This window comes from Onychomys torridus, chromosome 12 (assembly GCF_903995425.1).
Source record: "Onychomys torridus chromosome 12, mOncTor1.1, whole genome shotgun sequence".
Taxonomy (NCBI): domain Eukaryota; kingdom Metazoa; phylum Chordata; class Mammalia; order Rodentia; family Cricetidae; genus Onychomys; species Onychomys torridus.
This window is the reverse complement of record NC_050454.1, coordinates 18012605-18300962: the sequence shown is the minus strand read 5'-3', so window position 1 is coordinate 18300962 and position 288358 is coordinate 18012605. Positions and strand designations below refer to the sequence as shown.

At 42.2% G+C, this 288358-nt stretch overlaps 3 protein-coding genes across 5 annotated transcripts; 2 read left to right on the top strand and 1 right to left on the bottom strand.

Annotated features, from left to right (window-relative positions):
• The first annotated feature begins 1227 nt into the window (after positions 1 to 1227).
• On the top strand, positions 1228 to 48953 carry Cfap91 (cilia and flagella associated protein 91). The gene is made up of 17 exons (XM_036203126.1): positions 1228 to 1608; positions 5940 to 6016; positions 7056 to 7213; positions 8122 to 8205; positions 9227 to 9283; positions 11339 to 11520; positions 16314 to 16491; positions 20742 to 20899; positions 22335 to 22517; positions 23614 to 23756; positions 33594 to 33710; positions 35248 to 35316; positions 36800 to 36946; positions 39641 to 39862; positions 42445 to 42593; positions 43371 to 43462; positions 48083 to 48953. The coding sequence occupies exons 1-17, from the start codon at positions 1491 to 1493 to the stop codon at positions 48436 to 48438; spliced, it is 2490 nt and encodes an 829-aa protein (XP_036059019.1). The 5' UTR covers positions 1228 to 1490; the 3' UTR covers positions 48439 to 48953.
• Positions 48954 to 86451: 37498 nt separating this feature from the next.
• Positions 86452 to 94912, top strand: Nr1i2 (nuclear receptor subfamily 1 group I member 2). Of its 2 annotated transcripts, none has more exons than XM_036203834.1 (8): positions 86452 to 86669; positions 89711 to 89844; positions 90177 to 90364; positions 91049 to 91200; positions 92818 to 92960; positions 93108 to 93224; positions 93441 to 93546; positions 94768 to 94912. In XM_036203834.1, the coding sequence occupies exons 1-8, from the start codon at positions 86482 to 86484 to the stop codon at positions 94910 to 94912; spliced, it is 1173 nt and encodes a 390-aa protein (XP_036059727.1). In that variant the 5' UTR covers positions 86452 to 86481. The 2 variants fall into 2 exon arrangements, with proteins under 2 accessions (XP_036059727.1, XP_036059726.1); XM_036203833.1 differs by having other exon boundaries at positions 90926 to 91200.
• Positions 94913 to 97944: 3032 nt separating this feature from the next.
• On the bottom strand, positions 97945 to 253233 carry Gsk3b (glycogen synthase kinase 3 beta). Of its 2 annotated transcripts, XM_036203407.1 has the most exons (12): positions 252063 to 253233; positions 194333 to 194526; positions 172444 to 172527; positions 157289 to 157399; positions 152184 to 152314; positions 149898 to 150004; positions 147757 to 147854; positions 136660 to 136755; positions 127596 to 127634; positions 124197 to 124383; positions 114941 to 115039; positions 97945 to 103488 (listed from the first exon to the last, which is right to left on the bottom strand). In XM_036203407.1, the coding sequence occupies exons 1-12, from the start codon at positions 252148 to 252150 to the stop codon at positions 103421 to 103423; spliced, it is 1302 nt and encodes a 433-aa protein (XP_036059300.1). In that variant the 5' UTR covers positions 252151 to 253233; the 3' UTR covers positions 97945 to 103420. The 2 variants fall into 2 exon arrangements, with proteins under 2 accessions (XP_036059300.1, XP_036059301.1); XM_036203408.1 differs by lacking the exon at positions 127596 to 127634.
• Between the last annotated feature and the right edge of the window lie 35125 nt (positions 253234 to 288358).

Genomic DNA, 288358 nt, shown 5'->3' with positions numbered 1-288358 from the left:
AGGATCTGAAAAAAAAGGAAAAAGAATCTAGCATTTATCTTATCTTTACGATCTGTATTCAGGATAACCAAATTGGTTTAAGAAAAAAAATTTTTTTAATTACAAAATGCCAGAAACACTGTTCTAGAACAAAATGAGGACTTAAAAAAAAAAAATCTTGGGCTGGAGAGATGGCTCAGAGGTTAGGAGCAGTGGCTGCTCTTCCAGAGGTCCCGAGTTCAATTCCCAGCAACCACAAGGTGGGAGTTCAATTCCCAGCAACCACATGGTGGCTCATAACCATCAATAATGAGATCTGGTGCCCTCTCCTGGTGTTCAGGTACATGCAAGCAAGCAGAACACTGTGTATAGACAATAAATAAATAAATAAATCTTTAAAAAAAATCTTTAATGAGACAAACCAACAATAACATCTTTCTTTGAGTCAACCACGTAAATTTGAATGTGTACTACATGCTTGAACAAAAGAATTAGTATTAACTTTGCTAGCTGTGATAATAGTAAATTATTATTATTTTTTAACCTATTACTTGGGCTAGAGTGTATCTCAGTAGGGGAGTGCTTGTAGCATATGTGAGACCCTAAATTCAATTCGCAACACACAAAAATATGAATGAATGAATTAATTAATGAGTAAACAACATTATTTAAAATACTGGTTACTTTTAAGGTAAAGTGATAAATGAAATTTCTTTTAAAAAGAAGAATGGACCGTGGGCAAAAGGTTCTGAGGACTTTCAATAGCTGACCCATTTTTGCCTCTTTAGTTTTCCTTGTACGGGTTTTTTGTTTGTTTGTTTGTTTTGTTTTGTTTTTGAAGCAGAGCCTTCTACGGAAGTATCCGCATCTGCTCTACCGCCAAGGGCAGCAGCCTGGAGACAGAGTTTTCAATTACTGATGTCCTGGCCGACTCTGAAGCTGATATGCTCTTGGTTACTGAACCAAGGCCCAGCATTTAGGAGCTTGGATTCCTCGATCCTGTGGAAAGGGGCTTTCAGAAGGTTACAAGACCTCCCAGATATCTCCGAAAGAGACTGGTGGCGAAGGCCATCAGTAGTAAATTGGTCTTGGTTTTCTAGAAGTAGACCTTTTCCCAGCATTTGACGTGGACCCTTGCTGGGCGCAAGCGAGGCCATCCTCCCCCGATCTCCCTCTTCCTAGCCCCACTTCTTTCCACGCCCGCGTTTCCCCTTTCTCTCGCCTCCTTCTTTCCAGTTCCCAGTTCTTCAGGGCGCCCCGCATCCCGCCTCTTCATCCTGCCAGGTCTGTCCGCCTGGCATCCCTACATCCATCCTGCCGCTGCAACCTGCCTCTTCCAACTGCCCTCTAGACCCCCCCCCCCACCTCCCAGCCCTGCCGCCCCGCCTCCTGAAACTCGCCCCGCCCCTTATCCCGGCGAGTGCATCTGAGGTTGCCATAGGTACGGCGCACCCAAGTTACCAAGCCTCCCATAGCTGGTGTTCTGCAGGCGGGAGGAAAGAGGCAGCACCATGAGCCACACAGTGACCACCCAGGAGCCCAAGACCAAGCTTCAGGGGTTTCGGTACCGGTGCGAGAGGTCGAGGGCCAAGGGCAGCACCGCCAGTCGAGCGTACGATTTCCTGTACGGTAAGGGCTAGCCACTCCTCCGGGGGGCTTCAGAGACTTGGTAGGGGTGTGGTGAGTGAAACAACAAGCAAGCAAGCAAGCAAGCAAACAAACAAACAAAAACCTAGCTTCAGGACAAACCCTCTGTCCCTGACCCCACGGCTGCACGCAGGTGCCCGCGCTCTGCAGCGCCACAGGTGCCCTTCACCTTCTCCAAGCAGCAGGAGGGATCACCTTTGTTCGCCTGATAATTTATCCTCCTGAAACCTGGTCTGAGGTTTTGGATGCTCATTCAGAAAAGTGTGAAATGACTGAACGGAGCTAGACAGTCAGGCAACGTGGCCGCATTCAAACTGCATGAAATGTGCAGTGGGAATGATCTTCCTGCCTGAACGGCTCCTGGCTCCGGACAACTCCAAATTCAGTGTTCCGGGTAAAGAGGTGCCAGTTTCTCCCCTGTTGCTTTTCAGAGGCCTTTTGTTTTCTTTCAACCTTTTAATCTATCGAAACATTGTTAATAGACTTGGTGAACTGATTCCCCCAGGGCTAATTAAGCTCCAGTTTATGTTCATGCCCTGATTTTCCATTTGTGGTCTATTTCTCCCGGCCTTAAGTTCTGTTCCATTCATGTTTGTAGCCTTCTCGAACCTATTCCTAGTGCCGGGACACAATGTTTAGGTATGCAAGTGTTAACTAAAGGATTGGATTCACTGTTACAACGATTGCAACCATGTAAACATGATGTTTTCCTTTTCTGATTTTGCCTGCTGTAGAACAAAGCTGTCACCCGAACCTAACATTCTTTCCAACTATGTCCCTCTGGACTCCCATAAAACACCCCTAAGACCCATTTTCCTTGGCTTGGGCTGTGCAATGACTGCTCACATTGATCACATTCTGCCCAGTGATCCACTTCGTTACTTCTGATTTCATCTTAGGAAAGAAATCTAATACATGTTTGACCCAGGGTATTTGTTTCCCTAGGGAAAAATCTACTTGGGAAATCAAATGTCTCTCTGAAAGCTGCTTATGAATTTAGCATACGTTGTTTGATTTCTTTTTTAAAAATAGGGTTTATTTATTTATTTATTTATTTATTTATTTATTTAATGTGTGTGAGTGTTTGCTTGCATATATGTATGTGTACCACGTGTGTGCCTGGCACTCTTGGAGGACAAAAAAGGGCATCAGATCCCCTAGAACTGGAGTTACAGATGTGAGCCACCTCATGGGTGCTGAATGGAACCCAAGCCTTCTGCTAGACTCTAGATTTGCAGCCAGACTAGCAACAAGGGCTTTTAATAGCTGAGCCATCTCTCAGGCCTCCCATGGCTTGATTTTTAATAAGTAATACACTCAGTCTCCAGGACCCTTCATCATTAAAGATATACCCAGTGAGCAGGTGCTTATAGTATCGGGTTAATCAGTTATTGACCTCTGGAGAGATAACTTGGGTCCATCATCGACACAGAGTCTTTATAAATCTAAGGGATAAATTCTAAAGATGGCTTATATTATTTAATTCTCATTAGAGAATGATATTTTCTTACCAGGTCTATAATTCTCAAGAGGGCATGCTGTTTGCATCCTTCCAGTGTACTGAATATGGAAAATGGTTCTTAATTTATCTGCCCTCTGTGTGTGTGTGTGTGTGTGTGTGTGTGTGTGTGTGTGTGTGTGTGTGGTGGTAGGGGGGCAGAAATCAAGACTGGAAACCCTCCTCAGTCCGTCTCCACCTTATTTTTTAAGACAAGATCTCACAGGACCTAGAGCTCACAGATTCTGCTGGACTTCCCCGGGGATCCTCCTGGCCCCACCTCCCCAGTTCTGGGTTACAAGCACACAGGCTTTTTTCTTTTTTTAAAGATTTATTTTATTTATTATGTATACAGCATGTATGACTGCAGACCAGAAGAGGGCACCAGATCTCATTATAGATGGTTGTGAGCCACCATGTGGTTGCTGGGAATTGAACTCAGGACCTCTGGAAGAGCAGTCAGTGCTCTTAACCTCTGAGTCATCTCTCCAACCCCCTGTGCTGGCTTTTTATGTGTGTGCTGGGATCTGAACTCACACCCTCACACTTGTGCCCTAAACACTTTGCTGAGTGAGCCCTCTTCTCTGCACTGCTAAATTTGTTCTTTTGACTGGAAATGGGAGTAGTGTCTATATACAAGATTCCTCCTCTTGAAGTATTAGGTGACCCAGACCCCAAAAGAAATCCATTCATAGGAAAAAAAGAAGGAGTATGTAGGGTACTGTGCTTGAAATATGATCGGCTTTTTGTTTGCATTGCAATTCCATAAGCTGAATTGGAATTCCCAAGAAGCACATCAAGAAGCTAGATGGGAGAGGGTAACAGGACCATCAGCTGCTACAGTTAAGTGTTGTCTAAACTCTCTAACTTGCTTTCCAGTTGAGAAATTGCAAGCCAGGTATACTGGCACTTGCCTCCAGGCCTTCCTTCCTGCTCAGAAGGCAGAGTCAGGGAGATCTCCTGCATTCAAGAGTTCAAGGCTAGCCTGGACAGCATAGCAAGACTCAGTGTTGAAAATGAGAGAGGGCCAATGAGATAGCTCAGTATGTAAGGGTCTTATTACCTGGGTTTCCTTCATAGAAACTACATGGTTCAAGGAGAGAACTGGCTCCTGCAAGTTGTCCTTTTGTGTCTGCACATGAGCAGTGGCAAATAAACACAAAACAAATAATTTTCAAAACGTACAGCAGTGACACAAAGCTTGTGGGAGCGACCAACCAATATCTGATTGGATCAAGTCTCGCTCCATGAGCTGGAACGTATCTCAAACATTGCTCAGGCTGCCAAGAACCTGAAACTAGACAGGTCATGAACCTAGGGAAAATAAAATACTGCTGTTCTGCTAAAGGAATGTAGCAATCACTACAATGTAGCAAATGACTCTTAGTGACATTCTGCTATCCTCACATATCAGCGTTCTGTCCAACCATCATCAGAGACGTTTCCTCCTGCAGCAGAAGGCCACAAACACAGAGACCCACAAAGGGACAATATGCAGAGAGTAAGAGACCTTGGAACACTCAGTCCAAGACGTGGGATGTCTGCATCAAATCTGTCTCCTCAGGAAATTCTGAGGAAGAGGAGGTGGAAAGAGTGTAAGAGCCGGAGAGGATGGAGGACACCAAGAAAACAAGGCCTATCTAAACACAACAGGACTGATACTCATATGAAACCACAGGGACTGTGGTAGCATGCACAAGCATGCCTGGGTTCAAGCCAGGTGGGGTCCCAGTGCTGAGAGGGGAAGTGGACACAAGCCCCCAACCCTAGCCCAGAAGCCGTCTCCACCTGATAACCACTCACAAAGGAAAAATTAGTTCTCTCCAACAGAGTCTCACTGGATATATAAACCACACCTAAGGGCAGGCCAAAAATAAATACGGTGGCACTTTTGGAAGTCCTTTGTCCCATAATGCTTTGGTAGGGCTTTTTGTTTTCCTTTACAGATCTTTTGCATATATATCATGTTTTTCATTTTCGTGTTTTAATGGGATTTCTATGTAGTAAGCAAACGTGTGTGTGTGTATGTGTGTGTGTGTGTGTGTGTGTGTCTGTGTCTGCTTTATATGTGATTCTTGTGCTTTTTCTTTGGGTCTTTTTCTTCTATTTGTTTTATCTTATTCCAATTTGTTTGCTTTTATTTTATCTTATTTTATTCTTATTATTATTTAGATGCCTGTTTGTTTTCTAAAGAGAGAGAGAAAGAAAGAAAGGGTGTGGATTTGGGTGAGAGGAGAGGAGGATCTGGAGAAGTTGGAAGAGGGAAAACCATAATCAGAATATATCGAAGCACATACAGATACAGATATAAATACACATCCCACAAACATAAAATATTTTTTTGGTTTATATTTTATAACTATTTATAAAACATATACATATATTAAACAAATAAAAATAATTTTTTAAATAAAAAAAAAAAAAGATGTGATCTGCCGGGTGGTGGTGGTGGCGGCGGCGGCGGGGGCGGCGGCGGCGGGAGGGGGGGGGTTCGGCGGCTGGCGCACACCTTTAATCCCAGCTCTTGGGAGGCAGAGCCAGGTGGATCTCTGTGAGCCTGGGCTGCCAAGTGAGTTCCAGGAAAAAGGTGCAAAGCTACACAGAGAAACCCTGTCTCGAAAAAAAACAGAAAAAAAAAAACAAAAAACAACCCCCCCCCCAGAATATATCGTATGAAAAAATCTATTTTCAATTAAAAATAAAAATAAAAAATAAAAACAAGAGAGATACAAGGGAGAAATTCGCCTTCTTTCCCGGTATTCTCACTGGAAATGTAAACATGCTTTATTTTTCATCTCACTTTACTGTTTTACAGACCCGTTATTTATTGTGTCCAGTGAGCGAGACCATGCACAGGCGAATATCCAGGCCACCCTCGTTCGAAGCAGACTGGTAAGTCTAATTTATCTACTAGCACAGCCTCATCAACCTGAATCATCTGGTTTGACTTCTGTACTAACCAGATGGATCCATCAGGACTTTGGGTACTGTGGGAATTACTGCACTATGATTACAGGGACCAGCATGTTAATACACATAGCTCATTGCAAGGCTTAAGTATGAGTAACAAAGAACCCATGAGCTGGGCTGGAGAGGTGGCTCAGAGGTTAACAGTGCTTGCTGCTCTTGGAGAGGATGATGGGAGTTCAGTTCCCAAACACGTGTGGTGACTCAACCACCTGTAACTGAGTTGCCTATAACTCCATTTCTGTGGGATTGGATGGTCACCTGGCCTCTGTGGACATCTGGATTCATGTACACACACACACACACACACACACACACACACACACACACACACACGCACACACACGGAAAGAGAGGAGACAGAGAGGTGGGGGGGAACCCATAAGCTAAGTTGATGGAAATGAGGTATGCACCCATGTTAGAAAATTTAAGTAGTTGGGTGGTGGTCCTTTAATCCCAGCACTCGGGAGGCAGAGGCAGGAGGATCTCTGTGAGTTTGAGGCCAGCCTGGGCTACAGAGTGAGATCCAGGAAAGGCACCAAAGCTACACAGAGAAACCCTGTCTCAAAAAATGAAAGAAAGAAAGAAAGAAAGAATGAATGAATGAATGAAGAACAGAAAGAAAGAAAGAAAGAAAGAAGAAAGGAAGGAAGGAAAGAAAGAAAGAAAGAAAGAAAGAAAGAAAGGAAATTTAAGTAGTGGTAAAGCATGCACAGTAAATAATAATAATAATAATAATAATAATAATAATAATAATAATATGTGGCACCTGCCACATAACTTGTCACCAGCTTTTTGAGTCTCCTCTTAGAGATAGTCTGTGCAAGTTCAAGTAACTCCTCCTCTCGTGCTAGATACATTGTTCTGTACTTTTGAAAAAGCTTAGGACATAATTAAGTTGTATTAGAAAAGCTGACCATAAAATTTTGACCCTTTCCTCTCTGCCTCACTTTCTTAACATTAGAGAAAAGTTCCCAACTTTAGGTCCATGTTCAGTAACCTGTTTCATTATCCGCGATGTTCTATGTACTGGAGCAAGTCAGATCCCGTCCCATCGTTTATCAATCGAGAATGGAGGGGACAAGAAGCCAAACACAGGGACACCCTCTGGCTCCATGCTGCGTAAGTACCAGGGGTCCTGCTCCAAACAGATGCAGGTTTTTAATGAACATATTGATATTTTTAGAAATTGTAATTACTCTGCATGATTTGAAAACTTCTAGCTGTGATGTAAATCACTCTTTCTAAAACAGGGCTGGTTAAGAAGCAAAAGCCATACATTTTATACATATAAATGTTAATATTTATTAACCATATATTATTATATATTCATTTTATAACTATTTATAAAACATATACATATATTAAACATATAAATGATAAGATATATGTCTATGTGATAATTAATACATATTACTAACCACATATAGGTGTATTACTTTATGTTTATGTATTTATTTACAAATGTTTATATTTATATAATATGTATGTAAATATATTTACAATTGAACAATATTTATACATGGTTAAAAGTCCTCAGAAGGTTGCCATGTGTGTTTATGATATGTTAAAGGACAGCACGCCATCAAAGACATGGATGGTCCAGTCTGTTGTTCCTTTGGCTCACTTCAGAAATTCGAAGTGATCTTTTTTGATGGAACCTAAACTATGGTTGGTTTTTTTTCTTGTTTTTTGTTTTTGAGACTTACAAATAAAGCACCTTCAAAAATAAATCTATTGAAATCTTGATTATGTAAATGATTGCAAGTAAGTCATGCTAAGCTAATAAATAATAATGTGTCCCAGACGGCATAGAATTAGTCTCTGAAACTCTGCTATTTGCATTAAAAGTGACTATTGATGTATTTGTGATTTTATGAATCTACTCATTTCCCAACTCTGACTTTTTCCTCTTACCAGACCCAGTGCTTCTGTCTAGTCTAAGACAGACAGCTAGGTACACTTTCTGTCCCCACACCCCGAAACATGACATGTAGAGACGATGAATGTATTTCTCTGCTTCATTTTAGAAAGGATGCTTCCTTCCAGATGCCCAAGGAAGAGTACGAAGACCCTGAAGTTTCCGGAAAGAATCGCTGTAAATTCTTTGACAGGTAGAAAGCAAAGGGTAGCAAATGTTGGAGCCGGAGGCTCTTAGGAGTTGTCATTATGGTAGTGGCAGCAGTTACATTCTGAGGTGGGTGCAGCCCGCCAGCCATCATGCTCAGCTCTTCACTTGAATGTTATCTTCACAACAGACATAAAGGGAGGACCGATGAGTTACCCATGGCAACAGAGGATATATAGTTGACACCAAAACATAGTTATCAAATGAAGTCAAATATAACACATATCTTAAAATCATAGTGTAGGAGAAATTGCTAAATGTGTCCAAAATGGACACTACTTTGTGAATGTTGCTCAAACCCAATCAAAAGAGTTTCTTTATTTCATTTGTAACACCTCCTCCTGTGACAGTCATATACTCAGGGTGGGCTAATCTAAAATGAGGATAGCCTTGCCGAGCTTGGGTTGGGAAATAATCTTGATACCACATTGGAATAAGCTTCCTTTCCAAGGTGAATTTCTGATCTACAGTATCATATAATAAACATTTCCTGATGGAAATGTTCCAGTACTGACTGTTTGGGTTTTTTTTGTTTTGTTTTGTTTGAGAAATTTAATTTCTTATCTAAAATAGATGCAAATTCTTGGGCTCTTGGGAGGAGGGGGGAAGCTTCAAATGAAGGCCTTGGTCATTTCAGAAGGTCTCAAGAACTCGAGAAGTTGCTGGAGACCGATAGGTACTTGAGGCCCCAGTGCAGATGTGTTTCTGAGAGGATGGCTGCAGAGGAGACTGCAGCATGCAGGCTGCAGAGCAGATGGCAGCATGCAGACTGAGGATGCAGAGTCCCCAGCTGCACACAATACCTCCTGGATCTCCTGGGCCGGATCTGGGAATTTGCCTTTTAAATAAGAACATCTCCAGTGGTTTTGTGTACACAAAACTTTGAATATTGCTAACTTCTTTTTAGTTTAGTCAGACTCATTGATTTTTTTAGGGAAGAAATATTAAGTAAGAAGAAAGCTTGAGCCAGTATGGTGCTCTCACATGTGTTCCCCTTTTCCTCCCAGGCCCTTCCTTCCATTTCTTCAACAGATGCCACTCAATGTTGTCTTAGCAGCATCCAAGTAAGTGAATTTATTTCAAAACTCTCTCACCTCATAATTTACTTCATGTTTACTTCAGGAAGACAGTTCTCCAGTTCAATACTTTGCAACCTATGAACCACTGGCCACCATAGACTTCCTGGTCCCACCAGTGACATTCTGGCTGGGAAGGTCTGAACAATATTGTTCTATGACTTTTCTAATGGGTCATAGGTAACACTTAAAAAGAATAGAAATAGCCAAGCATCAGACATAGGCTGCTGTTTTATATACCCTCTGTTTAATAAAGATGAATGGCCATGTCTATATGGATATAATGGTTATGACATAAAATACGTTTCTGATAATGAGTTATCTGTGCTGCTATAACCAGTTGTCATAAACTAAGGAGTGAGTGATTTATAAGTAATAGAGATTCATTTCTCATGTTTTCGGAGGCTAGGAAGGCTAAGACCGAAGAACCAGCACTGAGTGTCTGGTGAGAGCTCTCTGCTATGTCTTCATAGGGGGAAAGGCTATGCTCACACATACTGAGAAGTGGGAGGAGAAAGGGCCCTACGTCTCAACTCTAGCGTATGGATAAGATTCCAGTCCATCCATGAAGGCTTACACTTCCCAAGAGACTCCACCTTTGAGTACCATCAAAACTGGAATTAAGTTTGTCATCCATAACACACACACACACACACACACACACACACACACACGTACTTCATGTATCCTCTTTTTTTTTTTTTTTTTTCAGAGCTGAGGACCGAACCCAGGGCCTTGCGCTTGCTGGGCAAGCACCTTACCACTGAGCTAAATCCCCAACCCCACCTGTCCTCTTTTGCTTCCCTGGAATACACACTTGTTGGGTGCTAATGCCTCAGTATTGTATCAGGAAGATGAACCAGTCATGAAACATTTTGGGGGGGATGATAGGGTTTTACATTTGATAATGTAACCTACACAAGGCTGAGTCCAGGTCAAGGCTGAGGAAGAGGCTGGAAGAGGCCACTCTTGTTTTACCTTCCCCTAAAGCCAACCAAAATGGTGGGAGACCATTTTGAAGAAAATCAGCAAGGAAATTGCACATGACTTTACTACAGGTGTTCTGTCTGAGTGGACTTCCTCTTTTTCATCCTTTTCTTGGACTCTCCTAAGAACAGCCTAGGCATCAGAAACTATCCTCCAAAGAACTGAGGTGGCCTTATCATACTCTAACCACATTGGATCCGACAGTTCAAATGTGTGGTTGTAACTCTTGTGGTTGGGCTAACACAGACACTTGGGCATGCTAGGAAATCACTCTATCGCTGAGCTGTATCTCCACTTTCCCCATTTAAGATAGTTTTGACATGCACCTCTGGGTGTCCTTGAACTCATGAATCTCCTGCCTCAGCCTTCTGAGTGCCAGGATTACAGATAGGCACTATTACATAAAAATGGGGGGAAGGGAGGAAGGTGGAGCGGGAGGAGGGATGAGAGGGGGATCTTGGGTTGGCATGTAAAATGAATTTTAAAAAGAGTGGAAAAAATAGAAAACAACATCCTGAGCACTGTTAAAAAAAAAGAAAAAGAAAAAGGAAAAGAAACAGAGATTTCATGAGTCTCAGAAGAGACTCTGGCCCTTTAAACAAGTTTGGGACTGTGGGGACTTCTGAATTGGAGCAAATGCATTCTGATTATGTCATGGCTACAAGCCTATGGAAGCCAGAAGGTGGGTGGAGTGAAGGTTTGAAGGAAAAAATGGCCCCCCAGGCCCATAGGGAGTGGCAAAGAAAGAAAAGAAAAGAAAAGAAACACCGAAAAGCATCTTACTGTTCATACCATTTAGTAGCGGGAGTGCCTTCTGATTTTCAAGGAATCATGACATTTTGGGGTTGCTTTTCTATAAACTTCCATATACTCTGGGGTGGTATAATACTGGTGTCGAGTTATTTTTGAAATAGCAGTTAATAGAATAATTTTAATGAAAACAGAAGATGCTATAAACAGTATTAGATTACTATTTGAACAGCTACATAAATTCCATTAAATATACGTATTTTAGATGTTCACATTGAGTTTCCGCCTTTAATTCTACCCTCCTAGGCTAGAACCATTTGTTTTTTCTCCTGAATCTTCCAAGTATGCCATCATCCCCTCGAAGTCTACTGTGGGCACTCAGACCGATTACCGGGATTCAGACGTGCAAACAGATCCATACACTCCGGAATACGTCGTGTGTCAAGACACTATTCCTGAGCTCTTGACCCTGGCTAGCCTGACTTGGGGTGAGTTGGTAATTGTCACTGAATACTGCAGATAGTAGTACATGACACTGAGTTCCTGGGAATGACGCATGTTCAGGCAGTTCTGGTTTATGCAGTGAAGTGATAACTCAAGTATTGGGAGAAAATATTTGCATATAAAATATTAGGGAGGGTCTGGTCTCTGTCTTCCTACTATACAAGGACTGCAACTATTCAATGGCAAGAAAACATAGCCTTATTTAGAAATGGGCAAGGAGCCCAAATAGACATTTCTCAAAAGAAAACAAGTGGCCAGAAATTTACTGAAAAACAAAGGTGGGTTCCAGAATGCAACAAGGTAGAAGAAGAAATGGGATAAGCACCCAGAAGCAGCAAAACTATTTTTATTTGCAGACAGTGTTCATTCAAAACCTTAATAAGGGTCTGGGGTGATGGCTCAGTGGTTAAGAACACTGATCTTCCAAAGGACCTGGGTTCATCTCCCAGACCCTACATGGTACCTCACAATCATCTGTACCTTCAATTTCAGGGAATAGGACACCCTCTTCTGGCCAAGCATGCAAGTGGTACATAGTCACACGTGCAGGCAAAACAATACCCATGGACCATAAAATAAAATGTGACGTATTAAAAAAAACAACTAATAAAAGGCCACTGTGGCAATACACACCTTTGATCTCAGCACTCAAAAAGCAGAGATAAGTAGACCTCTGTGAGTTCCAGGTTAGCCAGTGTTACATAGTGAGACCCTGTCTCAAAACAACTCACTAGATATCAGAACTAAAAGGAATGATCCACAAGAGAGCTGATCATGAAATCAAGGTGCAAAAAAGACCAGTAAACGTCACCACATGAGCAGCATGTAGTCAGAAAAGTTCTTGGGAAAGGTCACAGCATAACTGTAACAGATAATAATGTGCTTCATCACTTAAACTAGACATGCCAGGACTTTATAGAAAAAATTAAAAATGGTCCTTTAGGCCTACAGAGGTGTGATTAAGGCAGAAGTAGACCCCACTTGTGAGTGGGAAACTCATGCTCAAACGGATCTGATTTTCTTCCTTAATGAGCTATACCTTCAAGTAACTCTGACTGAAATCCCTAGCCCTTCTCTAACTGTCCCTGTGTAAGTTAGCTCTCTGTATTTGTAAAGCCTGCAGCGGGGAACTGACATTGACTACAAGCCCTTTGGGAGAGAGTGGACTCAGCAGGAATATCCCAGGAGGGTAAATTTTGCAGTTTCCAGGATTAAATCAATCCTATTTTATGTTCTAGCTTCCAGAATGGAGCATTTCTTCTAAGAATCCTAGAGAAGCTCACACTGGGCACAGTGAGACCTGAGCAGGGGTGAGCTCACAGTGGGCACACACAGTGAGACAGAGCAGGGGTGAGCTCACACTGGGCACACACAGTGAGACAGAGCAGGGGTGAGCTCACACTGGACACACAGAGTGAGACAGAGCAGGGGTGAGCTCACACTGGACACACACAGTGAGACAGAGCAGGGGTGAGCTCACACTGGACACACACAGTGAGACAGAACACGGGTGAGCTCATACTGGACACACACAGTGAGACCTAAGCAGGGGTGAGCTCACACTGGGCACAGTGAGACAGAGCAGGGGTGAGCTCACACTGGGCACACACAGTGAGACAGAGCAGGGGTGAGCTCACACTGGACACACACAGTGAGACAGAGCAGGAATGAGCTCACACTGGACACACACAGTGAGACAGAGCACGGGTGAGCTCACACTGGACACACACAGTGAGACCTGAGCAGGGATGAGCTCACACTGGGCACAGTGAGACAGAGCAGAGGTGAGCTCACACTGGGCACACACAGTGAGACAGAGCAGGGGTGAGCTCACACTGGACACACACAGTGAGACAGAGCAGGGGTGAGCTCACACTGGACATACATAGTGAGACAGAGCAGGGGTGAGCTCACACTGGGCACCATGAGACCTGAGCAGGGATGTTCATTTCAGTCTTGTGTAGATGTAGATGTAGCCAATCCAGGTGTCCACCAGAGATGCACACTTAAACTAGATAAAGTCCTAGATCTCTCTGTGAGTGCAGTCAAGTGCCCCCACCATGGAGCTGAGTAAAGTCAAGTTTCAGAATAATACATGTGTAATGGCTTTCCAGCCTAACACATGGATCATGCTTTGTTTGTGACTATTTTTAAAATCAATTCATTTATTTTCATGTAGTTCTTTTTGTTTCATTTCTGAATCAGATCTGGTCTCTGATTCCTGCCCTATCAGGGGAATAAAGGTCAATCACAAGAACACAAAATAGACTACTGCTCTTGATCCCGACCTCCACTTCAGGCGACTTACTTCACCTTTTAGCCCCTTGATTTCTTTATTTGCAAAATAGGAATCATTATACTTCTGTGATAAAGGTTTATTGAAGAGTAAATAAATTTGAACAGTTCTTGCTATATTGTAAGTGATTAAAAGTGTAATTTATCACTGGGAGGTGGTGGTGTATGCCTTTAATCCCAGCACTCAGGAGGCAAAGGCAGGCAGATCTCTGTGAGTTTGAGGCCAGCCTGGGCTACAGAGTAAATTCCAGGACAGCCATGGCTAAACAGTGAAACCCTGTCTGGAAACAAAACAAAACAAAACAAAACAAAAAAGTGTAACTTATAAGTCATAGACACATGAACTTCCACAGATTCACAAAAGCCAAGGTTGGGAAGAATACTCTAAAGTCCTCCTTCTGTGTTTTTCTTGGGAGAGGGAAGAGGAGAACAGGGATTACTATGGTGATTAAAAGAATATTTAACTTTATTTTTAATTTTTTAATTTCTTTCATTATGAAAGGCAAAGATATTTGATATGTAATGCAGCTGCCTAATATGAATGTGGCATTTTCATGCTTTTTGTTTAAATTACTAAACAAAACCCTACAGAAATACCATATATATGTATATATGGGATTATCCATTTCTTTTTAAGATGTTACTTTTTCTTTTAAGAACATATTTTACTTAGATTAAATTAATTATAAGTTGTGGGAGGGCACGGAGGAGGGTGTGTGCACGTGAGTGGTGAGTGCAGGGGCCTGTGGAACCAAAAGAGAGCATGGGATCCCTTAGAACTGGAGTTACTGGCTGTTGTGAGCTACCTGGTTTAGGTTCTGAGACCCAGTCATCTGCAATAACAGTGTGTACTCTTAACTGCTGTGCTTTCTTTCTTTAAATGTATATGTTTCCTCATACACTAAATGAATTGACATTATTTCGACTGATGAGTAAACAAGACTTGGAAGAAATAGAACAGAAAATTTAGAATTAACTCATTGTATGTGGTAGAAACATATTTTTTCTTTAGACTTTTCTGGATAATTATTTTTAAAATGAAAAAAAATATTAAATAGGAAACTCACTCAACACCTATTTCCTTTGGTAGTTTTTGGTCCTATGAAGGTAATATACCAAGTCACAGCTATGTTTAGATCTGCTAGTCATTGAATGTGCAACTGGGTCCCCAAAACCTGTGCCAGAGAAGGCTGAGTTGAGCTAGGTCTTGGCTTGTGTTTCTGAGCTGCTCAGGAGCTATAACTGTGGCTCCATTGGTATTTGAACTCTTAAAGGTAGAGGTGACGCATAGTCCTAAATTGTATATTCACCATAGGGGACAAAATGCAAGGAATAGTATCAGCTAATGGTCATTTCTTCATCTGTTCTTTTTAAAAAGTATGTTTCTTTTTAACTTTCACTTAACAAATTCCTGATCTCTGATCTGTTTCCCTGTCTGCATTTAACATTTTCTAGAAATTTTATGTATTTTTATTTTAAACATGTGGGTGTTTTGCCTGCATATATGTCTGTGCACCACGTGTGTACAGTGCCCGCAGAGGTACCAGACCCTCTGGAACTGGAGTTACAGATGGTTTTGAGCCACTATGTGGATGCTGAGAACTGAACCTGTATCCTTTAGAAGATCAGCCAGTGCTCCTAACCACTGAGCCATCTCCCCAGGCCCCTCTGCATTTTGAAACGTGGACTTGTCTAGTTCAGGACATTCTAAGGTCTGATCATTTGTGGGTGTGGATCATTCCCCCAGTGCTTTCCTTGAACATGTACAACCCAAGCAATGTTGCTGCTTGTTTTTACTCTTAGTCCTTTTTCTCTTTGGGGGCGCCACCCAGCTCCCAAGTAAATACACACAGAGCCTTATCATTACTTATAAATGCCTGACATTAGCTTGGCTTTTTTCTAGCCAGCTTTTCTTAAATCATCCTGTCTACCTTTTGCCCCTGGGCTTTTATCTTTCTCTATTCTGTATACCTTTCATTCTTTCTTACTCCATTGCTGGCTGCATTGCTGGGTGGCTGGCTCCTTGACTCCTCTCCTCCTTTTCTCCTTCCTTGATCTTTTTTCCCCAAATTTCTCCTCCTTTTTATTCTCTCTGCCTGCCAGCCCTGCTTATCCTTTCTCCTACATACCTATTGGCCATTCAGCTCTTTATTAGACCTGTGTTTTAGACAAGCACAGTACCACAGCTTCACAGAGTTAAACAAATGCAACATAAAAGAATACAACACATCTTTGCATCATTAAACAAATGTTCCACAACATGAACAAATGTAACACACCTTAAAATAATATTCGACAACCAAACACCTTCTGCCTCAGTAAGAGGAGGCATGAAAGGCATAGGCCACACAAGTTTTGAGGCACCCGCAGGGGCCTTTCCCAGTGACGTCATGCTGAAGCCTAACCCTTGGATTTAGAGCAGGGTAGACAGTGGTGGCTTGTGGGTGTGCCCTGTGTTCCTGAGCTGTGACACCCTCTGCAGGCCGAGGTCTCCCAGCAGGACAAGCCGAGGTGGAGATGATAGAGCGGGCCCGGGAGAAGCGTGTGTGGGAAACCACTCTGCCTCCACTCAACGACAGCTTCCAGATTGAGAAGAGGAGGAAGATGATGAACGCCATGGAGAGGAAGGAGTGGGCCTTCAGAGACAGAGAGATTGAAAAGTAGGTTCTGTGGCTCCTGGACATTGGTGAGAGCAATGTTCTACACTTTATTATATTATTGTTGTTGTTGTTATTATCATCATCATTATTTTTATTATCATTATTATTGTTACTATTATTATTATTATTTTGGTTTTTTGAGACAAGGTTTCTCTGTGTAGCCCTGGCTGACCTGGATCTCACTCTGTGGACCAGGCTGTCCTTGAACCTGGAGATCTGCCTGCCTCTGCCTCCCAAGTGCTAGGTGGCCACTTTAATTAATTAATTTATTTTTAACCTGGAAGCATCTCCCAAATATCTGTTTAAAAATAATCCTCAACCTACACAGATAGGAAATGGGGCTTCTAGTTCTTTGGGGAGCAGTCACCCACTCATGGCGAGGTGCTCAGGCTCTGTGTCATCTTCACATTCATCATGAAGAGGTGGACTGCCCTCGGTCTGTGAAGCTCAGCATGAAACCCAGGATCTGGACAACTGCTCCAGGACTTTCCCTGTCTGTCACAGAGTCCCAGTGATTTCTGCAAAGCATCTTAGAGATTTCTTCCTTGGTTCATTCCCAGAACCACCACACCCCGGCGGCAGCAGGCCCCTCTGTGTCCCACCAAACAGCCTCCTAGACAGCCCTCTCATTCCCACCCTCCAAGGTTTCCTAGGACGCCCAAGTTCTAGCTGGAGCTGATGAAGCACTTCCCACTGGAAAGGCAAACTGTGGAGACTTTGTCCATGAAGAGGAGAGCTTGTGTGGCGACGTGCATCAATGACGCTATGTCTAGGAACTTCTTCAGTTCTCAATCATTTTACCCTATGGTAAATAAATAAATAGCACTGCTGCTGCTGTTGATGATGATGAAGAAGACAACGGTGATTGTTGTTATAGTGCATCACATAAGGCCATTTCAGCTCGTGTATAATGTGCTTTGAGCACATTATCCCGATGTGCTTTGGCAATGAGGTTGTTGTTGATGTCTAGAAATGATGAGAAATTATTAGGAACCAAGACTCCTTACCAAGCATGCAGGGAAGGCCCTTGCTGAGGCCGGCAAGCTGTTTCAGTGTATACTGAGGCCTGCACTGCCCCACAGCAGCATTATCAAAGCCCCTAACATATAAGAGAAGGGCCAAGAGAGGACTCAGTCTCTTGCTGAATTTTTTCTTCCAATTCCTTTTTGATCAAGCCTGAATCGAGACGATGTGAAGTTTTGGTAAAAGCTGACAACTTATTGGAAGACAGTCTATGTGGCAGGCATACTCAGCATACGTTGTGGTCTGTAGACATCTAAGTTGGTTGTTGTTGGTCTTTGGAGAGGAATGTATCTTGTAAGAAGGCACATATTTAGAATATTTCTGGCCAGGGTGATCGATCACTTCAGAAGGCAATTTAAAACTGAGTCCAATTTTAATAAACGTGCTTCAAGTCCATCCCCACCCCCACCCCCGCCATGTGCAGGGCCCTATGAGATGGTGAAGCCAGGTAAATGCATGGTGTCTGGGCCTTGGTGGAGCTACTTGTGGCCTGTTGGGGCAGAGGGTGAAGAGGGGCCGGAGAATGAGGTAAGAGTCTGTTCCCGTCCCCTAGGCAGGCACCAGGCAATGTGCTGGGCTGTGTGCTAATGCTAGTGGAACCCAGGCAAGGGAAGAGCTCTTGGAGACGGGAGACTTGGGAGAGGAGGCATCTGAGAAGGCTGTAGGGAGAGCAGGAAGCCGTTAATGTCCATGATGATGAAGAGGAGGGGCGTGGCAAACTTTCTTGTCAGTCTATCTTTTGTGGGACCTCCAGTTCCCATAGTGACTCAGACACTTAATATTAGTTATGAAAGCTTAACCTTAGCTTAGGCTTTTCTCCACTAGCTCTTACAGCTTCAATTAACCTGTCCTTTGTAATGTACATTCTACTATGTGGCTTGGTTACCTCTGATCTGTACCGTATGTCTGACATCTTCAGAGTCTGTGGCAAAATCCATGCCTAGATTCCTCCTCCTCTTCCTCTCTCACCTGGAAATCCTGCCTATCCTCTCCTGCCCAGCTATTGGCCATTCAGCTCTTTATTAAACCAATCAGAAGGCTCATCCAAAGCCTACTCAATCAGGGGGTTAGACTCATCAGTTCGCGTCGGGGCAAACCTCCCAGATAGTTCTGTTTCACATGTAAGCTTGAGAAGCTGGTGGGCATTTACTCATTTAGCTCCCACAACAACCTCGTGGGGGAGGTACTATTATCTCGGAAGAAACAGAAGTAAGAGGAAAATGGAGAAGTGACTCTGGTACCACCTGGTACAGTCACTGCCTTGCTTCACAGTGGGATGTGTTCTGAGAGATGTGTTGCTAAGTGAGCCCATTGCTTGTGATCTCAGAGTGCACTTCATCCACCTGGGCAGTTATTGGTCACTCAGTGTGGCCCTTTGGTGCGATTGAAGACGTGATATGTACGAGGCTTGCCGCCAGCATAACACAGCAGTAAATTCTTACACTAAACTTTCCAAATAACACAGTAAAATAATAATAAAAAGCCTGGCCTGGAGGTTTAGGCCTGTAATGTCAGCAGTCAGCAGGCTGAGGCAGGAAGGATCAGGAGTTCAAGACCACCTGTGATGGCGTATTGCGTTTGAGGTCATCCTGGGCTACACGAGGCCCTGTCTCTAAATAAATGAATTGATTAAATAACAATAAACAAGCAGAGTAAATCTGTCAGCCTCCATAGTGGATCGTTAACCATTATCAAGTGCTGTACATTGTTGTATTTGTTGTGCTTTCACGGGGCTGGCTGCCCAGGATGTCTGTTCACAGCAGCAGCATCATAAATGGGAATGACGTGTTCGGCTATGGCATCTCAGTGACTAGGCACGCCATCACTAGGTGATGTGGGGCGTTCAGCTTCTTTACAATGTTATGGGACCCAGTATATAAGACCCCCTGTTGGCCCCGGTTCATTGTGTGTGTGTGTGTGTGTGTGTGTATATATATATATCCTTCACTCTAGGAAGCAGGGAGACTGTTGCTGGGTAGCTTCATGTTAAAAGCCTCTGCCTCGTCAAAAACATGTATCACCTGGCTCCACCCTCCTCCACTGTTTGCCCTTAGAGAAGGTCTGAGACGTGCCTGTCCTCTCTCTGCCCTTGGCCTTTTCTGAGATGGAATTTCCCTGTGTAGTCCAGGCTGGCTTTGAACTTGTGTCCTCCTGCTCAGCCTTCCACATGCTGGTGTGCATACCACTGCAGGCTCCCCAAAGCCTTTTGAACCGTTTCAGCTCCCTGGTTGAGGCTGGACCTCCCCTCTCTCCAGCTCTCCTCCTCCACTTCTCCCCTGCTTGTCGCTAGGGGGCTGGAACTGATCCTGTGTGGGAGGGTTGACTTGTGAGCCTGTCTGCCAGCAGTATGTCTTGTTTGGCTGTCTGTCGTTGTCCTACCTGGCACACGGTGGGCACCTCATAAACACTGGACAGATGAGTGCGCAATTAGTGAATGGATTTCCAAGTGGGAGTGAGACGTGTGCAGAGCTCACAGTTTGGACAAGGAAAAGCTTGACAGCCTTTGGCAGCAGAGACTGGAAGGAGGGAGACAAATCAGCTGGGAGGGCAAGTTAGGAGAGAGCGGTGGAATGGGGCAAAAAGCTTCTAGAAGAGGAAAGATCGGCAGAGGGGAGGCAGGCGGGAGGCAGGGGTAGACTGGAATGAGCCCGGTTTGTTGTTTGGTTTGTTTTGAGATCAGCGGGGTGGGGTGGGGGGTGTCTATGTAGGCCAATGGTGGTTCTGAAGTAGCTGGGCACAGACTTCACCATCCCCTGCATGGGGTTGGATTGGTAAGCAAGGCAGCCAGAGAACACATGAGCAGGGAACACAGATTTTAGAAGGTCAATGGCGGAGATCCCACTACGTGTGGGGACCAGCCCTGTCTCAAGATCGCTTACTACCCCGGCTTTCTTCACTCCCTCTCCTAACGCTTAGCCTGGAAGGGTCGAGAAATCTCTCGTTCTTTAGGTTCAGCTGCTTAGAGAGCCAATCTCTCGCCCTGTCGGCCTGCTCTGCTCTCTGTCTGCTTTTTTCATCTCCCGGACTGTGCGCATGCAAGCGCGCCCTTCCCCACGCTCCCACTACGTAGAGATCTGCTTCCGGAGTGTCCTTCCCTGGATTCCACGTGTCCCGTTTTTGCCACAGTGGTCTTTGCACGTGGATATGGTGCCCATAGGAAGGGCCTGCTGTGGCTCTCAAACAGACCTCCCGGTTTGAGACAGTAATACTCCATAACCCACCCCAAGATTGCAGGAGCTGCGACTGGAGGTTCTGAAACAGCTACTGAAGAGGCGTGAGGAGAACCAGAATGAGGTGGACCTGAGGCACCTGAACGCCCAGTGGTGTAAACTGCAGGAGGCGAAGGAGGCCAGGGTGGCGCAGATCCAGCGCACACACGTATCAAGTAATAATGTGGCGTGAGCCGGCCAGGGTGGGGACTGGGCTTTGGGGCTTTGGCCGAGTCTTACTGAGCTATGACGGGGTTCGGATTTGGTCCTAGTGTATCACATAGGCAAGGGAGAGAGAGGAGTTACTTTTGAAAGGTGGGCATTGGACAATCGCTAAGAAAGTAGGGTGACCGTGACAAGTAGTTGAGTTATCGGCACACGCACATATGCCAGTGTTGATATTAGGTTCCCTACATTCATAGCCCAAGTCTCAGCTTAGAAAGTCTATTGATTAACTTTTTTTTTTTTTTTAATTCTTGCCCCTAAGATATTTTAGTCTTCCTTCTTCCTAATTGCTTCTCTCCAAGAAATTTTTAATGCCACAGATATATTTATGCTTCTATATCTACTAATTATACACTTTCATTTTGTGCATAAAAACAAGAAGTATTCACTCTATTATCCGTTCAGGGCAAGATTAAGAATAACTACATGAGCGGCTGAGGAGATGGCTCAGTAAGTAAGCACACTTGCTGTGCCAGCACAAAGACATGAGTTCGGATCCCCAGGACCCCTGTGAAAAATTAGGTGTGGCCACGTGTTTAGATGTCGACATTTTTTCTTTTCAATACATGGCATAGTTAGTGACGGACCTGATTAAGTTTTACAGATAAATAGTCGGATGCAAGCTGTTTTACAAATTCTAGCACTCCCAAGTCACATACAAAGCCCTGCGGATGAACCCTCCGCAGCAGGTAACAGGTGCAAGGCAGCAGTGGCCCTGGGCCCTCCTGCAATATAACCCCTCACTCTTGCAACAGGACTTCCCTGTTAGCACTGGCCTAGTTAGCTGTGGAAGGGGATGGCTCTGCGGGGAGATGTGAAGGAAGAGCATATGAGTATGAATGTGTGACTCCCCAGAGGAGTGTTTGGATATGCACAAACGCACCTTCTCCCTCTACCCACACCAAGACAGGCTGAAAGCTATGAGCCAGGACATCTTGTGAAACCCTAGTGTTAGCCAGCATGAACCTGCAATGCTCCCTCTGCTAAGAGGTGGGCTGATCTAGCAGTCCACTTAACATTCATTTTCTATTTACTCTGAGTTGCTTTCAATTACTTCAACTTCTATTGACTACTTCTTCTTAGCCCAGAGCTTGTCATCATCAAAGGGATGTGTGAGGGCTTGGGTGGGGAGGTGCACGTGCGCATGCGTGACTCCACATTGAGGACACTAGCTGCTGATTAAGCTGCTGCCAGCCCTGCCTGTCAGAGCCACACAGGTGGCAGACCTGCTTCTAACTGCTGCCTTCTGGCTGTCCGGGGCCATGGTAAAATTCCGTCAGCTCCATTATCCTCCTGGGGAAATCCAACTAGAGTTGCTCTACTATTCTGCGTTTATAATTCAGAGCAATATCTGGGAGAGAATCGTGACAGTGCTTTTCACTTCAGCCCTCAGGAAACTGGCAGGAAGAGGGAGGAATATAGAAGGGAAGCTGAAGAGGAGAGACATCATTACAGAGTATTCCGATTTTGCATCTCAGGTCTACGGACCTTTGTCTCGCCTTGGCCGTTTCCCAGACAACAACTCAGAGGACTTTGTAGTCAGAAACCACTATCTCAACACCTATGAAGGTAAACAAACCTATGAAGGTGAACAAACCTATGAAGGTGAACAAACCTATGAAGGTGAACAAACCTATGAAGGTGAACAACAGAATACTTTAAAAAGCACCAACAAACAGGCTTCATATGCTTGTCAACACAGCTTCATATGAGGTAATAAAAACTCAGACTCAAAGAAGAGAAAAGCCCTGTAGGATGATTTAACAAAGAGCAAATTCAGTTAGCTACTGAACATGGTAGCTAGGTGTAGTAGCAAATGTCTGTGGTTCCAAACCCTCAGAGCTGGAGACAGGCAGACTTTCTAAGCAAGATTTCTACCTAGAAGCAAATGCCAGAAATCAAGTTTTAAAATTTTTTTTTTATTTAAAAACAAACCTTTACACCAGGCTTATGAAACAAACAAGATATTGATAATGAAAATAAATATGTCAAAAATCTAGAAGACAGGGCAGAGTCACCAGATAGTCAATTCATGAAGAATTCTGTGCCTCTTATGAAGCCCAAGAAACTTGTTTAAGTTTTTAAAAGTTCAGCTTACAAGCCAACGCACCATCTGGCCAAGATCACGAGTTAGAAGTCAAACTCTTGAACCTAGAGCCTTGGCTGCTGTCTCCAGAGCAAAATACCATGAGTTGGTGAACACCCACTTCAAAATGGGGGCACCATCTCTCATAAAGCTATATAGACTTGCTGGTGGTGACTGGTTATATTTTCTATAGGACACATTTTTATTTTAGAATAGTTTCTCACTGTACCATCCAAGTCACTGAGAACAGACGCTAACTCCACATACTTCACACTTTAGAAACAGTTCATCCTCAGCCAGGTGTTGGTGCTGTATGCCTTTAATCCCAGCACTCGGGAGGCAGAGGCAGGTGGATCTCTGTGAGTTTGAGGCCAGCCTGGGCTATAGAGCGAGATCCAGGAAAAGCAAAGCTAAACAGAGAAACCCTGAAACCCGAAAAAAACAAAAAACAAAAACAAAAACAAAAAAAGTTCATCCTCTTAAGAGACGGCACCTTCCAAAGCTCCCAGACCTAACAGGACACTCTCAGCACATTAAATGTAAGCACTGGACACTAACACCCCACGCTTCCTCCCATAGGGTTAATGGAACTTGAATCATGTCTCCCCGATTTTGTAACACAACCAAGATTCAAAGCTCCAAAGCCCAGAGTCATTACCACCAAGGCCGGCTTTCTGAAGAGGACGGCACGGATGGACTATGAGCTGGCAGAGGTTCACAAGGTACTGTGGGACTCTGGACACCAGACCTTTCCACTCCAACTGCTGCAGAGGAATGCTGCACCCTGAATTGCCTATCATCATGGGCAGCAGTGACAAGGCATCCAAAACACAACCTGTATTCTTTCTCCTCTCTAGACGTCCTCTCTCAGAGGTCCCCCGAGGTGTCCTGATCTAATGTGCAAGTCCACCTTCACTCCAGACTATGACAGGCCTTTCTAGGGGTCACCTTCCTCTATCCAGAAGTTCTTACTTTCTAAAAGGGTTTCCACTTGGGCTCTGTGTAGGGTAAAATCTGAAACCATGAAGGTTAGCAAAATTCTAGTATTAGGAATGACTTTGTTAAGAGCCATATCAGGTTCTGCTTTCTTCCTTTTTGTTTGCTGTGAGGGCACCATGAAAAAGAGGAGATGTGACTGATTTCTTTTCTGTCTAGTTTTAAAAGCCAACTAAGCAAGAAAGTTGGATGGCCATCAGATGTTAGCATCAGAATCCCATGGAAGTCTTGTTAAAATGTGCTGCTAGGCTCTAGGCTCCCCTCAACAACCGCCCCCACCCACCCAAGAGTTTCTGCTCAGTAGATCTGGGCGAGGCTGTGGAGATGGGTGGTCTTCACAAGTCTCCAGGTGATGCTTTGCTGTTGCTGTAGGCCCAGGAGCCGCACTTTGGAATCCCAGGTTTATGACATCCTCCTGTCCACAGACCTTTGCTTGCTCCACTGATTCCTGTACCACATGACAATCTATGGGAATCCAAACTCAACAGGAAAAAAAAAAAAATAGGACCTTGAGGACTCGGGGGGATGGCTCAGTCTGTAAAGAACTTGCTGGGCAAGCATGAGGACCGAATTTCAACCCCCAGCACCCAGGTAAGAAAGCTGGGTGTGGTCACGCACAGTTATAATCCCATCACTGAGAAAACAGACCCAGCATCCCTAGGGCTCATTGGCCAGCTAGCCTGGTGTAATCAGCAAGCTCCAGGTCCCACTGAGAGATCATGAAAAAAAAACAAGGAGGATCCTCTCAAGGAACAACACCTGAGTTTGACCTTTGATCTCCACACACAAGAGCATGCACATATACCTACTCATACACATAAGAACACAAACACATGTGAACACACTCACATGCACTTTGAAAGAGCTTAGGACCTTGGTAACGATCACATATACTTCCCTACTGTGCCTCATCTGTATTCACCTTTCCTGAACACTGTGCTCACCAGTCTCATTTTCTGTGAGAATTTCTTCCCTGTACTTTGTATTGTGTTACGGAAACTCTCTTTTTCTCCTGATTTGCTAAAGCTTTTGATCATGTGTATATGTTACTTTATCCGATACACAGCAGTGTTTTCAGAGCAATGTTTTACATATCCTAATCTGTCCTGCATCAGTGGCTGACCTTGCTTTCATCAAGATACATCGCTCATTTTAACACACTGTTGGATCTAGTTTAACGGTTCGCTTCTTTGCTGGTGGGTGAGATGGCTCCCTTATTCTTCCTTCCAACTTATCCACGTGTGGTACCAGAGTTGAACGGATCTCCTGAAGTGACCTGGGAGCATCTCTTCTTCCTTCTCCTCTGAGAAGAATTTAAACTTAAACAAGACAGAAACGATCTGTCCCTTCAGTGTGGAAGGATGTACAAACACAACCATGTAGGAGTGGTATCTTCATGGAAAAGAACTGAACCTGGGCTTCAATCTCTTGACAGAATGTACAGCTCCTTTGCATCATTGTGGTGAACTATACTATTTAGAATCTTATTTCATCTGTTCAGTTTTTTCGAAATGATCACGAGTCATATTGCTTTTATTTATTTATTTATTTATTTATTTATTTATTTTGGTTTTTCGAGACAGGGTTTCTCTGTGTAGCTTTGAGCCTTTCCTGGAACTCACTCTGTAGACCAGGCTGGCCTCGATCTCTCCGCCTGGCTCTGCCTCCCGAGTGCTGGGATTAAAGGCATGCGCCACCACTGCCCAGCCATATTGCTTTTATAATATTTTATTTTATATATAACCATGTCCATTTTTTTTTATTTGTAACATTGTTTATACCTTAACTCTTTTTCCTTAATCTCTTTTACTGGAGTGCGACTCATTTTCTTGGAACTATTTTTCTAAACAATGAATTCTCAGGTTTAGATAGATATTCACACCACTTTCTCCTCTTGTATTTATTACATTTCTTTCTCTGTGAGTTGTTCTGTGATTATTTTCCTACACTAGGAGAACTGAATGTATAGATTATCAATTTTAATAATTCATCAATTTATGTAAGTATTTAAACTAAACATTTCCCTTCAAAACACTGGTTTTTTTTCTTCCTACATCTCATTAGTTTTGATACATGAGGCCTGCCATTCTTAATTTCTAGCATCCAAAAGTATCCGATGTGTCTCTGATCCTGCATTCAATGTGTTATAAAAATTCCCCAATATGTAGGAATTTTAACTCAGTTTTTGATGAGCTTCTAGCATTAGGGCACTGTGGTTAGAGTCCAGAGTCACTTTGGTACCAACACTCTGAAGTTAGTGAGGCTTTGGGGTTGAAGGCATGAGTCAGGGCACAGAACGTCCAGCATGGACAAGGCCTTGCTTAACTCCTCAGCGGTGCCGAGAGGGTGAGGCAGAGAGTGAGGAGAAGGGCAGGGAAAAGAGGGAGAGACTAGAATGTCATCATACTTATAAATTGATAAATGCCCATCTTCAGATAACACCTGTTTTATACTGTGCCTCTCTGACGTGTGGGACAGATTATTTCCAAGGCCCCCTTCATCCCTGGGACATAACTGTCATTCAGCTCACTGGCACTGCGCTTTATACACAATTCCACTTTGATTTCTTTGATACAAGGCTCATGCAGTCCAGGAAGGCCTTGAATAACTGTGTAGCTGAGGAAGAACTTGAACTCCTGACTCTCCTGCCTCCACTTTCCAAGTTCAGGGATTATAGGAGTATGCCAACACACTTGCCACGTTTTTACATTTTTTGCTTAAAAAAAAAAAAAAAAGGTTTTCTTTTTGATCGATGAAAAAGAAAACACAAACAAACAAACAACAACAACAACAACAAACAACAAAAACCAGGAGCCCAGGAGATGGCTCAGCAGATAAAGGTACTTGCTGAGGAATCCTGGCAGCCTGAGTTCAATCCTCAGAAAGGCTGAAGGAGAGAACTGATCCACAAAGTAGTCCTCTGACCACCACATGTGCACATGGCACACACACACACACACACACACACACACACACACACACACACACGTACATACCACAATGACACTGAATATTTTAAAAAAAAATCAAAAGATTTTATTTTTATTTTACCTTTGTTTGTTCCTTCTCTGCCACACTTCCTGTCTTTATAGATGTGTAAGTCTCTGACACCTGTCATTTTTTTCTTGCCTTAAGAATCTGATCATTTTAGGCATGGTCTGCCAGTAGTGAGCTCCAGAGTTTGTGTCCAAGGTCTTTCTCCTCTGCTTTAAGCTGGGGGAGGGAGGTAAAAATTCACGCACAAAGTCCACCCTTTAAAGTGTATAGTTCAGTGACTGTTAGCCCGTCCACAAGGTTGTGTCTGTCATCACTATCAATCATCCCCAGAGACAAACCCCATATCTCTTAGCAGTCACTTCCAGTCCTTCTCTCTCATTCCCTAGCCATCTCTGTTCTACTTTCTCTTTGTGGAAGTGTTTGTTCTGAATATACCATACAAATAGAGTCCCACAGTAACTAGCATCTCTTGACTAGCTCCGTTTGTCTAGCCTTGTATAATGGAGGTCCACTCATATCTAGCACAGTTCCAGGTCCTCATTCTTTTTTATGACTGCATAATATTCCATTGTGTGTGTGGATATGCCACATTCTACTTCTCCACTCTTAAACTGATAAGCATTTCATTCTTTCTACTATTCATACTGTAGACTTCTGTGTTCTAGTGAAAGAGTTAAGCATGAGAAAGAGGAATGAATATCAGTCCCAGTTGTAACATTCAGTATGTCCAGCAGAACACCCCGTGGCTATTCTGGGAAGAAAAACAACCCCCATGGAAAGTCCCCACAGCTGTACTCCCCCTCCACTCCTGTGTTGATCTTCAGACTAGCCAATCCTGTATGCTATGCTAATTTTGTGGGTTTTGCCTTTAAACGATGCGTGTAACTGCTGTTCGGGGCTTCTTTCACTGCTCAGTGCAGGGTTTGCGCAAACAATCAATAAAATCCTCTTGCTGATTGCATCGACTGGTCTGGAATCTGAGTTTCTGGGGCGCCCACCCGAGAGGATAGTACCCTGAGTCTGGGGTCTATCGCTAGTTTTGGATAGACATGTTGTTTTTGGTTCTTTGGGATGTATCTCTAGGAGTAGGATCATAGGTCGACAGCAATTGTTTTACTTTTTGAGGAACTTCTTGATTGTTGCCAAATCAATTACACTATTTTTTTTGTTGTTGTTGTTGTTTGTTTTTTGTTTTTCAAGACAGGGTTTCTCTGTGTAGTTTTGGAGCCTGTTCTGAACCAGGCTGGCCTCGAACTCACAGAGATCCGCCTGCCTCTGCCTCCCGAGTGCTGGGATTAAAGGCGAGTGCCACCACCACCCAACCAACTACACTATTTTTATCTCATTGGCAGCATGTGCAGCATCATTTCTGTACATCCTTTCTGCCTCTCGTTACCTGTTTCCCTCTAGCCATTTCAGTAGGAGGGAGATGGTGTCTCCATGTGGTCTTGGTTTGCATTTCCCTGACAACTGATGACACTAAAGATCTTTTAAGGCACCTGTTGGTAATTTGTGTGTCTTTTAAAATCATGTCTGTTTGAATATTTTGTCCACTTTATCGGCTAGTTGTCTTTTATTACTGAATTTAAAAATATTCTAGAGACTAGACCTTCATCACTTTGAAATTGTCCTCCCATTCTGTGGGTCATCTTTTCACTTCCAGAGAGTGTCCTTCAAAGCGCAAATGTTGTTTGTTTAGTTGTTTGGTCTTTTCACTTTTAAAAGAAATTTATCTTATTGTTTTAAGAGAGAGAGTGTGTGTGTGTGTGTGTTGTGGTGTGTGTGTGTGTGTGTGTGTGTGTGTGGTGTGTGTGTGTGTGTGTGTGTGTGTGTGTGTGTGTGTGTGTATCAATGCAGGTGCCCAAGGCAGCCAGAAGAGGGTGTTAGACACCCTGGAGCTGGAGTTACAGGTGGTTGTGAGCCGCTTAATGTGGGTGCTGGGAACCAAACTCTGGTCCTGTGCCAAGAACAGCACATGGCTTAATGCCTCGGCCAAGCTTCCAGCCTGAATCTCACCTCGCCCTGTACAGAACTCCAGCCCCAGCGTTTGATCCACTTCACCATCTTATTGCTGGAAGTCTGCAGCCATCTCATCATCATTGTAGGAAAGGTGGTGTTTCCCACACCCTCTGGTGTCTTTCAGGGTCTTCTCTGTTTGGGGCTTTCTTCAATTTAGGGAGGCTATGTCTGCACTTTTGCCTTTATTTGAGGTGTTCCTTAAGTTTCCTAGCTCCTTAGCAGTGTCTTTAGAATAATTCTGGAAAGTTTCAGCCAGTACTGCTTGAAATATTTCTTTTGTTCTCCTCTCCCTTCCTCCCTCTCTTTTTTCCTCTTTGCTCTCCTCCCCTCTTCCTCCCTTTTCTTCACCTTCCTTTCCTTTTTCAGACAGGGCCATGTAGCCCAGGCTGGCCTCAAACTCACTGTGTCGCTAAGGATGAGTTTAAACGTCAGATCTTCCTGTCTCTACCTCCTGGGAGCTGCATCATGGCGGTGATCCACTCTGCTGCTTCTATGTAGTGCTGGAATTGAACCACCCAGAGCTTCAGCAAGCCCTCTGCTGAGGAATGCCAGCTCCTCCACTCTTTTCTTAGCATCTGGTATAACACATTTGTTATGGGTTTTGCTCTTATCTCACAATTCCTAGATGTTCTGTTCCATTTGTTTTCTTATTACAGTCACACTGGGATACTTTTGTTGAACACTCTTCAAATTACTCGATTCTTTGGCTGTGTTAAGTTGGTTTAGAGCCTATTAAAGGCGTTTTCTGTTCTGTTACTTCATTTTGCTCTTCTAACTATGCATCGTGGTTCTGTTTTAACATTTTCATCTCTCTGTGCATGGCCTTTCTGTCCTCGGGTGTTGTCCATTTCCCACATCAGTTTCCTTAGCAAATGAATCAGAGATATTTGTAAATCTCTGATGATTCTAACATGCGCATGCATGAGTCTTGTTCGCTTGTCCATTTAGATAGACTGTGTTCTTCCTTGCTTTTTAGCATGCTTTCTAGGATATAGCCTACAAGTGACAGCCTAACATCTGGCACCAGATAATAAGAACTAAAAAAGCAGGTCCCATTGTAGCGTTCTATTAATCCTGCTGGGAGGAGCTGGACCATGTGTCCTTCCTGATGGACCTGCAGGTATTGGAAGTGTTGTGTTATTGGGGTATCCTTGTTTCTGTTTTTCCTCTTGGGTTTGGCGTGAGGTGCGTTTACATGGAACCTCCTGGTTTGGAATATTGGCTTCTAGAGACTCATCAACATCAGGTTGTCAGGCAAGCATCTTCCCAAGGCTAAACTATTTGGAGAATCGGGTCTACATGAGGGAGGGGTGGTGAACTATCTTCAAAGGTTCTTTAGCTGTGCCCGAGGAACCACGGGGGAGAAATGGTCAGAATGGCCTGAAATAATTGCTACAGTATATTTTCAGGCCTTTCTTGGTCAAAATTTAAGTTGGAGAAGCACATGTAGGTGGACAGATGCGTTGGTTCAGCAAGTAAAGGCACTTACTACCCGATCCCACCCGAGTCCCATCCCCAAGACCCACAGAGTGGAAGCAGAGAGCCAACTCCTGAAAATTATCACTTGATCTGCACATACATATGCACACATACACACTCACACACTAACACCAAACAAACAATTTTTAGTATCTCTGTAGTGAGATAAAGTTTCCCTGTGTGGCTCAAGCTAGTGTGGGCCTCATGACTGTCCTACTTCAGCCTTCCAAGCACTGAGATTACAGGAATGATCCACCATGCCCAATCTCATTAGAGTGTGGGGGGGAGGGCAAAGGTAGGCGCTGGGTATCTTTCTAGGTTGCTCACCACCTTGTTGAGTGTTGAGATAGTGGCCTTCACTGAACCTGAAGCCCCATGCATCCTCCTGTCTCTGCCTCCCCAGGGTTAGGCTTACAGGCGCATGCTGCTATGTTTGCCTGCTTAAATAGACTATTAGAAGGCAGGAGAGGGTCCTCGCACTTGCTCAGCAAGTACGTCACTGACTGAGCCACTTCCCCAGCCCCATATAGGCATCTTTTAAAGCTTCTTTTTTCTTTCTGGTGCTGGAGGTTGAACTCAGGCCTCACGCATGCCAGACTAACATCTATCAGCCCCAGCCCTGAACATCCTTACAGAAGTTATAAACATATAAAATGTCCTTATAGAAGTTATAAAAGGGCCTGGTGGTGGTGGTACACACCTTTAATCCCAGCACTTAAGAGGCAGAGCCAGGTGGATCTCTGTGTTCGAAGCCAGGCTGGTCTACAGAGTGAGAGTCAGGACAGGCACCAAAACTATATGGAGAAACCCTGTCTCTAAAAACAAAAAACAAAAAACAAAAAACAAAAAAAGAAAGAAAGAAAGAAGAGAAAAGAAAAGTTATAAAATATGTCTGCTCTTGTTTTTTTTTAAACTTGGTGTCTTGGATAGCTATCTATGTGACTATTACCAGCTATCTTACCATTTTTTACACTTTAAAGATGGATTGTTGTATGTGGTCGAAAGATGGAGTCAGCCACCTTACTAGTGGATATCTAGGCTGTTTGTAGATCTTTTAGCACTGAACCCAAAGCTTCGGGGACTCCCGTCTGCACCATTTGGTAGATGTGTGGACACGTCTGATATTCTTAGACATGGAATTGCTATGTGCTGTACAGACTTCTCTTTGGGCCACCAGCTCACAAATAGTGACACACAGAGACTCATTATTAATTATGAAGGCTCAGCCTATAGCTTAGGCTTGTTCCTAACTAGCTCCTATAACATAAATTAACACATATTTTTATTGATCTATGTTCTACCACATGGCTTTTACCTCTATCCCATGCCATGCGTCCATCTCATTCCGCATCTGGCTGGCTTCTCCACCTCTCTTCTTCCCAGAGTCCTCTCTGTGCCTGGAAGTCCTGCCTATACCTCCTGCCTAGCTATTGACCATTTAGCTCTTTATTAAACCAATCCAAAAAGGTGCCATAGGCAAAGACACATCTTCACAGTGTACAAAAAGGTTATTCCACAACAGTGTGCATTTATCATTTTGATGAATATTGCCAAATTTTCTTATGTAAATATCGGCTTCAGCAGTACATATGAATGCCCATTTTCCCGCATCCTTACCAACGTTTAGTCCTGAATGCTGGCTTTGATGTGGTTTTGTGATTTCATGTGGTATGGCCCAGGGCTCTGCTCTCTGAGTTCCCCGGCAGTCTGCATGTTAATATCTGCCCACGGCTGCCCAAAACTGACGTCAATTGCTGCAGTTTTGTTGTGGACAAATCCAGAGATTCTCTCACCTATTGCAGTTAGGAGATGCTAAATTTCACTTATGCTTTGTGCAATTTCACTCATTTCAACTTTTAGTGTGTGTGTGTGTGTGTGTGTGTGTGTGTGTGTGTGTGTTTAAACATTACTTGCCTGTGTTTTATTAAAAATATCCTATAAAATGATTTATGACAAAAATGAACTAGGGTATAAAATTTAAATCATGACAGGAGAACTTTTGGTACTTTTAAAATTTAAAGATTTCCCTGTGGCTAAAATGGAATTGCTGAAGTAATCCTCATGTATAATTTTGATAGGTTTTTGGTGATACAAAAAGGGGAAACATGTAAAAATACAGAACACACGCTCTACCACCAGAAAGTGACTTAATTTTTTTTTTTAATTCACACTTCCAGGCCAAAGGGAAGGTCCCACTCTGCTTAGAGACAGAAGCCATTCAGTGTTCTCCAGCTCCTCTGCAACAGCAAAACGTACTAAACATTTAACACAGGAGAAGCTCCTATTTTTTAATATTTATTTAAACACGTAAATTAGTGATGTGCGAAAGCAGAAGCTTGGACTTACACATGTGTGCACACAGGACAGAACCTTTAAAAAAAAATCCCACAGATCTCTGATGGAAATTGGTGCAAAAATAGGTAGGGGCTGAAGACACAGCTCAGCAATTAAGAGACTTCACTGCTCTTGGAAAGGACCCAGATTTGGTTTGCCAAGGACCAGAGTTCAGTTCCCAGCACCTACATAGTGCTCATAGTCACCATAACTCCAGGTATGAGGGGTCTGACTCCCACTTCTGACCTCTGAAGGCACGCGCACACACACACACACACACACACACACACACACACACACACGTGAATATATGTACACTCAGGTATGCATACATACTCATAACAAAATTAATTAAGTCTATTTAAAAATAGATGCCACGTTTATTCAGTGGTTAATGTATTCTAATTTATTTCTTTTATGTGCATTGGTGTTTTGCTCTGCATGTATGTCTGTGTGAGATGTCAGATCTTGGAGTTACAGATAGTTGTGAGCTGTCTGTCATGGGGGTGCTGGGAATTGAACCCAGGTCCTCTGGAAGAACACCAGAGCTCTTAACCACTGAGCCATCTCTCCAGCACCCAGGTTAATGTATTCTTAGCAACATCATAGCATATGGAGGCAGAACTTCCTCAGCTAACCTTGAATCCAGGCATAGGGATCCAGATTGATATCCAGATCTACAGTCTAAATCTGGCAGAAAAATAAGAGATGGCATTGGCTGGCATTTCTTTCAGGCGCTGTTGGATAAAAAGAATAAAGTCCTAGAAGGAAGGAAACCCCTGCGACTCCTGCAAAAGAACCCCCTCCCTCAGGCTCGGCTCCCAACCCCCACACTGGAGATGAGTTCCTCGGTAAGTCGGAAACTTTCACTTAACACACTGAGTTCAGGACTGCAGTCAGACCACGCTTCGGGTAGTTTGGGTTGGAAGTGAATATGAGCTGGCAGCCTTAGTGTCTCAAGCTCCGATTTAAAATCAGTTCCCTCTCTTTTAAATTTCTCTTGAGATTAGTTTATTTATTTTTTTTGTTTTATGCGTACGGGCATTTTGCCTGCATGCGTCTGTGCACCCCATGCATTGACCATGGAGGCCCTTGAGGACATTGGATTACTCTGGAACTGGAGTTACAGATGGGTGTGAGCTGCCATGTGGATGTTGAAAAGGGAAACCCATCTCTTCACCCACCCACCCCCAGTTCCCTCTTAATTTGTATGTATCAAACATCTAACACATACAAATATAATCCATGCGAAATCTAAACTTTTCAGTTTTTTTCAAGAGTAAAAACACAAAGAATAAAAAATAGCCATTAGAAGGTAATCCCCATGTATATTACAAAAACGGAGGAGGAGGAGGGAGGGGATGAGGGGTGGCGGGGAGACAGAGAAGGAGATAGCCTGGCATGGCGGCACACCCCTGTAAGCTCAGCACTGGGGAGCCCAAGGCACCAGGATCGTTCAGATGGCTGCTGTGCCTCCTCAGAGAAGGATGGCAGAAAGCGGGTGAGGAATCTCCAGAGCCTATCGCTTTCTTTGGTGGGGCCCCTGAAAACAGACTGACTGGACTGCTCCACACAGCTGAGCCAAGAAAGGCTCCCTCTGCAGGCTCTGTGCACACCTCTCGCTACCCATAACCCTCCGCCATTGCCCTGGTGTTTGCCCGTCCATCAAGCGGCCTTCATTAGATTTCCAGGCTTGTTTTCGCTGCTTTGGACCCACCATTTTACACATGCATATGATGTCGTTTGGTCAGGACTTCTGTTTTTCCCTGCTCTGATTCCTCCCTTATTCTCCACCATCATGTCCTCCCAATTTGCGTGTGCTCTGTTTTAAAGCCACCGAGTCTGGTATGTGCACGGGCACAGGGGCACGGACTGGAGCATAGGTAGCTTCTCAGGGGTTACATCCATGAAGAAAACGGTCCTCCCCTCTCCTGGCACCGGAACTATTGTATAAATTGATTTCTGTAGTGGATGACTCTTGTAGTCTGATGTTGCCAGTTCAGCTGACTCACGTGGAAAGCACCCTCCTCTAGCTACGTCCTTGATCGCTCATAAGTAACCGTGAAAATCCCGGTGTTAAAGGACATCATGAGCGGCACTTGTGGATTCAGAATGATGTTGTTGGGAGTGGCTATCTTGGCAGTCCCAGCATGTCTTTCTTTTAGACTCTTGTAATGATGTATTGTTCATAATTAAAATGATGAATTTTGACGATACAGTAGGCAATGTCTACAACCCTGTGTGTTGGACGACAGCAGACCCACACCTTAGCCCTCTTTCCGTTCTTTCCGCATCTACCGGGAAGTCTGAGGCTTGAACTAGGTCCCCAAAGTGTTTGCTGCTAGAGCTGCTGCTGTCCTCACCCCAGTTCTCTCTCTGTCTCTTCAGGAAGGAGACATAGAAATGGCCGTGATCCACTTGCAGAAGTTACTCCGGGGCAGAGCTGTGCAGAACATGGTGCGTAGGTCAGACACCCCCCCCCCCCCCCCCCCCCCCCCCCCCCCCCCCCCCACTCCCCGGGCCAGCGTTCCTTCTGCGGCAGCAACAGTGGAGACTGCGTCTGTGTCTCTGCCCAGGCGCATGCCCTCCCACACCTCGTTCTCCTGTTCCCGGTACTCTGGAATTAACTCCCTCTCCCTTCTAGTACGGTCCTTGTCCCTCTGGGCCACACACCGTCAAGATGAGAGGAATCAGAAGAATCGGCCGGGCGGTGGTGGCGCACGCCTTTAATCCCAGCACTCGGGAGGCAAAGGCAGGTGGATCTCTGTGAGTTCGAGGCCAGCCTGGTCTACAAAGCGAGATCCAGGAAAAGGTGAAAAGCTACACAGAGAAACCCTGTCTCGAAAAACCAAAACAAACAAAACAAAAAACAAAAAACAAAAACAACCAAAAACCAAAAACCAAACAAAAACAAAAACAAAACCAATTTGTGTTTGCACAGAGTGGGCAATATCTATGTTACAAACACAAAGTCGTTACAGTTTTGAGCTATATGCTCACGCTATATCCTGTGGGTATCCTCTTTCTTCTCTTTTTCCCTACCAGAATTCTCATTTTAGAGGGAAGTAATTTGAGTCTGAGGGATATTCCCTTAACAACCAGCAGGCCCAGTGCTGGCCCTGACTTTAAGCTTTGGCCGATGATCTCAGCCACCTCAGCAGGCACACCTCTCCCGAAAACTCACTTGAAAGCCCTTTTTCTCAGTTTTCCCTCCTGAGGGCTTCAGTTCTTGAGAGACCCCACAGTGCAGGGCCTGGAGAATGCCTGTGCCGAGCACTGGGCTTCCCTTTCCTCTCCTTAATCCAGACAATTTTGCAGTTCCCTTCAGAGAGCGGATTGTGTGCTACGAGCCCCTTGGCTCGTCATCGGAAAAGCAAACTGGTCTAGAATAGTGCCATCGCACGTTATTGGGTTTTGTTCTTTGTTTTGGTTTTGGTTTTGGTTTTTGGAGACAGGGTTTCTCTGTGTAGTTTTGGTGCCTGTCCTGGATCTCACTCTGTAGACCAGGCTGGCCTCAAACTCATAGAGATCCACCTGCCTCTGCCTCCCGAGTGCTGGGATTAAAAGCGTGCATTGACACTGCCTGGCCCTGTTTTTTGTTTGTTTTTGTTTTAAGTAGACACAGGAATTGAGCTACAGACTCTAGTTTTGCTGTAGTTGCTACCTTGTCTGTGGGAGGTGGAACAACCCGAACACACACACACACACACACACACACACACACACACACACATACACACACACACACACCATGCACTCTCTCCTGCACCCATCCACAGAGGGCGCATGGGGGAGTGGTTCTCGTTGGTGAACAGTGGGCACAGAACCTGCTGCTCACACGTACCTCCCAGCTCACTGCGTGGCCCTGGCAGTCTTGACGCAAGGTAGCAGGCAAATCTTTCTCTTTTTTGTTTCTTTTTTCTTTTTGGCTTTGGCGCAGATGTTCGAGGGCAAGGAGAAGCGTCTGGAGTTGATCCTGGAGTTGCGCACCAGCCACGCCCTGCAGGAGGATGAGAGGCTAGTGAAGAAAGCCGAGAAGCAAGTGACCCTGGCCCTGCAGCGGCAGAGGAACCTGCATGAGAACAAGGTTCCACCCCTTGTGCCCTCTGTGACTTGCTGCGCCATCCCCTCAGTGGTTACTGTCCTGAGCAGTGCTGTAATAATGTTCCATGAAAAGATTCTAACATTCCTCCATAGCCCGGGCACACAGCATTCTTCAGCAGCCCACAATGAGTGAGGTGTGCCCCAGCTGAATCGAAAGGATGCTCCTGTCTTAAAAACTAGAAAGAAACCTCAAAACAAAACCAAACAAAGTCGCTTTTCCCAACTCTAAGATTTCCCCTTTCCATTGTTCTTAAACATTGAGTAATGCTGCTGAACTCCTTTACACCTGGGTTAGCGGCATAGCTAATGCCGCTATGAATAATAATAAGAAGAACAGTAACATGAAAATAAGTACAATATGAGATTTCTTTTAAAGCATTAACATTTACTGCAGAATTTGGGAGCCACGGGTGAATTGTTCTTGCTGGGTTGAGCTACCCCTTAAATATGCCACTGTCTCACAATGACTTTTAGTGACTTTGCCAGGCTCTCCTGCTCTGCCATTTGACATAAATGACAGCAAACCCCTGACCCATCCATCATTCATCCCTCTGTGCTTGCTCTCAGTGTTACCAACTCCACTGTAGTCATTTACTCCTGTTACAGGTGTCTGTAAACCAAAGCTAAAAGTGCATCAGTTTGCATAGTTTAAAGTAGTACCGCCGGGCGGTGGTGGAGCACACCTTTAGTCTCAGCACTCAGGAGGCAGAGCCAGGCAGGTTCTGTGCCCACTGTTCATCTCTGTGAGTTTGAAGCCAGCTTGGTCTACCAAGTGAGTTCCAGGAAAGGCGCAAAGCTACACAGAGAAACCCTGTCTCAAACAAACAAACAAACAAACAAACAAACAAAGTAGTACCTACGGCAACATTGTTTGACCCACTTTTAGTGAATATACATAACTCTCCGTGCTATTTGGGAACTGAGCACAAATAACCAACTTGGGAATGACAACAGCTTTATGTTTTGTTTGTTTGTTTGTTTTGTTTTGTTTTTCCAGACAGGGTTTCTCTGTGTAGTTTTGGTGCCTGTCCTGGATCTCGATCTGTAGACCAGGCTGGACTCGAACTCACAGAGATCCACCTGCCTCTGCCTCCCGAGTGCTGGGATTACAGGCTTGGGGGAGCAGGTGCAAGGTCGGAGGGGAGGCAGTAAGAGAATCCCAAAGTGTGCCACCTAAAAGGAGGACTGAGGAAAGATGAGGAGATGTGGAGTGTCTGAGTCTGGTGGTCCTGGAATCTTGGAGATGTTTGGACAGGGCATGGAAATCCAGGGAAAGAGAGGTCCTGAGGTGCAATGGGAAAGATGTTTTCCTTGGCCCTTTGAGGCCCGTGGAGCTAAGCCAACTGTGAAGCAGACATTCACGTCAGATAAGCTAGATGCAAAGGTGTCTTGGGAAAGTGTCACTCCTCCGAAGACTACTTAATTTTGTCCTATCAAGGTACCCATGCAGGGGTCTGGGGGAGGGCGTGTTCCATATTTCCATTTCTGTGGGAAACTGTTCAGGAAACACAACTCCACTTTGTGATGAATTAATGATACGGCTGCAGCAGTGATGCCTTCTAAGCACTTTTACTTTCAAATTGCATTTCCTTACCTGAGCATTCCTGGCTACATTTCCTGGCAAAGGAATGAGGCTGGGCATGAAAAGGCAGCTGTGGAGCTTAGGTTAGCACCTGCCCCTACCCTGGAAGTGAGAGCGTTTAGGTCCATGACGACAGGGAGAGAACCCATCTTCTCTGGGCTGAGCATTCACTGCTGATGCATGAAGGAGCCGTGAGTGACATTCCCAGCTTCACCCTTTTCAGACCTCTCTTTAAAAAACAAAAACCAAAAAAAGGCATTGAACTTCAGGGCTTGAAAGTATGTGTGGGTGAGGATGGGGAGGAGGCAGCTGGTCTAACAACTGCCCTTGACAGCCTCAGCCAGTGACCTCATTGCCCCCGAGACCCCAGACTATTCCTTCCCTTTACACACAAACCAGAGGGGGCGCAGAGCAGAGTGGTCAGTGTTAAAGACGCACGCAGTGAGGAGAAGGGAGACTTTCCCTTATGCTCGAGCAGGAGAGGGCAGGGAGACACAACTTAAACACATTTCTTGTGTGAAAGCCAGGACATGGGTGGCCATGCATCAGCGCGGCTTACTCCTGGCCCCTGATTGTACCTCAGTGATACACGGGCATTTAAGCTCTATCCTGTGCTATTTCAAAGATGATTGTTAATAGCTTTGAAGTTATTAAAAGTCTAAAAAGTACCAAGGTTTTCCACTTTCATGTATTCAACGTTTTAAAACTCTTCAAGCTTGTAGAAGACCAGACATTTAAAAAATTAAAAGTGCTCATGGGTGAATTTCTAGGACATTCTATTTTATTAAATTGAATACACTGTTATCTTCTTGTTTCCCTTCATGTCTGACTTTCTGCATAAAATTGAAAAAAATTCACTCTTCATGATTTGAGGGCTGTGAACCGCGGGTACTGACTGGGCAATCCGCTTTCTCAGATCTAAGTTTGTATTACATTTTCCAATAGGTGCCCAGGGGTGGGGCCGCTGGGGCATAGCATTCCTGGTTAAGGCTATTCTAGACAAAAGTCGCCTTGCTCGGACATTCTGAGTCACCCAACATTTCATAGCCACCGTTCTGAGCGGAGCTCATCCCTAAAGCCTGTATTGTTTTTAAGGTGTCAGTCATTGAAAACCATTTGGGTGACCTAGAAGGAAGAACGCTGGCAGACATGCTTGACTTTCTGTCCAAAGAGCTGGTGCGATTGCAGGAGGAGAGGAGGATCCACGCCTTCGCCATGCTGGCCGAGCGCCAACGGCGCATGCGGGAGGCAGAAGAGAGCGGTCGGCGCCAGGTTGAGCAAAGGCGTCTGCAGCAAGAGGACCAGATATTTATGGAGGCAAGTCGGGCAGCCCCGTGTAGGTAAACTCCCTAGACTCCAGGGCCCAGGGGGAGGCAGGTTAAACCAAAGACATCTCCTACTGTGATGTCTCCCGAAATCATAGGGACAACTCACGACATAAAACAGGACTTGTGTTTTGTCTTCATTTTATTTAGCAAATACGCTGAGTTTCCACTCCACACGTTGTGGATACTCTGGAGGGAAGACAGGCACAACCCTGCTCCCCGGCAATTTAAATAACACAGAACACGTGCATGATTATAGAATTAGTCCATAAAGGGGCAAGTGAGGCCAAGAATGAAGTCCTCTTTATGGAATTATGGCCAACGGGAGACACAGGGAGAAACCAAGAAGGATGACAAGTCCACGGCTTCTGCAACTGGCAGCTGTGGCTACTCTTTTGGGAGGCAGGAGGCAGAGAGAATGATGGGCCAGAGGTCAGAAGTACAATCAGGAATTCAGCTGAAGCTTAGTTTGGGACTGCTGAATGGAAAAGGCAGAATTTTCAGTCACCTCTGGGAAGGACACAAAAGGGTTCACATCATTTTTGGCCTGCCTGAAAGACCACTTTGTGCAAGCACGTATGTCCTCATACATATGGGCCGGCATTGAACTCCCCTCATCTCTACTTTATAACCCAGCTGTCTAATGTTCTGTGTCTTTATAGCTTGATTCCTGAGTAAATGCTCAGCTTCGTGAGAGCAAGCATGCCGTGTATTCACATTGTGCGCTCTGCACCACTGACATGGGCCCTAGACATGCTAGACATTCCACATGCCTGTCTTGGTTGATAATGTATTGAACTGCCATTAAGATGCTAACATCAGGAAGGTTTGGGGCTTAAGGTTGACATTGGGGTTCATGGTACATGAAGATTAACTATCGCATACTTAGGTTGGGCTCCTGGGCCCGCTAAGAAACAGGTCCTGAATAGTTACTGAGTCCTGGGTATTGACTCAGATTCAAAGAAAAATTCCGATATAAAAATGTTTTTGCCTCCGCGAGACTCGCCATTTGTTGAGACATATACATACATGCAAAATACATACATACAAAGCTTAATGTGTCATTGTTGATGCTCATGATACTTCCTGGGTGTGTATACGTGGGCACGTGCGTGTGCATGTAGATGAAACAACCAAAGCTAATTGATTTTGCCTGAGATTACATAGTTAGAGAGCAAGATTCTAAAACTGATTAAGTGCTGACTAGGACCATCATGAAAGCAGAAGGAGGCTGTGGTCAGGAGGGACCCAGTGGCCTACTTAGGTACTAGCAGCAACTCTACGAACAACTGGTTTTGTCCTAATTCATTATACTGTATATTTATGTGCTCTGACTCTGTCTCATGGTTTCAAGGAATCTTCAAGAAGAAATTAAAGGTCATTATGACAATTCAGTAAATCCTTCAGGGACCTGGGATCCTTCCACCTTCTGCTCTGCAGCCTCTGTTATGGCCCTTGTGGCAGCTTAAGGTGGTAGTTGTCATCACAGGTTTCGTGTCGGTGAAATAAAACATAAAAAGAGAGAGAAGGAAGAGAAAGGGGAAGCGACATCTTTCTTTGTAAGAATCTTTTGGAGAAGTTGGGCCTATCACCTTAGCATGTATTCTCTTGGTCGGACCTTGGTTATTGTGGTCATGACTAGAACCTACAAGATCTAGGAAATGTAGTCCTTGGGTACTTGTTTGCCCAGCTGAAATCCAGAGATCGTGTTCTTTAAGATGAAAGACAGAAAGGGTATTGGGACATATGCCCTAGCCTCTGCTACGGTCAGGTGGCTTGGCCAAGTCCCATTATTGATAAGGACAGCCAGGGTCCAAACCAGGTTATTGATCATCACTATTTTGTGGTGCTTTTTAACCAACATCCCAGTAAGACCCACAGCAGTGAGACGGGCTAACTGGGTTGGGCTGCCCAGAAAGCATAGGTAGAGGGATGAGAAACAGATTCGTGACTTAATGAAAGAAATGGATGAACCATGAGATCATCAAGCAATGTTGTATGTGTGGTGTAGAAGAATTTCTAAACAGTCTTATTAAATAAGAAACACAGAGCCAAATGCAGGGTAATAGCCGAAGAGATCAGAGAAATAGCAAATAGCCATGGCTATCCTTAGCTTACCACCACGCTGTAGCTTCCCCAGAGAGAACTTCTTCCTGTCTAAATTGCATTTTTACTACCTTCCTGTTCTGCCTTCTCATTGGCTCTAAGCCTAGGCACATGACTTCCTCATCACTGCCTGTCTATACAGACCTCCAGGTCTCTATGGTTGGTACTGGGATTAAAGATGTGTGTCACCACGCTTGGCTGTGTCCTTGACCACACAGAGACTCTGCCTGCCTGCCTGCCTGATCAGGATTAAGGGCGTGTACTACCACCACCTGACTTCTGTTTATGGCTCGATATATGACCTCTGATCTCCAGGCAAACTACTTGTTAGCACACAAATAAAATATCACATTTCAGCACAAAAAAAATATCACCACAGTGTGGTTTTTGTCTTGTTTATAATAGACGTTCTTAAACACTGTATTAAATAGATATATTATTAATTAAATATATGTTTAATTTCGGCAGCTGATCAAGGTTCACCAAAGTACTGTAACCTCCTATCTGGAAGACATCATATTGAACACCGAAGAGAAAACTGCAGAGGAGCAGGCCAGAGCGGAAATTGAGAGGATCGCTGAGGAGATCAATGACATTGCTTATGAAATGGAAAACCGGTATGCAGCATGAGAAAAGACCATGAAACAGATGACGACATACCTCTTGCTATCCAGGCGTAATCTTTCAGACACTTAAGGCCCCACCAGCAATGGAGAAGCCATGCTTTAGTATCCATTGTTTTAGTATCTATTGTTTTAGTATCCATTGTTTTAGTATCCATTGTTTGGCTGTAACTCACTGGAACGCTGCATGTCCATACCTCTCTGTGGTAGGAGCACTGGGTATTGAATTTTGTTTCCCTCTATCCTGGCGTATTTCCATCCTATACATCATTACAATACCCAGAACATAAAAGCAAAGTAGGTATATATGTATTTGACATTATTTGGACTTAATCCCAAAGTGTTTTAGACTTCCAAGCCTTTGCTGATTTTTTTTTTTAAGATTTATTTATTTATTATATATACAGAAGAGGGTGCCAGATCTCATTACAGATGGTTGTGAGCCACCATGTGGGTGCTGGGAATTGAACTCAGGACCTCTGGAAGAGCAGTCGGCGCTCTTAACCTCTGAGCCATCTCTCCAGCCCCTGCTGAATTTTTAACATATGCTTCATAGCAGGCTGGATGGGGTCAAATTCTAATTTATGAAGCCAAATGAGCTTGTCAGGAATGTCCTCTTTCAGATCATCCAATCAAGGGAAAGGTGGCATTTAGGAGTTGCGTTTAGGAGGCCACACAGGTCTCGGCACCTATAAGCAGCCCGAGCAGAGGAACAAACAGTTTGTGTTTTATTCGTCTGCTCATTTGCTTGATTTTGTTGTGGTTTTCTAGTCGAACGTATCTTCAGTCAGAAGAGATTGTTGCCGAGTTGGTGTATAGTTTTCTCATCCCAGAGGTACAAAAGGACTTCGTCAAAGAGAAAGGTAAGGAAGGGGTGGGATTCTAGACCAGTGGGTTCCAGCAGCTTGGCTGCAGAATCTAATCACCTCCAGCAGGGGGCAGGATTCTCACCCAGTCAGATTGGCAGGAGGCCAAACGTCACTGTCTTTGACCAGAAGTTCTCAAGTTCCCAGGGAGCTGTATTCTGTGACCCACAATTGCAGCCAGCCTTCTGCAGACAGAGAGCAGAAACAATGGGTGCTGAAAAGCAGGGGTGCCCCAAGGCTCTAAGGACATTTTGCTGCTTCCCAGGTCACTGATAGTGCTTCTGCTAGGGTGACATGTCAATATAACAGTTTCAATTTGTCCTTTGTCGAAAACGGCACGTTTTAAAACCATGGTGCTTTTAGTCAATAGAAAAGGAAAGCATACATCTTAAAAAGAAAAGGAATCTGGGCTAGAGAGATGGGTTTTGTTAGTGGCTAAGGGCACATACTGCTCTTCCTGAGGACCTGGGTTTGATTCCCAGCACCCATATCAGGGCAGGGTGATCTGACACCTCTGACCTCTGTGGGGACTTGCATTCATATGGACATCCCCCCTCCAACATATACATAATAATGAATAAAATAATAAAAATAATTTCTAAAAGAAGTAAAAGATTCTTCCAGAACCCTCAAACTGTTGGGGCCAGGTCTGATCCTAGAGAGAGGTGTCACAGGACAAGACCATAAAACAATGACACACAAGCCTTTAGTTTGTAGAAATCTCTGGAGAGATCGAAGCAGAAAGTCATAATATTTGCTTGATATGGGCAAAGGGCTAGTGGGATTCTAAATGCATTAGGTCAAAGAATGTTGATATTTTGCTTACACATGGTAGCATACTTTTAAAACAGGCACTCTAGCACTCGGGTTTTACTCTGTTTACAGGGTCTTTTGTATCTTTCTTATTTTATTGCAATCAGTGTATTTACACACATCTTGGCTATGATCCTTAGATTCCCAGCAGCGTAAGTGTTAGACAGCAGAATGTGTATGCTTCCTGTTTTCACAAAACTACCTAATGGCCACACGGAAGATGGCTTTGCTCCCATCTTGCATTACAGTGTCCATACCAACAGTTAACTATTCAGACCAAGTAATATATATCATAGTGTAAAAGGGCTGCTATGTTTTCAAGATCCTTAAGAATTAATGGTAAATATTAAGCCACTTTCCCTAAGGGAATCAAAAGAAATAGAAGAAAAATAATGGGCTTAACATTTATTAGTTTGTAATTCCCTCCCAGCAGCAGGAGCAGAAAACCCAATTTTGGTTCCCAGCACCAATGTTGGGTGGCTTACAACCCCCTGTAACTCTAGCTCTGGGGGATCTGACATTTCTGGCCTTTGAGGGAACTTGCATTCATGAGCACACACCTATAACACATACATCTAAAAAATGTAGAGATGAAATGATTAAAAAAAAAAAAACCTTCTCAACTCTCCTTCTGGGCATAAGGGGAAAGATTTGGAGAAGGTTATTGAATGTAGGGGAACCCAGAGGCAATTGTCAGTGGGCAAGTTGAGTGAGTTCTCAACCTTTTCACATAATACTGATTTATTTATATTTTATGTTCATTTCCTTCTACATATAGGCAAAGAATGAACACTTGGAACTTTTATTTCTTGTTTATCTATCTATCTATCTATCTATCTATCTATCTACTTATTTATTTATTTATTTTTGAGACAGGGTTTCACTATGTAGCTCTGGCTGTCCTAGAACTCTCTATATAGACCATGCTAGCCTTGAACTCACAGAGATCCACCTGCCTCTGACTCCTGAGTGCTGGGATTAAAGGCATGCGCCACCCACCTGGCTTTGTTTCTCTTTTCAACTAAGAGAATCATAAGTCTTGCACACACTCTTTTTGAGGGTGGTTAATTTTTTAAAATATATTTATTTATTAAAATTTTTTTCATTTTACATACCAACCCCAGTTCCCCCTCCCTCCCCTTCTCCCGCCTCCTCACCTCCCCCCCCACTCTACCCCCATCCACTCCTCAGAGTGGGTAAGGCCTCCCATGGTAGTCAACAAAGTCTGGCATACCAAGTTGAAGGAGAGCCTAGCCCCTCCCCATTGTATCAAGGCTGAGCAAGGTATCCCACCACAGGGAATGGGTTCCAAAAAGTCAGTTCATGCACCTGGGATAAGTCCTGGTCCGGCTGACAGGGACCCCACAAACAGATCAAGCCACACAACTGTCACCCACATTCAGCAGGACTATGCAAGTTCTCGAGCTGTCAGTCCAGAGTCAGTGAGCTCCAACTAGCGCCGGTCAGCTGTCTCTGTGTCTGTGGGTTTCCCCTTCATGATCTTGATCCCTTCTCCTCCTCCTCTTCCTCCTCCTCCTCCTCCTCCTCCTCCTCCTCCTCCTCTTCCTCCTCCTCCTTTTCCTCCTCCTCCTTCTTCTTCTTTTTGAATGCCGTTTATTGAAGGAGGGAGAAGGTCTTAAATACAGGCTTATAGCACAATGGGAGAATCCTGGAGGGCAGCAGTTTGCTTCTGATGTTTGTTTTGTTTTGTTTTGTTTTTGAGCTGAGGATCGAACCCTGGGGCCTTGAGCTTGCTAGGCAAGCGCTCTACCATTAAGCTAAATCCTCACCCCCGCTTCTGATGTTTTACAATCTTGTATCTATGCTGTTAATGCCCAATATGCTGGATACACAGACAAGGAGCTTCCCTTAAACATTCAGGAGGGTGGGATCTCACAGGGAATTAGCGTAGGGAGGATATCAAGGTCAAGGTCAGCAAGCAAGGCAACAGTTATCTAAAATGGGGGCCAGGGACCTACAGGTCCCCCCCACTTTTACTAAAAAAATGAGCTTCTGACTTAGGTTGCATGGGGCATCAGCAGGTCACCTTACCCGTCATGGAGACACCTGTCCAGGCCACACAGGCATTCTGTCTTAGGTTGGTGAGCACCCCCCAGGCATTACCCATCTCTGAATACTCATTATCATACAGGCTCAATCGCTTACACACACTCTTTACCCAAGACTAAGATATATTCATAGGCCATTTGGAGTTATCTTATTTTTTTAAAGATTTATGATTTAAGATTTATGATTCTCTCTTTGTGTGTGTGTGTGTGTGTGTGTGTGTGTGTGTGCGTGCGCGTGCGCATGCGCGCGCGCACAACAGCAAGAAGAATGTTTCGGATCCCCCGGAGGATATAGATGGCTGTGGCTGCCTGATGTGGGTGCTAGGCACCAAACTTTGGTCCTCTGGAAGAGCAGCAAACACTCTTACCAGCTGAACCCTCTCCTAGCCCAGTTATCTTACTGTGCATGTCAAGGTCAGGGTAGTTCATTAAGCATTAGAAACTATACAGTATCTTAATCTCTTATAACAGGTATAGGTGCATTCTCATTTTTCAGCCAAGAAAATCAGTGATTGGAAACAAATAATTAGCAGGGTTGACTCATGACCGATGTAGCCCCGCAACCTCTGCTTTTTCAACCATGTACTATGCAAAGTAACTGATCCCCAAATAGCAAAGAATACCTAGTACTTTTTAATTTTTCTTTTGGGGAAAGGGTCTCATACATTATATAGCCCAGGCTGGCCCTAAATTAGCGATCTTCCTGCCTTAGCCTCTTCAGTGCTAGGATTACAGGCATGTGCCCACCATGTCTAGCCTATGGTACTTCTTACTGTCTGTCCTTAACTAGCTAGCTGTGAGGTATGGGATAGATTATCTAATTAATTCCCTTGTGTCTACACCCTTCTAAAAAACAAGACTGCTAATAATAGTCTCTTTTAAGGTTGTGGTTGAATTAAATGAGTGATCACATGTCAACTGTTTCAAACAGTCTCTAGCACAAATTAAGGACAAGAGCAGATTGCTAACATCTCTATGATTATCAGCATCCCAAGGGCTTCAGCACTGGCTGTGGCCTGTGTTAAAGCTGAGAAATACATGTCCATAGGATTTGCACCTAGGACCACCTTCTAAGCTCATAGTCTCAGATGTTCCCACCCATTGTCTGTAGATCTGTTGTTTCTGGGCCTTGGCGAGGCAGAAGAAAAACACAAAAGTGTAGCTGAGGAAAAATGTTCATGCCCTGTCCCCACCATAAGAATGAGAAAGGAATGGTCTGGAGCCAAGATGTACCCATCAAAGGCATGTCCCCAATGACCTACTTCCTACTAGGCCCCACCCCCTAATGGTCCATGCAAATGTGACTCAATAGATTCTTTGTTATATAAACTTTATTATTTAAAAAAAACCTTTTATGATTAAAAACATCACACACCAAAATTAACTAGAGCCAAAGTCTATACAGTCAATGAACTATAAGGTTAGATTTGACATTTGGATTAACTCATTGGCAAAATTAGAACCTTGACAACCCAATTATTTCTCAATAGTGCCACAACTGGTGACCAAGCTTTCAGTGGAAGAACATTTCAAATTAAAAAGATAACAAGTGTGGTTTACTTTTAGAAAATGTCCTTCTAAAACACATAATGGGTCGTTTTTATTGAGTACAGTTAACCCAAAGCAGAAAATGTGTGTTTTGAAAGTTAACATTTTTTTTTTCACTCCTATCTTAAAAACACTGAGAAATGGTTTCAAGCAGAAAAGTAAAACCTTTTCCTGTCCTTTGGTCCAGTGAGGAATGCCCAGCGGAAGCACATTCTGGCAGCCCATGAGATCATTCACAAACATACGGAAGCTATGATCCATAAAAATGCCTTCATCTACCAGCAGATGGAGACCCTTCAGCAAAAGCGGTATGAGGACTCAGTCTCAACTACAGAACAGAGTCCAAGTGACATGCCCAGTACACAGCAGAGTCCAAGTGATGTGCCCAGTTCACAGCAGAGTCCAAGTGACATGCCCAGTTCACAGCAGAGTCCAAGTGACATGCCCAGTACACAGCAGAGTCCAAGTGACATGCCCAGTACACAGCAGAGTCCAAGTGACATGCCCAATGCAGAACAGACTCCAAGTGAGAAAGATGCCTAGGTGAACCTGATTCTTCCATCTGGAAGGGAGCCCAGGAGGAGAGGCAGCTCCATTCTGCTTTAGGTGTTACTCAACCAAGTGTGACATGAATGGATGTCTGTTGTTTAAAACAAAACAAAACAAAACAAAACAAAACAAAACAAAACAAAAACATGAAGCACTTCCATTGAAAATGACTCATCTCATCTAGGTTATGCTACCTATTGTTGAGTTTATTAGAAAGTTAGAGTTGGTTCTATAGCAATTGGATTCTTGTGATCTAAAAAGAAAGACTGTAGGTTATTTGGGGGGGGGGTCCTTTTATCATATAAGTGTACTCCACCACAAATAAAGCATCGTGGAACGTGTGAGCATTATTTGCAAAGCTTGTTCTCACAGAATTGGACAAGGTGCCCATTAGTGCATTGTGCTCCCTGTAAGCATAGACACAGCATGATGCAGAACCTGTCAAGTTCAACCCAAACATCTGCAGTGTGCTGTGGGATTTTCTGTATGTCAAATGTGTTACTCTGATTGGTTAAAATAAATAAAGTGCTAATTGGCCAGTAACCAGGCAGGAAGGATAGGGTAGGTGGGACAAGGAGGAGGAGAATTGTGGAAAATGAAAGGCTGGGTAGAGAGATGCTGCCAGCCACCGCCATGACAAGGAAGATGTAAGGTACAGGTAAGCCACGAACCAAATGACAAAGTATAGACTAATAAAAATGGATTAATTTAAGATAAAAGAACTAGATAACAAGAAGCCTGCCATGGCCATACAGTTTATAAATAATATAAGCGTCTGAGTGATTATTTTATATGTGGGTTGTGGGACCATGGGGGAGGATGCTTGATGGCACCTGGAGAGAAGATCTCCAACTACAAATGGCGCCCAACGTGGGGCAAGAGTTTCCACCTAAAACCTAAAAAAAAAAAAGATTCTAAAACAGAGCTAAAAACAGCTTCCTAGTTGTCTCTCTCAACAGCAGCCTGCCTGTTTGAGCTACTATGGCGGGTTCCTGGCGTGTGCATCTGACCTGCAATGTGGCAGGAATGAAGGGTCTACAAGCGGCACTTTACTTCATGGTGGATTTAGCCTTTGCTAGTTTAAAAAAAAAAAAAGGTTTCTGGGCTATGCACTGCTTTGATAGAACTGCTTCTGATAGTTGATGGTACACATTGCTCCAGACCCAGAGCTGGCGGTAAACTGTACCACCACCATGCTGGGAAGCTGAGGTGGACAGAGCCAGCAGCCACAGTGGTGTTTCAGTCTTACAAAGATGGATATTACACAGAGAATCTGGTTTATGTTGTCTGGGATTTTTAACTACAAAAAAAGATTTGATCATAAAAGCTGTTGAGTTAAACAAATATATAAATGGGACCAAAGGGGCTTGATGGCACCTGGAGAGAAGATCTCCAACTACAGCAGTGCACTCTGGGAGGTGGTGTCAGGCTCAACTAAGTGTGCATATGCATAAAACTAAGATGGTCCATATTTGGCATGGGTCTACTCAGTGGGATATAAGACAGGAACACACTGGGTAGGTACAGGACCTGCCTGGTATACAAGCCTCACATCCCAGAAGCTAGAATCTCTTCTGATGATTTTGTTGGCTTAGCTTCCAGAGGTCCCCAAATAGATCTTCCCACTTAGAAAAGTTAGCGTACTGAGAAAGGCCCCATATTATGGTAGACTATCATATACTTCAGTAAACAAATTTAGTAATATAGCAGCCTTTGCAGTTATGAATTCTTATATGTTGATACAAATTAAACTTTTTATATTCCTATTTAAGATAATTTGTATATTGATACAACCACAGAACTATGTTTGTTATATTGTACACATACTTTTACTCTTATTTGAAATATTTGTATATTGATACAAATGTGAATTTATATCTGTCATACTGTATGTATGTTCTACTTCTGTTTAAGATATTCTGTATACTGATATATATTTAGGATTATTATCATATTGCATATTGTACTATACATTCCTACCTCTGTTAAAGATATTTTGTGTATTGTCACAATTTGAAGTCATTGTCCTTTTATTGTACATTTGCTTACAGACTGTTTGCCTTATTTATAGGCAGCCTTAGTCCTTAGGTTGTTTAGGTAGATGAGACTTACAGAGTTATTGTCACCTATGCTTGTCATCTCTATAATTATGTTAGTTAGGTTATCCATATTTGTAAATACATAGGTCAGATGGACAGGTAATCTTCAAACACTTCATGGACCTAGAGAATATGGCATTTAAATAACTTAGAATTCTGTTGACGTGAGACACAATTGCTCCTGGCAGCACCAATTTGATCCCAAGAGAATGTTGGGCTTCTAAGACATTTCCATTTGGAAGTTTGTCTTCTTGGCACAAAATGGCCTACTGGGCAAAGAACTGCCCTTGTCTCAACTGCTGACAGTACAAATGCTGTCCTTTCTGGACAAGCGGGACACAAGGAAAGTGACCACCATACTTTGCCAAGACAGGGTAAGATGGTCTTTCAGAATTCCTGCTTCTGAAAATGGTCTGTCAGATACTCTAGGCCTGTAGCCAATTTGAATGCACCAACGATGCTGAGAAACATTAGGTGACTGTCCAGGCTGCCAGCTGTCTCTGTCTACTCTTGCAAGACTCCCGAAAGTTGCTTGCATCCTTCTCCCATTTCTCAGGTATTATTATATTCCTTCTCAGGTCTTTGATGAGGTTGAAGACTAACAGTTATAGTTACAACTTAGTATATATACATATATAATATCTTAGATAGAATATATTAAGTATTAGGCTCAGGTTCTTTAGGATAGGACACCTTTTGGAATGATCCTTGTAACATGCCACCTACCCATGCCCTAGACTTCCCTGGATTTTACTATGTGTTTTTTGCTTGATATTGTTTGCACTTATTGTAATTCCAACTTATCTAAGTCATTATCCCTCATTATTCCTGGACAATATTTGATAACCATCTCTTTGTATATAGTCTTGTATTAGGTTAGAACTTTCTTATTTAGACAAAAGGGGGAGATGTAGTGGATAGCCATCCCAGCATTGGCCTGGAAGTTCCAACCCCCATTGAGGCTTCGGTAATGATCACGCCCACAAGGCGGGGCAGAGGAGGGAGCAGAAGACCGAGGATCAAGAGGAGGTCTCTCTCTTGGTTCCTGAACCCTGGACACTGGAGGTAGACCGAGCAGAGTTCTCCAAAGAACACCGCCGGACTGTGCTATACCTTTGCCAGACCCTGCAACCTACCCCTTCATTTGTAAGTTACCCCACAAAATACACCTCCCTTTTAACTACATGGAGTGGCCTTAATAATTTCACCAATAAGTGTATGTTTGCAAGTCATCCCAGTACAGATGTGTCTTACCAGTTGGGGCCATTTTTACCTTAAGTAGTTAGTTGCTTGGTAACACAGTTGACACATAGCACATTATCAACCAGGTTACTAGGAGAACAGAGCTGAAGAGTCGGTCCACCAAGAGGAGAGGCCTGCATGATCCATGGTTGGTATAGACAATATTTGTCAATGAGAAAGATAAGACAAAATTGTAAAAGATGTTGGCAATAAGCCAAAGAGAAACTGCAAGAGATTGGAAACAGCGCTCATGACCTCCGGTGTCTGCATGTCACCTTTGTCCAAACAAACTTTGCATAGAACACGTTCTTCAAGGGTGAGAAGGCAGGGTGTAGAGAAAGGGTTCCTCAGAGAGAAGCGACCAGGGTCCAAGTATGCTCCAAGTACTTATGAAAATACCACACTGGAACCAGTTTTGTAGACTAACACACAACAATAACAACAACAATGATAGAAGACTATTCTTCATACACAGGCCTGCCCCTGATTTTTGTGAGAGTGAAGAGTAAGAATTGAAAATATTTTTTTTTTTTTTTACAAATTATTTATATATAAATACTTAAATATTTACGAATCAGTCTAACACACTATTAGATGACTGTGTTCTACCCCACCCACTTTAAGATAACTTTAAAAGGGGTGGGAAGGCAAAAATGTGTATGACATGAATAGAAACCAAGCTGTACATGGTTACAAAGGCATGGATCTGCCTTCTTCAAGCATCTGCCTTGAGTTCTGACCTCAGTTTGCTGGAGGAGTAAGTTAACCCTTTCCTGTCCTCCCCTGTGCGTCTACTTGTCATTGTGTTTATCACATCAACAGAAAGAAAACTAGGGATATGTGTCCTCCAAAGGAGAAGGTCCCCCTGAGCCTACCCCATGGGGACCTCTGTGCTCCAGAGTTCAGCTTAGAGCACACACACCCAAGAAGGATGTTAAGAGATTTTGAGGAAGACCACAGGGTGGGCTGATAAAATCCTGTCTTCCTTCAGCTTTACCTAGATTTACACCATTGGTATGTCATGCATTTGGTTGATTCTCTGGGCTTTTTATTTATACTTTTGTTTATAATGTTTTTATAAATTTTTACCAAGGACCCTGACTGCCTAGGCTTGCCTCTGGTAGATGCCTCAGGAGCTTATCGCTCTTGTAGCAGAAGGTGATTGGTGTCAGGGCTCAGTTTCTCCTCCTTCCCAGACATGCCTGGGAGTGACTCAGGCTCCCACCAGGACACAGGATGGGGGTCTCAGTAACCACCATGTATAGGGTGTTTTAACTGGCTTCCAAATGAAGCCCTACCTGTCTGAACACTGAGGCTTGGCTGCCCTGCAGCCTCCATGTGCCCTCTAGAGCTTGACACAGCATGTCCAGAGGAAGAGAGACCAGACAACCCTTCAGTCTGAAGAGCATTTCTTTCCTTGAGTAGGTTCCAAACTCGTTCTGGATTTCCTGTTTCTAAATAACTTGCCATTTTTCTTTTTTCTTTTCTTCTTTTTTCTTTTTCTTTTTTCTTTTTTTGAGCTGAGGATCGAACCCAGGGCCTTGTGCTTGCTAGGCAAGCACTCTACCACTGAGCTAAATCTCCAACCCCCCCTTTTTTTTCTTTCCCGAGACAGGGTTTCTCTGTAGCTTTGGAGCCTGTCCTGGACTAGCTCTGTAGCCCAGGCTGGCCTCGAACTCACAGAGATCCATCTGCCTCTGCCTCCCAAGTGCTGGGATTACAGGCATGCGCCACCACCACCCAGCTATAACTTGCCATTTTTATATGAGATGTAAATCCAGACCTTTGTGTGCCAGAAGAGCTTTGAGAGATGATAAAAGCTGTAATAATTTACCTGTGGCTCCAGGACTTCTGGCCTGTTGCCCTGCCTCAGCTGGAATCCTGCCCATTCTCCTCAGCTACGAAAGTGCCAGACAGTACCCAAAGACCTACTTCTGATCTTGGAAATAAGTGTCCCCTTTCAGCCTTCCCAGCCACTTTGGCTGTGGTCTCCATAACCCCATGATACTGCCCTGCTACCCAAGAGCTCACTAGACAGGCTGCTTCTACGGGGGCTTCAATCCCTATTTCATTTATTCTAGGTCCCTGTTGACAGCCAAGGCAACTTTGCAGGCAATGGAATTGATTAACAACAGCTTCCCAGCTCTGGAAGATTTGGGGGTGGGGGAGAAAACATCACTCAAAACTTTCCAGCTGGGCCAGTACCCTGCTCCTATTCAGCCTTCTAGAAGGATCTGAGGGAAGAAAAGCTCTCTGAAACTTCCCAGTGGTCCAGTTGCCACCTTCTAGACAGCTTTCTGCCCCGAGGTTGGAACTACAAAATCACACCTGTCTCCTTTGTGGTCTGGTTCCTCTCTCCTTCCCACATCAACACGCCAGTGTCATAGTTCAGTACTTTTCTCACTTCCGTGTAAAATGCTGTTGTCCAGGAAAGTGTCTTAGAGATAAAAAAAATTGTTAGGAACTGTAGACGCAAAGACACTTTATTTCCAGTGGCAAACACCCTCCAAGAGGCAGACAGTGGCCCAGAATTAGAGCAGACACTGAAAACAACCTTCCCCTTACACGTTTTACAGCGAAGACAACTATGAAAAAGTGAGGGCATATAACGAGAGTAAATACGGTAATCTGGCCATTGCTAGTTCAGGTGCTGGACTTGGGACTTAGGAGTGCCAACTGGGGCCTCTCACTACATTGGACCTGGGGTGAAATGTGGGCAAGAAAAAGTGTAGTTCCTATGCCCCGGGACACCGTAGCCTGAAAGCCGAGAAGGAGAGGCTGCCCATTTTTATAGCAAGAGGCTTAGCCTCTCCCTGGGAGCCTGACCTTGGCCCATAGGAAAGACCTTAGGCTTAAGTCGAATCCTCTGTGTGTGACCAGGCAGCCACTGCAGGTGTGCTGAGCTCTGAGTAGAGCCTCCATTCCTGATTCTTCAAAGTGGACCCCAAGGGAGAAATCCAACAAAAGCAGTGGGCGCCAAACAGGTATGATTTTGCTGTCTTTCTCTTCTGGGCTCCAACGCCCCCTGTCTCTGTACAGAAGGTTTACGGGTTGAGGTCTTAAGTCAGTGACGACATGATGGAATATGGAGCCTGGCGGGGACCTTGTTCTTCCCTCTCCTTCTCCCTTGGTTAAATAAAGCACGAAAACAGTTGCTGAATGTGGAACCCAGACGCCCTTCTACCTGGCCTCCATTTGTGTTGCAGAGGAATCATGGAAACAGAAGCCTTACTTCTGTATGTGTTATCAGGCATTAGACGGCCAGCCTACCCCCTCTGCGACAGGGTTGGAGTCCCTGACCTAGAAAACACCACTTCTGAAGACTGTGAGAACCAGGAACAATTAACTCAGGGCTCCTGGAGCCTGACAGGTTAATGTTGGCAGCCCCCAGGGCCAAGGACAGCAGCAGCAGGAGTCACAAGGCTTCACATCCCCATTGGTGGTGTCTCAGCACCCACTAGTGATACCTTGGCACAGTGGTCAGCTTTGGACTACTGAGTTTTCTGCCCTGTAAGGAGCAACACTTTGTCCCTACATTAGAACCATCCCTGTGTATGCTCAGCACCCCCAGGCCCAATCTCTGCCCCATAGAACAGCCAGAGTCACTGCTTTAAGGCCCCTCCACACCTAGGGCTTCTTAGAAGACACCTTCAAGGCCAGTAGACCTTCCCTCGGTGTTTCAGGTGTGCTGCTGTCCCTTGCACATGCATGGTTGTTTTTACATTGCTGCTGGGAAGGTGAATGATCACTGCCTGGATGAAAGGTGGCTGGATTAGCTACACTGAGATGAAATGTCTGGTCTCTAATGATGTGGCCAAGAGTCTAAAGTATTCTGAGCAAGGCCTCTGAGGCTGTGGCTTACCCAGTTGGCAATAGGAAGACTATTTATTATACCACCAAGTACCTGCTTAAAAATACTTTAGTTCTCTGATGATCTTAATCGAAACTGGCTTCACCAAGTTATAACTCATGGGCCAAATCTGGCCCATCAGCAGTTTTTTAACAATAAAGTTTTATTGGAACACAACGTCACGTGGCTGTTCTTGCCCTGTAACAGTGGAAACAAATGGTCCTTGACAGAAAACATTTGCCCCCAAGTCTAAAGACAATCAACTTGATGCTAAATGGGTGTGAAATAAACATAACAGACCACCACAAAACTAACTAGACTGTTCAACTAGTGTTGAAATTGTGAGGCGATTAATGATTGCATGCTCCTTGTAGTGCAAATTCAGCTAACTAACTTCTCTTTTGGCCATCTGGCCAATCCTAATTCTCAGCTGCCGCCAAAGCAACTGGCACAGCACATTTATGCCAAACCACGGTCTTTACATTCATGTCTGTCTACATGGACTAATACGATTATTGTCTTGTTATTCTCATCCTGTTTCTCCACTACACATGGTGGAGAGATCTTCCACGGCCACATAAAACCCTAGCTCATTTATTTTAACTGCTGTGAGATGTTTCAGTGTATATTTTTAAATTGTTTATTGCCTGCACCGATTCAGCATGTATGTGTGTGCATGCATGCATACATGCATACATGTCATGCATATGGGAGATCAGAAGCCAACCTGTGGGAGTCAGTTCTCTCCTTGCACTCTGTGGGTTCCAGGGAAGGAACTCAGGTCATCACACTTGATGGCAAGCACTGTTTCCCCGCATGTGCTCACGGCTTTCGGTTCTTGCAACCTTCCTGCCACCCTCTTCTGTGAAGATTCCCGAGCCCTGGAATTCCATGGAGGTGTGATATTGTTGTTCATTTAGAGCTAAGCACTCTACTGTCTTATTATCTGTATTTTGACCAGTTGTGAGTCTCTGAATCAATCATCAACTGCAAGAGAGAACCTTCTCTGATAAAGGTTGGAAGAGACACTAATCTATGGGTATAAAGATAATAACATAGGGTGCAGTTTGATACTATGTCTATTTAGCAGAATACTAATCCTAGGTTCCCCTCTAGAGCCTATGACCTAGACAACCATGGAGTTTTGGCCCAGTTAATGGTACTTGGTATGAATTCTGCCTTGTGATGTGGACATTGAATCAGAAAGTTGTTGTTTACTCCCGTGACATTCCTGCCACTATTGCGCCAATGGACATATATCGCCAGGCCAATCTTTATGGTAGATTGCAGGGTAGGACTGTGGATAACTTTTCTCAGCACTATGAAAGCTAGCCAATGGGGATGGAGTTTCCAGGTCTGTACCAGCTTGATTTCCCCACATTTTAGGACACCATGATGCAGTGTCTGCAGCAATAGAGTCCTGCTACCAAGTTCTGGAGGGAAACCAAGGGCAATGACAGTGGTTTGCAATGTTTGGGACGGGTCTGTGAAACTACATTGACAACTTGAATAGGGGTAGCCTGTACCTAGCTCTGAGCTTTTTATTTTATAGCCTGTGGTGTCTGGGGAAGGCCTTGTCTTTCCTCTTCTGTCATTACAGGGTAGCTCCATTTAAACTCCTTAAATAGACGCATATGTTTTAGGAAGTTCCCATAGCATTTGTTTCCACATGCCTTTTTCAAAGGTCTTTAGTGTCTGTTAGCCTCCCCATAGTCCCTCCTCTACCCTGCTTTCCATCTTGCACCTCATTTAACCCTTCCTATTCCATTATTCCCGTTTCCTTTTTATACCACTTTGTTCTAACCCCCCTTCCTTGAAATCCCTCCTCCATGCCCCCTTACTAATTTTCTGCCTTCTATGGGTACTCCCACTTAAACACACACATCTAAAGAGTCAAAGCCAGCATCCACACACGAGAAAGAAAAGGTGGCATTTTTCTTTCTGGATCTGGGTTACCTAATTCAGAATGATTATTTCTAGCTCCATCCAAATACAGATTTCATTTTTCTTTACAGCTGAATAATATCTCCTTGTATATGTATACTACATTTTCTATTTGTCAGCTGATAGACACCTAAGCCATTTCCATTTTCTAGCCATTGTGAATAGAGCAGCAATTAATGTAGATTTTAATTTCCCTGATTATTATAAACTGGGGGACATTCTTTTCAAAATATTTAATTTTATAGCTATGAGTCTGTTCCTGAAAGTCCATATATGCACCATGTGTGCAGGAGCTTACAGAGATCGGAAGTATTGGGTGCCCTGGAACCGGGGTTACTAGTGGTTGTGAATTGCTACATGGATGCTGGGAAGCAAACTCTGGCCCTCTGCAAGAGCAGTAAGTGCTCTTGACCTTTGAGCCATGTCTCTAGGCCCAGCTGAGTATTCTTTTTATATAATTCGGGGCCATAGTGTTTCTCTTTCTTTTCTTTTTTTAAAAACTTTTTCTTTATTTTTAATTTTTTCCCCTCAAGACAGGGTTTCTCTGTGTAGCTCCTCACTGTCCTGGAACTCACTCTGTAGACCAGGTTGGCCTTGAACTCAGAGATCCACCTGTCTCTGCTTCCTGAGTTCTGGGATTACAGGCATGTGCCACCACCACCCGGCCTGTGTTTCTTTTTCTTAAGTTGCCTTTACATACCCTTAGCTCATATTTTGTTATTTGTTCCTTTTTTTTTTTTTTTTTTTTTTTTTGAGACAGGGTCCTATGTAACCCAGGCTGGCCTGAAGCTTGCTGTGTAGCTAGGGCTAGCTTTGAACTCCTGACCTTTCTCCCTCCACCTCCTAAATGCTGGCATCACAGGTTTGTGACTCCATGCCCAGCCTTAGCTCATCTTGTATTGAGCCTTTTTCCTCATCTGTTGATTATACTTGGAGCTAATGCTTTAGTCAAGAGTCATAAGCATCCTCTGAGTCACTTACTGAACTTACAGCATCCTTCCCCCGGCTTGACTTGACACAGAAGAATAGGCTTTCTGCTCTCTCTTGTTCTGGGAGGCTTGATTAAGGCTGATGTTTTCAGCCTCTGGGATTATGAAGGTATTTTTAGCAAACTTTTCTTTTATCACTTAAAAATAGGTTTGCAGTTCACATGTTAAGTATTTCAATGGATTATTCTGGTGCCATTCATTTGAAGGTTCATCTTTTCCTGGCTTGTTTGAAACATTACCTTTGTCACAAAGTAAGATGTTTTGTCTTCTTAGAGCCTCCCCCTGAGCCCTCCACAATGGATTTCATGTTTTCTAGGTTTTTATTTTTTTGGTTTTTTGAGACAGGGTTTCCCTGTGTAGCTTTGTACCTTTCCTGGAACTCACTTGGTAGCCCAGGCTGGCCTCGACTCACAGAGATCCGCCTGGCTCTGCCTCCCAAGTGCTGAGATTAAAGGCGTGCGCCATCACTGCCCGGCAGCATATTTTCTAGTTTTTCTCCTGGAGATCTATTTGTTTTAGCTGCTTAATCTGGTTACTGTATTGAATTCCCTTGAAGGTTGCAATAGACTCCTTTGAAATTTCTAGATAGACAGCCATAGTTTCTATGTGCAGTAAGAGTTATGTTCTTTCATTTCTTATATAGCTCAATTTTTCCTTACTGCTTTTTCGTGATCTTTATGTATAAAATGAACAACAGCCATGACAGAGAATAGTCTTGGGCTGATGTAGTCAACCAAACGGACTGTACACTCTACTTCTTTGTTCAGTTTTTGAGATTTATTTTATCTCTTTGGTTGTTTAGCCTGCGTGTGTGTCTGTGTAGCACGTGTGTGCCTGGTGACTTCGGAGGCAGAAGAGGCATTGAATTCCATAGAACTGGAATTGCAGATTGTTGTGAGCTGCTATGTGGCTTCTAGGAATCGAACCCAGGTGCCCTGAGAGAGCAGCCAGTCCTCTTAACCGCTGAGCATCTTCTGTGTACACAGAAATGTAACATAGGCTCCTGTATACTACTGTACATAGAAATGTAACATTCTTGCCATGTTCCTAACTTTAACTTCATATTGTAAATTCATATCTCCTAGAACCTTCTCTGTGGTATTCTTTTTTTTTTTTTTATAGTCTTTTTTTTTTTTTTTTTGCCAGAGCTGGGGACCAAACCCAGGGCTTTGCGCTGGCTAGGCAATCGCTCTACCACTGAGCTAAATCCTCAACCCCCTCTGGGTATTCTTTAAAGTTGTGGCTGACTCCATTTTCCTCTAGAGGATTTCAGTACCCACTAGGACCACCATTATCTTGAGGGTTACTGATCACACAGGTAGTATAAATTGGAACTCAAGTCTGTTGGATTATGGGCTTGTCAGGAATTCTCAAAGCAAATATTTCTTTCTACCCCACCTGGAGCCAGACCAGAAAGGCTATGAGCTGTTGTGTTGGCCTCTGTGGCATCACACTTAGGCAATAACCCTGAGGACACCCTGGTTCATGCTGAAGGCCACGACCTGACCCACGATGCCTCCTTCACCAGCCTTTTGCCTCCTGCATTCTGTTGCATCCCAGGCCCCAGGTCTGGAGGAAATAGCCCCTTCTGTACTGTACTGGTGAGAAATCCTGTATTTTCACTTTAGTGAGAAGCTTGTCTGTGTGTAAAGGTCTCTGGAACGTGCCCTGTGGTGAGCTCATGAAGTTCTCGTCTGTTTATCCTGGTTAACCAAGAATTTTTAAATCCTAAGTGGGTGTCGCGTTCTAGCAAATGCTCTTTAGCCTCTCTTAGTCTCTCTGTCTTCTTTGTAAAGAGGAGGAGAAGGTCTCCTCAGCCCTCCTCAGTTCAGAGTTGGGACACTTCTATCATGACAGGTTAACGAGAGAATATTGAGGCTGCTTCTGAGCATGAATTTGGCACACACAGACAGAATGCAACGCTGCAGAACACAGCTCCCTCTAAGCCGCGGCTTGGAGCTCTGTCTTAGAGAATGATTCTAAGAAACAGGATGCAGTAACAAATACTTCCCTGCAAACCATCACTCTGGAAGACAGAGGCAGGGGCAGGGGTTGGGGAGGAGGCAGAGGCAGGGGTGGAGGGAAAAGCAGAGGCTGGTGTATGTGTGTGGCATGAGTTTGAGGCTATTGTGAGCTCCTAGACAGACCCTGTCTTAGACTGAAAAGAGTTTAAAAACAAAGCCTAGGCATTGTTAAAGTAGTGCCAAGGAGGGTAAGCTGTATCAGGTCTGCAAAGAGGAGGAACTCAGGGAAGGAGCACTGGTCTCCAGAATCTGTAGGCCCTGCTGGTGACTCGAGCTGAGGGAGTTTTGTGTAGAGTGTGTGTGTGTGTGTGTGTGTGTGTGTGTGTGTGTGTGTGTGTGTGTGTTTCATTCTGTACAGGAGGTAGAAGGGAGTGGAGTGGAGGACCTTTGGCCTCTGTGATTCCCTGTACTGGTTTTAATGGGCAGGAAAGGGCAGCATCTTCCTGGGTCGCAACTGCCTTCGGCTCATTTCCAGTGCTTCAGGGAGAAATGTTTTGATGGTCTTCATTTTCATCGTGAATGGATTCGCTCAGTTAAATGGTTTATCCCATGGTGCATGGAAGCAGAAACAGCCCAACATCCATTAGGACCTTCACAAAGGAGACCCTCCATTTCCTCCCGAGAAAGAACAGAAATCCAGGGGAGGAATGACATCAGCTCAATATTTGCCGGGGTTGTGGCGATCTGTCCTCAGCCTCAGAGCTACTCCAGGTGTGGGTGCAGGCCCTAGGTTGAGAGTGAGCCCTCTTTTGTACACGGGACCTTCCACAGGGTCGGTTTGGAGGAGGCTGAGAAAAACATCTCACTTACTATGTCCTGCTCACCCACCTACCACATACATGTCCTGCACTGCCAGGGCATGTAGAGAATAGTTACTCTCTGGCACAAGAGATAAACAAATCCAAACCCATGGGTGTACAAAATAATTCTCAGTCTCTCTGAGTCCCACACAAGGAGTCAAGGTATAAAACCATGGGTGTTGTGGCACTCACTACCAGGCCCATAAGAGATAGGCACTAAATCAGAGTTCACCGTGTCCTGTCAGATCCTGCACAAGGGTACGGGGTGTCCTTGTACTGGCAACCATGCCAGCTTTCCCCTCTGTCCAGGCAGCAGAGCCACAAGCCTTCTGCCCTCTCATATCTGTTGACTTGAGTCCAGGAAGCACAAAGGCCGACTTTCATTGATAGTAGCTGAGCTCTGTTTGAATGACTTGGAGTTTGCTGTCTAAATGACCTCTGGAGGTCACCTCCATGCTAGGGATAAGCGTGGGGGAAGGCAGCGGTGGGGGTGGGGGACACGGGACATTTTGTTTACAATATTTAAACCATTTCAAACCAATTTTATCTCCATGAATCTTGTGGCGGTCTCTCCATTTATAGTCTATAATAATCAGATAAGGGCAGGATGGGTGGGGGGCACAGGTTCTTCATCAAACCAGGCACACCTCACAGCCTCTCCATTTTCCTCATTCCTTGCTCTGCTCATCTGGGGATAAACCTTGCTCTGCCCACTTCACAGACATCTCTACATGAAGTCACGATTTTGAAATCCTTTTGTAAACAGCGAAAGCCTGTGTAAATGTTAGTTGATACATTTACCAAGCTACTCCCTGTGCTGGACAAAGCTGGTAGTTTGGTGGTTTTTCAAGCTGTGCTTCCCAAGTTCAGTCTCCTAATATGTTCCTTTGCTTGTTTGTTTTCTTTATACTCTGCACAGTTCTGACATACATACATGCAACAGTACATCCTGGCGTCTCCGATAGTTTCTGTCCTAAGACGGTGGTTCCTTCGCTATTTCGCCTTCAATTACACTGTTACTTCTCTCTCAAGTTGTCCAGGTCTCCGTGACCTGGTCTTGAAGTTTACAGTCATGACTCATTGGGAGACCAGGGGACCTGCACATCCTCCTTAAGGTGAAGGGACTGTCTTTTTGTATATTAGCTTTAAAAACTGGTTACAAAGTGAGTCATTTTGCGTGTCTATTGAAAGAGGTTTTATTAGAGTGATCATCTCTTTCACACCCTTTTTGTGCATTGCTGATTTCTGGTTCTGTTAGCTGGATTTCTGAGGTCCTTCTTTTCCTTCCAGAACAGCAGGCAAGCCAGCACCATGAACATCAAAGGGATCCTGTCAAAGCCCAGAGCCCAGGGGGAGGAGAAGCTCCCAGGTGCCTTGAGTGTTCATCAGAGCTGGAAGAGCACACCCTGGGAGTTAACCCAGCCCTGCATTACTATAAACAGTGGGGATAAGGAACCGTTTGTAAGAAGGAAGGTGGAAAATCCCAGCCTCACAGGGTTCCTGGCACAGTTCAAAATCCATGCCACTCAGATCTCCTCACCAGCCAGCTGCCTGTGGAGGCCACAGTACTTTAACTCCAGCTGGGCATTCATCCTGGCTGCTTCCCTGCCTCCTGGCCTCCCTGTCCTGTCTTTTTTCCAGTGTGTTCGGGTCGACTCCATGCACAAGGCAGGGCACTTAAACCAGATTAATATCTACATTTTTTTTTTTCTTGAAAAGTCTTTAAATGTCAACATTTTTTTTTTTTTTTTGCATTTTAATTTTTTGTTTGTTTGGTTTTTTGAGACAGGGTTTCTCTGTGTAGTTTTAGTGCCTGTCCTGGAACTCACTCTGTAGACCAGGCTGGCCTTGAACTCACAGAGATGACCTGGATCTGCATCCCGAATGATGGGATTAAAGGCGTGTGCCACCACCACCCCACCTTTTTTTTTTTTTTTTAACATTTTAAATAGGGTTAAATACTCATAAATTTTTATTACAATAATTTTGTTTTTAGCAATGCTAAGTTTGATTCAGGGTCTCATCCATGGTAGGTAGGCAAGCACTCTACACAGAGCCACATCCTCAGTCATTTAATTATTTTTTTTAATTAATTTTGTTCTTTGACCATTTCATATAGGCATGTAACATTTTCTGACTACTCTCTCCCACCAACCTCTTTTGTTTACCCCATCCTCGGCAACCCCCTGCCTCATCCCTGCCTGTCCCTTTCCCAGACTCCTGTCTCTTGGGTTTTGCTTTGTGGCCCATGTAGCTGAACCAGGGCTCTCCTATTTAGTCATGAGATTGGAACTACTCCCTGGTGCCTGGTAGAGTCATCAGGGTACACAAACTGAGGGCAGCGACTGCCCTTCTCCCGCTATCTGCCCTGAATTATTTTTAAGTGTGTGGTTCAGTAATGGTAAGAATATTGACGTTGTTATGCAAGCCCTCTCCAGACCCTCTTCATAACATTGCATCTCTGTGCCCATTAAGCACCTCCCCGTTTCTTTTCCCTGCAGCTATTGCTTCTTGTTTGTCTGAGTCTGGCCATGTGTACATCTCATTTAAAGGAAACCACACCTGGTTTTGCTTTGCGGTTGGTGTATTTCATTTAGCATTCTGGCTGCAAGGCTCGTACACTATAGCATTTTATGGTATTTACCTCCTTTAAGTGCGAACTAGTATTTCATCATTTTATCATCCCATTCTTCTAGGGGATTAGTGATTTGTTCCCCGGGGCGTTGCCTAGGGTCCTGTACATGCTAGGCAAGTGCTCGGCCACTAAGCCACATCAGCCCAGTCATTCATCCGGTGACGGACACCTTTTAGCTCTGCTGGGTAAAGCGACTGTGTTCAAGAAATATCTCTTCAAGGCTCCATTTTCATTTTTTTTAACATAGACCTGGAAGTGGTTGAGAATAATATAGCAATTCTACTGTTTTGTTTTGTTTTGTTTTTGAGAACTCCGGTGCCATTTTATACCCCAGCAGCAGAGCACAAGGACCTGGTTTCTCCAGATCATTACCAGTGCCTTTCATTTGTTGGTTTGGAGGCGGCTGCCATCCTAATGAACGGATAGTTTTGATTTGTATTTCTCTAATGATTTGTAAGGTTGGACATCTTTTCAGGTCCTTTTTGGCAAGTGATGTACTTTTAGCTAAAAAAAAAAAAAAAAAAGTATGCCACGTTCTTTTTGATGAGCATAATAATTTGTCCTGTGCGATTTCCAGTCACCTGCAGGACATGACAGTCCCCTCACTTCCTGCAAATGGCTCTGGGCCACACATTGTTGTTTGCTCTGCCTTCTGCTGGCTGCAGGTTGTCCTCTTGGAAGTCGGCTGGAGTAACCCTGTGTGACATGAGCACCCCAACACGGGGCACAGTGACAGCTCTGTAGGAAAAACAAAAACAAAAACTGTTTAGCCGTTCTTTCTCATTTTTTATTAGTTTCCCCAATGTTTTACTTAATGCCTTTGAGTATGGCGACCCAGAGGTATGGTCAAAGCCGTCAGCCCTTTAATGGGGCTCTGTCTATGTGTGTCTGATGTCCAGCAGTTGAATGAGTCAGTGGGCCACTTGTCCCTAGGGGACAATCCTACCATCCCTCACAGGCTCCAAAAAGCCTCTGGATAGTTTCTTCAGGAACCTGACCCTGGTCCCACTGGGAGCCCTCTGGGGTGGGAGGAAGAGCAGGAAGGCAGGCTGCTGTGCAGCTTCCTGTGAGTTCAGGCTGGGCAGTTTGTAACAGTCTCCTATACAGGGACAGAGGGGGCTGTGGACACTCACATGGGACACCACTGTCCCTTCACTGAACTGCCTTCTTCTAATAGGGTCAGAGAGGAAATTATTCTTTGTCTTTTCTTGGTCCTTGTCTTCAGAAGAGGTGAACTGATGGGCCCCTTCTCCAAGAACAGTCCTTCCTGTCCCGCCTGGCTTCTGTCCTGTTTTTCCAGCCTGAGTTCACTCTCTACATACTCTACTGAGTGGCCTCAGTCTTTGCCAGGAAGGTAGGAATCAGGAGTGACAGGGTTACAGAGACAGAACAAGGTCCCCCGTGGGGCCCACCAGTGGGGACTTCCTTCTGCAGAATCCTTGCCGTCTGCAACTTCCAGACAGCATACCTTCCTTGAGTCATTCTCCTTCTTCCATGTTGAAAGCCAGCAGCGTTAGCATGGACCCTTTCTTTATCATTGCTCTTTCTGTGACCGAACCCGGAAAGTTCCTCTGATCTTAGGGTTCCTATGATTAGATTGAAAACAAAACAAAACAAACAAACAAACAAACCACAACCCCTACCTCCTGGTCTCTAGGTCCCTCACATCTGCATAGGCCCTTTGGCTGTACTAGGAAACACATTCACATGTCCTGAGGTTGGCATGCAGATGTCTTTGAGGACCACTATGTGCTTACTTAAAGGGCACAATCAGACTAGTACATGACATGATTAATTTAAGTGTTACATTATTTTCCAGGGTTTTGATTTCTGTAGCGAGCACATAACCTGGTTATGGGGGAGGAATAATCACTCTTGATTCAGACTTGGTATAACACTCATTTATTCACACAGTAAGATTACAAGCAATATTTATCCTGTCTTCTAAATGGAAGCAAGAGTACCTCTCCAGGCATACAGGTCCGGACTTGCCACGTCTGTTCCTCTGGATCTTGGGTCAGCCTTCTCCTGGTCAGCCACGTCTGCACTGGGGACGGGATCTCACGTCTCTGGCGGAGGAGAGTCGTCTCACCTGAGGGTCTTACGAGCTCTGTTGGTAGGGTCTGAGGCTTCATCTTTTATATCCCTTTCTGGCTAGATTTCTAGTCTTATCCCTTTCACACATAGCTTATAGCTTATCACTACTCCATTTGTGGTTTACTTACGTCATTCTATTGCTTGCTTATCACTCCTGACCAGGGTTGTTCACCCTAGGTCTTACATGTTCCTTACAATTATTACTCTTTCCAAATACTTATAATACCTCTTCTTGTTTTTTTCCCCCTTGTAAATGTATATTCTCTTTGGTACTTATAATTGTACTTTTAATTTCTCATTCTTTTTTCATTTTACTGGTTTACTTACAGGATTTTGTTGCTGTTCTTTGTGGTTTGTTTTGTTTTGTTTTGATACGGAGACCAAGACAGGGTCTCTCTCTTTCTGTGTGTCTGAAGGTTCCTGGAACTCTCAACGTGGGCTAGACTAGCCTCCGGGCCGTAATTGTAATCCCTACGGCCTCGGTATCCTGGGTGCTGCTGAAATTACAGGATTAATGTGCCAGGGCAGCTTGGCATTGTTTTCCGCCAGTGGAATCCCTCACACAGTGTCAGCTCTGTAAAAGCTGATGGAGGGCCCATTAGCTAAACTGAGCACCCAATGAATTTTACCTCCCAAATACCACGGACTCAGAAGTTGGCTTTGTGCCTGGGGTGGTAAGCACACAAGCCAGCAAGGGACCTGGGGGAGAGGAAAATGCACCAAGTCTCCTTAGTGACCCTCCTTAGTGTGCGATCCCAGAGACCCCCTGAGCAGATAGGCTCTTAGGAGTGCCCCTGGTAACAGACCAAAGCCACTGGGCTCCTCTCTCGTCTCTTAAGACTGTCTCCCAAACACTAGTGTCTAACTTACAGGAGTTCAAGGTCTTGAACTTTCATTCTGTTCTTGACTCTTTCTAGTTCACAATCCTGGGTTTTAATCCCTTCCTTTTCTCTGTCTCTGCCCGCACTGGGTGACCAGCCTCCCCAAAGGCCATTCCTTGTCTAGGATTCCAGCCTTCCTCTCCTGTCTGGTTTCTCTCTCTGACAAACTTCTCAACCCAATCTAAACATCTCATTCTTTCTTGCTCCAAAGACCCTACTTCCCATGGCTGTCTGGGATTCCTGCCTTTGGGCATGGGGGAAGTAATAGCATGGTTCATTCACCTTTGTTCTCCAACAGTTTCAAATATTTAGCTCCAAAGGTTACTGGTGGAATGCTTTCCCACCCTTTCACTTTCCCCAGGACTCAGTCTTTTTTAGTATCTTCCCTCTGTCCTTCTCTACCTGTGCCTCTGCAGGGACAAGTTCTGTCTGTCTGTCTCTGTCTCTGTCACACACACACACACACACACACACACACACACACACACACACTATCCTGGACTGCTGAGTCACCTGCGAGCATTTAAGCATTCACACAGATGTGCTGCATGCTGCGGCATAATCCTCTGTGGGTCAGCATACCTCAGGTCCACGGAACTGAACTCACCCAATCTGAACTTTGTCTAAGGCTCCTTTCCCAGAACTAAGAACAACATCCTGCCAGGGTCCCTGTGCTAAGCTGTTGGCTGAGGCCCACAGGAACTTCATTTCGAATCCCCCAAGGTGGCTTCTGCCCCCCCCCAAGTACCAATGCTTCCAGCCCCTCTCTCCTCTCCTCTCCTCTCCCTCCTGGAGACTTTCTTTCTAAAGTAGATTAACTCTTTACCCCAGCCCTCTGCTCCATTGTCCCCTTGAAATTTATGACGCCATCTCAAATTCAAGTTTATCTTGTCTGAGGAGCAAGTTCAGCTTTTGAGTGACATGTATGCCAACAGTCTCTGGAGTAGCACGTTCTCTTCATCCTCACACCCAAACCCTCCACAGACTCTGCCAACAGCCTCTATTTTATCTTGTGGAAACTTGGGAGGCCCTGTGGGCGCAGTGAGTAGTCTAGCAGCCATGGAGAGGCAGGGCTCATTTGCTCTCCAATTTCAGGTAGCAAAAACCAAAGTCCTCTGACTTGGAGGAGAACTGCCGGGCATTGTATATCAGGTGTGGGTGTGGAATCAAGAGACAGGGGCACCTCAAGGATGATCTAGCCTTTCCCAGATGCAGGGGGGAGGGGCGGGCGTCTGTCTCCACCAATTGGACCACCTTAGCTTAACAAAATGGCCTTTTATTGCTCTCCAATTTACACCTTGTAGCAGGTTAATCTTCATACCCCAACACCTCTCATCTAAGCTTCCCAAAGGGACAATGCCAAATGCAAATTCTCGGCCAAAGAATACCTGCGGTGTTCCGGGTTCTTCTTCAGTCAAACTTGCATAGGCTTTACACCTTCAGAAAATTCTCAGACAAGATTCACATTCACATAGAGGGAACCGGGAGACCAAAGGTGGCAATCATAAAAAGCAGTTAAGTCTAGGTGCTGACACTCTGGGGTCAAACCAGCTACAGCTCTGTGGGAATTCTCCCAAGACACCCTCACCCCTTTTATATGCAACTATCAGTTATTTTGGAGATTATGTAGCTTTACAGCAAATATAGCCTTTTTTTTTTTTTTAATCTTTCTGTTTTACAATCTTATGTAAGTAAACCAAAACACATTTTAAAGCCAATAAGGTTACTATTGCCAGCACAAGAGAAACCTGCTAAAGTGATTGACAGGCTTGAATGAGGCTATCACATCTGCGAGGCCTTCCATAACATCCATGCCTGTCATATCAGGTAACTCTTTTGTAAAACTTTCCTTAATTTCCTGCTATAAATCTTAAGTCATTTGGGAAGAATTAGGGTGACCCATCAAATGCATCTTAACCTTTTCCCAATTATACTCGCTTCCATTAAACTTTCAAGGTGTAATACAGTAAGATGTAACATTCCAATCACATTTTAATTTTATCTGCTCCTTTAATATTTCTGATTTCCCAACAATGTAACAGCTTGTCTTAAATCAGCTAACTCACTAACTACCTCATTATCTATCTTATTTTGTTCAGTCATTATCTTATTTTGTTGAGTCCAAAGTTCTGAGGAATGCTTATGCCAGTCTCTAAGAAACTCGGCAGTCTGAATTTCTTTAGGTCACTCCGGCTGTTGTAGCAAAAGTAGTCAATGCCATAATTCCCATAATAATTGCAAGAATCAGTCCCACCATTGGACCCGTTCTTCTTAATATTCTTTCAGCAAGCTTCTGTACCAGGGTCATCACAGGGGGGTCTGGCCATGGCCTTGGTGACTTCACCAGTATCCAGATTGCTGGCCTTGCTCTAAGAACGTATAAACTTTCAGAGGTTAAGTTTAAAGACATACTAGAATTAACACATGACGGGTGCAGCATTCACAAGTGATGCTGTAATTATTAGGGTGCCATTATACAGGCCCCTTTAGTAGCAAGTAAGGTAATGAATGATACACATGCCATAAAAGGATGGCTTAGATTTAGTTTAAAGGATAAAGTATACTTATCATCCTTAATGTTTAACTTTCCTTCCCATGCTTTAAGAGGGTAGAAAGCACTTGCCACTTTCCACAAGTTAGTCTGAATTGAACTGCCAAATTGTATTTGACATTCCAACTCCATGCCATTGGATAGGTTCATTAAAAGAACTAATTTCTACAGTTCTGTTCAAACTATACCACTTCCATCTTAACTCTGAATGAGAATATTTCATTAGGGCTCCAATCCATGACATCTCCTTGGGAGACATTAATTAGCACTTGAGGTTTCTCACTCTTACATTGTTGACAATGTACCCAGTCAGATTTCTTGTTGGTAACCCTCATCTCACAGAATAGTGGATTTATGGAACTGGTAGCATTAATCCCCTGTCCTTTAAAACAAGATGCAGAAAGCACATAAAATCTAGTGTGATAATCTTGGGTAGTATTGACTACGGATAGCCATACTTGCAAGGTTATATTTAGACACTGATTTCCATTTCCCATATGAATAGGAATTCCTTGTACTCCCACAGTACAATTTTTAATCTCTTTACCCTCTTCCATTGGCTGAGCAGGACCTCAGTTGTCATAAGGACCAGGGAACCAAGAAGATTCATTAACCACCACAGGAATATCCATATCTCCTCAACTTACTGCTAAGTTAATTGAGGGATGAGGAATAAAGGCCTGGTAATTATGATCAGACCCTGTTACCTGCACAGTTGCCACCGATATCGTAGCCAGGAATAAATCTGTAGCATTCAGAGGTTCCTGATCATAGGAAGATCATAGGCCTCCCCTTTGTCACACAAATTCTTAAGCTGTCCCCAGGTGGGAGGATTAGCTGTCAGCTCCGAAGGCCTTCTATGTTTTCTCTTTTGAAGAGGCATATCAACAGTCAACGCATCCAGGAGATTCTTCTTGTTCATGCTGGATTTTTATCAATTTTGATGGGATCCACAGTTTCTTATCTCCTGAGGAAACATAAGCACACCCTCGGAAAGTGTTCAGACACTTTCCCTGGACTATTTATGTTAAAACATTTGTAATACATAGGCTGACTCAGTTTGGCAGTTTTTTCCATAACCCAGTATCTTTCAGCAGCTGTTTGTTTCATTAGCATTTAAAACATTTTAGAGTTAGTAAAGCATTATGCAGTCTATCCCCAGGGGTCCCCATACCTGACCTCTGTTCAATGAGCATGCCTACAAATTGAGCTGAGACTTTTTGTAAAGGCCAGTTGGGGTTTTAAGATTTTTGAAAATTTATAGATACATCAGCTTTAGTGTCTAGTAGGCCTGAAATTTCAATGTTATTTACTTGTAATTTTAGCTTTGCCCTCTCATCATTAACAGCAGTTTGTGAAAATTCTTTCTTTTCAATATTTTTAAAATCTCTTGTCTTATAATTGGAGTTGCTTTATCTTTAAATATGGGAATAATATAACAGGAATCTTAAAGTGTCTTATTAATAAAAACAAACCTGAGGCCAGTTATTGGGGTGAATGCTGGAAGATCAGAGACAAAGAACAAGCCACAGCTTCCTCACCTCACCAGTTCCCCAGCTGATCTTGTTTCCTCAGACTACAAGCTTCTGAGTCCTCATCCCAATCGCTCTCAGCTGAACTGCTGCTCCAAAGCCTGAATGCTTAACCAGCCAAATGCTGCTAGTTTCTGGGCTTCACGCCTTATATATCTTTCTCTTTCTGCCCTCACTCCCTGGGATTAAAGGCTTGCTTTCTGGGATTAAAGGCATGCACCACCACTGCCCAGCTTCTGCTATGGCTTGCTCTGACCCATTTTCTAGCCACCATTTTTGACTCTGTATCTAGTGGCTGTCTGTTCTCTGACCCCAGATAAATTTATTAGGGTGCACAATATTTTGGGGACCACAGTACCACCACAGAGTAATAACAATTGAGTGACTTTACCATCAGCATTTATTTATGCAGTCCTTTTTACATAAGCCATCTACAGAAGCATTAAAAACAATCTCCATAGGATTCCAAGAGGCAACTTTAGGCAACATTATGGAACATTTTTATACAATTTTAAAAGGAGGATCCTTTGTTAAAGATCCCAAGCAACGTGTAATGCAACTTGCCAACTGTCAACAGTGTGGACCCAACGCTCCAACTGCATTCCATTCAGCAGGAAAACAACTTTTGTAAACTCTCCAAAAGATCACTTCCCCCCAACCCCAGCTTCCACCTTAGCAACCACACTGTCTAATAACTAACAACCTATTTTGTTTCATGTGTTATAATTGTATAGAATGTAACCAAGAATTTCTAGAAAGCAACTTAAAGAGCAGAGCCAATTTTTATGTAATGATCAACAAACAATATATATAGTTTATATAGTATAGTTTAAAATCATGAACTTGTTCTTTGAGTTCATTTACTATGAAAATTAAGCATTCATTTAAACAGTAATTAGACAATCAAGAGAAGAGACCATCCTTTATACAATGAGTGACTAATATCTCTGGAAATTTAAGCAGCACTGACTCCGTCTGCAATTGCTTTTTACTAGAAAGTGGGCTTGTTTAAAAATGTTTTCTTTTGTCCATGAAGGAACCATTGATAATGAGTTATTCTCACTATTAGGGAAAAAATAGAAAAAAAGAAAATTCCCACCAATGGATCTTTAATACTGAGTCATTCTCTCTCTGAAGGAAAAAGCAAAAAACATTTCATCCCAATCTAAACAACAACAACAACAACAAAATTCTAAGCTCTGGGCGCCTGTGCTCCCTCAGGCCTCGGCAGGGAGGCTGTCTCTGTGGTTTCTATGTGATTCAGACGCTGCAGCTCTGTGCTGGCCGCTGATCTGTGACAGAGCCCACAGGCAGAAAGAGCTCTGAGTTTCAGCTATCCTCAATTTCTGAAATCAGGAGCCTCCCTCCCTCCCTCCCTCCCTCCCTCCCTCCCTCCCTCCTTTCTTTTTCTTTCTTTCTTTCTTTCTTTCTTTCTTTCTTTCTTTCTTTCTTTCTATTTTTACTGAGAAGAGGCCTTTTCCTATCCTTTATTTTCTGTTTACAGGGACTTTTAATTTTTAGGGCTTGATTCAGTATCCCCCCCCCCTTTTTTTAAACCAAGAAGATTCTTTTTTATTAAGTATTTCTCCCATTTCTATTGGGAAATTTTCTCTCTTTTTTTTTCCCTTTTCTTCCTTCTTCTCTACTGTGAAGTTTTTCCTTTTAATTTTTTCTCCTTCCCTTTTTGCTACTGTGAAGATTTTCTTTTTTATCTCCTTTCTTTCCCTTTTCTCTACTGGGATGTTTCCTTTGTCCTTTTTTATTCTTTGTCTCTGGAGCTCTTGTGTTTTTAAGCGTGCAGTTAACCTTTCTGCCTTTCTTATTCTAAATCAGCTTCATCTAAAGAGGGGAGTCATCTCCAGTGTCTTGGCTCTCCTCCCTTCCATTTTCCTCCAGAATGACACTCTTCTCTGCTGACTGACATTTCTAGCTAGAACGTGCTCCTTTTTATTCCCCTGTTCTACCCCAGATTCAGCTTTAAGTGGCTCCTCACTCTGTAATGGCTCCGGAGCATATGAAATTAAATTATGTAAAGACCAAATAATTTTTTCCCCAGGGCCTTGTGCTTGCTAGGTAAGCGCTCTACCACTGAGCTAAATCCCCAACCCCCCAAATAAACTTTTAACAGTATGGGCTCTCTCTCCTCTCTGATGAGCTCTCCTCAAAGCTCAACACTTGCTTCCATACCGTCAGTTTTAATTGGACCTCAGCAGTTGCCTGAAATCAGTGGTGATGCTGTTTAATTAATACAAAAAGCTCTACAGGCTGTTTTTCCATCACTTCAAATCCAGGTCCTTTTAACGGGAATTTTAATAACAGCATATACCATTACTCCTGAGATGGGGAGTTTCCCATGACCAGGCCAAATCTGGAGTCCTCTTGCCCTGAGAGTGACTTCCTCCAGTCCTCAAGATGTCCGGATTCTATGTCCTTCTTCAAGCTCCTCATTGGCGCGCCAATACGTTGTGTGTCGGGTGTGGGTGTAGGTTCACTCGGGTCCATGGAATCAAGAAACGGAGGAGCCACCTCGAGGATGACCTAGCCTTTCCCAGCTGCAGAGGGGATCAGTCTCTACCAACTGGTCCACTGTAGCTTAGCAAAGTGGCCTTTTATTGCTCTCCGATTTACACCTTGTAGCAGGTTAATCTTCATACCTCAACACCTCTCATCTAAGCTCCCCAAAAGGACAATGCCAAATGCAAATTCTCGGCCAAAGAATACCTGCGGTGTTCCGGGTTCTTCTTCAGTCAAATTTGCATAGGCTTTACACCTTCAGAAAATTCTCAGACAAGATTCACATTCACATAGAGGGAACTGGGAGACCAAAGGTGGCAATCATAAAAGACAGATTAAGACTAGGTGCTGACACTCTGGGGTCAAACCAGGTGTAGCTCTGCAGGAATTCTCCCAACAGCCTGGTCCCATGGTAAATGGGTGTTCCCATTTTTAGTCACTGGACATTTGCTTCCCTAAGGGGCAGCAGCATCAGGTCACACTCCTGTCAGGAGCATGAGGCTTGGTATCCCCAGACATCACCTATACTGTCTTCTGTATCATTGTCCTTCGCGGTGTTGTAGAGGTATTTCTTTGTGGTTTTGACCTGTATCGCTCTAGCAATGCTCTCGGGTGTTCTTTTGTGTGTTCACTCATCTCCCATGGTGAAGTTCAAGGTCTGTCATCTATTTTGAGTGAATTTTTGTGGATGGTGTCAGGTGAGGGTTTATATATATATTTTCATATGTGAAATTTCAGTTTTCCCAGTGCCATTTCGAAAGGCGTCTGGTTCCTCCATGGAGCTGCCTTTGTATGTCTGTCAGACACTGATGGTAACAGTGAGGGTTCGTATCGCTAAACCTCATGTATCACACTCATGCCCATTTAAGCCAATATTGGCGTTTGAGTAATGGGGACTTTGTAACAATTTTTATAACTTCAAAAAGTGCAAGTCTTCTAAATGCGTTCTTCTTTAACATTATTTTGATGGTCTGGGCATTAATACTGGGTATTAGTAGAGTACAATTCTCCACTGAAATTTTTTCAACTTTATTCTTTTTTTTTTCTAATTTATTTATTTTGTCATTCATCATCATTGCTGTGTTTTAAGTTTTTCTCATTTCAATATTTGGACCAATGTAGCCTTGATTCTTTAAAAATTATTTTAATTATTTAAAATATAAAATTATTTTTCATGTATTATATTTTAATCATGTTTTCCCCATCCTTCAGTGCCTCCCAGAATCTCCCCCTCCTCCCTACCCACCCAAATTTATATTCTTTTTTCTCTCTTCTCTTTCTTTCTCTTTCTCTCTCAAAAAAACACAAATACAAAAATCAATGCAAACAAACAAAAAAGACAAAAACAAAACAAAATGAAACAAACATTGCTTGGTTTTTTTTTATGTATATGAGTATTATGCATGCTTGTATATTCTACACTATATGCATGCCTGATACCTGCAGAAGTCAGAACAAGGCATCAGATTCCCCCAGAACTGAAATTAAAAATAGTTGATAGCCACCACCTGGGTCCTGAGCAAAAGGAACAGGTGCTCTTAACTGCTGAGCCCACTCGCCAGCCCCAACTGTTCGTTTTCACATCAGGAAAAATATATTACATTGTCAGTACCCTACTAAGAAGAAGGAAGGTATCTCAGTTAGGGTTTCTATTGCTGTAAAGAGACACCAGGACCACGGCAACTCTCATAAAGGAAAACATTTCATTGGGTCTGGCTTGCAGTTTCAGAGGTTTAGTCCATTATCGTCATGGTAGGAAGCATGGTGCTGTGCAGAGGTAGCTGAGAGTTCTACATCTAGATCCCTAGGCAGCAGGAAGAGACTGAATGACTGGCCTAGCTTGAGCATCTGAAACCTCAAAGCCCGCCCCCACAGTGCCACACTTCCTTCAACAATGCCACATCTACTCCAACAAGGCCACACCTCCTAAAAGTGCCACTCCCTATGGACTTACGGGGGCCATTTTTCTTTCAAACCACCACAGAAGTGAAATATTGTGGAGACAGGAAACGAGCAGCTGCCTCTTTCTTTGAGGTCTCTAAACATGGATTTTCTGTGTGCTATGAAATTGACATCCTCAGTAAAATGATCCCCGATATACTCCTTCAAAACTGATGAAAATCTACTCACAGAACCCTAATTTGTATTACATTTTAAAAATGTCCATTGTTCTGAAGGTACCCCCAAACAGGTTCGATGGCTATTTAACTGTGACTAAGAGGCTTGAAAGTTAAGAATGCACCTGCTGCTAAGGCTCCCACTGCCCCACTGGCACGGGGCACCCAGCAGGTTCACTAGGCAGCCTGCTGAAGGACCCTGCTGAATGTGTTTTGCTCATTGTGAGTCTCTTGAGAGGTGATTTGGGACCAAGTCAAAGTTGATAGTATTAGGGACTTAGCAGTAAACGGCTGCACTGCAGAGAAACAGAAGAAAATACCTCTAACATAAAAAGAGTAAGATACAAATTTCAGAACTCAGAATCAGCAGGGCATGGTGTGATGGCTTGAGTAAGAACGGCCCCACTGGGAGGTGGTGGCACATAACTTTAATCCCAGCACCAGGGAGACAGAGGCAGGCAGATCTTTGTGAGTTCAAGGCCGTCCTGGTCAACAAAGCTAGTTACAAGAGAAATCCTATATCTAAAAGAAAAGAAAAAGAAAAAAATCATGGCCCCCACAGGCTCATATATTTGAATCCTTAGTCATCAAGAAGTGGCACTATTTGAGAAGGATTAGGAGGTGTGGCCTTGTTGGAGTAGGTGTGGCCTTATTGAAGGAAGTGTGTCTCTAGGGATGGGCTTTAGGGTTTCAAATGCTTAAGCCGCTGGGCTGTGGTGGCGCATGCCTTTAATCCCAGCACTGGGGAGGCAGAGGCAGGCAGATCTTCATGAGTTTGAAGCCAGCCTGGTCTACAGAGCAAGATCCAGGAAAGGCGCAAAGCTACACAGAGAAACCCTGTCTCGAAAAACCAACCAACCAACCAAACAAACAAACAACAAATGCTTAAGTTAGGCTCAGTGTCACTCTCTTCCTGCTGCCTTTGGATCCAGATGTAGAACTCTCAGCAACCATGTCTTCCTGCATGCCACCATGCTCCCTGCTATGAGGATAACGAACTAAACCTCTGATACTGTAAGCCGGTCCCAATTAGATGCTTTTCTTTATAATAGTTGTCATGGTCATGGTGTCTGCCTTAATTAAGGTTTCTATTGCTGTGAAAAGGCACCATGACCACAGCAATCCTCATAAATGAAAACATTTAACTGGGGTGGTTCACTTACAGTTCCAGAGGCTCAGTCCATTATCATCATGGCAGGGAGCATGCCAGCATGCTGGCAGACATGGTGCTGGAGAGGTAGCTGAGAGTCCGACATCTTGCAGGCAACTGGAAGTCAGGACTGTGACACTGAGCGAAGCTTAAGCAAAAGAGACCTCAAAGCCCACCCCCACAGTGACGCACTTCCTTCAACCAGGCCACCTACTTCAAGAAGGCCACACCTCCCACTAGTGCCACTCCCTACAAGCTTATGGGGGCCAATTACATTGAAACTACCACAGAGTCTCTTCGAAGCAATAGAACACTAAGACACATGGCAATGAGGCCCAGGCAGGCAGGTCCTCTTCGACATCCGTCATCTGTTTACAGCAGCCTCTGTTCTTAAACATAATCTGTGGCTTTTCATGCAGTGGTATTTGTTTCGGAAGCTGGGCTCACTTGAGTTTTGGGCATATCCTCTTCATCGACTGTTCCCTTCATCACAGCTTGACCTCTTCTGATCAGCTTTGGTTTGAAGTTGATTATGTTCCAACAGTGATGCTTGCTTGTTTGCCGGTTCCTTTTGCTTGGAATACCCTTTTCTGTACTTTAAGTTAATGTCGCTGCTGAAGTACGCTTCTTTTAGAAAGCAAAATGTTGGGTGCTGTTTTCGAGTTCGTTTTGCTGGTCGGTGGTGTCTTTTGATTGGGGAACTGAGACCGGTGGTTGAGAATGATTACTGGAAGGTGTGAATGTAATTATTGTCACTTGCGGACTCTGGAGTGTTTTCTTAGTCTTCTTTTGCTTAATAACTGTCCCAGCACCATTTCTTCCCCCTCCCCGCCCCCCATAAGTCTCTTGGATGTTGTTGCTGTTCTTTTCCCCCTTCACTCTCAATTTTAGCCTCTTTTTGTCATGAGAATTTTTTCTCGCCTCTTCAATTATGACTGATAACTTTGCTGTCCATACTTGTCTGAGTTCACATCCACGTCCTTTCAGAACTAAAAAGACACTGCTCTAAGGCCTTCTGGCTTTTAAAGCTTCTGTTGAAAAGTCAAGCTGTAAAAAAAACGGGGACGTGGCCTGTGTTCGAGGCTGGTGTGAGAATGCTCACCCCTACCCACACCCCTATTGGTGAAATTATTAAGGCCCCTCCACGTAGTTAAAAGGGAGGTTTATTTTGTGGGGTAACTTACAAATGAAGGGGTAGGTTGCAGGGTCTGGCAAAGGTATAGCGCAGTCCGGCGGTGTTCTCTAGAGAACTCTGCTCCGTCTACCTCCAGTGTCCAGGGTCCGAACCAAGAGAGACCTCCTCTCAATCCTCGGTCTTCCGCTCCCTCCTCTGCCCCGCCTTGTGGGCGTGATCATTACTGAAGCCTCAATGGGGGTTGGAACTGCCAGGCCAATGCTGGGATGGCTACCCACTACACACCCCCATACAACCCTCAGCCCCAAATTCCTCAGTGTGTGTGTGTGAACAGATGTGGTATCCCAGTGGGGTGAGTACCCAGGAAGCGCTCTGACTCACAGGAAAATGCTCACGTGGACATGACTGCTTCTGTTTTCCTGTATGAGGTGGTTGGTACCACTGAAGCGTCCAAATGAGAGACTCTCTGTCTTAATAAGCCTCATTGAAGGATGGAGTGGTTCAGTAACAGAAGAAACTGCCACATAATAACTAAAACAAATTCAGACATTAGCAACACTATCTTCTACTAGAAGTGACTCTTGCAAGTCCCCAGGGCACTTGATAATTGTAAAAGTCTCTGGGTTTCAACAGTAAGTCCCCTGAGGATTCCGGAAATGTCTGTAGTAATTGTTAGTCATGTTTGAACAAAGTAATTTATTGCACATGTTTAACAGTATGCTGCCTGCTGAGTCTATCTCTGGTTTTTACATTATCTGTTGTTTTTATAAAACGAATCAAGATTTAAAATGGGAACTTTATTTTATGTGTAAAAATGTTTCTTAAAAAAAAAAAAAAAGAAAAGAAAGAAAGAAAGAAAAGAAAAAGATGTTGATCCTTCTCCCACAGCTTCCAATACACTGTTTTAGCTTTGTGTTGTTTACTTAATGTTTTAACTACAATATAAAGTGAGGTGTTTCTTTTCTGGTCCAGTTTTTGTTCTTTAGGCCTCATACCTGGACAGGCATCTCTTTCCATAGATTTGGTTAATTTTCTTCTATGATATTATTTAAAACACTTTTTCTGCCTTTGACATGGAATTCTTCTCTGCCCATAATTCAAAAGTTTGGTCTTTTCATGGTGTCCTAAAAATCTTGTATGTTCCATTCACGCATTGTATTTTTTTTAACATACATTGGTGTTTTGCCTGCATGTGTGTCTGTGCGAGGGTGTCAGGTCCCTTGGAACTGCATAGCTGTAAGCTGCCATGTGGGAGCTGGGAACCGAACCCAGGTCCTTTGGAAGAGCAGCCACTGCTCTCAACCACCGAGCCATCTCTCCAGCCACTGCTCTCAACCACCGAGCCATCTCTCCAGCCCCTGTATTTTTGCTTTTTAAATTTTTTATTATCTTTGGTGATCTCATTCCTGTCCCTTGTTATTAATCCCTGGCATTCCGACTTCCACGTGTTCTAATCTATTGTTAAGCTTTTGTTGAACTCATTCAATTTTTCATCCCCAGCTTCATTTCATCTCAGGTTTTCTTTACTATCTCTACCTTTTTATTGAATTCTGTTTTCATATCCTGAGTTGTCTTCATTCATTCATCTGTTTGAGTTCTTGCAAATTTACTCAGGAATTTATTCCTGTCCTCTTTAATTTCATTCTGGTGTCTTGGAATTCTCAAAATATTTGCAATTGTTCTTTTAAGTTCCTTGTCTGGAATTCCATCTAAATTGTTCTTATTGAAGTTTCTCACTGTTCCTTTAGAGGAGACAACAAGCCTTGGGTTTTTGTGTTGCCTATGGTTTTACAATACAAGTTATACAACCTTTACTTTGTGACTTTTGGTGTGGGGTTCTGGTCCTCCTATGTCTTGTGTTTATTTGAGTCTTTGCTTGATGTTAACCCTTGTTTTTGATAGGCTCAGCTGGGTTATTTGAAGTTCAGTCTTGGGGTGGTTTGGTACTGACTCTTTGGTGGGAGTGGGTCCCAGATTGGATAGAGGAAGGTGTGGCCTCTTACTTCACAAGTGGGTACTCTGTGGGAATTGGACAGAGTATGGGTTGCCAGGGTTGCCAAGGTTGTGGCCCCTGACCTGAGATGTGAGCAGATGCTTTAAACAGGAAATGCTTCTGAGTTGCTGGAAGCTGGGCCACTGGAAGTGCGTGGGCCTCTAATCTGAGGCGTAGGCAGATGTGCCACACTATTCCTAAGAGGGCTGAGGTGGGGGTGGCAAAGGGTAGTAGGGTGTGACTTCTGACCCAGGGAGCAGGAAGATGCTCTGTACTGGTCATGAGAAGGTTAGAGTGTTGGAGGGAGGCACAGGTATGGTCTCTAATCTGGGTAGTTAGCTCTGTTCAGATACCGAGATGTTGGGGTATACAATACCAGCGGCCTCTCACTTGGGGAGCAAGCTCTACTTGGGTCCTGAGATGCTGTGTGGTCAGATTCACATGGGTCCTGAGATGCTGTGGGTTGGGATGCCAGAGGACAGAAGATGTACTCTCAGACCTGGGGAGTGGGTGCTGCAGAGGTCCTGGGTCACTGAGTGTTAGGATAATGGAAGGATGTGACCTATAACCTGGGGGTGAGCACCACTCAGGTCCTGATGCTCTGGGAATAGGTTCCATGTGCGTTCTGAGGCATCTGTGGTTAAGATGCTGGAGGGAAGAAGATGTGGTTCTAATATCAGTAGTAGGAAGTCTCATTCAGGTCCTGAGATACAGGGCATGTAGGTTACATGTGGGTCCTGAAGGGCTAGAGGTTCTAGAATGAGAAAGACGGACCTCTGGCCTGAGATGCTGGGAGTTGGGATGACTAAGGAAGGGAGAAGTGACCTCTAACTCCAGTGTGAACTCTGCTCAGATCCTGCAATGCTGAGAACAAGCTCCATCCTGTGCTGGCAGGAAGGAGAAATGCCCTCTTACCTGCAAATCAGGCTCCGCTGCGATCCTGAGGGTATTGGGAAATGGACGCTACTTCCATCCTGCGAGGCCAGGATTGGGATGCCAGGGGAAAGGTGATGTGGTCTCTAGCCTGGCAAGCTAGCTCCAGTGAGGTCAGTGGTGCTGGGGAGTGAGTTCCACACCTGCTCCTGAAATGCTGGGGGTTAGGTGCTTGGGGAAGGGGTTGTGACCTTTGGCCTGCGGGGAGAATGCCATTCAGGTCCTGAAGTACTGGGAGATCATAAGCCTTCTTTGGAGAAAAGTCTGTCAGATAACTTATACAGTCTCCTCCCATACCCCCTTTGTGTTCCGTTTTGAAAGGGATCTCTTTGTAAACTCAGGTGCATGCCAGGCATGTGCCATGAAACCAGGCTCATTTTCTCATTGCATCTGCTGTTGAACTTTTGGGTTGTTTTGTGGTGGGTTCTTTATCTAGTCTGATATTAGTCAGATAAATAGTCTGCAAGTATTCTCTCCTCTCCTTAAAATTTTCTGCCCTCGGGCTGGAGAGATGGCTCAGGGGTTAAGAGCACTGGCTGCTCTTCCAGAGGTCCTGAGTTCAATTCCCAGCAACCACATGGTGGCTGACAACCACCTGAAATGAGATATGGTGCCCTCCTCTGGTCCGCAGGGATACATGCAGACAGAAAACTGTATACACAATAAATAAATACATCTTTAAAGAAAAAAAATTCTGCCCTCTGCAACTGGCTTGGAGGAGGAAGAGGAAGAGGAGGAGCATGTTCTCCTTGGTTTATCATCCAGAAGGTGACAGACAGGCTGGGAGGGTCTGAGCTGCTGGGGTAATAGCTTTTGGGAAGGGAGACCCTGTTTACTTAGGAAACCTTGCGAGTCTGACTCAGCCGAACTGGGGAATAGGTAACTCCACCTCTTCAAGGTCAGTTGGTCTTTGTGTGGTATCATAGTTAGCTTCAACTGCCAACTTGGCACAAACCTAGAGACACCTGGCAAGAAGGAACTGTTAGCTCAGGAGGCGACTTGCAAATAAAAGGAAGAGGGGCTTGGGGATGGAAAGGGGAGCTTGGGTCGTTCCTCGGCAGTCTCTAGACAAACAGATGTAGGTATGCTGATCTTATCCGAGGCTTCCAGGATCCTAACAGCCCACAGGTGTTATTAGTTAAATCAGTTTTCCTGTCTTGATTTTCTCAGCCAGCCTGAGGCTATTAGGTGATTAACCTTCACGACCTCACCGGAAGAACTGCTTCCATCAGATTGGCCCGTAGGGTATTTTCCTTATTGTTAACTGATGTAGGAGAGCCCAGCCCACTGTGGGCGTGCCATCTCGAGGCAGGGTGGGGCGGGACTATGTAAGAGCCTAGGAGCAAAACAGTGAGCAACATTCCCTCATTTTTTTCTGCTTCAGTTCCCGCCTTGAGCTCCTGCCCTGACTCCCCTTGACGATGGACTGTTAACCTGTAAAATGAAAAAACCCTCTCCTCCTCTAAACTGCACGGTGATCACGCGGCAGTGTGAAGAAAAAGTCACTCTGTCCTTTTACCCAAACGTCTTCCTTTATACCATCCTCTCCTTTCCCGGTGAGGTCCAAAAGTGAGTGTATCGGGGGAAAGATGGCTCTGAAATGGATCTGAGGAGTCATCCTGGGCCCTTAGCTTTATATATATTAGATTGAGGGGTATTTACTTCTACAGGATCCTTTACCTGTCTCTTTCTCTGCCTATGAAATGGGGAATCCCACAGACGAGTGTGCAGGAGGGATTAGAAACCTCCCCTCTTGTGGATGGGAACATAAATTGCCCTTTCCCCATCCCTGACTACAACTCAGCTCTGGGGGACTAGTATGAATCACATTTTTGAAAGTAACTTCAATGCCTATAAATAGTTTTTATCATCTAGGTCATAAGTATATCTCAGATGTGATAGTCCTATTTTGCCAGAGCATTATATTCTGTAACTCTCAGTACCATTTATTTAAAATGTATTGTCTACTAGTAATGAATTAATGTTTGGTGGTAATTTTTTATTCTAATAGCAAAATTTGCCCATCTCTAGGTTGAAAACGTGTGTACTTACACATACCTATATGGAAAAATCCCAGAAATCATGCACTCCACTCCAGCCATTTCTTCCTTTTCTTCCTTTTCTTTCTTTCTTTCTTTCTTTCTTTCTTTCTTTCTTTCTTTCTTTCTTTTTTTCTTTTGTTTTTTTCGAGACAGGGTTTCTCTGTGCAGCTTTGGAGGCTGTCCTGGAACTCACTTTGTAGACTAGGCTGGCCTCGAACTCACAGACATCCGCCTGCCTCTGCCTCCCGAGTGCTGGGATTAAAGACGTGCACCACCACCACCTGGCCCACTCCATTTCTAAAATTAATCTTTTCAATTTACATTTTAAGTTTTCCTAGAAAAAGAGAATAGAAGCTTTCTTGGCGTTTAAGAAATACAATCTAACCATTTACCCACCCTTTAAGGGCAAGATATTAGCTCTCTCTTTTGTAAATTCTGGACCATGATTTTTTTACCCCCTCAAAATTAACATTTGAAAGCTTCAGACCCAAACCACCCATCTTACCTATAAGGCCAAAAGTAACATTTCAAGTAATTAACATTTTAGTTATGCTTGAGGTAAAGTGCTGTGCAACCAACTTTTCTTCAGTTCCAATTCTATAGTTAAATGTTAAACAGAGAGAAAACACAAATGATAGTTCCAATATGTTACTGTAGTCTCCAACCCTCCCTAACACACACACACACACACACACACACACACACACACACACACACACGCACTTTTAATTATGCATGCCAAGAAAAATATTTTTATTGGTCAGTAAGTTTATTTATTTTTATTTTTATTTTTTGGAGCTGAGGATCGAACCCAGGGCCTTGTGCTTGCTAGGCAAGTGCTCTACCACTGAGCTAAATCCTCAACCCCAAGTTTATATTTTTAATTTATATATTTATTATTATTTTTAATTTTGTTTTGTTTTGTTTTGTTTTGTTTTTTTTGAAACAGGGTTTCTCTGTGTAACCTGTAACAGCTCTGGCTGTCTTGGAACTCCCTTTGTAGACCAGGTTGGCCTTGAACTCACAAGAAATCAGCCTGCCTCTGCCTCCTCCCAAGTGCTGGGATTAAAGGCATAGGCCACCACTGTCCAGCTAATTTAAAAATTTTAACCATATAATTTTATTTATTCTTTGAGAATTTACTACCTCTATACAAAGTATTTTTCATTATCTCATCCCCTTCCCCTCCTCCTCATTCTCTCTCAGAAGCCATACGACAGAACTAAGGCAGGGAGATTATATAGGTTGTAGGCACAAGCTGGGTTTGTGCCCAAGTATGGTCAAAAGCTGACTGATTTAGGTGGGGACTAGGGTGGCTGGGGACATTCAGTGGAGGAAGCTACCATGGCTGCCAAGAACTCATAACTGGGCTTTTTGGTGCCTTCTCTTTGTTTGGAGATTCTCTGAGTGGGCGGGGTTTGGAGAGACAGGAGTGGGGCTTTCGGGATCATGCAAGAGTGGGTGAGCTGTGAGGTTCCAACCGAACACTGAGATTGAGGCCAGCCTGGTCTACAGAGAGAGTTCCAGGATAGCCAGGATTGTTACACAAAGAAACCCTGTCTCAGAAAACCAAAACCAAACCAGAATGCCTTTATTTCTACCCCAGTCCATTATACTATCAGTATGTATGCACATAGGTGTGGGAGTATCTACTGGAATTTGGGTGGACCACCAGGGACCACACCCCTGAATAAAACTATTTTTCCTTCAGCAGCCATAATAACCATCAATAACTCCTCAATTAAAAATAAACAGTGGTTTATTACTTTCTTCAGGAACTCAAGAACAACTTTTGCCCCATGCTTTAAACACAAAATGACACAAAAAACGATTAATACAAAATGCACTTTTAGGTAAACCATGGTAAATTTACAAAAGACTAATCAGCTAAAATTCTCCCGGGGGGGGGGGGGGGGGGGGGGGGGGGGGGGGGAGCTGAGACAGTACACATTTAGTATTTTCTAAATCACAATGGTGTGACAACAGCAGAGTCTTTCTCAGCTCTTGATGCTCTTACCAAGTGGAAGCCAGGACCCCAGGCAATTAACAGTCACCAAAGCCACCTTACACCAGTATCTTCCAAGTTTGTTGTCTCACGTCTAAAAAGAACAAGGAACCATGGGTAGAGATGTGCAGAGCAAATGTAGATTTATTAAGAAAAGATGAGCTATGACTCCTGAGATGGAAGTGTTTCCAAGGCTGCAGTATCATATTGCTCTCCCTCCTAGTGGTCTTTTAAGACTCTCATGTGGGAATTAGATGGAAACTGAGGTAATTTTTTATTGAGGTTGGCAATTTTTTTAGTTCAACGTGGGCAGAGCCAGTAAATGGCCTACATTCCCCTTTTCATGTGCCCTTGGCTAGTCAGAGAAGTGATCCTGCACTACTTACAGAGCCAGGGGAGTGGCCACCCATCACGGTCATCTTCATCCACTCGCTCTGCCAACCATTATTCATGTCATAGACTGAGTCACTTCCTATGTGATTAGCTCAAGATTTACCATAGGACCTGCCCTTACTTCCTGGGGAGAGCTACTGTCCATCTCAACAATAGAGATACACTTAACATCTTTGTTTCTCTGTGTCCTAAGTTGGTTGACAGAACCCCAGTGGCTCAAAAGAACCTCGTAAGACCAACACACTTAGCCTTCCCTGTCATATGGCAGATGCCTAGTTCAAAGGAAACTCCAAATAGATAAAATTTGCCATACAAACAGCATAATAATCCACATGGCTCAATAAAACACCAATTGTTCAGAAGAATCTCCAGGCCAAATGGAATGCAGCCAAGGTACGATAATCTGAGAGAACTTATCAAGGATTAATATTTCTTGAGAGTTGAGACCAGAGTCCAGAGTTTTATTTCCTTGCTTACAAAATGAGGCATAGAGCAGCTGATACTGGCTGAGTGGGAATCTTTCAAAGAGAGAAAGTTTCCTGCAGTAAAAAGATTCTTGTGATCCTAGCTCTGCGCTGTCTGTCTGACTGGTATTCAATTGAAAACCTTCTTTGTGGGGCGGAATGGGTATCCTTTTTCTCTTTGTGGAATTCTGGGCTACACCACACCTAAACAGCCATCATCCTCCCAAGATCTCCCCAGCCCCAGAAATAACATCGAATGTTAGTATTTCCCACGAGTTGTCCCCTTTTCCAGCCTATGATCAACTCATGACCCCCTCTGTCCATTCAGTGACTCCATAATCCAGACAGCATTTTCTTTATTCATTTCTTCCTCCCATAATAGCCTCCCCTCCACCCCATGTTCTGGCTTAAGTGTTCTTCCTAGGGCCCCTACTGTGCATAACAATGCAGTGTTTACGTATTTCTTAACAACAATTCAAATAATCACCTACACTTTTCCCCCCATGGGATGTCAGGTCCAGCATCAAATCCAAATGTGAGTCTTGCTCAAAAGGAAGGGTGCTCCCAGGATCTCCCTACACAAAGCCTTCATTCACTCCCTGTGTTTTTTTAGTTCCAGTCCAAGATATACAGATGTAACCCTGGAGATGAGACCCGAAGAAAGCTGGAGCCATGTTGACCTTGTACGCTGTGAAGAAGCAGATTCTGTCTCAGAAAAGCCCATCAACGTAGATGAGGAAGATGGCGGGCTTCAAGTCTGCCGTGTATGTGGGGACAAGGCCAATGGCTATCACTTCAATGTCATGACGTGTGAAGGATGCAAGGGATTTTTCAGGTATGATGACCCATCAATTTTCACACATTTGCCAGCACTGACACTAGATCACATCCAACTTGGGTTTTACCATTAAGTGGTTGGGTGATGTCTCAAGGCCTCAGCTTGAACTGATGTCTAGGGTCATTTCAATGGGCTACTGGTCCACCCAAAGCCCTCCTAAATACTTCAAGATAGAATGTATACTCTAGAAGAAACCTCATCTTCAAGTCTTCCTTCATCTACTATCCAGGGAAGGATCATTTCCATTAATATAACACTTTGTTCCTCTATGTATTTTTGAGTTAAAATAAAAGAACAGTAAAAAGTAGGAGGAAAAAAAATAGGAAAAAGCAAGTTTTCAAATCACTCTCATATGGTAGTTGTTAAGGAAAAGGTGTCATAAAATAAATCAAAACTAAGATAACTTCATCTTGAAGCATATTTTTAAAAAGACCAAAATAAATAAATAAATAATAGATAGACAGACAGACAGATAGATAGATAAATAGATAGATAAAAACTAAAAGAGTCTCATGCAAAAGGGAAAAAAATCATGTTTCACAGCATGTTAGGTGTGGATGTAAGGGTCACCATCACCAGATGAAGGACAGAAAGACTAGTGACGGCTTAGCAAAGCCACCTTCAGCATGGCGGCTCAGATCCAAGGTGGGAGGGAAGGCAGGAAGCAAGATGTGAAGAAAGAGATCCAGTTCGCCTTCAGGAAGGGAAAGGGTTTGCAGGTCTCACTTCAAGGCCATTCCAAGACAGACAGATGTTGTGTAACTTTTCCTGAGGAGTCATCAACAAACATCTGTTCACCACAGATGGGCTGTCAACAGTAAACCAGGAAATTATTCTACCCAAGTGTAGCTTGGCAAACCAATGGGTATCTATTATTTATAAGTCCATGGGTGATTTGGGCAGATGTATCACTGAAAAGCACCATTTTGGGATGATACAGATAAGCTTCATAATTAGTATTTCTCTGCACAACTTGTAGGCAACTCAACAACAGAGTCTCTTCTGTTGTTTGTTTGTTTTTGTTCTTTACTCTTGTGGGCAGCCTGTCACCCAGCTCCAAAATAAATCACACACAAAGGCTTATCTTTAATTATAAATATCTGGCCTTAGCTTGGCTTGTTTCTAGCCAGCTTTCCTTAACTTCAATTATCCCATCTAGCTTTTGTCTCTGGGCTTTTATCTTTCTCTATTTCTGAGTACCTTTCATTTTCACTCTGCTGCTTGCTGTGTAGCTGAGTGGCTGGCCCCTGATGTCCTCCTCCTTCTCTTACTCTTTCTTCTTTCCTCCTAGATTTCTCCTTGTATTTATCCTCTCTGCCTGCCAGCCCTGCCTATCCTTTCTCTTGCTTTGCTATTGACTTTTCAGTTCTTTATTACACCATCAGGTGTTTTAAACAGGCAAAGTATCACAGCTTCACAGAGTTAAACAAATGCAACATAAACAAAAGTAACACACCTTAAAATAATAGTCTACAATAGATGAGCCTGCATGTTTCTCTTCGGCTCATGCAAGGGCTCTGATTTTAGTCTAATTCCAAAAGCAGTGTCAGGATACCCAGACAATAAAAAAGGATGCTCATTCAAGGGGGGAACAATCTGTCCCAGAATTCACCATCACATCATGTATGCCAGAGTTGGCTTCAGGCTGCTCCTGAATCTGTCACTAGCAAAGAACACCAGTTAAGTCACTAAGCCGAGCATGTACCACAAACCCACACATGAAGGCAGGTTCTGGTTCTTCAAGCCAGAGAATCTGTTGGAGCAGCTTCTAAGGGGACTGCCCCCAGCAGTGGGAATCCTCCCCATTTGGGTGCCATCCTGGGACATCCAGAGGGAGGTGAGGCATCAGTGGTTGGGAACTTGGCTTCTTATCAAACTTGGACCCAAAGCTTGTCACTTACCTGGAGGACAGGTGATGATCAGTCTCCTTCACTGTGCTGGGGGTAGGGTAGGGGACATAACAGATGAATTTCACAGGGTTGGTTTTGAAAGTCAAGTCTTTAAAACGGTCCAAAACAAGTAGCCCAGCACCTGATATATAGCATGCTTCTGATGAACACCAGTCCTTTTATCCATTCTTGAAGCATTTGGGGACAGCATCAGGGGCCTCTGATCTAGGTCTGCAGCAGAGGCAAATATGAGAGTGTGACAGCCATGGACATAACCCTAGGCTGACAGATGGTCTGAGCCACTTCCGAGCTCAAGCCCTTCCAGTTACAGTGAGCTCAGTTTCTAGTCCAGGCCTCCCAGCACCGCACTGTTCTGTTCCCATGGTTCCAAGCCAGTTTCTCTCATTTCCCACACTGTTGGACAGAAGAGAGGCCAGAGCCAAGGGAATCTTGGGTCATCCAGATGTGGAAATACAGGGTAACATTCATGTAGGGCAGCAACGGCAGTCCTTGGTGGGAAATTCAGGATGGCTTGGCTGTAAAGAGGGTGGTGGGCCAGAGACTTGTGACCATCACTTACTGCCCACCTGCAGCTGCCTCCCTGCAAAGACTGGTGGCCTTTCAGCGGACCCCCCCCCAACCCCACCCTGGGGTCTGGTCTACAGAACTTCCAACCTCCCCATCCCAGGCCAATTGGAACCCACTAAAAGGGGAGCTGGAGAAGGGAAGGACTGTGTATGTTCAGAAGTTGCTGGGTGCAGAGGGAGTGGGGAGGGGGCACGGAGGTGGCAGGTTTCCCCTGGCTCCCTCTTCCAAGGAAAAATCCAGTTAGAAGCCCATCTCCATGGATACCATTAATAATAAGGTATGAGGAAGGACGGGAGCTGATTCGGGGAAAACCTTGAGCCTGCAGTTGACTTGTCCTTGAAGCACGTCTCATTTCCTGTAGAATCATCTCAGAGGTCTCCTCCTCTTCTGAGTCCTGGACTTCAGGGCGGAGTGCCAACCTACACCTGTCCTGTAAAATCCCTAGTGTGTCCTGTGTGCTGCTGCCAGGGGCTGGACAGACAGGTGGTTATGGCCTGTAGCGCCTGGCCCAGGAGCTGAGTGCCCCTCATAGACTACCTAACGTTCTTTCTCATCCCACAGAAGGGCCATGAAACGCAATGTCCGGCTGAGGTGCCCCTTCCGCAAGGGGACCTGCGAGATCAACCGGAAGACACGGCGGCAGTGCCAGGCCTGCCGTTTGCGCAAGTGCTTAGACAGCGGCATGAAGAAGGAGAGTGAGTGGCCGTGGGGCAGGGCGGCTCAGGCTCGGGGGTACTGCAGCCGGTGCCAGAGAGCTGAGGCACTGGTGCGCATCTGCACACCACAGCCCCTGAGCTCGTGTGTATTTGTGGCCCTGTGGGACTTCGGAGCTACAGAGCACCAGTTCTCTGCGGCAGGAAGTGTGGTGGGAGATGCCAGCCACAGCTGTGTCCTCTCTTTCTTCTTAGCTGTCCCTGCATGGTTCCTTCTGTTCCCCTCCATAACTGCAGTCCTGGTGGCGTCTGGCGGCTGGGGGAGGCTGACCCTGCAGGGGCACATGTGCTGAACCTGCTCTGTTAACTCTCAGTGATCATGTCTGATGCCGCTGTGGAGCAGAGGCGGGCCTTGATCAAGAGGAAGAAGAGGGAAAAGATCGAGGCTCCGCTGTCTGGAGGGCAGGGGCTGACCGAAGAACAGCAGGCGCTGATCCAGGAGCTGATGGATGCCCAGATGAAAACCTTTGACACCACTTTCTCCCACTTCAAGGATTTCCGGGTAGGGGCTTAGAGCTGCACACACGTGCACGGCTATGCCAGCTCCTCAAAGCCTGGCTCACGTTCCCAGGGTCTCTCATGCTGTGGTCTGCATCAGGATTCCCTGAGAACTTGCCTGAAATGGAAAAAAAAAATCTCAGAATCCTTCTGATTTCTTCATAACTGTATTACTACTTCATAACTGTTCCCTTTGCCACTGTTATGAACTGCAATGTAAAAATATCTGATATGCTACCTCTAGGTTGAGAACCACTGATCTACAGCTTCTGAACCCTTATCTCTGTCTCCTGGGCACAACAGGGGGATATGCTTACGACACACAGGCAAGAAGGCATCCCTCACCCTTCACACTCCATGTAGGAATGTGACTATTAATTCATAGAACACCAACTATCAGATAGCCTGAGAGAAGAAACACAGGCTATGTATATATGGATGCATGTGTGTGTGCATGCCTCTGATCATATTTCTTAGACTGCAGCTGGTCATCAGGAGCCTATGTGGGGACTTGTCTATGACAACACACTGCCCCTTCTCTCTTTGCTCCTGCCCTTTATCCCAGCTGCCTGCAGTGTTTAATGGTGGCTGTGAGCTCCCAGAGTATCTGCAGACCTCACTGTTGGAAGATCCTGCCGTATGGAGTCAAATCATGCAAGATTCAGTCCCAATGAAGATTTCTCTGAAGCTTCGGGGAGAAGATGGCAGCATCTGGAACTACCAACCCCCATCCAAGAGTGATGGGAAAGAGATCATTCCTCTGCTGCCACACCTGGCTGATGTGTCAACCTACATGTTCAAGGGCGTCATCAACTTTGCCAAAGTCATCTCCTACTTCAGGTAGGTCGTGAGGGCTGAGTGAGTGGATGTAGAAAGGAAATGGGAATGTTCAAAAGTTTCAAAGAAGTCTGCAGGAAATCCCTACGACCTTGGGAGAAACTGGTGTCCAAAGAATCTATGTTGTCTCTGCTCTTGGGGGACCATTGCTACCAGAGAATAAAGCCTATATGGTTCATTAATTTTGTTGCTGTGGGCTTGTCAGCTTCTCCATTTTGGAATGGCAACTGATCATATCAACTTTGTAGGGTGTCTTAGTCAGGGTTTCTATTGCTGTGAAGAGACACCATGACCATGGCCACTCTTAAAAAGGAAAACATTTAATTGGGGCTGGCTTGCAGTTCAGAGGTTTGGTCCATTATCATCATGCACATGGGGCATGCAGGCAGACATGGTGCTGGAGAGGTAGCTGTGAGTTCTACACCTTGTCCCAGGCAACTGGAAGTGAAGACACTGGGTTGTATCTTGAGCATAGGAGACCTCAAAGCTGGACCCCACAGTGACACACTTCTTCCAACAAGGCCACACCTACTCCAACCAAGCCACACCTCCCAATAGTGTCACTCCTTATGAGCTTATGGGGCCCAATTACATTCAAACTACCACATAGGGCTGATGAAATGAAAAAAAAAAAAATCTGAAGAATGTTGGCAAATGCTGGTCTTCAGACTTTCCTATTTCCCCCATAAGGACAGAAACCATGATTGGACACTAAAAGTTGAGTTGGAAGGAAAAAGAAGGAAGTACCTAGAGGAAGAGAGATGTAGGGTTTCCGGCTGTCTGCCATCAAGCAGGCCATGGGGAGGGTGGCTGGTGCTACAATCCAACAACTCTCCCTAGAGCTGGGCATGGAAGTAATGACCATGGCAAATGGTGTCAGTAAGACAACCTGGAACCTGATAGTGTGGTGGAGACCACCACTCCATAAAATGTAGTGTGTGGTGCCAGGGATGATGCAATGTGTATTTTTTCCTGGACCCTCCACCTTGCCTTGCCCAATATGGTCAAGTAGGGCTGAATTATACATACAAGGAGCACACTGTCAGACAGAGAACAGATAATAGCAGTGAAATACAAGGTCTTCATTACTGCAGAGAAACGAACATGTATGTATAAATTCAACATCAGGTAGCAGGTATTTCCGGTACAAGGTGTGACATGTGTAGGATTCTGCTCTCTAGAAACACTTCTGGGAAGGGAAGACACTACTTGACCTGAAAACTCAACAGGATTTACTTAAAGGGGCAATCATTCCAGGTAGGCAAACAGGCAAAAGTTTATGAGGCTAACAAGGAAGAACCAAGGCATTAAATGTTGGTCAGAGGTCATGCAGGGTGATGGAAGACAGGCGGGGCTGTAAGGGACCTGGACACAAAGCTAAGGAAGCATGGAGAGTTCCTGGAGGTGCAGAGAAGACCTCAGTGGGCAAAGTAACCCGATGGCCTGGATTATTGAGGGGGAGAGATTGGAAGCAACCCGGAAGGAACTGCAGCCCCAGAAGGAGGCTGTTCCATCTCCTTCCTCTTTCTCCTCCAACTTTTGGATGATGAGATGGGGACTGGTGCCAGCCTGTGGACAGCCTACCTAGGAGTTGTCATCACCTCCTGTCCTTGCTGCCAGGGACCTGCCTATTGAGGACCAGATTTCCCTGCTGAAGGGAGCCACTTTTGAGATGTGCCTACTGAGGTTCAACACGATGTTCGACACAGAAACTGGAACCTGGGAGTGCGGTCGGCTGGCCTACTGCTTCGAAGATCCTGAGGGTGCCCAAGAGATGCCTGGCAGAGGGAGGGTGGGAGACAGCAGCTGAGGGCGATTGGGTGACGGAGTGAAAGAGCTTGGTAAGGGAAGCCTGAGTTCTTGAGTCAGATTCCTGAGGTGCTGGCTGTCTACCCTATACTCACCCACAGGTGGCTTCCAGAAACTTCTGTTGGATCCGTTGATAAAATTCCACTACATGCTGAAGAAGCTGCAGCTGCATAAGGAGGAGTATGTGCTGATGCAGGCCATCTCCCTCTTCTCCCCAGGTGATGGGCTTCCCCCAGCGATCTGCAGGAGGCAGCAGCCCCCTCTTTCTGTCCTCCCCAGGGAAGGTCTCAGCAGTCACAGGCAGACTGTAGAGGCTGCTGTTTTCCTGTCTGAAGTGACTGGCCAGCAATTCCTTTAGTCTGGGCTGGATTAAGCTTTCCTTTGCTCCTCTCTGCCCCGCCTGGAACCTCAATGCCTTCCCTTCCCCCTCTCAGACCGTCCTGGCGTGGTACAGCGCAATGTGGTAGATCAGCTGCAGGAGCGATTTGCCCTCACCCTGAAGGCCTACATTGAGTACAGTCGGCCATCTCCTGCCCACAGGTGAGGATGAGCAGGGAGGGGCAGATATGAGGGGGAGCCTTCTTGCCCCCTCACTTTGGTTTCCAAGCCCCTGCCATGCCTGGGGTAGCTTCTGATGACCAAGGCTCTGGGACTGTTTTGTCACCTCTTCTAAGACTTCCAGGCCAAGTCTAGCTGAGGGATACTTGTCTGCCCAGGGCCGTCTACACTTCTGTCATCAAGGTGTGGGAAGAGCCTGACTCTACTGTCTGTCCTGTAGGGTCTTCTAGCAAAGACCAGGTAGCATTCCCAATGACGATAACTATAGTGATACCACCCATAATGGCAGTGCATCTATACTAGCTACTGTTGATTGCAAAGTGTCAACCTCGGGGCCGAGAATTTTATGTAGAGTATAACCTGTAATGTTCCAAACACTCCCCTGACGTGGACACCAACACCATGCTACAAGGCAGCCAAGGCAATGCCCAGGATTCCACAGGGTGGAGGGCTAGAGCCTGGCAGCTAGAAGATTGTCAAAGCTCAAGCTTGTCAAGAAAACCTGCTTGGGGATTGGCATAGATAAGAGCTCCCAAACCAGTCCTTGGATTCCTGTGTCCCAGGGCCCAGCTCCATGTCCACAGACAGGAAGACAGCAACAAATCTGATGATAATTCTAAGGCTTTGAAGATTAAGGCCAGCTTTGGGTATTACAGTGTAGACTTGAAGAATCACTCACCCCTTGGCCTGCACTTGCTTTCTTTTCTGTTCAGTATCCTGGGATGCTGGATGGGTGGGTGGGTGGTTACATCTTTATTTATTGGGTTACTTTCTACAAGGAGGGTGGAGGTGCTAGCGTCATTACCTATCATGGGGAAACCCAGGTAAGTATGCGTTCAGATGTAGCGATGAGATCCGGGAAAGGACTCCAGCCTGCAGGTCCTACCTAGCTGCAGCTCAGTTATTAACCAAGATGACGACTCCCCTCACCTCCATATTAACCTATAAATTTGGCACCCGCAAGGTCTGAACTTTCTCCAGGGGTCTCTGTGTACAAGGACTCGAGCTGGTGGGGGTGGGGCGGGAAGAGGTAGGTTACAGCTTCTGCCTTGTCATGCACAGGCTGAAGGAATTCCAAATATCCTCAACTTGGCTGATCTCGGGTTTTCCGAGATTGAATTTGTGTGCTCTCAGGACAGGGTCAGTCTGGTGGGATGGGAAGGGGTGGGCTGAAGTCTCCACTTCTTCTCTGGCTGCCTACAGGTTCCTGTTCCTGAAGATCATGGCTGTTCTCACGGAGCTGCGCAGTATCAACGCCCAGCAGACCCAGCAACTGCTTCGTATCCAAGACTCACACCCCTTTGCCACCCCCCTCATGCAGGAGTTATTTAGCAGCACAGATGGCTGACTGGCTGCCCCTGGGTGGGGATCTTACGGGACAGCCAGATCCGGACATTCTGCATTGCCACTTCTAGGGCTAGGCAGATGGACACATTGACAGCCAACAATGTCCTATGACTGCAGCTGACTAGCATTCATTCCTCAGGCAAAGGACATGGAGCCCCTGTGGCAAATGCTGGCCTACAGGTTAGCCCCATCCTTGTGGTTGGGAATAAACCCCCAAATCCCACTAAATTTTAAAGTGTTGGGTGGGAAAGGAGGGACCAGGTCAAGCTATGTAAGGGTCTACACGCCACACATTCCCAACCTCAAGCTTTCTCTTGAGCTGTTTGTGTGTTCCAGACTTGAGCTCACCATCAGGTTCATTAATGTCTCTGCTGAATGCCAGAAGCTTGCCATGACCTTGTTCTGGACACATCACTCAGGCTCCCGCAGCTGACCAAACACAGTTAATCACTAACAACGTGACCTGCTTTGGGGGATACAATACAGCCTGGACTCAGATGTGGATCCTAACCTCAGCAAGATGACAAAGCTAAAATGGCTGTTAATAGCTCATAAAAAAACTTCTAACAGCTAATGTGTATCTAAAGAAAGGGCATGTGACATCATCCAGGAGCTTTATGTGGGTTCTGAGCTGCACTGGGGTCCTGTGGGTAACTGGAAGACAGCTGAAGGTTCCAAATGCCAGGTGCTTGTTGAGGAAGGGGTGGGGACTGTGGCTGTGGGGACCTGTATGTGACTTGGTGTGGGCACATCTGCTCCCAGTCTGACTGGGGTCTGGATTGCTCCCCAAACTGGAACACTGGGGTGATCTATGACAAGGCTACGGTATAGACAATAAACGTGTGATAGCAGAATTACCTGTGTACACTGAACTCCTGAGTACACCTGGATCCTCAAGTGTAAGGGAGGATTTGCCTCATTTATAATAGTTTGTAGAACTGTTCCGGGCCTTTTCAAAAGGTAGGCCTTACTTTCCCATGAGGTGTTCCATGCTTAAGAACTAAGCAAGTATGTTCCTGGGTTTAACATCAGATCATGACAAGAGGATTTCAATAATGAAATTTTGAAACATTTTTGAAAAAAAATTTATTTTATTTGTGTGTGTGTGTGTGTGTGTGTGTGTGTGTGTGTGTGTGTAACTGAGGAGGTCAGAAGAGGGCATTGCATCCTCTGGAGATGTAGTTACAGGTGGTTGTGAGCCACCTGACGTGGGTGCTCGGAACCGAACTCTGGTCCTCTGGAAAAGCAAGTACTCTTAAACCGCTGAGCCATCTCTCCAGTCCCTATTTTTTTATTTATTTTTTCTGGGGGGAGAAAATAAAATGTGAGAATGAGAAAATAGAAATAAAAACAGAGCCAAGGTGAGGCTGAGGTAAGAACACAGAACAGTCTGGGCAATGTGAGACAGTGTCTCAAAAAAACCAAAATACAGCTCCTCACCCCCAAAACCTAACAAAACCATTCATACACATTTGTACTCTACCAATTTCAGTGTTACCCTTCATAAACCTGACAATCTGCTGGTAGAACATAAAAATCACTTAATTAGCTTTTGTGCTTGATTATTACATATAAAAATATATACATATCATAATATAAAATGTACTAACTGAAGTTTGAGTTGTGTGATAATATTCGGTTGCGAAGGAAGCAGAAAGTAACTAAATTTTAAGGAAACAGGTAAGTACTTAACTCTAGCCAGACTGCAATAGCACCAGATCAACACAAATCAACAATGTAAGCATGTTCCCTATCACCCTCACCCCCAATTTCTACACAAAGAGATAATGAAAGCATTTGTGTTTGGGAGAGAAAACTGAGCCTTTCTCAGCTCATGAAATTCATGAATACAGATAGGTTTCACTCCATGAAATTTGCAATAATTAAAGATGTGGTCATAACTAGAAATACATTTCTCACTTGGAAGTCTAAATTCTATTCAACTATATTTATTCACAAAGCATACATGCATCTTTCCTTCCTCTGGGAAGTTACCTCTGTGGGCTCCTCATTCAAAAGCCTGACAGTGGTTAGACTGGGTAGAAGTAAGGTTAAGATTAAGATGTGAAACAGAATATACCCCCCACACCCAGATGATTTTTAAAACACCCAGGCAGTGTTCCAAACACTAACCTGGTATTTGGGCATAGGAATTAGACAGTAAGCACTTAATCCAAGAGGCCATTGGGGCCTAATGTTCAAGATAGGCAGCACAAAGGAATGCACACAGGATCCACATGCTCTTAGCAACCATTGTTAAGTTTTAAGACTCAGAGAGATCCAACTTTCTTGCTCTCTATCGGGTGGCCTCTTCAACCCCCCCCCCCCCAACTTCTGAACAAGTAGAAGAAAGCACTGGTCTCTAGGCATCTTGGCGTCGATGGTTCTTTTTCTGGTTTCCCACTCAAGAGGGTATGGTCCTCTTCCAAAATGTGGGAGAAAAGATCTGTGAGCCACTGTATACCTCTGGCTCTCCCATTACTCAAGAGCCACTCAGCAGCCACTGTCCGTGTGTCCAAAGTCTTGACCTGAATAACAAATCTTCACGTTATTTGTTAGGAGTGGCCCTTGCTTTCTGGGGGAAAAAAAAAAAAAGAGACTTAGAAGCCAACCAACCCACCCCTACCCCATCACTTAACCAGCAACCCCAGCTCCAGATAGCTCACCAGTCTCCAAAGCAGTCTGTTTCTCCCAGGTGGCTTTTCTTTTCCATAGCCACAGCACTCTAACACCTCAAGATGCTCAGAAAGACACCCCTGCTGCTGGCCTACAATTCAGCACTGCCTTTGTAAGGACTCAGAAATCAAGAACCAACCGTTAATTATTTCGAGGGACAGCTGGCAGGTCCTTCAGTCCCAACCCAAATGGCCAAGACAGGACCTAAACAAGATGGTAGTAAACCCAAACCACCTCATTGCTCCTCCAATCTCCTCCCCTTCTGCCAGTGCTGGAATTACAGGCAGGTGGCACCACATTGAGCTCTTTCTAAAAGTGTTAATATATCTAGCCCACTAAATAAAAGACCACACTTAATCGAATATAAATTTGTCTTTATTGAAGCAGCAGTCACATGACCTTATTTCTAACCTTTAGGCCCGACAATGAGCCAGGCCTTAAAAAAAAAAAAGTTTCTGTTTGCACTAAGAGACATAACATGTTAACATATATTATCCAGTATTGGAAATGAGCAGACTCAAACACGTGTTGATTATATGGGTGACACAGACCCACTGTCCATGGTGGTCATGTTTTACAAAGACTCCCAAAGACCATCACTAATAAGATGGAAGTGAAAAGAAAATACAGTCACACCAAACCATGGACACAGTAACCAAGGGCAGCAGCTTACACATGTTTTTACAACTGTTCCTTTCAGGGAGATTATCTTTCTTTCCAAAACAGTGTCTGCAAAACTTCCTCTACATTAAGTCCAGGGGTTTCCAAGCTGGAAGCTGCACCTCCTGTCTACACATCAGAGCAAGGTCATTTCAAAGAGTGAGAGTCGTGTGTTCGCATCTTGACTTTTCTTACAAGGATTCCTGTTTCCCCAGTAAGGAGAGAGCAGATGGGGACGTGACTACATGTTGCAATGGCAAAGTAGGCAGGGTGAAGGAAGAGGGGTGGGCACTGAAATAAGGACCACACACTTGTGAATTTTAATTTCATTTCCAGGCTAACCTACTTTTTATTTAATGCAAATTACAGTACCAGTTAACTATTTCCAAACCAAGTCACATAGAACGAAATGTATTTACAAGGGAAAGGGAAGGGGAAAAAAAAACATTGAGCATACTTTCCACAAAAAAAGTTTATATTTAAAATGAAAAAAAAAAAAAAATCAGTCACAGAGGCATTCAAGTAGTAATGTTATACAGCGTTTGCTTTTCCTTTATATCAAGACAGATTTGCACAAGTGTTTGCAATAGTTTGTATACAACCCACAGTCCTTTATATATATATATATATATATATTATAATAATAATAAATTTTGTTTAGATTTGTTTTTAAGATGGAAGTGGTCACGCTAATTGGTATGTGTACAGGCCCAAGTGATCCATCGGCAACACATTTATAAATGCAAATTTTACAGGCAAGCACATTTCCATACATCTATCTGTATCTGCCTGTAGACAGATATAGTAAGAAAAAAAAATGAAAAGTTAACACAAGGTAGTCTACTCTGTCAAGCTCACCCCTCATGTACTGGCTGTCATTTTGCTTGAATTGTGGAGATACACACGGAATGACAGACTTGAATAAAATGCCATAACCCCATGGGAAGGATCCAGACCCCAGGCGTCACTTCCGAAGCCTCTCAAAGGAGACCTCAGTCTGGGACTCTCCTGTGCTTCTAGCTGTTTCTTTATTTTCAGTGGCTTCAGTGTCTACCAGAAAAGACAGGTTTCACACCATAAATGATGCTCATTTTTTATACAGGGGAGAAACGTGTTCATCTCTGTGATCAGAACAATCAGTAGTGTGAATAGGAACCAGACACAATTTCGATTTAAAACAAAGAAAGAAACAGAAACAAAACCCCAACTCTGGGAGATCTGGCATTGGCCAAACTTCCTTTGGAAGATTCCAAAGTTAAAACCCTTGCAAAGGGAAAGAAAATGTAACAGAAATGCCAGTGTCTTTACATCCACAGGGATAGAGAATATACTCCTCACAGGACCTCTGCATTGGCGTGGACAGGATGACCGGGTAGATATACTTTGCTAAAACACAAACCTAATAAATGGGCCTAAAAAAAAAAAAAGGACTTTAAAAAAAAAAAATGACACTGTATGTTATGGGAAAGAAGGTGCAGTCTTCTGCCATGTGCAATAAACACAGGACGTCTCAAAAATAGCAACCTTTGGTTTGGTAGTGGTTTTTTGTTTTGTTTTCCTTCTTCTATTCAAGACATAACAAAGTAGTTGGTTTAGCAAAATGGATACTTTTTTTTTTCTTTCAAAAGGCCATATTAGGCACAGTTAGGAAACTGATTTTTAAAAAAGAAATTCAAATGATGTTTCATCCAACAAGATGGCAGGAGGGAGGAATAGGCTCAGAGTCCATTTGACAATCCTCCTCAGCACAGCACCCAGTGCAGTAGCTGCTAACAACTTCATCAGGGCACCCAGACCACTGACGGATCAAACCCAAATGCCACCAAGACAGCGTGACTTATTTTATTTATTTATTTTTATTAAATAAAACAAAACCAGTGTCTCTTTCATTTGTTTGGGAGGGAAGTAGGTAAGGAGGGAGTGAGCACGGGGAGTTCTCAGAATCTGCTGCAAGGCCCACGCTAGGGCTTGGGGAAAAGATGAGCAGACCCAAGGGATCTGATAGCCTCCAGCTCTAGGGTTCCCTGCCCTCCACCACGTCCCCTAAGTGTGAAACCGGTTGGTTGCTGTTACTAAGGAGGAGACAGACACACCCAGAACCAAAAGCAAGGCAAGGTTACAATGAAGTGAGATTTCAGACATAGTTTCCTCTCCCCCACTCAAACTGTGGAGGGCAAAGGTGCTGTTACGTTGTAACTTCAGAGGGAAAGGGGACAGACAGGGACACATGGATCAAAGAAATCAATTAATGAACAAAAACAAAACAAAGAAACCCAAATACATGGAAGCGAAGGCACTCCAAACTATATAGATACACTATACATTGCTAGAGTTATTGTTACAATAATACAGGCCGGTACCTACTGTACAGAGTTAAAACTATATGGCTTTAAAAAGCTCGTCTACATTTTTGTCTGGTTATTAAACAGAATCACTGCCCTGAACAGTAACTTTTTGCTCATTAATAACAGTTCCTGGGTCCACATATTTACATACAAAACAATAAAACTTAAATTTAAAAACATTGAAAGAAAATATAATATACAAGCTTGAATTTGGTGAGGAGCTTTTAATTATTATTATTTACAAAAAGATATTCGGAGACCTGGATCTCACTTGTGTAAGAGTTCTGTGATCCTGCCATGATCCTTGAGAAAGAAAAATCGTGCACCTCAGCCCTCATGTACGCATGCGCGAACACACACAACACACACACACACACACACACACACACACACACACACACACACACATTTGAGAAAAGCACCTGACTTTCCTCTACTCTTCTCTTACCCCATCTGGGGGTGGGGGTGGGGAATATTTGCTAAAACAAGCACTGATTTTTACGGACTCTAGCATGTACACCAAGTCCAGAGTAGTGTCTGTGTCTGGCTGGGCAGTTTAATCCGAAAGCAGGTTCCCCTCTTAGGCCATAGACCTGCTTATTCAGATTCTTTACAAAGTCTTTCTGAAAATGGCCTTCCAAGTCACCTCTTCAAGGAACTATGCTGTCCAATACTTTGATTTCAGAATTCCTTCAAACTGTTAATTCTCTCCCAGAAGCACTTCACAAAAGTAAAAGCCTATTTGCTTGATTTGGTTTGACTAAGCATGCTTCCTTTCTTGTGAACTTTGATATAAGCAGAGGTTTGAGAAACCCCTTTGGTGGCCCGGAGAGCTTAGCCGCACAGTGAGTGAAAGTCAGATGGCTACCGCTGTCTTTCTTTCATTTCGGCAGGCAGCACATCTCTCTTGGAGAGTCGTGCACACGGTCAAGAGGCATGACAGGGTACTGGGGCCTGCATGAGGGCTGCCAAGAGAGCCCTCTTCCCAACCACCTGGAGGGCAAGACCCCCACATGACTTGGGCTGGTCCTGAGGGCAAGGGAGGCTACAAGCAAGGGCTCTGCAGTCCTTGCCATCAGCTGACCTTAGCAGATGCATGGGGACGAAGGGGAAGGAAGGAAGGCGGCCATCACTCAAGTGATCTTTAAATGTAAAAGGTAACTGATTGTGCCTTAAAGATTCATAGGTCAAGTAATGGCCCATAAGCACCAAGGTTCATTTTAGAGTATATAAGGCCCACAAAGATACCAACCTTAAAAGGATCAACAAACTAGTTATGAATTCTGTTCCTCACTCAAACATAATCCTTCAATCCTCCTTGCTTTCCAAGGAATATTGCTTTTTCTTCAAAAAACAAGAGACTGATTCTTACACCATTCACTGATAAACAAAGAAAACTAAAACAAACTCTTAATGGTTGGGGGAACACCCTTTTCATGATTCAGTCCGTCAATTTTGATACTGTAGACAAAAAGAAAAGGCAGTATTGAATATATGTATATATAACATATATACACACATTGATATTTAATCAGTTTTTCTATAAAGTCAGCAGGTACAGGTGACTTTATCATTTTGATGTGTGGTTTTTAATATGCCTACTATTTAAAATCATAATGGCTTATTGACATGCATCAATAAATAAATTTTAAAAGCATGATGTTAAAAAAGCAGAAATTAAATACAGTCTAGATTTGGATTTAAAATTAGAACTATGTGTAAGAATGTGGAAATTCTTGCAAGCTTGATTTTCAATTAAAATATGAAAAACAGAGCAGTAGACTGTTACAGTTCACATTAGTTAGCTACAATGTCTTCTCTCAAGTGTATTTTTCTAAGGGGAAGAACTTCGGAAAACTCTGGACAAACTCATTCACAGTGGTGAGATCTGCCCCGGCCTGCTGCCTTCCTGACATTTGCCTTCTGATGCACCCAGAGCTGCTCACTCAACATCAGGTGCAGTCTCATCTTTAGTGCACCAGCTAAAAACCATACGAAGATGTGCAGACAGCCTTTGGTCAGGTGAACCAAGATCCACCCCAGGGCACGCAGACTGCTGCTCTCCCGGCAGCCTTCCTAAGCCAGCATCTGCAATGCTCACTCGCTCTGGTCAAGAGCAAAACCAACCTTAAATAATCACAACTCTACCCTTAGAGCTTCAGACTTTAGTGACCTCCCTGGGCTACGAACAATACACATTTCTTCTCTTTCTCTCTCTCTTTTGTTTTTTTGGTCTGTCACACCTGCCATCAACATGCCAAAGGCAAGTCTTCAAATACCCGAGGATACGTATACATTTTACAAGTGACATTAAGTCCCTGTTGAGTACACCTGCTAAGCTCCCAACCAATTTCAAGCTGTGCACTGTATCAAAGTCTTACACCAGACTTGAAAAGAAAACAAATTCAGAAAAGAGACCAGCACAGAACAGGTTTTCTTCTGTTGTGGTGGGGGCATGAGGCAGGAGCCTGGTTTTTAAGGTATACAACAGCAGACGTCTGGTTAAAAAAAAGAAAAGAAAAAGAAAGATTGTCGTGGGAGAGATTGTGTGTTCCAGTGCTCTGCTCCTCCCCCACCCCCACCCCTCCTACCCCTTGGATCTCTTGAAAAGTGGGAACACAATGAAACTGGTTTGTATTTATAGATATTTTACAAGGTTAAATAAGAACAACAGTAATAAAAAAATGGAACACTAAAATGAACAGGGTTTTTTGTTTTTGTTTTTGTTTTTTCCTCTTTTTAATTTTCTTTCCAAACGTGACCAGTGTTGCTGAGTGACACTCAAGTAACTGCTGGTTTTTCCTGCGCAGCTGGCTACTTGGGGCTGTTCAGGTGGAGTTGGAAGCTGATGCAGAAGCGGCATTATTGGTCTGTCCACGGTCTCCAGCATTAGTATCTGCAAATCCAAAGTCCCGAGAGAGCATGAGCAATGAACGTTATGACACTACACAGAGCACAAGCACACCACTTCACCTGCACTCAGGGCTGTGGCCTTCCAAAGCTGCTATCTGATAGGCTGGTTCAGGCGGAGAGCAGTCTGACTTCCTTTCTGTTTGCAGCTAAGTGGTGTTGCTTGTGTGGGGAAGACAGGCTGGAGTCTGGCTCCCTGAAGATAAATGGACGCACAGCCTGGAACCTGACTGAAGATCGCGAGCCATGTTCCAGCAGGCATCTGCTAACATAGTGACCCAGTGAAGACACGGCAGAGTCCAAGAACACACAGGAACCTTGCTGCTGAGGGTCTGCTGCTCCGTTTATCCACTCCATAACTACTCTATAAAGACTGTACTTCCTCAACTCTTCATTTTCCTGTTCCCCAGATAATCTGCCCTTATACACATTTAACCCAGTGGGGGACAGTGGACACGTGAATGCTTGTTTAGTTCATTAATTTTTACCTCAAAATACTCGCAGCTGCTTTCAGTTCTACTTTCATATAAATGAGGTGACCTCAGAGTCATACTGCCAGAGCATGGGGACATCTTAACTCACTGGTACATGGCATATGAACCAGAACATACTCTCCAGAGCCAAGCAGACAGCCTTTCCCAGCAATCAGTGAATCCTGGGACTAAGGTTTATTCATGGCTTCCTTAGACTGTTCAGTCACCCAAGTTTGGTGTACTATTAATACAACAAGAATTCCTGTCTCGATGACAGGTCCCCTGGCCTTTCTTCATTGTCATGATTCAGGCACAGGCTGTATTAAAGACGGTTCAGAGAAGCCTGGAAAACCAGAGTTATTTCAGGGCTGTAGTGTTCCATTTGAAGCATCCTTCTTGCATTTCCTGCACTCTACACAACTGTCAGCACATACACAATCATCACTAAACTACACACACATTCCCCACTTCCCACCAAACAACACACATGTTCCCTCTTCCCACCAAACAACACACAGACCTCAATTCCCACCAAACTACACACATGTCTCCCACTTCCCACCAAACAACACATGTATCTATCACTTCCCACCAAACAACACACACAGACCTCAATTCCCACCAAACTACACACGTTTCCCACTTTCCACCAAACAACACACATGTCCCCCACTTCCCACCAACACACATGCTCCCCACTTTCAGCAGAAGATGCCAGGAGGACCTGTTGTTCCCTTTAAGCCCAGGACTTGAGAGGCGCCTGCACATAAACTAGCACTCTGACAGCTCTGGCCATGGTGGCCACTAGCTGTGCCAGTGGAGGCCAGCCAAGGTGAGTGCACTAAATACCCCGCCCACACCAGCAACCTGTGCATTTATGGTACATGCCCTGTCATGAGCTAGAGCCCATTAGTGTATGACCAAATCCAAACTACTCTCCCTTCCTTGAGTAAATTCAAAGTCTGTTTGCACAATCACCATGAAATACACAACCCTTTTTATGTCATCATGTAACTGGAAATGAGTTTACAGTCTGAATAATACAATTTGTAAACTCATTTCCAGTCACATGATCAGAAAACAATCTGCTCTGGGAAGAGGAAGGGAGGCATAAGACCATCTTAATATACTGTAGCATCTTCCAAAATGACATTAGTGATTCATGCTTCTTGGTACCTATGCTCTTAATGTAGTCCTTTCCCACAAACAGGACTGAACTGCGTAACCAACCAGATGCTGCAAAAATAATGGTATGTGATTTCTAAGGCTAGGACATAAAAGACATATGGTTTCTACCTTACTCTCTCTACTGGATCACTTGGTGTTAAGGAGAGCCAGCTGATATGATGGAAAACACTCCCATAATACCACCATGATGAGGTCCACAAAAAAGGTGGTTAGCCCTCCTGTCAATACCAGCTTGTTAACCACGTGAATGATCCAGCCTAGAAGTACATCTTCTAACCCCAGGAAGCCATCAGATAACTGCATCCCTAGATAACATCCCCGTGTATTAAAAATAGATTTTTTCCTCATATATCCTGATTATGGTTGTCCTTCCATCCACTAATCCAGTTATTCCCCATGTCCCCGCCCATCCCAATCCACCCCCTTGCTGTCTCTCATTAGAAAACAAACAGGCGTCTAAAGGATAATACAATAACAATAAAATTAAAATAAGATAAAAGAAAAATTAACACGTCAGAATAGGACAGAACACACAGAAGGAAAAGACGCCAAGAAAAGGCAAGAAAAACAGACAGAGACACAGAGACCCACTCACTCACATACTCAGGAATCTCAGAAACACTAAACGGAAGCTGTAATACATATGCACAGCTTAACCACACCATTCAGATCCCCGCCTTGCCAGGTGGCTTCTGTGTTCCTAACCCAGAGAAGCAATGCCAGATAATGTTTACCCTATTTTAAGTTGCTAAAATTCAGGATGGCAACTCAGAGCAGTAAAGAATGAATACATCAATATGTCAAAGAACTTAAAATGCCATTAAGGGTTGTTGTACTCAGAGGCCTAGGAAAGCATCACTGACCTAGACTCTCTGTGATACTCAAGTGTTTCTACCAATCTGTATAGGATTGTCTTAGCTAGATAAGACTGGATAAACAACTGTTTCTTTCTCAATTGTTTTCTTTTACCTTATTATTACCTTATTATCTCTGAGGCAGGGTCTCTTAATCAAACCCAGAGCTCACCTCTTTCAAAAGTCAGCTTGCTCTGGGAATCTATCTCCACCTTCCAGGGATGGCAGGCTGGTAGCCACACCCACAAGGCATTCACACCAGTGCAGGGATCCAATCTGTGGCACTCTGGCTTGCTTGGACAGTAAGTACTTAACCACTCACCCATCGCTCCAGCCTTCAGTTACTTCTTATTTGTTTGGTCGTATTTTTGAGATAGTACTTCATTCTCAGCCCAAGTTGTATAGGCTGGTCTTGAACTCTGTGAGCCTCCTGCCTCAGCTCCCCAAGTGCTTTACTACAGGTCTGTGCCTGGTAAACAGAAACTTCTAGGGTAGTATATATGAGTGTGAGAGAGTGTGTGTGAGTGTGTAAGAATGCATGCTGCCCCTAGCCTTAGATTCTCAGAAATGGGGATGTTATTAGAGTCTGGAGTCACGGACTAATAACACCTGTATCAACACTGAAGAAACCACCTCATCCTAGCTCTTCAGGCCACAGACCAGAAGTCCTCACCCTGACTTCTCCTTTCTTCTTCACTCATTAGGATCAGCAATTCCAATCCATTCGGGGGCCAGATGTGGTTATCAGATGTAAACATGGGAGACAGTGGAGGGTCACTTTACACTTTGCAAAGGGTGGTAAGGGCAGAACACGTGGACTAGGTTGGGAGGAGAGGACAGAGGATAAACACAGGAGCTGAGGTCCTAATGGTTCGGCCACTGCCAAGTCAGCATTCCCGAAGTGTGGGTCTACTCCACAGAAACGTCTGCGCTATGGCCCAGTGGTAATGACAGAAATGTTCTACTTGTGCTGACCAATGTGGCAAAAGTGAGTCCTAGCTACATATGGCTACTCAGGCTGCAACTAAATATGAACACAATTTAGTGTTCTTAAATACTTCTCAAGTTCTCAAAAACGATAGTTATTACAAATTTAGTATTTCTACAACTGGCATACGGGTAAGAATATTTTGGATAATCAAATTAACCTTGGGTAAATGTATGTATGCTTGAGAAGGCGAATGTATTTCATCCTTATTTCCTTTATTATGCTCTACACCAGCTCTAGTTGTTATAAAGCCAGTATGTGTGTACTTACCAGGTTTAATGGTTAGAAATCTCGTGACATGTCAGGTCCTACAGAACAAAACATTGACATCCAGAAATATACTACTTATACCACACAGATAGGTAATTCGGTCAAAGCTATTCTGAGTGGAAATAGTGCTAGTGTAGAACGATGCTTTGTTATAACCTGTAGGAACAAAACTACTCTTCAATGGACTCAAAGAGTACCCCCAAAACTCACACTAAGACTGAAATTATAATCTACACACCATCGAGATCAAGCTCCACCTACAGTCAGGTTTTGCTTGTGTCTTCTTAATATCTATTTTGATCTTGATAGTTAATAAAAAGAGAGGAAACACTCCTCAGCAACAAACTTCAACTCTGTCCATATTACTCCCAGAAAGAGAAGCAGCACAAGATGCCAAGGAAGCTGTCAGTCATTGAGAAAATAGCGAAACATGGACTCTTGTCATTCAGCTCGCCCACTAGGGTTCACAGTTAACCATCGCTGAGACTACTCATATCTGATGTTCAGAGTTAGGGCGCGTTCTAAGTAAGAGGCCTGACTGTTCAGGGTAGAGAACTGAAGCACATGGGGTTATGGGTGATATTTTCATTTTTAAGTTAAAAGTTCTTATTTAGGAATAATGAAGAAAAATAAATAAATAGAAGCAGGTAACTTCAGGCAAGAACAATTGAAAAACACGAGGAATGTCTAGACCTACAGGACATTCATCAGCTGAATCAAGATTTTTAAACTAATTAGGAGGAGGTAGAAATCCCTAGGTAACACTTGACTTAAGAGGACAGGACATGCTTAGGGTTCAGTTTTAAACCTAACAAGCATCCTTATCTACCAAACTAGCCCCTTTTGGTCAGCGCCTCTCACTGGCCTGGAATAAACAACTAGCAAGTCCCAGGGACCCTCTCACTCTGCCTTCTTAGCACTACATCAGAAGCATGCACCACCACGCCTGCATCCCAAGGGTCTGGGGACTAAAGGGAGGTCTCACTTTACAGACTGAGCCAGGATCTCACACAGCTCCAGCAGGCCTCAAACTCCTGGTCCTCCTAAGTGCCCAGGTAGCAGGTTGCATTTTAGCTATTCATAAATACAAGTTTATGAAGGAAATCTAGCTCTAACACACAGTACATACAAACTTACTGGTGTGAGTTTGTAAAACGCAATAGTTTAAAAAAAAAAAAAAATCTATGTATCCAGCAGAGCTACACACATTTGGCTGCCAAACTGGTGACATGTAGAAGTACGTAAATATACCACCCCTGCTTTGCCGGGAAATGAAGAAGTACTTACTGCAATGGAAAGTATAGACGGGGACAGGGTTGGTGGAAGGCGATTTGACAGTATGTATTAAAACCTATCAAAGTCCTCATTCCTTTATTTAACATTACTCCCCAAACCATTTAAAAAGTTAAGTAAGGCTTTATGTAAAGATAAGTTTCAAAGCATTTTTCACAATAGCAAAAACAACAAAAAGTCAAGCAATCCTTAAATACAACTCTAATGTTTAAAACTAAGGAATAGGGGCTAGAGAGATGGCTCAGTGGTTAAGAGCACCAACTGCTCTTCCAGAGGTTCTGTGTTCAATTCCCAGCAACTACATGGTGGCTCACAACCACTTGCAATGAGATCTGGTGCCCTCTTCTGGCCTACAGGGACACATGCAGGCAGAATACTATATACATAGTAAATAAATAAATCTTTAAAAAAAAAAAAAAAAAAAAAAAAACAAACCAAAACCAAAAACAAAAAAATCCAAAAAACTAAGGAATAAATGAAGTGAATTACCACAAAGCTTTAGAAAGGCACTTAATACTTAGTATATACTGAGTAACACAGTATGTGTCTATAGCAGTATACTTCCACACTCAAAACAGCATGAGCCCATTTCAAAGAAAAGCACATCTCTCTGGCTACTCATATACAGACTAAGGCACAAAACAACATTATCTGTGGTTACTTCTGGAAGCACAAATATCCCAAATTAACTATGCATCCTTAGTGGAGAGAAAAAAAAAAAAGCCTAATACAGCCCCACAATTTTCTAAAATTCTGAGTTGAGATAGGGAAAACCAGGGAAGGACAGGATCAGGGAGGGCAACACAGGGAGGGCATCCAGGGGAGGACAGGATCAGGGAGGGCAACACAGGGAGGGCATCCAGGGGAGGACAGGATCAGGGAGGGCAACACGGGGAGGGCATCCAGGGGCAAATGCTGCAGCAGGCACAGAGATAGTCCGGAGGGGACCAGATGCAAGAGCAGCCTGTGAACAGAATTCACACAAAAACAACTACCAAACAGACAGCAAGAGGAACTGTTCTGGATCATTCTTACCCACCTAGAAATGGGTAGTGATGTATAAGATGAGAGGAATTCTGGCATGAAAGAGGAGACCATACAGTATGTCTAAAACTTACGTAGACTCCAGCAAAATAGATTTCAAACAGTTTAGGGAAGAGGTTAGCTTGAGTCTAGAATTTTCAAAGGAGCTAGTAACAGAGAAGAGATGGTATTTAAAACCATCCTGTAACTTTGAACACATAATTACAAATGTTCTTAATGTAAAGAAAGGGGAAAAGAATCAATGAAAAGGCTCGGATGGGCTCACTGTTTTAGAGGACACACATGTCAAAGAACTGAAAAGAAGAACGTAAACCTAAGCGGTCAGGCCAGAACTGGTTCAGATCAGGAAACAGCAAGAGCTTTCAAGGCAAGATCTAGAAATTCATCGCCCTGACCAGGTAAAATGACAGAAGAGAGACCTTATTCAACTCAAATCATGAATCCCTTTTTCATAGAAAGGTTTTCAACCAGGAAAGGAAAACCGGAATCCTAATCAACAAAATGCAACCTGAAAAAAGGGCAAATTACACACTTTAAATGTCTTCTAACTCAGAAGCCACAGTACGAGAAACAACTCTAAAGCGGATTCCAGAACCCATTTAATAAATATTGAAGACACTAGAAACTTCACGTACTCTAGCTCTCCTAACAAATCAGGACGAGTTTAATTTCCATCTCTGATATGGCTACTTTTCTTTTTAATGGACAAGGGCTGAGAATTTTCTTGACAACAGCAATTTCCTGAGGGTCTTTGTTGTTGTTCTGAGAGTCATGTGTAAGTGACTATTACATAAGAGCAGTTACCAACCACTCTGAGGTGATTAATCTCCAGCAGGACCTGCCTGCCTGGTTGCTCATCTATCTCTAGCAGACTCTGCCTTGTCCCCTTTGACATACTGTTTGTTTAGACAGAAGCAAACAAAAAAATTGGCATATTTATGAAGTGTGTAAGTGACACACAAGTGACAGAAAACCAAATGCCTTGACACTTTAGAACACACCCGTGATCCACATAGACATCACTTTTAGGGTGGGAGGGGTCCACTTGATAATGGTGATGTAAAAATGGAATGTGCTCTTTTTGACAGTAGTAGGTTTCCAGTTACTGGAACAATCCTAAGATAGATCATCTCTGTATCAGTATATGATGAAGAGGTGAACTGAAGTCAACTGTATTCATCAGACTAACATTCCCAAGGAAGAAGAAAAGCTGTCTACTTAAAATACTCCACTACCCTCACATTCAATTCATCTGATACTCAATCAAATGATCTCTGAAGAAGTTGGTATGTAAATTCGAATTGATGGTCCAGATAAAAGGTTCCAAACACGGTGACTGAGACAATCTTCTGAAGGTGTTGAGAAAATCTAACACACAGATACCTCTGGAAGAAATTTAGAGTTCTATATATAATTTAAGAGAAAGTAATATGAAAATTAATAAAATTGAAACAAACACAAAACTAAAATGTTTTTGGGGAGGAATTTCAACACTGACAGTCTCTAACGTAACAAAACATTACACACACATTATGCCTGAGTTCTGAATTCACTTTTGTGTCTAAACCTTTTTAGATGACTGACAGGCTCATCCCTGAGCTGCTGAAGACAAGTATCTGCTTCTTGGTGATGTGGTTTTGTATGGTTTCATTATAAACTAAAAGTGATTCAGCCTCAAAACTGTTAATTATTTTTGATACAGAGTTTCTATTACAGTGACTTAAATCAAGAAGGCCAACCATGGTGCTAACTTAGAGGTTCATATTCTAATTCATTAAACCCAGGACATGCTAGGGTTTATTTAGGTGGTATTGTTTAGGTTGGATGATTAGAAATTCTGACTTTGAAAATACAATACTTAAAATACTTTTTAGATTCAGCTATCTAAGCCTAGAGCTTTGCAGTTTAAATGTTTATCTCTTTGAAGCATGAAGCAGACTCAGAAATGGTTTATGAGGAGAGCTTTGCATATGCCTAAAGGCACTCTTTCACTATGTCTGTGTGGAGAGGGGCTCCCACTTATCAAGAGGAGACAGAGACAGACTGGCCTTCCACGTGTGTGGATGCTGTATCGTTTTGAGATAAGGTCTTGCTTTTAAGTGCTGGGGGCCTGGTACTCACTCATGTAGCCCATTCTGGCCTTGAACATTCATGTCAACCCTCCTGCTTCAGCCTGCCAATTGCTAGAATTACCAGTGTGAGCCACCACATCCAGAACTTTTAAAAACATTACTGCATTTGTCTTTACTTTGCAGAAACAATCACAGAATTAGTAATGGCATTTTCCTTTCACTGAGAGGCCAAGGGGCTACACATGTGAGTTTGTGTGTTTCTTACTTCTCACTGCTCTACACAATCACAGTCCTACGCTTGCTGTTTTACAGACACGGAGACCAAGGCAAGCAAAACAGAGAACATGTGCTGTGAAGGTCATTAAAGAATGTTACTCCCACTGTCAAACACACACACACACACACACACACACACACACACACACACACACACACACACCCCAAAACAAAACAAAACAAAACAAAACTAAACAGAGGCAGCTTTTTAAGGCCATACAGTTAATCTGTTGGTGGCCATCAATGTTGAGGCACACTCATTTGGCCCCCTAGAAAATTCTATTCTTTGTGGTATCACACTGTTGGCTCACACGGGAAGTGCTTTAAGAGAGTGTTCATAGGACACATTTACTGTTTGAAAAAATGATGAGAACTTCACTGACTGCCATTTCCACCAGTACCAAGTCTGAGGACTGGAAGGAGAAACTGCAGGAACAGAAACACTCCTCCTAAGCCAATGAGCTTCGTGTCCAACCAACAGTGGGAACTCTTAACTACTGGTGATGCTGATTTCACCACTAGGGAACTCAGAGTGATGTATGCAACCCCCTCTGCTGAGCACGCATGCGCTTCTTTACTCTGATTTTAATTACTGCTCCTCTATGAACTTCCTCATGTCCTGATTTACCTCAACATGGGCATAAACTCTCAGGGTCAAAGTCCAATGCCAGTTTTTCAGTTTTTTACAGCTATAAAACCCATGTATAACAGAGCGATATATTTTGCAAATTATTATAACCTGTACCAAAGCAGTATGACCAGGTTACAACAGGCTTCTTTCCAAGAATACAACATATTTCAGAACTTAAGTAATAAACATCCTTAATTATTTCAGCATCTCACATTAAGAAAATTATTTTAGAAGTAGGAGAAATGGCTCAGTGGTTAAGGGCATTTATTCTTGAAGAGGACCTGGGTTCCATTCCCAGCACCCACAAGGCAACTCACAACCATCCACTACTCCAGTTCCAGGGGATCAGACACCTTCTTCTGGCCTTTGGGCACCAGGCATATACACGGTACACAGACATACATGCAAAACACTCACGAAAAATAGACAAATCTTTAAAAAGTTCTTCGAAGTTTTCTACTCTCGACTAGTTTCCACTTCTTTGTATTTGTGTGTGTTCACATCTATGTCATGGTGTTCAGGAGGCAGCTCTTTCCTTCTACCACACACGGTCCTAGAACTGAACTGAGGTCGCCAGGCTTGGTGGCAAGTACTTTTACCTGCTGAACTATCTTTCTGGCCCATAATTCTCATTTTTACATTCTAAAGCAAGGCTGTCCAAACTTTAACATGAAGTTGTCATCTATAAGTGTGTTGGGCCATATCATAACTATCTCAGGATTGCCTGCAGCCTTTGGGGTACAGGTTAGACACGCCTGGTCTACACCAGCTCTACTCAGCCTCCTGGACACTAGCTCAGTGAGTGAGTACGTCAGTACAGCACTCGGGTCGACTTCACATTGTCAATGACCAATCTGATGTACATGGTCAGTGATGCAGTAAGTTTATTAATAGCTCACTGAACCACTCTGTCTTTGTTCTAAACAAACAGGCAACAGCATTAAAACAAAACAAAAAACCACTGTGTTTCTTGTCTATTTGAGAAAGAGTCTCACTAGATAGCTCTGGCTAGCCTGAAACTTGCTATGTAGATCAGGTTGGCCTCAAATCTCAGAGCTCAGCCTGTCTCTGCTTCCGGAGCGCTGAGATTGCAGAGTACACACTATGACCTGCTAAAATTGTATTTTCACATTCAAGATTTTTAAGGCATATTTTGGCAAAAAATTATCTCTAATTACCCCAGGAGAACACTGTTACTCATTTTGCAGACTGAGTGATCAACACACTCATGAAACTAACAAAGTTCAAATGCCTTTCTTCAAGTTTCACAAGCTGAAGAAAACACATTTCCTGGAAGGTAGGGCAGAGTAAACAGAATCCTTAACTTTAAAGATTCAAACCAGGCCGGGTGGTGGTGGTGGTGCATGCCTTTAATCCCAGCACTCAGAAGCAGAGCCAGGCAGACTTCTGTGAGTTCGAGGCCAGCCTGGTCTACAGACTGAGTTCCAGGAAAGGCGCAAAACTACAGAGAGAAATCCCAAAAAACCAAAAGAAAAAAAAAAAAAAAAAAGAGATTCAAACCAGATAGAAACAGAACTCTTTTAGAGAAGATAATTTGGTCTTTACTCTGAGTGCTAAATCTAACTACTCATGAAAGACTTCTATCACCGACCAAAACAAACAAAAACATCTGATCTCCTGTAGCATAAATGTCCTCAGGCCAAAAATGTTCTCATTCTCTGCTACTGACAATGTGGTAAAAGGCAGCTCCGCCACTTGGTGAGCTTTCCTTGTTTGTTTTGAGAAGGAGGTGTCAACTGTACCACTTGTTAATGTTTCCCAAGTCCAAGGCCAGGTAGCTCAGGAACCAGAAACCATTCTATGGTCTAGCTATAACCTGGGGATCGTTAATGAGGTTTTCTGGGGTGAGGTGGGGGAAGTGAGGAGGAGACGGTCTAAATGCATTCTGATATAAAATTAAATGTATCTTCATTGCACTTCTAGCCCTTGGAATGATTTAAGAGTATATTAACTTATAGTCATACTTCTTAAAAATCTGCCAATTTAAGGTATTAATGCAATTTATATCTGGAAGTTAGAACTAAAGCGAAGTATTCTCCACAACGTTACATTCGTAAGGCCTATTTTCTCCTTTAAACACCTTACACTAAGAAATCAGGATGTACCTTATGTGTAAAATGCATATGTATGTGTTTACAGTACTTGCGGGTTGCTGTTTTATGTTTTAGGTCGAAAGCAGTATTTTACTCTTTCATTCATTTGACTGATTTGTTTTTGACACTTGGAGAATTAAATGTTCATACTTACCACAGGAAACAGAGATGACTGTGTCCTTTTTACAAATCGGCATGTTAGAAAAAACGAGTCAGAGAGCTCTGCTGTACTCACCTGAGGCTGCTGTGGCGTTCGTAGGGGTGGAAGCAGCGGCTTGAATCCGAGCATGGGGAGGGATAAGGATGGTGGCCAGAGGTGGATTGCTTGACAGTTCTAGAGAAAAGGAAGCAAAAGTTAGAGTGTGATCCCCACTCTCTACACCCAGCTCCTGTATGTAAAAATGCACTAAAACAGTGATGCCTGCACCAGGGAGGCAGTCATCAAGTCAGAGGAAGAGCCTGTGACACAAAACCGATGCTTAAGAGCTAAATGTGTCTTCCGAAACATTTCACAATGACGGGTATGAAACTCCCACCATTCACCCTGTCACTCTGTAGCTCGTAAGTGCTCGAGGAGCAGAACTTAAGAGCAACATCAAACAGAAATGGTCACCTGAACAGAAAGGCAGTCAAGTAGGACCACTGGAAATAAAAGCATCTTCACCCCATTTTACATTCCTTAAAAGATTATTGTTGAAAAGTTTGAAAAATTTTTAACCTAAAACTAAGGTTATTTCTGCCAATGTTATAGAGACTATCTTCTTGTGAAAAATCAACTTCTATTATGTCTTAAATCATGTTTAAGATAAAGTGAAGCTGATGATATCAACACTATACATGGTAAGCCGTGGTGAACTTGCATGTATGATTGGAGTTAGCATCAAGTGTGACTGTCCTTCCAGCTTGCTAGGAAGAACCCTGTCACACCGGCACTCTAGCATGTAATGTGTGAACTCCCCTTTCCCTCTCCTAAGTGTTGTGCTTTGGGTTACTAAGTATGTGCTCACGCTATCTACAGGAAGACATTATCCTCTGAACTTATTCAGTTAATAAGTGGTATTAACTGAAAACTTGAATAAAGGAAACCCCAAACCCATTAAGTAGTTCGAGGTTTTCTTTTAATCCTGATCATCTTTCTTCAAGCTGGGAGAAAGCCAAGTGTTTTGATGCAACAGTTTAAAAAGGTTTGAGGGTCACAATCTTTTGCCGCCAACAGTGACTTATTCACAGGCTCGCAACTAAATACTAATTTTGTACCAAATTAAGATTCTAAATAAGACTATATTCTAACTAAAGCAATAAACTGATACCAAGATTTGTGAAAAATTAAAGGGAGAAAAAAGCTTAAAAGGCAGAAAGAAGACTCATTGTTCAGCCAGTGAGAACCTTTACCAGCTCGGTAGACAGAAGTCTTTCTTTGGGAAGCTGTGACCTAGTTAGGGTGTAAGGAGTGTGTAGTTCCCACTGAGGAACAGGAAGATCCTACACTGTTCCTTGAAGCCAGCAAGTTTAACTGGGCCAGCAATGGGATCTGGTATGGCTGATTAATGTAGTATGTGGTAGTTATTCTTCAGTAACATAAAAGAAATTTAAACTTGCTATCTCAAGTAAAATCTCCTAAATTATAAAGTAAAAATGAATGAATGAATGAATGAATGAATAAATAAATAAATAAATAAATAAATAAATAAAACCCACTCAATCATGTACTCATTCATCTAGTTATATAGGACATGAAACAGTACGCCAAGTCTCCAAGTAGAGACATAGAGGTAATCTTTTTTTTTTTTTTTTTTTAAAGATTTATTTATTAATCATACAGTGTTCTGCCTGCAGGCCAGAAGAGGGCACCAGATCTCATTACAGATGGTTGTGAGCCACCATGTGGTTGCTGGGAATTGAACTCAGGACCTCTGGAAGCGCAGTCAGTGCTCTTAACCTCTGAGCCATCTCTCCAGCCCGAGGTAATCGTTTTTGTTGGATCAACAGAAAATAGAAATGGTTAGGTGGGTGGTGGTGGTGAATGCCTTTAATCCCAGTACTTAGGAGGCAGGAGCCAGCCTGGTCTACAGAGAGAGTTCCAGGATAGTCAGGGCTACACAGAGAAACCCTGTCTTCTCAGAAACAAAAAGAAAAGAAAAGAAAAGAAAAGAAAAGAAAAGAAAAGAAAAGAAAAGAAAAGAGGAGAGGAGAGGAGAGGAGAGGAGGAGAGGAGAGGAGAGGAGAAATGGTCCCATGAACAAAAAGGCAGTTCAGAAAGGGACTCACAGCTATTAGGATGGCAGCACTTTCCAATTCAAGTTCCCCCATGTTCACCTCCCAGGACCCGAGAGGAAAGGATGACTAAGGGATGTGGTATGAAGAACGCTGACAGAGCTAAACCCTCAAACACACTGGGCCGGAGCTCTCCTGGCTTGCTTTCCCCATAGCCCAGGCTGCCCGGGTCCCCTTTACTCCCTTCTCTTCTCGGATTGCCTGCTTAGTGTGTGCACACACTCAGCTTAGCCAGGCTAAGAAGTGACTTACATTGCTACCAGCAAAACCTTGCTTTTTATTCACAATTCCTTCACCAACAGTAGCTATCTGGATGCTCTCTACTGCATAATCAAGTGGAGCGTTATGCCTCCTTCTTCAACCTCTTGGATTACATAGTTCTATTCTGATCACCCATTAATTACTAATTACTCTTAAGAAGTCTGGATTTAAAGTTCACTTACACAACTATATATACATACATACAAACACATGCACACACACACATATCCAAGATAAATATCTATGATTCACAAACAAGACCACCACCACCACCTGGAAACTCTCCTTCAAAAGTAGAATACAGAATATCAAACAGAAAGGCATCCAGTAATTCCATGTTCTTATGCAGAAATGGTGATTTAGAAGTACTGGGAGAAAGCACTCCTATATTTTAACAGTGCACTTTTGGGATGGCTGACAGGAATTTTGAAACACACACACACACACACACACACACACACACACACACACACACACACCACAAAGTGCATCTTAATATATTTAGTCTGAGGATATATCTGTGGAGTATATTTGAAAGGATACAAAGGCTCCTGTATAATTTTCTGATAGTCATAGAGCCACAAAACACCAATGATTCATCTATGCATATTATATCCAAATACACGTGTATAGTGGTTAGTTTTAACTGTCAACTTGATATGACCTAGAGTTACTTGGGAAGAGATCTTTGATGAGGGACAGTCTAGCTGTGGTAGAACTGTGGACACACCTGTGAGGAATTTTAATTATGTAAACTGATTTGAGAAGACCTTCCCCTGGGTTTGGGTCCTGGACTGTACCAGGGTTGAACTGAGCTAAGTAGTTGAATTCACTCTCTCTACTCCAGACTGTGGACATGACTAGCTGCTTCAAGCTCTTGTCACCCTGCCCTCCCTGCCATGAGGACCCACTTGGAGTTCCAAGTCAAATGGAACCCTTCTCCCTGACATTGCCTTTGTCAAGGTATTTTATCACAGTAGGAAAAGAAACTAGGACATGTATTCTTCAAACTCTGAAAAACATCCATACTCAGACCATGTAGAGTCATGTTCATATTTGATACAGGGCAAGTAAAACAGTTTTCAACACCAAAATAAAATATTCAATTTTGGAAAAAAATTTGAATATTAGATGTGTGTATAGTTAAAGCTTGAACTATATTAGTCTTCTTGAGATGGAGTTTGTTTTAAAAGAGATGCACCAAAGCTAAGCAGTATAACAAACTGCAGGATTTATGTGTGCACATGTGAGTGTGCATGCGTGTACAGGTGCATATGAACGTGTGTGTGTGTGTGTGTGTGTGTGTGTGTGTGTGTGTGTGCGCGCGCGCGTGTGCACACACACACACACACATAAAGGCCACAGGAAAATCATGGGTGCCATTCTACCTTGGGATTATGAGTGTACACCACTAGTCTTGACTTTCTTTTTAATGTGGGTTCTGGAGATCAAACTCAGTCCTCATTGGTATATGTCAAGCACTTTACCAGCCGAGCTATATTCTCAGCCCAAGTTTGGAAACTGCTAAAGGGCAGTTGATTCTACTAGCTAATGGTATTTAAAAGTGACTGGCTCATGAAAGTCCTTCAGTATTTTCAAGGCCATATTCTAAAGTACAAAGCAATTTACTTCAGGTTTATGGTTGCAATTTTATAAGAGAACAGATACAAGGAGTGGAGGAAGCCCAGGATGAATGTGTTGTTGATGTAAGCTGGCCAAGTCAAGGATCCCAGAGCCTCAGACCCATGAAAGAATGGCAAAGCAAATCCCACCCATCTCAGGATGAGGCTCACAGGAAAAGCGCAAAGCCTTCCCTTCTGGTCTATGTATGGATGTTGATAGTGTGTGCAGAAATGCCCACCAGTGTTTTCTCCCCCTTCTCCTACAGAGGCCGTTTTACCAAGCTAAACCTGTCTGACCCAGCTGTATATCATAAACCCTGTGTCCTTGTTATATCTGTATGTAATAACCCAACCCCTTTTTCAGCTGTATGCAGTAACCCTGCTTCTCTGTTCACCTCTATAGAATAAAAATGCTGAGCTTCCAGGTTGCTGAGATCACTCCAGCCAAGAGCCCAGACCATGTGATCCCAGATTCACTCCATGTGTCCATCTGTCTGTCTATCTTTTCTTCATTCCCTCAATACCCTAGTCAGGTCCAAGTCTCTAAGTATGAAGGACACAGCAAATAGCTAATAGCATTTATTGAATTTTGACTCATTACAGTGTGATAAACAGGTTAAGATACCATTTCACGTCCATTAGGAACACAAAAACACACCTGTGGGGGAATTCCAACTCCTCTACCCTGCAGGTACAGACCCTAAGATGTTTAGTTGTGGAAATAGAGTGCAAGTTTCTCTAAAGAGAATTATCATGTGACCAAGTAGTGTCCCAAGTATTCAAGTAAGTATTTGCATATAAACTGTCACAACAGTACCCAAGAGCCCATCACAGATGAATGCCTATGTAAAAAACATAGTACACAGCCACACAATGGAACACTGTTCATCCTCAGGAAGGAATGAAGGACCAATAAATACATGCTCTACAGATGCAAACAGGTTAAGTAAAAGAAATCAGGTATGAAGGGTCACACGGTGTGAGGTTCCATTATATGAACTATCCCAAGTGGGTAAATCCATGAAGACAAAAAGCAAATTAGCTGCTGCTAGGGGTAAAGAGACTAAAGGGAAATTCATGCTCAACGAGGACATGATTTTCTTGGGGAGCAAAGAAAATGTTCTGGAAGTTGATAAAGGTTTTAGTTAGATGCTCAGCATGAGGAATATACAGATGATCCTATGCTGTTTGCTTTTTTAAATTTTTTACTTATTTATGTATTTTATGTATGAGTGCTCTATCTGAATGTATGCCTGCAGGCCAGAAGGGGGCATCAGATCCCATTATAGATGGTAGTGAGCTGCCATGTGGTTGCTGGGAGTTGAACTCAGGATGTCTGGAAGAGCAGCCAGTGCTCCTAACTGCTGAGCCATCTCTCCAGCCCTCCATTGCTTGCTTTTTAAAAAAGAAATCCTTCATAAATTTCATCTTGGTTTAAAATTAAAAAAAAAAGAAAAGAAAAGAAAAACTTCAGGGATTTGTTGAATTGGTAACTTTTAATTTTTATTTTATTAGTAGTAATAGATGATTCTCACTGCTGAGTTAAGAATCAAATGAATTACTTCAAAACAGCAAAGAATGGTGTAAACTTGAGTATGGATTCTGAAATCTAATCAAATAAGAAGTTTAAGTAGTATTTCACTTTACACACACACACACACACACACACACACACACACACACACAGTGAAGAATATGTACTAAATATGTTTGGAGACAGTGAGAACTATTCTTTCAAATCTACCTGTCGTAAGAATTAGTCAGAATTTATATGTATGTATTTGGCACATATCTGACTAGGGGTTTTGTTAGTTTGTTTTTAATTACAAAAATATTTAATCTTTGGAAAAGCTGATGTGAACAAAATCTCGATCAGTGCTGGCTTGTCATGAACAGTTTAAAAAGATGGAAAGAAATCTAACATTTAGAGTTCCTAATATAAAGCCACTTTTGCAACTAGCTGGAGGCCACATGGCCCTTATACATCACTTTAAAAAGTACTCCAGTGGCTGGGCAGTGGTAGTGCACGCCTTTAATCCCAGCAGTCAGGAGCAGAGGCAGGTGGATTTCTGTGAGTTAGAGGTGCCAATCCTGGTCTACAAAGCAAGTTCCAGGACAGGTAGGACTGTTACACAGAGAAACCATGTCTCGAAAAAAACAAAACAAATAAAACAAAAACAAAAAAGTACTCTACTAGCAATTATACTATACAGACAATAAATATATACTTACAGTCCAAAATAAAATACAACTTGAAAATGGGCATCATAGACTTTTCAGTTGTCCTCAAATTTTGAAAGTGCCTTAAATAAAATATTCAGGTGCTATAACCAAAAACATTTCATGGCAAAAAACAAAAACAAAACAATATCTTAGGGATGTCTTTCTGTATGCTGTGAATGTGTTGCTCTGATTGATTGATAAATCAAAAGCTGATTGGCCAGTAGCCAATATTTCCTAATATAGTATAGGCGGGATAAGCAGAGAGGAGAATTCTGGAAAGTGGAAGACTAAGTTAGGAGACGCTGCCAGCCACTGCTATGAGAAGTAAGATGTAAAGTACTGGTAAGCCACGTGGCAACTTATAGATTAACAGAAATGGGTTAATTTAAGATATAAGAACTAGATAGCAAGAAGCCTGCAACGGCCATACAATATAAGTCTCTGTGTGTTTACTTGGAGTGGCTGCAGGCCCAAGTGGGACTGGAAAAAAATCCAGCTACACAAGAAACAAAAACCAACAACTGTTTTTTATTAATTAAAAAAACACGGGGGTGGGAGGAGGGAGGACAGGGGAACCCATGGCTGCTATGTAAAATTAAATTAAAAAAAAAAAAAACAAAAAAACCAAAAAAAACCACCGATACAAAAAGTACAAATTTTCCAATAATTGTTTTATGGGATTCGATGAATAAAAAATAAAAATTCTGGGGCTGGAAAGGTGGCTTAGTAATTAAGAGTACTTACTGCTCTTCCAAAGGACCCAGATTGCCAGCACCCACATAGCAGCACACAATTATCTGTAACTTTAGTTCCAGGGAATCCCACACCCCTTCTGACTTCTGCAGGCACCAGACATACAAGCTATACACAGATAAACATGCAGGCAAAATACTAATATTCATGAAATAAAATTAAAAGCAAAATTGCTACATATAGTCCTATGAAATATAATTAAAACATATCAAAGTTAACAAATGCATTAGAAATCTTAATAGAATGTTTTATACTCAAGGATTATCAATGTATTAGAAACTGAGAACTACACACACACAGTATGTTACAACGTGATGAAGACTAACTGATCATTTAAGGGTTCTGCCTTTAGTTTTCTCTGTATTTCTTCTGTTTCCACCATTTTCTTTACATGCATTGCTATTGGTGAAAACCAAAGCAATATGGAACAAAAATAAATTTTCCTTTGTCAAGAGAACTAAGAAGAGGTCAGTTAACATTCTAGCTTAACCTATCAATGACCCCTGGAGCTATGCAGCCTTCTCCTGATACTTCCAGCCACGGGGATTGACACACAGAGAAACAACCTGCTCCTGAGTTAACTAGGCTCTCACTGATTCACCAATAACTTTATGCAGCCTATATGTACAGTTGCCCTAATTTTTTGCTATCATTTTCAACTCTGTAATCTGCAGAAAGAACATACATTTATTTTCTTTATAAGATCATCCTTTATATGATATATTAAGGAGATGGTGAGCCTTCTGTGACCAAGAAAGAGACATTTCCTTTATTTGAAGATGAATATTTTCACTTTGTACTTATATTATTCTAAATTGAATGTGGAAGAATACATGAAATAAATGTGAGATTTGAGTGAACAGTAATGGCTTGTATGGCTTAGTTTAAAACTGTCAACATTATGTGAGTACCATCTGTGCTGATGGAGTCTTAAACCACATTTAAAAGAGTATTCCTATGTCCCAAGACTGTTAACTCTGTTGAAAGCTGATCTGAGACTCTGAAATGTTTGGGATCCTCATCACCCCCATGTTAAGCATAACAGTAACGAGTTGGAGGGTAGAGTATTCAAAGAAACATTTGAATTATAGAGCTTGGAAAAAAGGAAGTTGAAGTGTGTTAGTAGCTTTAAAATGGACCCCCCACATTCAATAAATGAATGTTTCTTTCTTGGTTACAGAGGCTCCCCATCGTCCTCATATACTTCCTAGCCTGTTGAGTCCTTACCACTCAGTCAATATACTCATTACTTCCTTCTCATGTTGTATTGATAGGGAATTATAAACATTCGTGTTTAGTTTGGGGGGAGAAACCATTAGAGGAGGGGAGTTAAAAAAAATGGAAGAATGCCTTGGAGTCTTGATCAGGGAGGAAGGAAGTGAACAACACTAAAATGGTGGGGAGATGATGGCTGTCTTTAGATTTCTCAGAAGCCACCAAGGAATGAGTGAACTCAGCTGCCTTTTAGTGTTTGCTCAGCAGCAATGGGGCCAAGTCCAGAAGGGACAGGAAATTCTCCATTTCTCTCATGTAAGTTCCAAGTTTGTAGGACTTCTGTTTTACAGGATCATTGAGTTTACAGAAATACATGTGTGGTTTGAGTAAGAATGGTTCCCATAGGCTCATATATTTGAATGTTTGGCCATCAGGGAGTGGCCCTGCTTGAGAAGGACACGGAGGTGTGGCCTCTTTGGAGAGGTGTGTCACTCTGAGGTTTCAGAAGCCCAAGCCAGGCCCGGCGTCTCTCTCTTCCTGCTGCCTGAAGACCACGCTGTGAACCTCTTAGTCTATTCTCCAGCACCAGGTCTGCCTGCACAGGGCCATACTCCCCACCATGATGATAACGGACTCAAAAATGGTCAGACTATGACTGTTTGCAAATTTTCATCTGTCACCCCTCTGTTCAAACACACAATAATGGTGTGATAAGCTACAGGCATTTCTTTCTTCCCCAAGTACTTACTATGACCACTTCTGTCTCCAGATCATGACTAACAAAGTGTCACTTCACACCCATTTACCCAGTGCTTTAGTTACTTTTCTATTGCTGTGTCAACACATCATGACCACAGCAACCAATAGGAACAAAGAGTTTATTTTGGGCTTATGGTTCCAGAGTTTAATTAGAGTCCATGAGAGCAGAGGGGAGGCGGCAGGCAGTTGGCGCAGCTGTGGAGAGCTCACATCTCAAACCACAAACAGGAAGCAGAGAGCACACTGGGAATGAAACCTCACAGTCCACCCCCAGTAACATACTTCTCCAACACCTCCTAACACTCTCCCAAACAGCTACCAACAGGGGCCCAAACATTCGAAGGCTGGAGACTTACGGAGGACAGGTCAAGTGTCTGGAATTACCTTGAGTGGTAAAGTTGAAGAGTGCAGGTGTGTCTCGCCCATTTGGTAGTTTGACATTTGGGTCCCGTAATTCATCAAAAAACGAATGTGCACAAGCTTCCAGTGGTGTTAATCGGGCGGTTGGTGTATACTCCAGGAGACGGCTACACAGTGCTATCGCCTCTGGTGGAGTTCGGGGCCGGAAGACCTGAAAAGACAAAAAGAGAACAACTGAGTTCTACTGTAAGAGCCTATCAAAAAAATTCCTTTGAGTACCGAGTTAATTACCACTGTATAAAAACATGGTTACAAAATCTAGAATTAACAAGTTAACTGCATGTGACATGCCACAGTGGGATGAACTACTTGCTAATAAAAAATTATGCAAGAAAAACTCAGAGGATACCCCACCTCTTAAGCATAAAGTAACATAATGAATTAAGCGCGCCTATAAACTACTATAGACATATAAAAAGCTGACATTTGGAGGCAAGCACAACTACAAGACTACTTTTTAATTGAAAGTGTTTACTGCTGTGCCGTCTGGTTCTCATGTCGGCAGAACAATTGTCTGCCAACACGGACAGCACTCTTCAGATCTTATCTTTTCAATAAGTATTTATTAAATACTTCAGCTGGTACTTTTTAAAAAAGAGAAGAAAAGCTGTTGTTCTAACTGAAAAAACGCTAATGGTCTAGATTATCTTCTTGAGACATAGAGCATTCATTATTCAAAGACTCTGGAATTCTTAAGAGTTCCTGAAAATGTCTGGCATTGGTCTCTTACACAGTTGGACAGATCATTCTCAATTTAATTTCTTTCAGGAATAGACTAGAGTTTTCAATGGGGCAAGAAGAACTTGTGTTTTCAGTAAGAGCCGTTAATTTACAGAAAGGTCAACTGAAGTCTACATTGAAGCAATACTAATTAAACTGATATGCTTAAAAGAACAGACAGTTTTATAAAACAGACTGTGTTTTAAAAAGAATCAGCATATATAATGATGAACATAGACTTTATTCTAAATTACAGCTAGTTAAACTTAAAAAACAAAAGGGAAAACCATTAAGTATGAACAGATGGGACAGAGAACCTTTGAAAGGAAAGAAAAAGAACATATTCCTCGATAGAAAGAACACATAAGCAAAGGCGGGTTGGTGAAGAGGACACAAAGGCCATGAAGGGCTCTGGGAGGCTAAGGTTTCTATGAGTGGTTCATATCACTTGGGCTGAAGGCAAGAGAACTTGTTATCACCACGTGGGTTGTTAACAGTCAAGAGACTCATGAGCCTCTTTCTGAAAATCAATGGTAACTGGAGGGGCTGCTTTCTTTCCCCTTTAAAAAAAAAAAAATACAGTTTACAGGATCTGGAGAGATGGCTCAGAGATTAAGAGCACTGGCTGCTCTTCCACAAGTTCTGAGTTCAATTCCCAGCAACCACATGGTGGCTCACAACCATCTGTAATGAGATCTGGTGCCCTCTGCTGGCCTGCAGGCAAACATGCAGGCAGAACACTGTATACACAATAAATAAATAAATAAATCTTTAAAAAAATATAGTTTACTATAGAAATAGATTATTTTCCACAGAAATTGAGAAAGTGCCTTGGAGAGGATCTTAAGAATTTATGTTGAAGCTTGGTTAATTTTGAGGCTTGGTCAACTGGTTATTTTAGAAAGCACTCTGCAAGGTCACAACTGCCTTGTTGTTATGCTTTTAAGTACTATAATTTGCCTTAGCCAAGGGAATCTCAAAGCTGATACACAACTTAACAAGTTTTGTTTCACCACCATTTTTGGTCACTACCCTCTCCCTCATTTCTAAGTGCCAATCAAATCCAGAATGCAAAAAAGAAAAACAGTAGAAATTGCCATAAAAATATCAAAATTAGGCAGGCAATTCTTTGTGAGGTTAGGGCTTCATAGTAAGTTCTAGGATAGCCTGGGCTACATAGTAAGACCCTGATTCCAAACAACAAGAAAAATACTAAAATTATTGGCAGTTTATATCTACTTGACAGTATATGGAGTTACTTGTTAGCTAATGCCAAATGTCCTGGCACCACTCATGATATTAGGTGAGTAGAATTAAGACAGCACTTGAATGTAAAAATAACTCTTGCAAAAATTCAGGAGCAGGAGACATAGACAGTAAGTTATTTTAAATTTAAAAGTTCATGTTTAACTGTGCATGGTGACCCATGCTTTTAATCTGGCACCTGGGAGGCATCAGCAGGTCTGTGAGTTTGAGACCAGCCTGGATTACACAGTGAATTTGAGGCCAGCAGGGCACACTGTAAAGCTTTGCCTTTATACAAACAAGCAGCTGGGCTGTGGCAGCACACGCCTTTGATCCCAGCACTCAGGAGGCAGGAGCAGGTGGATCTCTGTGAGTTTCAGGCCAGCCTGGTCTATGGAGTTCCAGGGAAGCCAGGGCAACACAGAAAAAAAACCTGTTTTGAAAACAAAAAACAAAAAAAGGGGTTGGGATTTAGCTCAGTGGTAGAGCACTTGCCTAGCAAGCACAAGGTCCTGGGTTTGGTCCTCAGCTCTGAGAAAAAAACAAAACAAAACAAAAAGCAAAACTACAAATAGCAAAAACAAATCAAGCAAACTAAACCATGCTGTATTTGCGAAAGTCTTTCTTTGAAAGTCTTAATAAATTAGAATTCTGGACTTATTTTGGACTATTTAAAAAAATCCATTCCCTGTATCTTTTTCGGTATTTTACTAGCTACAAGGAATCATCTACCACTTGGGTACTAAGGCATTTATCTTAGCTTATTCTGTGAAGGAATCCTTAACTTGAGGATCCAGAGAGTTAAAAATAACCTATGCCAAAAGTCTTTATTAGAATAGAGTTAACCTGCCTTTAAAAAAGTATTCATTTACTTTAATTTTTTTGAGATTCCTTATGAGAAAAGCCTTAGTTCAGTACCCTGTGGATAAAGGTTAAGTGGGAAGGTGAATCAAAACCTAGTATCTCTTGGAATTCAGATTTCTGACCATAATAAGGGGTGTGACAGCATGCAACTTCCAGAGTAAATAGCCAGGACTAGACACTAGCTCTTCTAAAGGAAGGGGACCAACAGCTACTGAAACAGTTTCTAATCAAGCTTCTACTTCCATGCCATTCCTTACTCACTGAAACAGCGTACACAACCTTTGGTTGCATCTAAGAATAATTAAAATTCCCTTAATTCATAAACTTCAATCTAGATGTCAATGGATGCTGACAAACTAAATATACTATATGAAAACCTATACCAAACAGTACAAAACCAGAAACCATCTCCCCACATTGTTTTCATTAGCACATTTCAAGAATGAACAGTTGTTCAGCCTTTCCAAGAAACATTTTCCCTAATGTTATGAAACTGACCTAAAGTTTAAAAAAAAAAAAAAAAAAAGTACATACCCGTACTCCTGGGGTGAAATGTCCTGTTCCTGACGAATCCTAAAGGTGATAATGCAGTGAAATAATCCAAACAGGGGAAGTCAATGCAAAAGAGAATAGTCCAGCAAGGAAAAATATATCCAATGTTATAAGAAATCCATGGTGTAGGGGACATAGTAAATGTTTATACAGTTATAAACTTCAAGCATTCGTCTCCACAGTAGCAAGTCCAAATTTTAAAAATTATTTCATCACAAGTGTATGCAAAAAAATCTTTTTGATTTGTGCAATGGTGAGGCACAGTAAAGAAACATTTCTGTTTTAGTTTATTATGTTCCAATGCCAGTGTGTTTATTAAAAAAATACAAAACCAAAATAAGTTAAAATCAAAATGAAATCTAGAAGTAAAGTTCCCAAAGTAAAGTGGTCTTCTATGACCTGGACTCATCATCCATAGACATGGCTGGGAGGGGGCACATTGGCCTGCTTTAAAATGTATGTTCCCAATATGCTAGAATTTCACAATTATTTTGTTCCAGTTACACAGTATAAACATTTTTTTTTGGCTAAATTATTGGTCATGAGAGAAATATTAAGTATATTTAATTTATATTACTATAAATTTCAAGCCAGATACTTCTAATTTATGTGAGCTAAGAAAGAATCAGGCCACCGCGGATTATTCTCCTTTTTTGGATTGACTTCCCTGCTAGAAGATATTTATTTACTGACAGTCTCATTATATTAGGACTCTTCAGGAAACTGACATATCACCTCAGGAGTGCGGGTATGAACTTACTTTTTTCTATTGTGGGTTTTGCCCCCTCATACCCTTGCACCCATGACTTAGAAAAAAATAAATATAGAGCATTCTTTCCTTTTTGCAAAAACTCACTGAAAAAAAATCTTTTATCTTTGAGTAGTACAAATTCAACACAGCTTCATCTGCAAATATGCCCAATTCACCCACCAAAAGCTAAACAAAAGTTCATACAATAAACCAAACAACTAAGGGACAGTCACAGTTACAGGTGACATGCAGAATAATGCACACCAACACCTAGGCAAAACGGAGCCAAGTATGCAAGGGAGGGGGCAGGGTCTATTGGGTCTATTGTGTCTAGGTATTGAGAACACAAAATTGGCAGGACTCACCAGTAGCTGTGAACTCCCTTGACTAAGCTAAGAGAATGTAACATTCTTTCAGGATAGTTTCCAGTGGGGGAATTAAATATTTTGCAAAAAATAAATAATCCGCGGATTACTTTTAGTCTGCAGACTAAAATTTAGTGCATGGGATTAAAATCCAGCCCATCAGAATAAAAATCTTAAAACACAACCAGGTGGACAAAAATAGAAAATCATACCAAAAAAACTAACAGCATAAAATAAGAATCAATTGGGCAAACTAACAATTAGTATGCAGACTAAATATGGCCAGCCAAGTATGCAGCAAGGCCACAGACACCCCTTTAAAAACTAAAATAAAAAAATAATAATAAAAACAAAACAAAATGAAACAAAGCAAAAGAAAAAAGAAAAAAAGAAAAAAAATGAAAGAAAAAGAAAAAAGAAAAAAATCAAATGAACCAAAACACTGACATGAACTTTTGAGTACTTCAAATACTACCTCACCTGTGCAGCAACATGTTTTCTTAAATTCAAACAGACACTTATCACAATTTCTAGTCCATAGGAAAAAAACTATCATAAAAAATCATTTTCCCCAAAAAGTCTCTGCAGTGTTGAACAAATGCAAACAAATCCTTAAATGAAGAATTAGTCAAAATAAATTTGCATTTGGGAAACTTAGATAACAGAGACAATTTTCTAAGACTTTGGCTATAAAATCCCACCTGGAGTTAAGTGCTAGGGCTGAACGTGAGGCCGTTCAGAATAGCCGCTTATGAACAAGCACATACACACCAAGACCGGCAGTTAAAGCTGCTTCTCAGTGTCACCTCTCACCAACACTGCTGTATCCTGCACCCAACCAAGCAATATACAAAGCCCACTTCTTATGATTATAGGTAGTGGAAAATTATTTATAGGAACACAGAACAAATCTTGTGGCTCTTCCAAACAGCCACCCCCACTAGCTTCCATTGTAAGCCTATGAAACTGACACAATTTTTTGATCATAGGCAAAATATAATCTAAAAGCTGGTAAGCCATGAATACTAAAGAACAACTTTGATACTAGGTCTCAAGTAATCTAAAGTTATTTGCAATTAATATACCTAGATTTAAGATTAAAGTGAGACAGTATCATGGGTCTGTTGAATAGTTATGTTAATTAACAACAACAAAAGAAACCAATTAAGTAAGTGGTTTTCTAAGTACATAACTTAATAATTAAGTAACACTATTTTAAAAATATCCTTTATTGGTATTTTGCAAGCTCTAATACATTGATCTGGTGACACACTGAAATGGAAGGCAATCAAATCTACTATAAACTATTAATTTCCCCACCAGAAACTACTTTAAACCAACTTTCAGGGAGTCCACAAGGCAAGTAAAATGCCTACATCTGAAGTACGTCTAACAGGGTGGATCGCAAACTGAGCATAACTCAAGCTTAACAAAGACACTTTCTAACTTCTGAGGGTTAGAAAAGCAGATGGAGAACGCTGAGAACAAGAAACACAAAAAAATCCTTTTCTTCGTCGTGACAAAACTAGCCCTAGCATTTAATGAATTTCAATTGCATTAATTAAAAGGCTGAATTTTCCTGAATTACATGACATGTAAGGAAACCTTTATGGACAGTACCATTCACCTATACAGTGCAATTCTTCCTCTCACATCCTCATTGATCAACACTTTTGCAGACCTACATTTAAGCATCATTACCAAATGACCACTTACCCAGTTAAACTTTTCACATTTTTGCAGAACAGCTACTGGAATCAAGCTGGCCTTCCTAAGAGTATATGAGTATCCCTTTTCACCCTTATCTCCCATCTTAAGATGTCTGTCCATGATACAACATTGTTTAACCTCTTTTTTTTCTATACCTCAGCAAATGTCTTTCTGCCTGTCTATCTTTCTATCTCTCTCTCATCTTTTAAAAATTCATTTGTGTGGACATGCTTGCATGTCAGCGAACAACCCACTGACTCAGTTCTTTCCTTCCACCCTGGAGGTTCCAGGATCAAATCAGGTCAGGCACGGTGGCAAGAGACTTCACAAGCTGAGCCATCCCCTGGGTCCCACTTAACAAATCTTAATTCTGCTTCAACAGCCCTTGTCCTGTGCCATCTCTAGAAAGACTTCTTTCACTGTCTTCACTAAAGGTCTGTCTTGTGATACTCACTGGACATAAATAGCTTTGGACATTTACAACAAACGATTTCTGTTACTTAATACTTCTTTAACTATGCTTTCAAAGGCAAAGACTGCATATTTTCATTCTTTATAGGACCCAACATAACACTGGTGATAAAGAAAACATATTTAAAGAACAATGATACATTAAAAAATACATATTTTTGCCTTCTCCAATCTATTCCCAACCCCAGCCCTTGTCCCCCTTAAACAATTAAAATTAAACACACACACACACACACACACACACACACACACACACACACAAGAGAGAGAGAGAGAGAGAGAGAAAGAGAGAGAGAGACTTCTCTTATATATGGATTGATCACTCTAAGAGGTGAATGTGTATACATGTGTGTATGTGTGTGCCAGCCAAGATGGCAGATGCACTCACAGGGCAAGTAGTTACTAGTTAGTATAGCATTCAGGACGGAGAGCACTGAAAATATAAAGTCTGATTTATCACAAGCAATGGAAGAGCTCAGAACCAACAGAAATCCCCAGTATGGTTTTATGTTTTCTGGATACATGCACATGTAATGATTATGACAAAAAAGAGTGGATGGAATGGGTTTCCAAGAAAAGGCTGACAGTAATTTTTGTTCTCTTTGCTTTGTGGGCCTCTCTGAAGGTATTTTCAGTGATGAGCTTAGAAAGAGTTGAAATGGATAAATCTGTCAGGTTCCAAAAAAACATATTAAAGAGTCATAGAAAAAATGTAGTTATCAAGAGTCTTCAAAAAGAAACACAATGAGGTTGTTGGCTTTTTGTTTTGTTTGTTTAGTTTTAGGCAAAGAACATGACTTAGTGTAAAATGATTCCTCTGATAGCTAAAAGGATCTCAACTGATGACCATAGAACCTACATACACACTTAACTGCTGAGTATTAAATTACCATGTCAAAAAGTTGGCAACAAACATTTTTTAGATGTTTTCTCTTCATATTTAATATTTTATTTATTTACGTATTTGTTGTGTTTGCATGCCCACGGAGACCAAAGCTGGCTCTCTTCTTCTAATGTGTGGGTTCCTGGGATGAAACTCAGCCCATCCAGCTAATGGCAAGTGGCTTTTCCTGCTAAGCCATCTTGCTGGCTCTCAACAAGCATTCTGAAGAAATTTATATCCCTGTTCCCATTATGAAATGAAAAACTAGAAATTGCTGAAATATATACAATTTGACTCAATGGGTATCAAAGCAGTTACACAATGCGGAGTAACTAGAGTACATGGACAATGAGAAATTTCATGAAAGAAGGGAGCTCTGAGATGGATTAGTATCTGCTTAGCAGAGCAGCAAAGGAAGAACACTGCATGTGGGGCATGGAGAGAAACCACTCGCAAGAAGATAGAGAAAGAAATGCAGCTTCTCCTGGATCAAGGAGGAACGTTGATTACATCAGGAAATTGACCATGGCTGCAACATATACAGCTAACTTATTAAGTAGTCTAATATCAGGATAAAAGATGGGACCCTTGGGATTCTGTTCTACTTCTTTCCACAAACCAATAAAATCACAAACGACTCCCATCACTTTGTATAATTACACAGCTACCTGCATTACTCATCTGACCTGAGGATTATCTGCTAGCAGGACAAAAGAGAGTATCTGTCAGAGTAATTTAAACAAAAGGTATTAGCTACTCAATACTAGGGATGGGATGGGAGGCACCCACGGCAACTACAGAATGAGAGTGACCTACCTGACCGGGGAATCTCCGAGCTACCTTAATTACACACTGAACTTTAAATTCAGTGCCTAATGGTATGTACTTGAGAGGTGGAGAAAGTAGTACAATGTGGGAAAGACGAAGTTCTAGCAATTAGATCCCTCGGGGAATCTCAGGGGCAAGCCAAGAACTAAGTCTGTTTGCTGAAAGAGCAGCTAGGAAAAGATTGAGAACAGTAGGACCTAGATGGTCAGCACCCAAAGTGGGGCTGCCCTGAGCATAATGGATGAGCAGTTAATAACTACACTGGAAATCATAATAAATCGGGACATGTGATCACCCTTGTCATAATATGTATTTCACAGCCACTTTTCCTAAAGGCTACGAGGACTCAGAGAAGTCAGAAAGCTAGTTTGGAGTATAATGAGAAAGAGGGCCTGGCCTTCCTGATGATGAAGGAGTGAAATCAGTAAGGAGGTAGGAGGTTGTTTTATAGGTCATTATCACAGTGACCCAAACCAAGACCAGGATAGTGAGGCACAAGTAACAGACAAGGCAGAAGTAGATTAGAAGTAGAATGCATTTACTCACGACTACAACAGTATTTGTAATGATTATAGCTGTATTTACAAAACAGAAATAAGAAGAAGCAACAGTATTTAGACCCTACTTCCTACCTAATGATCTACTGTTTTGCTATTCCTCCATGTACTGAAGGCAGGATTTAAATTTATTTTTTTCTTTTCCAATCAAATCTCTATTTAATTCTCAATCTTCTACTGTATCACCTCCTTTAGCTATCAATCTGGTATTTCTTCTTTTGAAATATATAGCATACACCAAAACATAAGCTTTCATTTCCTTTCCCACTTAAACCATTAAGTGATTTATCAACAAATTAGGCTATACTAGATATTTTACAGTTTTTAAGATATATTTAATTTTATGTGTATATGGGTTTCCCCTTCACATATATATGTGTACTACATGTGTGTCTGGTGCCTGCAGAGGTCAGAGGGTATCAGATCTCCTGGGAGTTCTGGGAACTGAACCCCTAGTCCTCTGCAAGAGTAACAAATGTCTTAAGGAGTGAGCCAACACTCCGGTCCCATTCTAGCTATTCTGCAATGGTCCTGAGCAACTTGAATGGGTTCTTAAATCCTCACAACCCCAGTAGTGCAGCATCCCTCTATCTTTTATTTGTGAGGAAGACAGTTTTCTCCTTCATCTTTATTCTGTCTACACTTTGAGAATACAAATGACTCACCCTGCAGAACAGCACATCTGGAAAAATATTCTGTTTTTAGAAAGAGCACAGAGACTGTTAAACAGGACTCCATGACCTGGCTTCTGGTGTACTTTTGAGTCCATGGGAAGGAGTATGTGGTAACTGCTGCGGGTCACAGTGCAGCCAAGAAGCCAGGGCTCACACTCTCCTGGTTTTAGCAAAGAGCACTGAAGTAGCTTCTGCAGGTGGACAGCAGAAAACAAAAGGGATGCTTGTCTGTCTTTCCAGACCCAAAGGACAAGTGTTCTAGGGAACATTCTGGGCATTTCCAGTGCTGCTACTGGCTCCCTGCCGAAGGCAGCATTCCTCAGCTGCTGGAAACACCACAATGGGAGGATACAGAAGATGCGACTATGCTACCTCTAGAAATCTTAAGTTCCACATTTTAGTTTTAAAAAATCTTTCAGAAGCAAACTCAGTACAAGCATATTCTGATCACTTATCCAACTGGGATTTCTGTGTACCATGTAAGTTTGTGTGTATTAATGAGACATTAATACAAATGTGTTTATTATGGAGTATATCTGCATAAAGGGGAAGCTAAACTGTCAAAGGATACTATATAAATGAAGAGTTCATGGTAGTTTAATATAAAAGATAAGAGAATTGAACAATTATTTTATACATGGCATAGAAATGGAGATCTAAGTAAAAGAGCTTTATATTTCTTTCAAGTTTAGAAAGTATTTGGGGTATTAAGAAAAACATCAGGAATCCAAGAAGGCAGAGAAAAGTTTAAACTAATTCACTATAGCTCTTCCTGCTGGCTACATTTCATAATTAACTGTTATTCATATTTTATTATGGCCAATATTTCCATTGCAGAGAGAAAATTGGGGGTGGGGATAAAGGATATGACACACATCACCATTGGTGTCAGTACTGATCATTAAAGGGGTTCTGTAACCTCAATGGTAGCACCTGTGTCTGTCAACTCCATTGTGTGTGTCAACATGGAGGACAAGTGGTGAATACTTAGACATACCAAGACTGATGTCTTAAAAGAGTCCTCCCTTCTTCCTTCATAACAATGATGAAGACTTAAAACATAGAAGTACAGATAGGCAGAACATAACCCTCCCAGAATTATATTCCTGTACCAATCTATACTTTGGAATCTGCCCCCGTCTCTTTGACTTAGTTAGGATTACAGTATACTATAAACCCCTCATGATTTCACTGACTTGTAATAATTCCAGTGGGTTCAATCTGTTATTCGGCCTCTAACCCCAACAAGTCACCTAGGATCCTCTGGGTTTAGAGCCATGGAGAAGATCTTAAGTACTATTTCACTTAGCTCCAAAATAAGCCTTAAATATAAAGATCAAAGACTACTTTACCAAAGACTAGTGCTCATCATAAGTTTTAAAATGAAGGGGACCTGGCCTCTTGGGAGAATGAAAGCCTCAACTTGTATTTCTGGAACTAAAATATTACTGATATCTTTTTTAAAGTAGGAAAGAAATAGTGAATGTTAAGTGTTTGTCTGAAGGGAGGTCATGAGAACGTTAAAGGAAGTACCTGGAATCCTCATGTCATTGAGAGAATAACAGAACAGAACAGAACAGAAGAGACAGGTATACTGATTATAGGGAGTATAAACTATTTCATCGATAGCCTTAAATTACTTCACCTCTTACTCTTAAATGTTTTACAATCAACTAGACAAACTTATCAATGTATAAAACAAGTTATGAGGACACTTAAAAAATACAGTGTCTAGTTTGAAATACATACTAAAAAGCTGACTGTTTCTAACCTACTATCTGTCTGTCTTGTCTGTCCGTCTGTCTAGTCTACCTGAATGACGATGAATTAAAGGCCCAGTATTAGACACACACTGCTGTGTACACAAGAGCTAGTGTTAGCTTACTTCCAGCAGGGTCACAGCCGCCTGCAGTCTGGATCACGGCATTCCTGTCTCTGGCTAGAGTTTCTGAATCCATAAAATGAGGCAGCTACAAATGAACTCCATATAAATCCTAACACATTCTATTTTTTCTTTGCACACTTAATCTCATCATACAACCAGAGGTGGAAAAACTCCTGATTAGACTTTCTCAAAAGCTAGTGACATACTAAAACATTATAAATTATTTTCCAAGTATGTATCCAACAAGATTATACCTGTTTAAAAATACTTCTCCTTAAGTACCAACAGGACAGTAAACAAGAAAAACATGCAACATCTATAAAAAGGTCTGTTTTGACAGTTTAAAAGAATAAAGAAAAATGTAAAATGTCTTTTATTTGTGGTAATACTGAATTATGCATCTCTATTTAAAATCAAGAAATTAAGTTTAAAACCTTAGGTTTTTGGGCTGGAGAGATGGCTCAGTGGTTAAGAGCCCTGGCTGCTCTTCCAGAGGTCCTGAGTTCAAATCCCAGCAACCACATGGTGGCTCGTTACCGTCTATAATGAGATCTGGCACCCTCTTCTGTATACATAATAAATAAATAAATCTTAAAAACAAAAAAACAAACAAACAAAAAAAACCTTAGGTTTTTAAAATTCCTGTTCCATTATTTGAATGTTATGGGTACTTTGTTCTGACTTGCAAATGAAAGCCCAGGCTGTACACTGTCTATAGGCCATCAACAGGAATAAAAGCACACTGTCAAAAAAACACTGAACTACAGCCACTGAGCTACTTTCACACAGAACGAACGGCTGTGCTTTTGAAATCGACACAAGGTATGTAGTCTCAAAATAGTTTAGCTTAAGTACAATGAGAACCCCAAGATTTAGTTAACTACTAGCTGATGTACTTTCTCAAAAGCTCATTTTGACTCACCTTTGTCCAAGGATGTGCCTTAATCTGAGGGAATTTGAATTCTGTATAATTTGGATTCATTTCTCTAATTTGCTCCCTTGTTGGTGTTCCCAGGACCTAGACCAAGAAAAAGAAATATTGTCAACTTTTTCTATCTATATACATTGATGCATGGGTTTTATTGAAATAAAGAATCCAAAGCAGAAATAAAATATCAAACTCAATAGATTTTTGTGAAAGATTTGTATCTATCTGTAAAACCATGCTATACCACCACAGACTGATGTTCTATGATAAGAATGATGTTAAAAATATTACTAGAGGGGCTGGAGAGATGGCTCAGCGGTTAAGAGCACTGGCTACTCTTCCGGAGGACCAGGGTTCAATTTTCAGCAACCACATGGCGGCTCACAGCTGTCTGTAGTTCCAGTTCCAGGGGCTCTGACACCTTCACACAGTCATGTAAACACAGTCATGGCAAAACACCAATGCATATAAAATAAAAAATCATTTTGCCAGGTGGTAGTGGCGCAAGTCTTTAATCCCAGCACTCAAGAGGCAGAGGCAAGCTGATCTCTATGAGTTCAAGGCCAGCATGGTCTACAGAACGAGTACCAGGACAGCTAGGGCTGTTACACAGAAAAACCATGTCTCAAAAAAAAAAAAAAAAAACAAAGAAAAAGAAAAAGAAAAAAAGAATTACTAGAAAAATATTCCAGGGACTGGCTCACTAGTTAAGAACACAGCTATCTGTAACTCTAGTCCCAGGAGGTCCTGTAATCCCCCTGGCTTCTGAGGGCACCAGGTACTACCACGCTGCAGACACACATGCATGCAAAACACCTATGCACATAAAATAAATAAAAATTTACAAAATATTCAAGTAACCCCAGCTTCCTTTCCCATTGTATTCCAACACTGTCTTAGTAGCTGTAAGAAGAAAAAAAGCAATAATCAAGTTGGCCAGGCCTGGCAATGATGTAACCTGAAATCTGTTGGCAAATTTCAAGCAGGTCTTCTCTAAAACTCTAGGTTTGATTCACACATACATAAAAACCAGATTTAAAAAAAGCTAAAAAAAAAAAATCAAGGTAAAATCAAGCAGATTCTACACAGAGGAACAATGATCTGCGATGGTCACATCTAAATAAGACTATCTTTTATTTGTGGAATAAAACCGGTACTCTATCTGTCCTATTACAAATGCTAATCAGAAGCTGTGTCAAGGACTTTCATCATTTCACTCAATTTCACTGAAGAGTGTCACTGTGTAAAAGAAAATACATGAAAATCTAGAGAAGACAAAGAACAAGAGAACTCACAGCTGTTTATTAAAATATGTAAGTATAATACACAGCAAAAGAGAATTGAGCACTTCATTCCCTCTAGAGCGGCACTTGGCACTGGACACAAGGAAGGCCACACGACAGTTTCCGGGAGAAGCATCACCCCCACACCCACATATCCACACCCTCCCACACCACTAAGACTTCACATATTACTCATCTTTATTACCTTAGAGCCCAATATGAAATGTTTGTTTATTGAGACAGGATCTCACTAGATAGCCTTGGCTAGCCCGGAACTCAGAGATCCACTGAACTGCTCTGAGTACTGGGCTTAAAGTAATGTATCACTATGACCAGCTGAAACAAGTTTACTGAAAAATAAAAAAATCACTCCATTTACAATTTAATGGCAGTTTCATGGGAGAGTAATATCATGTCGAATATTTTGTGCTAGCAACCAATGAATAATTAGGGGTAGTTCTATAAACATTCTGAACAAAGTGAAGATATTCTTTTTTTTTTTTTTTTTTTTTTTAAAGACAACCTCACTATTGTAGCCCTTGCTGGCCTGGAACTCATTGGTATCTGCCTGCCTCCTGAGTGCTGGGATTAAAAGAATACAGCACCATGCCCAAACCATACTCCTTAGTTTTTGATTGGCTTTAATTCTCTAGACATCATTAAAACCTTCAAAACTTCACTGACTTTTTAAATAGACTTTTCTTTAAAAGATACTCTTAAGAAAATAAATAAGAAGTCAAAGACTGAGATAAGACTGTAAAACACATTCTTCAACATATCTAGACTTTATTAGGAACTCTCCTTGACTCAGAAAATACTGAGGAGAGACATCTGCACTCACACGTCTATTGCTTTACAATAGTCGAGATACAGGATCAATCTATGTGCACACTGATGCGGGAATGGATACAGGGAAATGTGTTATGCATACACAATGAAGTATTACTTTGCCACAAAACAAATGAACTGTCAACATGAATAGAACTAGAGGACATTATATTATTAAGTTGGCCACAGAAAAATAATTACCACCTGTTCTACTTATTTGGAAGCCAAAAACTGACTATTAAGCTTTTACATCTGTAGAAGCCTCCATAAGCACAGTGCATTAACATTGGAGCAAAACCTACTCAACAGTAATGGTACAAATTCCTTAGTTATAGCTGTTAATCAGAACTGAACTGCTGTTTTTACCTTTAAGACATGCACTTGTGACTTTTAAGAAGCTTTAGTTACTAACTTGTAGCCTGTTATCAAAAATCCTATCATTTTAAAAATCAATTAAGCAAATAAATTCCTCAGCACACTTTATTTAAAGCCATCCAACCTTGAATTTACCAAGGCTGTTAGATAAGGGTAAAACATCCAAACATCACAAAATGTTCTAGATGTCACTTCTCTTGCTCAACACTGAATTAGAGTCATTTTTCTCCTCTTTTGATCAGTCTTTAAATCTTAAAGCCAAACCTCTTCCTAGGCAATTTGTGTGTGGGGTGTGTGTGTGTGTGTGGGTTTGTGATTTGATAAAGAAGGGAAATTGAAACATTAGAACACAAGTTTGTGTTTTGTTTGTGTTTTTGTTTTTAAAGCTTATTTATAGGCTAGGTGGTGATGGCACACACCTTTAACCGAAGCAGTAGGGAGACAGAGGCAAGTGGATCTCTGTGAGTTCAAGGCCAGCCTGGTCTACATAGCAAGTTCTAGGCCAGCTGGGCCTACACGAGAGAAACTTGCCTTTCTCGACTTGATCATGAAGGGTTACAGAAATCAACAAACTTTAGAAAACTAGACGAGTGATCTTCTAATCTACAGGTCACTGTAGGTAGGTAGGTTTGTTTGTTTGTTTTCCTAGAAAGGGCTAGAGTAAGCAGAGTAGGTTTGTGAGCCATACTTCTTCCTGCTCACTCTTCAGCTGATACTGCAATAAAATAGCAGTCGTAACAGAAGCTTATTCACAGCATGGGTGTAAACTGTATGCAGGTCTGGGTCCTAGTTAGCTGACCACTCATCTGTTTCAAACATTTTTAGGCATGAAAAATGGAGGCCCAGAATGAGTATCTTTGCAGAGGTAAAAATGAGCTAAATCTGATGATTTCCAGAGGAGCATGGGCTATAAGGTTTAGTGCGGAAGTAAACAATTGGGTTCCTAATTTCAGTAGTTTATATACAGGAACTGAACTGACCCAGACATTTAGAAAAGGAGAAACTGGGGCTGAGGAGGTAACTCAGTTGGTAAAGTACCTTCTGCAGGCAAGCATGAAGACCTGAATGTGCTCTCTACAAACGCACGTGAAAGGGCAGGCCCGGTGCCATGCTGGTCTGGGAGGAGAAGACAGGCAGAACCCTGGGAGCACACTGGCCAGTCAGCCTGTCACACAAGGCAAGTTCCAAGTCAGGGAGAGACCTTGCCTCAAACAAAAATGGGGGGGGTCGTCTGACAAGCGACACACAAAATTGTACTCTGGCCACCGTAAGACACAGGGATATAAGTGTAAACACATGGACAAAAGAAAAACTAAAAAAGACTGGCAAACTGCCTTCTAAATGTTTATTTTTATGCCTACAGACAAATACTACTCCCAGCCTTAATCAGAGAAGTTTCTCTTTATAATACACAACAGTAAATATAAAGCCTCATGGATACTTAACATGCTGAGTGTAACTGACCACCAAGTGCTCAGTGCCAATGAGAATATTTATACCACTCCCTCTAAGGGTCCTGGAGAAGAATGGAAGAGGAGGTCTGAGAAAAGGGTGAAGAATTGGGAATACAGAGCAGAGCAGATGCAAAATGCAAAAACCAAACCAACCAAACAAAAAAACTATCTGAAAAACTACGAACTACAAGTTTTCCTCTAATTTGATTAAAATCTTGCATGCTTCACAATCTGAGAGACTCGAAGGACCTCAATTAGCATAAATAAGATCATGTCAAGTTATAATCAATTGATAAAAGTCATTAATAAAAGGAAATTTTACAGATACATTAAGGGAAAATGAAAAAAGGGTGGGGCTTTTAATTGGGGAAGGTGATGATAACACAGAAGAGGGAGGAGGGACAGATAAATAACACTAAGAATGTTAACAAATTATTTTAAACATTAAATGAAAGAAGGGTGGCAGGGAGTTGGCTGAGGGGTTAGGAGCACTTGCTACTCTTCAGAGGACTAGGGTTTGATTCCCAGCACCATATGGTAGCTGCCAACCACCTTAACTCTAGTCCCAGGAGATCCTAAACCACTGTTGGCCCTTGGCGGGCAACAGGCATGTACACGGTGTACATACATATATGCAGGCAAAACACTCATAAACATAAACAATAACCATAAAAATTCTAATTTAAAAGGGAGTGGGGAGGGGAGGTCCTTCAAGAATACCACGAAAAACATGGCACACTAAACCCAGGTGTCAGGAAGAAAAATGCTAACTGGGGAAGCACTGGAGCCAGTAAAAGGATTCTTCTCCAAACATTCGGTGTGAGTGACTGCTCAGACTGTTAGCAGCAGCAGCTCTTATCACAAGAGGATGCTCCAGGATGAAAGACAAAAGCTTCCAACAGGTTCTCCTGCTCTGACAAAGGGGTTGTGATAACTATGTGTTTCCCTCTCCAAAGGGATGACCAGCACCCCAAATGACAAATCCACAGTTTCCCTCTCATTCACAAAGTTCTCCAGCTGGTAAGATGGCTCAGTGTTCAAGCAAGTATTACTCTTCCCCAAGAGTTGGATTCCCAGCACCTATGTCAGGTGGTTCAGTACTGCCTGAGACTCCAGTCCCAAGGGACCTGATGCTTCCGGCCCAAGGGGAAGCCACACACATGTGGCAGACACTCTCTCACATACACAAGATTAAAAATAAAATATTCATTTTTTTCTTTATAGACAGGTGTGATTGTACACACTTTTAATCCAGTACTCAAAGGCAGAGGCAGGCAGATCTCTGTGAGTTTGAGGCCAGCCTCACCTACACTGCAAGTTCCTGGACAGCCAAAGCTACATTTGCACACAAAGCTAGTAAAACAAAAAATCCCCTAACAACCAAAAATAAAAATAAAAAGCCTTCAGAGGAAGTTTCTATAAACAAAATGATAGCATATAGTATAAAGATTACAGCAGGTAGAAGAGATAGTAAAATTATACTGAAAAGGTGAGAAGATACAGTTGACACTAGGTTGTATGTGAGGTGGTACATTACTATTATTATTTAAAAACAGACTGACATTTTAATGAGTTGTAGTTTTAATCCTAGAATAACCTCTAAACAGCACAACAAGGAAATATGGCTTAAAAATCATCGGACAGGATTTACTATCACTAAGGAGGCACATCTCAAGGTGTCTAGGAGGGGCTTCCATGAGCAGGGGTCCTGGACAAGATACCAAGGAGAAAGCGGGCTAACTACCACCACTCACTGCTCTCTGGGCTCCCGCTACCACGCCTTCCCTACCATGACGGGACTGTCCTCGGACTGTGAGCCAATCGGCACTTTCATTGGGTATTCTGTCATGGCAATAAGAAAAAAACTAAGACGCCAACAGGAGCAAGGCCTGGTGGCTACAGCAGACAGACCGACTACCAAGTCGGACAACAGACAGGGCTGCAGAACAGGTTCCAGACTAGGCAGGGCTATCTAGTAATTCCCTATCTAAAATACAAAAATAAGCAAAACATAGGCCGACAGAGCCCTGGAAGTCATCGACATATTAAAAACACGAGGGCCCAAAGACTTGTGCACAAATCAACAACAGCAAAGATCAGTACCAAACCAACACAAATAAAGATGAGGTCAAAGGCCATGCTGCAGCGAGGGAGGAAAGGAATCCTGCAAACACCCTGAAGGAGAGAAAGCCAGGGCTGATGTGCACTTGGGGAAATCCAGGAGGCAGACGGGACAGTAGCAAACTGTTCACACTGGCAGCCAAGGTAGAAAACAGCATGCTAAAAAAAAAAATCAGACCCTCTGGCTAGTAAATAAACGACAATCTAAGTCTAAAATCCAGGGGGACACTATGACAACAGACTGAGTATAATCATATAAAGCCAACACCACAAGTAAAAGACATTTTAATAACTCAACTATTACAGCTCAACTTCAGAACATGTCCAGTTATCACATTTTTAAAAGGTTTCGAGAGTATTTCACCTGATTCACTACAGCTAACTCTTGAGTTTTGAAATTGGACAACTTTTTAATTTTATGGATAGGATATTTAATAATACTTTATTTTATGGATAGGATGCAAATAATCATTTCAGACACAAAACAAGGTTCAGTTGAATTTTAAGAAATGGGATTATTATTTTAATCTCCAAGAAGCCTTGGTGGAAGTTACCCATTCACAAAACAAAGAATACTTATTTCTGGATTTCTTAAAAATTGAGTCCTTCCGTGACTTAAACTAGTCATAAAAGTTTTATGCACTGTTCTCTAGGCATGGCATTTCACTGTACTAGTTAGCTTTAACTGTAGCTTGACACAGCCTAAAGTCACCCGAGAAGGGAGTCTCACTTGAGGAACTGCCTGGGTAAGACTGGCCTGTGGGTATGTCTGTATTTTCTTGATTGTTAACTGATGCAGCAGGAGGGCCCAGCCCACCATGGGTGGCAGCACTCCCTGGGCAGGTGGTCCTGGGCTATTTAAGAAAGCCAGTTAAGTGTGGATCTGTCAGTGAGTCACCAAGCAGCATTCTTCCATGTTTCTGCTGTACTTCTTTGGCTGTGAATGAGTTTCCTGATCAGAAGTAATGCTGCACCATGAGATAGCAAGCAGGCTATCTTATCCTGTCCTGACTTTCCTCAAGGATGGAATGGGACCTGGAAGTGTTAAGCCAAATAAAGCCTTTCTTCACATAAGGAGCTTCTGGTCAGAGTGTTTTATCACTCTGTAACAGAAAAGAAACTAGATTATTCACACAGTAAAAGAGGAAGGAGAAATGAAAAAAAAATTATTACTCGAATGGAAGCAGAATCATTCTTCTATGGAATAGAGTTTTTCTTTTGCTCACCATTCTATTACATCGTAAACATGAGGAGAAAGATGAAGAATCGGGGATCTATCTGCTACATCCCTTTAGGATGTTGTTCATCTCTTAATCATTTCAGCAATATCTGCTCCCATCCACATTTCTTATAGTTATTTTTTTTTTTACCCACTAGGTTCAAACTGACCCCCACACAGAAAACATCAAAACAGAAACTGAATTGGTATCTTCAAAGAAATAAAGACCAAAGTAAGCATCTATAGAAAGCTCCAAAACACACCAGGTGGTAGTGGTGCACACCTTTTGCCTTTAATCCCAGCACTCGGGAGGCAGAGGCAGGTGGATCTCTGTGAGTTCGAGACCAGCCTGGTCTACGGAGCTAGTCCAGGACAGACTCCAAAATTACATAAAAACCCTGTCTTGAAAAACCAAAAAAAAAAAAAAAAAAAAAAAAAAAAAAGGAGCTCCAAAACAGGCACTTCTGCCAAGGTTTTTTTTTTAATTTCTTATTTTTTGAGATTATTATCATTTCCCCTTTCCTTTTCTTTCCCCCAAAGCCCCACCTCTGCTCGCTTTAAAATTCATGGCCTCTTTTTCTTAAACATTGTTACACACACACACACACACACACACACACACACACACACACACACACACACCCTACCTCAGTCCACATAAGATTACTTGCATGTATGTATTCAGGGATGACCATTTGGGGTTGGATAACCAATTAAGTGTGCTCTTCCCTAGGAAAGACTATTCCTCCAGTTCTCAGAATTCCTTAGTTGCCAACAGTTTTTATTTAGGGCTGAACCCTCCAGAGCTTGCCCCCAGGGCTGTTGGAAAATGACCTCAACAAAGACTACACTGACAGCCATACCCAGGAGGCATTAGTTAGTTGCTTTTTTATGGCTCAACACCAGAGGGCACCAAACTTCAACAATGGAGCTGCACATGCAGCCAGTTTTGTTTAAAGCTGCTGTAGAGAACATAAGCCGTTTTAAGAACGTTACTCCTCGGCTTAAAATTCTGCAGTGGCTTTCTAACTCCCTAGAACACAGTACATCCCTACGGTCCACAGCTCTAGATTCCTCTTTCCTGGTACACCCATATTCTATCACCCCCACCATCCACAACCACCACGGGTAACTAACACACACAGCACACCTAATTTCAGTTAGACACTAAGCACTAGCCTTCTTTCAACAGTGGATACATTATTTTCTTATGAAGCCTTTCCAGGTAGCACCAACTCCAACAGGAATCCAGCCTTTGCACAACGCATCTGAGGTAATAACCAACCTACCTTTGAACTACTTTAGTGCAAGAACCCTGACATTCTGGGCCCAATACCAAGACAAAAATCCTTCACTGACTCAAATGATGTATTTAAAGAGGTTTAAAATGATATGTGGGGTGCTGGCTAGGGTTTTTTTTTTTAAATTATTTATTTTTTTATTTTATGTGCATTGGTATTTTGCCATGGGTATCGGGTTCCCTGGAACTAGAATTACAGTTATGAGCTGCCAGATGGGTGCTAGGAATTGAACCCAGGTCTTCTAGAAAAGCAGTTAATGCTCTTAACCACTGAGCCATCTCTCCAGTTCAGTGCTGGCTAGTTTTATGCCACCTTGGCACAAACTAGTATCATTTAGAAAGAGGAAATCTCAATTCAGAAAACACCTCCATAAGACCAGCCTGTAGAGAGTCTGTAGTGCATTTTTTGTGATATATGATTGATGTAGGAGAACCCAGTCCACTGTGGGGGGTGCTACTCCTGGGCTGGTGGTCCTGTGTGCTATAAAAAAGCAAGCTGAGCAAGCCAGTAAGCAACATTCCTCCATGGCCTGTTATCAGTCCCTGCCTCTAGAGTCCTGCCTTGAGTTTCTGCCCTGACTTCTCTCAGTGATGGAGTGTGAGCCATGAGCTGTAAGTTAAAATAATTGATTTTATATCTTAGTTACTGCAAATGATGCTACAATGGATATGGGAAAGTACAGCATCCACACACTCAAGTTTTGGGGATACATATTCAAGGGAAAGAGGGCTTGATCATACTGTAATTCAACTTTTAGTCTTCTAAGGAACCTCCAAATATGTCCCTCATACTATCTGTATGTACTAATTCATATTCCCACTAACTGCATAATGTTCTCTATTCTCCACAGGAGTGTAAGTGAGGTAAAGGGGTTCCAGCTTTATTCTTTTGCATATACATATCCAGTAGTCTAAGCATTATTGCCTCTACTGATGGTTTTCTCCCATTAAACTGCCTTGGAATCCATGTTAAAAAAATCAATTGGCCATAAATATAAAGACTTATTTCTTACTGGGGTGCATTACATGAAACTCCCAAACAATCAATAAAAATATCATATTGGGAAAAAAGGGTACAGGGTCCAATTAGTACTCAAAGTTAAAAAACAACAAAAAAGATTTCTTAATTCTCAATTACTTCCCATTCATCTGTTCTCTTAATTACCATAACTGAACACTTAGTTTTGAGACTAGGACATGAGTCTTCCAGTATATTCTTTATCGAAAGTGGTTTAGCTACCAGTCTCTGCTTTATAAATAAATTTATACTTGGGAACAAGTCCCTCTCCTTCTTAATTCTGTAATTATGCAAATCATTGACATAAACGTGAAAACCCTTTTGTCAGCTATATAGCCAAAGGAATCAAACATTAAAAAAAAAAATCTAGGTGAATCTCAGCCTAAGTGAAGTATTCAAGAAAGGAGTAATAAGTAGAAAGGGGATGTCTGGAAAATTCTGGGTTAAACAAACCCCAAGTGAACAACAATCCTGTTTCTGAAGCTCTAATGCCTAGTTCTTGTCTCAAATACTGAACAGTATTTTGTACATTTTTAAAAAGCCTTCTACAAGATTGCTTTGTGTTCTTATAACTTCCACTACTTTTTCTAATCTTTAAGAAAAAAGCAGTAGTATTAATAAGGTTAAGGGTTTAGCCTAAAATTAAAAACGGCTACCAAAAAGAGGTTACCACAGTGGTCCCAGCTACAAAACCCAACTACACAGAGACTGGATGAAGACGACCAACCACTGGCCTTTTCAACTACCTTTGAACACAATGACGTCAAGCCCCTATTTTTTCTTATTTTAAAAGGAAAATCTCTTATTATGAAATATATCCTAAAATAATTTAATCATGGGGCTGGAGAGACGTCTCAGCAACTAACATCACTGGCTGCTCTTCCAGAGGATTCAGGTTTGATTCCAAAATCCATGTGGCGACTCACAATGATCTGCAGCCCCAGTTTGAGGATCCAAGGGATCTAACACCCTCTTCTAGACTCTGAGATCACTATGGACACATGTAATACACAAATGTACAAGCAGGTAAAAAAAAAAAATCCATATGGTAAATATAAAAATAAATCTTAAAAAAAGGAAAAGTTTACTTATTATGATGTTTTTTTTTTTAAAACCTGCTCTATACCACAGCAGGCTAAATGACCTACCACCCCTTTCTCCTTTCTTATACCTATGTGTGCATGTACATGAAGGCCCAAGGTAGGTTCAGCAATCATCCTTGGTCACTATTTCACTATGTTCATTTAAGCAGGGTATCAATCTAAACCAGAGTTTGCAGATATGGCCACTCTTCCTAACCAGCTTGCTTCTGTGCTCTCTCGGTGGAAAACACCAGGCCCAGGCAGCATTCACATGAGCTTCTGGGGCCTAAAACGTCTAAATCATTTCTCCACTGTTTAAATGTGTTGTTTTGTTGTATTGTGTTGTGCTGTTTGTTTTTTGGGGTGTGTGTATGGCATTTTTGCTTCAAAAGTGTAACTCAACCATCTCACCTTGATTATTTCCACCAACTGATCCACACCACTGTCCCCAGGAAATATTGGTTGTCCTAGCAACAACTCAGCCAACACACAGCCTGCAGACCATACATCTGAAGAAAAAAAAAAAAAAAACAAAAGAAGCTTATAACACTATAATTTGAGGTGAAATGTATATTTTATATTGATTACATAGTATTGGTTATATCCAAATATGACAATAATTTAGTCAGAATCTGTGATGGTTCCATTCCAAATATTGTTAAATTAAAAAAAAATCTATTCATATGCTTGAACTCTTCTCTTTTTTAACAAATAAGTATTTTTTTAAGTATTCATCTTTTACAAATCTATTTTGTGTGTGTGTGAAGGAAAGAAAGGCAGAGACAGACAGACAGACAGACAGACAGACAGAGAAACATACAGTGAGACACACAAAGAGAAACAGGGACTGACCCACTATGTAGCCCTAGGTTGGCTGGAATTCACAAGAGGTCTGCCTGCCTCTGGTTCCTGTGTGCCAGAATTAAAGGCGTGCACATATAAATCTTTCACAGCTTTAGGAAGCAAGATCAGGGCTGGAGAGATGGCTCATCCATTAAGAGTACTTGCTGCTCTTACAGAGAACCTAGTTAGATTCCCAGCATCCACATGACGGCTCACAACCATCCATAACTCCAGTTTTAAGAGATTCAATATCCTCTCTGACCTCCACAGGTACGAAGTATGCATGTGGTATGTATACATATATGCAGGAATATATGTGTATATGTGTTATGTTATATACGCAGGGAAAACACTTACACATATAAATTTTAAAAACTTTAAAAAGCAAGCAACTTAGATCTAAAAATGGGCCAAATGTTTGTTAGGGTCCCCAAAGCCCTGATTTACATAAATGTTCCATAATGTGTCAGGGGATTTGGTTGTAACTACTTCAGGTGAACCTAGCACAACCAAGTATCAATCCAGTATCTTATATGTAGATATATATAGTGTGACCAATATCAAACATTTGAATAAAACACTAATCAATTTGAATATCCAAAGACATTCCCAAGGACAAAGGGTTAAAATTTGCTCTTGGGGAACCTTTGAGTTAATAAATATACAAAGAAAGTCACCTTCCATTCCTAGAGTTCTTCAGTAACATTTTATTTTACCCCTCATAGCAACCATGAAAAGTAAGCAGAATTAGTAACTCTCTCCATTTCACAGCTCAGCCAGAAGAGGACACCTGATGTCAGCCTCAGCTCCCAACCCCCACCCCCAATATATGAAGTAAAAAAATTTGTCCCTTCTCAAACCTAGCCTAAGCTTGCTGGGTTTCTGTCTTGCTATTCTGATCCAGCAGGTCATGGTCTTTGTGCCGACACAGCAGTTGTACTAGAACAGGTAAGACAAGGTCAGTGACCATTGCAACTGTCTCTAATCCTCTGTCATTAGACATCTCCGGTGAAACCTTGAAATGACCAGTGGGGTTAAAAGAGCTGAACAACCAAAGACCTAAATTGCCCGAAAATTAAGTAATGCATATGTTAGGAATTCAAAAACATTATTGCCCTATCAATTACAGTATTAACATTTTAAAAGTAACATTATTAATTAACCAATTTTCTAACTAGGTATCAGGCTCAGAAGTAAATATTTCAGGAGAACCAGAAAACTAATACAGGACCCATGAGATAGCTCAGTAGATAAGAATTCTCGAAGTGCAAGCCTGATGACCTGAGTTTGATCCACAGAACCTACATCAGGATGGAAGGAGGGAATAGGCTCCACAAAGTTGTCCTCTGACCCCCACATGCAGGCCACATGGTATATGGCTTCCTGCCATTCACCCCTGTCTCTTTAATTAAAACAAAAAACAAAAACTTACCAAAAGAGTTATAGTACTTACATATTATTTGAAACTTTAAGCTAAAATCAAATGCATTAAAACCAACTACAATACAAAATAATAAATACTTTTATAATTCTAATGCTAAAAATGCATAATAGAAAAATAAACATTAAATTCTAAAAGGTTAAAAAATTTTAGTTCTATACATTTCTGCAAAAATATATTGCAGCCATGTCTTTTCCATGTCAGAGAAACTATAAGGATCAGGGTGCAATTACCAGTTATAAACACTGTATTCAGATTCCGTACTTACCTATACTAGAGGTATAATCAGTGGCTCCAAAGATCAACTCTGGTGCCCTATAGTACCGAGAACAGATATATGAAACATTGGGTTCTCCTCGGACCAGCTGCTTTGCACTAATGAAAAAAATAAAAATAAAAAGCAATCTTTAATTCATGCCTTAAAGAAACAATACTCTTATATTTACACACCATGTTTATCTAAACTGCAATTCAACACACTTGTAACTGTTTCTTTCCAATTGTTTCATATACAGTTTCATCAAATTGATATGAAAAAAGCAATTTTTAAAGTAAGCATTGGTTAAATGTTACCTAAGGAACAAAGAGATTAAAAATTACAAAAGGATATACATGTTGAATTTTTTCTGGTTCCCTATTTCCTGAATCCTACTTCTGAAATATAAAAATGGTTGCCAGGCATGGTGATCCCAGCACTCAGTAGGCAGAGACTGTTGAATCTCCGTGAGATGGAGGCCAGCCTGGTCTGCAGAGAGACTGTCTCAAAAATAATAAGTAATTAAATAAAGGTAAGGGGCAGGACGTGTCAAAGGAGTCTTCTCCAGCAGAAGAACGACAGTGGATCAGAGTAGGACGAATGTATCGATACTCCTCACCCACATGCTTTTTAACAAGGGTAAGAAACTGCCCACTGCTTTTAAATTGGACTTCTGACTCAGGATGACCAGCTCAATGCTTACACAACCAACCTATGCATGCTTCCATGTTCTAGTCAGGTTGTAACTGTCTAACCACCTGTGGTTATGAAGCAGTGCCACAGCCAGCAGAGTGAGACGTGGGGAGAGGGCTTGTAATTAGGAAACTAAAACGGGGAAATCTGAAAGAGGTGCAGAATGAGACTAAGAATGAGTTTACTGACAGAGCGGATTGGTGTCTTCAGGTCCCTCCCTACACCAGTGGGAGACATATCTGATGTTAAACCCACAGTTTCATCTGGCCAAGAAATACAGACACTAGCGGTACGGGTCAATATCTCATCTGTGATGCTAAACAGAAAAAGAAGAATTCTAACAAGGGTGAAAAGACACTAGATAGGAAAGAATCCAAGTTAAAAAGACAGATGTCTCAGATCAAAAGAGAAGAGGTTCCCTGACAGCTATGGCAGAACAAGTGTGATGATCTGTCCTGTTATGGATACAGGCTTGACTGCATGTTGGGAGGCTTACAGCCACTGACTACCAAAAGGGAAAGCATGAAGTTTTTCTACTAAGAAACAGTGTATGACCAAGAAATCAAACTTAATACCATTTCTCAATGTATTACCTCATCCCTGAATGGAGGTGAAAGTGAAATTAAAAGGATATATATATATATATATATATATACACACACACACATATTTACATATATATGTATATATACATAAATGTAAAACTTAAAATTTATTTGTAATGAAAATGGAACATATATACAAATTATATAGACTCAAGCAGTACTAAAGATCAATGAGAGTGCAAGTTTCCCAAGTACATAATAATCCTAAAATGTCCCAGCCCAGTAGTAATCATGTATGGACATTACATATCAATTCAGAAATAAGCCATGTTCATGCACACATGCATGTGTTTTACACAGTAGTCACAGTATTTTTTTTTTTTTTTTAAAGCATACTTTGCATACAGTACTGATGTGGCAGCGGCTTTCTTTTTGCATGGGGTTTCACTATATGGCTTAGGCCAGCTGCAAACTAATGATCTCCCACACCTTGGTCTAGTGAGCACATGGATTATCAGGTGTCACCACAAGCCTGAAGGTTAGTACTCCTATGGAGGCCAGGGGACAACCTGCAGGACCAAGTGAGTTCCAGGGTCAAGCCCAAGTTGTCGGTCTTGAGAGCCTTCCCAAGTGAGCAGCCATCTTGCTGGCCCCTGACTTTTCTCACTTTGTACTTCCTGGATGTCATTCCCTTCCGGTTCAGAAGACCCCTCATTTTATCCCTCAGTGGCATGTATATAACATCGTATTTGTATAGACTGTAATTTGTTTGGACATTTTATTGCTACTAGATATTTATAAACAATGCTATATTAAAAATCTCTAAACATACTTAATCTCACAACATGGATATGGAAATAATCCTCAAAAGTTAGCTGTAGGATGAAAGGTACACACATTTAGTATTCCACTAGAAATGATCAAAACCATCTTCACAAGGACCTAAGTAAGTTTACATCCCTGAGTGAGGATGACAGGGCCTAGACCACCACTGTAATATAGTGAAGAGAGTATGAGGGGAGGAGCTATGAAGGGGGAGTGAGTAGGAAAACTAGCTCACCTTCCAAAGTCACAGAGTTTTAATACAGCTGTATCAGGATCCAGCAAGAGGTTCTGCGGTTTAATATCTCGATGGCAGATTCCAAAGGAATGGATATAGGCTAAACTTCTGAACAGCTGATACATATACAACTGGAACAAATAACAGACATGAATAACTCTGGTTGCAAACATAGCTGAATCATTAGGCAATAAGTAAAGTGGCATTCTCCGCAGAACATGTAAAATGCTGATTATTAGTATACAGTTTCCTCCAAACAAGTTTCATGTTATTTCTATATATTAGAAAATTAAAGTGTCATTAAACATATATTTGTGCTAATCTTCTAGTAATTCAGAAAAGGATCTAGGCATGGCAGCATACAACCGAGACAGGGGAATTCTAAGTTTAAGGCCTACCTGGGCAACTCATTGAGACTCAAAGAGAGAGAGAGAGAGACCATAAGCCATATGGGTAATAGATAGCAGCCTTTAGATCAGAAACCAGGTTCATTTTTTTTTTTTCCTAGTATCTCAGGCTGTAACAGCATAGTGTCATTTTTAGAATCACTGGTTTTTCGGAAAAGTTAGCCTCCAAAATCATTAAGAGAGGCCTAGCCATGTGGTAGTGGCGTACATCTTTAAACCCAGCACTAGGGAGCCAAAGCCAGGTGGATCTCTGTGAGTTCGAGGCTAGCCTGGTCTCCAAGGCAAGTTCCAAGAAAGCTATACAGAGAAACCCTGTCTTAAAAAAAATAAATAAATAAAAATCAATTGCCTATTGAGATACCAGTAATTCTGCTGGTAAGTATATTAACATTCTTCAGAATAATGTAGGCTTCCAATGCATTCAATAACAGATGCCAGAGGCATCTCTGAGTTCAAGGCTGGCTTGGTCTACAGAGCAAGTTTCAGGACAGCCAGGACTACACAGGGCTGCCTTGAAAAACCCAAACAAACAGATGCCACTGACATCACTGTGATGGTAAAGTTTAATTGCTAGCTTTGACGGTACTTAGAATAACCGTGAAAACAAATGTGGACATGTGTAAGGGCATTTCTAGACTGAGAAGGGAAAACCCATCCTAATTGCGGGCTACATTGTTCCATGAGCTAAGTTCCTGAACTGAATAAAAGAAGAAAGGGAGCTCATGCACCATCTATCTTTGGAAGGTGACCCACTGCTCCATGCTCTCCCACCACGCCTTCCCTACCAGTATACACCATATCCTTCACAACTATTGGGCCCAAATAAACTTCTCCTTCTTTGAGTTGCCTTTGTCTGGAATTCTATCAGAGCAACCAGAGAAATTTTTTAAAGCTTTGAAAAAATATACTGATGTAACACCTTCAATATTCTATTCCAAGGCCAATGTTGTGATTCCTTCTTTTTCTTCTTTCCTTCCTCCCTTTCTTTCTTATTTACTTACTTATTTTTAATCTCTCCCAGGACAGAATCATTGATCCTGCCATCCTGTCTTACTCCAAATTACTGACATTATAGACATGTGCCACTGTATCCAACGAGATTCACTGTAAATTTTTTCTTCATGCTCACTTTCTGAGCTCTACTCCCCAGCTAATAACATGGAAATAATTGCTGTAATGATTCAAATCATGTGCCGGATGGTGGTGGCACATGTCTTTAATTGCAGCACTCAGGAGGCAGAGGCAAGCAGATCTCTGTGAGTTCGAGACCAGCCTGGTCTGCAGAGCGAGTTCCAGGGCAGCCAGGGCTACTCAGAGAAAGAAACCCTGTCTCAAAAAACTAAAACAAAACAAGAAGCAGCAGCTAATAAAAAGATTAAAGGTCAGCTCAAGTACTGACAAAGATACTGTCTTTTTCAACTGCAATGCTGGGACGACTGGCATTGGCAAAGTCCCCAGGAAAGCCACATGCCTTCAGAGGGGTGACGAAACTGCTAAGACTGGACATGTTTACAGTACATGTTTAATGGTAATTTGAAATCTAGCCACATAAGTTAAAGCCTTCTCCAAAATGAAGCACGACAAAAGTGTATACGTAAGCTCTTCAATGTCAGCATTTGGGAATTAAATTTGAAGCATAGCATTTAGGTTATCTATTAATCCTTTTAAGATGTTGTAATTCTATTATTATATCATTGTTCATTTACAGAATCAATTTGTAAGCTCCAAAACTTACACTGGGAGCTAAATTCATTATCACCAACAAAATGACCTATAACCAAGTGAGTTCACAGGTATCAATTTACCAAAACAAAAAACAAACAAACACCAGAACCTGTTTCAGGATAATAATATTTAGATTAACAAAAATCAGTGAAGGAAATCTTTCCCCAAAAGACATCCTCGGCAGTTTAAGGCTAATTTAAAAATATCTCCTCCAAATTATTGCTCTTTTCATTTTGCTTTGAAAAGTCAAGTTTAAGGATGAAATGAGACTTGCATCTTTTTTTTTTTTTTTTGCTTTGGTCTACTTTATAAAAATGCGCTTTTAAGAAGAAAGTTGCAAGGCTTCCTGCACTACAATGAGCAAAAAGAACAGCATTAAAAACAAGCAACGCTGTGCCAGGCACTAGCCTAAGGCTGCATGTACAATTTCACTTACTCCTCACAATAACCTCATGTGATCAACATTTTCTTATCCTTTGAAATAGAAAGGAAGTGTGGCAGGCGAGATGATATAAATAAGTATGGCAGGAGAGATCAACTTGGCTAATATCACCTTGCAATTTCTATAGTGGCTTGGGTAATTAGTCTTTTATCTATCTTTATTTGACACATTAAAAAGTTCCTTTTAGATTTATGTGTATGAGAGGTTTGCTTGCATAATGGTGCACATACATACAGGCAAACAAATCACTCACACACATAAAATAAAAGATCTTTGCTGGGGTGTGGTGGTGTACATCTTTAGTCCCAGCTCTCAGCAGGCAGAGACAGGGAGATCTTTGTGAGTTCAAGGCCAGGCTGATCTACAATGTCTTTAAAGGAGAGGGGGGAGGGGGAAGAGCAAGGAAGGAAGGAAGGAAGGAAGGAAGGAAGGAAGGAAGGAAGGAAGGAAGGAAGGAAGGAAGGAGAGGGATTCCTAGAAACTCTCATATGGGCTGGGGATGTATGTAGGTCAGTAATGGGGTGCTCATCTAGCATGTGAAAGGACCTAGGTTCAATTCCCCATTCTATTGCCAGAAACAAAAACCCAAATAACAAGACTGTTTGATATGTAATATATTTATTCAACATCTACTGTACGTCAAGCACACATTCTCCATTTGTTTTCTTAATTGTTGCAGTTGCTCTATAAGAAACATTTTTACATGAGAGGAAATTGCGGATGAATGTACCCAGTTTGAACAGTTATAAGCTCTCCCATCTAACTCAAGTCCAACATCTTCTTTTGTGTTCAACAATATCTATTTAAGACAAGTATCACAGTGGGAGAGGGGACGATAAGAACAAAGTATAATACCATACATATGAAAATGGCCTACTACTCTGAATGCTAACTTAAAAAGTTAATAAAAGTGCCAAATAACTATGAAAATACATCCAGCTCTCTATGAATTTATACAATGTCCTTCAACAATTAAAAAAAAAAAACTTTAAAATGGCATCTCCATATTGCTAACTTCCGAGAACGTGCTAGCAAACCTGTAAAGGACAGAAGAGGAAGTCAATCCCGTTCTGGGAAAAATCTGGACCCATTCATTCTGGAATTACACCCTCTTCATTAAAGTCTGGCCATAAAATGATTTACTCAGGATCCCTGTGAGGAGGGCAGCCCCTGCAGAAGCCCGGTCTCCTCGAGTGTGTATAGCCTTCTTTCCTTTAAGTCAGTTGAAGATGGCAGTGTTGGGACTGTTACTTCAAGACAGCTGTCTGTCAAGGTGCCCTAAAATAAGTTGGTGATTCTATTGCTGCCATTGAGAAATAGACAAAAATCCCAACAACTCCTAGCTGACAGCACAGACACTACAAATGTGTTTCTCACTGGATTCGGGAATTCACACTTAGGACCCAGCACTCAGGGGCTGGGTGAAGGAGGAGGATTGCTAAAAGTACCAGAAGTGCCAGGTCAATATGAGCTCGGGTAAGACCCTGTCCCCTCCCCATCTCAACCCTAAAAAGAAGAAAAATAATGTTTCTAGTCATCTACCACAACAGTAACTAGGATTCTACTCATAAATTCAAATTCCTAGCTACTTTGACATTAGTTCCCTGTTTTTATTAGCAGCATTATTAGATGCCAAAGCCTAGATGATGTCTGCTTATGTTTAAAACTGACAAGTTTAAATTTCTACAATCAATGTAATCAATACAGCTACAAATGGTAATAAAGCATTAAAGTGAATGTATTAGTAACTGTACATTTACTTAGTAGGTTCCTGCTTTGGTGTGTGGCACAATGAAGACATCTAAACTAAAACGATGTTAGGGGCTGGGAGACATCTCACTGGATCAGAGCATTTACTGTGCAAAGAGGAAATCCTCAGTTTGGACCTCCAGCACCCATGTAAAACGTTGGGAACTGGCTGAACTTGACTGTCACTCCAGCACTGGGTGGGAAGGGAGAGCCGGACAAGCCCAAAGCATGAGCTCAGGTAAGGTTTAGTAAGAGAGCTTCTCAAGGCAAAGGTGGGGGACTACAGAGGAGGAAGCGCATCCTCCTTCTCCTCCTCCTCCTCCTCCGGCTGTCACTTGTGCCTCATCCCACACCACACACACAAGGTGCTATGGCTATCGCCATTAAAATCCCTAACTATGAAAGTTTGTATCTTCTCAGAATAGCTATCTCAAGTAACTTATCTCATGTGCATGTGCGTGCAACATGGTATGTGTGAGATAGGGCACACAAAAGCTAGCGTGTCTGTGGAGGGGTAGAGGGCAGCTTCACAGAGTTGGTTCTCTTCTACCTTCAGGTAGGTCCCAGGAATAGAACTCAAGCGACCAGGCTTGCACAGCAAGCCCTTTTATCCACTGCAGGGTAATGAAAGCTTTAAAACCAAGTAAGAACCTAACAAAATCTAGAGTTTGCTGCTTTTCCAAGGCGTAAACGCCGTATCAACAGAGCTGAAACAAACCCAATACTTTGCATGGCTCCCATGAAATGCTCTGTAAACTGGAAGCTGTTCCGTTGCTACATACCTTGACATAGATCACAGGGAGTGTCTGTTTGGCTCGACTATAGTGTCTGGCAACTCTGTACACTGTTTCGGGAACATAGTCCAGCACCAGATTAAGGTAGACCTCATCTTTCTGAAAGAGAACCAAGCAACAACAACAGAAAAAAGATGAGAAACTGATCTTAAGTATTCAAATTAAATTAAACTCTCCATACATTCACGCATTTGAAAGAGAAGTTTCATATGGTTAATTTTCATTATACAAAAAACTTCTGAGCAACCAGACCTGTACAAATGCCATCTACTACACTTTATAATCCCAGTACTGTTAAGAGTTCCATCATAGAACTTACGCATGTATTATGGTAGTTTATCACTTATCATAACTTTTATTATTTTCTAGACTGAAGGAACCAATGTCTCCCCTCCTATCAGGAAAGACAGCTTAATGACAGCCACAGCGTCAAGTTGAACGTCAAGAAGCCAGGCTGCTAGCTCCAGCTGCTGCTGACTGGTGTGTACGGTCACCCTCTGCCCAGCTTCAGTCTCTTCCGTTCATACAAAAGGCTCAGCTAGGTGTTCTTTGAGACACTTTAGTCTCTGCACAGGTATTTTGTTTGCCTAACAGTCTAGACTTTGTAGACTAATCATTAATACACGAAACAAAACTTATGGCAATGAGATCATAGTCACAAGCTTATCAATGGTCTGGGGTGTCAGTTTCTTTTTTTAGTAGGACAGGAGTTCTATGGCAGTCAAGAGCAAAAAGAGAACAAAGCATTAGCCACGAGGGTTTTCTGAACAGCAGCAGTTAGGTAAACTGAGGCAGAAAATAGAGCTGAGGATGACTACTGGCTACTGAACGGTGAAAGTGCAAACCAATGTGGACTTCAGTGTCAGGGTTTCTGGAGGAAGGTGGGTCAGGAATAAATTACCCAGTGTAACTCATTCCTCCACTCTCCTCTTTCTGACTAACATCAAGTGTATGTGTTCACTTTTTAAATGAAGTGTGAAACAGCCGAGAAAACACCATATTCAAGATAGGAGTTCATGAATACCACAGAGCACAAGAACCCCTTCTCTTTTCTCTCCTCTTTGGTGGTCCTCCTCTTCCTCAGCCAGCTGGAAGCCCAAGGCTTGTCACTCTCCCCAGCACAAGGCTAAGCACACAATGGGACCAGCCTGCTGATTGTCTTCACAAACAACCTTAACTACACACAACACAGCTACACCCACCAATCCAATACTGCCCACTGCTGTCTGGGGCTAAAATGACGGAGTTAAGTAGTTGTGTGTGTTTTTCATAACCCTGGTGATAATTAGCTTTATGCGGTGGGTGCAGCCTGAACTCAGAAGCAGCACGGCTGCAAAGAAACCTCAATTGTGCCGACCGGTCTCATATTAAAATCACCATCAATAAATTAAGGGGAGAGATAGATTCTATCCTGCTTTTAATACTTAAAAGTCACTGCTGAGAATTTGGGGTTCAGGCTAGGTGTGGTGGTGCATGTCTTTAAACCCAGTAAGCGAATCGCTGAGGCCAAGCCAGCCAGGGATAAACAGCGAGCCCTGCATTGAAAGAAGGGAGAGATGGGCTCTCAGATCACAGGGGAGTAGACAGTAGGGAAGAAACAAAACGCAGTCATTTCTTAATTCTGACCAGACAGCCCTCAAGTTTGTTCTTACAAAACTTGTGGTAGAGACAGGAAGGGAAAAGCTGGCGAGCGGCACAAAGTAAAGACTGGCCGACGCAAGGTCTCTGCTGTGCTCTCGGTCCTGTGTTTTTATTGGTTAAAGGAGATCCAAATGCATTTGTGTATTAAGATAAAGGTGAAATTATAAAGGTAAACTGGTAAAACGAGGTTCTAGAACAGTGGTCCTCAACCTGAGGGTCGAGACCCTTTCGGGTCAGTTTGTAATGATGAAAAACACATCCCATGTATCAGATATTCACACTACAATTCCTAACAGTAGCAATGAAAATAATCGCATGGTTGGGGGTCACCACAACACAAGGCACTGCATTAAATGGCTAAAGCGGTAGGAAGGTTGAGAACCACTGCTCTAGAACATCGAGAGATGAAAACAAGAACATGGAAGCGAAACAGTAGAGTAACATTTCAAAATGCTCTGAAGTCTGGAACATTCCGAGTAGCAGCGTGACGTTACAAACACCATCTCACAGGACCGGAAGGTCACAGGGAGGCGGGTAAGTGGGATGGTGTGTGCTCTCCAGCCCCTTAGGAGGGCGAAGCTGAAGGATAAGTAGTTCGGGACTTCCAGGCTAGCCAGGGAAACACACAGCAAGACCCTTCCTCAAAAACCGAAAGGTGAAGGGAAGGGAGATGGCTCAGCGGCCGGAACACTCGTTCTTGGTTCGGTTCCCAGCATCCACACGGCAGCTCACAACTGCCTGTCACTCCAGTTCCAGGGGGTCCAATTCTCTTTTCTGGCCTCCAAGCTCCAGGCACACAAGTGGTGCCCAGCAGACATACACGCAAAACACCCATATATATAAAATAAAATTTAAACTAGAAAATAGAAAACAGAACTAAAAAATAAACACCACCAGCAAACAACAACCAAAAAAGCACAGAAAACACTGATGTACTGAAATTTTGTATAACATTAAAGTCAGACTACATGTTTGAGGTACATGTGAAACATAAATGCATTTTGTGTTTAGACTCACAAGGCCATTCTCAAGACATCAAACTATGTAATATTCCAAAGTCTTAAAAATTCCAAAATCTAACACTCCTGGGTCCCAAAGCTCAAATAAGAGAAATTCAAACTGTGTAAGGAGGACCCAGGCATGGTGGACCTCAGGATTTAGAAGGGTTGGTAACATGAAAACCTTTATCTTAAAGATTATGGGCTAGACAGATTGTTAAACAGTTAAGAGCACTTGTTCACAGGGCGGTGGTGGCACACGCCTTTAATCCCAGCACTCGGGAGGCAGAGCCAGGCGGATCTCTGTGAGTTTGAGGCCAGCCTGGTCTACAGAGCAAGATCCAGGAAAGACGTAAAGCTACACAGAGAAACCCTATCTCGAAAAACAAAAAAAAAAGAGCACTTGTTCTTGCAAAGGACCCAAGTTCAATTCCTGGCACCCATATGGTGGCTCACAAACATCCATAACCCCACTTCTGGGAAGTCCAACAGACAGGCATATGGTACAAATATATGCACTCAGGCAAAACAGTCATACTTACATTATAAAATAAAAATCTGGTTTTGCTGTTTTTTGTTTTTTGAGATAGGGTTTCTCTGTGTAGCTTTGCACCTTTTCTGGAACTCACTTGGTAGCCCAGGTTGGCCTTGAACTCACAGAGATCCACCTGCCTCTGCCTCCCGAGTACCGGGATTAAATGCGTGTGCCACCACCGCCCGACTCATAAAATAAAAATCTTAAAAGAAACTGAAAAATAAAAGATTACTAAACTCAAAAGTTCCTGATCCTAAAAGTCTTTGACAAAGTTTATCATGATACACTTATCAGCAACCCAGAAAAGGGGATAACACTGGGTTACAGGTATAGCATTTGCTAATGATGTACTAAGAAGGAAGAAGACAAAAATTAAGGATGGTGCTGAATGCTCAATGCAGGCTTCCAGCTGTAAAGTTCAAGCTTGTCCTTCATAAAGGTAATGGTTTAGATCAGGACTTTTTTTGGGGGTGGGGGTGGGGTTGTTCAAGACAGGGTTTCTCTGTGTAACAGCTCTGGCTCTCCTGGAATTCATTTTGCAGACCAGGCTGGCCTCGAACTCAGAGATCTGCCTGCCTCTGCTTCCCAAGTGCTGGGATTAAAGGTATGTGCCACCACCATCCAGCAAGATCAGGGCTTTTCAATGTTTACTTTTTATTATACCATTGGGATCTCCAATGTCCCCCACGGACTCACATCCTGCATAGTATTGGGAGATGTGGGAACTTTAGGAAGCGGACTAAGACGGGGGAAACATGTCTCTGGGGAATACCCTCAAAGGGTAGACCTTATCCCTGCTTCCTTGCATGCCACTGCACATTACAAAACGCATTCAGTTCATCTCCCAAAGTCTCCACTGCATAACATTTCTAGCATTGCTGCAAAGTCCAAATCTAGTCTCCTGACACTCAAAACAAACTATTAGCTATGAGCTCTGTAAAACAAAAATAAGTTACATATTTTCAATACACTATAGTGGGACAAGCAAGGGGAAGAAAAGTAGAAAACCAAATGCAAACAAGGACAGGATTAAATCTTAGCCCTAGGATACTCATCCCTCACCCCTTCTTCCACCATACCTTGCTTGCCACAAAGGTATTTTCAGGTTGTTAAGGGTCTCACCCAAACTGACAACCTGAAAATTCCAGCTGACACAGGACGAAACCTCTTAAATTGTGAGTAGAAATAATTTACTTTAAATTGTTTTCCTTGGATATTTTTGTCACACCAGTGTTTTGAAAGTTGACTAACACCATGCATGATTTCATTTATTGGAATTTGAAGAAACAAATGCCTACAATGGTTAAGTAACAAATGTGGGTGGTAAATCAATTTAAGACTTAACTAAACATATCCATAAACAATTTCCAAAATGCACAAACCAAATACAAGCACCAGGAGACAGACCTGAAGGTCAGCCCGAAGTGTCTCGTTTTACTCAGCCATTTAAGGCTGGCACCACCAAGAAGAATGGCTGAAAACGGACCACCAAGTTCAGACTGTAAGACTCTAATAGGCCAGACTGATCTACTGAACTCTGAACGTGAACCAAGTGGCATAGTGACATATTGTGTACCCTAGTAAACTTACCTAATGATCAGAGGACAGAGCCAGCCACTAGATTAGACAGAGAGGTCAGGCAGTGGTGACACACACCTTTAATCCTATCACTTAGGAGGCAGAAATCTGTCTAGATCTCTGTGAGTTCAAGGCCATACTGGAAACAGAGCCAGGCAGTGGTGGCACATACCTTTACTCCCAGTACTGGAAAGCACACACACCTTTAATCCCAGGAAGTGATGGCAGGGCAGAGAAATGTATATAAGGCTCAGAGGAAACAGGAACTCACTCTCTTTAGGCTGAGGATTTCGTAGAAGTAAGAACTAGTAGCTGGCTGCTCTGCTTCTCTGATCTTTCAGCTTTCACCCTGATATCTGGGTTTTGTTTTGTTTTGTTTTTTTTTAATTAAAAGACCATCTAAGATTCAAACAACAAAGTGGAAAGCCTCATAATGAAAGTTCAGAGCATCAATATACAAAGACAGACCAGACCTAATACATAATGTGTCATTCATGGAGCATTTCTCCACAGCAGTTCAGTTTCCCAGTTCATCACTGTTCCCTTATCACTGATACTCGGTCCTCTCTGGATGCTGTATTTAAGCCACACAACTCAGACATTTAAATGGCATGGTTTAATACCACCTAGCAGCAGCCATAGCAGCAGGGATAATGTAAAACAGACAGTATTAAGATTAAGATGCTCCTGTCCCCAGTTGACTGGTGAGGTCAGGGAAATAAAATGGCTTGAGGCCGAAGCTTTAAATAGACACAATATCATTCTAAATGTTCACGAGAAGCAAAGCAGCGTATGGGAGTTTAGTGATAAGACATCCAACGGAGCAATCATGGCAGCCCTGCACGCTCAGAACTAGTGACAGCAAACAGTCGTAAGCAGTTGTCTTGCAAAACAGGCACAAGAGCAACAGTAAGGATCAATGGACAATCTTTTTGCTTGGGAAGCTGTTCAAGAACATGCAAAAGGGAAGGTACTGTGGTTTGAATGAGTAACGGTTCCCCACAGGCTGGTGTGTTTAAACACTCGGTCCCCAGCTGGTGGCACAGTTTGGGAAAGTTATGGAACCTTTAGGAGGTGGAGCCCTGCTGGAGGAAGTACTTCACCAGAGGCCAAGTTTGGAGGTTTAGTAGACTGAGCCCAGTTTCTGCTCTTTCTCTCTGTCTCTCTCTTTCCTGCGTGCAGATGAACTGTAATCCCTTTGCTTCCTACATACCAGCCCACCTCCTACTGCCAACACCTTCCTGGTCAATGGGGATGGCTCCCCCTCTAAAACTGTAAGTCAAAACAAACCGTTTCTCCTCTAGCTGTTTTTCCCAGGGTATTCTACAACAGCACAGGAGAAAACAAAAACAAAACAAAACAAAACAAAAAAACGAACACAGGAACATCTAACAAAGAAACAGGGCACACTGAAAAATAAATATCAAAATTACCAAAAATTGTGTGTGAGGAAAAATGAACTTATAAGTAAACCTTGAAGGATGGAGCAGCTCTAAGACATTAAAAGGTCAGAGAAAGGGCACACCTTTAATCCCCAAACCCAGGAGCCAGAGGTAGGAGAATCTCTGAGAATTTGAGCCTGGCCTGGTCTACAGAGCTGGAGAAACCCGTCTCAAGACAAACAAACAAAGGATATTAAGGGGGGTGGGGATCAATTTGACTACATACAAATACAAAAATCAGGGTTGGGGAATTAGAGCTCAGTGGTAGAGCACTTGCCTGGCAAACACAAGGCCCTGGGTTTGATCCTCAGCTCAAAAAAAAAAAGATATAAATACAAATCACGCTACTTAAACACAAACTAAAACACACAGATCATGCCTCCCCCATACCCCAAATGATTATTTTGGGGAAGGTACCCCTACTACACATGATAAAGGAATTCATTTTAAGTATCGGCTTACAGACAAGTATTGAAACAAGAAAAATGCTCAACTTCACTCATACTTACAGTAACAAAATAATAATACAACAAGCTATAATTCTTCACTTCTCAAATGAGAAAGGAAAATTCAATTTCAGAAAATGAAGTATTAGAAAAGGTCACTGTCTAATGTGCACCACCACATGCCCTGTAAGTGCAAGCTCATGGAACCTTCTGAGAAGTCAGTGGGTTGTACACTCAAGCAAAGGTGAAGGCACAGAGAGCCAACTGTGACTCAGCAATGTCATTTCTTGGAACTGTACACTGAAACTATTGTGTGCATACGTGTGTGGTACTCTTATGTAAGGACAAGATGACGTATTTATGAAGAGGAAGGAATTAAGAATAATCTACACGCCTTGTCTTAGTTTTTTGCCTCTGGGATAAAGTCTACCATCAAAGGCAATTTGGGGAGGAAAGGGTTTATTTCAGCTCACAACTCTCAGGTCACACTCCATCACTGAGGGAAGTCAGGGAAGGACTCAAGTCCAGAACCTGACGCCGAGACCATGGAGAAATGCTGCTTCCTGGCAAGTATTGGTTTGCCTGCTTTCTTGTACAATGAAGGACTACTTGCCCAGGGTTGGAACTACCCATAGTGGGCTGGGCCCTCCACATCACTCATTAATTAAGAAATGCCTCTCAGACTTGCCTACAGGCCAATCTTATGGGGGCATTTTTTCAATGGAAAGTCTCTCTTCCCAAATGACTCCAGCTTGGGTCAAATTGACAAAAATTAACCAACTCATATGGTTATTGACTATAAAACCCTGAGTGTATTCTGATCATATTAGACTGATTTTTTTCTCTGTAACAAAGCTTATAACATTGTCACATTCCTAGTGTACAATTAAAGTTTTTATAAAGAAGAAAATTCTCAGAAACACTTTAAAAATCATAATACTTTAGAAGAAAGTGTTCATATTATTTTCTTTGACAGTTTAAAATATTGTTTTATAATGTGTTGGTATAGTGCTACTACTTTATTGTGCTTGCTGTTTTAAAATGATGCACCCACTATACCACTGTACTGTACGTACTCATCTTTTATACCTAGCAAAGTAATTTCTCAGAGCAGTACAAGAGCAAAGTGAGTGAGAAGGTCTGACAGACAAGGAAGGACAAAGGACTTCTGGGACAGCAGATTTAGAATCTTAGGAAATTTTGTTCCTCAAACATGAGCACCTAACTGGTAAAACAATTTAGTATATGGAAACTGTTCTATGGACATACAGAAAATGGAAAAAAAGTTAAGACATTCTGATAAACCTTGAAGAGACAACTAGGATAGATTGTGCTATCAGAGCAATGATGTGCTGGCTAGACAGAGCATTGTAAATCCAGAGCAGCAGCAAGAACAGGCCTGTAGAGGGTCACATACTGATAAAAGGGCCAATCCATCAAGATGGAACAGTTCTACATGTATATACAAGCAAAGCAAAGAGCCACAAACATACTAAGGAAACATTGATGTAAAGTAAGGAGAATGAGTTTCTCAGGAAGTGCTGGAAACTGTAATATACCACCCTCCACGATAAGAGAACTTGAGTGCTGCAGACCAAATGCACTAACACCTCACCCTACACAGCAATACACATTCTTCCCAAGCACACGTGGGGCATTACACGTGACAGAGCACGGTAAGCCACAAAACAAAATTCAGTAAGTTTAAAAGGAGTGAAATCATATGAAATCCCTTCTCCAGCCACAATGGATACTAGCCATCAAAGACAGAAGGAGGAGGGTTGGTGCAATGACTCAGCTGGTAAGGAAAAAGCTGGCCACCAAGTATGATGACCTGAGTTCAATCCTGAGACACATGGTGGAAGGAGAAAACTGACTCCCAAAACTTGTTCTCTGACCTATACACTCAGGCTGTGGTGCATGTCACACACACACACACACACACACACACACACACACACACGCATGCACTCACCCCCCCCCCCCCCCCACCTCATCCAGGCTTGAGACTTAGGGGAAAAAAATCAAACTACATGTAAAGCAATTGTAAATATTTAAGTGGAGAAATGAAATAGAGAATAGACAAGTACAGAATCAACAAAAGCAGAACCTGGGGAGGGGGAGAGGGTGTATGGCATACATGTGCTGCACAGGGAGGCCAGAGGACAGCCTGGGTCCCTAGCAGTCCAGTCTAGTTGGCCAGGGACCTCAAGAACCCATCTGTGCCCAACTGCATAAATGTGGATTTGAAGGACTAACTCAACTCAGGTCTTTGCAAGCAGTCCCCAGTCTAAGCTTTGGGTATTCCCCACCCCCAACTAGAAAAATTAAAACACTTTTAAGCTAAAGTAACAAAAAAGAAAAGAACTGAAAAATTAAAAATAAACAAACAAATAAATAATAGCTGGGAGGTGGTGGCACACGCCTTTCATCCCAGCACTCGGGAGGCAGAGGCAGGTGAACCTCTGAGTTCGAGGCCAGCCTGATCTACAGAGTGAGTTCCAGACTGGAAACTACACCCCCGCAAAGAAAGTTAGGATAAATTACTGATAAAAAGACTGTAACCACATACTAGAAACAGTGCTATCAAATAAGGTAGCCTGCATGAAATGGAACATTTCTCTTGAAGTATAAAAATTACTAAATTAACTCAAGATAAATTAATGACCTTCTAACACAGGATTGAATAAGTAATTAAAAACTTCCTAACAGGATAAATTTCAGGACCAGATGAGGTCAACAGTGAATTCTGAAAAACAGGTGTAGAAGAAATTAACAACAGAACAAAACTCCCTAAATGCAAAAAAGGAAACTGAGTATAGTACCATGAGTCTGTGGAATGCTACTCAGTAGACAGAGGCAGGGGGATCACTTGGCCCGTGAGTTCTGAGACCAATCAGGAAAACTGTAGCTCAAAAGGAAAGGGGGAAATTTTAAATACAGAAAAGAAGTATATAATAAAAAAATAGAAATCCAACAAGTTTTCAGATGTTACATGTAAAGTCTCTGATAAAATAACAGTAGTGGGGTTGGGGACTTAGCTCAGTGGTAGAGTGCTTGCCTAGCAAGCGCAAGGCCCTGGGTTCGATCCTCAGCTCCAAAAATCAACAACAACAACAAAAACAACAACAACAAAAAAAACAGTAGTGGTACCCAGTAAGTATCTAGTACATTTTAGCTATTATTATCATTTCTACTATTACAACTATTATTGCTGCTACAACCTGCCCTTGTTCAACCATCACTACTAAGTTGTTTTAAATGTTACATTTCTATTGCACAGTTTCTGAAGAAATCCACATCCTATGCTGAATAATAAATATGGCATCTTTCATATTCTGGATTCAGACTCCATTTAGTAGCTGTGTAAATCTGAGTTAACTTACTTATAGACTACTATCTCAGTATAGTTTGCATCTGTAACATTAAGATAAAAACAGCATTCTTCATAAAGGGTACCATGCAGTTTGAGTTATGAAGTACAAGTGAAAGGTTCATGATACTACCTAATGGCAGCAAGTACTCTATATATTCACATAATTACTAAATATAGTAATTGTTAATGAGTTAACATGTAGGGTTTATCACAGTCTAATGTTATCAGCAATGGATAAACATTAATGCTCCTTACAAAATCCCAACTGTTAAGAGGTAGCAGCAGAGCCAGGAGGTGGTGATGCACACCTTTAATCCCAGCAGTTGGGAGGCAGAGGCAGGCGGATCTCTGGGAGTTCAAGGCCAGCCTGGGCTACAGAGTGAGTTCCAGGAAAGGCGCAAAGCTATACAGAGAAACCCTGTCTTGAAAAACCAACAAAACAAAACAAAAACAACCAACCAACCAACCAACCAACCAAACAACCAAACAACCAACCAAACAAACAAGAGGTAGCCACAGGAAGACTTACAAAGGTGAGTAGGCTGCCCAGTCATGGTGCTACTGCATGGCAGAACTGCAAGGCTAACTCAAACACTTCCAGCTACAAAGCAGGCCATCATCTATTTTGTTTCCAAATGAATTATAAAATACATTTTCAGAGTAGATTCTTGTCACATACCTACGGCCAGTGGAAGACAGGAACATTTTAGCTTAGCCTAACTCTGCCCAACCTCAGCACCACATAAAGTTTCTAAAAGTGAGGAAAGAAACCAATCTGGTACCCTCTACCTAACAAGTGTCTTCTACCAAAGGAGGGAAAGCTCTTCTCTTCACTCAAACCACCTATGACATCAAGTGGTTTCACATGCAAGGTACCTTGAGAGAAAACATGTTGTGTAGAACCCAGGGCTGCTATAGACACAGAACACGGCTTTACATTATATTCCAACTCACAAAGTGCTGTAACCTATAGCTAAGGGCAGACATACAGCTGTTTCCACATAAGAGCTACTGTGTTGTTTATTTTTATTAGAATTCTTCATAAAATTTCATGAGAATGGTTTCTACAGTGTTGAAATACTAAATACTAAAGTGTTGGGGGGAAAATCACTATTCTACAGACTTGAAATTCACAAAATTGTTAAAGTCTAAAGTTTCAAAACACTCACAATTCCCACTGTTATCTAATCAAGGCAGAGGTACTATTCACTCTAAATTAGAGCTCCTAAAATTTACAGGGTGACCTACAATATGTTGATTACAACATGCTTCAGTTACTACAGCGGAATAACCCCACAAGACTAAGAATGACTAGTTCACAGTTCTCCTCTCTATCCTGACTGAGTAGCTCCGTCTAGTAACAATAGCTAGCATTTCCCTAGGACAGGCAGTGTTGACTGCCTAAAGGAAAAGTCTTTAAAGCTGTGATCAGGTGTCTAGAGACATGTCTCAGCATAAGAAGCATCAGCTGCACTTCCAGAGGACCCAGATGTGATTCCCAGCACCCACATGGTCGCTGACAAGCTTCTGTAACTCCAGCTCTAGGTGATACTATGCCCTCTTCTGGCCTCCCAGAGCAATGCATACACATGGTGCATAGACATGTGTATAGATAGATGGATGGGTGGGTGGATGGATGGACAGATAGGAGGGAGGGAGGGAGGTAGAGAGAAAGAGAGAGAGAGAGAGAGAGAGAGAGAGAGAGAGAGAGAGAGAGGAGGGAAGGAAGGAAGGAAGGAAGGAAGATAAGGAAGATCCATAGATATAAAGTAAAAATAAAATTTAAAATCTGGTCATTAAAAATATTTGAAACCTATTTAAACTCTATTCAGACCTGAAAGGCACTTACAGACAAAAAAAATTAAGGTATGAGGTTAGTAACAACTTGAAAGTTAAAAATAATGAACAGGTTAAGAGTGATGCTATATAATACAGCTCAAGAAAATAATATGTAACTCCACAAATTATCACACAATAGAGCAAGATTTAATGAGATAAGTGTTTAATGAGGTGCAGTGTAACCAGGTATACAACCATGTGAAAATGGACATATGGAATTAGAACTGAAGGCAAAAGTAAGGACAGTGCCAGAGAAGGTTTGTTGTGTTAATTTTCCAAAGATGGAGTGATAAAAAGCCCAGAGTAGGTGCTGGGAAGATGACACACTGGTTAAGAGCACTGCCTACTCTTCAGAGGACCGATTTTGAATCCCAGAACTCACATGTTGGCTCACAACCAGGTGTAACTCCAGTTCCAGATGATCTGACACCCTCTGGCCTCCACAAGCACTGCACAGACACAGTGCACAGATATACAGGCAGCAGGCAACACACACACATACACACACACACACACACACACACACACACACCACAAATACAAACAAAAATTTAAGCCCAGAGTGTTAAGATACTAAAAATAAGAAATATTCAAGCCTCTCTCAATCTGCACAAAGATTTAAAGAGAATTGAGAATGGGGGGAGGGCATCCATAGGTAAAGACCTAACAAAGTTCTAGAGATCCAGGAAATAGAATTCATACATATTCAAAGACAGAAAAATGAGGGGGGTTGGAGAGAGAGAGAGAGAGAGAGAGAGAGAGAGAGAGAGAGAGAGAGAGAGAGAAAGGGAACAAAGAGATAGAGGAAAATAAATCTACGGAGACAGAAACCCTGAGTCTAGAAGGGATGGAACAGAAACCTGGAGCCAGAAATTACTCCAAACCAAGAAGTATCTTTTTCTCTTACTCTGAAAAAATTAGAATGCTCAAAAATTGAGATACATGATGTACAAGCTACTCTTTTAGTAAACACAGACTCACTGTTCTTCTGATAACTTGCTAAAGGCCTTTCGGCAGCTATAAGAACGACTATGGTAAACAGACAACTCAAGTCAGGGGCAAGGAGGGGAATCTCTCTCTGAGGCACTCAAATAATAGCCAGTCAGCTTTCAGTCAGGATGGTGGACCCTCCTGCCAAACCAAAACCTGAAAAGTCATTCAGTACCTTGCGAGCCTCCCTCTGCCCTTTAATTTTGTAAGAGCTAAATGTGTTACCATTTACAAAGCATTAAAATAATGTCTGGTACTTGGGGACTATGTTTATTACAGTAATTAAGACACAATGTTTAGAGAACTTTTAAGGAGGCATTTGCAAATGAATCTATATGTTATCTAGTAGATCATGAAACAAACAATTCTGACCTTTACTTTCCTCCCTGGGACATTATAATGTCTAGCATCTAATAATAAAGAAGTCATGAGGATAGAAAATCCCATTATGAAATGCTGTGGACAGAGCAGATGCTCTCTAATCTTATTTGGGAAGGGACAGGAAAAAGTAAAGACATGCCAAAATAAACAGTAATGGGCAGTGTGCTGGGTTAGGAGAAAGGAAGAAGAAGTAGGTACCAGCCCATCGGCTTTAGAAATAGAAGAACTCCAGATCCTTATGAGAGTTTACGATCCCTAATATTAGTAGAGGGATCTTAAAAGTGAAAGAGCTAAGAAACACGTGTTAGTAGATCGTTTTGCTAATTCTGGCTGTCCAACCATGTTATGATGATAATCACAGATCTGTAGACACGGACATCACAAACGTGGATCAAGGATCCTCTTGTGTTCCAGGTTTGAGGTAGGACACCTCAAATGTCTAAGGACGCCTAAATAAAGTTTTGTGAAAAATCATTAAAAATGGTTACACCAGAAATGTTCTGCAAAGCCGAGCAGTGGTGGTGCATGCCTCTAATCCCAGCACTTGGGAGGCAGAGCCAGGCAGTTCTGTGAGTTCGAGGACAGCCTGGTCTACAGAATGAGTTCCAGGACAGCCAGGGCTTCACAGAGAAACCCTGTCTCAAAACACCAAAAAGAAATGTTCTGTAAAGTCAAAAGGCAACAGTGGCCTAATAACATTAAATATTATAAGCATAAAATCTGAAGCCCAAAATATCAAGTGATCTCATTTAGATTAATTAAAAAAAAAAAAATCAGGTTATTTAGTGTTCCTTGCCTTGCTTCTCCACTTCAAACCAGTATAGGGGGGGTGGGGGTGGCTGAAGACTGAAAGTGGAGAGGGGGGCAGTGATAGGCAGCAAGGAGGGTACTAAAGAGACCATTAAATATTGACATCTCCTAAAGATATGAGAGAAAGTGGGCGGGGCGTCCCAACACAGTCTTACCCTTACTTTCACAGAATTAAAAGCAACCAGCAACAGTGACTATTTACAGTGAGCTTTACAGACCTCTCAAAGTCTCCCCTGGCTAAGCAAAGGCCCCTACTTCTCTTTCTCTTCTAATCAACTTCCCATTAACATAATCACCATTTTCCTTCCTGTACTAAACAGATGAGCCATCAGAGGGCTCATAAGCACATGAGGAACACAGAACAATTAATCAAAGATATTAATGTGCTTGAGAACTGAAGGCAGCTTTACTTTAAAGTGGAAAACCCTTTCCCCTCCACTTTGGGGGAGGAAGGTCTAGGGGTTTAGGTTGAGGATGGGGCTGTTGCTATGTAGCACTGGATGACCTCTCTCTCACTTGAGAGATCTATGTTTCAGTGCTTCAAGTGCTGAGGTTATAGACTTATGCCACCACAGTGAGCTCAGAAAATTTTCTTTCTTTTTAAGCTGTGTGTGGGGTGGGTGGGTGTACACTCACATATGTAAGAACACAAGCCCATGCCTGTATGAGGCCAGAAGAGGACACTGGGTGTCCAGCTCTATTATTCCCGAGACAGGTTCTCTCACTGAACCTGAAGCTAGGCTGGCAGGCAGTAAGCCCACAAATCTGTCTGTCTCCTCCCACCCCCCAACCCCCACCCCAGGGCTGAGGCTGTCATGTCAAGCATTAACTGCAGGCTCTGGAGACTTGAACTAAGGTCCTCACACTGGTGCGGCAGGAGCTGCTAGGCTGTCTCCCGGTAGCCTCAGGAAGATTCTTTAAAGTTCATTTTCTCATTGGCATTTTCCTGTTATAATCAACAATATCCCAGGACTGTATCTTGGGTTCAGAATCACCATGGTTTGTGCTTTGAGTTCTTTCAATCAATCAGCAAAGCTATTTGCTGGAGGTATGGAGGGGTTATTTCTAGAAGAAGAGAATAGTCAGTTCACACTTTTTCACACCTACCTTCTCACCACTCGAGTAGAAGAAATACCGCAATCGGACTATGTTACAATGATCTAGCTTTCTCATGATCTGGAGCTCTCGGTTCTGCAAAGAAAGCACATTAAATATTTAAGAATAACAGCTATCATCATAAAGATCGAGGTACTTCTAAAATAACAATAAGTATAGAAACAGGCTCTGAATATGCTGCTAAAATGTATGCCAAGCCAGGCACCCAGTGGCACACAACTGAAATCTCAGCTCTCTTGAGATCATGAGTTCAAGGCCAATCTGGGCTACTCTACCTACAAAATAAAAAGTCAGGAAAAGAGAAAGACCAGCGCCAGCCAGTGACTCATCTGCCATTACTCATCAGTAGACCAAATATAGAAATTAAGGTCTGGATTTCACTCCAATATTATAGGACCATAAAATTCCCTAAATGATCGCTGATAGGGCGACTTTTATGCGTATCAGTCAAATCAACGTTCAGTGAAGTCTGGTGTCTGAAATGCACTGGACAGACATCTCCTGCCATTCTCGTGCTCTCACTGAAGTGTTCTTTACTAGTGGAGTAACCATACACCGACTCCACAGCGAGCAAAGCTGTCTACAAGCACAGCACACCTACTCTGTGCCACACACTGTTCAACATTACAGACACAGAAACAAACAAAACCAAGAAAGGTTCTACTCTCAAGAAACATAAGAGTCTATGGTGAAAGGAAGAAAAAACACTGCTGTTTGGAGCTCCAGCTGAGGCTTTACCATGGATTATATCTATATCCAAAGGGAATTTGAAAATATGGAAATTTAATAGCATAAGCTGACTCAGTGGGTGATTATTTTCTAGGCAAACATAAAACCTAGTTTCCAATGTCCAGCTTCCAGAAACAGCTCCATGGGACCATGCATGCCTGTAATCTCAGAGCTCATGGGTAGAGGCAGGCCAATCCTAGAAGCCCACTGGCCAGACCACCTAACTTACAGAGCTGGCATTTCAGGTTCATGAGAGACCCTGTCTAACTGAAGAAGACGGGAGAATGATAGACACTCCAGGTCTTTCTCTCGCCCCTCTATTCCCATCCTCACGGACATGACTTAAGTCCTCTTTATTTGGGTAATGGTTTTGATCAAAGGTATAATTATCTGTCACCTGTGTGGTCAATTTAGCAGCTCTCTGTTTCTTCAATTAGTCTAGGAAGTATGTGTAGGAACAGAGGAGCGAAGTGTTGTTTTTAATTAATATTAGTGGGGGAGATGTTATGGGGGTGAGGAGAAGATATGGAGGGACTGGGAAATGAGTGGGATTTGGGGTACATGACATGAAATTCCCAAAGAATCAATAAAAAATGATGTTAAATTTGTCAAGCTGACTAGATATAGAAAATAGATATTTTAGATCAAGGTGTGAGGGAATTCTGTAAGGAGGTAAAAGCTACAAACATTTGAACTAAAAGTGAAAATCGTTCTGTGATGGTGACTACTGACCGTCAACTTCACAGGACTTAGTCTTTTGGGAGCTGCGCCTCCAGGTACCCTGGCGACTAACTATCTCCCATCAGGCCATCTGAGGCAGGAAGGCCCTCCTGAAGCCCTGGCACCGCTCCCTGGGCTTGTGCCCAACACTAACGTTTACCGTTCTCTACTCCCAGGCTGTGGATGGAACATGACTTGCCAGCCATGATGGACTGCATGCTCGAACTTTAAGCCACAATAAACCCTTTCTCCCTGAAACTGTTCTGGTCAGAGAATTTATTACAAAACTGGAAATATAACTAGGACATATTTGAAGCTGTGAGGAAACAGCATGGCAGTTAAATGAAAAACCTAAGGGGATAAGTTTGGAATGTTCCAGAAAGAGCTAGAAAATAGGGTGGTTGCATCATTGAAAGTAAGGGGAAGAAAGGTAGATAAGTTCAGAAAGAGAGGAAAAAGGAATAAAGCCTCTTCAACTGTGGTAAGAAACTCAATTTCACTTTAAATGTAACGGAAGTCAACAGAGATTTTGACAGGTGAAGTTAGGAGCTGACTTACCATTCCCAAAGAGTGCTCTAAAAATTGAACAGAGTTAAGTTTGAATAATAGGGGGCAGGAGGAATCATGAAACAGAAAGGAATGGATAATGGAATTGTAAGTGGAGAAAGAAAAAAGACAGCTTTTTTATGATTTAAGAGTCTTTTTTTAATGATCATTTAGATCAAAAGTTGCTAAGGGATTAAGATAAACACAGAAAATTGCTGATATTGCCAATGTAAGACGTTGCTCTCAGAACAACGAGGACACAGACTAATGAGACCGAATTAAAGTAGTGTAGGAGGCACAGGCTGTTAAAGACGAAAGTTTCCGCAGAGTTCTAGCTACAGAAGGTCAGGAAACCCACTCTCCCCAAACCCTAGCAGAACACTTCCCTAGGACACCCAAGGGGTCCTTGGGTAAAGGAAATGCAACCCAACAAGTGTCTGAACTTCAACTTCAATGTCTTCTCCAACTCAGAGACTAAGCACCAAATAAAAAAGAAGAAGAAGCCTTTATAACTACAAAGTGTTAAACATAATCTCTCATAAATAACAACTTATTAACTGTGCCAAGAAATTAATTTTTAACACAGAATCAAAAAAACTAATTCCTATGGGGAAAAAAACTCTTTAGACTACAATAAGATAAGAGATTGATAAAATACCCTAAAACAATCACACTCAAAAGGTTTTAAAAATCCAACTCCAGGGCTGGGGAGATGGCTCAGTGGTTAAGAGCACTGGCTGCTCTTCCACAGGACCATGATTCCATTCCCAGCACCTACATGGGGTTCACAACCATCTGTAACTCCGGTTCCAGGGTATCCGACACCCTCTTCCGGCCTCCATAAGCACCAGGCACATACACAGTACACTGACATTTAAGCAGGCAAAACATGCACAAAAAATACAATGATAATTTAAAAAAAAAAAAAAAAAGAAAGAAAGAAAGAAAGAAAGAAAGAAAGAAAGAAAGAAAGAAATCCAATTCCTGGGGCTGGAGAGATGGCAGAGTGGTTAGGAGGCTTGATGAACTTGCCCAGGACCCGCATCTGGTTCCAGCACCCACATGGTGGCTCCCAACAGTCTGTAACTGCAGTTCCAAGGGATCCAGTGCCCTGTTCTTGCCTCCATGGGCACCAGATAGGCACATACTAATGCAGGCAAACACTCAAACACAGAAGATAAAAATAAACAAATCTTAAAAAAAAAAGTCTCTATAGAGTTGCTACAATATAAAAACATTCTATTTAAAATGTAAAGACACATAAGGGACAGGAAAAGTTGGTATTTGTGCTTATAAAAACCAACAGACATTGGTTCTGGATAGACAAGGCTAGTGCATTCAGCAATGAATATAAAGCAGCTACTATAGTCATAATGTATAAATGTATTGACTTCTTTTAATTTCATCAAAAGATAAAATACAAGCCATAACAGAAATACATTGCATAAAACAGTAACAGCACAAAGGAAGAGAAATGAGGCTGTATTTGGGCTGTAGTGTACTGGATTTAAGGCAGTATTAACCTGGATGACTGTCCTGCTGCGTGTAATCCCCAGAACAACCACTCGAGACTAGAGCTTGATAGTCTACCTGAGGGCATGTCTGTGAGGAGTTTCAGAGCAGGCAGTGGGTGGGACGGCCCAGACTGAATGCAGACAGCACCATTACATGGCTAGGATCCTAGACCGCATAACAAACGGAAGTGAGGAAGCCCCAGCGTTCATCTCTTTCTGCTCCGACTGAGGCCACCCCCCACTCCCCCTAACTAAAAACGTTTCTGTTTGGGCTGGGTTTATCAGTACTTCATTATGGAAGGAAAGGGGTGTTCACCACCCACCTCTCCTCAGGGGACTCCTGACAGCCTGTCATTTCTTCAGTGCTGGAGCCACTGGTAATCGGCCATGCTCCACTACAATCATCCACACATGCTCCCGCAAGCAATCCTAACGGAATGCAGGGGTCACACACAAGACAGGACAGGCGGAGTGGGGCCGGCTGGAAGAAGGAGGGTTATAGCACAAAGGTGGAAAAAGAGACAGGCCGTGGGGGTGTGGCACTGCCTAGAATGTATTCCACACACGGAGGAAACTGTCAAAAATAAGGACAAGGTGTGTTACAGACAAAGAAGGCAGTCAACTCGTGGAGGGACAGAACAACATGAGCTAGAAACCAAGTGACGGCGTCAGTCATCCCTTATATCAGAGTGCATAAATTCTGAGTGAATTAAGTACACAATCAGAAGGCAGAGACTGCCAAACTGGATTGATTGATTGATTGATTCATTCATTCATTCATTCATTCATTCATTCATTTAATTTTTGCCCCCCCCGCCTTCCTCCAAGACAGGGTTTCTCTGTGTAGTTTTGGTGCTGTCCTGGATCTCACTCTGTAGGCCAGGCTGGCCTCGAACTCACAGAGATCCACCTGCCTCTGCCTCCCAAGTGCTGGGATTAAAGGCGTGTGACACCACCACCTTAACTGGATTTTTTTTGTTTGTTTTTGAGACAGGGTTTCTCTGTATACCTTGGCTGTCCTGGAACTCGCTCTGTAGACCAGGGATTAAAGGTGTGCCCCACGACCAACCGCCTGGCTCAAACTGGATTTTTTTTTTTTTTTAAAAAGCTCTAAATATACTTCTATCTATAGGAGATACAATTTAAACTTAAACACATAGATCATTTCAAAGTAAAAGAAATACCAAACAAACTATAACCCAAGGGGCACTGGGGTGTTGCTATTATAATCTAGAAGGAGGCCTGTCTCCTGCAAGTGACAACTCACTCTGTAATATGGTTTCTCCTCATCCACATAACCACCCACACATTACATGTGTGTTCTACATTAGACCTAAATTTTGCTTCATATTTCCTGAGTGGCAATACTATCCGCTCACAAGAGAGACCACTGATCACACTATCACAGAAATGTCTTGATCCTTCCTCCTACCTACACACCTGACTAAAATTGCTACTTAACCCCCATGTCCTTCACCATCTTCAGGCCATTTGTGGCTGCTGCAGCATACATCAAACTCTTCTTATAGTATTGAAAAATATTTTGACATTTATTGTATTTTTGCATGTATTATTACAAGTACAGGTCTAGGTGTTATATAAAATAAAGAATCCCAAAACTTACCGAATTCAGGCATTATATTGTAATGACCAACATACAACTTGCCTCAGCAACTTACTACAAATTCCTTAAGAGCAAAAATTGAACTTGCTATCTTTGCTGGTCAACCAGCATTAAGAAGGGAATAAATAGGATGCAGGGCAGTGGTGGCACATGCCTTTAATCCCAGCACTAGGGAGACAGAGACAGGCGGGTCTGTCTGTGAGTTCAAGGCCAGCCTGGGCTACAAAACGAGATCCAGGAAAGGCACAAAGCTACACAGAGAAACCCTATCTCAGAAAAAAAAAAAAAAAAAAAAAAAAAAAGAAGGGAATAGGGAGGGAAGGCAAGAAGATTCTTACATACAAAATAAAAGACTTGTAACTGTAATAAACTACGTGTTTATTTTAAAAAGCTAGTTACTCAAAATATAATTTCTCTACTGAGAAAACATGAACATAATTCAAGCAAAAATTGTTTTTCTTCTATTTAATAAAAACATTAAAATACATACATCTCTAAAAGGACTGTTATGGTTTAGCTATATATTCTCTATAAGACATATATGTTAATGTCTTGATCCACAGGTGGTGAATCCAGCCACTAAGAGTGGCTGAATCCTAAGGGCTCTGGACTCCTCAATGGATTCATCCTTTATGGATTCATATTATGATTGGGAGGGGCTACCTGGAGAAAGGTGCTCTCTGGGAGTGTGCCCTGGAAAGGCGCACTTGTCCCCAGCCTGTCCCTGCATTCTCTCCACTAGCAGGCGAGCAGTTCTGCTCCATTACACTCTTGTGCTGTATTATCAAGCCACAGGCCTAGAAACAACAGAACCTGCTAAAACCGTACACTAAAATCTTTCCTTCCTTTAAGTAATCTCTGTGTATTTACTAGGGTAACAAAACTAACAAATAGACGTAAAGGTTTCTGTTCATTTTTACAGTACCTGACACCTTACAATGGGGGATGGGGTGCGTGTGAGAGTTGTCTGGCCTGCTTCTGAAAGCCAAGCCATAGAGCCAAGGATTCCTGGAAGGGTACTTAGGGAGCATTACATAAAATCTGCAGAAAGTTAACTTTGAGGTAAGGAAACATCTAGCAAGCTTAACAGCTGTGGGTGTAAAGTAGGCAGCGTGTGTCTGTCGATCATCCTTTCTCCTTCACCAACGTTTGTTCTATTGGGAGATCTTCTCCCTCATCACAGAAAATTCTACTGCTGCTGCTGCTGCTGCTGCAAATCAAGAGTCACCTCAGAGATAGTGATTTAAGACTACCTTCCTAAATATGATCTCTGTAAAAATGAATGTTATCAAATGGCTGGATCGGTTTAATCCCTGTCTAAGTCTTTGATTCCATAGTCAAAATCAGATGTTCCCAAACATTCTATAAATGGCTTAAGAAAAAAAAAAACAAACAAAAAAAAAACCTCAAAGTAACTCCAGGTATACAAGAAATATTTTCAACTCAACTATATGTCAGAACTGAGGGTCTCTGTCTGCAAAATGGCATGATAATGAGTGGGCAAACCAAAGCTTCCAATATAGTGTGATTGACTTTAGCTCACTAATAAACTATTGTATTTGTATGTAAGTGAGCACAAGTGTGGTAGTCTGAATGAGAATGGTACTTATGGGCTTATGTTTGATGACTTGGTCCCTAGTTGGTGACACTGTCTGGGAAGAACTAGGAGGTGTGGCCTTGGAAGAGGTATCACTGAGGATGGGCTTTGAGGTTTCATAAGTCCATGCCATTCCCAGTTAGCTTTCTCTCCACCTGGTGCTTGTAGATCAAGATGTCAGCTCTTAGCTACTGCTCCAGCAGCATGCCTGCTTCTAACCTTATGAAACTGTAAGCTCCATATAAATTCTTTCTTCTATATGTTGCCTTGGTCATGGTCTCTTATCACAGAGATAGAAAAGTAACTAAGACAAGCAGAAAAGAGAAACCCACTTATTACTTTGTAAAATTCTTCAAGTCTATCAAGGAAAACATCTTATATGCAAAGAGAAAATTTTTAAATATTGCAAGCCATGAAGAACCACTAGTATGTTCCAAGTAAGACATTTGTTTTGGGAAGACTGCCAGCTATGAAAAGGTTATTAAAGAGATGAGAGAGAGAAAGAAAACCAGGACTGCAGTGAGGGGAAACACTGAAAGGGAATAGGAAACCAAGCATCGAGAGGCAGATTAAGAATTGCTAAGTGGAAAGAGAAGGCGATCTTTCAGGCTCCTTACTCATATGGCTAGTAACACAATAGTAGGAGCCAGTAGCCTAGAAAGTCTTCAGGAAGCAGGAGGGGGAAGTTCACTGAAGGTTAATAAGTCCAGAAAGGAGCCTGAATATGCCTTTCCTCCTCAGCAAGAGAGCTGTATGGCTCTTGGAGTCACAAAAGCATACATAATGTATATACAACAAGAAAAGATGCCCGGACTTGCCTGGACTCCTAACTAGAAAACAAAAGTCTAAAACTACAGCAAAATAAGTTGGAGAACGAAACAGTGGTGTCACATCACCCCATAAGATTTTATGGCATTCAGAAAAGAACTCTGAGGCATATTTATACCCAGTGCATAAGTAATCATACAAGAGAAAAAAATGACAGAAGTTGTAAGAGAAGAACCACAAACCCATAGCCTAGAATAAGAGTGGATGGGTGCTTTCTAGGAAGGAACAGACAGTAAATGCTTCAGGCTGGCAGACCATATGGACTTCGCTGCAACTGCTCAACTCCGCAGCTTAGTTACGCTTGAGGAACAGCTACCAACAAAATGGAAAAGAATGGACATGACCATGTTCCAATAAAACTTTATTCTTTATTTACAAAAACTAGGGCAGGCCCACAGTTTATCATTACTCTAGAAATAAGAAAGAGAAATTCTTGATTTTCAATGTTTCCCTATGACGCCTACTATCACCCTCCCCCATACACACAGAATGAACTTTGTAGATTGATTTAATGACTAGTTTCCTAGGAATTTATGACAATATTTTCCTTTACTGCTACTATAATCAGCATATAGACTATTTTAATTGTAAATTATAGTGATAAAAGAACCAGTTGCATGGCAAAAAGAAAATAGAGAACTCACTTCCTGCCAGCTACTAAGGATTAAAATGCAGTTTTGTTTTTTTTTTAAAGATTTATTTATTTATTATGTATACAGAAGAGGGCGCCAGATCTCATTACAGATGGTTGTGAGCCACCATGTGGTTGCTGGGAATTGAACTCAGGACCTCTGGAAGAGCAGTTGGTGCTCTCAACCTCTGAGCCATCTCTCCAGCCTGGAATAAGGTTCTTGAAAGCCTATTTTCAGAGGCCTTAACACGTAGCCAAATGCTAGCTTCAACACATTCTTTAAACACTATATCTATAAAAGTCAATAAAACACTTATTAGCAATAGTGAGGATACCAATGACTACAGAATACTGAGAAAATACCCCGAGCCAGGCATTATGCTAGCAGCTTTATCTTTGTAATTTAAATCGTTCAGGTTGGCAACATCATTATCCCCATTTTAGAGAAGCTGTAAGTATAGAAGAGTTAAGAAAGCCGGGCGGTAGTGACGCACGCCTGTAATCCCAGCACTCAGGAGGCAGAGGCAGGTGGATCTCTGTGAGTTCGAGGCCAGCCTGGTCTACAGAGGTAGTCCAGGACAAACTCCAAAGCTACAGAGAAACCCTGTCTCAAAAAACAAAACAAAAGTTAAGAAAGATGCCAGCAAATAGCAGGGGCGAAATTTAAACCAGATGTGTGTCTGAGCCCGCACTCTTCACCATGACAATGGAACGCAGCCCTCTCTGACTCTCCTATATGTACTCTATGACTGAGAGGCACACCAGTAATAAAGCAGGCTCAGTGCATGTGATTCTCTTATGTAACAATCTTACACTCCTTTAACAATTTTCTAAAGATTTATCTATTTTATGTGAATGAGTGTTTTGCCTTCAGGTATGTCCGTGACACCTGCAGAAGCCAGGAGAGGGCATCAGATACTCTAAAAGTAGAATTGTGGACAGCTGTGAACTGCCATACGGGTGCTGAGAAGAGAACCCAGGTCCTGAGCAAGAGCAGCCAGTGTTCCTCAACGGCTGTGCCATGTCTTCAGTCTTTAGGACACACTTTCATTGCCAAGGTCACATTGAGTGTTAGAGACAGAGGACCACAGGGAAAGAAGGTAGTGTGGTTAGTAGAGAGTAATACAAGGATCTTTGCAACGCTTTCCATCTTGGTTGTAGTAAAAACACAAACGAAGATATTCAAGGTTCACTGGGTAAAAGCACTCGCTACCAAGCTTGATGACCTGAGTTTGAACCTTGAACTCACATGGTAGAAGCAGAGAAATTACTTCTGAAAGTTCTACTCTGACTTACACACATGCCATGACTTCTACATGCCCACACACACATAGACAATACATTTCTTACAGCTGTGTTACTGAAAATTTAGTTCCCCTCACTCACTTCAGGTGTTCCCTTAAATGCTACATTCTTACCCTATCTTAAATCACAACCTCCACAACTTCAGCATCCCTTTCTCCATTTCTTTGCTTCATTCTTCTTCAGAATAACAAAAGATCGAACATTTATACCTTGTGTTTATTCATTATTGTCTGTCTCTCCCCAATAAACTCTGAAATACCATATTTTAAGGATAATCTGTTTACTGTTATACAACCTAGAACTTCTAACAATGCCCAACCCACATCAATAAAAATCAGCACTGTATATTTAGATGAATGATAAAACAATGATGTTTTTAAAAAGATATGACACATTTGTTGTAGAAAATGTCACAGTCGGTATGAAAATAAAAAAGGGTCTAGAGAAAGTTTTACAGTCCATCATGGTGGGGAAGGCCTGGTACTCACTCAGAGTGTGAGGTGGCTGGTCAGATGCCATCCCCTCTGCAGGGAACAGTGACTAATGCTGGTACTCACGCTCTCCATTTCATTTGGGCTAGACGTCACCTCATAAAATTGCGCTGCCCTCATTTACAGTGAGTCTTCTGCACCTCAACTAACCCAATCTAGAAACTTCTCCACAGGCATGACCAGGTTTATCGCCAACATGATTATAGAGCATACTAAGGAGACAATCTAACCATCAGAGACCTTCAAACGACATGTTAATTAAGTTTCACTTTCAGTAATGAAGACATCACCCAGACAGGTATGTCAATAAGGAAATAAACACAGAAATATTGTTTAGGGGCCTGCAAGATGGCTCAGTGGAGAAAGACACTTGCCATGCCTGCGTGGAGAGCTGAGTTCATTTCCAGAATTTATAGGGCGACAAGAGGAAAAACAACCCCTGAGGGTGTCCTCTGACCTCTACACAAGCACCAAGGCACACCTGTGTAAACATGAATACATAAACATAAACACACACACACACACACACACACACAAATACCAGTAAAATTGAATTAAGTGGACCTAACCAACATACAAAACCCTACGTTTTAATATTATGTAATCTTTTTAAGTACACACAGAACCGTGTGAAGATCACATACATGCAAGGCCACGTGACATCTTAAAAAATTAAACAAGACAAATGTTGTATCAAGCATCTTTTATAGCTGTAATGAAGTAAACCTAGAAATCAACAGCAAAGGGAATTAGAAATACACAAAATGTGTATGAAATATAGACGCTCAAAACCCATATGCTGTTTGTGTAGGGGCAAAGGGAGAAAACAAACATTTCACACACTAGGATGAGTTTAATTTAGAATAAAAAATACCACTAGATAATAGCAAGTGTTTTCAAGGGAAGTGCAGAAATTACAGTACTCATAACACCATTATGAGACTCTAAAATGGTACAGCTATTTAGAGAAACGGGTTACCATTCCCTCAAGATTTTAATCAAAGAATTACCATGTGACCCATAAATTCCACTCGTGTGTGTGTGTGTGTGTGTGTGTGTGTGTGTGTGTGTGTGTGTATGTGAATGAAAAAATATCTGAACAATAACTATAAACCAATATTCATTGCTCCCAATAGACGAACACTATAACCAACGAAGATATTCACAATCTGTGTATCAACAAAACGTAACACATTCTAACACTATTTGACCAAAGAGAAGAATTCAATGCTGGGAACCTGCTGCTCCATGGGGCCAAGATGCACCTCCTGAACACACAGGACTTCTGGGCTGGGCTACGGTTCCAGAGCCAGGGTATGCTGACATGGAAGCCAACCCAGCAATGCTGGGGAAAGACAAGTAAGGAAGATGGACTAAAAGCTGCCTCTGTGACATGCAACAAGGAAAAGCCAACTAACAAAAGACAGACAGGAAGAGCATAGAAAACTACGAGAATGAAAGAACAGCTGGAAGGTCCACAGAAGGAAACAGGATCGGGACTAGAGAGGTGGCTCAGTGGCTCACAGGCACCTCTAACTTCTGTTCCAGAGGCTCCATTACCTTCTTCTGGCCTCGAAGGGCACCAATGCATGTGGTGCACAGACCTACACACATGCAAAACACCCATACACAGAACATTTTTTTAAAGGCTTTTTTTTTTTTTATGTTGGGTGATGGTGGCACACCTTTAATCCCAGCACTCGGGAGGCAGAGGCAGGCAGATCTCTCAGTTTGAGGTCAGCCTGGTCTACAAAGTGAGTTCCAGGAAAGCCAGGGGTACACAAAGAAACCCTGTCTTGAAAAAAACGAACAAACAAAAGACTGCCTACTAAGAGACTCCCTAATAAAACCTGAAGGGATTATCATTCCAAAAGATGCACAAATAGCAACATGGAAACACAAGATGAAAAAAGCAAGAAACTGTGACCTTTCAAAAGATAACTTAATGACCACATAAAAAAAACAAGGTGATGGCCGAAACACTGACAAAATAATTTCAAAGTCTAACCATAAAACGACCAATTAATTCAAAGATATAAACAAGCAGATGGAAAAAATAAGGGAATTCATCCAAGTTCTGAATTAGAAAAGTCAGCAACATGGGAGAAAAAAATAAGCAAAGAAATTGAGATGGGGGCAGGGTGCTCTAGCAATATTGAATATGAATTGCTTAATAAAGCCAGTAAACATTAAAATGTAAAGTTATCACTAATACACTAAACCAAGCAGAATATCAGGGATTGAAAATAAGGTCAATGAAAGATTACATTCAGACAAGAGCAAAGGAAAATGATAACATGCTCCAAACATCTAAAAACTATTAACATGAAAACATTCAATCCCATGGATAGAAGGAACTAAGAAACAAAATCTAAATGCACACAAATGCTACACAATGTGTGATTACAGCAGAAAAAATTCCAAACCCTAGGATATGAGAAAGACATCTAAGCACAAAAGGCAGAGAATTTCTTCACATTATTATTATGAAAATGCTCAGATCAAAGAACAAAATCCCCACCATTCAAAGTTACCACAAAGAACTTACAGAGACAAACCTGACCGGCTAACATCAAACCTCTTAGCAACGCCAACAGCAAGTAAGCATGGAACGATGCATTTCGAACCCTGCGAGTCAGTAACTGCCAACTAAGATTTTGTCTGGCAAAGCTGTAATTTTTTTAAATTTATAATTTCAAATTTTATTAAATCACACTTTTACAGTCTGGCCGGTCCATGATTCAGGACTTAGCAAAAGTGAAGGACTCTCCCTCCCCTTTATTTTTTGTTTTTTTTTTTTTTTCAAGACAGGGTTTCTCTGCGTAGCCCTGGCTGTCCTGGAACTCACTCTGTAGACCAGATCTCCTCTGAGTTCTGCCTGCTTCTGCCTCCCCGGTACTGGGATTAAAAACACAAGCCACTACACCCAGCTCCCTTCCCTTTATTTTAAAATTAGTTATTTGAGAATCCCACACCATGTATTTTGATCACATTTACCCCTCCCTCCACTTCTCCCAGATCTACCTCCTCCTTCCCTTCTAACCCAACTTTTGTGTCTCTCTCCATCCCCTGCCTCACCAACGCCCTATTCTCTCCTCCACAGACATAGTTGGTGCTTCCCATACACTTTGGATGTGTGGCCTTCCACTGGAGTATGTCAACTACCAGGGGCTACCCCTTTAAAGTGAGCTGCCTCTCCCTCTCCAACCGTTTTCAGGAGTCAATTGCTAGGGGGTGGACTACATGGCACCTCCTCCTCCCTCCATGCAGAGATTTTGTCTAGCTTGAGCTTGTGATGGTCCTGTGCACACTCTCTCCACAACGAGAACTTCCTGTGTGTGACTGCCCAACTGTGTGCAGAAGACACTACTTCCTTCCAGTCATCCCCTTAACTCTCTTTTGTCGTGACTCCTGAGCCTTGAGAGGAGGGGTGCAATACAAATATCCATTTAGAGGTAAGCACCGCACAGTCCACTACGAAAAGCAGCTTCTCTGATGAACACCAGACAGGCACTATTGAAAGACCCTTCACAGTCATGTCAATACTATGCCCACTTAGCAGAGAAACAGTAAGTAGTAGGCTCTTCCCTAGAGCCTATGACTTCTCCAGCCACAAGTTCCTGGCCCAGATACAGGTTTTAGTTTGTGCAGCTTGATTCGCTCTACCTTAAAAAGCAGTGAGTGAGTCACATAACAGACCTGCCACCATCACACCAGTGGGGGTGTCTGGCCAGCCCAGTCACTGTGCACCTCCCAGTGTTCACAGCTGCCTTAAGATGAGAGGACACATGCACTTATCTTTCTAGGTCTGTGTTACCTCACTCAGATGACTTTATTTAAAAATTTCACCATTTTGTTTTTCCAATATTCCACATTTTCATTATCCATACATCAGCTGGTAGACATTTAGGCTGTTTCCATTCCCTGGCTATTATGACAAAAAAAAAAAAAAGAGTATCGAACACGGATGAGCAAGTATCTCTATAGTAGAAGAGTCCTTTGGGCATATATCCAAGAATGGCATAATTAGACAAGGTGGTAGATCTATTTCTAGCTTTCTGTGCAAGTGTCACACCGATCTCAACAGTGGTGGCTGCACCAGTTTGTACTGCCACCAGCAGTTAGTCTTCCTCTGTGCCTACAGCCTTACCTGCCTTTGTTGTCCTTTTCAAAAAAGAATTATTATCTTAGGTATTCTCATAGGGGTATAATGAAATGTCATAGTTTAATTCTGACTTGTTTAACATTTTTAAAAAGTACTTCTCAGCCAGTTGTCTTGTTTCTTATGAAAACTGTTTCCTTCCTTGCCCACCCCCACCTGTTTTGGTGGTTTTTTTGAGACAGGCTTTCCCTACCTTGTCTTGGCTATCCTTGAACTCAGAGACCCACCTGCCTCTGCCCTCCCAGTACTGGGGTTAAAAGCGTGCACCACCAAGCCCAGTCTCCATGCCCTGATTTTTGAATTGGGTCTTCTTGATGTTTATTTTTTTGTTTTAGCTCTCTGTATATTCTAGATACAAAATCTATGTCAGATGTAGAGCTAGTAAAAAGATTCCCCCAGAGGCTGGAGAGAAAAGTTAACTTTGACTTCTCCCTTTCCTGTTTGATTTCCTTTATCTCCTTCATTTGCCTTACTGCTAAGACTTTAAGCACTGTTCTAAACAAGAGTGTAGAGGGTGGACATCCTTGGGTTAGTCCTGATGTTAGTGGAAATGCTGTGAGCTCTTCTCTATGAAGCACGATACTGGCTGTGGGCTTTGTCTTTATTATCCCTGTATTCTCCAGGACTGACCATGAAGGAATGTTGACCATGAAGGAACGTTGGATTTTGCCAAAGCTCTTTTGGAGTCTATGTAGCGGATTATGTTGGTTGATTTTCAATGCTGAACTATCCCTGTATTCGAGGGATGAAGCAGAATTAATTATAATTTGGTTTATGTGAATGGTACCCATAGACTTATATGTTTGAACATATAAGGAGCGACCTTTTGAAAGGATTACAAGAACTACAAGGTGTGGCTTTGTTGGAGGAACTGTCACTGGGGGTGGGCTTTGAGGGATTTCAAAAGTCCATGCGTACTAGCCCTCTCTCTTCCTGCTGCCAGTGGACCAGACTGTAGAACTCACAAACACACCTCACGCATTGTGTCTGCTTGCATGTCACCATGTTCTCCACCATGGTAATAGACTAACCTCCAATTAAATTAAACTCTTTTGTAAGAGATGCCTTGGTCATGGTGTCTCTTCACAGCAACAGTGACTAAAACCCAGAAGTTAGTACCAGGGACAGGGTACTGCTGTGACAGGCCTGACCACACTGTTTGTCGGAGGAATGTGGGAGTCTCTGGGAGCTTTGTACTAGAAACTTGGTTTGATGCTTTTAGCAGAACTTAATGGGCATCTTGTAGGAGCATGGAACACAGTGCTGGGGTTAATTTGAACTGAGGAGGCTCCAGCTTAAGACATTTCACAGGGGAAAAATAATTAAGTGGCCTAGAGACCATTCTTGTGATATTAGGGCCAAGAATATGGCTGCTTTTTGTCCTTGTCCTAAATCTCTGCCTAAGGCTAAAGTGAAGAGATAGCCAAATATTGATTCTGTTCTGTGGTTATTAGTAATCACAATTATGCAAATATATAATGAAAAGGAGGGAACTATAAAAGGAAATACCAAATGTAGAGTGTGACCTCAGGGCAAGACCCCACCCTAGCTAAGCTTCCAACTAGTGAAAAGCTTAAACAGTAAAGAAAACTATCAACAACACAATGCTGGTACAAATGTCATTGAATGAAAGGTAAAGTTCCAGCCACATCAAGTAGCAGAACTTGGCAGCTTGGCCACGTGGTTATGGCCTTAGAGGCAATGACACAAAAAGGGCTTGTGGAATCTCCCACCACATCTAAGGAAAGCCACCGAGGTCAAGCATGTGTCAGGGCATCACAGCATGGAGGCCCAGAGAGGCAATTTGCATGAAGCTATGAAGATGAAGCTTGGATTGTGTTGGACTCCCCAAGATGGTGGAGATGCCTGCCAAGGAGACCTGCTAACAGAATGTGGGACCAACCCAAAAGAGAGAAGTGTGCTGCAGTCAACAAAACTGTTGGAGATCTGAAGAGAACTTTGACATCAGACATGGAGATTCAGAGTTTGGAGTTTGCCCAGCTGGTTTTCGGTCTTGCTTTGGTCCAGTGTTTATTCACTATGTTCCCTTTCTTCTCTCTGGAATGGTAATGTATATTCTGTGTCCTTATGCCTTGGAAGTATATGATCTACTTTTTTATTTTGATTTTATAGAGCGTTACCCTTAAGAGATCACCATGAATCACAGAAGAGACTTTGAACATTGGGCTTTTAAACAGTGTTGAGACTGTTACAGACTATGTGGACTTTTGAAGTTGGACTGAATGCCTTTTTTGCATATGATATGGCTACATGCCTATGGGGAACGGAGTGAAATGTGAGAATTTGAATGAGAATGGCCCCCACAGGTTCATATATTTGAATGTTTACTCATCAGATACTATAACTATTTGAAAAGATTATGTGGATAAGGAGGTATAACCTTATTGGAGGTGGGGGGGGGGCAAAACAGCTTGACCACACAGCTGCCATGACAGGCTTAGAGGCCCAGATACAGCTTCTGGCAGGCAACCTCTGGACCCAGGAAAAGCCATAAATAAGCTGACCCCACCCGGTGGGGCCTGCATCTAAGAGGAAATAACTGACATTCCAAACATTCCCTATACCCCTAGACAAATGTCAGCTAATCAGGGTCCTGAACCCTGGAAACCCCCTCACCCCAACCTCTACTATGATAAAAAAAAAAACCCACTCTGCCTGAGCTCTGGGCTCTCTGCTCTCACACTACATAGGACAGAAAGTCCAAGCTCTGAGATTGAAAATAAAGGCTCTTTGCTTTGACATACAGGGTTCGGTCTCTGTGGTGGTCTTTTTTTGGGGGGGGGAGTCCCCGAGATCTGGGCATAACAGAGGAAGTATGTTACAGGGGTGGGTTTTGAGTTTTCAAAAGCCCATGACCAGCCCAGTAGCTTGTGCTTGCTCGCGCTCTCTCCCTCCCTCCCTCCCTCCCTCTCTCCTCTCTCTCTCTCTCTCTCTCTCTCTCTCTCTCTCTCTCTCTCTCTCTCTCTCTTCCCGTTGCATTAAGATCCAGATGTAGAACTCTCAGCTACTTCTCCAGCAACCATGAATGCCTGTATGCTGTCATGCTCCCCACCATGAAGATAATGGACTAAACCTCTAAAACTGTAAGCAAGCCGCCAATTAAATGTTTCCTAAGAGTTGCTTTGGTTGTGATATATCGTCACAGCAATAGAAGAATTTGCAAACATTTTATTGGAAGTTTTTGTATCCATATTCATCTTACATATAAGAAATTGGCCTATAGTTTTCTTTTTCTGTTGGGATATTTATCTGGCATCAAGGTAATACTAATTTTGTAAAAAGAATTTGGAACCGTTCCTTCCTTTTCTATTTTATAAATAATTCACTTAACACTGGCATTAGTTTTTCTTCTTTGAAGGTCTGGTAAAATTCTACACTGAACCCATTTGAACCCAGTCTTTTCCTAGAGGGGAGATTTTTAATTGCTGGTTCTATCTCATTGGTTTTTATGGGTCTGTTTAAACTATACACTTTGATTTAACATTATAGGTCACCTAGAAATCTATCGATTTCTTTTTTCAGTTTAGTGGAACACAGACTTTTAAAGTGAGTCCTGATAATTATCTGAACTTCCTCAGCATCTCTTGCAATGTTTCATCTCATTTCAGCACTGGTTTTGATTATTTCTTCCCATATGTTTCTCAGTGTTGTTTGCTCTTGTGCTTCTAGGGCCTTTGGATGCATGAATTAGTCATGAATTTGAGATCTCTCAGTTTTTGATGTAGACACCGAGAGCTATAAACTTTCTCCTTAGAGCTAACTTCCTCATGTTCTATAGATTTTAATATGCCATATTTTCATTTTCATTCATTTCTTGAAATTTTTCAATTTCCTTCTTGATTTCTCTTTTGACTCAATTATCATTCAGTAGTTAATAAGATATCTGTGGTTTCAGATTTAATAAGTATTTTTAGGGAAGTTGAGCTTTAGTGTGTGCATATTTAAAATTATAATACCCTCTGGGTGGATTTTCCTTATCTCTTCTGATTAGCTTGAAGTCTACTGTCAAATATTAGACTTCCTACACCTACTTGTCTCTTAGTTCCATTTGCTTACAATACCTTTTCCTATCATTTTACTCTAATGTGGTGTCAGCTGTTGATAATGATTTGAAGCATCGAAAAATTGATTCTGTTTTCTAATCCAATTTGCTAGTCTGTGCCATTTTATTTGGAAAACTAAGTCCATTAGTATTAAGAGTTACTATTGAAAGATGTGTTATTAATTCCTACCACTTTGTTGATTCTGTGTTGTTTCCTTAGACTTCTTTGAATTAGCTGTCCTAGCACGCACTTATTTCATGTGTTTTCAAGTGTGTTTACCCTTCTCTTTAGATTGAAGTATTCCTTCCAGCATCCTCTATGGTGATATTTTATTTGTACTGAAATGTGATTTTATTAGTGTGTTAATAAAGTTGCCTGGGGGTCAGAGCTAATAGCAAGCCATAGCAGAAGCTGGCTAGTGGTGCACACCTTTAATCCCATCACTTTGGAGGCAGAGCTAGGCGGATCTCTGTGTGTTCAAGGATACAGCTAGCATGGCGACACACGCCTTTAATCTCAATACCAACCATAGAAGACCTGGAGGTCTGTATAGACGGGCAGTGACGAGGAGGTCATGTGGTTGGGTTTACAACCAATGAGAAGGCAGAACAGAAAGTCAATAAAAAGACAGAGACACAGGAAGTAGGCCTCTCTTGCTGAGGGGAAGGAGAGCAGCGGCAGTGAAGGGTAAGGTTTTTAGCTCTCAGCTACTGCTTTGACCTTCCGGGCTCTCGACTCTGTATTTGGCTCTGTGTTTCTATTTTAATAAGACGGTTACATCTACAATCCACTGAAGAGCTGGCTCAGTGTTCATAAGTTCCTTTATTCTGTTTATAATCGTAGAAAAATTGTATTTCTCCTTCAAATTTAGTGGATAGTTTTGTTGGGTATAATAGTTTGGGTTTATAGTTGTGGTCCATCAGAGTTTGGATTCATCTCTCCCAGACCTTTCAGCATCATTTCCATTTCACTTCATTTTTCTTTTGCTATTTCTGTCTCTTCACTAAATTCAATTTTTTGTATCACAGACTGACTTCCTATTTCATTCAATTTTTTTGTAAACTTTTCTTTTTCTTTGAGCTGTTTGATCACAGTTATAATGATTTTGTTGAATGGTTCATTACTGTGATTGGTAACTTTTTCAGGGTGAGGGACAAGTTGTCTTGGTTTTTCATGTCTCTTTCGTTTCTGCACTGAGACTTGTGAGCCTGAAATAGTTACATGTCTTTCTTTTTCTTCCAATCACCTTTCTTCTTTCAGCATAGCCATGCACAGAGTGCAGGAGAGATGGAACTTTTATTGAGGGCTCCAGGTTCTACCCTAGTCTTTTGAGTTTGTTACTATCTACCTGAACACGCACCACCCAAGGGTCACAGTATGCCTTTTACTAATCCTCTGCTGCCGTTTGGTGTATCTCTCCAAATCTAGTTGTTCTATATTAAGTAAGCTCTGGTCAACCAAGGTTGGTGATAGTGGATCCTGGAAAGCTAGATGTACAGTTGGGAGGTGTGTGGCTCTGTGGGGTCCTCAGGTGCTTGGGCTGAGGTCTTCAGAATGGGTTGTGCTACCTGTATGAGGTGTTGTGTGGCTCTACAAGAGGCATCCTTCAGTTCTTCAGTTTTTTTTACATGTATCGTTCATCTTCCAATTAATAAACAGAAGCTAAATTCTATGAGTCAATGGACAATTCTACCTAAGACATAGACTATTTGTTAATAGGTTTTCCACATGACTTAAATTGCCTGAAAATGAGATCACTGTATTTTAAAAGTACAACAAGGAGGAAAGACATTTTTAAGGGGGGGAGATGGGAAACCCAAAATCCCATGTGAGCACCAGCATGTAGTAATTCAAATCCCCAAGAATACTAGATATTATCTCTCCTTATCCTGCAAAATATATGTTATACATAGGAGTACATATTCACAATAAAACAGTACTAATTTCACACCCATTATTTTCTCTTTATCCCAACCACAAGTGGAACCAAACAGGAGACTTGGAACCTATGACAGTACAAAGGAAAACTAAAATTAATAGTTAATGAAACTAAGATCACTAATTAAAAATATAGTTTACTGATACTCAAAATGTAAAAGCCAGATTCAAACACTAAAAAGTCACTTTTCAGGACTGACTCTTAATATTAAAGAACTCCTACATCAAGCAGGTAACTAGCTGAAGTTTACTCCCACACCACAGACACTCCCTACAGAAACAAACTCATTTTAGTTTTAGTTTTGGCCTCCACTGTGTATGTCAGGAGAACAAAGAGTAAACTCTACAAGAAGGAGTGAGTGAATGTAAAGAACCTGAGCTGAGTAATGAAGCCTACCACTTTTTAGTATGTAAGTGATCAAATGTAATAACAAAACCAATAAAATATTCAGGAATTAACTTATCAAGAATAGCCCCTGTAAGGAAAACTGAAACAAAAAGTAGACTTAAAAAAAGTTTTGTTTTTTTTTTTTCCCCCGGAGCTGAGGACCAAACCCAGGGCCTTGCACTTGCTAGGCAAGCACTCTACCACTGATCTAAATCCCCAACCCTAGTATTTCTTATTCTTATGCAATTCAACATTTGAAATGCCAGATCTTCCCAATTTATAAGCTTAATGAAATCCCAATTAAAAATTCCAACAGAGGGAAGAGCCAAGTTCATCAATAAGTATCAGGAACACAAGTAGGCACATCTAAATCCCCTGGGTGTCATTATCCTCTAACCAACCTGACTCTAGAAAGTAATCCCATCCCATCCCCCCTCCCCTCACTTTGGTTTTTCCAGATAGGGTTTCTCTGTGTAGCCCTGGCTGTCCTGGAACTCACTCTATAGAAGAAGGCTGCCTGGAACTCAGAGATCTGCCTGCCTCTGCCTCCCCAGTGCTGGGATTAAAGGAGTGTGCCAGCACTGTTTGGCCCATTTCTTTTTTGTGTATATAAACAAAAAGTCTGGAATGTTAGATCATAGGTGCTACCTCTATACATTAGCCAGGCCTTAAGAAATATCCAGGACCTTCCTTAAACTGCCTGATACCAAGACTGATAATCCCGAGGTTTCAAGAAGAAGGTGGTGGGGTGGTGAGGGGTGGTGGTGTCCCTACTTTTTGCCCTCTGACCTCTACACTTACCCCTAGCATGAATGTCTCCCCTCAACCCTATATACACAACTAAAATAAGTGTAGTAAAAAAAAAAAAAAAATTTAAAGTCAAGTTTAAGAATGTATACTTTTACTTTTATATAATTGTACCCCCACTCTAGCAGCTGTCTGTTGAAGATAGAAAAATTTAACAAGATAATAAAACAAGAAAAAACAGTCACAAAGTGCACTGCTGGTTCTCATCACATAGGAAGTACAATGTAAGTGACAAAACAAACCAGTGAGAACTAAGTTCAAGCCCTGAGCAGGCTGAGTCACAGGAGGATCCTTGAGTTTCAGAGCAGTCTGGGCTGTACAGATACAGACAGGAGAGGAGAATAGAAGGAGAGGGGAAAGAAAGGAAGGGAAGGGAAGGGAAGAAGGGGAGGGGAGGGGAGGGAAGGGGAGAGGAGGGGAGGGGAGGGTAGGGGCAGAGAATGGAAAAAGAAAGGAAGGGATATGGCTCAGTGGTTAAGAGCAATGTAATTAAATATATATATATATATAACAAAGATGCAAATACCAGGTTTTACCTTAAATCGTTTGTCCTGCAAAACTTTCTTGATGGCAACCAGTTCTCCTGAATCGCAAAGTTTGGCTTGATATACCACACCAAATGATCCATTTCCAATCACTTTAGTGTCTGTATAACTGACTTCCTGTGGCCTGTCAGGACCCTGTCCAGGGGTTGCCACCACTGTGGTCACCTTGCTGCCATCTTTATCTCCTACAAGAAGAGAAGGATTTAAAACAAAAATGAAAAGTGTATAGCAAAACTGTCAACACGTACAAAGTAAATATATTCTTTACTTAAATATTTATTAGTTTAGCATATAAGGTAGTTTTCAATTACAGGCAATTTAACCCACCATTTACTTAGCCATTCTAGTTAAGTCCATTCTGCTTCATATAAATACACGACCTCATCTGCTGAAAACAAGCGTCTAGAATATAAATGTATCTTTCTCACATTAAATAATGCATTGGGGAGAAAAGGTGGAGAAAGGGTAATACCAGGGGACAACAGGGAGGGAGATAGGATGGCAGAAGTGTGCAAGAGAAACTGGGAGAGAATTCATCATTTTTAAGTAACAAATGGGAGGGAAGCCAGGTATCATCGCTCATGCCTGGATTCCAGGCCAGGCTACCACAAGAGCAATGCCACCCCGGGCACATACTTAGAGTCTACAGAAATAAATACATAAGCGCAACAAAGTTAAAGTTGCCCCAAGTCAAAGTCCAAATGGTGGACTCCCTTAGGGTCTGACTTTCCATCTAACTTTTTTTTAAGCCCTTTAACTTGAAAACAAAATAAATGTAATTAAAAATGTGTAAGTACACCAACTCCATTCTGACCGTTCTGCCTTCTGGAAAGTAAGGCTTTGAGTTTTTGCTTTTGTCTTATTCCCTTTTAACAAAATTAGTGTAATACCTCTGAGAAAACAGTTACATGAGAAAATTAACTTGAGAGGGGAGAGAAGTTGGAGACAGGGTTTCTCTGTGTAGCTCTTGCTGTCCTTCCTGGAACTTACTCTGTAGACCAGGCTGGCTTTGAACTCAGAGATCCACTTGCCTCTTCCTCCCAAGTGCTGGGAGGAAAAGAATTTTAATTTGGGGAAAATGTATAAAACAAAGCACAATAAAACCCATTTGAAAGTGAGCCCATGTATATGGTTTACCTAGATACCCTCATCTCATTTACAGACCTTTCCTTACCTTTTTGCGTTGCCTCATCCTTAGCAGCAATCCATAAAGCCCCCTTTCAAGTTCAAGACCAGCTTCCCCTTTGATTAGGTAGTGCACAATTGTCTCTGAATTCTAAACTATCCTAGGCTTCCTATCCCTGGGTTCTCAAGGGCTTTAAACCATTCTTTTAGTGATGTCACAATAAACATAAGTTCTTGAAACAAGAATCATGATGAAAGGACAATTCTAACTCTTTCTGCTCTTTCCTAACAAATCTAATACCAATCCAATGCAAAGTATAAAAATATGTGTATATAATGTAAGTTCTTTAGCCTCATTGAATCTCATCTTTTTCTATTTCTCTTCCATCATGTGACTTTTATTTTTAAGATGCCAACTGAACTCATACTAACCCAATGAAGAAGTAACTCTCCCAGGCATTTCCTCTATCAAATACCAGTTGTTTGATAAATACCCAAAATGTTGGTGGCATACAATGACCAATATGTATGCCCTTTTAATACAGATAAAAGCCAATATGCAATGTCTGTGAGATCAACCTTTCCTTAAAAGATATCCTTCATATCAGATACAAAACAATGACTAAAAAGTATAAATGATTTCAAAAAGGATAGCCAAGTGATTTACAGGTAGTCTGGCATTATGTCTTTAGCTTCAAACCAAAACACTAAAAAATTTATTACTAATACAAATTTCAAATTAGCACAGTATCACCTGTTGAAAGACAAGTTAACTCTACAATTTTTATCTGTAACACTATATGTATGTACACAAACAGCAGCACAAGTCAACACATACATTGTGGTCCTCAGAGCTCTTAACTGCTCACTTACATCATAACTTCTAGTAAAATAAACCAGATGTTTTCTAAAACCTACTTTAATTCATCATCATGTTCCATCCTCAAAACTGTGACTATAGTCATCTTAATTGCAATTTCTCAGTTGGTTGTAAACTCTATCCTCTCCCCCTCAAAAAAAAATCTTGGTTTTGTCTTTTTCATTTCTCCTCCTCCTCCTTCTCTTCCTCCTCCTCCTTGCCTTTTTCATCTTCAGTTTTAGAAGACAGGGTTTCTCTACATAGCCCTGGCTATCCTGAAACTCTCTCTCTCTCTCTCTCTCTCTCTCTCTCTCTCTCTCTCTCTCTATATATATATATATATATATATATATATATATATGGATTTTGAGATCCACTTACCTTTGCCTCCTGAGTGCTGGGATTAAAGGGTTGCACCACCAAGCCCAGCTCATTTTTAAAGACAAATTCACTCTTAAGAGATGCAGGGGGGCTGGAGAGGTGGCTCAGAGGTTAAGAGCACTGAGATGCAGGGCAGTGAAATGCACTGTATAACCTAGCTGCTGCCTAAAGACTAATTTCACATGCTTTCCTACTCCCATAAAAGAGAAAGTCTGCTAACAGCCTGTGAAAGGATTGGCTCCAGAGTGGCAGATTGGAATATAGAACAATCTTTAAAGTTTCCCACCCTTGACTACTTAACCCCAACTAGAAGGAGGTATTTCCAAAAATAGTTTAGCAACATTATGTCTTGAAGCTTATACTTCCCTAAAGCAGATGAAAACTTTGAACACTATGACATCCAAATAATTTAACATTAGCCATTAAAAGTTAGATTACTTTGTACAATAGAACACCACTAACATACAAAAATCAGAATTCTCATTAAAAAAAAAACAAATCTGTTACATTAGAAAAAAATAATCACTTTGCTTAATACTAAATATCTTAGAATGCATGGCATAACAATTCTCATACTAGCTGTATGACACAGAGCATTAAAATAAAATTGGCTTTCAAAACCTGTCACCGTCTGTTGGGTAGAACAGCAGACCTGTGGCAATTAGCACAGCTCCAGGCCCTCTCTCTGGCTCCTCCGCTCTTCTGTTACAACCAGAATCTGGTTACATGGTACATATTTCCTGCTATAATTAGAACAACGTAAAGGTGTACCTTCCTGCTTTTTATCATAGTAAAGAGGTCCTAAATGTATCAATCACTATAGATCCCTCATGAAAATAATAGAAAGACCATATGCAATGTACCACCACCTGACAGCCAGTGAGAAGGAAGACCCAAGCAGGGAAAGTGCTGGCCATCAAATGCCCTATACACATGGAGGGAAAGAGCCTAGACTCCCATACCTGCAGATGGAACATACTCATCCTCATCCATCTCTCCCTCTCGCTCTCTCTCCCTCTCTCTCCCTCTCCCTCTCTCTCTCTCTCTCTCTCTCTCTCTCTCTCTCTCTCTCTCTCTCACACACACACACACACACACACACACACACACACACACACACCAAACTTTTGAAAACCAAGGACTCTGATTGGAGACTGTTAGATATAGAATACAAATGTGGAATGAACATCCAAAAATACCAAAAGCCCACCTCAAGAGTAAAAATTTGATACTCTAGCACTGTCATTTTAATTTTTGTGAATTCATAAAACTTAAAGCATACTTTAACAAAGCCATTTTTTCTTTCTTAAAGGGGCCAGTTCTCAAGATTCAGAGCTGAGAAAAGGCAACAGGTGAAGCATGTCTAACCTAGAGGTTTCTAAAGAGCATGAAGAAGCCTCACAACCCAGGCTGAGGGCCCCGAAACCGTCCGCATGCTGCTCTAGTGACCTGAAATGGGAAGTGGAGTTGGCAAGAACTCCATCTGTAAACCCTCCCTTGCCTCAAGAACATGGTCCTGATGTAAATAACACAGACTGAAAGGCCTGCAACATGCCATCTGAGGCTACCCTGAGACTCATTGCACACCCAAGAACATTATGTGGAAAATGACACTACCTATTATTTCTTGATCATAAAGAGAAACAACAGTAGCTTTCCATTAAGATTACGGCTGGCAGAAAAGGGAACTGGCTGCTGTCAATTCTTCAGGTTAAAAAAAATCAACTCTATCTAAACTACTATTAAAGCAAGACGCTTTCCCAAATAAATAAACTTGCTTAGAAACATGAGCAACATAAAAGTCACCAAGGAAGATCAAGAACTGAGGCTCACAGATTCAGAATGACACAAATTCTAAAACCTCACAGTGAAAATCAAAGTCCCTACTCTTTTCTGGGGACTCTCTACGCCACAGTGCAATTGTTCACAGATGCTGGGGCAAATGAAGCTGAGGAATAAAGAAAAGGAATACCAGGATTTCAGAAAAAGTAGTCAATACTAATTAGCCCTAGTGTATAAAAATTCCCGGACAATTTCTAAGTAAACCCTTTATTAAATTAAAAAAAAAGTTCAATCCCACATAATCCTATCTAAGCAGCTGAGAAAATCAACCAAGCAAAAACAACTGACTGACTGTTTCTGAAAGGGCTAGCCTGTGCTGAACCATGCTCTTCACTTCCTGCAGCACTGGCTCTAAACACATAAGATGGGCACTTCATGCTGTGCCAAGGAATACTGCCCGAAATGCTTTGATTCCCAGTCTAGACTACCATACTTTAGGAACTATAGTCTTCCTACTACACAGTGATTCCCAGTCTAGACTACCGTACATTAGGAACTACAGTCTTCTTACTACACAGTGATTCCCAGTCTAGACTACCGTACATTAGGAACTACAGTCTTTTCTACTACACAGTGATTCCCAGTCTAGACTACCGTACATTAGGAACTACAGTCTTCCTACTACACAGTGATTCCCAGTCTAGACTACCGTACATTAGGAACTACAGTCTTCTTACTACACAGTGATTCCCAGTCTAGACTACCGTACATTAGGAACTACAGTCTTCCTACTACACAGTGATTCCCAGTCTAGACTACCGTGCATTAGGAACTACAGTCTTTTCTACTACACAGTGATTCCCAGTCTAGACTACCGTACATTAGGAACTACAGTCTTCCTACTACACAGTGATTCCCAGTCTAGACTACCGTACATTAGGAACTACAGTCTTCTTACTACACAGTGATTCCCAGTCTAGACTACCGTACATTAGGAACTACAGTCTTCCTACTACACAGTGATTCCCAGTCTAGACTACCGTACATTAGGAACTACAGTCTTCCTACTACACAGTGATTCCCAGTCTAGACTACCGTACATTGGGAACTACAGTCTTTCCTACTACACAGTGATTCCCAGTCTAGACTACTGTACATTGGGAACTATAGTCTTTATTACTATACAGACCAAGTTTTCTGCTCTTATAGAGATGTTTTATACAGAAAACAAGCACTTTTCATGTTCTTCTACCATGATCCCTCAATATGTAACAAATGAGATATTTGTGTATTATATTAGAATGTTTTATTTTTAAATTGCCGTTGAAGCTGGAGAGGGGGCTCAGCAGTTTGGAACAATTGTTGTTCTTGCAGAGGACCTAGGTTTAAGTCCCAGAACCTATATGGTAGACCTACAGTTACCTGCTGTAACTTCAGTACCAATGGACCCAACACCCACCGTCTCCTGCTATCTGTAGATACCAGGCACATATGTCATGTCATACATAGATGCAAGCAAACAGAAATCTTTAAAAGACACTATTCGCCGGGCAGTGGTGGCACGGTGCACGCCTGTAACCCCAGCACTCGGGAGGCAGAGGCAGGTGGATCTCTGTGAGTTTGAGGCCAGCCTGGTCTATAGAGCGAGTCCAGTACAGACTCCAAAGCTACAGAGAAACCCTGTCTCAAAAAACCAAAAAAAAGGGGGACACTATTGAGTACCCCACAATTCTATCACATGCTCACACTCAGGTACAGAGACTCCGACAGGAGAGTCACAGCTGCATGCATGCTAGCGCTCAGTCACTCTCTCCACTCTTCTATATTCTAGGATCCCGGATCCCAAGTTTAGGGAAGGGGACAACCTACAGCGGGTGGGACTTCTCACCTCAATTAACATAACCCTCACATTTATCCAAAGGCTCGATTCTCGGATAATACTAACAGCTGCCACATTGACAACACTATGTCAATGTACTTCTACCATTCTGTGACCTCGGCACTGACCCTCATAAAATCAGACTACTCACCAACTATGGAAACTCAGCTCAGCAGCCATATGCTTACCTAGCAAGTAGAAGCCTCTGGGTTCAATCCCTACTACTGCAAACGAAAATTCTGAAGATACTCTACATAATGGAGCATCAAATAGTCCCCGAGTTAATTCTTTATTTAAAAATAAACATCCATTTCAGTGTGCAAATTTGATTGTGTCTTTAATAAGTGGTAAAATTATACTTCCAGAATTTTCTAAAATATATTTGACTTACTAACAGTAAATGTATGGTGTAATATGTGTATTTGTTTTAGAATTTTAAAATTCCATTGTTTTAGGTATCTATGTGCACTCTTGCTTTTGGGAGTAGCTTCTCTCCCATCACTGTGGGATCAGGAACCGAACTCACACCCTAAGGCTCGTACCTATTCAGCAATCTTGCTGGCGCTGTATCCCTATTTTAGATAGTGATACACCTGACGTGGCAAAAATGTTTTCAAACAAAAAGGGGTCTCAAGAAGAGTTTCAGAAGGCCTGCTTGCTCTAGGAGACCCTACAATCATTACCACCTAGGTCAGATAGGAATACATTTTCCCTGGGGGCCTAGCAGAAGGACTGTTGTGACTGGTACAAAAGGACAATGTCATAACTGGTACACACCCTCATTTGTATGAACGATTCCTTGTGATTGGTGAAAGTGCCCCTTCACTGCCTACGTATGAAGACCTGGCTCACTTTTTGAACCAACTAATACACAACTCCTGGGTTGCCTTCCCTTATGTTGTTTCTTGACTGGGCTCTTCTTGCCTGCTTCTAGTAGAGCAGACTAATCTGGTAGCAGAACAATGACAGTAGTGAGAGAGGACAGTGGCCTCAGAGTGGTGGCAGCCACGGTACACACACGGTACACGTACACACGATAGAGGCTGCAGAGTTTCCAGCTGTTTTGACAGAAGCAAATGAGGTGGATCCACCAGCTCAACTGCGAAAGCAAGCCAAACCTGCACCTGCCTTGATAAGCATCAGAGGCATGGTGATGCACAACCGCCCAGCAGAGACAGAGCTTCAAGTGCAGTGGGGTGCCAGGTGCATTTACAGTTACAGAAGAGGTAGGCTACAAACCAGGCTGGGGCAACAGCAGCAGAAGAGCAACAGAAAACAAACAAACAAACAAACAAACAAACAAACAAAGGCAGTGGCAGCTACCTCCCAAGCGGTGGCAGCCATGACAGTGGCCAAAGCAAGCTGTAACAAGCTGCGGTGCAGGGCAGAGAAACCCAAAACCTAGGTCCATAAGCTGCAAGGCCAAGTGCCTTGAAAGGCTGAGGGATCCTACAGGAACCGTAACAATTGTAAAGCCAACTGTCACAGTAAACAGGCCTCCACAAGAGCATAAAACACTAGAGGGTGCTACCTGCTATTGCTACTGTTTACCTGCTGCCGATGCTGTCAGAAACTAAGGCACAAAAAAGTGGCCAAGACCAATACTTGAAGGCCTTCTCCTTGCCTGCCCACGTTCCAAGTAAAACAGAAGGACTACAGCCAACTGACAGATAACACCAAGTTTTGAGCCATACACTCTACCCTAACTGGCTATCGTAACACAGCAGGGTGCCACTTCAAAGGATTCTTGTGAGGAATGCTGACCCGGACCAAGCAGTGTTGGGATTTTTGTTGTTTTTAACAGCACACTATATTGTGGATGCTCAATAATTGATATTCTTTGAAGTCTGACTTACTGAACAGAAAAGAACAAGATCCTCCCTCTCCGCTGTGCTCTTTGACCTCTCTGTCTGTGACCTCCTGCCGTGCTTATCACAGTGTTCTATACTTAGTAAAAGCACTGGTCCCTCTCCTTCACTAGGAGCTCTTAGGAAAACAGAGGTTATCTTGATCATTTCCCTTCTGCTTATTATTAGCACAGGATTTAGCACAATGAAAGTACTCAGCAATGTTTGTTACAGGATTTACAAAGACCATTCAAGCAGAAGAACTGTTACAATTTGAGAACTGACTGTACTTCGTGCCAAACAACAGCGCTTGCCACTGCTCAGATCCCAACCAATTCCGGGGTAAAGCATACAAACGCCTTTACAACAGTAAAATGTAATTCTGAACTTACTGCAAACAGGTCAGTGTTTGCCACACATGGATTTAACACAAACATAATAGTTACTCTCTTCCAACATGCTATGGCCTTTGCTATTAAGACAACATATCAGTCAGACGGTGGTGGCGCACGCCTTTAATCCCAGCACCCGGAGGCAGAGGCAGGCGGATCTCTGTGAGTTCCGAGGCCAGCCTGGGCTACAGAGCCAGATCCAGGACAGGCACCAAAACTACACAGAGAAACCCTGTCTCCAAAAATCAAAACCAAAAAAGAACAACATATCACTCTCCAGCTCCCAAAACCTGTGTTCAACAAAACTAAAGACTTCAAATAGTTCACAGAAGATTCTGGTAACAGAATCTACTAGCTACCCAAAATTTTACTTGGAAATAGCTATACTTGTTTGGAACTACTTTTAATTAACTTATTTTTATCTTCTCTTGGACGCAGAACTGTGCTTTAAAACAAGCACTAACCCCTAAATGAGAATGAACTGTACAAATTTAACAGTCTGAGCTTCAGTATTAGTTTACTAAAAATCAAAGAATCAAGCATATTTTCTATTTTTCTAGCTTCCATGAACTAGAATAAAATCAAACCAAGCCCCAAATGAATAAATATTCCACCTGATCTAACCCCACACTTGAAATCACTACAAGGCAAATCTTAGAAACAAGTACTAACCCCTGATATCTAAAAGATCTGCACAGTGTGCACAAGTCACTTTGACAACCTTTAAAATTTTAAAGGCAGCTTCCCAAACTGCCCAATTTTGAGAAGGAAGGCATATAGATGGCATTTCTTCCTTTAAGGAAGAAAGTTTCCAGATTATCAATGTAGTAATACGCCATGCATGGAAGTCAAGAAGCAACTCTAAGTGCTTACAGTATAAAAGCAACAATTACTCTAACACCTGCGATTCTGATTCAATGAGGGTTTGTTTCTTGCCCAGCCACAAATCCAAGTATAGCACCAGAATTAACACTCTACATATTTCACAATGGATTAAGTCTGTTTGGGACCTTCCACCCATCCCTTTCATCCCAAAAGACACAAGCTAGCAGTTGACTTAACTCTGCCTCCACTGAAATGTGCAGCAAGGATAACTAAATTTCTTTGCAATGAGTCTTTCTTTGCAGTGCCAGCTCCCAATACCAACATGGTGACTTCTTATTAATTATGAAAGCTCGGCCTGAGCTTCGGCTCTTATAACTTAAATTAACCCCTTTATATTAACCTACGTTTTGTCTCATGGCTTTTTACCTTTCTTACATTCTGTATGTCCAATTCCCTCCTTGTCTTGTTAGTGTCTGACGCTGGTCTAGATTCATCTCCTCCTTCCTCTCTCTCTACAGGAAGTCCCACCTATACCTCCTGCCTACTATTGACCTTTCATCTTTTTAATCACACCAATCACAGTAATACACTTTCACACAGTGTACAACTATCCCACAACACTTCTTTCCCAAGGCACATCACACAAATTCACACACAAAAACATGTTTTTACACATATTTTAAAGTAAAAGATTATTAAGCTAAAAATTGCTGTTAAGTATCACTGACAACAGGGTTTGCCTTCTGTGTTACTGCTTACTCTTATGTGTTTTACTAATCGCTATTTAACAACTAGAACCCATTATATGAAGGCAACACTCATGTTCATCTCATCTTTCTTGGCATGACCCCATTTCACACCTACGCACACAGAAGACTGAAAAGTAACTGCTCATATAAGTAAAAAACCCTGCAGCTGCCAGTACACTTCAGAAACTGCATACAGTTGAAGTGACTGAAATAAACACGCTAGACTTAAAAAGATACAACAAAGACAGCTACTAAACTATATGACAATCCTGCCTAGGACTAATCATAATTATCACACACCAACATCACAAGCAGTATGTTTATGAAGCACTGTATAGTTTACAAAGTTTACCATACAGTATCTCATCTAAGCTAAGCCATAATCCTAAAAGGGAAATTGAAAACCAATTTGAAACCAGGGAAGAGAGGGTTAAAGCTCAAAAACTAGCTTTAAATCATTCAAGGATATATGATCAGAACAAACTATTTAAGCAAATTTATCACAATGCAAAGTAATAATCAACTGCTCGACATCAGCTGTTACTCTTCCAAGAGCAGAAAGAACATTAATGGAAAACAGGGAAGCATGATTTTTCTATAAGCAAGGGGGAATATGAAATGCAGATCTTACCAAATCACATACTAGGTTTGATTAAAAAAAAAATGTACTTTCAATAAATTCAAAAGTATAAATTTGCTTAAAAATAAGATTTTAATAAAAATGCCCTTAGTTTATGAACTACATAATATCTTTGATGTAAAATTATATAAATGAATATGGTAAGGTAGCACAGCACTCCCCACTTCCCATTCTGAACAGACTCTAAAGAGACTTGGCAGCAGTCACTGCACAGCACAAGGACTGCCAGCCCCACACCTTAACATCATCACATCCTTACATCAGTAATCACTCACAATAAACCCTCCCGTGCCCATGAGCGTACAATATTTTATAAGCATTAAATTGATGGCAGACAACTGTCAAATACACCTCAGGTTTCTCTATCTTCTACTGTTCTTTCAAAGCTTTAGTTACTTGAAAAAAACTTCTTTTCTCCTCCCTACAGATTTCATCCCAAACCCCAAGATTTAAAACCAACCCTACCCATAGGTAGCTAAAAAGGAAGGAAGGAAGGAAGGAAGCCAGCACCTCACAAAAACAGTGTCAACAAATTATAAAGCTGCTACACATGTGCAGAAAGACCTATCCATTTCCCACAAGTCTCTACTTCCAATGTCCCTCTGTCTACTTGCTATTAGTGGATTTTTTTATTTGTCACTGTATATATGCAAATATTTATGGTAACCATTGCTCAGTTATTAAGCCTTTATAGGACAGCCTAGGAAACTACATTTAAAAAGGCGTAGTGCCAGGCAATACTGGCATACATCTTTAATCCCAGGCAGAGGCACAAGATCTCTGAGTTCGAGGCCAGCCTGGTCTACAGAGTGAATTCCAGGACAGCCAGAGCTACACAGAGAAAACCCTGTCTCGAAAGGAAACAAAAACCAAAACAAAAATAAATAAAATAAAAAATTTAAAAGATGTTATAACCCAATTTAATCATATAGAATCAAATCCATATTCATTTTTATATTTGTTATCTTCCAGTAAAAACTGGCTTAACATCCCCAACCCTTTCCCTGCCAAATAAAATAAAATAGAATATTTTTAAAGGAAGAGAAGAAAATCTAGCAATGGCATGCAAAGAAGACACGTCAAAATCCATGGACAGGAAGGAAGAGCATGGCCGACCATGTCACATGTTCACACCAGAAGAGATACTACCCAAGCTCTTAGTAAACAGAAAGGGCCATTGGCACGACAGTCCTACACTCCCTGCCTGACAAGTATGGCTGCTGATCTTGACAGTGTGTGGTAAAGGAAAACACGAGGACATCTCCCACACTGCCTACTCACTGCTCGCAATGTCAGAAGCTAAGAGAGGCATAAGGGCAGAAACAACCTCACCCCTGGATGGCTCTAATGTCTGATTTGTCCCTTTTAGATAGTCTTTGTCATCTCCAGTCAGTTATGTCAACTGGACTTACAGTCGACAAGAAGTGAAGAGCTCCCAATTAAACAAATCGTTTGTAAAATCAGACCGTTTACCAAGCGACATTTAGAAAACAATGATAATGGGTGAAATCAAAACACAGATGCTGTTTTAATTTTTAAAAATCATCTAGGCTGAGAAAGGAAAATCAATTTGTGCCGCCACTCTGCTGCCTTCTGTACCATCATTTCCCCTGACGACTGTCTATGACAGTCTCCAAAGTAAGTGTGCAGGAAAGGGAAGAAACACGTGCTAAAAGTTTCCTGCACTTAATGTCTTTACTCCCTGGCCCCCAGTGCCCTATTCATCACCTGTAAGGCCACCCACTTTCCAGGTTCCTGTAGTAAACTGAGGGAAAAAACAGAATCCCACAAAAAATGTGTCCCTGATCTTGAGTCACCTTGAAGACTTTTCTTTACATCACTACTGTACCTCAAGGTACACAGGAATGAAGTAGAAACAGCCGGTGTACTTGTAGTTTTGAGCACTTGGCAACTCAATGCTAGCTTGGTTACACAGTGAGAATCTGTCTTTAAAAGACCTACAGATGTGGGTTGGGGATTTAGCTCAGTGCTAGAGCGCCTGCCTAGCAAGTGCAAGGCCCTGGGTTCGATCCTCAGCTAAAAACAACAACAATAACAACAACAACAACAAAAACCCCTACAGATGAAAAAAAATACAAGAAGTGGGGGAAAAAATCCTTCCAAGATTTAGATGCTCCAGAAGAACTTAAGAACATGAAATACAGCAAGAATTCAAGGCAGAAGTGACAAAATATCAGGTGAAGAGGAAAAATCTGGTCTGATCCCTGAATCTGACTGCTGTTGTTGCTACAGTAACAAACCGCCACTAGCTGGTAGCTTACAAAACAAAAATGGTTCTTTTTCAGCAGTGGGACCAGAAATTCAAGGATGTGAGTCCTCCTCCTCCCTCTCCCTCTCCTCTTCCTCCTCCTCCTCCTGCTCACTGGGTGCAGCCCTGTGTCCTTACAGCTCAGTCTGCTCTGTCTTGGTGGTAAACCTCTCCTGTCCCTTCTCTCCTGTGCTCCTTTCTAAGGCGATCTGTCCCAATGGATCATCTAAGATGACCTTATTTCAAGATTCTCAAATTAACTGCAATCTTCAAAAACTCATTTTACAGGTAAGACGTCATCATAAGGTGCAGGAATTTGATGTGGCTATTGTTCTTGACTGAATATTTGAGCCCTGCCCCCACAATTCGTAATTCATAGGTTGAAGTTCTAAATCCCAACATGTTTATGTCAGGCTGTAAGGCCACTGGTGGGTAATTAAATTTAGATGGGGTCATTGACCTTTCTTTCTCTACCACAGAACACAAAGTGAGGAGCTATTTACCCTCAAAGCAACAGGGTGAAAGAATTCAATCTGCTGGCATCTGGGACCAAGAATTTGCAGCCTCAGGAACTGAGAGACGGGGAGTAATGCCAGTCTTCTTCAGCCGTCTGTCTAGTCCATGGAGTTTTGCTTTTAACTTATTTTCCAAAAGGCCATTTTTAGACTATCATAGCTATAGTGAAAGGAGCGAACAAACATGAACCTGAAATGCTTCCGGACGTGATGACACAGAAGCGAGATGAAGAGGGCTGCATTAGTAACTTTCCCGCTGCTGGGGTTTATCATCATGGCCAAGGCAACTTAGGGAAGAAAGGGTTTATTGGTTTTATGGTTCCAGGGGAAGAAGAGGAAGTAGCTGGAAGCAAGGCAGCAAGTGGCAAGCATGGTAGCAGGGGCTGGAAGACGAGAGAGCACACCTTTTATCACAAGCACAATTTAGAGGGAGCTGACTGGAAGTAGAGTAAGGCTATATAATCTCGGAAGTGGCCTCCAGTGATGCACTTCCTCCAGCAAGGCTGCACCACCTAAACCTCCCAACAAGCACCACACACTGGGAACCACACCTGCAGGGGCATTTCATATTCAAACCACCACAATGGTCATTTCAAACACTTGGTGTTCAGTCTACTTCCACCTTCCAATTGCTAATAAGTTACAGGTCAGAAAAGAAAAGAAATTATTTCAACCGTTCCTCCGATCCCTAAATTGCCTGTGCTATTTTATCTCACAAATGCATACAGTTTCCAATTGTCCTGGGAGTTTTATGTTGACTTGATACAAGCTAGAGTCATCTGAGAGGAGGGAACTGCAATTGAAAAACATGCTTCTACACAATCCAGATGTAGGGCATTTTCTTAACTAGTGATTGATGGGGCAGGATCCAGCCCACTGTGGGTAGGGCTATCCCTGGACTGGTGGTCCTAGGTTCTATAATAAAGCAGGCTGAGCAAGCCATGAGGAGCAGGCCAGTAAGCAACATTTCTCCATGGCCTTTGCATCAGCTCCTGCCTCCAGGATTGTAGCTGAAAGTTTTCCTGTGTCCCACCTGGTCTGCATCCACTCAGACCCAAATAAACACATAGAGGCTTATATTAATTATTAACTGTATGACCTAATGATGGCTCAAGCTTCTCACTAGCTAGCTAGCTCTTACATCTTAAATTAACCCATTTTTATAAATCTATGCTTTGCCACGTGGCTCGTGGCTTACTGGTACCTTTACATCTTGCTTCTCCTGGCGGCTGCCAGTAGCATCTTCTCTGGTCTGTCCTTCTCCTTCCTCTCTCTCTAGTTAGCATGTCCCGCCTAACCTTACTCTGCCTCACCACTGGCCAAACAGCTTTATTTATCAACCAATCAGAGCAATACATATTCACAGTCTACAGAACAACATCATCCATCACTGGATCCTGCCGTGTTTGAGTTCCTGCCCAAAATGAACAGTGATGTGGAAGTGTAAGCCAAATAAACTCTTCCTTACCCAAATTGCTTTGGTCATGGTGTTTCATCACAGCAACAGTAACACTAAGACACCAATTTAACAGTATCTTTGATTTATAAAGTTTCAACTTCAATATGGTGGGAAAGTGATATACATTCAGTAAGCTATATTCTGAGGCTAGTGATACTTACATTCTCTCTAGCACTGTTTTCCACAGTGGCTAACTCCCAGGACCAAAGGTAAACTTTACAGTGCTCTACATTGCCAAACTAAGATAGGTTAAGGGTATTGAATGCATTTTCAAAACATTCAAGGTTTTTTACAAGGGAAACAACAAAACTAGGCATCTTCAAATGTTTTGGTGGGAGAGGTGCAGTCCAGGGCAAATACTAACTCCTGTCACTAAGCTTATATGGTACCTATAGCCCTCAAATTTTTTCAATCATTTAAGATTATTCCCAAAACCTAAAGCAAAAGATGCTAGAAGGAAAAAAAAAATCACTAAATAAGAGGAAAAGAAAACCAGTTAAGGGTAAGGGCTATACTTGACATTTTAGTGAAATTACCTGAAAGAGAACTAAAGCTAGCTGATTATCTCCAGAAAAGTGAATCTCAACCTAACTGTCAGGACAATGTCATAAAGACCTGTAGTTGCAAAACTGTGCATAACCATACACAAATCAACCACTGTTAGGACAGATGACTAATGCCATATCACCAATACATATGTACACATTAACTTTAAACACTGCTTCTCTTTCATAATGTATAAGGATTAGTAACAGTGAAACTATACTTTGACCCAGTATTTCACTTTCTAGTCATGTGACAAAATATTGTGTGTGTATAATCTTAATGAATATATAAACTCTCAATGAATATATAAATATGTACACATGCACAGTGAAATTCTATGTAGAATAGCAATAAACCAGAGCCAATCTAGAACAATTGTTTAAAAAAATATATCATGGGGTTGGAGAGATGGCTCAGAGGTTAAGAGCACCAACTGCTCTTCCAGAGGTCCTGAGTTCAATTCCCAGCAACCACATGGTGGCTCACAACCATCTGTAATGAGATCTAGTGCCCTCTTCTGTATACATAATAAATAAATAAATCTAATATATATAAATATACATATATACATATATATGGGTTGGGGATTTAGCTCAGTGGTAGAGCGCTTGCCTAGCAAGCGCAAGGCCCTGGGTTTGATACTCAGCTCCGACAAAAATAAATAAATAAATAAATAAATAAATAAATAAATAAATAAATATCTATATCTATCTCTCTCTATATATATATCATTAGGTATCAGTGTGATAAGCTCACACTGAAAGAAAAAAAAAAAACTTTTTTATACTTGAGTTGTATAAGAAAGTAGATGAATAAGCCAGAGTAGCAAGCTAAGAAGCTGCACTCCTCCATAGTCTCTACTTTGGTTCCTGACTCCAGGTTCCTGTGCCGGCTTCCCTCAATGGCCGGCTGTACTTGAAGTAAGCTGAAATAAACCCTTTCCTCTCAAGGTGGCTCTGCAGCTAAAGGAGCTTTGCTGTGTAAGCCTAATAACCTGAATTTAATCTCTGGAACCTGTGAAGTGTGGAAGGAGAGGACTGATGTCATAAAGCTGTCTTCTATAGCTAGTGTGCTGGGGTTTTTTGTTTTGTTTTGTTTCTTTCTTTTCTTTTTCTTTTTTTCTTTTTCTTTTTTTTTTTTTTTTAAGGAATGTCAAGTATAATCTATACAATGTGTACCTCACTGGTTTTCTTTAATGAGTTCAAGGTTTGAAGATAGCGGTGGCTACAGCTTACCAAAGGTCTTACAGAGATATGATGGCTTGGCATGTAAAGACACTTGCTGCCAAGCAAAACCATCTAAATTCAATCCCTTGTGCTCATGCAAAAGAGAAAACCAGCTCCTCCAAGTTATGTTCTGATTTCCCCGGGTGCATATATGCCAATATATACTATGTATGTGTACACATATACACATAACACACACACACACACACACACACACACACACACACACACACACACACAGAGTTTTTAAAAGTCTTATAGTATTATTTAGTAGAAAAAGAAATTTCAGTTTATTCCAATAATTCAGAGGACATGTATCTGTGGAGTTTTCAGGAGGTATGGCCCCACAGACTCATAATTCAGAGGACATAATATATCTGTGGTGTTTTCAGGAGGTATGGCCCCACAGACTCATGCTTTTGAATGCTTGGCCCACAGGGAGTGGCACCATTAGGGGGTGTGGCCTTGTTGGAAGCATATCACTGTGGGGGCAGGCTTTGAGGTTTCCTATGCTCAAGTTACACCCAGTGTGGGACACAGTTTCTTTCTGCTGCCTGTGAATCAAGATGTAGAATTCTCAGCTCCTTCTCTAGCACCGTGTCTGCCTACACACCACTATGATGATAATGGACTAAACCAGCCAGCCCCAATTAAATGTTTTCTTTATAATAGGAGTTGCCATGATCATGGTGTCTCTTCACAGTAATAAGACTCACCTTAAGAACACCTGTTTAAGGCTGATCACTAATTGAAGCTGCTGTTATGTTTTTAATATTCTCAAGATACCATGAATTAGAGGTGCCATGATTCATTTAATCATTACATAATTCTAAGAAAAGTTTTGGGGTTAAAATAAATCTATGCCACCTAGTAGGTTTCAGAAAGAAACACATATGCAAAGACCAAAGCTACAGCACACTCCAATGAACACCCTAGGGTCACTCTCAGACACATAAGTTCTTAAATACAATCAACCTAAAAACCAAAGCTGCTTGCATTAAAACTCAAAACTTCTGGGGACTCCACAAGTCTTTTCTTTCAGGCACTGACCACTAAGCACCTCACTACGAGTTCTTGTGGATATGCTTTAATTATTAGTCAGTTCCTGCAGCCAAACAGCTTTTACTCAGGATATGACTCCTAAGAACTCCTGTCTATCCATCTCATCTACCTAGTCCTAACCTGAAAAACAGGTAAGCATTTCTTAATTATATTGGGAAGTGTTCCTCCATCAACTCGGGGAGTTAAAGATCTACCAAGTGGCAAAGGGATAGAACAGCAGGACCTATATCACATGCAACTGTCAGCTGTTGCTTTTAGAAATCGCTGAACATGTTGAATATAGTAACCTGAGTTTTTCACTTTATATCCTTTAAATGTGATTAATCAGTCATTAAATTCCCTTATATAAATCTACTTCAGACACAAGGCCTAACAAAACAACACCAAACAATCCAAGTTTACTGTTTATTCTTGTTTAGGCTAATATCCCTGTGTTTTTAAGTTTTTAAGATTGATTTAGTTTACATTATGTGTGTGTATGTTTTGCCTGCATGTATGCATGTGTAATGTGAGTGCCTGGTGCCCACAAGGAACAGAGGAGGTCGGGAGCCTGATCCCCCGGATCTGGAGTTGTGAGCTACCACACAGGTTCTAGGAATCAAACTCAGGTCTTCTGCAGCAAGTGCTCTTAACTGCTGAGCCATCTCTCAAGCCCTACTAAGCTACTTTAAAGGACTAATACATAGTCCAAACACTAGTTATGAGAACTTGGGTTTACTGTAATGATCACATTCCCTGCTCAGCAGTACTCCACCGAGAGAACATCAGGGAGGAATGGCAAGAGCCCTAGACTGATTCCCAGCACTGCAAAACAGAAAACTAAGCGGCCCTGAAGAAGGCTCAGTGCTGGAGAGTGTTTGCTGCTTTCCTAGAGACCCTAGTTCAATTCCCGGCACTTATGCCAGGTGGCTCACTGCTCTGTAACTCCAGCTCCAGGGGCTCTGATACCCTCTGCAGGCACCTGCATGTATGTCCCACACAGACATGAATACAAATAAATAAATAAATATTAAAGTAAATCTTTAGCAGAAAAATAAAAGATAAGATAATCTTTTTGGAAAATGGCTAGAACAACTAGATGCCCATATACAAGAAAAGGAATTAAAAAGCAACTTTATGCAATTAAGTCAATATTCATGCACCTAAAGAAAATGTGAATCTACAGAACTTCCAAAGATAACAAAAATCTAAGTGACCTTGGAAAAAATTACTTAATATGCACACAATAAATAGGCTGTTAAGGTAAAATGAGCTTCATTAAAATTAAAAATACCTGTTCTACCAAAAATGTCCGAAAAAAAATTACTTGCAAAATTCATTATCTGACAAAAGGCTTGTATGCAAACTATACAAAGAGTTTCTAAAACTCAACAATAAGAACAAGACGGTGGGCTGGAAAGACGGCTCAGTGGTTAAGAGCACTGGTTGTTCTTCCAGAGGACTGAGACTCAATTACCAACACCCACAGGGTGGCTCACACCATCTCTAACTCCAATTCCAGACTTTCTGATGCCCTCCTCTTGACTCTGAAGACAAGACACTCCCATGGTGTGTGTACACACACACACACACACACACACACACACACACACACACACAAGCAAAACACTCATAAAATTAAATAACCTTAGCATGCTGGAGCAAGAAGAATCCTAAATTCAATACCAGCTTAGAATATACAGCAACACTCTTGTTTGAAAATATCCATAAAGAGAAAAGAAAAATCATTAAACTAAGAAAAGGTATAAAGGAGTGTCAGATATATATTGCTTAGTGAAGGAAAAACAAAATGCTACATACTGTGAAATTACAACTGTATGACCTCTGACAAAACTATACAAAAACTATACATTAAAAAGTTCAGGTTCACAGGTTGAGGATTTAGCTCAGTGGTAGAGTGCTTGCCTAACAAGCACAAGGCCCTGGGTTTGGTCCTCAGCTCTGGGTTAAAAATAAATAAATAGATAGATAGATAGATAGATAGATAGATAGATAAATAAATAAATAAATAAATAGATAATAGTGGCAACTAAAAAGTTCAGGTTTGCCACACTGTAGTAGGGACTGGTAAACAGATAGAAGATGGATATGAAGGCAGTAAAAATTATTTAATATGGGCTGGAGAGATGGCTCAGAGGTTAAGAGCACTGACTGCTCTTCCAGAGGTCCTGAGTTCAAGTCCCAGCAACCACATGGTGGCTTACAACCATCTGTAATGAGATTTGGGGTGTCTTTTTCTGGCCTGCAGTCATACATGCTGTATACATAATAAATAAATAAATCTTAAAAAAAGAAGTTATTAAAATAATTACTTAATATGCTGTTTTAATATTTTAATGACCTTATTATTAGTCAAAACAGACAAAACGGCCTGAGTCTCAGTTGCAGTAAGAATAAACAACAGCCTTTAGTTAGTATCAACATTGTAATTATAAACATTAATTATAAAAATGCACCTCATTAATGCAATGTACCAATTCTAAGGGTATGGAGAGGGGTTTTTGCTTGTTTGTTCAAGACAAGGTTTCTCTGTAGCTTTGGAGCCTATCCTGGAACTCGCTTTGTAGGCCAGGCTGGCCTCGAACTCACAGAGATCCACCTGCCTCTGCCTCCTGAGTGCTGGGATTACAGGCGTGTGCCACCACCGCCCGGCTGGAGAGGGGGTTTTACAGGAACTGTCTACATATTCTATTCCTTTTTTTTTGGTAAACCTAGAAGTCTATTATTTTAAAAGAAAAAGGGCATAATAGCATAGCACGCCTTTGGAAAGTTCACTGACATTTTAAGAAAAAAGGAATGCTGCTTTTTGTCTACCGTCTGTTTTGTTTCTGTAACCCTTTTACTCCTGACTCAGTGCCACCTCAAACCTAATAAAAATGAAAGATGCAGGGGGTTGTCACTAACACTTACACGTTTATAAAGCTCCCTAGGTAACTTTTCCTAGCAAGATGCAAAAAACAAAACAAACAAACAAAAACACAGTAACCAGTAAGTCAAGCAGGCTGTTTTGGTGGTAAACTACTCTATAACCTAATTTCTTTGTGAAATCAAAGAGACGAAAAAGGGAAATCAAAACTATAGAATTACATTCACCTCAAAATGTCCTTGTCCTCTCTCCACGAATATCCCTGTTTTTACAATGACTTCTAGGTTAGGATGCAGAGCAATGGTAGAGTGCTGGCCTAGGATATGGACCACACACCGCTGGAAATAACACTAAAAAGATAAAGGTAAGCAACAGGACAGCTAGTCAGAGCCCTGCACTCTTCACTTTTCTTAAAACTAATAAAGATGGGCAGATTTCCCATTGTTTTCCACCAAAGCGCTACAAAAGCAATCAACTACGTCCAGTAGATTGATTAATCTATAGTGTCTCTAGCACAAGTCTCTCCTCACAAAAAAGACAATCATTGACTATTTTGCAACTGTCTGAGATAACCCAAAGGACCATTAAGAGTGTAAGCTAAGAATCTGAGATAAACATAAGAAATTGGTCTTAGGAAGGCAAACACTTTAGAATAAAATAAAGCAAAGTAAAGGATAGCGTAGTTACTAGGTGGGAGGCATTTAAAAGACTTCTGAGAAGGGCGGTGGTGGTGCACACCTTTTAATCCCAGCACTCGGGAGGCAGAGGCAGGCGGATCTTTGTGAGTTTGAGGCCAGAATGGTCTACAGAACAAGTTCTAGGACAGCCAAAGCTACACAGAGAAAACCTGTAACAACCCCCCACCAAAAGTTTCTGAAATAATGATGAAAACCAAGGTCCTTGGGTTCTCCGCAGAGGGGCAGAGGGAGCTCTGTAGTTAATCTGGTGCAAGTGTATATACCTAGCTGTGCCCTTAAGATTTGTGCAACCTTAAGCCTGCTAAAAGCAATACAAGAAAAAGTGACTCCACCCAACTCTAGTGATGGTTTTCTACTACTTAGCACATTATTTTGCATGTCTGTATCCCCTGATGACCCCAAACTCTACTTTATGTTAGAAGAAAATTGAAAGGATGCAAGGACTTTGTACTTGAAATGTTTCATGATCCATTCAGAGTCCAGCATAGTCAGTCACTAAAAGCAATCCCTCTAAAGCAGTGGTTCTCAACCTGAGGGTCGAACGACCCTTTCACAGGGATTGCCTATGACCACTGGAAAACACAGATGTTGACACTGTGATTCATAAGAGTCGCAAAATGACAGTTATGAAGTAGCAGTGAAAATAATGTTATGGCTGGGGTCACAGCATGAGGAACTATATTAAAGGGTCGCAGCATGAGGAAGGGTGAGAACCTCTGAGCTAGAGTAGGTCTGATTTAAATTCTGCACCTAACTCTTTCTAGCTATATCATGGTCAAATTTACTTATCTCAGTTCCTTGTGCCTCAAGTTCCTCATCTGTACAAGAAGAATAATAGGCTCCTACCTCAGAGGATTGTTACTGAGATTAAATAAATGCACTGTGCTTAGAACAGCGCTTGGCACATGAGAAACATTAGATAAAGTGTTTGCTGCTTCTGCTGCTGCTGCTACACATTTTACTGCCAGAAGCACCTATATGCCACAAAGAAACCAAAACAAAACAAAAACCAGGCAGGATTAGTCCAGTAAGTAAATAGTATAGAGAGCTAACTGTTAGTGATACATTTCTGCTCCAAATTTTAACAAGAGCAACTCCGTACTTTTGGAATAAAATCCTAGTAATGAATTAATTTAGCACATTCCATCTAAACTGTTCCTTACATAAGCACTATGAAGGCACACAATATTTAAAGGAAGCCAATGGGTTCTAATATGAGAGGAGGAAAATAATACCTATATGGACAAGTGAGGAAGTCAGCAGTTAGAGGGTAAACAGTTAAGGAATCAAGTTACTTTCAATGGCTTTTATGTCTTACTTTGAGGCCCACATCCTGTGATGGTTCATCTTGACTCCCAATCTGACAAGATTTGGGAACAACCTAGGATCTTATGTTTGGGTGTGTCTCCAGGCATTTCTAGGAAGGTTTAACCCTCCTGAAGGTGGGCAACACCATGGCATGGACTGGAGTCCCAGAAGAAACAGAATGCAGGAAACAGTGGAGCACCAGTCATCTCTCTGCCTCCTGACCAGACACAATGTGGGCAGCCACCTCACACACCCATTTCTGTGCCTCCACCACCCCAGGAGACTTCCCTCTCAAGCCATAAACCAAAATAAACCCTTACATTGTCTTTGTAAGGGAAATTATCACAGCAGAGAAAAGCTATGAACTTAGCTACGTGACAAGTGAAATCAACAATTCAACCAGTATCTGCACCTACAGGGACTGAACATCTCCCTTCAGTACATGGCCCTGTTTGGCTTATAGCCCACTAGGAGAACTATCTATCTAATGGATAAAACTGGACAATGGGTTATTAAACACAACAAGAGCTGTAGATGGGGGGAAGGCGCAGGGAAGGGGACATAATCTAGAATGTGAGAAGATTCACTAGTCATTGTCACTGTGACAAAATGCTGGGAAAGGAATGGTGGGGCTCTCTCATGGTTTCATGTGTCACTCTCTATGGCGTTTCTATTGCATGGTGAAGCAGAAGATCCTGGCGGCCAGAACGTGGTGAAGAAAAGCTCTCTCATGGCAGACAGGAGGAGAGAAGGAGGGAAGGAGAGTCCAGAGACAAGATAAACACTTCAGAGCCCAGCTTCAAATAAACCTACCTCTTAATTGTCTACTCAGCATTCTCATGATGCTACTACCCTTCAAGAGCACTACGAGCTGGGCACCACAGCACTCAACACATTGGGGCGGGGGCATCATATCTAACTGTAACAACTGCACAGGAAGACAGCATCAGGAAAAGAGAGGAAAGAAAAGACAGCTCAGGAAAGGTAAAACCACAGCATACCATCTGAACAAAAACACAACCGGCTGGTCTTACATCACTGATAAAGGTCTTCTGTAATTTTCCTCTGTAAGGATGATTACTATACAAAAGATGCACACAATAGGATGTGTGCTCAGACTTCTCAAGGTTTACCTGGGTAGACCAGAAAGGTAGACAAATCTAGAAACAGAAACTAGTACAGTCTGAGAGCAGGGAAATTTGTTCTGTGAAGGGCCAAGTAATAAATAGTTTAGGTTTTGGACACCATGGGGTATTTGTAATGAACACACAAATTAATGAGCAAGCAGTATTCAATTTCAGCTTAATCTTCACAGACAGTAACTGTCCATATTTAGCTTTCTAAGCTACAGTTGGCACAACAGCGGTTTAAGCAAAGGGTGCTAACACCCACAACCTAAAGTGAGGGTGGGGAGATCCATCTTGAAGGAGCAGGTAGACCTGCAGAATAACTAAAGGGAATAAATAGGTGTAGGAGGAAACAACAAAGCCAAGGGAAACCTACGAACAACAGTGCCATTTACACAGAAGAGGAAGACAGACAAGCAGAAATACTCTACCTTGTTTAAAGGGCAGAGAGTGAGAGAATAGTTTCTGTTTTAACAGATTCAGTTTCAGGTGGTTACAGAACATTGAGGAGAACATTCAAACAGGTCTGGAATTCTGAAGAGATAAAAGAGTTTTAAGTCTACATTTGGCCACAGAAGCAGCAAAGGCCAGCCCAGAAGGACTGTGGAAAAAACAAAGGCTAAAATAAAAATCTAAACAGTGAAGTAGGAAGGGAAGGGGAGCACTGGTCTGCAGGGAAGACAGGGAGGACTGGGAGAACATTTTCAGTGGGGTGGAAAAGCAAGACAGAATCTTCCTGAGGACACCCTTTAATGAGCCACACTGACAACGTCTAGGAGAATGTAGGACACATAGACCAGTGCACCGTAGTTAAAGCAAATGACAGGGCCGGCAAGGAATCAGCAAAGTGCCTGTCACACAAGCAATGAGGACCTGAGTTTGGATGACCCGCACCCACAAAAAAGCAGGGTACCTGTAATCCCAGTCCCAAGAAGACAGAGACACAAGGATCCCTGGGACTCACTGGCCAGCCAGTCTAGCCCAACTGGTGATTTCCAGGTTCAGTGAGAGGCCTTGTCCTCAAAAAGTAAGGTGGAGAACAATGAGTAATCCACCTGAGATCAACCTCAAGCCTCCACACACTCCCACACATCCATGTACAAACAAACACACGCACACACAGACAAACAGAGTAACTGATAAAAGACGGGGAGACAGGTGATTACTGGGTTTGAGGAAGGAGGAAATGGACAGCGGCTGCATAATGGGTAGTTTCCTTGTGGGGGTGCTCAAAATGTTTTAGAACTTCATAAAGGTGGTAGCTATACACTATAAATGTACTAAATAACACAGAGTCACATATTTTTAAAGGATAATGTTTTATGTCCTTTCACCCAAAATGTTTAAAAAAAAAGCAAGCAGTGGGCACATCAAAGAACCATGATGAGAAAACAGGATTTCTCGAATGGAGTGTGAGCACATTAAAACAGACAACTGGCTGGCTTTAGGCATCATTTTCCAGGTGTCATATGAGTCCAAAAGCACTCACTCAATTATCACTGTTTATCACCTCTACTCATTACAGATATTCAATTAGGGACCTTAGTTTTTGTTATGTAGAGAGAAGATTTAAAACTCAGGCTATTCCGTAGATGTGTTTAATCATTAACAAAGGTTTTAAAATATATATGCATGCTGTGGATATTGCTCTGTGTAAATAAAGTTCTGATTGGCCAGTGGCCAGGCAGGAAGTATAGGCGGGACAAGAGAGAAGAGAATTCTGGGAAGTAGAAGGCTGGAGAGACACTGCCAGCCGCCACCATGAGAAGCAACATGTAAAGACACTGGTAAGCCACAAGCCATGTGGCAAAGTATAGATAAACAGAAATGGGTTAATTTAAGATAGAAAAAGTAGATAACAAGAAGCCTGCCACAGCCATACAGTTTGTAAACAATGTAAGTTTCTGTGTGCTTTCTTGGTTGGGTCTGAGTGACTGGGACTGGCGGGTGAGAGAGATTTGTCCTGACTGGGCCAGGCAGGAAAACTCTAACTACATATGCATTTTTTAAATGAGTATTTATAAAAATCCCTATATGACTTTCCCAACTGTCCACTCCTTCCTCATGGGACTTGATGTGTCTTGCTCTGGTCAAGAGAGCAGAAAGTGTGCTCCATTATGCTGGAACACGAGCCCAGGCAAAGAGAGGAGCTAAGGATGCACGGGCTAGACATTCTGCTGTCTGGCTAACACACAGCCAAACACCAGATATATGAGTGCGGTCACCCTAGACTGGCAGCTTCAGTTCACCAGCTCGATCACCACACCATGTGGGGAAGCTCTGAGAGAATCGCTTAGCTCTGGTCCACGGAAGCCAACTTATCCAAATACTTACAAATGGTGAATGTTTTAAGCCAAGTTTCGGGTGATTTTTTTTCATGTAACAGTAAGTAACTTATGCATTAAAAACTATAAAGAAAGGAAAAGGCAGCAAGATTCTCTGTTTTCCTGAAGTTACAAAAGCTTAAAAGACTTAAAAATGTAAATTTTTATAATATGGTTTCTTTTGGAAACAATTTTCACATTATGACAACTGATTCTTCTGAACAGTTAATTTTTTAAGATTGTTGTTTGAACAGTTAATTTTTTTAAGATTGTTGTTTTCGCCGGGCAGTGGTGGTGCACGCCTTTAATCCCAGCAACCGGGAAGCAGACAGAGCCAGGCGGATCTCTGAGAGTTCAAGGCCACCCTGGGCTACAGAGTGAGTTCCAGGAAAGGCGCAAAACTACACAGAGAAACCCAGTCTCAAAAAACCAAAAAAGATTGTTGTTTTCTTTTATAAGACTGTGCACGTGGAAAAGTGTGTATGTACATGGTTTGATAAGTGTCCTCAGAGACTGCAGACACTGACCCTCTGCAGCAGGAGTTACAGGCAGCTGGGAGCCACCTGACATGGACACCGGATAATGAATTACTCTTAACTACCCCAGCACCACAGAGAATTCTTTTTATCACTAACCAAAATACGAGTTTGGGGTGCTTTTGTTTGTTGCTTTAGTTTAAGTAAGAGAGGTCTCTACAAAAGTTACTCAAGTTTCCATGTGTCAGTGTGACTACTGGTTTTCAAAAGCACTAAACTATGACAGCAATCTCTCTTTAAATTTTGTTTATTTATTTTTATATGTATGGGTGTTCACCCACATGTATGTCAGTGTATCACATAAATGTGATGGGTGCCTGAAGAGGCAGAAGAAGACATCCGATCCTTTGAGACTGGAGTTGCAGACAATTGTTAGCTGCCAGGGTGCTGGAAACCAAACCAGGTCCTCTGAGAAGCAGCTGGCGCTATCTGCTACGGCTAACTGCGGAGCCATCACCAGCCCTGACATCAACTTCTTAATGCAAGGCAACCAAATCTTTTTTTTTTTTTTTAAAGATTTATTTACTTATTATGTATACAGCATGTATGACCAGAAGAGAGCGCCAGATCTCATTACAGATGGTTCTGAGCCACCATATGTTTGCTGGGAATTGAACTCAGGACCTCTGGAAGAGCAGTCAGTGCTCTTAACCTCTGAGCCATCTCTCCAGCCCCACCAAATCTTATTCCAAGTCAAAAACACTAAATCATATTCATTCGATACTTCCATAAACAGTACAATGGTCTCCTCCCCCCAATAATCGTATAATGCTATTTGAACAATCTGTCGAGATAACATCTCTTCTTTTCCCTTTTCAGAAAAAAAAAAATAGTATTACTTGACTGGTCAAGTTGCCGACCTAGCATTGTAAACATCAGCAAGTTGTACCTATTGCTGGATGAATAATTTTGTTTGGAAGGAAAGAATCAAGGCATTTACGAGTCACTTGAATTACTGCAGACACGGATATGTAAATAGGAAACACTTCTAAAATAGGAAATGAAACTTACTATGCCAAATCGTTGGTGAATTTAACAAAATAATCTTTTTCACTAAATGAGTTATCAATAAAAGTAAAACCTGTGCCGGGCTGTTGTGGCGCACTGTAATCCCAGCACCCCAGCGCTTGGGAGGCAGAGGCAGGTAGATCTCTGTGAGTTCGAGGCCAGCCTGGTCTACAAAGTGAGTTCCAGGACAGCCTCCAAAGCTACAGAGAAACTCCGTCTCGAAAAAACAAACGAACAAAAAAACCTGGTACTGTAACATTTAAAACAAATTGAAATTCCCATGTGGGTTAAGCAATGTCGATGCTTAAGAATTAACATTAACACCTTGGAGAAATTCCCAGAAAGAAGAGTTTACTGTTGGTAAATATGCCAAGTGTCTCTTGCCTTTATAAAGTTACAAAGGGCGGTGCAGCGCAACTTCAATGGAGAAGGCTACCCACAAACATGGTCCCCAGGCACTAGTGTTGCTCTTTATCAAGCAGCACCAATTCTGCAGACTCTTTAAACAAAGCATAACAGCTCATGGATGCGAGGAAGGAGTGACTAGGCTGCTGGTGATCAGTCTGACTCTTAGGAGCACCAGTCTCGATATGAAAGTAAAAAGAGGCTTTCTCAGACCTTGGCACACATCCTAACTTCCTGTCTTCTAAGTAGTGCTCCCAGGTCAGAATTACAGGTTACCCAGTAGTTCTGATACTAGACCTGCAATATTCATGAACCCCACCTGGTAACATGACATTCCTGTCTTAAAATAGCTAGTTCACAAACCCCTACTGCCCATCTCCATCCCTGAAGTAAATACCTAAATACCTCACAGTACTTCTAGGTCACCATTTCATATCCCCCCACCACTTATTTTTAAATACTTGACATTATTGAATTAGAAAGAAAAGGATTACAAAATCGCTTTAGGAAACATTGTTTCCAATGAGTCTAAGAAACCTTACACTGCAGTAACAAGCCACCGACTTCTAACCTATTTGCTGCAAATTCTCACTGCCCTCCTAGACTTTCAATCTGTCATATGACTGTTTCATTCTATTTCTTTTGTAAAACATATCAATGCCCTGAATTGCAGTTCAGCTTAGTAAGACCCTTCTTATCAAGACTTCTAGAAACATCAAGCTTGAAAAAAATCAAAATTTTGAAGATGGAAAAATGATTAACAACACAGAGTATCTATCTACTCTATGTTAACGCCAAACTGTTTTCGCTACAACATTTCTATGGGGTGTGTATTATTATTATTATTATTACATTAAAGACAGAGGAAGTTTTCATGGAGATTTGGGTTGAAGTTGAAGGTAAATGCTATGGATAGAACTCTGCACTGATGAACTTCAGTAGCAAAGCATGTTTTAAAAGCCACAACTTATCAGCTGTGAACTTCAAACAAATTATTTAATCTTTCTAAACTCAATTTTGTTAATTACAAATACAGGCAGCAATTCTTGTCTCTCGGAATTATTAAAGAAGTAAATGAAAATGATGCAAGTAGACAATAAAAGATATAATAAACACTTAGCAGATGCTAATTCCTTCCAAAGGACCCAGGCCCTCAAACACTAACTCCCTGGAAAATTGACAAAAACATTATATTGACTGTGCATATCATTATGGTTCACATTCTTTGTAGTTAAATTAAATCGACCTCTGGGCCAGCACAAGGGCTTAGCTATGAAAGATGCCAACTACCAACCCAGACAACCAAAGCTGGATGCCCAGAACCCACACTGTGGCAAGAAAGAACCAACTCCAGCAAGCTGTTCTCTAAAGTTCATATACAAATAATAAATCAATGTAATTCTGAAATGTTTTCCATTAAACCAGAGACTAGAAAAATGGTTCAGTGGTTAAGAATATGTACTGCTCTTGCAAAGGTCCTGGGTTCAGTTCCCAGCACCCATATCAGGAGGCTCACAACTGCCTGTTACTTCAATTCCAAAGAATCTGACACCCTCTTCTGGCCTCCTGGGGCAATTGCAAGCACATGGTGCACATACATACATTCAGGTACACACATACACATAAAAATAAATCTTTTTAAAACAATTAAACCAACCTCAAAAAAGCTCTAAGATAATAATTTCTTCTGCCTTTTGGAAAACAGCAAACTAGAAGAAGTGCTCGGGAGCAAACCTTTCCTTCATTACTCAAACTGCCTTACTTGACTTTTTCATCTTCAGGAGTCTAGCAGAGTACCAAGCGCAGTTGGAATTAAATGTAGGATGAATAAACGTGGGTGCCTTGAAGTGCCTCATCCGATCCTCCCATAATGAGTCTCATTATCCCTAAGCCTAAAAACCTTCACACAAGGCTTTATTTAGTGCTGAGTGAAGTTCAACAAATGATTGCAAAACAGCATATCCTGCAGCAGGTTGATCCGCCTTACTTCCTCGTGACATTGTTTCCCAAGGAACAGACTTTAAAGTCTTGGGGTCAACTCCTGTGAGAACAAGAAAACTTGAAATTATAATTGCATTCCCCCACCAAAAAGGCACCTATGAATATAACAAACAACACATGTGAAAACTCCCTGTCTTTAAAACAAAGACAGCAGTTTGAAATGCTGTGGGGGTTAAATGATGTGTCGCCTGTTAAGGCTAGAACTCCCAGCAAGCTAGGTTCTCCACAATACACTCATTCTTTAGCTTTCTAGCTAGCTATTCTTTTTCTTTCCTTTTTTTGGGGGGGTTGAGGATCGAACCCAGGGCCTTGTGCTTGCTAGGCAAGTGTGCTACCACTGGGCTAAATCCCCAACCCTTTTTTAAAATTCTTTTTCTTTCTATCACTCATCTAGGACTATTTAATAAGCTACCATGTGCCAAAGAACAAAGTTCTGAAACTCCAACCAACCTATAATTAATTCCCTCACTAAACTAGAATAAAACAGCCATCCTAAAAAGCTATGGACCCCTAACCTGTAAATGCTAAAATGTCATCTCTACCACCAAACAGAGCACCCAACCATCTACCAATACCATGTGCCTACTATACATTAAAAAAAAAAAAAAAAGCAAATAAACTGAAATCTCCTGTACCCACAAGCATCATTCTAAACTCTGGGAAAATACAAAAAACTAGGCAAGAAATCAAAATTCTGCACTTAAGCAGCCTACATTATAATTTTGGTTTGTTTGTTTTCGAGACAGGGTTTCTGTGTAGCCCTGGCTGTCCTGAAATTCACTCTGTAGCCCAGGCTGGCCGGAACTCAGAGATCCGCCTGCCTCTGCCTCCCCAGCCCTGGGATTAAAGGCGAGTGCCACCACTCCCAGGCAGCAGCCTGCATTTTAAAAAAAGAGACGGGAGGGTTGGGGGTTTAGCTCAGTGGTACAGTGCTTGCCTAGCAAGCACAAGGCCCTGGGTTCGATCCTCAGCTCAAAAAAAAAGAAAGAAGGAAAAAAAAGAGATGGGCAAAGACAGACAGTAGACACAAACAGTTGTACAGTGTGAAGGGATAGGTGTTAGCAAGGAAGTGAAAAACCTAGGGCCAAGAGCTGTAGTTCTTAAATAAGCACAAGACAACCTTTGAAAGATCAAAGTACTGGCCTTTAATTCCAACACTTGGGGAGGCAGAGGAGGGTGGATGTCTGAGGTCGAGACCAGGCTGGTCTACAAATCAAGTTCCAGCACAGCCAGGGAACACAGAGAAACCCTGTCTTAAAAAAAAAAAAAAGTACCTAACTCTAGCATAGGTTTTAGCCATGAATAAATCAGATTCAAAAGCAGCAACCTATTGGACTAACGTTTTCACATTGAAACATTTTTTATTTTATTTTACGGGGCTGGAGAGATAGCTCAATGGTTAAGAGCACCAACTGCTCTTACAAAGGACCCAGGTTCAATTCCCAGAACCTACATGGTGGTTAACAACCATCTTTAACTCCAATTGCTCTTTAAGGTCTCTTCAGGCACTGCATGCACATTGTACACACACATTCAGGCACAACACTCAAACACAAAATAAAGTTTATAGTTTGTTTGTTTTTTTTATTTTAGTACACTTGTTTGTGTAGAAGGCAGAATATACAAAGTAGCCTATAGGAGTCTGCTTTCTCCTTCCAACTCATGGGGCCTGGGGATTGAATTCAGGTCATCAGGCTTGGAGAGCTAGCTAGTGCTTTTACCATCTCGCCAGCCCTGATTTTTTCACTTCTTAATAAAAGTTAAGATTCAGAAGATTTAGGAAAAAAACAGCTTTTAAGAAGGTAGGCCAGGCAAAGAAACAATGCCTATAACCAGTATGAGGAAAGCTCAGGCAAGATTACAAACTCAGTCAGCCTAGGCTAGATAGTGAGTAATTACAACAGAGTTACCTGAGTTGCTACTGGGAATGAAATGTGATTGCACCACCCTGAATAAAAGGACCAACTCCACCCACTCCTTCATTCTGATTAAGACCTTACTGCCAGCAATAACAAACTTCAGATGCTCTGCATTTTTATTATGAAAAAGCCAAATACAATGGTGAGAAATTAAATACAGCTTCTGGTTTTACTAGGAGACACAATCTTACAGCCAACTCCCTGATCCTCTGGCTCTTAGGATCTTTCAGCCCCCTCTTCTGCAATGAGCCTTGGGTGCAGGAGTGTCTTGTAGGTGTATCTACTGGGACTGGGCTCCACAGCTCTGCAGTTCTGCTGGCTGTGGTTTTCTGTAGTGGCTTTTGTCTGGTGCAAAGAGAAGTTCCTTGATGAGGGGTGAGGACTGTTAAACTACCCTTATCTGTGGATATAAAGACAAATGTTTATAGATTGTTGTTAGGGATTACGCTGGCTTAGTGACTAGTGCTTGGAGACTCTCCTCCAATAACCATGACTTCACTCAACTAGCACTGAGTAGTTAGCTGAATTTCCAGTGCCAGGTAGCTGAGGAAAGCTGGGAACAGGAGAGGTGGTCCTCCCAAGGAAGAGCACACCAGCTGGTTGTCCAGAGCCCAAACAGCAGCCCTGGAAACATGTATGCAATATTATATGATCTCAACGGGTCACATACTTAGAAATCTTTATGTATATACAAATACATATATGCATGTAATAGCAGTGAAAAAAGAGGCTATGGTTTTGAAGGAAAGCAGGGAGGGACATGCAGGAGAGTTTGGAGGGAGGAAAGGGAACAGAGAAATGTAATTAAACTTTGTCTCAAATATAAACAACAAAAGATGAACACAGAAGAAATCAAAGAATGTACAAACAAGCTTTACTTTAATTCCTATTTTATATACTCACCGAGAATGTCTTATAGAAGACGGGTGGTGGTGGCGCACGCTTTTAATACCAGCACTCAGGAGGCAGAGGCAGGCGGATCTCTGTGAGTTCGAGGTCAGCCTGGGCTACAGAGTGAGTTCCAGGAAAGGTGCCAAAGCTACACAGAGAAACCCTGTCCTGAACCCCCCCCCCCAAAAAAAGAATGTCTTATAGATTTAAATTGTTATTAAGGGAATTCTATTTTAGGGGTGCTTTGAAGGTTTACTATTTGCAGGAATCCTCAAGTGACTTTCTTCTACCAAAAATAATAATAATAATAATAATAAAATAAAATAAAAAAGAAAGAAAGAAAAGAAAAAAATGGGGGCAGGAGCACTTTTAACCCTAGTCGGTTTAAGACAATAAATTTTCACTGTGGAAAAAAAGAAAAAGGAAAATAAACAAAGAGAAAACTAACATTAAACAAACCAGGCTTACTGCAGTAACTACTATTCTAGTTTGCTTCCTGCTGCCGTGATAAAGACCATTTGGGGAGGAAGGGGTTTATGACCTCACTTCCGGGTCCCAGCCCATCAGTGAGGGAGGTCAGGGCAGCAACTTTAAGAACCCATGAGGAGCAGTGTTTGCTGTGTTTAGCCAGCTTTCCATACTGTCCAGGACCACCTGCCATATACGATACCTCCTACAGTGGGCTGAACAAGCCTATATCAAAAACAACCAAGACCGCCCCCACAGACATGCCCGTGGGCCAATATACTCTAGGCAGTTCCTTAATCAAGGTTTTCCTTGATGACTCTAGGTCATGTCAAGTTGACAATGAAAGCTAACTAGGCCATCACCTAAAAACTAGAGAAAACAGGCTCACGGGCTGTCCTCTAGATTTTGTTGCAATGGGACCAGAAGATACATACCTTAGCAATAGTCTCTTTTACTCACTAGGAACTTATTCCTTAATGACTGTTCCCTACATTATCGTGTCTTTCTAATGTGTGACTATATCATAGGATTGTTGAAAAGATGAAACAAATGCAATGTCTGGGACAGAGAAAGCAGTCAAGAACCAATGCTAGGACTGAAGTATTTAGGGGGTTGTTTGTTTTCTTAATCTATCTATCTAGATATCTACCTTCCATCCATCCATCCATCCATCCATCCATCTATCTAAGGTGCATTAATGTTTTGCATGCACGTTTGTCTGTGAGGATGTTGAATCCCCTGGAACGGTTACAGACAGTTCTGAGCTGCCATGTGGCTACTAGTAATTGAACCCGGGTCCTCTGGAAGTGCTCTTAACCACTGAGCCATCTCTCTGGCCCCAGGATTAAAGTTTTAATAAGTATCTAAATATGTGAGAACACCTTTTAACTTTTCTCCTTAGAATAAAACTTGCTCAGTATTAATTTCTAAAACTGCAGAACTATTCTCTATAAAGAATATAGTCATTTATTTTACTTGATCAACATTTCTGGAAAGCCTTTGTCATAAAGTGACAATCTGAAAGACAGGGAATGTTACGTTTCTCTCTTTTTACTTTTGTCCTCCTTAATTACACACTAAACACGTATTGACTGTTTATCCTCCTTGTAAAAATTGCCTATAAAAAGTATTTAACTGTTCTAATATTCAGTCATAAGTACATAGATTTTAAGGTATATTACATATAGTGACATTCTGTAGGAACATGTTTGCTTCATAGATCTACAGAGAACCACTCTCAGTTTATCATAACTCTTAATTTACTATCTTCCACTAACACATAAAAACAAGATAAGCATGTCAATGCCAAAGGCAAAAGGTAGATAAAACCCCAATTAAAGGCACTGCCAACAGTACATTCATTTAAAAGGTCAAAGTGGGGCTGAAGAGCTGGCTCAGGGGTTAAAAGTCCTGGCTGCTCTCACAGAGAACTAGGAGTCAGTTCCCAGCACCCATGTGGCAGGTGACTACCGTCTGTAACTCTAGTTTCAGGGGATCAGATTGTAATCTCCTTGGCACCAGGCAGTCACATGGTGTATGTACACACAGACATGCGGGTGTAAACACTCATACACATAAAATTAAGAAACATCTAAAAAATAAACCTAAGACTTAAGTAAGACAGCACTAGTGTGGAAAAGCCTATGAGACACTGACAAATGAAGAACACAGATGGTTTGTATAGTATGATCCAATATTAGCTTCCAAAGAGAAACATATGGACAGAGAATGAAAGGAGAGTCAGCGGCTGCCCCGAGCACTAGGGACCCAGTGATGAACAGGACAGGCAAGGCCTTTCCCTATTTTAAGGAATTTAGGCTTAATTTTCATGGTAAAAGGGCATCCCAGCTTCATCAAATTTAATATTAATCAGTGAAATTTGTGTCAATTTATCTCCAAAATTTAAGTTCAAATATACAAGAAAAGTAAAGTAAATCTACAGCAACACAGCAATATATATACCATTTTATGGATTTTGGAACAAGCATAGAAAATTTAGGTAGTGAACATAATACATATACAATATTAAGGACAGGAAAAAGTATCAAAATCATTATTAAAAGTCCTCCTTGTGGGGTAGGGGATTTAACTCAGTGGTAGAGCGCTTGCCTAGCAAGCACAAGGCCCTGGGTTCGGTCCTCAGCTCTGGCAAAAAAAAAAAAAAAAAAAGAAAGAAAGAAAAAGAAAAAAAAGTCCTCCTTGTATTCAATAAGCTAATGTTAACTGATGTTACTTAAAAAAAAAAAAAATCAGGCAAGGATAGTGGCTCATGCCTAGAATGAGATAGGAAAGAAAGAAAATAAGAAATTACAGAGGATTCACAATATGATGTTTTATTTAAAATCTTTCTGTAATGTGAAAATGTCTAGAAAAGTGTCTTGAACTAACTTACTAATAGTCATGCTTCTGAAGATGAAAGCAGAGAGAAGGTGGGCAAAGGAGAATCAGAAGATTTTAAACATGTTATTGTGTACAGCTTTGTACTGTTCTGAGTCTCTGATAAAATATCATGAGAAAAGCAGAAATAAAATAATTCAAAGAAGAGCCAAACACCTGTACCCACAAAATATCTTTACACAAAACTCCAAAATCAATAAATATGGAACTGCATGCTAAAAAAACAAACATTACTCAACTTTGCCAAGTATCCCAAACATAGTCATAAAACATAAAGAAAGAGCCAAGTGTGAGTGCTTAACCACTAGACAGATGAAAGGGAACTTTTACAATGAACAGGGGATTTGGGGCAGATGAGTACATACAGTGATCAACCCCAGTATCACAAATGTAATATGGGCATTATGTAATAATTATGCATTAGAAAATTAGTTATATTCTTAATTTTAAAATCTAGCCAATAGGGGCTGGGGATTTAACTCAGTGGTAGAGTCCTCGCCTAGCAAAAGCAAGGCCCTGGGTTCGATCCTCAGCTCAAAAAAAAAAAAAAAAAATCTAGCCAGTGGTATACAGGAAATTGAGAACATGTTAAATGACAAAGACACAACCAGCAAAATTTAGACTGAATTTCCTACAAATTATTTGATTTCTTTAATAAATGAATGGGGAAGGTAGCGGAATAGCGGGTTCTTGGGTCATTATTTTTGCTTAAGTGCTTTCTTTTGGTTTGTGTGTGTGCGGTGCATACACCTGTGCACACCCACTTGTGTGCATAGGTCAGAGGAAGCCCTCGAATATCATGTCCTATCACTCTGCTTTACTCACTTGAGATGGGTTCTTCCCCTGTACCTGGGGCCAGCCAGGATGGCAGTCAGCAAACCCCAGTGTCTAATCTTGTCCTCACTCCATCACAGTGGTGGCTATGGCCAGGCTCTGCTTTTCTTCCCATTTACACAGCAAGCACTCTGACCAAACTAAACCATCTCCCAATCTGAGTGTTCATCAACTAAAGGAAAGTTTTTGTTTTGCTTTGGTTTTTTGAGACAGGGTCTCACTATGTAGTTCTGGTTGTTCTTGAACTCACTATGTAGACAAGGCTGGCCTTGAACTCAAGAGATCTGCTGCCTGGCCTCTGAGTGCCGGGATTAAAAGGTGTGTGCACCACTAAGGGAGGCCAAATGAAGGACCAGAGAGAGGCTCAGCAGGAAAAGGTGCTTGCCTGCAAGCCCAACAACCTGAGCTCAATCCCAGGGACCCATGTAGTGGAAGCTGAGAACCGATTCCCTCAGTCATCTGACCTCCAGGAGGTCTCATGACACCTCTTTATTCTTTCCAAGATTAAGGAACTAAATGTTTTGTTTTGTTTTTTTTCCCAGAGCTGAGGACCGAACCCAGGGCCTTGCCTTGCACTTGCTAGGCAAGCGCTCCACCACTGAGCTAAATCCCCAACCCCACTTTTTCTTTTTAAATGAGTTTTAAAAAGCAACCCAATGCAGTTGGAGAGATGAGCTTCGTTTTGGATCCCTATCCAAACCTGCTTTTTCCACCTTAAAGGAAAAGAATTTAAATATTTAAAAAATATTTAAAGGGTGGAATTCCGGTGCTGCCACTGGATCTGTTCATTGTCTTAAGTGTGTGTAACTACTTTTAGAAACTGATGATGAGTGCCTGGTGGTTCATTATACTATTGTAATCTGCAGTTTATATAATTAAAAGCCTAACAGGAGTAATTTTTAAACCTCAAAATGGGAAAAATATTCAGGATCTATTTACAAGCAAGTTACCAAAAAGAATTTAAAGACAATTATTCTACCAGAAGCTGAATTCAGCACCCATATAGAGCCAAGTGGAAAGGGAGAGGAAAGGGAGAGGCAGGAACATAAAGAAGAAACCACTGGCTCTTTCCTACCCCTCTCTCCAGTTAAGAGTAACTTGGTGCTCCTAGCTGCTCCCTTAAAAATGTCCTGGCAAGGACAAAGAGGAGCTTACTTAAAGGCCTCCTATAAAAACCTCTCTGCTACAAGGAGTCAGTGCTGTCTGATGTTCCTAGAGCTCCCAATGGCATCAGCTATTTTAAAGAAGACAGTGTTCAGCAGGTAGAAAAGGCTTCTCAGCAGCACCTCTGCAAGTTGAGACTAAAACTCAACAGAGGAAATACAGCATTCTGTTTAATTTTTAATTAATAACCTTAATGGTTCTAGATGACTCAAAATAGTTAGCCATATTCTTTAAGGGTATCTCAGAACAATTACTCCTACCAAGTTAATACTTCAGACATCCCAGCAAGGGAAAAGATTTTTGTGCTCCACAGTAACCTGCTGTTTCTATATTTGGTCATTTTAGTAAAACAGTTACTACCTAGTAGTCAACACATACCATACTGCCACTGTATACATATCAGACTAAAAATAGTTTTCTAAATGAAGTCTAAAGAGAATGTGTATACAAATATCTGATGACCAAGATCTGCTGATTACAACTAATAATAAAACAAGTGCCAGATCCCTAAAAACTACACTTTTAAAGCCCTCTAAAACATATATGAGATGGATTCTACTTGAAAAATACTACGAAGTCAAAAACTAATTCTAAAAACTGCAGGCACCTAAAGATAGTATCAAATCTCATACAAAAAGTACTGTAATTTGTACTATGCCCTGCCACCTTCTCTTATGGTACAGGAAGCTCATCTGTACAAAGCAAATGATGTCAGGCCAGCCTGTGTCAGTCAGCTTACTGTTCTCAACCTCTATGCAGTGTATGCAGTCTTCTCACACTACCACTGGGCTGCTGTTTGTAAGGAGTAAGCCCAGTGGGCAGCAGTTAACAGCAACCGCACAGAAGTTATGAACTCATGTCCAGTTCTGCATCATTACTATTTCCCGTCCTCCTTTCTTAGTGAAGATAAAAGCTTCACTGTACAGCTATGGAGCTTGCTAGATGTGAGATCCGGTAAGCCTCAGTTTATAAATCACGCATGTGTCTTTTAAGGTTGTGGTGAAGGTAAAATTAATTTCCTTAGTGTTGTGTAGTGATGTAATAAATACCCTAAGTCTGGAGAGCCTGGATTCAACACAACCCCTGGACTTATTTTTCTCCTCACTGTAAGATTTTGAACACATCAATGAAAGCATGGTTGGTTACCTTGCTTCCTCATCTATTAAATACTGACAATAACGTCTCAATGTTTTTGGACTTGAAATGACAATGCTTGTTACACAGTAGGTACTCCAAGTGAAGTCTGACTTCTTACCTTGTAAGATCGACCATCACCTACCACTAGGGAGACTCATCCCATCATAACCAATCGCTTTAGTTTCTTCCCTACCCTCATGCTTTTGTCCACAGTAGATACTTCACCTCTTCTGAACTTTAGAACGGACATGGATTTTCTAAGAAATGTGTGACAAGCACAGAACAACAACAACAAAAAAAAAATGTTGTGGTTTAAGCAGACATGATGTACAACTACATTTCTAAACATTGTTTCACTCTCAATTACTGCCCAAAGTGAACCAGGTGTGCAATTTATACTGACACTATATAGAAAGCAGTACGGTAAGTCAGTCTCCTGCTTCTGGGAACCACACTTCTCTAAGGACCAAGGAAGTTGACTTACTCAATCCCATTTGTCTTGAGATAAATTCTCATCATCTTCCAATGTACAGCAAAAAAAATTAAAAATCAGGATATTCCCTTCCAAGGTGCACTGACATTCTTACATATAAAGTTCCAAAGTCTCTGAGTAAAGTGATCCCCAGTGCATAACTGAATGTAAGGGGAACTGTGCCTTGTGCTTTAGTAACTCCTCAGCTCAAGAAAAGCTTATTTCCTACTAAGAGAAAATAATCTTGCCCATGTTTCAGAACTGTACCTTGGGCCAGCTACCTCACAATGCATACAGAGACACACCATACTGACTACTACTAAAAACTAATTATTCCTCATATGCAAATATAGATAGTCATAGTTTGCAGATATTTAGATACCACATTCAGCAACAAATATTGATAATATTCTTCACTCCTGGGGTAGCTCAGAAGTGAAACACCAATATATACTATTAGGTTATCAAAAATTATTATCTTAAAAGACCTACAGTTTTCATAACTCCATTAAAAGATTACAATTGCCTATCTAAGTTATCCAAAATAAAAGGAATTATTCATATTTAGATATTTGTCTATTTACTTATCCTCTATTCTTTTATAGAATCAACTTCTTGGTGAAAAGAAAATGATGTCATGAATCTCTGTTCTAAATCTCTCTTCTCCAAATAAAATCCTTGGAGACTTGAGCAAGTAGTGGAACGTGCTCAATGTTTCAAAAGTACTACGCTTACTTAGTACAGCCTAGGAGCTGTATTCTAGTATGTAGATTACTTCATTCAACCATAATCTAAAGTTCAAAGCCAATTAATAAATTAATACTAAGCACACAGTATAACTGAAATCTCCATCTTTCTCTTTCTCCTTTAAATTGTTATTTCCTTTCTCCTTTAAATAACAAGAGTTGGAGAGATGGCTCTGTGTTTAAGAGCCTTTGCTGCTCTTCCAGAAGACCTGAGTTCAATTTCCAGGATATACAGCGCCATTCACTATCACATCATGGCACGCTGCCTTCAGCTCAGTGTGTATGAAGTGACACAATACAGAAAGTAGCATTCTGTAAACTGCAAGAAACAAAGGTGAATTAAGACACTTTTGTGTCAGGCTATACCTTATAATCTACTAGAAAGAATCAAGACAAGTAAGTAGACTGTAAGGTAGGATGAAAGGTCACTCTGAGCAGTAAAGAAATCATACACAAATTTATAACAATTTCATAACAATGGGTAAGAAATGGACTTACTAAATGGTTAGAAAGAAGGGATTCGGGACTAAAAGCTGAGGTCTTTGAAACATCAAAGGAAAGAATATCCAACAAAGATAATTTAGTACAGTACAATTTCATTTTGACTGAGGCAATCATAGCAAGCAATAAAAATATCAACATACTGGGCTAGAGAGATGGCTCAGAGGTAAGAGCACTGGCTGTTCTTCCAGAGGTCCTGAGTTCAATTCCCAGCAACCACATGGTGGCTCACAACCATCTGTAATGAGATCTGGTGCCCTCTTCTGGCATGTAGGCAGAACACTGTATATACAATAAATAAGTAAATCTTTTTTTAAAAATCAACATATATATTAGCAGTTGTACTAAAATATGGGGAGAAATCATTACCCTAATAGTAAGCACCCTTAGAAGAACATAAAATTCTCTCAACCTTTGCACACATAAAATTTCAAAAGAAACAGAAAAACATAACTAAAAAGACATGAATCAATGAAGTGTTTTCAACCCATATACATTTTTCCTGTTACTTGAGAATAAATAAAATACATGAATAGTATGTTGAACTAATTCTTGAACAAAAATTTAAACCTAAATTATTCAGTACAATAACCACTATGGCTACTCAAAATCAGTAATTAAGTATGAAAAAACTAGGGTATAAAGATTTAGTATGGGCTTGGGAATTTAGCTCAGTGGTAGAGCACTTGTCTAGCAAGCGCAAGGCTCTGGGTTCAATCCTCAGCTCAAAAAAAAAAAAAAGATTTAGTATGAAAAATGAATGTAATAATTTAATTATGTTGAAATATTTTAATGTGCAGGGTTTATATATAATATATATACACATACATACATACATACATAAATTTATCTGTCTTTTTTACTTTGTGACCCACAGAAAATTGTAAGTCACCCATATGACTTACTCTTGTGGCTCACACAACTCTAAATGGCTTTGCTCTAAACACTAATATTAGTATTCTTCAGATGTCTATGCTTGCTTCATGTTACCAAGGTAATTGTGATGGCTATTCTTGGTTGTTAACTTGACTACATCTGAAATTAACTAAAACCAAAAAATGGCAAGACACACCTGTGAGGGATTTTTGCTTAATTTGAAGTGGGAAGATACATTCTAATCCAGATCTACGAGGTGAGTGGGAAAACACACCTTTAATCTGGGCCACACCTTCTGTTGGAAGCCTATATAAGGACATGGAAGAAGGAAGCTTTTGCTCTTTGCATGCCTGCCCTCATCTTGCTAGCAAGTCCACTCCTCACTGGCATGAGAGCCTACTTCTTTGGGATTCCAGCATATACTGAAGAACAGTATAAAGCCTCATAGACTGAACAACTACTGGATTCTTGGACCTTCTATTTATAAGCAGCCATCATTGGATTAACTGGACTGCAGCCTGTAAGTCATTCTACTAAATCTCTTTCTATATAAAGAAAATGATTTTTTTTTTTTTTTTTTTTTGAGACAGGGTTTCTCTCTATGTAGCTTTGGAGCCTGTCCTGAAACTCACTCTGTAGTCCAGGCTGGCCTCGAACTCACAGAGCTCTGCCTGCCTCTACCTCCCTAGTGCTGGGATTAAAGGCATGCACCATCACGCCCAGGGAAAGATTCATTCTTTAAGTTCTGTTACCCTACAGAGCCCTGACTTGCTGTGGGATGTTCTATATGTTAAATGTGTTGCTCTGATTGGTTAATAAATAAAGCATTGATTGGCAAAAGACAGGCAGGAAGTATAGGTGGGACAAGGAGAGAAGAGACTTCTGGGAACAGGAAGGCTGAGTCAGGAGAGACGGCTGCTAGCCGCTGCCATGACAAGCAACCATGAAGATGCCGGTAAGCCACGAGCCACGTGGCAAGGTATAGATTAATAGAAATGGGTTAATTTAAGATGTAAGAACTAGACAGCTAGAAGCCTGCTGCGGCCATACAGTTTGTAAGCAATATAAGTCTCTGTGTGTTTACTCAGTGGGGTCTGAGAGAGGCTGTGGGACTGGCGGGAGAGAGGGATTTGTCCTGACTGTGGGCCAGGTAGGACCAGAAAAACTCGAGCTACACTGACTAATACAGATTTTGATACCAGAAGTGATTCTAGAGCAACACAAGTGTAAGGATGAATCTTTTAAATATCTGAAATAGGCTTTCCAGTTGCCAACACCAACAGTTACTGAAGCTTGGAAAATACTGAAAGCCTATGGTGTGAACTATTTTTACAAACTTAAAGAGACAAATGCATTTGATTATACTGATTCACTGACTGTGAAAGGCAATGAATTTGGTGACTCTGTATATAAAATGTTTGACAACTTGTGGAAAAATAAGGAAAATGATGATGCTAGTATATTGCTCCTAGCATCTCCGGATAGACTGACAAAGGAAAAGAATGAGCAGCTTCTAGCGCACCTCAGAATACCGCATCTCAGGACAACAATTAACTCGGTAATAAAACTGCCAGGGCTTTAAAGGTGCATAGACAGTCTAAAGGTTTCTAAGTATGCCCTAGAAGAGAATATTCTCTACAGCAGTCACAGAGCTCAAGTTGTGGAAATAAAACTGAATATAAGATTGGCTGCAGGGCTGGAGAGATGGTTCAGAGGTTAAGAGCACTGACTGCTCTTCCAGAGGTCCTGAGTTCAATTCCCAGCAACCACATGGTGTCTCACAACCATCTGTAATGAGATCTGGCACTCTTTTCTGTATATATATAATAAATAAATGAATCTTTAAAAAAAAAAAAAAGATTGGCTACATTACAGCAAAAATTCAAATCCCAGCCTCAGAGGATGTTGGTGACCAAAGGGCATTTACTGTAAAGAATGGGATCCTGTACCTGGGGATGGGGATGTGTGGGAGGACGCTATTGAGGCTGAGAACTTTGAACCCTCAGATTCTCAAAGGTTTATCTCACTTGAGGAAATCAGTCTCTCCACCCTGTCTGAAATATTGCCTTTTTCACCTCTGACCAAGGATTTGTCTGCTAAACCAGCAGTGACTTTCTCTGTAGGAGATGCCAGGCAAGACAACACTGATGTCCATGGGGCCCACCAATAGTAGCTTCTAGATCTAAGCAGACTTAAGACTAATCAGGCTCCTAGAGGGGAGATAGAGTATAGTCCATGAGGAGGTGTGCTATACTATTAAGTAGCTTGATGAGTTTTCTAATTCACTCAAGCAGAAGTCTGGGGGAAATGTGTGGGAATGGGTTTTAAGGGTGTGGGATAACAGTGGGAAGAACATAATAAAAGTGGATCAGGCTAAATTTATTGATGGGCCCACTCAGTGGAGATTCTAAGTTTAATATGGAAGCTTGTACACCTAAAAAAGGTGACCAAAGTTTGTCTGAATGGTTGGCTGAAGCATTTCTAAAAGACAGTCTACTCAAAAGGAGTTGGAGATGCCTGATATCCCTTGGGTTAGTGTTAATGAAGGGATTTGAAGACTCAGAGAGATAGCAATGCTGGAGTGGGAAGGCCTAGAAGACATGCCCTTCACTAATCCTGTAAGGTAAAAAATGGTGAAAAGGGCACCACCACATCTGAAGAGCTTTGCTGTCATCTTTTTCCTTGTGCCAGACCTTGGGGTTGGAGATGCTGCTGCTCAGTTGGATAAATTCAATGCAATGGGTTTAACTGGGCTCCAAAGTAGCAGGGGCCAGGTGGCAGAACTGAATTGCCAAAGACAATGATCATAGTTAATCAAAATGGGCAAAATAGACAAAGCAATGTCTATATTTTTTTTTTTTATTTTTAAGATTTATTTATTTATGTTGTATACAGAAGAGGGTTCCAGATGTCATTGCAGATGGTTGTGAGCCACCATGTGGGTGCTGGGAATTGAACTCAGGACCTCTGGAGGAGCAGTCAGTGCTCTTAACCTCTGAGCCATCTCTCCAGCCCAGCAATGTCTATAATGGTGGCAAAGTGAATTTTATGGTGGCACTACTCCTATGGACCTTTGGTACTGGCTAATCAATCATGGTGTTTCTAGGCATGAAATAAATAAGATGCTTACTGGATTTCTGTTTCATCTGTATTAAATGGAAAAATTCTCAAATGAAAGAAAGGCTACATTGGATCATGGCAAATGGGAATTGTGGTGGTTTGAATGTAGTTGGCCCCCATAAATTCATAGGGAGTGGCACTAACTGTTCACAGGTGTGGCTTTGCTGGAGTGGGTGTGGCCTTGTTTGGAGGAAGTATGTTGCTGTGGGGATGGGCTTTGAGGTTTCCTTTGCTCAGAAAACTACCAGTGTCACAGACCACTTCCTGTTCCCTTCTGATCAAGATGTAGCCAGTACCATGACTGCCTGCATGCTGCCATGGTCCCGGTCATGACGACAATGGGCCGAACCTCTGAAACAGTAAGCAAGCCACACCAATTAAATGTTTTCCTTTAGAAGAGTAGCCCTGGTCATGGTGTCTCTTCACAGCAACAGAAACTCTAAGACAGAAGCTGGGACCAGGGACTGGGGTATTGCTGTGATAGGCTGTACCATGCTTTTGTTTGAAGGAATATAGACCTTGGGATTGTGAATTAGAAAAGCAGTTGAACCCTGTAAGTGCTGCTTCATGGGTCCGACTAGTAGGACATGGATGACAGTGGTGCTGAGTGTGATTTGATGAACTGTGGGGGGCTACCTCAAGAGGTTTCAGAGAAGAATTTTAGTATGTTGCCTAGAGATCGTTCTTGTGATATTTTGGTGAAGACAGTGGCTGCTTTTTGCCCTTGTCCAAAGAGTCTACCCAAGGCTAAAGTGAAAAGTTTTAGATTAATTTTATTGGCAGAGAAAAATGTCAAAACACTCTAGTATAGATTCTGTCATGTGGTTATTAGTGTTAACTCTAATGAAGATTTATAATGAAAGGGAGCAAGCTGAGCCAATAAATATATAAAATGCACAGATTAAGAAAAGGGGCACCAGGAAGTGGAATAGAGCTAAGTCCTGTGTTCAAGGAGATAAATGGAGTAAGAAATGGAATAAAGGGAGTGGTGACCTCAGGGCAAGATCCCATCCAGCTAAATTTTCAGTTTGTGAAAAGGAACTAAAGAAAAGCTTAGAGCTCGGTGTAGTGGAGTACACCTTTAATTCCCTCCCCACCCCACCCCCCACATACACACTAGGAAGACAAAAGCTGGTGGATCTCTGAGTTTGAGGCCAGCCTGGTCCAGAGATCCAGGCCAGTCGCGTTTAGGCAGTGAAGGACAGAAAGCTGGTGAAGATGTAACTGAACAAAGGGGCTTTGTTCCAGCCCCAGTAAGCAGACCTTGGCAGCTTCAGGCACGTGGTTCTAGAGCTAAAGACAGAAGGGGCTATGGACTCCCCCCACCACCCAAGACTACAAAAAGCCACTGAGGCCAGTCAAGTGTCAGGGGTGTCCCTGAAAGGAGAGACCTAGAGAGGCCAATGAGTGAAGCCGTCAAGGTGAAGCCTGGATTGCCTTGGAAAACCCAAAATATTACAGATGTGAGAGTCGTGGGATACCCGCCAAGTAGTGTTGCTAACAGCGAATGGAACCAGCCCAAGAGAAAGAAGTCTGTTGTACTCAACAAAGCTGAACGGAGTTGGAGATCTGAAGAACATTTTGACATCAGACATGGAGATGCAGTGTTTGGAGTTTGCTCAGCAGGTTTTCGGGTCTTGCTTTGGTCCAGTATTTCCTCACTATGCTCCCTTCCCTGTTTTGAAGCATTAATATATATCCTGTGCCATTATATGTTGGAAGTATGTAATGTTTTTTATTTTGATTTTATAGGGGATTATAGTCAAGAGATTGCATGAGTCTCAGAAGAGACTTTGAACTTTGTGGACTTTAAAACACTGTTGAGACTATGATAGACTATGGGGACTTTTTAAGTAGGACTAAATGCATTTTGCATTTATGATACTATTAAGCACTTATGGGGGCCAGGGAGTGGAATGTAGTAGTTTGAATGTAACTGGCCTCCATAAGCTCATATGGAGTGGCACTATTAGGAAGTATGGCTTTGTTGGAGTGGGTATGGCCTTTTTAGAGGAAGTATGTCACTGTGGGGATGGGCTTTGAGGTTTCCTATGCTCAAGAAACTACCCAATGTCACAGACCACTTCCTGTTCCTTTCTGATCAGGATGTAGCCAGCACCATGTCTGCCTGTACACTGCCATACTCCCTGCCATAATGAAATGAACCTCTGAACTATAAATAAGTGAGGCACCCAAAATAAATGTTTTCCTTTAGAAGAGTTGCCATGGTCATGGTGTCTCTTCACAGCCATAGAAACCCTAACTATGACAGGAATCTTAGCGTGGTGATGGCGCACGCCTGTAATCCCAGCACTCGGGAGGCAGAGGCAGGTGGATCTCTGTGAGTTTGAGGCCAGCCTGGTCTACAAAGCCGAGTTCCAGGACAGGCTCCAAAGCTACAGAGAAACCCTGTCTCAAACCAAAAAAAAGACAGGAATCTTGACCTGTGAACCAATTTCCAGACTTGAGACAGTTTGTAGACCAGAACCTCTTGAATGAATGGCCAGGTCCCCCCCATACCCAAGGACCTTGATAAAATACTGTGGTGGTTTGAATAAGAATAGCCCCCACATGCTTACATTTGAAGGCTTAGTCATCAGGGAATGACACTACTTGAAAAGGATTAGGAGATGTGTTCTTGTTGGAGTAGTGTGTCACTGGGGGTGGGCTTTGAGGTTCCAAAAGCCCAAGCCAGGACCAGTGGCTCTCTTCTTCCTGCTGCCTGCTGATCCAGATGTAGAACTCTCAGCTACTTCTTTCTCCAACACTATGTTAGCCTACATGCTGCCATGCTCCCATCATGATGATAATGGACTAAATCTCGGAAACTGTAAGCCGGTCTCAATTAAAAGCTTTGTGGTCTAAGAGTTGCTATTGTCATGGTGTCTTTTTGTCTCTTCACAGCAACAAAATGATGACTAAGACAAATATCTAAAAGTTGTACTGTTTGCCTTTCTCCAGTCCTTCCCCAGAGGGACCTACAGCCCTATAGAAGGGTAACTGTACACCAGGGGAAAGATAACAATCAGACATTCCAGGCTCTGCTGGATGTTAATTCTGAATTGATGCTGATTCCAGGAGACCCCAAGAAACATTGTGGCCCTCTAGTTACAGCAGGTATGTGCTTATGTAGGTCAGGTGATTGTTTTGGCTGAAGTCCAACTAATGGTAGGTCCAATGGGCCCCTGAACTCATCCTGTGTTTATTTCCCCAGTCCCAGAATGTATAATTGGGACAGATATACTTAGAAGTTAGCAGAATTCTCACATAATCATCTGGTCACAAAACCTTAACACGAAACTTCCAAATACTTGTGTCTCAATGTCTTGATTCAGAAAAGATGAAGATATCTGCCAAAAGACATGTCCCTCTCCTAGCTCCCTTTTGAATAAATACAGAAAAATCAACAACCCAAGTATAGAATGGCACATGTCCTTAACCCACTATTCAGGAAGCTGAGACAGGAGAATTTCAAGTTTGAGGCTTGTGCTACATAATGAGATTCTGCCCCAAAAATAAAGGAGTTAAATAAGTAAATAAATAAAAATGAACTGAGAACATTTCCGGATATATTTACCAGATAGCACGCTGAGCACTACTGGCTGAGAGCACAGGTAATATTAAATAGTAACTCTTCAGTGATAAGTATAAGATCCAAGTAATAGTAGAGTAGAGCAATGACGTCAAAAGATCCTGCTGAGTGAGTCCCCAGCTCAGGGACCAACAGTGAAATTAGGGCTCTACAAAAAAGGATGCTGTGAGAGAAGAAAGGGGGTTGCGGCAGGTAGAAATCCAAAAGAATCTGAAGAAACAATATAACTAGAGGAAAATCGAGATTGTTGTCACTGCCACAGGGTGTCTTTTGGGCATAGCTGCCAGCACCAAGCACCTGTCACCATGCCTCAGAACAAGGATAATGTAAGTTCAAGGTTCGGTGCAGCAGTATCTTTAGAGCACAGTCATCACAGACAAGGAGAAGGCAGAGAACTGAAGTGGTCCCTGGCCCCTGGTCTGGCAGTAAAGAAGCTGAAATGGACCAGACCTCTGCATTTAACTATTAAAAATCCTGAAAAGGAAAAAAAAAAAAAAAAAAAAAAAAAGAAAAAGAAATGGTAACAGTAAAGTTATTTAAAATAATAATAATAAATAACCAAAGGAAACTTGACTATGAATTTAGAAAAGGTGTCATAGTTCTTTAAAATGTTAAACAATTTACCATATGACCCAGCAGTTCCATTCCTGGATACATATCCAAAAGATCTAAAAATACATCCACATCAAAACTTGCTCGTGAATGTCCGAAACAGTTATTAGTTGTACTGGCCAAAAAGCAGAAAACCCTAATGCTAATGGACTGATGCCCATGACATTTCCATATAACAAAATATTATTCAGCAATAAAAAGACTTTCATACATGCTACAACATGGAAGACCGTGAAGACATGTCAAGTAAAAGAAGCTAGTTATAAAAGAAAACGGCAATGTCAGATGTTAGTGACACATCACATCTATAATTTCAGCCTCCCAGACACTAGAGTAGTGAGGGCATAAAGATCCCACATTCCAGGACAGCCTGGACTTCAGAGAGAAATCCTGTCGCAAAAGGCACAATGGTGCATGCCTTTAATACAGTGGTTCTCAACCACTTGGGGTCACTTTCAGATATTCCGAATATCAGATATTTACTTTACAATTCATAACAGTAGTATAATTACAACTATGAAGAAGCAACAATAACTTTTTGGTTGGGGATCACTACAACATAAAGAACTGTATTAAAGGGTCGCAGCCTTAGGAAGATTGAAAACCACTGCTTAATCCCGGTATTCAAGAGGACAGAGACAGATGGATGGAGTTTGAGGACAACCTAGTCTACAAGAACAAGTTCCAGGCCAGCACAGAATGCATAGTGAGACACTGTTTCAAAAACAGAACAAAAAAGCACAAGTGAAGATGGAGAAAAGATCACAGCACACAAACTCATTTATATGAAATCTAGACTAGAGATACATAGATTAATGTTTGTCTACAGCTAGGCAATAGATGATGCAAAGTGATCAGTAATGGACCCAAGGTTTCTTTGTGTGTGTGTGTGGGGGGGGGGTGATAAAAAATATCCTAAAATTAATCCATGGTGATGGTTGCACAACTCTACGAAAATACTAATAACCACTAAAGTGTACACTTTCAATGGGCAAACTTTATGGTATATGAATTATATCTCAATACAGCTCTTCTCAAAAAGGAAGTGTAAGCATCATAAACAACTTCTGCTATGACTACCATTTAATATCTACATAGTGAGAATAATTTAATAGTTGACTAAAAATAATAGATATTATAGCAAAAGGCAAATGGACATGACAATGCTCTCTACTATGAAAAGCCAAAAGCAATATCTAATGCTAATTTATTTCTATTTGCCTTGAATTTGTTTCTCCTAGTACTGGAGAATGAACCAGAGCCTCTCACATGCTAGACAAACACCCCACCATGGAGCCATATCCCCAGCACTCTTACTTGAGAGTCAGTTGCCCAAGCAGCCCTTGGACTTGCTGCCCTGCCTCAGTCTCCTGAGCAGCTGGGAACACAGACTTGTGCCACCAGGCCTCACTCTCATAAGTTAAAATTATATGAATCAAGAACACCCACAAAGATTACTACAGAAAAAAGCTAAGCTGTCATGGTTAAGGCTGCGTCGGAGAAGCAGGACTTGGAAGGTAGATGACCAAATAAATGTATTTGACTCAACTCAGCTACTTCAACATGCTATGAAAAAATGATTAATTAATTAAAACCATTAACTGATTTTTATAGAACAGGGGAAACAGAGGATGCCACATGTAAAGAGAGACCTGGTCTATATGAAGCAACCTAAAATGCTTAGTTATATTGGTCAGTGAAGCCCCTACAAGTTTTTCAGACATACAAAAGAAAGAGTTCTTCAGCACAATTAAGATACTCATGTTAGGCTGGGTGGTGGTGGTGCATGCCTTTAATCCTAGCACTGGGGAGGAAGAGGCAGGCAGATCTGCGTTTGAGGCCAGCCTGGGCTACAGAGCAAGTTCCAGGATAGCGAGGGCTATACAGAGAAACTCTGTCTCAAAAGAAAGAGGAAAGAAATAAGGGGGAAAAAATAGTAATTCTTATTAATGACTAATTTGGAGAAACACTTTCTAATATTACCTGGGGCTATAAATACAACAGAGGCAGATTTATTCACAGACTGCCAATACTACTCAACAGAAACCTGTGCTGACTTAACATTAAACAAACAAAAAACGGCCACATATTATTTTTTCCCTTTGTGCTGGCGTAAGTCCTAATACTTTTTGCAACACAACTCGAAGTTAATATTGTAATTACTAACAGGCATACCTGAAACTAATTTCACAAAGCTCTATGACGAAAAGTCACATAGTCATTGCTAAATTATCCTTAACAGGCTATCCTAAAACTTGTTAGTTATGGTGGCCAGCTTGTTTTCCCAGCTCCTTAGGCAAGAAGATCACAAGTTCAAAGCCTGCCTGAGTAAACTCAAGACCAATCAGGGCAACCTTGTCTCAGATTTTAAAAAAGTTAGGGAGGTATTGGCTGGAGAAATGGCTCAGAAGTTAAGAGCACTGGTTGCTCTTCCAGAAGACCTGAGTTCAGTTCCCAGCAACCACATCCTCGCTCACAACTGTTTGTAACTCCAGTCTCAGGGGATCTAAACCCTCCTCTGGCCTCTGAGGGCCAGAGGACACATACATTGTATGTATGCACAGACATACATGCAGGCAAAACACCAATACATATGAAATAAACCAGTAAAGAAAAATACTTACAAAAAAATTAACAAAAACAAAATTTGGGGTTGGTGCATATTTAATCCCAGCACTTGGGAGGCAGAAGCAGGCGGATCTCTGAGGAGTTCAAGGCCAGCCTGGTCTACAGAACGAGTTCCAGGACAGCCAGGGCTACACAGCCAAACCCAAGTCTTGAAAAACCAAGAGGAGATGGGGTGGGGATGGGGGGATAAAAGGCTGCAGATAGAGCTCAGTGGTTAACTGCACTTGCTATTCTTTCAAAGGACTGAGTTTAGTTCTGAGCATCCACATGGAGAGCTCAAAATTACCTGTAACTACAACTCTGGGAAGATCTGAAGCCCTCTTCTAGCCTCAGCAGGCTCCTACCTGCACACACACGGCACACACAGCCATCTATACACACATATAAATACAAATGAAAATAAAATTCAATGAGGATGGTGGCATTAGCCTTTTGGCAGGGCACTTAGTGCTTAGTAAATATTCAATAATAAACCTAACTACCAATAGGACTTCTACTAAAGGATCCTATTTGTTTTTTACCTTCCTATGTCAAGGATTCAGTTATAAATAATTAACAGTAATTAAGAGTAATAAAAAAATACAAGTATTAATGTTCCAGCCTGGTACCACCCATGTTTCCAACTTTTTACCCTCCTGGTTTTCCTGACCTATGAACATATCTATTCAATCTAGGCCTACAAATTCATTTAAGTTACAAAATAATTTAAAATACAGTTTTTTAGTTAAAATTCCTCTCTCCTCAGAAACGTTTGCCTTCATTGCAGACCATGTTAACAAAAGAACAAAACAAGGGTTCAGTGTACACCATTATTGACTATGGTATCATGGAAACAAACAAAAAAAAGTGATTTGGCAAAATTATTCCCAAGAGAACTACATCATCAAAAATGCTGTGGAAACCATACAACACCAAAATGTAAGGTTTGATCATTTATAAACCTGAAACTTGTCAATCCCTTTTCTCCAGAACACAAGCAATAGTGGTAAGATAAACTCAGGACGCAAATCTATCAAGCTGTGTCTTTGGATGTGGCACATTATAAGACATAAGCATGTTTTCTTGGAAATTTTACTGAATGTCAGTTATGCTCTGAATATTGTTTGCTTAAAAACAAACTAGAATACAACCCAGTAATAAATACTAGCATGGAATAACTACCCCTTCGATTTATACTGTAACTCTTTCCACATTTATTTATGGAAGGGAGCACGCACATGGAGGTCAGAGGACAACTGGAAAGAGTCGGTTCTTTCGTGCCACAATGTGGTTCCTGGGGTCAAACTGAGGCCATCACGGAGAGCATTGACCTTTTGAACCATGCCACCAGCCTTAATCTGTAAACTTAACAGAAAGGTAACTTCAAGAAAAATGGCTCCCCTTCAATGGTCAGTTTTTCCTTGCTACTCTATGCACAACAGCTTTTACATTAACATGCTTTTCTACATCATATTCAAAATTTTCAAAGACAAATTTTATAACAACCAAGACAGATCTGTAAAACCAAAGTTAGACACCAAGACTGCAACATCCACACCAAAATCCATGTACCAAGAAACTCTCTTTCTTCTTCAAAGTATGCATAGTTTTCCTTGTTACCACCACTGGAACATCCCTGAAAGATCAGGCAGAAAATGACGCTAACTGTTCCAACAAGTCTATTTTCTTAGAGTGACTATGCTCTTTGTGGAAGAGTGCCTGGGGAATCAGGTTGGTCCTGTCAGGTCTCAAGCTGTCACACCCATGCACCTCTGCTCCCCATTCTCCATGGCAGGGCGGAGCATCCCAAGAGGCACTCACTATTCTCACGTCCTGCCTTTCCTCATCCCTGTCTCTCAAGCCCCTGAATCTTATTGAAAAATATAGAATAAAAGATAGCTCGGCCAGTGAAAAGTGCTCCCCACCAAATCCGATGGCCTAAGTTCAGGCCTCAGCACCCACACTGTGGAAGGAGAGAGAACTGATGCCTCTCACCTCCACATGCACATAGACACACGCTAAATCAACAGATGCAATGTTTTTAGTAGTCAGCATGGAACAAAAACAGAAACAGAAACAAAGGAACTGTGACACCAGGCCAGCATACATTCCTCAGTCCTCTCTACGAACAAAGCTCACACAAAAATAAGAGCTGCTCCATCTCTTCTTAATGCATCGCTAGTGCTTCATGACTTTGGCTCTCCCAGCCTTGTTTACCCAAAACAAAATCTCATACTTGCAACTCAAGTCCAATATAAGAGACTGATGAAACTGGATGCAAGTGCCATCTGAAGGGCTAGAAATATGAGAAGACACCTCATCCTCTAAATGCAGTCCCCAATCAGCCATAACAAACTGCTAAATCTCTGGGTCCCTTTAAAGTTTCAGAGTAGTGCTTGTCACCTGAAAATTAGCATTCTAAAGGTGTACACAACAAAAGATTGTGCGAATCTTTACCGAAATATCTTAAGCCTCTAACAACTATGAGTTAGTCTAGCTGATAGAGCTGAAAAGCAAGGTCCTGGTTTTCAATCTCACATGTGAACAATTTTTTCCTCCATTAAATGGGAAAATCAAGAAATTAGATAGTGAGCCGGGTGTGGTAGCGCATGCCTGTGATCCCAGCACTTGGGAGGCAGAGGCAGGTGGATCTCTATCTCTACAACAGAGCTAGTTCCAGGGGAGTCCTGTCTCAAAAAAAAGGAAAAGAAAAAATTAGCTAGTTCCTAATAACCTATTTTTTACATCCCACAAGGAAACAAATCTTCCTTGGAAACTAGAAAGCCTCCAAGTTGCTAGTCTTTGATTTTAAAACGGTATAATTTGATACTGCAGAACACTATAGAACTACAAATTGGCCTGTCTTCCTTAACCAATTTTTTTTTTCAGACAGAGTCTGTCCATGCCATCCTGGCTGGTTTGGAACTTACTTGGTATGTAAACCAAGCTGGTCTTATTGAACTCAGTGATCTGCCTGCTGGGCAACTCGTCAAATTTCCTTCCAACAGTTCACCATAAGCACTTATTGACAAAATTTTAACCAAAATTACCATACACTTTCTGTATTTGGAGTAAAAGGTAGAACTTGTGTATATGTTGATATTCATTTAATCATATGCAAATCTGGAGAACAAAAATATTGATTTCAGGCCGGGCGGTGGTGGCTCATGCCTGTAATCCCAGCACTCGGGAGGCAGAGGCAGGCGGATCTCTGTGAGTTCGAGGCCAGCCTGGGCTACCAAGTGAGTTCCAGGAAAGGTGCAAAGCTACACAGAGAAACCCTGTTGGGAGGGGAGGGGGAATATATATATATAGATTTCATTATAGCAAGTAAAAAGTATTTGAAATATACTTATTTAGACTTGGGACAAATGCCTCAACCAATAATAATAATAATAAAACAACAACAATAATATATTGTAATCAACTTTTAAATAATACTAAAAGATTATTTTACAGGCAAAATTTACCTAAGAATCATTACTTGTGAAAAATAAATTTAGGAATGACCCAAAGATTAAGACTACATAAAATATCTAAAATGTTTAATGTAATCCCAGGACTCTGGAGGCAATGGCGGGGGGACCTCTGTAAGTTCAAGGCCAGCCTGGTCTACATAACAAGTGAGTTCCAGGACAGTCAGGGATATATCGAAAGACCCTGTCTCAAAAAAGAAAAGAAAAAAAAGTATTTAAATATAAACCTCTAGTTCTTGCTTTCAAATACAAATTTGACATTTGTGAGTGAAGATTAGAAATTGTAATTAACCAACTAGAAAGCTAAGTATGTTTGCCAGTAACTAAGTGCTGTCTGCTGAATTTCAAGGAAACCTCTTATTGATGACATTTTTTAAACTGAACTCATCTACCCTCTCATCTCAGCATTTTCTCAACTGCCCATTACAATGAGCAATGTAACTCAGCGGTCGAGTCTTCCAGACCACTAACCTCAGAATTTATTTTTAACTCCCGATTCCACAAATACTCCCTTCAGTCCAGTGCAGAAGCCCTGCCAGCTTTTCCCTCCAGCCTTCGGATCTGTTCCTTTCATCCCATTTTCACATTCTGCTTCATGGTTTATAACAGAGTCTATCATCTCCCAAAGAGGTGTCTACGTCTCCACAAATCACCTTGGAACATCTTGTTCAGCAATCCAGTTAGTGCAGATTGCTCTTAGATCCCCACCCAAATTTTTACAGGCCTCTTTTGTTCTTTATTAACTAACTTTCCTCCAAGTCTCCACTGCCATCCCCTTGCTTGCCTACTTAGGCCCCTGTAACTGAGATCCGCCAACTTGCTCTCCGCCTCCCATGTAACACACCGACTCCGAGGCTGTGCCTCTTCTACCTACAACACGGCATGCTTCTCCAACTCTCATGTCCGTCAGCACCTGTTTTAAAACGCGCCTTCTCTGCAGAAATCCTCCTGCTCCAGCCCTTCCTTCTCACCACCCTTTTTCCTTTGTCCCTCTGAACAACTGATTCCATTTGCATCTTATAATCTTCACCATTTTCTGAATGTATGCCTTCACCACCAAAGGTTCTGGGGACAAGGACTATAATGCCTTATGTACCTAAGGTTTTCAAAGAGTCCCTTTAGAACACCAGCACCCTAACAAATGCCAGCCTCTTTCATCTACCTGTCCTTAATCTTAAGGTCAAGGTTATTAAATAACAAATAAATAATTAGCATTAAACTCTTTTTAAAATTAACATTAAAATCTTTTTAATGTGCACTGACATGGTAATACAAAAATTAAAACACTTTCAAATTACACTCCTCAGATTTACTCCATCCTAAGGGAACCTCCATCAAGAATTAACAAGTTGTTTTCCAAGAAAATCATGAAACATGAAAAGTGCCCAGTGTTTGGTATTTTATTCTGGCGTTACAGATCTCTGAAATAAACCTAATAAATGGATTGTCTAAAACTGACTGATTAGTTTCACTAACCAAAGCATACAACACACAGATACTGAAGGTCCTCGAAAGGCTCTTCAGCAGCTATCATGAGGTCTACATTGTAACTGAAAATTACTTGAAAATTTTTTAAAATTCCTTTCAAATGACTCCATAAAGTGCTCAGAAAGCATGACCTTGCCCTGAAAGATGCAAAATCAGCTTCCCCCTTCACATACCCTGTGTTCTAAACTAGCTAGTCACTGAAGGAAAAAAGTTAACTTGCAAAAATATTTCCCATTCAGCTACCACTCTGGACTACCCAGTTTCGGGCAAGTTCCAAAAAAACCCGCACTGAAGTCTTGGGTGCAACTGAAAGGAATCGTTTCCCACCGCTTCATCAGTTTCCTATAACAGCACGGACATTTTGCCTTTATAAATATCTCACTTCTCCAGTTATCTCAGCTTCTCTCAGCAGCAAAGGAGTTTTCTGTCCTCTCCTCTCTCACAGGATAAGGAAAGGAAGTATTTTTGCCAGAATCTTCAAGTATGTTCAAATAAGCTGGCATTAAATACCACATAAACATCTCCACAAATAGATACATTTGAACACTGGATACTCAGTATAGCAAACACTTTAAGAACACAGACACCCCCCCCCCCCCCCCAGATCCCCGGACAAAAGACAGTGACAAGTACTGATACATTTTAAATAATCCTCAAAGGGTATGCACTTGTACTCTAAAAATTAACACAGTAATGAATGCAATGGCACCTCAAAATTAAACTCCAATGACAATGAGTCAGTGACAATTAGCACTTAACTTAGTATTTGGCACAATGATACCACAACCTCAATCAAAAGTTGAATCTACTTCCAAGTTACCTTTTGATTAAACAAATTATACGGTGGCAGATTGGCGACATCAAAACAGGAAGGTTAAGAGATAACACATTAAACCACTTAACCAATTGAAGACAATGCACTTAAGAGATGCAACTGCTCGGATATTTATCTAGGGTATTTATCAGCTTCCACCAGCCCCTGGTGAGTGAGGGATGGATGCTAGCTTGCCTCCAACATGAATGTGGGTTACCAAGCAAGTTCATCCCCAGATTAAGAAATACTCTGGATAGTCACACGGGCAAAGAGAAATATTAGGAGCCTGGGACACTTAATATCTCTATTTAGAATACAGAACCATGATAACCTGAGCTAACTAAAATAACCTCCCTCATTCCAGAAGACACATACTCCGCACATGTACATCATGGTTTATTAATCAAGTCTTGCCCTCCTCTTTATTCAAAGGGATGGGCAAGGGAATGCTTCCGTCGCTTTTTTAATCTGGAGGCACTGGAACACTTGAAAAGACTGACTACCAGCAGCGAGCAGAGCGTTAAGAAAACGAGTTTCAAATCCAACCAGCCAAATAAAACTAATATTCTCTCGATTCAAGGTTAATGAGGCTGGGGGATGGGGTACGGATATGGGAGGAGAAAAAGGCGATGCTGCGTCTTGACTCCAGACAGGTTTTGCCCTTTTCCAACGCCTCTGATGGTTCTATGAGGTCTGCTAGTTTAAGGTCCTGGTATTTCGAGGTTTCTTATCTTAATGACGAGGTGGAGAAAGGGTGTAAAATTAAATCGATACTCACTGCTAACTTTCATGCTACCAAAAGCTGAAGGCTGCTGCACTGGCTTGCAGCTCTCTGCAAAGGAGGTGGTTCTCGGTCGCCCCGACATGATGGCTCTTCTTGAATCACCTTTTCTTTCCTTAATCCTTGTCTTCCTTTTGTTTTATATTAGGGTGCTAGGTTAATGATAAATGCAGCATTAAGTTCTCCCGCAAGAAAGAGAAAAAAAAAAAAAAAAGGCTCCGTCCTCTTGGCTTTTCACTCCTTTTGTATAGCTATTTAATTAAAAAAAAATTTGAGAGCGATGTAGTTCTCCTTCAAGACAGATCAGTACTGATATTTAACACATAGATGATTTAGGGCTCGGGGGGAATACAATTCTTTCACCTCCCTTTCGTGGGAGGGGAGAAAAAGGGTGGAGTGGAATCCTTAAAAATATATATATATATATATATATATCACGTGAACGAGGGCAAATACTTGATTGAAAATAAGTACTCTGAGTATTATATTTTCCCCCCCCTCGGGGATTTTTTTCCGAGTCAATGAAGAAGGGAAGCGGCGGAAGGATCACGAGCCTCACGCTTGAAGAGAAGGGGGATGGGAAGGAGGGAGGAGACGGCTCGGAGATGCGACGGCAATCGCTACGGCTCCGGCAGCTGCGGGATCCGGCGGTGTGACGGCGGCGGCCGGGTGAACCGGAGGGCAGCGGCGTCGCGAGTCAGCGGCGGGCGGTGACGACGGTGACGGCGGCTCCTCTCCTCATTGCGCCAGGAGCAGCTGCAGGCGGTGGCTGGATCCAGCGGCCATGGCGGCGGCGGCGGCGGAGGCAGCAGCTCCCTTCAGACCCCAGGCAGCGGCTCCTTGACTGCTCCCCATACGCCGGGGACATGGGAACCCGGCAACCGCTTCCGTCCCTCGGGGTCCCCTCCCCCGTCCGCGGCCCCGGCACGGCCGGCCTCCGCCCCTCGCTTCTGCTCAGCGGCTGCTCAGGAAGTGTCCGCGCTGTGCCCGGAGCCCGAAGCCCTGTCAGCGGCTGCAGGGCCGGCTCCTCTTCACTGCCTGCCTTCCTTTGTCACTCGGCCCAGGCGGCGGCGGCGGCGGCGGCACCAGCCCGCATTCGGCCGGGTCGGGGGCTGCTCTGTGCGAGGCGCGCCGTCTGCGCAGCCGCCTAGCCCTTCCCCACTCCCCCTCCCCCTTCCTACTCGTCCTCCGCCTCCTTCCTCCCCCACCCAGCCTTACACCGCCCAGCGCCCCGCCGCCCGCGTAACAGGCGTCTGGGAATCGCCCGCCGAGCCCGCGCCCGCCAGCTTCGGCTGGGCAGCCGAAACCCAAACCGGAACCAATCAAAGACGTCGTTGGCTTGCGGCTCCTGCCGGAAAAAGCCGAGCGGCCTGAATAACCAATGAGGAGACGCCGCCGGAGACCACGCCCCGGCGACGAGGAATGCCGAAGGTAGCCGAGCAGAAGGAAAGTGGAATCGCCTTGTTCTCTGGCTGGCTGGAGAAGAGAGTCGACAATAGCAACGGCGGCCAATCAGAGCTGCCAGCCCGCAGGGGCGTGGGGGGTGGGAGGGAAGCCTCAAGAGTTAAGGACGGCGAAACTCCCGAGTTGCGGGAGGAACTGCACTGCTGGGCGTCGCGCCCGTTTCCTCATTGGCTGGGCAGCTCCGCTGGGCGTGTACCTCTCTCAGTGATTGGTGAAGGGACGGGGGCTTCCGAGGCCTTTCGGCCAGTCAGAACTTCCCTTCCTTCTTTGAGGCGGGGAGAAGAAGAAAGCGGAGGGAGGGCGTCTATAAAGTGCTATCTCATTGGTCTGCAGCGTCGAGCCGCTGCGCGGGGGCAGGGGGGTGCGCAAAAGGGAGACGGAGGGTGCAGGGGCCCGTGGCGGCAGCCAATGGGTGCGCACTGCCGTGCAATCGCAAGACCTAGCTGCAGTGGGATTGGCCTCGGGTAGTCCCTGGAGCAGGCGGACGGGGCTGACGGGTCGGCCTGCGTCTGCTCTCCGACAGGACGCTCGTGCTGTCTGTGCAGCCGGTCTGAAAGTGCTGCGGTCGGCGGGCTGCGCTCCGAGCGCTCGAGCGGGGCGAGGGGCCGTCCCCATCATCCCCCGGAGCTCGGCGGGGCGCGGCTTACAGAGTATTCCCGAGGCTCTCCTCCGCGCGTGCTGAGCATCTGAGAACCCCTTTTCCCCGATTAGGGCCGCCGTGGCTGGGGTCGAACCCTCCAGCGCTCAAAGTGGGGAACAAAGCTTCCAGAAAGGCAGCGCCTCTAGGCAGCCGCGCCCGACCATCGCGGGGGGCCGCTGCTAGCAAAGGGCCCTCTGCGCCAGGCGCATGCAGCCAGGCCCGGCCTTCTGGAAACGCCCCCGAGAGATGAGCTCATGCTAGATGCGCGCGCTCCTTGGGCGCGACTGCCTAGCTTAAAAGCAACCCCGAAAACAGGTGAGGGGAAATGTGGTCAGACCCAACTACCCCGGAGCCTCCGAGGAAATGCAAGTCAGAAGCCCGTAGCAGTTTTTCGTCTATTAGGCGATCTGCACATTGCTGCTTAAGTAGGTCTCACACGTTGTCCAGGGTCCATTGTTCTACAAGGGACACAATTGCCTTGGTCCGTCAGAGAACTGTGGGTATGGCTATTATGACTAGAGAAAATTAGAGTGGACACTCGCAATCCTAATTGGAATCCCGTGATGCTTGTAATATCCACCTGCATAGTCGTCTCTTTCTGTTGAGATGCTATCTCCAGAAAGCACATGTAAAAGTACACGTACTTGATCAGATTACCTAGCTGTTGCTTTAAAATCTGATGAGGGACTTGGGGCAGAACAAAGTAAGCTTTGATGAGAGACAGCCAACGTCTGGATAGTGTTTGCAGACTCAGATGTCTACAGAGGCTTGACAAATAACGCGAATGAATGAGACTGGCCTGGTAGAAGGCAATGGGAATGTTAGGCGATGTGGAAACCGGAGTACCCATCCATGCTCTTCAGGGGAGCAGCTGCTCGGCTTTAGCAGCTTATTGCCTATAGGAACGCAGGTCCACCTTTGAGATAGTCGTATTCTCCATTTTTTGTTAGCAAAACCATAACGTTGGGTTTTTGTGTGAGGTCTCTTAAATCTTAACTCTGGGATGTCTAAACCTTGTAGACCAAAGGAAAAGCTCAGGAAAGATGTGCCCACAGGCAATCAATTTGGAAAGTCATACCTTAGCATGGGTTTGATAGCCCAAGAGCAGTAGAGGCTCCTGCTCTTCACAATTAAAATAAGGTCACTGGATGCCATGGGGGAGGGTAAAGAATGTCAAAAGCAAACGCCTTGCTTGGCAACCTTCTCATTTGAGTGGTGCCTCTCCAAGCTATTATGAAAGACCTTTGACACTGTTCCTAAAATGCTTTTATGCAAAACTTTAAATCCTTCCTAATTATACCAACAGAAAAGTAAATCACAAATGTTTAGTTTATAGAAACTGGCAACATGACTATTCTTATATATAGAACTAGTACCAAAATAGTCTACCTTAAGGTTATGATTAGTAACTTTTCTGTTGCCTTCAGATATTTTTAACTCGTGATTTTTTAAAAAAATATGTCCAAGGTTTCCCTTTTCATGGGAAAAAAAAATACACATTTCAGTCCACAAATAGGACTTGGGGAAGGGGAAGGTTTATTTAACAAAACACAGGGTGGCCAGGTGTGGTGGCACACACGGCATGCACTTTTAATCGTGTGCAGCGGCAGGTAGATCGCTGAGTTCAAGACCAGCCTGGGGGCTGGAGAGATGCCTCAGAGGTTAAGAGTGCCAACTGCTCTTCCAGAGGTTCTGAGTTCAATTCCCAGCAACCACACGGTGGCTCACAACCATCTGTAATGAGATCTGGTACCCTCTTCTGTATACATAATAAATAAATAAGTCTTTAAGAAATGTTTAAAAAAAAAAAAAAAAGACCAACCTGGTCTACATAATGAGGTGGGAGTGGGGGTGGGGCATGAACACTGCAGATATATTGAAACTTAACATTCAGTAGTGGTTTTCTGAATTTTAACACCTCTTACTTTACCTTCTTCTGTGGTGGGAGGGAACTATTGGGAATGCTTAGGTAATGCTTTTCGATTTCTTTTTTTTTTTTTTTTTTTTTGGTTTTTCAAGACAGGGTTTCTCTGTGTAGCTTTGCGCTATTCCTGGATCTCACTCGGTAGCCCAGGCTGGCCTCGAACTCACAGAGATCCACCTGCCTCTGTCTCCCAAGTGCTGAGATTAAAGGCGTGCGCCACCTCTTCCTGGCCACTTTCAAATATTTTTGTACATACTATCTAACTTAAAAAAAATTTTCACAGTGATGTGCAGGCCAGGGAAGCACTCTACCCCTGAGCTGTATCCCCAGCCTGCCACCTAAATAAAGTACTGTTTTCAGATTGGGTCAACTGAGGCCTTGGTTAACTGATTTTTTCCAAGATCCACAATATTAACATAGCAGAGCCAGTATTCACATCCCCTGTTCTTGGCCTCCACAATTTTCTCCTCCACAATTCTATCTTGACACACTCCCCACACCCCTGAGGGACTGGTAAAGGCTCTAGCTATACAAGCCTGATTACGTAAATTCCTCCCCAGAATCCATCTGACACTGGAAGAAGACCAAGTCCATTACATTGCCCTCTGGCCTCCACATGACTACACCATGGCACACACCCAATAATAATAAGAAAGGACAGGTCTCTTACTCAACCAAGAGCTCACCAGTTCGGCTCAACTGGGTGGCCAGTGCACTCTGAGAATCCACCTGTCTCTGTCCCCCAACTATGGGGTCATAAACAGGCTAGCTTTAATGTGGGTTCTAGGAATCTGAACTCAGGTCCTCATGTTTGCACTTCATCCATTGAGTCATATCCGCACCCCTAGAATACCTAATTTTATTTTCTTAATTATTTTATTGTTTAATGTGTATGAGTGTTTCCTCTGTATGCATGTCTGTGCCTGATGCCCACAGATACACCATCAGATCGCCTGGAACTGGACTCACTGACAGTTGTGAGCTGCCATGTGGGTGCTGGAAATTGAACCAGGGTCCTCTCTGGAAGAGCACCCAGTGTTCTTAATCACTGAGCCAACTCTCCAGCCCCCAAATAATCTGATTTTAAAAATTGCTGTTTATGGGCTGGAGAGATGTCTCAGAGGTTAAGAGCACCAACTGCTCTTCCAGAGGTCCTGAGTTCAATTCCCAGCTCCCACATGGTGGCTCACAACCATCTGTAATGAGATCTGGCGCCCTCTTCTGTATACATAATAAATAAATAAATCTTTTTTAAAAATGCTGTTCGTAGATGGGTAGTGGTGGTGCACTCCTTTAATCCCAGCACTTGGGAGACAGGTGTTGTATGTCTGGTGTGGGTACAGGTTCTCATGGGTCCATGGAATCTTTAGCCTTTCCCAGCTGCAGGGGGATTCCTCTCTCTGGACTAGTCCACCAAAGTTTAGCAAAGGACCCTTTCATTTTTATACAAATCACACCTTTAGCATATCAATTCCCTATACCAAAGCTTCTTATCTAGGCCCCCCAGAGAGACATTGCCAAGTGCAAATTCTCAGCAAAGAATACCACAATGTTCTGGGTTGTTCTTAAATGAAGTTTACATAGGCTTTGATCCCCTAGGAAAACTCTAAGATAAGATTTCAAACAGAAGGTACTGAGACTAGAAGTGGCCATCACAAAAGGCAGATCAAAACTAGGTGCTAGGGTTGGGGATTTAGCTCAGTGGTAGAGCGCTTGCCTAGCAAGTGCAAGGCCCTGGGTTCGAGCCTCAGCTTAAAAAAAAAAACAAAAAACAAACAAACAAACAAACAAAAAAACCTAAAAACCTAGGTACTAACACTTTAGAGTAAACCAGGTATAGTTCTGTGGGAATTCTCCCCATAGGCATGAATTCAAGGCCTACAAAGGAAGTTCCAGGACAGCCAAGGCTACACAGAGAAACCCTGTCTCAAAAAAACAAAAAAGAAAGAAAATATTAATGAATTTTGGCTTGGGACTAGGGCAGATTTTCTAACGATTTCTGAAATGACCTTAAACATACCTTTGCTGTTTTGTACTACACATTTATGCCTAGTTACTGTGGTGGTTTGAATAAGAATGGCCCCCGTTGGCTCATGTATTTGAATGTCTAGTCATCAGGGAAGTGGCATTACTTAGAAGGATTAGGAGGGAGCTGGGTGGTAGTGGTGGTGCACTCCTCTAATCCCAGCACTTGGGAGGCAGAGGCAGGCTGCTCCCTGTGAATTTGAAGCCAGTGTGGTCTACAAATCGAGTTCCAGGACAGCTGGGACTACTACACAGAGAAACCCTGTCTTGAAAAATGGTGTGTGGGGTTGGGGGTGAGACACGAAGGTTTAGGAGGTATGGTCTTGTTGGAGGAAGTATGTCACTGGGGGGTAGGTTTTGAGGTTTTAGAACCCCAAGCCAAGCCCAATGGCTCTCTCCATTCCTTCTGCCCTGTGGATCTGGATGTAGAACTCTCAGCTACTTCTCCAGCACCAGGTCTGCCTGCATGCCGCCATGCTCCCTACCGTGATGAGAATGAACTACACCTCTGAAACTGTAAGCCAGCCCCAGTTAAATGCTCTCCTTTGTAAGAGTTGTCATGGTCATGGTGTCTCTTCACTGCCCTAAAACACTAAGTGACATTCTCAACAGTGATCGATGATTATAAAATGAAAATATGATTCAACTGAAAAATGTTAAAGATGTTCTGCATCATGCAGCATGGAATATTCCACCGAAATTTAATTCTTGATATTTAATTTATGTAGTTGTGTGGTGAAGGCACTAGTGAATGACAGAGGACACCTTGCAGGAATTGGTTCAGCCCAGTGAGCACCTTCACCCAATGAGCCATCTCAGCAGCCTTAGGATTTAATTCTTTATGTAAAAATAAACAAGCACCTAACATCTCATTCATATGCAAGTTTTCTTTTTTTAATGAAGTAAAGAATGTAAACAAATCGTTTGAAAATAAATTTCTTCATGACTAATCATCGTCTGTATACCTATTTTATGTATCCATATACCTGAGGTCATGTGAAATTTTCTCGAGCTAAAAAGGATTGCAAGGAGAACAAGCTTAACCATCCTTGCTCAAATTAACATAGCTAAAAGGGAGATTTTCATTCTTGTAGCTTTCATGCCCTTCCCCTAGCGATTTCCTTTTAGAAAATTATCAAAAATTAGCAGAACACTCAAGTCCATTTGATGACCATCTATCTAGTTCTCACCATCTTTGTAGGATACCATGATAATCATTAAAAGTGCAGAAGCTCAAAGATGAGAGAAAGCCATGGAGGTATGGCTTCTGCCCCAGCCTGGAGGAGCTCTCTTACAATGATGTAGCAAGCACAAAGGACTGGGGGGATCCCAGAGGTTTGTTCCCAAGTTAGAATTAAAACTAGTAGTTTTCAGAGGTGAGTACATGAGCTACCAGGATTGATCACTTTCCTCTCTCCCTCTCAACAGGTTCTCACTATATAGCCTTGGCTATCCTGGAAATTGACCTGAGACCAAGCTGGCCTCTAACTCACAAAGATCTGCTGCGGCTGCCGCCACCGCCGCCTCTGACTCCCGAATGCTAGGAATAAAGGTATGCACCACCACACCCAGCCTGTTTTTACCTTAAGAAGTGACACCCCCCCCCCAAAAAAATGTATTTCCAATAATTAGCTAACTGGTAGAGACACTGGTACCCTCATACCTTCTTGATCTGCGGTGCTCAGGTTAGGACAAATCCACAATCTCAGAGGAGACTTAAAGCCAGTATCCTGGGTTTTGTTTTGTTTTCTGTTTTCAATAACACATTGCTGATGCACTCCAAGTCATTTTTTTATTAAAATAATTTCTATAAATTAAATATAGGACACAGATTTTACTAGTGGGTCAAGTGTCAACAATAGCAAAGATGACACCAACTCTTGGTAAGAAGTGATTTATCAGTTATTAGCAAAAAAATAAATTGATGATCAAATACAGCAAATGGGCCTGAAGCTTTTCAAACTCTTGACTTACAAGATATAGTTGTATAAATTCCTGGGGAGCAAAGTGACAATTTTATTATGACATGGAGTGCTTAAATCAAGCTGTTTAATTTATGGCCTCAAATATACATTATTTTTATGACACAAGATCTTGATTCTAAAATGTACAGTCTTCTGTTCTTTGCCACATTCAGAAAGTGCTGCAGTAGACCTCAAAAAAAAAAAAAAAAATGGAGGTTGCAGATTGTGGGAGTTTGTGGGAGTCCAGCTCTGATGTGCTCCCACCTACGGAAGGGTTCTTGGGGAGGAGAGAGGAATGAGAAATATTAGATAGAAAGATAGAAAGAGACGATAAGAAAGGCCCTGAATCAATACCTAGCCACCCAGAGCTTTATTCAAAAGGGCTTTTTATACAATGCCAAGGGGAGAGGCAAAAGACCTTCACCTTGCAAGGTCAAAGCGCACCATACAACCAAGTATAGACCTTTCCAAACAACTAGTAACCATCCCCCCTGGCCAAATCATCCCATTATGCAGCCCTGCTGGGTAAAGCAAGCTCAGAGTCTCTGACCCTGAGTAAGCCCTCACTAGGAAGCCTTGATGGGCCACCACAAGAGATGGTTCAGGGGTTAAGAGCACTGGTTGCTCTTTCAGAGGTCCTGAGTTCAATTCCCAGCAACCACATGGCGGCTCACAACTATCTGTAATAGGATCTGATTCCCTCTTCTTGTGTGCGTGAAGATAAGACAGATCACTGGTATGCATAAACAAGAGAAACATATTTTTTTAAAAGGTGTTAAGAGCACTTGTTCTTCCAGGGGACCTGGATTCAGTTCCCAGCACCCACATGGCAGCCCACAGCCATCTGTAACTCCAGTTCCAGGGGATCCTTTACCTCTTCTGACCTCTGAAGGCTTCTCTATGTGCATGGTACAGACATACACTGAGGTACAAACAAATGCACATAGAATAAATGTTTCTCTTAAGTCCTACCGATGAAGTTTTAACCCTTGATTATCATCTCATGAGCCTTTTAAGAAAAGGGGTTTTGTTTGTTTTAGTTTTGAGACAGGGTTTCATAGAGCTGAGGCTGGCCTTAAACTAGCTTCACTGCCAGGGATGGCCCTGGATACCTATCCTCCAGTGTCTCCCTCCCAAATGCTGGTATTAGAGGCATGTGCCACCATGCCAGGTTAAGAAAGGCTTTTGAAATGTGAAATTACCGTCCACTATCATTAAAGTCAAAACACACCCTACACTGAGAAGAGCTTGGAATATAGCTATGCTAGTCGAAAGCTTTCACGGTCACCAAAATGTTCAAAGGTACCACCTGCGACTCTGTTAAGAATGTAGGCGAGGGACGGTGGAATAAAAAAGATGTGGGCTTGCTGGGCATGGTGGCACACACCTTTATTCCCAGCAGCAGGCGGATCTCTTCGAGTTCAAGGCCAGCCTGTTCGACAAAGCAAGTTCCAGGACAGGCAGGGCTACACAGAGAAAACCAGGCTTGAAAAAAAAAAAAATAACAAAACAGAAATTCTGACTTGCATTTGTGGTGGGAGATTGAAGGGCAGCTGACATGCCATGGCACATATGTGGCACTCAGAAGACTTCTGTTGGAAGTCTGCTTTGTTAGATAAAAGGTTAACTATGCATGCTTGTGTATGGCTTCCAGTCAGTTGTTAGTATGTATCCATCCTTTGATAGGACTCTGGACGATCTTTGCTAGCTGCCCGCTAAGTGTGTTTCTTGGAAACAGCACAGAGTTGGTTCTTGTCTTTCTAATCCAGTCCCCCAGAGTCTTCTGGGGGTGAGTTAAGGCCATTTACATTTAAGATTGTAGAAAGGGTTTTGCTATTTCCTATAAATTTGCTAAGTAAGGTTCTGGTTTTGTTGGATTGTGTGCTTTTCTTTTCCTGCAATATTAGTTTTGAGAGTTTGTGGATTTGCTGTTCTATGTCGTATGTTCTTCCTGGGACTACTTGGGTTTTTTTGTTGTTGTTGTTCCTTTTGTTGTTGGTGGTGGTGGTGCTGGTGGTGCTGGTGGTTTTTTGGGACAGCCCTGACTGGTCTGGAACTCGCTCTGTAAACCAGGGTGGTGTCAAACTCAAAAATCTACCTGCTTCTGCCTCCCCAATGCAGGGATTATAAAGGCTTGTGCCATCACCAACTGGCTTTTGTTCCTTTCTTGAGTGCACACTTTTTTTTTTTTTTTTTTTTTTTTGAGACAGAGTTTCTCCTCTGTGTAGTTTTGGTGCCTGTCCTGGATCTCTGTCTATAGACTAGGTTGGCCTCGAACTCACAGAGATCCACAGAGAAAACATTCTCATGACACATCAGGTGTGATGGCTCACGCCTTTAATCCCAGCACTTGGGAGGCAGAGCCAGGCGGATCTCTGTGAGTTCAAGGCCAGCCTGGGCTACCAAATGAATTCCAGGAAAGGCACAAAGCTACACAGAGAAACCCTGTCTCAAACAAACAAAAACCACCTGGTTTCCTGCATCTATTTTGAAAGATCGCTTTGCAGGGTAGAGCATTCTTGGTTCACAATTGTTTGTTTCAGATAATTGAAAGATTCCATGCTCTTCCAGCCTTCGTGGTTGGCTGGTGGTGAAAATGCCTGGGGTAATTCTATTATCTGCCTTTGTATGTGAGTTAACAGTTTTCTCATGCTGTCTTTAGTATTGTTTCTTTGCTTTGGTTTTGTTGTTGTTTTACTTTTTTTTTGTTTTTCCAAGACAGGATTTCTCCTGAAACTCACTGTGTAGCCCAGGCTGACCTCGAACTCACAGAGATCCACGTGCCTCTGCCTCCCAAGTGCCTGATGTGTCATGAGAATGTCTTCTCTGTTGTGTCTGTTATGGAGTTCTAAATGACTCTTGTGTTTGGATATCTACTTCATTCTCTAAATTTGGAATGTAAACACTATAATTTTATTGAATAGTCTGTTTGTTACAATTGGTTTTATCTCTGCTCCTTCTATGCCATGAATGCTCAGATTTGGCATCATGAATATATCTCAGACTTCTTGGAAATACTGTTCATGTATTTTTTCCTCTCTCTCTCTCTCTCTCTCTCTCTCTCTCTCTTTCTCTCTCTCTCTCTCTGTGTGGTTTGAATTATTATCTCCACTTTTTCTCTACATGATGCTTTCTCATGTTTTTTTTGTTTTGTTTTGTTTTGTTTTTTGAGACAGGGTTTCTCTGTGTAGCTTTGTGCCTGTCCTGGATCTTGCTCTGTAGACCAGGCTGACCTCGAACTCACAAAGATCTGCCTGCCTCTGCCTCCCGAGTGCTGGGATTAAAGGCGTGCGCCACCACTGCCCGGCCTGATGTGCTTTTTATCTGGTTGACCATCTCTTCACTTCTAGTATTTCAGTTTGGTTCTTTTATTCACTGTTTTAGTCTCCTTGATGAATTACCCACCCATATTTTAGATCTTCTCCATTTTAAAGTGTCACCCATTTTAGACACTGTCTAGTCTAGTCTAGGATACGGTTCCTTCAGGCATGCATCTATTTGAGCCTTCTATGTGGTTATTAATTCTTTTTAGAAGTAAAACTCTAAATTCTTTCTCAACTTTTCAGCCAATCTTATAGGAAAGTTATCCAGTTGGGGATGGATCATAGCAGTTGATTGTGTCTTATTCTTTGTTCTTCTTCCTTGGGCTTTGCTTGTAGGCCAGAGTCAATTTATCTTTCAATTTGATTTGCCCATCTATTTGTTGTTGTTTTCTGTTGCTCTTCCTAGAGTGATAGCTGCATGATGATCAGCTATAGAGATGACTGCCCCTTAATACTGGTTGCTGAATGGGGCCATTGACGCTGTCCTGTCTTGGCTATGTACCAGTAGGACAAAGGGTGGGGCCAAACACTGAGCACCAGGGCAACCAAATGGAGTCAAAACCCTGATTTCTTATTTGGATTCTTCGAACTTGCTTGAGGCAGAAATCCAGACACCAGACTCAAAGAAGTCTGTGTACTGGATGTGGGCTGTGGTTAGAATCATGGGCCCAAAGTAACCTCTGGGACCTTAGAATAGACTGCTAGCCCTTTGGTGACCATTGAAACTTCAGAAGTCAAAACCCAGGTCCCATGCTGACCTTTGAGACCATAGAACTGAAGACCCAGTCTCTCAGGAGGCACTGGGCCCAATAAAGCTAAAGCTCCAGCCCTGCCTTGCCCTCTAGGGCCACTAAGGCTGGAGGCCTGGCTCCGTGGTTTTCTTTAGTCCCTTCAGGGCCAGAGGACACCTTAGGAGAGTCAGTCCTCTCTTCCCACCATATGGCTCCAGAGGATCAAATTCAGCCTGTCAGACTTGACAGCAAGCCCCTTCTTGCCACCCCCTGTGGGGCTTTAAATAATGGTGTTTGAAGCTTCATTTATTATACCTTTCATCTTTTTACTTTTCTGTATATCTTATGTTAATCCAAGGACCAAAGGTCATAAACCATTAGTTTAAACAAGGATTATTTTCTTTCCAGATCAATATAGGAGGAAAGAACATTCAAAGAAAAAAAGTGTTATGTGGTGACAGAAATCTATGCATCAGGAAAACAGAAATTTGGAGGTGGTTTGAGAACATGGAGCATGTAGGGTCAGGTCCAGTAGAAAATAAAGAAAGCAGTATTAGATATTACTTCACTGGGAAAATTATGCTGTTTTAGCTCTGTATTAAGCATCCATTAAAAATAAATGCAACATCCCATCACTCTGAAGGCAAAAGCCAGCCTGTTCTACACAGTAGGTTCCAGGCTAACCAGTACTAAACATAGTGAGACCCTATCTCAAAAACAAACATAAGCCAGTGAAAAACAAAATGCCAGGGTCCAGAGAGATGAGTCAGTGTTTAAGAGTGCTTGCTGTTCTTCCATAGGACCCAAGTTCAGTCCCCAGCACCCACATCCAGCCACTCAAAACCAGGTCCAGCTCCAGCTTTCAGAGCTCCAACATCCTCTTTGAACTACCACGGCACCTGTGTGCACATTCACATATACACAGACTTTCATTGATATACATAGCTAGATAGTAAATATTTCAAATGATGCCAATTGGGGTAATTTTGTTAGTAAACTCATGTAAACATCTTTTTAAATGTGGTAGTATTTTATAAAAATACAGGGTTGTAACTCGTGCTCAATTCAGTTGCGTGAGTGGAGGACCCTACAATCTGAAGTGAGGCTAAGGATTCAGAGATGAAGGAAGGAAAGGGGAAATAAGTCATGCTTCAATTCCAGCCTGCCAGACAAAGCCCTTCCTCAGTAAACCCCTAGGGGCTGGAGCTGTCAGAGCAATTAAGGACAGTGTGTGTGTCTGTTCGTCTGATTTCAGAAAAACCAGTTTTGCCGAAACAGAAAGCTGATAGAGGAGACTAATGGGAGATAAGGTGTAGAGGGTGCTTTGGGGTCAGATCGGAGGGAGCTTTGAATGTTACACCAAGAAATCTGGAGAATGATGGATGGTATTTTACAGACAAGGCATCATTGTAAGAAAGCCTCTGCAATAACCTGCATTGTGTGGTTTTCCTTGTTGGTGAAAATGTTCCTCAGGCTAATAGAGCAGCGTGCTTGCTCATGCATCTTAGAATCAACCAAGTGTGCCCAAATGGGAAAGCAGTGGGTGCACCCCAGCAGAGATGGGGAGTGTTTGAAACATTGCCACTGTGAGGAGACTAGCTGCATTACATTTCCTATAAAGCCTTTGACAGACCTTATAAATAATTTTAACACCCAAAGGAATGAGACAAATCCTTTTCATTTTTTATGCTTGTCACATATTTGTTCCTAAAGGTATAATCATGTGTTTTACTATATTATTAGTGGCTAGAATATTTTGAAGTAATTTGATTTTATTTTACCCCATTTCTGTTCTTTCCTTTTCTTGGGGGAGGGGAGAGGTTGAGATAGGGTTTCTCTGTGTAACAGCCCTGACTGCCCTGGAACTCACTCTGTAGACCAGGCTGGCTTTGAACTCACAGAAATCTTCCTGCCTCTACCTCTCCAATGCTGGGATTAAAGGCGTGCACCACCATGCCTGATTTGGTATATATATATATAGGAGCAGAGGATTGAACCCAGGGCCTTGTTCTTGCTAGGCAAGCACTCTACCACTGAGCTAAATCCCCAACCCCAGTTCATATTTTTTTAAAGAGCTTTTTTAAAATGAGAGTACAAGGGGCTGGAGAGATGGCTCAGCAGTTAAGAACACTGGCTACTCTTCCAGGGGACCCAGGTTCAATTCCCAGCACCTACATGGCAACTCACAACTGTCTGTAACTCCAATTCCAGAGGATCTAACAGCTTCACACAGGCATACATGCAGGCAAAACACCAATTAATGCTCATAAAATAAATAAATGAACGCCGGGTGGTGGTGGCACACGCCTGTAATCCCAGCACTCGGGAGGCAGAGGCAGGTGGATCTCTGTGAGTTGGCTTACATAGTGAGTTTCAGGGCATCCAGGACTATGTAGAGAGCCCCTGTCCCAAAACAACAACACAATAAGTATTTTAGTACCTCAATACCCAACAGCAAATCAGAATCTTTACATAGAGCTAGTGCTCCCATCTCTCATAGCCTTTGATATATGTAAAAGCTTCAAGAAATTCACAATCCTCCCTGTGAATTTAATATCTTGACTGGCAAGATAAAAAAAAAAAATTAACCAAATATGGTAACTCACCTCTATAATACCAGCACTTCAAGTGGCTGAGACAAAAGGGAATTTAAGGCTAGCCTTAGCTACATATCAAGTTCCAGGACAGCCTGGGCTACATGGTGAGATCCTATCTCAGACAGCAAGGTTTTGTTTGTTTGTTTGGTTGGTTGGTTTTGGTTTTTCGAGACAGAGTTTCTCTGTAGCTTTGAAGCCTGTCTTGGACTAGCTCTGTAGACTAGGCTGGTCTCGAATTCACAGAGATCCGCCTGGCTCTGCCTCCCTAGTGCTGGGATTACAGGCGTGCGCCACCACCGCCTGGCTTGTTTGTTTGTTTGTTTAATGTAGTCTCATGGATTAAAGGAGTAAGAATTCAGGAGGGCGGTGGTGGCACATGCCTTTTGTCCCAGCACTCAGGAGGCAGAGGCAGGTGGATCTCAGAGTTGAGGCCAGCTTGGTCTACAGAGCAAGTTTCAGGATAGCCAGGGCTATACAGAGAAACTCTGTCTTTAAAAAAAAAAAAAAAAGTAAATCCAAAATTCAAAGAGAACCTAACTCCTCAGTCAGAGCAGTTTCATTTGGATCGTGGCCATGAAGATGGCTCTTGTCTCTCTCTCTCTTCTTGTACCTTGTAGGATAAAATTCTGAAAGCTAATGAGAGGGATGCATGAAGCCCCAAGCAATGTGTAACATCCAAATTAGACATTAGTAAGCTGTGCCAGATGTCACACCAGAAAATGTTATTCTGGGAGTAGGCTTACAGCTCAGTTATATATTTTTTTTCACACCTGTGTTGTTCATGATCTTTTTTTTTCTCTTCTTTTTTTTTTTTCAGAGGTGAGGCTCAAACCCAGGGCCTTGTTCTTGCTAGGCAAGCGCTCTACCACTGAGCTAAATACCCGACCCCGTTCATGGTCTTTATGTTATATCTGTATTAGTGGTATCTAGTTCTTGAGGATGATAGTAATGGTCATGCATGTTGGTGTACACACATATTCCCAGTATATGGGAGGCTGAGGCAGTATTCAGAGTGAAACCCAAGCCCTGTACATACACACACCCCCAAAAAGTAATAATTTGAACATGAGTAAGACCCTGGATTCAAGTCCAACCCCATAAAACTAATAAGTGTGATGGGAATCTAGTAGAATCATTGCACCTAGAGTAGACGTTAATCTACGCCTGTAATCCCATCCTCGGGAGGCAGAGGCAGGCAGATCTCTGTGAGTTCGAGGCTAGCCTGGTCTACAGAGCGAGATCCAGGAAAGGCACAAAGCTACATAGAGAAACCCTGTCTTGAAAAACAAAACAAACAAACAAACAAAGTAACAGTTGTTTCTTACTGTAGCTAAGGTAACTGTAGAATATATCAGCTGTTTGTTGAACGTACCTAGACCTTAAAGAAATCAGAGTAGAGAACGGTGATTGTTTTCTATGATTTATAGAGTTGTTTTTCTGACCAAGTTTTCCATCTGTTGCATGACCTTGGTCACAAGACTATCCACACACACTTGGAGGTCTTGCATTATTGTGCACAGTAAGGACTAAAGTTTGCAGGGATGTGGTGATTTCCTTCAGAGAACATATAGAACAGATCAAAGGGGCTTTGACAGGAGGGACTTGTACTCCAAGCACAACCTTTGTGTACAATCAATAAATGTGCTTCTGAACGGAGGCTTGACGTTCACTTCACAGAAACTGTTCTCCCTTCTGCCAGAGAGCCTCAAATTACGTTCTGCAGTAATTCTCTTGTGAACGCCCTGTGTAACACAGAACACCCGACAAGTAAGTATAATAAATTAGGGAAAATAAACATTATTTCTCAAACTAGCTTAACAGTACTCAGACAGCTCAAATACCAGCTCAGGTTTGCTTTTGGAAAAGCAATCTGTTTAATATCATTGAACACATCATGATCCTGCACTTCCTGAAGATTTGAATACTGTTTTGTTTTTGGGTTTTTTGTTTTGTTTTGTTGTTGTTGGTTTTGTTTTTTGTTTTTGTTTTGTTTTGTTTTGTTTTTGCCTTATGAAGGATATCTCAAGTAAGAGGCTGGAATGTCGGCTCAGTGGTTAAGAACGTAATTGTATGGATCCTGCCAAGGACCCAGGTTCAGTTCCCATTGCATGTCTTTTTTTTTTTTTAAAGATTTATTTATTATGTATACAGTGTTCTGCTGGCATGTATGCCTGCATGACAGAAGAGGGGACCAGATCTCATTATAGATGGTTGTGAGCCACCGTGCACCAGGTGGTTACTGGGAATTGAACTCAGGACCTCCGGAAGAGCATCCAGTGAGTGCTCCTAAGCCCTCCATCATGTCTTTAATCCCAGCACCCATACAGAGGCAGATCACAGGGAATTCAAGGCCAGCCTGGTCTACATAGTGACTTCCAGGCCTGTCAGGACTATACAGAGAGACCCTGTCTCAAAACTTAAAAAAGAATCTCAAATATTTTTGATAGTTTTTATCATGAAGCATTTTGACCGTGATAGTATAAAAGCTGCTGACTTGTATAGATGATGTGAAAAGACCCAGTGCAAGTACTCTGAGTCAGCCAGGAAGTACTTATTCTTCATCTGTTGTGTGCCCAGAACTGTGCCAGATATAGTAGGAAACATAGTTGCTTACAGCAGGAGAAAACTTCTGTGTATGTTTTTAAAGCTAACTGTAGTCTGTTCTGTTAGTTTTTGTTTGTTTATTTGTTTTTGTTTTGTTTTGTTTTTTAGAATGTTTCCAAGGCCAAAAGATCACAATTAAACTCAGATCTCATGCAGAGTCCCACAAGCTGGAACTATTTAACAAAAGGGGGAACACATGTAGCTTTCTTCCTGCTTAAATGCACTTGTATGGATACTTAAAGTGTTCTGAATTTCACTGATCTGGGCACACACAGGTTTGGTAAATATCGGCAAAATGAGTGGCATAATGGTCATTGAAAACATGACACCTAGTGATATCATTGAAATTATAATTTTATAAAATATTTGCAGATGGGCCAAGTGTTCAGGGAACATGTCCAAAATAAAAAGGGTTTTGAAAATAATTTGTTACTTCACTGAACTTTTTTGTAACATTCAAAACTGTCCACTTGCCGGGCAGACTTTAAACCCATCACTTGGGAGGCAGAGCCAGGCGGATCTCTGTGAGTTTGAGGCCAGCCTGGGCTACTAAGTGAGTTCCAGGAAAGGCCGAAAAGCTACACAGAGAAACCCTGTCTGGAAAAACAAAAAACAAAACAAAAAAAGCCTGTCCACTCTTGTTGCAACAGTGTAATCTGAGATCCTGGTTTGTTTGTTTGTTTAAATTGGAAGCATTCAAATATCACAATCATAGCATAGGACAGACTCTGTCCACCACTGGGCTTCAAGCATGTCTTAGCATATATGGCAACTGGGTGGGTTCTGCTGCCCAGAGGTGATTTACTTAAGAGTTTTAGCAGAAAGACTGCAAGGAAGTGTGGATGCTGGGGAGGAGGAAGGTTTGGCCCAACTACATTTCAATTGGCACTACAACAGCCCAGCCAGAATTCTAGTTGGTCGGCGTGCATGCTACTCCAGCTATTAACCTATTTTGAGTGTCATCTTTGTCTCCTGACAGTGCCTTCCTAAGTTGCAAATTTATACTTTAGGAAGCTTCATGGACTCAGACTGGAGAACACCAAAAGCAGAAATGAAGCATGTATTAAAATCTCAGTTATGTAGCTATATATATGGGAAACCTTGGGACTTAGCTTCACTCGTGCAGAACATATGACATTATTTTTGCAGTGTCAGAGGCTCCAGGAAACGCAAACATTTTGATTCCTTGAGGGCAAAGTGTTAAACATAAATATATCTAGCAGAAGGTTGTGCTGACCTGGCTTGTTGGGTACCAGTGACAACAGAAACCTGAGCAACAGATAGGCAGATGGCAATTTTTTTCTTTTTAATTAACATTCATTAGTTAGCACTCATTTATTAATATGGTACAGTGTGATAATTTGAAGCATATATAGTATATTATGCAATAATCAAATCAGGCTAATTATAATTTCCATCTCCTCTAATATCCTCATGTTTTCATGGTGAAAATCTTCCAACTCTATTCTTCTTATTTTGAAATGTAAAATTAATTATTAGGAACTGTAGCTTCCCTCTGGTACTCTTTACTATTAGAAGAATGTATTGGTTACTTTTCCATTACCATGATAGAACACTGTGACCAAGGCAACTCACAGAAGGAAGGATTTATTTGGCTTGTGGTTCTAGAGTGATAAGAGTCCATCACATCAAGGCAGAGAGGCATGGCAGCAGGCAAGCATGGTGGCTGAGAGCTTACCTCTTAAACCACAATCACAAAGCAGAAAGAGCAAACAATAAACGGTATGAATCTTTAAATTCTCAAAGCCTGCCCCCAGTGGCATACTTCCTCCAGAAAGGCCATACCCTCTAAACCTCCCCAAACAGTGCCACCAACTAGTGACCAAATATCCAAACACATGAGCCTATGAGGGACATTATGGTTCAAACCAACACAAACTACATCCCCTTCTCTCACCCTGTGGGTACCCATCATCCTCCTTCTCACTACCCTACCTTCCCTTCCCTTCCCTTTCTACTCCACACTCCACTGCCCTCTATTCTACTCTTCCCCACCCGTGTGTGTGTGTGTGTGTGTGTGTGTGTGTGTGTGTGTGTACAGTAAACTTCTTCAGCTTCCCTCAAACAGGTGAGAACATAGGTTGTCCCTGCTCCTGATTTGTTTCACTTAACATGATATCCCATTCCGTTATAATACAAGTGAGGTTTTCATCCTTTTCTGGCTAAAGAATGGTGTGTGTGTGTGTGTGTGTGTGTGTGTGTGTTATACATATATATATATATATATATAGTTTTAACCACCTCCATTATACTCTCCCCTCCTTCCTACTGCCACTGAATCTATTCTTTTTTCCAAGAGATCTCCCTTCCTGCTTTCTTGTCTTTTTGTTTTTGCAAACCACTGGGTTTAAAACTAGGGCTGCTTATGTGAGCATGCATGCAAGGTTATTTACTGGAGCATGCACAACTTGCCAGTGGCTACATCACTGAAGACTATGTATGACCACAAGCCGCCACCATTATTTGCCAATAGCCACTCAGAGAGAGGTGGGGCTTCAAGAGCAGGGGGGGGGGGGGGCGGGGGGGGCGGGGGGTGCGCGGCAATCCATGATGGAATGTTGACTGCCCCAGCTCACCACATTTTTGTAGCCGATCATACATGGATAGACACCTTTGCGAACTGTGTTTGCTTGCTGTGGTAAGTAGTGCTGCAGTAAACCTGAGTGTACTCGAGCACTGTGGCTCTAACAAAATACCCAAGAAAAGAAACGTAAGATAGGAAGAATTTGTTTTTAGCTGGGGTTAGAGAGTGTAAGAAAGGCAAAAGGTAGCTGGTCACACTGAACGTACAGTCTAGAGGCAGAGATGAACGCTGGTGATTGTCTCACTTTCCCAACCTGTGGAATCCTGCCTCCCTACATTTAAAGTAGGTCTTCTCACCTCTACTCAATCCAAACACTCCCTTGAAACCTTTCCTAGACGTTTGTCTCCCAGTGGTTCTAGAGCTGGTGTCATTGATCAGTGTTAACCATCACAGTGGGGATCTTTGTGATTGGGTTGGCCAGATCATATGGTAAGTCTGTTTTCACTCTTTAAAGGAAGTTCCATAGGAGCTGGGCATAGTCTGTAATCCCAGCACTCAGGAGGCAGATGCAAGCAGATCTCTGTGAGTTCAAGACCACTTGGTCTCCATAGTGAATTCCAGAACAGCCTCCTGTCTCAAAAACAAGCAAACAAACAAAAAGAAGAAAAGAAAACTTGCATAGTTCTATGCAACAATTGTAGTAATTTCAATAGTGTATAAGACTTTTATGTGGAACTTCTCAGTTAATTAGAAATAGCCTCTAAACTGGGTGGTGGAGAATATCTTTTTGGGGGGGGGGTTTGGTTTTTCAAGACAGTGCTCAGGAAGCAGAGGCCAACAAATCTCTGAGTTCCAGGCTAGCATGGTCTTTAGAGCAAGTTTCAGGACAACCAGAACTACACAGAGAAACCCTGTCTTGAAAAAACAAAAACAAAAAAAAAAAAAAAAAAAAAGGAAAAAAGAAAATGAAACCCCTCTGTCTAACTTGGTGAATGAGTGAGAAGAGTCAGGCCAACACAAATAGATTATTCCAGTGAGAGATTGGAAGATCATTGGAAATCTCAAAGGAAGCAATAGAACAAAGGAGAGTTGTGGAGGTACAGAGGAGCAATGTCCCACCCACGGGTCCTGCCTCCCTTCCCCGTAGATTCAAGGGAAGTCAGAAAGTCTGCCCAAAAGACAAACCAAATAGCCCTGGTTAAACACACACACACACACACACACACACACACACACACACACACACACAAAGGTGGGCAGTCCCATGCACAGTAAAAGCCCACAATTCTTTCAAGCCTGGAGGAGGCTAGTTGTAGGGTTTGGGCAGATAGTAAATAAGACTTGTTTTTTTTTTTTTTTTACATTTACGTGTTGATTGGTGACTGTATGTGTGTATGTGTGTGTGTGTGTGTGTGTGTGTGTGTGTAAACACGCATGCACAATCCTCATACTATAGAGGTCAGAGGACCACCTGCAAGCATTGGTATTTTTCCTTTATATGGGTTCCAGGGTTGAACTCAGATAATCAGGCTTGGCCTGACTTACCCACTATGTCATCACTGCTGAGGCAGTGACTCTTACGATGTGTCATCAGTGGAAAAGGTCCATTTTGTCACTCCCTATGTCTTGGAGAGCTATGGCCAGATGTGATATTGAGAGGGAACCATATTGCTTAAGACTGGCTACTCTGGGGACCTGAGGACAAGGAAGAATCACAGATTGAGTCTGGAATCAATCTGCCACTGCCCCAGGGAAAGGAAGTAGTTCTGGAGGTCAGAGCTACTGAAGTCATGTGATACTGAGGTGATACTGAAGTCATGCTGCCCTGGGTGATTGGGAGCAGACCCCCATACCTGAGATAACTAAAATCTGAAAGCATCAAGCCTCAGGTCAATAGGTGGACCACGTTCTGGAGCTGTCTGCTCACTGCCTGTGGGACTCACACCTCTGAAGCTCCTTAGAGGCCTTGGGACTCACAGTCTGTTTCCTCTAGCAGGAAGTTCAGTGTTGAGTGGGTTTCAAAACTACTTGGTCTGGTCTACCTGTGACGATTTCAGTTCACTTTGTTCACCATATCCAATGAACCATTGACACCCACCCTCTACACTGGACAGACTGTAATTTTAGACCACCTAGAAAAACAAAAACATTATAACACATCATATTTTCTTGTTTCTTTAACACTGTGTTTTGTCTCTTTTTTACTGTATTTTTAGTATTTTATTGTAATACTGTATTTTACTTTGAGTTTTATATTATTATTATTATTATTATTGGTTTTTAGAGACAGGGTTTCTCTGTGTAGTTTTGGTGTCTGTTCTGGATCTCTCTGTAGACCAGGCTGGCCTCAAACTCACAGAGATCCATCTGGCTCTGCCTCCCAAGTGCTGGGAGTAAAGGCATGCACCACCACTGCCTGGTGGGTTTATTTTATTTTTTACAGAGCTGTTATATTTTTATTCTTAATACATTTTCATATATTTTTTTTCCTTTTTAAAAATTTATTATATTTGTGTTTTAATTTTACACATCATCCATGGGTTCCCCTGTCCTCCCCCCTCCCACCCCCTCCCCCACCTTCCCCCATCCCTTCCCCTCCATTCCCATCTCCTCCAGGGCCAAGACTCCCCTGGGGATTCATTTAAACCTGGTGGATTCCGTACAGGCAGGTCCAGTCCCCTTCTTCCAGGCTGAGCAAAGTGTCCCTGTGTAAGCCCAAGGTTTCAAACAGCCAGCTCATGCACTAAGGACAGGTCCTGGTCCCACAGCCTGGGTGCCTCCCAAACAGTTCAAGCTATTCAATGGTCTCACTTATCCAGAGGGCCTGCTCCAGCTGGGGGCTCCACAGCCTTTGGTTCATAATCCATGTGCTTCCATTCATTTGGCTATTTGTCCCTGTGCTTTTTCCAATCTTGGTCTCAACAATTCACTCTCTAACAGTCCCTCCTCTTTCTCTGGAGCTCCACCTGGGGCCTGGCCGAGGATCTCTGTATCCACTTCCATCAGTTATTGGATGAGAGTTCCAGCATGACAGTTAGGGTGTTTGGCCATCTGATCACCAGACTAGGTCAGATCAGGCTTTCTCTCCACCATTGCCAGCCGTCTACAGAGGATGTATCATTGTGGATTTCTGGGGACCTCTCCGGCACTCTGCCTATTCCTGTTCTCATGTGGTCATCATTTATCATTGTCTGTTATTCCTTTCGCAGAGAAAAACAATGACATCATGAGGTTTGCAGGCAAATGGATGGATCTAGAAAAAAATCATCCTGAGTGAGGTAACCCAGACTCAGAAGGACAAACATGGTATGTACTCACTCATAGGAAGATACTAGATGTAAAACAAAGATGACTAGACTGCTACACAACTCCAGGGAGGCTACCTAGAAAACAGGACCCTAGGAAAGACCCAGGGATCATCCAATGACAGAGAAATGGATGCGATCTACATGAACAACCTGGACGACAGTGGGAGTAATGAAGGGCAAGGTTTGAGGGAAAGAAAGCTTAGGGGAGCAGGAGATCCCAGCTGGATCAAGAACAGAAAGGGAGAACATTTTCTTATATTTTTAACTTTTATGAATTATTTTATTATTTGGCAATCAAAATTTTTTTGCCTCTTGTTTTTTTTTTCTCTCCCATCCATCTCATAACATTTTTCTCAATTATTTTTCTTTTCTTCCTTCCTTCCTTCCTTCCTTCCTTCCTTTCTTTCTTTCTTTCTTTCTTTCTTTCTTTCTTTCTTTCTTTCTTTCTTTTTTGTTTCTTTTTTATCATTTGCAGCCCTGGCTGTCCTAGAACTATGTATTCCAGGCTGTCTCCTAAGTGCTGGGACTAAAGGTATATGTCACCACGCCCCTCGTTTTTTTAATTGAAATAGTTACAACACTTTCTTCCTCCTTCCTTCCCCCAGCCCCTCCAAGCTATCCTCACATAAACTCCTCCCAGGCCTTTCAAGTTGAGAGCCTCTTTTGCTTTGATGTTTTTATTGTTATATACATATATGTGTGTAGCCAGAAGTTTCTCAATCCTTCCTGGCCCCAGGTCTGGACAAATCTTTCCTACCCACAGTCCGGCAGCTGCTTATGAAATAATTACTCAGAGGCTTATATATTAATTACAAACTGTTTGGTCTATGGCTCAGGCTTCTTACTAGCTAGCTCACTCATCTTAAATTAATCCATTTCTATTAATCTATGTATCACCACGTATCTCATGGCTTCACCTGTGTTGCATTACATCTTGCTTCCCTGGGTGGTTCTCAGTGTCTCCTCTGACCCTGCGCCTTTCTCTTCCCTATATCTCTGGTTGGTTTTCCCACCTGCCTCTAAGCTGCCTTGCTATAGGCCAAAGCAGCTTATTTATTAACCAATGGTAGCAACACATATTTACAATGTACAGAAAGACCATCCCACAGCACTTCCCCTTTTCTGTCTCATCAAAAAGGAAACTTTTCATTTTAACATAATAAAATAATAGAGCAGTTATCAAACAAGAATTACAGTTACAATATCTAGTCCATTTGTATTTGGCAAAATTAAAGAAAATATTCTATTGTCTATCTTATATTTGTGAGTCCAAAGTTACCTTTTATTGTAACCAAGGAAAACTATAACTATCTATTCTTAACTCCTTCAAAGACCCAGAAGGATATTATCTGAGTAAACAGGAAGTACATTGCAAGCAACTTCCAAAATTCTAGAAATGACAGAGACATCTGGCTGCCTAGACAGTCACCCAAAGTTCTTCTGTAACATTGGAACATCTGTCTTCAGCCTCTAGGCCTAGAGTCTCTGGCATACTTTTCAGTGAAGAAGGAAATTTGAAGGAAGGACTGTTCTGCCTACTGGCAAAGTTCATAAGTAACTTTTCTCTGTGTCTGGCAGTTTCTTCTGTGAAGCAGGAACTGAAGGACCATCCTGCCTTGTTTTGGCAAAGTTCAGTGGTCATCTTCCTACAGATCCTGCATGTCCAGTTTATACAATGTCTTGTCAAGCAGTCCAGGCAAGAGCAGTTTCTTGCCCAAATGGCTAGCCTTTTCTGTATTGTAAGCAAATTCCATAAAGAGTTTCTTTGATGCCCATCTTCCTTTTTGAAGTAATTGGTGCTTCCAGGAGCAGACATGTCTCACTGTCCAGAAAAGTCTAAGGTCTTAAAATATTTTAAATACCATATTCTGGAGGTCTTTGAAGTGTTTGAAGATTGTCTATCTATATGAAATATAGCTCTGTATGACCTTGAAAACATACCTAACGTGACTATAAGTTTGCTATTATAGATGACTATTAGTCCATATTTCTTAATTATATATTACATTTTTAAATGAGCTCCATATACATAATACCCCAAATAAGAGTAGAAATACACAAAGTATAATAAAATTAACTTTAAATTTGTATCAATAAACTAAAATCCATACTGATATAAAATATGTAAGATTAACAGTTATTTTTTGAATTAAAGTAGATTTAATAATCTAACCCTTTTCCTCCCATCATTTCTATATATCCCCCTTTTATTTCTACAAGATCCCTGAATCTAAACTCCTTTGTTCAGCGTTTTTTCTTTTTTTTTTTTTTTGACCATTACCAATAACAACTTATAACCAACCCTCTAAACAATGACAAATATCCATAATTGATTTTTTGGGGAATGTGTGTGTAGTTTTCTAGGCTACTTCCTACTGATTAGGGGCATGGTTAATCTTATGGGGACCCAAAGAAAATTTAGGATTATGGTCAAGTCCTGACTAGAGTAGTCTATGAGACTGGATCATCTCAACCAGCAGCCTTGAAGCCTTTCTGGATGCAGAACTTAGAGGAAACTGCAATAGAGGTACTCTGAAACATTGGATCATTTGGGACATCTGTTCCCATTGGAGATTTTTCAGGGGGTCTTCCTCAATCCAATCAGTTCTTTTTTTCTTTCTTTCTTTTCTTTTTTTTTTTTTTTTGGTGTGTGTGTGTGTGTGTGTGTGTGTGTGTGTGTGTGTGTGTGTAGCTGAGGATTGAACCCAGGGCCTTGAGCTTGCTAGGCAAGTACTCTACCACTGAGCTAAATCTCCAACCCCCCAATTTTTCTTAACACAGAATGAATCCACAGCCTTTCATTTGCTGTGGAAATAAAAGCAGAACCTCTTTTCCAAACCAACATATCCTTAGGTCCAAATTTTGAAGTCAAGGTACCTTTAAAATATGTACCTTAGTTTAACTTAGCAGCCCTTTACAATCAAATGTCTTTCTGCAGTTAGCTCATTAACAGTCAAAAATTCGAAGAAAACACAAAAATATACATAATCCAGACTCTGTATATTTTCCATCTTCATGGGACTTATTTCTTTTATATACTTTACTATCTCTTTAAAGACTTTATTTTTTTAAACTATTTATTTCTTTATATAACTGTCTATACTCCTTTCCCTCTCTCTTCCTACATACATTTTTACACACACACACACACACACACACACACACACACACACACACACTGTAAACAGTTTAGAGTTTTGTTTTGTTTCATATGAATCTGTGCTACTGTGTATCTGTAATTCTTTTATGACCAGGAGAGTTTTTAAATTGCTAAGCTTCGTGGCTAGAACTGAAGCTGTGATTATGGCTGATAGCTCTTCTCTGCTCAGTTTTTCAGCATGGCAGGGGCACACTTACTGCCAGCTCTGGGAGATATGCTCACCACCAACTCTAGGAAGTAGTGGGTCTATGCCTCCCCCAAGCAGTGTGCAGCCCAGAAACCTTATAGGAAAAGTTAAATCTGTGATGCAGTGCGCTGGGCCGCTTGGAGATGCCTCTGTGTATTGTGGCAGGAATCCACCATGCTGTGCTTAATCTTAAATGCTGCAGCATCTCTGTACCATGGCGTCTTTGTACCTTGGCCTGCATGAGAGACACAAAATAAGAAGCTGCTCTTAGCTCTGTTTTAGAATCTCTTATTTTAAGCTCTCAGGTTTTATGTGGAAATTCTTGTCAAATGTCTGGGCATCAGTTGTAACCAGATAAATCGTTCCCACCTGCTGGTACCCAAATAACCAGTCAAAGGCTTAATATTAATTAACTACAAACTCTTTGGTCTATGGCTCAGTCTTCTTGCTAACTAGAAGATGAACTCTTTCATCTTAAATTAGCTCATTTCTCTTCATCTATGCTTTGCCTGATGGCCATGCCTCATTACAGATCTGCTGACTTGTTGCTCCTTGGGCAGCAGGCTGGCATCTGCTCTGACTCCACCCTCCTCTCCCTGCGTCTCTCTTGGATTTCCCACCTGGCTCTTATCCTGCCTTACCATAGGCAAAAACACCTTCTTTATGACCCAATAGTAGCAACATATATTCACTGTGTACAGAAAGACCATCCCACAGCATATGTGTGTTTTAGTTACTGTTATATTCCTGTGAGGAGACACCATGACCAAGGCAACTTCTAAAAGAAAATATTTCCTTGAGGGTTTGGCTTACTTACAGTTTCAGAGGGTTAGTCCATGACCACCATGGCAGGGAGCATGGCAGCAGATAGGCAGGCATGGTACTGGAGCAGTAGATAAGAGCTTACATCCTGATCTACAGGCAATAGGCAGAGAGAATGAAACATTCAAATATATGAGCCTCGGGAGGCCATTCTTGTTAGCATTCAGACACACCCCTTGGGGACCCACTCAGAGTCTGGAGAGTGTCATTGTACATAAAGTCCTCGTTAAGAGAAATCCCCTCCCCCTTCTCTCTCTCCCTTTCTCTCCCCTGCTTCCTCTCTCCCTTCCCTTTTCTCTTTCTCTTCTCCTGTCAGTCCCCGGCCTGCTTTCCCTCTCTTTCCTCCTCCCTTCCCCCAGTAAAACTTTCCACATGGGTGACTTTCTACTGTGCCCCCAGGGGGCATCTTGGCTCCACCCGCCAAGGCCTCTCTCAAACCCTTGCAGTCCACTCCCTGGCCCCATTGTAGCTATATTGTAATACATATCCATTAAGTCTAGCTTCAAAAGTCCCCATTGTTCTCTACACTCTCAATACTGTTTAAAAGTTCAAAATCTTACATGGGAATGATGGCATAAACCTTTGCTCCCAGCACTTGGGAGGCAGAAGCAGGTCAGTCTCTGAGTTCAAGGCCAACCTAGTCTACAGAGTGAGTTTCAGGACTACACAGAGAAACGGTGTCTCAGGAAAACAGACAAACAAACAAACAAAACAGTTCAAAGTCCCTTCTGAGGCAATCTCTTAACTGTAACCTGAAATTCAAAAAGTAAATTATATACTTGCAATACTCAATGGCACAAAATATACTTTATCATTCCAAAGGGAAGAGGGTGTACAATGACGAAGTGTTGGACAAAAGCAAGACCAAAGCCCAGTAGGACAATCTCCAGATCCTGACTTAGGTGGCTCTTCAGATCTCCAAATCCTTCCAGCTTTTTTGACTGCAACACACTTCTCTCCTTTGGGCTGGGTCCAGCCACACCCTGTCCATAGCCCTCCTTGGCAGGTAATGAACCATGGCTCAGGCATCTCCAGAGTCTTGGGTTCTCCAGTGCAATCCAGGCTTCATCTTCACCACCTCTCTCAATGACTTCTCCTGGCCTTCATGCAGGAACTCCCCTGCCACACATCTGGCCTCAGTGGCTTTCCTTAACCTCAGAAGAAGATTCCATAGCCCATTTATTCCTGTATCCTTGGTAAAGTCAGAACAACATGGGCAAAGCTGCCAAGTTCTATTACCTTCTAGAGCAGAACCTGGCCTTCTCATTGAGTTACATTTATATCAGCTTTGAGTTGTTGATGGCAAGCTTTGCTTTTCACAAGTTAGATAGTTAGCTGGGTAGTCTTGCCCTGCAGGCCCCACCTCCTCTATTCCATTTCTCTTTAAGCCTATTCTTAAACTTCTCTTAAACATCTCTTTGAGTTCAAGACTTGCCTCCACCGTTACATTTCCTGGTATTCTCTTTCTCCTCAAACTGTACATTTTTCATGTCTTCTTGCCCTGCTTGCTCCTTTTCATTGTAGATCTATGTAAGAGTGGTCACTATAACCATGTAACACCATCAATACTAGGTCTCCTTGAAATCTCCTTTGCCAATGACGTTCATTTAAAACGTTTCAATTTAACCTCAGGCAGATTCTTAGGACAAAGATGAAAAGGCAGCCACACTCTTTGTCAAAACAGCACAAGAATGGTCCCTAACATTCCTCTCACCGGAAACCTCTAGAGCTGGGCCTCCAGTGAGCAGTGATCTTACTACTGCTGCTAGGATGACATCAAGCCCCTTTAAGAGAAAAAACCTCCCCCGCCTTCTTCCCCTTTCCCTCTCTCTTCTCCATGAGGCTGTGCTCGCTTCTGCTTTCCTTTCTCTTCTTTTCTCTCTCTCTTTTTCGTAGGATTCTGCCACTCCAGCTATATGACCACACATGCACAGTTCAGTAGCTACGTAAGGGGTCTTATGTCTTACATGTGCCTCTTCCCAGGGCTGGTCACTCTCTTCTGTCCCCCACCCCCAACAAAACTCTGATACTGGCCTTTGTCGTGCCTCTGACCTTTCCTTGAATGGTAACCAGCACTGCTTGTTATTTAACACTCCCCCCTCTCTCCCTCTCTACTCCCTCTCTATTATAATAAACTTTCCACATGAATGTGGGTCTACATGGTGTGAATGACTTTCTACCACTCCATGCCGAAGCCCACTGTTGTGTCTGCATGGCTTGTCTCCCTCACCCACCAGGGTACCTTGGTCCAATCCGCCAAGGCCTCCTGATAGTCCATGATTACCATGGTGGGGAGGAAGCATGGTGGCAGGCATGGTGCTGGAGCAGTAGCAGAGAACTTAAATGGCACCTGCCAGTTTCAGGCAGAGAGAGAAAGAGAGAGAGAGAGAGAGAGAGAGAGAGAGAGAGAGAGAGCAAGACTGGGCCTTTGAAACCTCAAAGCCCACCCCTAGAGACACACATCCTCCAACAAGGTTATACCTCCTAATCCTTCCTAAACAGTTCACCAACTGTGAATGAGCATAGTAAAAAATGCTCTTTAAAAATAGCTTAGGGGCCGGGCGGTGGTGGCGCACGCCTTTAATCCCAGCACTCAGGAGGCAGAGCCAGGCGGATCTCCGTGAGTTCAAGGCCAGCCTGGACTACCAAGTGAGTTCCAGGAAAGGCGCAAAGCTACACAAAGAAACCCTGTCTCAAAAACAAAACAAAACAAAACAAAACAAAAATAGCTTAAGAACCTCACTACCCCCAAGGCTGCACCTGATAACCAAAACCCGGTGACATCACTTACTCAGATAACCAGACACAGATGCCCACTGAACAGAATATAAGCAGAGACCAAGAGCAATGCTCTGCTCTGCACATCTGGAGAGATGTCACCTTTATCTGCCCTGTGACCGGGGAGTCTCCCCCAGGATCCTTACTCTCTGAATCAGAGACTTCTGCTAGAGACTGGACCTGACCTTCTGCTAGTATCTTGCACAGGTGAACAGCCTTGGGGAGAGAGGCTTAGGCCAAAGTTAGGAACTTAGAACATGAACCTTGTGTGATGACCCTCAGCATAATAAAATACAGCTTCTGTTCTACCAACTACATGTATCTACCTTCTTGCTCACAACAAACTGGAAACCAAACATTCAAATATATGAGCCTATAGGGATCATCCTCATTCAAACTACAATATGTGTGTGTGTGTGTGTGTGTGTGTGTGTGTGTGTGTGTGCGCACACACACACACAAAGATTATAAATACAACCTGATGAATCTGTTTTTGTTATCAGTATATGGTTTCAAGGGTGACCGGTCTTCACTGGATAACAAATAACAGGGCTCATCCTCTCCCAGCAGTCGTTAGTTGCCTGTAGTTTTTTGCCTGGAGGTGGGACAGTTTTTCCCCTTCCACAATAACATGTGTGTTGTCATTGCCACTGTTCCAGACTATTTTATATAGCCATTTCTAGGAGGACTGTTTCACAGTAGTTTTCCTGGGATTATGGCTTATACAATCTTCCTGACCCCTCTTCTGAGATGCTCTCTGAGCCATAGATGCAGAAGCTGTGATGGAGATGGTGAGGGCTAAAATTATGTTTTAAGTTTAAATTAATGTGCTTAAGAACTCTGTGAGTTCGAGGCCAGCCTGGTCTGCAGAGCAAGTTCCAGGACAGGCTCCAAAGCTACATGGAGAAACCCTGTCTTGGAGAGAGAGAGAGAGAGAGAGAGAGAGAGAGAGAGAGAGAGAGAGAGAGAGAGAGAGAGCTATAAAACATCCAAGGCCCAAGCACTGTAGATGGGTCTTTACCAAGGTCCCTACTGATTGATTTAAAAAAAAAAACCCAAATAGCCATTAGCTAGGCAGGAGGTATAGGAGGGAGAACCAGACAAAAAGAACTCTGGGGAGAAGAAGGATAGAGTCATGAGAAGATGCCAGGACTCAGAGGAAACAGCATGGGCTGTACAGAGTTTAAAAAAAAAGCCATGAGACAAAAAGTAAATTAATAGAAATGGGTTAATTTGAGTTGTAAGAGCTAGTTAGTAACAAGCCTAAGCTATCACCCAAGCTTTTATAATTAGTAGTAAGTCTCTGTATCATTACTGGGAGGCCGGCAGTCCCCATGAAAAGGTCTAACTACATGTGATATAAAATGTGTGATGGGGAGGTGGGAAAGTTAGAAAAATGGAGCAGTGCATGTACTACAGAAAGAGGGGGAACTGGAGATGTGACGATGGTAACAGGTGAGAGAAAGGGCAAAGGTTTACATGCTGTCATTGTACACTAGGGTCAGTAGGATGGTGTATAACAGCCTGAAGTTTATGTAGACACAGGCTCAGCCCCAAACCTGCTGCCTGTCCAAGATCCCGCTGGCTCTGGGCAACAACAGAGGCCCCAGATGAGGAAAGATTCACTTTCTGGATTGGACCTCCTTGAAAGACCACCATGGTCTGCAATACTACAGGAGGTCATGTTGGTGTCAGTGGCCCATGCTGCTGCCCCAGGCCTCAATGAAGCCTGAGATCCATGTGGACGTATGCCTTCTCTGCTGCTACCTGATGCCTTGGTGTTGTTCTTGGGTTTTGCTGCCTCAGGCGCCATGCTGATATGAGTGGCTGTGTAACTACCAGAGACTGAGTTGAGGCTCTTGGTCATGTAGCCACTGAGAGCTATGAGTGGGTCATTGGTCCTGATATGACCATTGAGCCATGTTGATGTCTGCAGCTCTTGTTACCACCAAAGCCCAGTTAATATCCATGGGCATAGGAGAGCTGGCCCCATCCCTCACTGGCCAGGCATAGGGGGGCATCTCTGGCATGGAGCAGGCATTGCTGTGGGCATAGGAGAGTTAGCCTCAGCTGATGACTTCTGGCACAGATGCAGGCAAAGAAAGACTCTTCCCTTCTTTGAGGGGGGCTGACCACTGGGAATTTGATCATGCTCTAGCAAATATATGGACCACACAAAATGGACTTGTTTTTTTTTGGGGGGGGCACAGGGGAAAGAAGGCAGACATGGGAAGACTAGGAGGTGAGTACGATGGGACACATGATGTAAGATTCCCAAATAATCAATAAAAAATAATTTTAAAAAAGAGAGATCTATAAAACAAAAACGCCTCTAACCTGTAACTGCTGCTTACCCAAGGACACATAAGCCTGTAAGCCCCACTTGCCCAAGGAAGATAACTTCCTGGAATGCTGGAGTCTGTGTTTCATGTAAGACACAAGCTAGGAGTTTTCACTTCTGTAAACAAGGTTGGTTGCCCCGACTGCATAGGATGTACTTGGTCACACATAGGTGGGTGGTACATAGGCAGGAAGTATGTCATGGTCTTATTCTTACCTGGTGGGATTAGCAGAGCTGTATCTATTAGGGTTGGCTTCCCCACAGTCTGCTGATCTCTGCATTTTGTTCATTATGGTTTTCTATGATGGTCTCCATTTGCTATAAAGAGGCCACTTTGATGAGGGTTGGTTGTGATATCTATCTGCGGGTATAAGGGTAAGATTTGGAATAGTGTAAGCAATTATACTGGTCTAACAAAGTGGTAGTAGTAGATTCTTTACTAAGGCCCATGACCTCACTAACCCAGGAAACTGGCTAAGGTTCCAGAACCAGGCAGAGTTCCCTCCTGTTGAATGGACTTTAAGTCCAATTAGACAGCTGTTGTTTGTCACGGACATGTAAGTGCTCCTTATTGTTCCGTGATATCTTACCACATTGCTAAGTTGTCCTGGTTCATAGATGTTGCAGCTGGGTAGGACTATTTAATTGAACTTCTCCCTTGGCAACTTGCGTAGTATTTTCTGGAACTACAGATGCTGGACCACAGGAAAGAGGCTTTTAGGTCAAATCCAGCTGAAATGATCCCCAGTTCTGGGTCCTAAGTGTGAAGTGTCTTCAGCAATAGGGTCCCACCCTCAACCCCTGAGCTGCAACCAAAGGCTGCATCTATAATCTATATTGTTTTGGAAGTCAGTTGGATTATCCTGTGTTGTGGGTTGTCTTTGGTCCTTGCTCTTTTGGGGGGCTTGCCACCCAGCTCCCAAATAAATACCTGGCCTTCGCTTGACTTGTTTCTAGCCACCTTTTTTAAACTTCAGATTATCCTGTCTACCTTTGGTCTCTGGGCTTTTTTCTTCTCTTGCTTCTGTAATCTTACTTTCACTCTTACTCCGTGGCTGGCTGGGTGGCTGGGTGGCTGGGTGGCTAGCCACTATCGTCATCCTCTCCTTGTTCTCTTGCTCCTTGCTTCTTATTTCCCCCACAGATTTCTGCTTCTATTTATTCTCTTTGCCTGCCAGCCCCGCCCATCCTTTCTCCTGCCTCACTATTTGCCAGTTCAGCTCTTTATCAGACCATCAGGTGTTTTAGACAGGCAAAGTATCACAGCTTCACAGAGTTAAACAAATGAAACATAAAAGAATGCAACACATCTTTACATCATCAAAAAAAAATTGCTCCACAGCATAAACAAATACAACACACGCCAAATAGCATTCTACAACAACTCCTGCTCCAGGGGATCTGAAATTTTCTTCTGGCCTTCTCAGATACAAGTATGCAGATGCACATACCCGCTCCCCACCACATATGCATATTAATATAAAAAAAACTTTTTAGTAATTTAGTTTACTTTTGTTTAAGACAGGGTTTCTCTGTGTAGTTCTGACTGTCTTGGAACTCACTCTGTAGACCAAGCTAGCCTCAAACTTAGAGATCTACCTGCCTCTGCCTCCAGAACGGTGGGATTAAAGTTCTGTGCCACCAACACTCTGCTAAAATTTTTCTTTTTTAAAAGACTACTTCTGAAAGTAGTCCATCTGATGAAAAGAAAGCAAGATGGGGCAGAATTCATCAAGGAAATTGAGATCTTTAAAACCAAGTTGAAATGAAAAGTTCAGTGAATGAAAAACAAAAGACATGATAGAACACATCACCAGTAGACTAGGTGAGACGGGAGAAGAATGTCAGTAATGGGATACAAAGTCTGAAAAATACAACCAGACATCACTAAAGAAATAGGGCTGAGGAGATGCCTCAGTGGGTGAAAATGCTTACTTTGCAAGCATGACCACCTGAGTTTCCATCACCAGTATCCACAGGAAAGCCAGGGGTGACCTGTAATCCCAGTTTGGGGAGGGAGACAGAGCCAGGTGGACCCCAGGAGTTTATCCAGTTTCAGGCTTAATGGAGACCAAAGACTTATATGGAAAATGATAGAACAAGAAACTTAATATCTTTCTCTGACTCTATATGCACACACACATACACACACACACACACACACACACACACACCCCAGCAACAACAACAAACTACAGCCTGGCAGTGGTGGTGCATGCCTTTAATCCCAGCACTTGGGAGGAGGCAGGCAGATCTCAGTGAGTTCAAGGCCAGCCATGTCTACAAAGCAAGTTCCAGGACAGCCAGGAAACACTGTCTCAAAAAACAAAAACAAAACAAAAAATAAACTATATAAATATAAAAGTAATAAATGAATAAACTACATCATAGATCAAATGGATTCAGTAGACATCTGCAGAACACTCCATATGCTGGGCAGTGGTGGTGCACGCCTTTAATTCCAGCACTCGAGAGGTAGAGCTAGGCAGATCTCTGTGAGTTTGAGGCCAGCCTGGTCTACAAAGCAAGTTCCAGGAAAGGTGCAAAACTACACAGAGAAACCCTGTCTCAAAAAACCAAAAAAAAAAAAAAAAAAAAAAAAAAGAATACTCCATACAATAAAATGCACATTCTTCTCAGTAGACCATGAATCCTTCTCTGAAAAAGATCATTTTTTGTTTGTTTGTTTGTTTGTTTTGTTTTAGCTAAGGATGGAACCCAGGGCCTTGCGCTTGCTAGGCAAGCGCTCTACCACTGAGCTAAATCCCCAACCCAAAAGATCATGTTTTATGCTAGAAAGCAAGTCTTAAATATAAAATAATTAAACCATTTTCTTATATCTTATTCACTTAAGCTAAGGAAATCAAGAGGTAGAGATAGATAATGATCCACTAGAAAGATATTGCTTTCCTTGGAAGTAAAGCAGAAAATTACCTTCCCCCCTCCCAGACCATGTTTCCTTTCTTTTTTCTCTTTGAGATAAGGTCTCACTATGTAGACTAGGCTGGCCTCTTCCTCACAGATGTCCACCTGCCCCAGCTTCCTGAGTACTGCAATTAAAGGTATATGATGTTATGAGGAAGTAACTCAAAGTCACAATGTCAATATGATGACCATGGACACAGGGACCAGGATCCATCTATCTAAATGAATGTGCTGGCTAGTTTACTATCAACTTGACATACCGTAACATCACCTGAGAGGAGGGAACCTCAACTAAGGAAATACCTCCCTAAGATTGGGGCTTTAGGCTGTAGGGTATTTCCTTAATTAGTAATTGATGGGGAAGACCTAGCCCATCATGGGTGGTGCCATCCCTGGGCTTATGGTCCTGGGTTCTCTAAGAAAGCAGGCTGAGTGAGCCCTGAGGAGCAAACCAGTAAGCAGCATGGTTCCTGCCCTGTTTGACGTCCTGTCCTGACTGCCTTCAATTATGGACTACAATATGGAAGTGAAGTCCATATAAAGCCAAATAAACCTTTTCCTTCCCAATTACCTTCAGTTATGGTGTTTCATCATTGCAACAGTAACCCTAATTAGGACAATTAGATTTATGTTACTCAATAATGAAATAGAAAGTTGAGCAGTACTTTGTAATCTCTTGAAGGAAGAAAAATGGTAACTTGAAGTCTTCACTGATATTTTTTACATTTTCAAGAATAGTGGTATGATCTAGAATTTTCACCAGACACACAAAAATTGATCACCAAAGTAAATGGTCAAAAAATTGAAAGTTGGCCGGGTGGTGGTGGCGCATGCCTATAATCCCAGCACTCGGGAGGCAGAGGCAGGTGGATCTCTGTGAGTTCAAGGCCAGTCTGGTCTACAGAGCTAGTCCAGGACAGGCTCCAAAGCTACAGAGAAACCCTGTCTCCGAAAA

What these genes read in the sequence shown, in the direction of transcription:
- Cfap91 (XM_036203126.1), top strand. Translation starts at nt 1,491, where the DNA reads ATGAGCCACACAGTGACCACCCAGGAGCCCAAGACCAAGCTTCAGGGG. An exon ending in AGCGTACGATTTCCTGTACG is followed by an intron (nt 1,609 to 5,939) that starts GTAAGGGCTAGC and finishes ACTGTTTTACAG; the next exon opens with ACCCGTTATTTATTGTGTCC. An exon ending in AGGACCAGATATTTATGGAG is followed by an intron (nt 39,863 to 42,444) that starts GCAAGTCGGGCA and finishes TAATTTCGGCAG; the next exon opens with CTGATCAAGGTTCACCAAAG.
- Nr1i2 (XM_036203833.1), top strand. Translation starts at nt 86,482, where the DNA reads ATGAGACCCGAAGAAAGCTGGAGCCATGTTGACCTTGTACGCTGTGAA. An exon ending in CTGCTTCGAAGATCCTGAGG is followed by an intron (nt 92,961 to 93,107) that starts GTGCCCAAGAGA and finishes ACTCACCCACAG; the next exon opens with GTGGCTTCCAGAAACTTCTG. An exon ending in CATCTCCCTCTTCTCCCCAG is followed by an intron (nt 93,225 to 93,440) that starts GTGATGGGCTTC and finishes TCCCCCTCTCAG; the next exon opens with ACCGTCCTGGCGTGGTACAG.
- Gsk3b (XM_036203407.1), bottom strand. Translation starts at nt 252,150, where the DNA reads ATGTCGGGGCGACCGAGAACCACCTCCTTTGCAGAGAGCTGCAAGCCA. An exon ending in TCCCTGTGATCTATGTCAAG is followed by an intron (nt 152,315 to 157,288) that starts GTATGTAGCAAC and finishes TATTTGTTCCAG; the next exon opens with TTGTATATGTATCAGCTGTT. An exon ending in CTTCAACTTTACCACTCAAG is followed by an intron (nt 115,040 to 124,196) that starts GTAATTCCAGAC and finishes CCTTTTCTCTAG; the next exon opens with AACTGTCAAGCAATCCACCT.